Source organism: Cajanus cajan, chromosome 2 (assembly GCF_000230855.2).
Source record: "Cajanus cajan strain Asha chromosome 2, NIPB_CcT2T_4, whole genome shotgun sequence".
In the NCBI taxonomy this organism is placed as follows: Eukaryota; Viridiplantae; Streptophyta; class Magnoliopsida; order Fabales; family Fabaceae; genus Cajanus; species Cajanus cajan.
Window position 1 is genome coordinate 17,387,471 of NC_138518.1, and position 288,358 is coordinate 17,675,828.

Genomic DNA, 288,358 nt, shown 5'->3' on the forward strand with positions numbered 1-288,358 from the left:
CGCGACTTGAAATGGTCAATTTCTGGGTGAATCGCGCTGGGCGCGATAAGGACAGCGCTGGGCGCAATAGAATTTGCAGGTCTCTGGTTGAGAATTGCGTCGGGCTCGTACTTAACGCGCCGAGCGCGAATTTGTGTTTCAGAATTTGACCTTATAGTCTTCATAAAAGTTGTAGCCTTGGATGTTAGCTTTCCAATGGCACTGGAATCACTCAAAAAGGAGCTTTAGAACTCCAGATATGGCCGTTTTAGTGAAGAGGGGTCAGGCTGCCAGCTTTACCTATAGCTGTTGCGGTTTTTAGAATATTTAACAAGGTAGATGAATGAATTAAGACTTGGTGTCTTCATGAGAGTTGTAGGAAATTTGATTATCTTTCATATGAGATAAGGATGAGCATGGTAGGAGTAGTATAACTCATGATGTGCTGTTTTCTGTGAAGGTTGCCATTTCACATTTAGTGATTTGGTTAGGTTGAAAGTTGTTCTAAGTACTTAGGTTGATTGGCGTTGTTTGGGTGGGTAATTTGACAAGATAGATGAGTTGTAAATAAGAGGATTGGGTCGTATTATGTGTTGAACATGTCGTACGTTGTGAAATTGTTGATCATGCTATTTTATGTTGTTGATGATGAAATGCTACGCTGTAATGGATATATATGTATATTGTCGTGCTGAGCTGAGTTGTGAGTAGTAAGTTGTGTTGTATACTACCTATCTGTACTGAATGCTGATTTTGATGTGCTGCGCTGAGCGCGGCCCTTGTCGCGCTGGGCGTGAGACTCCTTGGGAGTCTCTGCCTTGTGGGCGCCGGGCGCAATTGGTATTGCACCAGGCGCGAGTGAGCCTTGAACTCTCTGGCTGGGTCCCGCCGGGCGCGGGCGTGCTTGCGCTGGGCGCGCTGGCCCCCTGGTGCTCTCTGGTTGCACTGCGCTGGGCGCAACCACGAGTGCGCCGGGCGCGAAGATGTAACTTCAAGTAAAAGCTGTTGATTATAATTTGATGACTTGTGGATAACGCTGCTTGTTAATGTTGAGTTGTGCCAGTTGTAAATTGTTGTAAGTTGCTATGTTGAGTTGTATCATTTGTAAATTATTGTAAGTTGATATGTTGTGTTGTATCAGTTGAATACTGTTGTGAATTGATATGTTGAGCTGTACAGTTGTGTTATACTGTGTGTTGATATTGGATGTTGTAGGCCGAAAGGCTGAGGTGTTGTAGGCCGTAAGGCTGAGGTGTTGTAGGCCGAAAGGCTGAGGTGTTGTAGGCCGAAAGGCTGAGGTGTTGTAGGAGATCTCCGAGGTGATATGCGTGACGACGTGTGCTTATTGCTGATTACGCTGTAAGATCGATGAGTTGTGTGCTGATGATGTGAGATGTGTGCTGTTATGGCTAAATGATGTGGTACTTTAAATGAATTTTGTTAAGTTGATTGATGTGTTGATTTGCTGTGCTGATAGGGGTAGCTGTTTACTATTCATATATTTATATATATGTATGTTATTTCTTTTCACTAGCTTACCCTTTGTTGTTTCCATGTGGTTTGGACTGCGATGATCATACTATGTATGGGAGCAGAGCAGGGTTAGGCGGGTGGCTAGTGGTGAGTCTGCATCTGGCAGGCGGAGCTGGATCCTTGTTGATGCTTTGTTGTTTTCAACTACTTGGTGTAGTCGTTGATAATGTATATTGTTTTTGTACACTCTAACTCTAGTCGGATAGGGACTTTGTATATATTTATATTCTAGACCCTATATTTATATACTTGTCCTTTCTGTCTGGCGTTTCCGGTGTACAGTGGTGTGTGTAGTGACCAGCCGGGTCGTTACATAAAAGAGATAAAATTTAAGGATTAATTGAAATAAAAATTAATGTTCATAATGTTTATTTATAAATTAGATAAAATTTAAGGATTGATTAGAATAAAATAAAAGTTTATGATACCTATATGTAAATAGTAACATTTATGATGGTTGATTACTTTTTTTCCAAAAAATTATATAAATAGTTTTAAAAGAAAATTTACGTGAACTTATAAGTTCTTGATTCCAAGTCACATCAATTAATTAAAGATCATGACTTTTCATCAATGACTTTTTATTAGAGCTGTCAAAATGGGTTGTGGCCCGTATTACAACTCGGTTCACCTTGAAAACGGGTCGGACCGAGTCAAAATAAATAAAAATTTTATATTAACTGGGTATATTTCAACTCGGCTCACTTTCACCCGACCCACCTAGGTTGAACCCGTGGTGGGTTTGGTGGGTCAGGCAACCCATCAGCCCACTTTTTTTTTTAAAATTAAAATTTAATTATGGTTTATAATTAATTATGTATAATGGGACATTGAAATTTTTTTATTTTAGACTTTTATCAAAATTTGTATTTAATTTTGTATGATGAGTTAAGACTTATGGGTATTAATGATGTTAATTTTATGATTATTATGTTAATTTAAGTTAATTTGAAAATTTGAATTTTGTTGATAGTTTTTTTTTAATTTTTTGGTAGGTTGGTGGGATGGCCCGTATAACCCACCAACCCATAATGGGTCGGGCCGAATTGGCCTGTTTTTAAAGTGAGTCAAGATGGGCCGGCCCATATGGGTCGGGCTACCCATTTTAACAACTATACTTTTATCTCATCATATATAAATATCTACTTATATTCAAAATTTTTCTTACATTTTCATTAATAAGACATTCTTTATATTTTAATAAGAAATATAAAAATGAATATTTAATTGAATTTAAATATAGTATAATAAACCAATTAATTATAAAATATTTACTAAGAAAATTTATTTTTTAGTAGTTAATATTATAATTTGTGGTGGTTAAAAATCGCAACAAATTTCATTTTTTTGGTGCTTAAAATAATCATTAGATCTACATGTGCCAAAAATAGAAATGGGATATCATTTATTTTACCGCTAGAAAATATACTTTTAATTAATTTTTTTTTACATTATTGACAGTTAAAAACAGTTAGAAAGAATATTTTTAATTTATTTCATTTTTCATTATTTGGCAGTTGAAAATCATAAAAAAAAAATTATATTTTATTTTTACATTATTGTCGATTTAAAATTGTTGATAAAAAATTGCATATTAACCAAGCAAAATCATCAACCGCACCTAATATGGGGCCATTGGATTGTATATATGGTATGTATGAGCCAATTCCCGAGGCTTTATAAATCCATGATGCACCCCACAGAAGCTGATCCTAATTACAACCACATGTTCAAAACATAAACCAAACATTAAACATACATGTGATTGATATATTCATTGTACACTTAGTAAATGAATTGTACACTTAGCAAGAAATGAAAATGGAAAACAATTCATTTATCATGTATACTTTGATGGCTGCTCGAAGCAAACTTTGCAACCGAAATTGAAAAGAAATTCACTAACCAAGGTTTTCAAGTTTCTGCCTATGGGCTATGACACAAAAGGAAAAAAAATCTTGGGCACAACAATTTGTAATGACTTCAGTTTATGCCATTGCCATTGTTATGTCGTTATGGTTAAGCACTCATGGTTGGTGTACATATATACACATACGGACTGATAAAAATCTATTAGAGTGAGAAGTAAATGAGAAATTTGAATGGAATTACTTGAAACCATCAGGCTTAGAACAACAGCAAGTTTCACAAGCAAATATCTTACGGATGTTGCTAACTATTTATTGCTGTTTTGCTAATTTGTAAATTAAGTCTGCAGTGACAGATTAGTCAAAACATAAGTTACAAAATTCCACTCTTGATCTTATTATACTCAACAATGCAAACTAAAAACTTTGTATAGACAGACATGTTAATAACTAACCGTTTTGTCTTCGATCGAAGAATCAGAATTCAACAATTTTTTAGAAGATACAGGATAATCAGCCAGCACTTGAACTTTTGGCCCTGCTTCAAGAATTGCAGGTGTACGATTAAAAATTCCACAAAATGTTTCAGGACCACCTTCTTGGAGGTGAGCTCTAGCTCTGAAAGCTCTGCCTCAAAGCTTTGAATCTAAACAATAAGGATGCATTTTGGTTAAATGTGACCAAATTAATTATTTTGTTGAATGATCTTTTAAGAGAAAAATTGCCAAATGAAATCTAAAGTAAAAACATAGCAGTTGACTGTGTGAACAACAAAATACTAGGGAATGCAAATGAGAAAACTAACTATTAATAATAACAAAATGTATTCATATATTTATAATAGCTATTAAAACTTTTCTCTATGGAGAAGGGAATATAGAAGTCATGTCTGATTCCCAAACTCGCTAATAACTCAGTAGACCTGTGAATTGGTGAGAAAACTTCATGAAGGGAAAAATTAACTTATCAAATCAATGAATGTAAGCTAACTAACTAACTAATTAATAATAATAATAATAATAACCTATTATCATTATTATTATTATTATTATTATTATTATTATTATTATTATTAACATTATTATTATGATTAATATTATTATTATCATTATTATTATTATTATTATTATTATTATTTTAATAATAATAATAATTATTATTATTAGATTAATATATTTATTGACTGATAACTAATATATATGATATTTGAGACAATTACAGACTTAAATTGTTAATATATAATATTGTCTCTATTAAAAAATTATTTTTTATAATTTTAAATTATTATCATGTAATGTTATTATTTAAAACAATGTTATTGTAATAATTGATTTAAATATAGTGTGATATATAATTGATTGACATTTCATTTTTACTCTTCTATTTTTCTAATTCTTCATTTAATAAATACAATCATTTATTTATATATATATATATATATATATATATTAATTCAAACATTATTTTGAAAGAGTATTCCATTTAATTGTCAATACAAATTTTATCTAGCCACGTGTCTCATTGATATTTACCTAAATGGAGAGACTGTGCAACATGCTTGTTGCCTCTGTATTAATCTTGAGCTGAAAATTCAACTTGTTTATTTATTTAGAGATGTATTTTACGAATGGGTTAATTATATGGTATAGGATGTGCATTTCCTAAAATCTATTAATTTTATTTTGAAGTCACCGACTTTTTTCAAACCTATCCATCCAATAAGTATACAAAAACCCTAAGACTAACAAAATTATTCGATCTTTATTTATTTATTAATATAAATTATTTTATTAAGTATAATCTACATTTGTTTTACAATTTGTCACATGGGTAGTATAATTGATGAATTTGGGTTTTGTGCTTGTGTCCAAGCACAATCTTATCTCAGCTAAGTGACTAGTAATACTACATGTAACTTCTGGCATAGCTACTATATCATTGTATATGGCTGTGGTAATGTCCACTTTAGGATAGCTACCACCCGACACTATGTTGTGTTTTTCTAGAGTAGCTTTAAGATCATGTTTAAAAAAGATACTTAAAGCTAGTTGCAGGAAATCATTTTGCTGCAACTGAGAGCATGTGCCATGTTTGTTCCACTCATACGTCCAGAAGGAAATGTTATTCCCATCCTTTAAAGCTAGCCAATTTGTTTCAAGTTGACTCTTCAAATTTTGCCGAATCTAGTAACATGAATAACATACATTAATTTTTTAATATTATATAAAATATTGATAAAAAAATAAAATTTTACCATATTTGGATCAAATTTATTTGAATGGAAAAATTCTGGTTGTGGGTGTGAGTTGTTACTAGGCCATAGGCCATGTATTGTAAACTGGGATGAAATATGAACAGTACACTGCAGAAGGTTGGTGGCCAACTTTCTACCAACTTCCAAAATTCAAAACTTCCACCAATGAGAGTGGGAAAGACAAAAAAGAGCAAAAAATAGGTGAACTTCATGATAACTTAACTTAGAACTATAGAAAAGAGAAATGAAGTGAAATTTAGAAGAAAGAAACGAAAATAAAAACTTAACATGAAATAAATTACAAGATGAGTCTTTTTATAATTGAAAATAATGCCAAATTGAGGTTGGAGTATACATGTCTTACCTTTCTTTTTTAAAATAAGTATATTGCATATATGAAATCTAATCAAATGTATATAGGTATTATCTTTATCATGAAATTCAAATAAAATTTAATATACTATTAGAAACGTGTCATTTTCTTGCGACTTTTTCTACAAAAAAATATTCGCATAAATTTTTTGCAAATTTTCTTGCAATAATAATTTTACAAAATAATTTTACGAATTTATTTACAAAAAATAATTTAAAGATATTTTATGAAAAATAATCTACAAGAAATTTTTGCAAATTTTGCTACAATTTTAATGATTATAGAAATTTTTTTCCATGGTAAAAATATGCTGAAATTATTGTAAGAATTTTATTTTGTTTCTCACACATTTTTTTGCAAAAATAAATTCGCAAGTAATGTTTACTAAATGGTAGAAAAATTTTGCAGGTAACTTTTCTTGCGGATTTTCCTATCAATTTTAATCCGCAGGAAAAATAAAAAAAATAATGAAATTTATAAGTTTAATATTTGAAAAAAAAATTCAAGTCCCGAGGCTTTATAAATCCTTGATGCACCCCACAGAAGCTGATCCTAATTACAACCACATGTTCAAAACATAACCCAAACATTAAACATACATGTGATTGATATATTTCAAATTAAAATAAAATGCAATTAGTTGAATTGTGTGACAACTTACATGGCATCCAGAGTAAGAGCAACAAAATGGACACACAACCGGACTAAGAGAGTCACTATAAGAACCCCTGTAACCGTCTGCAAAATTGAATACCTGAAAAGTAACATTGGCATAATAATTAGTAAATGAATTGTACACTTAGCAAGAAATGAAAATGGGAAACAATTCATTTATCATGTATACTTTGATGGCTGCTTGAACCAAACTTTGCAACCGAAATTGAAAAGAAATTCACTAACCAAGGTTTTTAAGTTTCTGCCTATGGGCTATGACACAAAAGGCAAAAATGTCCTGGGCACAACAATTTGTAATGACTTCAGTTCATGCCATTGCCATTGTTATGTCGTTATGGTTAAGCACTCATGGTTGGTGTACATATATACGTGTTAAGTCCTTAAAAGTTGCAGGTTCTCAGCAAGGTAAAATGCCATTGCCAGCCCATACACAAGCATTTTCTTTAGCATTTGTGTGTCTTTGTCTGTGTCTATTTATATTTTTGTTCTTGTCTGTGTGTATGTATGTGAATACATGTTTGTGTTTATTTGTGAGTGGCTTTTTGTTTGTGTTTATTTGTATGCGTGTATGTATGTGTCTTTGTATATGTTTTGTGTGTCTGTGAGTTTGTGTCTATGTGTGTGTTTACGTGTTTGGATGTATGTGCAATTGTGTGTATGCCTGGGTTTTTGTGTTTGTGTGTGTGTTTCTCTATGTTTCTGTGTGTGTATCTATGTCTGTTTGTTCGTGTGTCTATGTCCATGTGCATGTGTGTCTTTGTGTGTGTGCATATGTGTGAATGTATTTGTGTGCTTGTTTGTCTGTTGGTTTGTGTGGCTTTGTGTTTGTGTTTATTTGTGATTGTGTGTATGTGTTTTTGTCTATGTTAGTGTGTGCCTGTGTTTAAGTGTGTCTATGTGTGTGTTTGCATGTGTTTCTTTAACTGTGTGTGTTTGTATGTATGTGCACCTTAGTGTGTATGTTTGTGTGTGTTTGTCTTTTTGTGTCTTTATTTGTGTCCGTGTTTATCTTTGTGTGATTGCATGTGTTTCTATTTCTAAGTGTGTGAGTGTCTAGGTGTCTTTCTGTGTCTCTAAGTGTGTCTGCATGTGTTTGTGTGCCTATCTCTATGTGTGTTTGTGTCCATGTCTGTGTTTGTGTGTGTATCCGTGTGCATTTGTCTACATTTGTGTGTGTGCATGTGATTATGTGTGTGTTGTGTGTGCATGTGTTTGTGTTTGTGTTTGTGTTTGTGTGCCTGTGTGTGTTTCTTTATTTATGTGTGTCTTTGTGTATTTGTCTGTTTGCTTGTGGTTGTTTATGGGTGTGAGTGTTTTTATGTGTATGTCAGTCTTTTTTTTTGTGTATTTGTATGTCTTTATGTGTGCATGTGTTTGCCTTAGTGTTTCTTTATGTGTATGCACTTGTGTGTGTTTGTGTGCCTCTATGTGTGTGTCTTTATTTGTGTGTCTGTGTGATTATGCATGTGTTTGTATGTCAGTGTGTATGTGTTCAGGTGCGTGTATTTATTTGTGTGTTTGTGTTCATTTGTGTCTGTTTGACTGTGACTTTGGGTATGTGTCTCTTTGTTTATGTGCTTGGATGTATATTCGTTTGTGTATGTATGTTTGTGTGTGTGTCTAGGTGTTTGTGTTTATGTGTGTTTTTGTGTGGTTGTGTTTGTTTGTGCGTTTGTGTGTTTCTTTGTATATATGTGTGTGTGTCTGTGTGGATGTGTATTTATGTGTTTGTGTCAGTGTTCTTCTTTGTGTGTGTATGGATGTGAATGTATCTATGTGTTTGTTTGTCTGTTGTTTGTGTGCTGCTGTGCGTTTGTGTGTATGTGTGTCTATGTCTTTGTTTATGTTTGTGTGTGCCTGTATGTGTTTGTCTGTGTGTTTGTTTGTTTGTGTGCCTCAATGTATGTGTGTCTCTATGCTTGTGTGCATGTCTGTCTATTTTTGTGCGTGTGTGGATGTCTCTAGGTTATCATGTAAAAAAGTTATCATATTTTTCTTAAGAATATTATAGACTATTTTCTTATCCTAATTAAAGAAATTTTCAACATCTTATACGTCCATCCTTCAACATTAAGGACTTTTTATTAGAGAATTGTACTTGTATAAGGAGTATCACTTTTGTATATGGCTTTAAAAATTCTTCACGCATCTGGCATAATTTCACATGATGAAGAAGAGAAATGGAGATATATATCTAGTTCCTGCACCTGGAAAATTACACGTGGATAAAAAAGTTTTAATGGCGGATATCTTTTCAATGGTTGAACTCAAGAAGACCCAATGAAGCAAAATGCGAATTCAACTTGTTTATTTATTTAGATATGTATTTTGCGAATGGGTTAATTACATGGTATAGGATGTGCATTTCCTAAATCCTATTATTTTTTATTTTGAAGTCACAGACTTTTTTTTAAACCTATCCATCCAATGAGTATGCAGAAACCCCAAGACTAACAAAATTATTCGATCGTTCTTTATTTATTTATATAAATTATTTTATAAAATATAATTGACACTTGTTTTACATTTAGATCCTTTTCCCACTGCTTGAGTGGTACAATTGATGAACTCGAGTGTTGTGCTTGTGTTCAAGCACAATCTTATCTCAGTTAATTGATTACTACTACATACAACTTTTGGCATAGCTCGTATATCATTGTATATGCCTGTGGTAATGCTCGCTATTAGATAACTCTTACCCGCTGTGTTTTTGTAGAATAGCTTTAAGATCATTTTTAAAAAAGATAGTTAAAGCTAGTTGCAAGAAATCATTTTTTTGTAACTGAGAGCATGAGTCATGTTTGTTCCACTGATACGTCCAAAAGGAAATGTTTCTCTCATCCTTTAATGCTGGCCAATTTGTTTCAAGTTGACTCTTCAATTGTGGCCCAATCTAGTAACATAAATACCATTCATTAAGTTTTTTGGATTATATAAAAATATTGATTAAAAAACAAAATTTTACTTATTTGCATCAAATTTAACCGAAGGGCAAAATTGTGGTTGTGAGTTGGACTTGTTACTAGGCCATAGGCCATGGACCGTAAACCTGCATGAAATATGAACAGCACACGGGTTCTTCGTGTTCATGCAGAAGGTTGGTGTCCAAGTTTCTACCAGCCTCTAAAATTCAAAATGGGGAAAAAAAAAAAGCAAAAGGCAGGTGAACTTCATGATAACTTAGTCTAAAAGTATAAAAAAAAATGAAAAGTGAAGTTTAGAACGAAAGAAACGAAAATAAAAACTTAACATGAAATAGATTACAAAATGAGTTTTTTTATAATAAAAAATAATGCAATATTGAAGTTGTAGTATATGTGTTTGAATTTTCTTTTTTAAAATAAGTATGTTGCATATATGAAATGTGATCAAATTTATTGGTATTATCTTTATCGTGAAGTTCAAATAAAATATAATATTCCTAATTTTATATATTTTTATATATTTAGAATTTGGATATTATACTTTAAAAATATTAATTAGCTTGACCATATATCCAATATATGCCTAGCTTTATGATGGAAGTAGAAGCATGGTGAAAAACATTCATTTAAGTCAAATTGAATTTAAATTTTGAAATTTTGATCATAAAATAAATTCTCTTTTAATAACGAGAAATCAAGACGAAGTTAAAGTAATAAGGAGTTTTTTTTTCTTTCATAAATCCAACCCACTTTAGTATACTTTATAAATTTTCTAAATTAAAAAAATGCATTTGCAATCTGCATTATCTGCGATCGCAAATGCTGCTGCAAAAATCTCACTGTTAATTTCACTTTTGATATATTAAAAGTTAATAAAACATAAGCTTAAAAATTTTAAACCGTTGGATTGTGAATGCAAAACCTCCAATCACAGCACGTATGGTGGTGATTCATTCAACATAATCAAATTATTTATCCTTGTTCTTTTGTAAGATTTTTGTTTTGCCATAGCGATGTCTTTCTAAGGTATGGAATGCCAATTTTGTCACTCTTTAGATATAAATGATTGAAGAAACACCATCATATATGATAGAACCTATCCCTAAATAGATTAATGCTTTGAATTCTGTAATTATTCTGTGCTCTTACCTCTATACTAAATATTAAATCATGTTATTGATATAGTAATGGCCATGTGTGGCTAAACTCATTAAGGATTGGTTGGATGTAACTACTAACTCCTCTTCTTCTTAAATATATGCATTTTGATCTCATTATTTGTGCTTGATTCTTCTCTTAATGCTTATATCGGCTTGATCACCCGTTGTATGATTTTTGGTTTTTGAATCCAGTTGGAAAACATTTTTGAAAACCCGAACTGAATCTTGCACCTAATCATTTCTTGTTCTAGGAATAGACTTGATTTGGTTAGTCACATTGTTCAAGTCATTGTTCTTCATGGGAAGTGTTGAACTCAAAACATAGAGGAATCATGTTTGAGCTTAATGACTTTAGGATTCAACCTTGAGGAATCTTGTTGGATTACTTAATGAACGTGGAAATAATGAAATTAGAATCGCATCTATTTTAAGAAGATCTACGAGTTAGCAAGTACTTCTGAACCAATCCTTGTTTCTTAACCATTGTCTTTACTACTTTTATTTTATTGTGTTGTTCTATTCTATCTTTACTCATTTGAAATTATAATAACATTCTCTTTAAATCATTAGAGTAAGAATTACTAAACAGTCAAATCCCTGAGGATGATATTTGAATACTACTTCGAAACTTGGTCCGCTTGCCAAGTGGAGTGTTTGCAAAAACCTCATCAAGTTTTTGGCGCCGTTGCCGGGGATTTGGTGCTATTTAGTAATCCTTAATCTTGTGATTTTGTAATTGTGTAAATAATTCATTGTGTGAATATTTATAATATATAGAGATATTTGTCTTGTTGTGTTTTGTGGACTCACCTTCCTGTGCAGACTGCTTGAATTTGCATGCGAGGAAAAACTCTAGCCGAAGAATTGCATTTTGATCCTGAAATTGAAAGAACGGCAAGGAGGAACAACAGTAGAACAAGAAGGCTTAGACAGTTAGAGAGAATCCAAAAATAACAGCAAGATCTTATGAGTTCTTCTACTTCATCAAATCAACCACACCTCGAAACAGAAATGGTTGAAGAAGGAACAAGCACTCGTAATGGTGGACATGGACCAGCTAGGCCTCCTAGAAGGACCCTAGGTGATTATGCACAACAACATGGTCCTAGGCATTTCTCTAGCATTGCAGCTCCAAATACTTCTAGAGCCATGGAGATGAAGCCTACCTTCCTTACTTTTGTTAGCTCATAACAATTTGCTGGTCTAGATCATGAGGACCCATATTCACACCTTTCAAATTTTTATGAGTTATGTGGAACAATGGGAATTCCTGAAGGTGATGAGGAAGCTGTATACTTGAGGTTGTTTCCATTTTCTCTAACAGGAAAAGCTAAAGTTTGGTTACAATCTCACCCAAATCAAAGTTTGACAAGCTGGGGTGATGTGGAAAACAAGTTTGTGAATAGATTCTATCCTTCATCCAAGTATATTAAGGCCAAGTCAGAAATTACTACTTTCAGGCAAGGTGCAGATGAACCATTTAGTGAAGCATGGGAAAGATTTAAGTCATTGCTCAGAAAATGTCTTAACCATGGGTTTGAAGATATAGCTCAACTCAATTTCTTTGTTAATGGAATCAAGCATGAGGTGAAGATGTTATTAGATGCAGCAGCTGGTGGCACCATGATGACTGTGAGCCCAGAAGAAGCTACTCAAATCATAGAATCTTTGGCAGAATGCCAATTTTGTCACTCTTTAGATATAAATGATTGAAGAAACACCATCATATATGGTAGAACCTATCCCTAAATAGATTAATGCTTCGAATTCTGTAATTATTCTCTGTTCTTACCTCTATACTAAATATTAAATCATTCCCGCCTAAAATAACTTTTTATCATTCTCTTTTTTTTATCATTCTTTTTTCTTTTCTTTTTTCTAAACGCATATTTTATTATATTTGAAAAATAAAGAAAAAAAATTAGTGAATAATTGACATTTATTTTCTTGATCTTAGTGAATAATGAAAATTCTTTTTTATTGTTTTTATCATTATTATTTTTCTTTTTTCTAAACGCTTATTTTATTATATTAGAAAAATAAAGAAAAAAATTTAGTGAATAATTGACATTTATTTTCTTAAACTTTGTCATGTTAATGAATAAAAATTATAAACTTTAATTTTTTTATAAATTAATTTCAAACTTTATTATTTTTACAAATAAATATCTTATTTTTAAATTTTTGTCTCAATTAATTCTAAATATTTCATTTATTAATTTTTTGATACATATATTTTAATTTTATTTTCATATTTACTAAAATATCGTATAATTTAGAAGAAGAAAAAAATCAAATAAAGACTTTTTTTTATCGTTTTTATCATTTTTTTTTCCTAAATGCATATTTACTATATTTGAAAAAATAAAGAAAAAAATTTATTGAATAATTGACATTTAAGATAAATAATTTTACTTTAAGTTTTTAATAAAAAAATTATTTGTAAAAATATTAAATTTTCAATATCAATATTATTTAGAATGAAGTTAAGGTTAATGGTGCTTATTTGTAAAAGAGATAAAATTTTAGGATTAATTGAAATAAAAATTAATGTTCATAATATTTATTTATAAATCAGATAAAATTTAAGGATTTATTAGAATAAAATAAAAATTTATGATAACTATATGTAAATAGTAACATTTATGATGGTTGATTACTTTTTTCCCAAAAAATTATATAAATAGTTTTAAAAGAAAACTTACGTGAACTTATAAGTTCTTTTTCCAAGTCACATCAATTAATTAAACATCATGACTTTTCACCGATCAATTTTTATTAGAACTGTCAAAATGGGTTGTGGCCGTGTTACAACCCAGTTCACCTTGAAAATGGGTTGGATCGAGTCAAAATAAATAAAAAATTTATAATAAGTGGGTATATTTCAACTCGGCTCACTTTCACCCGACCTACCTAGGTTGAACCCGTCGTGGGTCTGGTGGGCAAGGCAACCCACCAGCCCACTTTTTTTTTTAAATTAAAATTTAATTATGGTTTATAATTAATTATATATACTGGGACATTGAAATTTTTTTATTTTGAACTTTTATCATAATTTATATTTAATTTTGTATGATGAGTTATGACTTATGACTATTAATGATATTAATTTTATGATTATTATGTTAATTTATAGTTAATTTGAAATTTTGAATTTTGTTGATAATTTTTTTTTAATTTTTTGGTGGCTTGGTGGGCTGACACTTATAACCTACCAACCCATAATGGGTCGGGCCAGGCCAGGCCAGAAAATTTTTTAGAAAATTAAAAGTGAGTCGGGCCAAATTGGCCCGTTTTTAAAGTGAATTAAGGTGAGCTGACCCATATGGGTCGGACTACCCGTTTTAACAACTATACTTTTTTTTTATCTCATTGTATATAAATATATACTTATATTCAAATTTTTTCTTACATTTTCATTAATAAGGCATTCTTTATATTTTAATAAGAAATATAAAAATGAATATTTAATTGAATTTAAATATAGTATAATAAACCAATTAATTATAAAATATTTACTAAGAAAATTTATTTTTTAGTAGTTAATATTATAATTTGTGGTGGTTAAAAATCGCAACAAATTTCATTTTTTTGGTGCTTAAAATAATCATTAGATCTACATGTGCCAAAAATAGAAACGGGATATCATTTATTTTACCGCTAGAAAATATACTTTTAATTTATTTTTTTTACATTATTGACAGTTAAAAACAGTCAGAAAGTATATTTTTAATTTATTTCATTTTTCATTATTTGGCAGTTGAAAATCATAAAAAAAATTATTTTATTTTATTTTTACATTATTGTCGATTTAAAATTGTTGATAAAAAATTGCATATTAACCAAGCAAAATCATCAACTGCACCTAATATGGGGCCATTGGATTGTATATATGGTATGTATGAGCCAATTCCCGAGGCTTTATAAATCCATGATGCACCCCACAGAAGCTGATCCTAATTACAACCACATGTTCAAAACATAAGCCAAACATTAAACATACATGTGATTGATATATTTCAAATTAAAATAAAATGCAATTAAGTTGAATTGTGTGACAACTTACATGGTATCCAGAGTAAGAGCAACAAAATGGACACACAACCGGACTAAGAGAGTCACTATAACCCCTGTAACGGTCTACAAAATTGAATACCTGAAAAGTAACATTGGCATAATAATTAGTAAATGAATTGTACACTTAGCAAGAAATGAAAATGGGAAACAAGTCATTTATCATGTATACTTTGATGGCTGCTTGAAGCAAACTTTGCAACCAAAATTGAAAAGAAATTCACTAACCAAGGATTTTAAGTTTCTGCCTATGGGCTATGACACAAAAGGCAAAAATGTCCTGGGCACAACAATTTGTAATGACTTTAGTTCATGCCATTGCCATTGTTATGTCGTTATGGTTAAGCACTCATGGTTGGTGTACATATATACGTGTTATGTCCTTAAAAGTTGTAGGTTCTCAGCAAGGTAAAATGCCATTGCCAGCCCATACACAAGCATTTTCTTTAGCATTTGTGTGTCTTTGTCTGTGTCTATTTGCATTTGTGTTCTTGTCTGTGTGTATGTATGTGAATACATGTTTGTGTTTATTTGTGAGTGGCTTTTTGTTTGTGTTTATTTGTATGCGTGTATGTATGTGTCTTTGTATATGTTTTGTGTGTCTGTGAGTTTGTGTCTATGTGTGTGTTTACGTGTTTGGATGTATGTGCAATTGTGTGTGTATGTCTGGGTGTTTGTGTTTGTGTGTGTGTTTCTCTATGTTTCTGTGTGTGTATCTATGTCTGTTTGTTCGTGTGTCTATGTCCATGTGCATGTGTGTCTTTGTGTGTGTGCATATGTGTGAATGTATTTGTGTGCTTGTTTGTCTGTTGGTTTGTGTGGCTTTGTGTTTGTGTTTATTTGTGTATGTGTGTATGTGTTTTTGTCTATGTTTGTGTGTGTCTGTGAGTTTGTCTATGTCTTTGTGTGTGATTATGGAGGTTTTTTTTTGTGTATGTGTGTTTGTGTGTTTCTATGTGTTTGTGTGTGTGAGTATGTTTATGTCTATGTTTATGTTTTTATTTTTGTGTGTGGTTGGGTTTGGGTGTGTATGTGTTTATGCTTGTGTGTGGTTGGGTTTCGATGTCTCTATGTATGTGTTTGTGCTTGTCTGTGGTTAGGTTTAGGTGTCTCTATTTATGTGTTTGTGTTTTTTTGTGTTTGTGTCTGTGAGTGTCTTTTTGTGTATGTGTTTGCATTTAGGTGTTTAGATGTCTTTGTGTGTATGTGTGCATACGTGTGTTTGTTAGTGTGAGTTTGTGTATCTGTAACTCTGTGTGTATGAGTTTTTGTGTGTTTATTAGTGTGTGCCTGTGTTTAAGTGTGTCTATGTGTGTGTTTGCATCTGTTTCTTTAACTGTGTGTGTTTGTATGTATGTGCACCTTAGAAGTCATGTCTGATTCCCAAACTCGCTAATAATGCAGTAGACTTGTGAATTGGTGAGAAAACTTCGTGAAGGGAAAAATTAACTTATCAAATCAATGAATGTAAGCTAACTAACTAATTAATAATAATAATAATAATAATAATAATAATAATAATAACCTATTATCTAATAATAATAATAATAATAATAATAACCTATTATCTAGTGTGTGCATGTGTTTAAGTGTGTCTATGTGTGTGTTTGCATGTGTTTCTTTAACTGTGTGTGTTTGTATGTATGTGCACCTTAGTGTGTATGTTTGTGTGTGTTTGTCTTTGTGTGTCTTTATTTGTGTTCGTGTTTATCTTTGTGTGATTGCATGTGTTTCTATTTCTAAGTGTGTGAGTGTCTAGGTGTCTTTCTGTGTCTCTAAGTGTGTCTGCATGCATGTGTTTGTGTGCCTATCTCTATGTGTTTTTGTGTCCATGTCTGTGTTGGTGTGTGTATCCGTGTGCGTTTGTCTACATTTGTGTGTGCATGTGATTGTGTGTGTGTTGTGTGTGCATGTGTTTGTGTTTGTGTGCCTGTGTGTTTCTCTATTTATGTGTGTCTTTGTGTATTTATCTGTTTGCTTGTGGTTGTTTATGGGTGTGAGTGTTTTTATGTGTATGTCAGTCTTTTTTTGTGTGTATTTGTATGTCTTTATGTGTTCATTTGTTTGCCTTAGTGTTTCTTTATGTGTATGCACTTGTGTGTGTTTGTGTGCCTCTATGTGTGTGTCTTTATTTGTGTGTCTGTGTGATTATGCATGTGTTTGTGTGTCAGTATGTAGGTGTTCAGGTGCGTGCGTTTATTTGTGTGTTTGTGTTCATTTGTGTCTGTCTGACTATGTATTTGGGAATGTGTCTCTTTGTTTGTGTGCTTGGATGTATATGCGTTTGTGTATGTATGTTTGTGTGTGTGTCTAGGTGTTTGTGTTTATGTGACTTTTTGTGTGGTTGTGTTTGTTTGAGCGTTTGTGTGTTTCTTTGTATATATGTGTGTGTGTCTCTATGTGGATGTGTATTTATGTGTCTGTGTCAGTGTTCGTCTTTGTGTGTGTATGGATGTGAATGTATCTATGTGTTTGTTTGTCTGTTGTTTGTGTGTGTATGGATGTGAATGTATCTATGTGTTTGTTTGTCTGTTGTTTGTGTGCTGCTGTGCGTTTGTGTGTATGTGTGTCTATGTCTTTGTTTATATTTGTGTGTGCCTGTATGTGTTTGTCTGTGTGTTTGTTTGTTTGTGTGCCTCAATGTGTGAGTGTCTCTATGCTTGTGTGCATGTCTGTCTGTTTTTGTGTGTGTGGCTGTCTCTAGGTTATCATGTAAAAAAGTTATCATATTTTTCTTAAAAATATTATATAGACTATTTTCTTATCCTAATTAAAGAAATTTTCAACATCTAGATCAGTTACTAGTTTCATATGATTTTTTTACTCTCTACTATTAATTACCCCTCTTTTTCCCACAATTGTTTCCTCCTTAAATGATTTTCCGATTGTTGTCTTTCTTAAAAAAACACGACTTTGATATTTTTTTACAAATCTTATTTCCATGCATTTGCTATAACTTCACCTCTTGTTTATCATACGTCCATCCTTTAACATTAAGGACTTTTTATTAGAGAATTATACTTGTATAAGGAGTATCACTTTTGTATATGGCTTTAAAAATTCTTCACGCATCTGACATAATTTCACATGATGAAGAAGAGAAATGGAGATATATATCCAATTTCTGCACCTGGTAAATGACACGTGGATAAAAAAGTTTTAATGGCTGATATCTTTTCAATGGTTGAACTCAAGAAGACCCAATGAAGCAAAATGCGAATTCAACTTGTTTATTTATTTAGATATGTATTTTGCGAATGGGTTAATTACATGGTATAGGATGTGCATTTCCTAAATCCTGTTATTTTTTATTTTGAAGTCACAGACTTTTTTTTAAACCTATCCATCCAATGAGTATGTAGAAACCCCAAGACTAACAAAATTATTCGATCTTTCTTTATTTATTTATATAAATTATTTTATAAAATATAATTGACACTTGTTTTACATTTAGATCCTTGTCCCACTGCTTGAGTAGTACAATTGATGAACTCGAGTGTTGTGCTTGTGTTCAAGCACAATCTTATCTCAGTTAATTGATTACTACTACATACAACTTTTGGCATAGCTCGTATATCATTGTATATGGCTGTGGTAATGCTCGCTGTTAGATAACTCTTACCCGCCGTGTTTTTGTAGAATAGCTTTAAGATCATTTTTAAAAAAGATAGTTAAAGCCAGTTGCAAGAAATCAGTTTGCTGCAACTGAGAGCATGAGTCATGTTTGTTCCACTGATACGTCCAAAAGGAAATGTTTCTCTCATCCTTTAATGCTGGCCAATTTGTTTCAATAAGTTGACTCTTCAATTGTGGCCCAATCTAGTAACATAAATAACATTCATTAAGTTTTTAAGATTATATAAAAATATTGATTAAAAAAACAAAATTTTACCTTATTTGCATCAAATTTAACCGAAGGGCAAAATTGTGGTTGTGAGTTGGACTTGTTACTAGGCCATAGGCCATGGACTGTAAACCTGCATGAAATATGATCAGCACACGGGTTCTTCGTGTTCATGCAGAAGGTTGGTGTCCAAGTTTCTGCCAGCCTCCAAAATTCAAAATGGGGAAGAAAAAAAGGAGCAAAAGGCAGGTGAACTTCATGATAACTTAGTTTAAAACTATAAAAAAAAAAATGAAAAGTGAAGTTTAGAACGAAAGAAACGAAAATAAAAACTTAACATGAAATAGATTACAAAATGAGTTTTTTTTATAATAAAAAATAATGCCATATTGAAGTTGTAGTATACGTGTTTGAATTTTCTTTTTTAAAACATACATGAAATGTGATCAAATTTATTGGTATTATCTTTATCGTGAAATTCAAATAAAATATAATATTCCTAATTTTATATATTTTTATATAATTAGAATTTGGATATTATACTTTAAAAATATTAATTAGCTTGACCATATATCCAATATATGCCTAGCTTTATGATGGAAGTAGAAGCATGGTGAAAAACATTCATTTAAGTCAAATTGAATTTAAATTTTGAAAATTTGATCATAAAATAAATTCTCTTTTAATAACGAGAAATCAAGACGAAGTTAAAGTAATAAGGAGTTTTTTTTTCTTTCATAAATCCAACCCACTTTAGTATACTTTATAAATTTTCTAAATTAAAAAAATGCATTTGCGATCTGCATTATCTGCGATCGCAAATGCTGCTGCATAAATCTCACCGTTAATTTCACTTTTGATATATTAAAAGTTAATAAAACATAAGCTTAAAAAATTTTAACCGTTGGATTGTGAATGCAGAACCTCTAATCACAGCACGTATGGTGGTGATTCATTCAACATAATCAAATTATTTATCCTTGTTCTTTCGTAAGATTTTTGTTTTGCCATAGCGATGTCTTTCTCAAGTATGGAATGCCAATTTTGTCACTCTTTAGATATAAATGATTGAAGAAACACCATCATATATGATAGAACCTATCCCTAAATAGATTAATGTTTTGAATTCTGTAATTATTCTGTGTTCTTACCTCTATACTAAATATTAAATCATGTTATTGATATAGTAATGGCCATGTGTGGCTAAACTCATTAAGGATTGGTTGGATGTAACTACTAACTCCTCTTCTTCTTAAATATATGCATTTTGATCTCATTATTTGTGCTTGATTCTTCTCTTAATGCTTATATCGGCTTGATCACCCGTTGTATGATTTTTGGTTTTTGAATCCAGTTGGAAAACGTTTTTGAAAACCCGAACTGAATCTTGCACTTAATCATTTCTTGTTCTAGGAATAGACTTGATTTGGTTAGTCACATTTTTTAAGTCATTGTTCTTCATGCAAAGTGTTGAACTCAAAACATATAGAGGAATCATGTTTGAGTTTAATGACTTTAGGATTCAACCTTGAGGAATCTTGTTGGATTTCTTAATGAACGTGGAAATAATGAAATTAGAATCGCATCTATTTTAAGAAGATCTACGAGTTAGCAAGTACTTCTGAACCAATCCTTGTTTCTTAACCATTTTCTTTACTACTTATATTTTATTGTGTTGTTCTATTCTATCTTTACTCATTTGAAATTATAATAACATTCTCTTTAAATCATTAGAGCAAGAATTACTAAACACTCAAATCCTTGAGGACGATATTTGAATACTACTTCGAAACTTGGTCCGCTTGCCAAGTGGAGTATTTGCAAAAACCTCATCAAGTTTCTGGCGCCGTTGCCGGGGATTTGGTGCTATTTAGTAATCCTTAATCTTGTGATTTTGTAATTGTGTAAATAATTCATTGTGTGAATATTTATAATATATAAAGATATTTGTCTTGTTGTGTTTTGTGGACTCACCTTCTTATGCAGACTGCTTGAATTTGCATGCAACGCAAAGAACTACGCTCGACGCACTTAGTGCGAACCTACACTTTGAAATCAGACAATTTTTCATAACAAACATGTAATCATATAAAGTAATTGGTAAAAATCCTCCAAATAACACCTACAACATAAATCCATACAATTTTACATAAAATACCTTAAATCTTGTCAAAATATCATACTTCTAATTGTTTCTCATAGGGTTTCTCATGAGAACCCACAGAGCACTCTAATTCATATCAAAACTTATCTAATTTCAAAATTAAACACATATTCATGCATCACATCCAACAAGGAACACAACAGGAAACTCATACATCAAAACATAAAACATTCATATTTTTCCTGTTCCTAGAAGTATGCATCAAGCAAGGGATTGGAGGTCAATCTTTCTACCCAAAAATTATTCCCACACCCCTGAGCGAGGTTTCTCACTCCCCCATTACCTTGATGGCAGAAGTTGAAGCACGAGCAGAATCAAGTTGGTTCTCTCCTTCAGGTTCTCCATGGTCTTCAGAAGCGTAGAAACGAAATGAGCCGGGAACAAGTGATTGCCTGGAATGACTTAGATAACATCTAATAACCTCTCTTTTCTCAAATTAATAAAATGATAATAATAATTTGCAAAAGACTATTACGTCCTTCCTTCCCTTCCATAAAATAATAATAATAATAATAATAGTAATAATAATAATAATATTAAACATATCTTCTCCCTTTTATAAGATAACTTAAATATAATTATTAGTAATAAAATACATTTCATAAAAATAACTCCTACTCCACTAGTTAAACAAAATATAATTACAAATAGTGTCACATAATTAAAATATAGCTCATATAGTTTAAGTAGTCACTCCAATAGCTACACCATCGTTGAGTAGATTTACCGTACAAGGTTTCTTCAAACACAATGATCTCATTCTTGGATTCATAGACAACTTGAGTTCTCTCATCAATGTTATTGATGACTTTGTCCAACACAGATTGATGACCATCATTGTTGTAACCTCCAACTTTTTCAATCAATGATCCCAAAAGAGCTACCTCAAACAACAATCTCAGTTTGGCTTTGGTCGATGTTGATGCCATGTTTGTAAAGATCCTTTTTTTCTTTTACAATAATCTATATAACATTTTGAAAGCATATATATTACTTTACTAGGTTGATAGTCAACTTCATGGAACATGCATATTTATGAAATAATATAAAAGATTAAACTGTATTAAAATGTCATGTATTATTGAGTTAAGAAAAAAACCTGGTTGACATTTGGCACCATTCCTTCGTGTATCTCAGTGTGTAATTTTCATTGTCATAGTAATTGATCAACTATTGAATGGTAGAGAAAGATGTAATTATTCATTCAAACACGTCATAGTAACACTTATAGAAAAATATAGGTACACCTTAGCATATAATCGGGGTTGTCAGATGTGGTTCTTAAATTTTTCTGGAGAGAGCAATTTTCCTTCTCCAATTTTCTATGGTTTCTCTAACATCTGCCATTTTCCTGAAATATAAATATATATTAGACATTTTTGTCATGTGATAAAATTTGGATAAGACTCCTTTAAAGGGAGTTTGAGAAAAAATATGTGTATCATGTATAACATAACCCACTAAAATTTAATGGTGAAGACATCCTCTTCCAATTTAGAGACAGACTCACTTGTAGAATCTTAATTTATTTTTGAAAAAAAAAAAACAAAGTTTTACACTAATGAAAAACAAAGGAATCACATGAGCAATTTTCATATTCAAAGGTCTGACAAGTTCAATTTTAAATGAATATATGGTAATGTGTGACTACTTAAAATAAGATTTTTTATGGCATGAACCTAACCTTCATCAAGTAGAAGAAATTCATAGGTGTCAAGGAAGTCCTTAAGAGCAAGCACACACATGGTTCTAGGACCCAAAATCCCTTGGCTACAACAACTTGATCTCTTCTTATGATCCTAGTCAACTTATCTCCAAGCTACATATTGTAACACCCCGTTTTTCACAAATTATATGAAGGTATTTTAGAAATTCTTTTGATATTTAGTAGCCTAGAACGGGTCGTTCCCAAACTGGGACAGGTCGTTCCAAACTACTAAAATGACCTATAATCCTAGTTGGGAATGGACTGTTCTGGTTTAAGAATGGGCCATTCCAGATGTGAATTTAACACATGATGAATGAATCCAGAACAGGCCATTCTGGATTCAAAATGGCCCATTTTGGCCACTCTTGACGTCTCTAAAGATCAAGGAGAACCCAGAGGAAGAGACCAGCATGATCCTACTTTAGTTTCATCTCCTACTTATTGAGGTAAAGGGAGAGTGAGAAACCTCGCTTTAGGTGTGGGAATGTATGTTGGGTAGCGGGATTGGCCCCTGTCGCAACCCGAAAATTTTTGATCTCGCGACTAATGGTTTAGACATCCTTTGGAAATCTCATCTATTAAGGAATGCCCAGACACCAGACTAATTCTTAATTAATAATTTTGAAAAATAGGTTCATGGAGTCGCCACCAATATTTTACACAAAACATTGGAAAAAGAAAAGATTTTTAAAAGTCTAATAATGGCCTTGATAACCAAAATTGGGTTCAGGGGTCGATTACGTGTAAGGAAGGTATTAAGCACCCCTACAACACCCTTAATCGGTACCCTATGATGAAGTTAGCATTATAAACAATAATAATATAAATATTAAATCCCATTTTAATGATGACTATTTACATGCTTGAAATTTAAATTACACAATTGACTCTAAAATATCTACATGGTTGCTTTTATTATAACAATACTCATAAAAAATAAGAAATAAAAGGGAGAGAAAAAGATTGACTGAAATACCTCTTGAACGAGCTCTATTGAATCTTCAAGGGTGCTTTGTGGCAACCTTTCACACTACAATATGTCTCCCCAATCTCAAGAAAGAAATACAATAAGAGGGAGAGAGATAGAGAATTTTCGTGCTCAAAAGAGTCTTATCCAAAATTTCCTAGCCGCCCTGAGAACTGTGCCGAACGCACCAATTTATAGGCTTCAGAATTGACCCGAACGGCCCGTTCCGAATTTGGAACGGCCCGTTCTGGTTCTGACCGTTGTGGGTAAAAATTTGACTTTTGGAACGGCCCGTTCAAAAAGTGGAACGACCCGTTCTGTGTTCAAATTTTACTCATAACAGAATGTGTTGGAATGGCTCGTTCCAAGCTAGGGTTTTTAGGCATTTTTAGTTGTTAGGAACGGCCCGTTCCAGTTTGGGAACGGCCCGTTCTGGGCTACTAAATTAGCCTTATTGGGCTTTGGGCCTTCTGATGTCATATCCTGTTATTTTGATGCTTAGGAGCTCCTTTTCTTCAGGAATAGAAGTTCATTTCCTTGTTTTTATGCCCCCAGACGAAATTGGGTGTCTACAGCCCCCAATCCTATGTTTGTTGTATGCTCATATATGAGGGATTTTTCCCAATTATATCTATTTCATCTATGTTTCTCCCTGAATGTTCTAATTGATGTAATTAGTATGTATGTACGAGTAGTGTTTGTGTTTGGATTATAATTGCAAACTTTGGTGTTCCTATGGGTTCCGATGGGAAATCCTAAGGGAATGCATTGGTGATTGTAAGAGGGGATTGTTTGAAGAGGCAATTATATGAGTAAATTGAACTATTTTATATGTCTATTGTATGAATTAAAGTGCTCTGTGAGTTCCTGAGGGAACCCTATGAGAAACAGGAAAAATATAAATATTTTTTATTTTGCTTTCTGATTGTTCTGTTGTGTTCCTTGTTGGATGAGATGTACGAATATGTGTTTAATTTTGAAAATAGATAATTTTTTATATGAATTAAAGTGCTTTGTGGAGACTATGTGAATATGACGAGATAATGTGAAAAGTGAATATGAGACATGAGATATGATGATAATGTTATATGATGAGACATAATAATGTTATATGATAGTGAGACATGATACTGTGATATGAGAATGCATAGAGACTTGAATTACATGCATCATTTGCATAAATGTTTTAAGGATAGGATATGGAATACATCGCCAGGGAAAGCCCTCTTGTGTAAAATCTTGGGGATTAGTCCTTGGGAATAGCTCGGTTTGGAAGTCCCAGTCTCACCCATTGTGTACATTGAATGTATCTTGCGTGACTTAGCTATCCCGACTAGACCCTGGTAGTATGTCCTTCTAGTGAGAGTGCGTAGAGGATGTGACCCGACATGTACTCTTAGACTACTCTCGTGTGTTGCTAGCGACAATACACCATGTGATGTGTTACTAGTGCCACATGCATGCTAATATGTAGTCTGTGTCCATTACATGTTTATTTTTAATGTTATATGTTGACTTGATTTTTATGTATTTGGTGAGTGGAATGTGATATTGTTGTAAACTATCTATGTTATGTACATCTACATGTCTTGTTTGTGTTTCGCTATCCGATGTGTATTCCTACACCGTGAGCCAGAGTGAGATGTTTCTCACTCCCTTTTCTTTTATGTTATTTTTCTTTGATTGTTATACAGGTGATCATCAACATGAGACTGAGGATGTTGGCGATGAAGCTTAGACTTCAATGTTGGGCTTTGCTCTGATAGGACATGTGACATTGGGGTGTGGATAAAATTAGATTAGGATGTTATTTCTATTAAATTATTTTGAAAATCTTAGCCTTATTTCTTTTGTAATTTCCACTGATTATGTTATTTTTTCAAGTCATGGATATGGTGCTCTCTATCTAAACACGTTTGGTATTTTAAAAATGAAAGATTGTGTTATTCAAATTTTATTATTTATGTGTTATGGTATGCGGGGTAGAGGGTGTCACACGCGTCAAAGATGGTGCCTACTGTGAAGTTTGTGTCCACAATGTTGGACCCATCAAGAGGATCAAATGCGACACTAAACCCACCTATTTGTTGCATATTTACATAAATGCATCACATCAAAAGTGAAATTTTTGTATTAGAGACAAAATTGAGTTTAATTGTCAATTAATATAATTATTATGTCAGACCTTCTACTAGGCATCCATGTCTTAGAGCTCATGAATTTCTTTAGAGCAGGCATACTTGGACAAATGGGAGTAATTTAAGGCAAATGCATGCAACATTGGAGAGGTCACTTTTATTGCATATTCTAGTAGGCTTGTTTTTGTAATAGTGATTCTATTAGGTGTGCTGATCATGATGGAACATTACAAAAATAACATAAAGAAAAATTAATAATTTTTTTTTATTATTCTAATAAAACTAGTATGGGTACTCGTGTGATGCATGAGATATTTGATTTAAAACACGATTTGTATGATAATAATTAATAAGTATAATAAAAATAATCATGTGTTTATTAGTTTAATGTGTTTAACTTTATTTTTTATAGTCTTAATTTCTTTTATAATAAAAAATATATTATAAAAAATTTATAAATTAATATATATAATAACGAGTTTAATATATTTATTGATCTTATGATAAATAACATATATGATATTTGAGGTAATTATTGACCAATGTTAAATTGTTAATTTATAATATTATCTCTATTAAAAGATTATTTATTATAATTTGAAATTATTATAATGTAATAACTTCATGTAATGTAAATATTTAAAATAATATTATTGTAATAATTGGTTTAAATATAATGTGATATATATAATTGATTTAAAACAATGTTATTGTAATAATTGATTTAGTCTTAATGATTATGTTCAACAGATATAAATATATATACATGACAAAAGATCATGTATTTTATGTAGAAAAAAGAAGGTGTTCATTAGTATTTTTCTGTTTGTGGGTGAACGTGTTCATTTTAACATTTATTACTAATACTAGCATTAAAAAAGCATTTATTTTATGTAAAAGAATAACATGACTTTTTTTTCATTCTATTTGTGGGTGGACGTGTCCACTTAGTTGCAATTTCTAGTGGAGTCAAATTATCTTTAAAAAAAGAACATCTTACGTTGATATGTTTTTACAAATGTTCTTCAGAACCTGCCTAAAAGATAAGCATCATCTTACCTTAATGAACGAGACCACTGGTGGGTTGTGGCAGTAGCTTGATGAATCGATGATGATAATGACATATAGTTACTTACTACTGCTGAATGCTTAGTGACATTTCTTTCTCTAGGTTATCATGTAAAAAAATTATCATATTTTTCTTAAAAATATTATAGACTATTTTCTTATCCTAATTAAAGAAATTTTCAACATCTAGATCAGTTACTAGTTTCATATCATTTTTTTATTCTCTACTATTAATTACCCCTCTTTTTCCCACAATTGTTTCCTCCTTAAATGATTTTTCGATTGTTGTCTTTCTTAAAAAAAATGACTTCGATATCTTTTTACAAATTTTATTTCCATGCATTTGCCATAACTTCACCTCTTGTTTATCATACGTCCATCCTTCAACATTAAGGACTTTTTATTAGAGAATTATACTTGTATAAGGAGTATCACTTTTGTATATGGCTTTAAAAATTCTTCACGCATCTGACATAATTTCACATGATGAAGAAGAGAAATGGAGATATATATCCAGTTCCTGCACCTGGAAAATGACACATGGATAAAAAAGGTTTTAATGGCGGATATCTTTTCAATGGTTGAACTCAAGAAGACCCAATGAAGCAAAATGCGAATTCGACTTGTTTATTTATTTAGATATGTATTTTGCGAATGGGTTAATTACATGGTATAGGATGTGCATTTCCTAAATCCTGTTATTTTTTATTTTGAAGTCACAGACTTTTTTTTAAACCTATCCATCCAATGAGTATGCAGAAACCCCAAGACTAACAAAATTATTCGATCTTTCTTTATTTATTTATATAAATTATTTTATAAAATATAATTGACACTTGTTTTACATTTAGATCCTTGTCCCACTGCTTGAGTAGTCAATTGATGAACTCGAGTGTTGTGCTTGTGTTCAAGCACAATCTTATCTCGGTTAATCGATTCCTACTACATACAACTTTTGGCATAGCTCGTATATCATTGTATATGGCTGTGGTAATGCTCGCTGTTAGATAACTCTTACCCGCCGTGTTTTTGTAGAATAGCTTTAAGATCATTTTTAAAAAAGATAGTTAAAACCAGTTGCAAGAAATCATTTTTTTGCAACTGAGAGCATGAGTCATGTTTGTTCCACTGATACGTCCAAAAGGAAATGTTTCTCTCATCCTTTAATGCTGGCCAATTTATTTCAAGTTGACTCTTCAATTGTGGCCCAATCGAGTAACATAAATAACATTCATTAAGTTTTTAAGATTATATAAAAATATTGATTAAAAAAATAAAATTTTACCTTATTTGCATCAAATTTAACCGAAGGGCAAAATTGTGGTTGTGAGTTGGACTTGTTACTAGGCCATAGGCCATGGATTGTAAACCTGGATGAAATATGAACAACACACGGGTTCTTCGTGTTCATGCAGAAGGTTGGTGTCCAAGTTTCTGCCAGCCTCCAAAATTCAAAATGGGGAAGAAAAAAAAGAGCAAAAGGCAGGTGAAATTCATGATAACTTAGTTTAAAACTATAAAAAAAATGAAAAGTGAAGTTTAGAACGAAAGAAACGAAAATAAAAACTTAACATGAAATAGATTACAAAATGAGTTTTTTTATAATAAAAAATAATGTCATATTGAAGTTGTAGTATATGTGTTTGAATTTTCTTTTTTAAAATAAGTATGTTGCATATATGAAATGTGATCAAATTTATTGGTATTATCTTTATCGTGAAATTCAAATAAAATATAATATTCCTAATTTTATATATTTTTATATAATTAGAATTTGGATATTATACTTTAAAAATATTAATTAGCTTGACCATATATCCAATATATGCCTGGCTTTATGATGGAAGTAGAAGTATGGTGAAAAACATTCATTTAAGTCAAATTGAATTTAAATTTTGAAAATTTGATCATAAAATAAATTCTCTTTTAACGAGAAATCAAGACGAAATTAAAGTAATAAGGAGTTTTTTTTTTCTTTCATAAATCCAACCCACTTTAGTATACTTTATAAATTTTCTAAATTAAAAAAATGCATTTGCGATCTGCATTATCTGCGATCGCAAATGCTGCTGCATAAATCTCACCGTTAATTTCACTTTTGATATATTAAAAGTTAATAAAACATAAGGTTAAAAATTTTAAACCGTTGGATTGTGAATGCAGAACCTCCAATCACAGCACGTATGGTGGTGATTCATTCAACATAATCAAATTAATTATCCTTATTCTTTCGTAAGATTTTTGTTTTGCCATAGCGATGTCTTTATCAGGTGCTTTTCTCACTTCACATTATAATTTCATCTCATTATGAAAATTTGAAAATTAGAATAAAGTTTTATTATATTTTAGCCCCCTCAATGAAAATTGCTTAGCTCCGGCCCATTTGTTGATGCTTTTGAATTTGAGGTTATGAATGATGGCCAAATGAATCCTTGTTAAATTATAATAAGTTATATCTTTGGCACCTTAAAGAAATTAAGTGGAATTGGATTATAGCTTGCAGAATATTGAAGCTATGTCTACTTATGCTTATCAAATGGAACAGAAATACTATGCACACAGTCTCTCAGATGATTCTGGTATGGAATGCCAATTTTGTCACTCTTTAGATATAAATGAAATAATCTTTAGATATGTCAATTTTGAATTTAGGGATAGGTTCTACCATATATGGTAGAACTTATCCCTAAATAGATTAATGCTTCGAGTTATGTAATTATTCAGTGTTCTTTCCTTTATCCTAAATATTAAATCATTCTCGCGTGAAATAACTTTTTATCATTCTCTTTTTTTATCATTCTTTTTTCTAAACGCATATTTTATTATATTTGAAAAATAAAGAAAATAAATTAGTGAATAATTGACATTTATTTTCTTGATCTTAGTGAATAATGAAAATTCTTTTTTATTGTTTTTATCATTATTGTTTTTTTCTTTTTTCTAAACGCATATTTTATTATATTAGAAAAATCAAGAAAAAAATTAGTGAATAATTGACATTTATTTTCTTAAACTTTGTCATGTTAATGAATAAAAATTATAAACTTTAATTTTTTTATAAATTAATTCCAAACTTTATTATTTTTACAAATAAATATCTTATTTTTAAATTTTTGTCCCAATTAATTCTAAATATTTCATTTATTAATTTTTTGGTACATATATTTTAATTTTATTTCCATATTTACTAAAATATCATATAATTTAGAAGAAGAAAAAAATCAAATAAAGATTTTTTTTATTGTTTTTATCATTTTTTTTTCTAAATGCATATTTATTATATTTGAAACAATAAAGAAAAAAATTAGTGAATAATTGACATTTAAGATAAATAATTTTACTTTAAGTTGTTAATAAAAAATTATTTGTAAAAATATTAAATTTTAAATATCAATATTATTTAGAATGAAGTTAAGGTTAATGGTGCTTATTTGTAAAAGAGATAAAATTTAAGGATTAATTGAAATAAAAAATTAATGTTCATAATGTTTATTTATAAATCAGATAAAATTTAAGGATTGATTAGAATAAAATAAAAGTTTATGATACCTATATGTAAATAGTAACATTTATGATGGTTGATTACTTTTTTTCCAAAAAATTATATAAATAGTTTTAAAAGAAAATTTACGTGAACTTATAAGTTCTTGATTCCAAGTCACATCAATTAATTAAAGATCATGACTTTTCATCAATGACTTTTTATTAGAGCTGTCAAAATGGGTTGTGGCCCGTATTACAACTCGGTTCACCTTGAAAACGGGTCGGACCGAGTCAAAATAAATAAAAATTTTATATTAACTGGGTATATTTCAACTCGGCTCACTTTCACCCGACCCACCTAGGTTGAACCCGTGGTGGGTTTGGTGGGTCAGGCAACCCATCAGCCCACTTTTTTTTTTAAAATTAAAATTTAATTATGGTTTATAATTAATTATGTATAATGGGACATTGAAATTTTTTTATTTTAGACTTTTATCAAAATTTGTATTTAATTTTGTATGATGAGTTAAGACTTATGGGTATTAATGATGTTAATTTTATGATTATTATGTTAATTTAAGTTAATTTGAAAATTTGAATTTTGTTGATAGTTTTTTTTTAATTTTTTGGTAGGTTGGTGGGATGGCCCGTATAACCCACCAACCCATAATGGGTCGGGCCGAATTGGCCTGTTTTTAAAGTGAGTCAAGATGGGCCGGCCCATATGGGTCGGGCTACCCATTTTAACAACTATACTTTTATCTCATCATATATAAATATCTACTTATATTCAAAATTTTTCTTACATTTTCATTAATAAGACATTCTTTATATTTTAATAAGAAATATAAAAATGAATATTTAATTGAATTTAAATATAGTATAATAAACCAATTAATTATAAAATATTTACTAAGAAAATTTATTTTTTAGTAGTTAATATTATAATTTGTGGTGGTTAAAAATCGCAACAAATTTCATTTTTTTGGTGCTTAAAATAATCATTAGATCTACATGTGCCAAAAATAGAAATGGGATATCATTTATTTTACCGCTAGAAAATATACTTTTAATTAATTTTTTTTTACATTATTGACAGTTAAAAACAGTTAGAAAGAATATTTTTAATTTATTTCATTTTTCATTATTTGGCAGTTGAAAATCATAAAAAAAAAATTATATTTTATTTTTACATTATTGTCGATTTAAAATTGTTGATAAAAAATTGCATATTAACCAAGCAAAATCATCAACCGCACCTAATATGGGGCCATTGGATTGTATATATGGTATGTATGAGCCAATTCCCGAGGCTTTATAAATCCATGATGCACCCCACAGAAGCTGATCCTAATTACAACCACATGTTCAAAACATAAACCAAACATTAAACATACATGTGATTGATATATTCATTGTACACTTAGTAAATGAATTGTACACTTAGCAAGAAATGAAAATGGAAAACAATTCATTTATCATGTATACTTTGATGGCTGCTCGAAGCAAACTTTGCAACCGAAATTGAAAAGAAATTCACTAACCAAGGTTTTCAAGTTTCTGCCTATGGGCTATGACACAAAAGGAAAAAAAATCTTGGGCACAACAATTTGTAATGACTTCAGTTTATGCCATTGCCATTGTTATGTCGTTATGGTTAAGCACTCATGGTTGGTGTACATATATACACATACGGACTGATAAAAATCTATTAGAGTGAGAAGTAAATGAGAAATTTGAATGGAATTACTTGAAACCATCAGGCTTAGAACAACAGCAAGTTTCACAAGCAAATATCTTACGGATGTTGCTAACTATTTATTGCTGTTTTGCTAATTTGTAAATTAAGTCTGCAGTGACAGATTAGTCAAAACATAAGTTACAAAATTCCACTCTTGATCTTATTATACTCAACAATGCAAACTAAAAACTTTGTATAGACAGACATGTTAATAACTAACCGTTTTGTCTTCGATCGAAGAATCAGAATTCAACAATTTTTTAGAAGATACAGGATAATCAGCCAGCACTTGAACTTTTGGCCCTGCTTCAAGAATTGCAGGTGTACGATTAAAAATTCCACAAAATGTTTCAGGACCACCTTCTTGGAGGTGAGCTCTAGCTCTGAAAGCTCTGCCTCAAAGCTTTGAATCTAAACAATAAGGATGCATTTTGGTTAAATGTGACCAAATTAATTATTTTGTTGAATGATCTTTTAAGAGAAAAATTGCCAAATGAAATCTAAAGTAAAAACATAGCAGTTGACTGTGTGAACAACAAAATACTAGGGAATGCAAATGAGAAAACTAACTATTAATAATAACAAAATGTATTCATATATTTATAATAGCTATTAAAACTTTTCTCTATGGAGAAGGGAATATAGAAGTCATGTCTGATTCCCAAACTCGCTAATAACTCAGTAGACCTGTGAATTGGTGAGAAAACTTCATGAAGGGAAAAATTAACTTATCAAATCAATGAATGTAAGCTAACTAACTAACTAATTAATAATAATAATAATAATAACCTATTATCATTATTATTATTATTATTATTATTATTATTATTATTATTATTATTAACATTATTATTATGATTAATATTATTATTATCATTATTATTATTATTATTATTATTATTATTTTAATAATAATAATAATTATTATTATTAGATTAATATATTTATTGACTGATAACTAATATATATGATATTTGAGACAATTACAGACTTAAATTGTTAATATATAATATTGTCTCTATTAAAAAATTATTTTTTATAATTTTAAATTATTATCATGTAATGTTATTATTTAAAACAATGTTATTGTAATAATTGATTTAAATATAGTGTGATATATAATTGATTGACATTTCATTTTTACTCTTCTATTTTTCTAATTCTTCATTTAATAAATACAATCATTTATTATATATATATATATATATATATATATATATATATATATATTAATTCAAACATTATTTTGAAAGAGTATTCCATTTAATTGTCAATACAAATTTTATCTAGCCACGTGTCTCATTGATATTTACCTAAATGGAGAGACTGTGCAACATGCTTGTTGCCTCTGTATTAATCTTGAGCTGAAAATTCAACTTGTTTATTTATTTAGAGATGTATTTTACGAATGGGTTAATTATATGGTATAGGATGTGCATTTCCTAAAATCTATTAATTTTATTTTGAAGTCACCGACTTTTTTCAAACCTATCCATCCAATAAGTATACAAAAACCCTAAGACTAACAAAATTATTCGATCTTTATTTATTTATTAATATAAATTATTTTATTAAGTATAATCTACATTTGTTTTACAATTTGTCACATGGGTAGTATAATTGATGAATTTGGGTTTTGTGCTTGTGTCCAAGCACAATCTTATCTCAGCTAAGTGACTAGTAATACTACATGTAACTTCTGGCATAGCTACTATATCATTGTATATGGCTGTGGTAATGTCCACTTTAGGATAGCTACCACCCGACACTATGTTGTGTTTTTCTAGAGTAGCTTTAAGATCATGTTTAAAAAAGATACTTAAAGCTAGTTGCAGGAAATCATTTTGCTGCAACTGAGAGCATGTGCCATGTTTGTTCCACTCATACGTCCAGAAGGAAATGTTATTCCCATCCTTTAAAGCTAGCCAATTTGTTTCAAGTTGACTCTTCAAATTTTGCCGAATCTAGTAACATGAATAACATACATTAATTTTTTAATATTATATAAAATATTGATAAAAAAATAAAATTTTACCATATTTGGATCAAATTTATTTGAATGGCAAAATTCTGGTTGTGGGTGTGAGTTGTTACTAGGCCATAGGCCATGTATTGTAAACTGGGATGAAATATGAACAGTACACTGCAGAAGGTTGGTGGCCAACTTTCTACCAACTTCCAAAATTCAAAACTTCCACCAATGAGAGTGGGAAAGACAAAAAAGAGCAAAAAATAGGTGAACTTCATGATAACTTAACTTAGAACTATAGAAAAGAGAAATGAAGTGAAATTTAGAAGAAAGAAACAAAAATAAAAACTTAACATGAAATAAATTACAAGATGAGTCTTTTTATAATTGAAAATAATGCCAAATTGAGGTTGGAGTATACATGTCTTACCTTTCTTTTTTAAAATAAGTATATTGCATATATGAAATCTAATCAAATGTATATAGGTATTATCTTTATCATGAAATTCAAATAAAATTTAATATACTATTAGAAACGTGTCATTTTCTTGCGACTTTTTCTACAAAAAAATATTCGCATAAATTTTTTGCAAATTTTCTTGCAATAATAATTTTACAAAATAATTTTACGAATTTATTTACAAAAAATAATTTAAAGATATTTTATGAAAAATAATCTACAAGAAATTTTTGCAAATTTTGCTACAATTTTAATGATTATAGAAATTTTTTTCCATGGTAAAAATATGCTGAAATTATTGTAAGAATTTTATTTTGTTTCTCACACATTTTTTTGCAAAAATAAATTCGCAAGTAATGTTTACTAAATGGTAGAAAAATTTTGCAGGTAACTTTTCTTGCGGATTTTCCTATCAATTTTAATCCGCAGGAAAAATAAAAAAAATAATGAAATTTATAAGTTTAATATTTGAAAAAAAAATTCAAGTCCCGAGGCTTTATAAATCCTTGATGCACCCCACAGAAGCTGATCCTAATTACAACCACATGTTCAAAACATAAGCCAAACATTAAACATACATGTGATTGATATATTTCAAATTAAAATAAAATGCAATTAAGTTGAATTGTGTGACAACTTACATGGCATCCAGAGTAAGAGCAACAAAATGGACACACAACCGGACTAAGAGAGTCACTATAAGAACCCCTGTAACCGTCTGCAAAATTGAATACCTGAAAAGTAACATTGGCATAATAATTAGTAAATGAATTGTACACTTAGCAAGAAATGAAAATGGGAAACAATTCATTTATCATGTATACTTTGATGGCTGCTTGAACCAAACTTTGCAACCGAAATTGAAAAGAAATTCACTAACCAAGGTTTCTAAGTTTCTGCCTATGGGCTATGACACAAAAGGCAAAAATGTCCTGGGCACAACAATTTGTAATGACTTCAGTTCATGCCATTGCCATTGTTATGTCGTTATGGTTAAGCACTCATGGTTGGTGTACATATATACGTGTTAAGTCCTTAAAAGTTGCAGGTTCTCAGCAAGGTAAAATGCCATTGCCAGCCCATACACAAGCATTTTCTTTAGCATTTGTGTGTCTTTGTCTGTGTCTATTTATATTTTTGTTCTTGTCTGTGTGTATGTATGTGAATACATGTTTGTGTTTATTTGTGAGTGGCTTTTTGTTTGTGTTTATTTGTATGCGTGTATGTATGTGTCTTTGTATATGTTTTGTGTGTCTGTGAGTTTGTGTCTATGTGTGTGTTTACGTGTTTGGATGTATGTGCAATTGTGTGTATGCCTAGGTTTTTGTGTTTGTGTGTGTGTTTCTCTATGTTTCTGTGTGTGTATCTATGTCTGTTTGTTCGTGTGTCTATGTCCATGTGCATGTGTGTCTTTGTGTGTGTGCATATGTGTGAATGTATTTGTGTGCTTGTTTGTCTGTTGGTTTGTGTGGCTTTGTGTTTGTGTTTATTTGTGATTGTGTGTATGTGTTTTTGTCTATGTTAGTGTGTGCCTGTGTTTAAGTGTGTCTATGTGTGTGTTTGCATGTGTTTCTTTAACTGTGTGTGTTTGTATGTATGTGCACCTTAGTGTGTATGTTTGTGTGTGTTTGTCTTTTTGTGTCTTTATTTGTGTCCGTGTTTATCTTTGTGTGATTGCATGTGTTTCTATTTCTAAGTGTGTGAGTGTCTAGGTGTCTTTCTGTGTCTCTAAGTGTGTCTGCATGTGTTTGTGTGCCTATCTCTATGTGTGTTTGTGTCCATGTCTGTGTTTGTGTGTGTATCCGTGTGCATTTGTCTACATTTGTGTGTGTGCATGTGATTATGTGTGTGTTGTGTGTGCATGTGTTTGTGTTTGTGTTTGTGTTGGTGTGCCTGTGTGTGTTTCTTTATTTATGTGTGTCTTTGTGTATTTGTCTGTTTGCTTGTGGTTGTTTATGGGTGTGAGTGTTTTTATGTGTATGTCAGTCTTTTTTTTTGTGTATTTGTATGTCTTTATGTGTGCATGTGTTTGCCTTAGTGTTTCTTTATGTGTATGCACTTGTGTGTGTTTGTGTGCCTCTATGTGTGTGTCTTTATTTGTGTGTCTGTGTGATTATGCATGTGTTTGTATGTCAGTGTGTATGTGTTCAGGTGCGTGTATTTATTTGTGTGTTTGTGTTCATTTGTGTCTGTTTGACTGTGACTTTGGGTATGTGTCTCTTTGTTTATGTGCTTGGATGTATATTCGTTTGTGTATGTATGTTTGTGTGTGTGTCTAGGTGTTTGTGTTTATGTGTGTTTTTGTGTGGTTGTGTTTGTTTGTGCGTTTGTGTGTTTCTTTGTATATATGTGTGTGTGTCTGTGTGGATGTGTATTTATGTGTTTGTGTCAGTGTTCTTCTTTGTGTGTGTATGGATGTGAATGTATCTATGTGTTTGTTTGTCTGTTGTTTGTGTGCTGCTGTGCGTTTGTGTGTATGTGTGTCTATGTCTTTGTTTATGTTTGTGTGTGCCTGTATGTGTTTGTCTGTGTGTTTGTTTGTTTGTGTGCCTCAATGTATGTGTGTCTCTATGCTTGTGTGCATGTCTGTCTATTTTTGTGCGTGTGTGGATGTCTCTAGGTTATCATGTAAAAAAGTTATCATATTTTTCTTAAGAATATTATAGACTATTTTCTTATCCTAATTAAAGAAATTTTCAACATCTTATACGTCCATCCTTCAACATTAAGGACTTTTTATTAGAGAATTGTACTTGTATAAGGAGTATCACTTTTGTATATGGCTTTAAAAATTCTTCACGCATCTGGCATAATTTCACATGATGAAGAAGAGAAATGGAGATATATATCTAGTTCCTGCACCTGGAAAATTACACGTGGATAAAAAAGTTTTAATGGCGGATATCTTTTCAATGGTTGAACTCAAGAAGACCCAATGAAGCAAAATGCGAATTCAACTTGTTTATTTATTTAGATATGTATTTTGCGAATGGGTTAATTACATGGTATAGGATGTGCATTTCCTAAATCCTATTATTTTTTATTTTGAAGTCACAGACTTTTTTTTAAACCTATCCATCCAATGAGTATGCAGAAACCCCAAGACTAACAAAATTATTCGATCGTTCTTTATTTATTTATATAAATTATTTTATAAAATATAATTGACACTTGTTTTACATTTAGATCCTTTTCCCACTGCTTGAGTGGTACAATTGATGAACTCGAGTGTTGTGCTTGTGTTCAAGCACAATCTTATCTCAGTTAATTGATTACTACTACATACAACTTTTGGCATAGCTCGTATATCATTGTATATGGCTGTGGTAATGCTCGCTATTAGATAACTCTTACCCGCTGTGTTTTTGTAGAATAGCTTTAAGATCATTTTTAAAAAAGATAGTTAAAGCCAGTTGCAAGAAATCATTTTTTTGTAACTGAGAGCATGAGTCATGTTTGTTCCACTGATACGTCCAAAAGGAAATGTTTCTCTCATCCTTTAATGTTGGCCAATTTGTTTCAAGTTGACTCTTCAATTGTGGCCCAATCTAGTAACATAAATACCATTCATTAAGTTTTTTGGATTATATAAAAATATTGATTAAAAAACAAAATTTTACTTATTTGCATCAAATTTAACCGAAGGGCAAAATTGTGGTTGTGAGTTGGACTTGTTACTAGGCCATAGGCCATGGACCGTAAACCTGCATGAAATATGAACAGCACACGGGTTCTTCGTGTTCATGCAGAAGGTTGGTGTCCAAGTTTCTACCAGCCTCTAAAATTCAAAATGGGGAAAAAAAGAGAGCAAAAGGCAGGTGAACTTCATGATAACTTAGTCTAAAAGTATAAAAAAAATGAAAAGTGAAGTTTAGAACGAAAGAAACGAAAATAAAAACTTAACATGAAATAGATTACAAAATGAGTTTTTTTATAATAAAAAATAATGCAATATTGAAGTTGTAGTATATGTGTTTGAATTTTCTTTTTTAAAATAAGTATGTTGCATATATGAAATGTGATCAAATTTATTGGTATTATCTTTATCGTGAAGTTCAAATAAAATATAATATTCCTAATTTTATATATTTTTATATATTTAGAATTTGGATATTATACTTTAAAAATATTAATTAGCTTGACCATATATCCAATATGCAGAAATTATTGTAAGAATTTTATTTTGTTTCTCGTAGAATTTTTTGCAAAAATAAATTCGCAAGTAATGTTTATTAAATGGTAGAAAAATTTTGCTGGTAACTTTTCTTGCGAATTTTCCTATTAATATTAATCCGCAGGAAAAATAAAAAAAATATTGAAATTTATAAGTTTAATATTTGAAAAAAACTTCAAGTCCCGCATCGATTGAAAATAAAATAATTAAAGAGTATATAAGTTAGGTCAACACTTACTTTACAAGTTAATTTGTATGGTTGAATGTTAGGCTTATAATCTACAATCTTAGAATTTAAAAGATTATGTATTACATGTTGAAGGCGTGCAAACAAATGTTTCGGATGAATTCATTGTGAGCATTTGAAAGTTGAAGAATTATTTATAGAATTTATAGTAATTTTTTGAGTTTTTTTTTGTAAAAAATATTCTAGTACTATTTCTTGCAAAAAAATTCGCTGGAAACTTTTTTGCGAATTTTTTTTGCAGGAAACTTTCTTCTGAATTTTTTCGCAATAAATTTCGCAGGAAAATTTCTTGCACATTTTAAAATTCAAAAAATATATTTTCAATGAAAGTATTACTTACAGATAAAATTTTGCAAAAAAATTTGTAGGAACAACGTTTCTTACGAATTTTTGTGAAAAATTCGCACGAAAAGTCGTATGTAGTAAGAGAAATTCTAGTGGCGTATTTTTAATCTTATATATCTTCATATAATTATTATTATTATTATCATTATTATTAATATTATTATCATTATTATTATTATTATCATTTTAATGATTATCATTATTATTATCATTATCATTATCATTATTATTATTATTATTACCATTATTATTATTATTATTATTAATATTGTTGTTGTTGTTATTATTATTACTATTATTATCATTATTATTTTTATTATTATTAATTTTTATTAACATTCTTATTTTTATTATGATTGTTATACATATTTTTTAAGATTATTATTATGATTATTATTAATATCATTATTATTATTATTAGTATTATCATAATGTTTATTATTATTATTATTATTATAATTCTTATTATCCATAGAAGTTATAATAATTTTTTTAATTTTTTTCGTAATAAATATTCTTGCAGAGTTTGTTGCAAAAAAATTCGCAGGAAACCTTCCATGAAAGTATTATCTGCAGATAAAATTTTGCAGAAAAATTTATGCAATAACGTTTCCTGCTAATTTTTATAAAAACTTTGCTAGAAAATTTACATGTAATAGGAGAAATTCTAAAAGTATATTTTTAATGTTATATATCTTCATATAATAATAATTATTATTATTTTTAACATTATTATTATCAATAAAATTATTATTATCATTATAATAACAATAATAATTATTATTATTATTATTTTGATTATTAATATTATTATTATTACTATTATTATTGTCATTATTATCATCATTATTGGTATAATTATTATTATTATTATTATTATTATTATTATTATTATTATTAATATTATTATCATTATTAATCTTATTATTATTATTATTATTATTATTATTATGATTATAATTATTAATATTAAATTTATTCTTATGATTATTATTATTATTATCATTATTATTATTATATTTATTATTATTATTATCATTATTTTTATTATTATTATTGATACTATTATTTTATATTATTATTATTATTATTGTCATTATTATTATTAGCATTATGTTTATTATTATTATTATCATTATTATTAAACTTATTTTTTAATTATTATTATTATTATTATTGTTGTTGTTATTATTATTATTATTATTATCATTATCATTATTATGATGACGATGATTATGATTATTATTATTATTATTATTATTATTATTATTATTTTTACTATTATTTTATATTATTATTATTATTATTATTATCATCATGATTATTATCATTATTGCATTAGGCATGTATGGTTTGCTATAAATAGGCCTTTCTGATGTATATGGAGTCATCGAGTGTTCTAAGATAATAAAAGGCTTGCTTTGCTATCTCCAATTCCTCTTGCAATCTTTTACTTTCTCTCTATAAGTGTTTCATTATGACTTTACTATTTCTTATCATCATGTCAATAGTTATATTCATGTTCATGCTTCTGTCAATAATGGTATCAGAGCCTTGAGTTCTGATATTATAATTTTCTATTCATAATCCTACTTTGCTCTATAATTGTCTTATAATCTTGACATTTTTAACCTTCTTTGGGGGGAGTAGTAGTTAAGGTTATACACTCTTGTTGGTAGTCCCGACAGTAAAGCCCAAGTGAGGTAGTAAGTTCGTTGGTCAGCCATGGATAGAGGCCAAGCTGTTACACCTGTCAAAGAAGCGTAAAAAATATCAAGGTTATTGGATTCTATTAGTAATTTAGGATTAAAGAATAAAAACAAGCAAGTAGTTATTAGGAATCCTAGTCAACAAGATGCATCCTCATCAATTTCACAAGACATGATAGAACAAGAGCTTAGAATAGCAGAAATAGAAAACTCTCTCCATAATTGGTCAATACCCTTAGTTAAAAAATGTGAAGTTTATAAACAACATAGTATATGGTCTACTAATCAAGATGAAGTTCATATATTAGAATATAGTTATCTAGGTACAAAGACTAACAAGATTATTAATTTATTAGAACAAATAGTTTTAAATGAACACATTAGAAAGGGGTATAACTTTATACATCTAGGATTAATTCAAGTAGTAGCAAAACCTAATTATAGATTAGGAGTTAATAGTCCAATATTATTGTTACTTAGGGATCTTAGAATGAAACAGTTTTCTAATTCAATAATATCAATATTAGAAGGCAACTTGCATGATGGTCCCGCCTTTTTTAATTGTTATCCAAATTTTTCAATGAATATTAGAAATGAAAAAACTTGTAACGCTTTAAAATTGTATGTCAAAATTCCAGATGAGATATTAGATGAAGAATCAGGACCAATACAGATAATTTTTAGAATTTATTATAAGGTTACTAAAATTGATTATAATTATAAAGCTTTAAGGTCTTCACCTAAAAATGAAACTATTTTAGTTGAAGCCAAACTAAACAAATCTTCGATACAAGTCCCAAGACGTCTTAGTCATGAAGAAGTTATTAGTAAAATCCCTGAAGATTGATATTTAGAAGATATAGTAGAAGGGCCTAAAATATACAACACACAAGTTAGAGATATTATTCAAGAAGGAACCAATATTAGATTAAGAATGAATAGGTCAAGATCACTAAAAATACGAGAACCTCAAATGATTTATAAAGGTAGTGGTGCAAAACATTTAGTAGATGGAGCCTAGTCTATAGATATAGATAAGAAAATGGCAGAAACATCTTTTATTTGGCAGGGGCATCTTCTTTATGTCTTGTCCATGGTAGAAACACTTCTTATTGTCGAGAAAAATCTTGTCCTTAGGAGCATCTTGTGTATGGGAATCTTATCTTTTGAGAATCTTGTTCTGAGCATCTTATCTCTTGAGAATCTTGTTCTGAGTATCTTATCTCTTGAAATCTTATTTGTTATCCTTTTGAAATCTTCAATCAAACATGCTGTAGGGATTAGTAGAAACGGAGTCAGATGATCCAGTTTCTTCTTTTTGAGAGGGATCTTGCATTGTTTGAATTAATTTTAATCTTTCTTCAAATTCATCTTGTGAGGTAGCTGATGCTAATTCAACCATAATCTTACTCTTTTCAGCTAAAAACTAAGTTTCTTCATCTAAATCTTTTGGTGCTTTGGTTGTAGTAGTTGACGAACTTATCTTGACCCATTCATCAATCCTTTTAAGACTTAGCAGTTTGATGTCAAATTTTTTCCACCATTTGACTTTGATAGATCTCGTCAAGAGTAACAAATTTTTGTTGGGTAAGGTTGTCGATAAATGTAATCCCATGACATAATCCAAGTAATATTTTGTGAGGCTATAAAAGATATGAACTTATATCTTGTTAAGAATCTTGTCTTTTGTTTAAAATAATTAAATATCTCAGAGACTTCATCAGGAAAGATTTCTCTAATAGGCCCAAATTTGACAAACCATTCAAGAAACCATTTGGGAAATTTTAAAGAGATTCCTCTACGAAACCAAATAAACCATGAATGGGTTTTTGGCTGTAGATAGAGAAAATTGGTCCAGGCATCCATATAATCATAGTAGGAGTATTGTTGTGGCTCAAAGGTTCTTGAAAAGTTATTGGTTTTATAAAGAAGGTGGTTCCATTCATCAGGGGTAATGATTCTAAGAATTTTTATTTTTGAGAATTGAATCTTGCCTTGATCATCTCTGGTGTGGGTTAATTCTATGGAATCGGTGTCTATTAAAATAAATTCATAAAAAAATTGGATTTATAAGTGGGAAGGTAAAGATAATTTTCTGGAAAAATTTTGGAGGCTAAAGTGGCTGGAGATAATTTTTTCCAATCAGGTTCTATTAGAAGAATATCAATATTTTCATCTTTGGTAATGTATTCTTCTTCATAGGATTTTGAGCCTGAAGGAGTAGATATTGGGGGTGTGATATGAGACAACTGTTTTGACGTTGTAGGTATTGAAGTAGGAGTTGGACATTGATATTTGTCTAGAAAAGATAATGGTCAATATTTGTCGGGTGATGTGATTTGAGGTTCATTTTTTATGGTGGCTAAAAAGGTTGGCCTTGGGGAGAATTTTGAACTAATGGTCTGATAAGAGTATCGCTTCCAGTTGCATTAGGGGCTGACGGCCTAATGGAAGTATTGCTTGATGTCTGATTAGGGGTTCTCAGTAGAGAACCGTATTGATCTTTTGAGCTTTTGCTCATTTTCCTGCAAAAATTCTCTTGTTAAGAAATCTGGTAGTGTGTTTTTCTCTCCTTTAATATGTTCTATCTCAAAATCAAAACAAGATAATAATGCTTGCCATCTTGCAAAAATATGCTTTGAAACAAGATTTTTGACATCATTTTGAAGAACACTAGGAGCAACTTTACAACCGGTTCTAATTAAAAAAAATTATTAAAAAGATCATCTTGAAACTTTTGAAGACACAAAACAATAGAAAGGATTTCTTTTTTGACGGTTGAATATTTTTGCTGAGAAGGATGCTAAATACCCGAATGATATCTGACCACTTGCTCTTTGGAAGAAAGCTTTTGTTTAAGAATACCCCCATATCCTAATTTTGAAGCATTGGTTTCTACTATTAATGAAGCTTAGGGATTAGGAATACCAAGACACGGAAGTTTTTTAACTATTTTTTTAATCTCTACAACAACTTGACTCATCTCATCATTCCAGGGTGTTGGATTTTTCCTTAATCTTGCATATAAAGGAGCACATATAATCCTAATATTGGGAATGAAATCTGCAACATAATTAACACATCCTAAAAATCTTTGTAGTTGAGTTTTATCTTTTATCTCATCAAGAAACTTATCAGTAAATTCTAAAGATCTTTGTATAGGAGTTATAGTACCTTGGAAAATTTCCTAACCTAAAAATCTAGTCCTAGTTTGAAATATTTTTATCCTTTTTGCCGATACTACTAAGCCATTTTCTTTAATAATATTTATAAATTTATTAAGGTGTTCTATGTGTTGATTTATTGATTTTGAAAAAACTAATACATCATCTAAGTATATTATAGTAAAATCCATGTAATTTTAAAAAGTTATCATTCATAATATTTTGAAATTCACTAAGAGCATATTTTAAACCTTGAGGCATTACATTCCACTCATAATGCCCGAAAGGTACAACAAAAGTTGTTTTATATCTATCTTCTTCTTTTACAGAGATTTGATAATACCCAGATTTCATATCAAATTTAGAAAATATTGTGGCATTATGAAGTCTTTTAATAAGACCTGACTTATTAGGTAGAGGATACCTAATCCATTTTAAAACCTTATTTAAAGGTTTATAATTAATTACTAATCTAGGAGCCCTTCTTTCTAATTCGGAGGCATTCATAACATAAAATCCAGCACAACTCCAGGGTGATTTTGAAGGCCTTACTAATCTTTTATCTAAATATTCTTAATATCAGCTCCTGAATCTATTAAGGCTATTAAATTAAACTCTTCTTGTCCTATTATTAATCTAATTTTACAATGCCATTTATGAACAGATATTAAATTTAAATAATTCATATGTGAGGTTGAAGCTTCTTCATTTACTGGTTTATAATTTTCTTGCAATTTATTCTTGTCAAGACCTTCTAATTCTAATATTCTATATTCTAATGCAATATCATTTTGTTTTAACACTTGTATTTCTTGTTTTAAAATCTTTATTTCATCTTATAAATCCTTTATTGTTATTGGACCAGGTTTTCTAAATCTATTATATATTTCTTTTAAATCTATATCTTGAATTACCTCTTGTTCTCTTTTATCTTTTTTAACTAATTTATCTAATTGACTAATAAACTCATCTTTTAATGGACCATCTTCTAATTTTTAAATTATTTCTAATAAAGTTGTAGTTTGATCAGAGGATAACATATTAATGATTTTACAATTATTACAAGTACATAATTCTGATCCTAAACAATAATCATTATCAACATCGTCTATACTACTAGAAGTTTCTTCTTCTAGTTGATAAATCATTTCTTTAGTATTTCTTTCTTCTTCTAGAGATGAATAATAATAATAATAATAATAATAATAATAATAATAATAATAATAATAATAATAATAATAATAATAATAAGGCTAAAAACCTATTTTGGTCCCTTATAATAATTGTTTGTTTCAATTTAGTCTCACTTTTATTTTTTGTCTCAATTTGGTCCCTAATAAATTAATTGATTGCAATGTCGGACTTCCGTCCAAATTATTTAAACGGAGTGAACTATTGGTCATGTGGATGCCATGTAGATGCATAAGTGGATGCGAAATTTCATTAATAAGGTGCTAATCTTATATAAAATTTCACTCCGCTAATCATTTACCTACAACCCTTCAATTAACCACCCACTATTATATAATCATTATATCTTTCTTTTCTATTTTCTAATCAACATAATGTGATAATATTTGCATGTATAACACTGGTAGAGAAATGAAATGAAAGAGTGATTTTATTCAAGAAGAAACATGGGTTCGAACCTGGACCCAATTTAGCAACAAATCCAAAAGGATGAATACAAGAATGTGAATTATTCTAGAGCAATTCGAGAGGTTATGTTTTCTTTTCTAATAATCTCTACTTTCTTTTCCAAAATTAATATCTCCAATTCCACTAATGTGAACAAAACCATACAAATAAGCTCCGCCTTGTGTATGTTAAATCTTAGGGCCAGCTATCCCACTCTTTGAGGTGTCTTCAACATAGCGAGGAGATTAGTCATTAATATCGGCAGTGCTCCAAGGATGCAAAAAAAAAAAAAAAAAAAAAAAAACCATACAAAAAAAAAAAAAAAAAACCATACAAATAAGGCTCTCATCACTGCTTCACAATTGGGCTTGATTAAACTCAGGTTCAATACTGCTTCTCAATGGGGCTTTACAATTGGGTCTGCTATCAATTGAACTTGAATAAGCTGATACACTATAACTGCTGAAACAATTTATCCCATATTTTCTTTTCAAGCATATTAAGAAAATCAATTAAGGGTATTAAGTTTTACTAATCCCACAATATTTTTTTTAAATTGTAATTTTTTTTTGTTAACAGTCTATGCTCTTTTTTTTTTTTTTTTCATTCTTACATTGTACATGTTAATTACATTAAAGGAGACTTGTTGAAAAGTCAATTTTAATTAAAAGAAGGATATTTTATAAATGATATATCAAATAAAATAAAAGTAATTAAAATTTATTTATATTTGAGAATAACAAAAAATGTGTTTTTGGTTTCTTTCTTTTTTCTTTTTTTCCTGGAGTAGATCATTTTGGACCCACTCCAGTGTTTGTATTGTTTGTTTGCACCATGGAAACGTGAGTAATGTAATTGTTTATTTGATAATGACCTTAATGCATATATAACACTTGGGCATTGGTGTTCCATTTCTGATATGTGTTCAACAAGCACAAGCAAATGGAGGATGATTAGTCTTGCAACCTTGCATGGATAACGTACATTTACATTTACCAATCATATGCAAATCACATTTAGATACCCTTCCATTACTTAATGTCGGTGTCAGTCTCCACCACCACCCAACAAAAAATAAAATTTATAGCGTCTATTCTTGAAAATTCAGAAAGAAGCAAACATCCGATCACAACAAATTAAGAGAAAAATTAATTATATATATATATATATATATATATTTATAATTATTATATTAATACAAAATATCTATTGATTTTATTGATGACATTATAAAATAAAAAATAATACAATATTAGATACTTATGTATAGTTTTTGCCATCTTTATCAAACAAAACAAAAAATTATACTTTGTTACGAATATATTTTTAAACTAAATGCATTTATTTTTATTTACTACTAATCTTATTAAATATCATAAAGATATTAAAAAAATAATATATTAATGTAAAATAATATGATATTAAGTATTTATTTTCTTAGATGTGATGATACTTGATGTGTGACATGTAATAGAGTTTTTGGTGATACCTAATGCACGATCTCCCCAAGATAAATAATAAAGAGCTTGTGATGATACATGATGTGGATCTTTTTAAGATGTAATAAAGTTTTTGATGATACTTGATATATTGTTTCTTTAAGATAATGAATAAAGAGCTTGTGATGACACTTGATGTGTAGGGATAGTGTAATGAATCTGAATCCTATGGACATCTCCAAAAATACCTGCATGCGAGACGAGTAAATACTCTCTTATATGGGGATGTGTATGGGGCAAGTAGATTCACAAAATTTAGTAGGTATGGGTACTATAATACCCACCCTGCCCCACCTATATATATATATATATAATTACTTAATAATAATTCATTTCTTTAAATTATATTATGATATTATAACTGAAATCCTGTTTAGCCTCGTTTCTTCTTCTTCTTGTAATCTTGTGTCTTTATCCACCCACTAAGTCGTCACTTGTCATCAACCTCACATCTCGCATTTCGTTGTCGCTGTTTACCATATCCTTGTGTCACCTTCATCATCTATCTCATGTCTCGCCTTGCATCATTGTCACTCGCATCTTTTTGCGATGTCACTTGTGTCTCTATCTCATGTCATTGTTTGCATCTTCACCTCACATCATCGGTTGCATTGTTGATCACATCTCAGCCTCGCGTGGCTGCTTCGTGTTGTCACTTTGTCACTTCGTATCATTGCCTTGTGTCGTTGCTTCGTTGATTATTCTTCTCTTATGCTTAATGGTCAATTATTTCACATGAGTTGTTGTACACATATTCTAAATTTAATTGCTTAAGATGGGTTGAGTGTTTTGGAGAAGGCATGGAGAAGGTTAGGAATAGTGTTGCATTTTGGACAACTTTCCCTAAAAGAGAGAAAACCCTTAGGGAAACACATCAAGTCAAAGTTTCCATCACAAAAAAACTCATTCTAGATTGATGTTTAGGGTTTATTGTTGTTAATTTGTTGACTCAACACATATTCTACTTATCATATGTTTGTTGTTGCATTGGCTTACAAAGATTTTTTAATCATTTGAAAAAAGAGAGCCTTTATATACATGTTTGTCATCATCAAATGAGTGAGAAATTGCACAAGAGATTTGTTCTATAGGTTGAAAGTTTTAAACCATGTAATTGAAATGTTTTTTAGGACAATTTATCCAACAATAAATGCATTCTTTCATTTGATGTGTGAAATAAAGCTTTCTTTATAATAGTGGAAAATTGTTCGATTGTGGCTATTTAGAACATGGCTCCAAAAATGATTATCAAGTTTGAGAAATATTGGTTTGTTATTCATGGAATTATGTGTATTGCTATTATTTTAGATCCAATATACAAGTTGAAGTTTTTGGAGTACTTTTTCTCTAAACTTTATGGTAGCTCATCTTCAATTGAAATCGATAATATCAAGAAATTATGCTACTCATTATTTGAAAAATATTAAACTAAAGCTAAGAAAATAGTGAAAAGTTCAACTTCACAAGCAAATGTCAATGAGTCAAACTTAAATAATCTAAATATTAGCATTTTTTTAGTGATTATAACTTATTTGTGAATTATATAATTGAAACACAAAGTTTGAAATATAGCTCTGCTTGAAAAAAAAAAAGGTTTTGCCAAGAAGTGTTACTTTTGGCATTCTTGAATGATGAAAAATAGATGAGATCAAGTATCTAATTTTTTTTTTAAAAATTGCTAAGAATATTTTGATAATCTCAATTTTAATTGTAGCTTTAGAATCTGCATTTAGCATAGAAGGAAATTTTTTTTGAGTTCTCATCATAATAAATAATTAAAATTTATTTATTTAATAAAAGTTATTTTATTTTTTATTATTGGTTTTTATTATTAATTTAAATTGTATGATCATTCATTTTCTTGTCATGTAGTTTCTATTGGTGTTACTAGATCAAAACAGTATATAGACTTGGAAGACAATCGTTTACAAAAATATGGTGAAATTGATTCCGATGATAAGGTCAAATATTTACATATTTAATTTTTTTATAAAATTTATAGCATATAATTTAATCTATAATTTTAATCTACCTAATTTTTGTATAACTTTTTCACATGTCTTGGAGAATATTTTTAACTCATGATCATGATGTTAGAAGTTTATTTACAATTTTTATTATGCTGATTTTTTTTAAGTTTATTTACAAAAATCAAATGTTTTGTAATCTTTATTCATAAGAATTGTTATGTTAGATTTTTATAATGTTAAAGACCTGGAAAATTAATATTATGTTTACTTGTGTAAAATGTTATCTCTTTATTGATTTATTTACTTTATACATAAGTAAAATGTGGGTTGTGAGTGGAGGTATGAGTACAGGTAGTAGGTACTCAACGGATATGAGAATAAAGATTAAAATTACTACCTGCATGAATATGGAACTGAGTATGAGTATTATTTTTAAATACAAGTATGAGAATGGGTACTATAGGATCTATCCAGATCCTACCCATTGTCATCCTTATTGATGTGTGACCTCTTTAAAATGTAATGGAACATTTTTATGATACTTTATGTGTGGTTTCCTTAAGATAATTAATAAAGAACTTATGAGTCATATAATGGAGCTTTTGACGAAACTTGACGTGTGACATTCTTAATTAAGATAACTTATAAAGATCTTGTGATGGCATTTGATGTACAACCTCTTTAAGATTTAATAGGGATTTTGATGATACTTTATGTACAATCTCTTTAAGATGAATAATAATAGGAGCTTTTGATAATATTTTATGTGCGACCTCCTTAAGATGAATAGTAAATAGGATCTTTTAATGTCACTTTATGTTCAACCTCCTCAAAATAAATAATGAATGAGAATTTATGATGATACTTGATGTGCGATCTCTCAAAGATGTGATGAAGCTTTTGATTCATTTGATTTACTATTTCCTTAAGATAATTAATAAAGTACATATAATAAGTATGAGTATGAATATATAAATACTAAACAAATAGTATAATGAAAATTAAAGTTACTATATACATAGATACAAAAACTAATACAAATATTTTTTTTTCAAACATGAGTACAAAAACATATATTATACTATAGTACTTACTCTCATTTAACTCATTGCCATCCTTTTTAATTATTAATATTTAAAAATACCCTCATTTAACTCATTGTCATCCCTTTTAATTATTTGTATTTAAAAACATAATGGTTTAGGACATATTTGAAGTCTAAATCACTGAATTAAAGTCACTCCCCAAACATAGGCCAACACTAAAGGCAATAAGTCCTTTCTTTTCTTTTTTGACTAAAAGGAAATATAAAACTTAACTGGTGCCTCACCTTACAATGTGGCCCAATAATATTTTGACAATCAACAAGGAGATCCCTTTCTTTAAATTTTCTTCTGTCCCTTTTAGCATAAAAGATGACCCTTTACTTATCTAATAGGATTAGTGATTCCCTACCACATATTTGGAAAATACTACATATATGATATATCACAATCGCACTACTAAAATAATTCAAAACAACAAATAAAACTTGAATCTTTTTACAACTAGGAAACAACTTAACTTTAATTCTCACTCCACGGATGCCAACTGGACTTGTCCCATGTTTTTTTTAATTACAATAAAAAGCATGCTTATGATTCATGGAGTATAAATGTTGGAGTGTAATTGGATGATTATTATTGGGTAGAAATTTTTAAGCATTATTTTAATTATCAATAAAAAAAACTAAAAATAACATATTATTATTTTTTATATATAATTATTTATAATAAAAATAAAAAAATAATATTGAATTAAACAATTTCAATTGTCATTGACCACAATGAAAGGCGTGAATCTTCCCATGTGAAGTGTAGCTGACAATAATAATTCTTACCAAATATAATTTATTCACACATCTTCCGAAATACACGATTGACACGTCGTACTCTCAAGAATTGATGATTCTCTTACATTCGTGAGACCTTATCCGGTAAAGATATTTGTTGCAACAAAATTTATTATTAATGGTAATTATTTAATAATAATAATTTAATTATTATTATTTAATTATATAATAAAAATATTAATAATTAATATATAATAGTCACTAAAAATATATTTATATTATACTAAAACTTATTATTAGTGAATCCCATATCGATTAGAGATAAGATAATTAAATAATATATAAGTGAGTAATAATTATTATCTTATAAGTTGATTTTATAAGGTTGAGTTAGACTCCTAATTCACTATTCTAAATTGATATCAAATCACCCACTATTACCAAGTTCAATAGTATTATAAAACAATTAGAGAGCAACTTTCACCTTATAAATCTCACATCTCTTAAGAGACAAGACAATTAAAAAATATATAAATAGAAGATAATCCTCATCTTACAAATCTCACATTCATTATAAATAAAAAAGTATAACTTATGAATTTAGAAAAGGAAATTATAGGAATAAATTATTTAAAATTTTACTAGCAAAAGATAAAAGTCACTAAATAGATGAAAATGAGACAATTGAAAAAAGTAACTTTTAATAGCCTTTGAAATGACTACTAGAATTGCCACTAAAAAAAATAAGTTTTTTTGACAGTTTAGTAGGTCTTTACCAGCATTTTATATAAATGTCGGTAATAGTATTAACGACCTTGGATACACCATTCATTATTTAAATGTTGGTAAAAAAATAATGGTCATTTATATAACCGCTAAAAAAATTAATTGCCACAAAAAATTAATTTTGGTGTAGTGATTGTTCATCTATATAAATGTATAAATTAATTTTGTAAATTTGAATGGGCCTCAACTATATTAATTTTATGTTAATAAAGGGAGAAATAGACAAATTCACATATAGTCCTCTGAAAATTTCAAGGATTATTTAATTTGAGAAAACGTTTCTTATTTTCATGTTTCATTTTCATTTTGCTCCATGATTTCTGATGTTTATGTTTTTGCACAAAACAACGAGAATAGATATGAAAAGAGAAAATAGTAATAAAAATTATTTTTACTAATTCTTATATAAATTCAAAAGAAATTAAAAATAGAAATTGTTTTGCTATCACCAGTTTCTTTCTGGAAATACCATCATCTTCGTGCTTGCAAGAAAGAAGAAAAACAAAATAAAAACACTAATTAACTTCAATATATGTTCGAATACTCACACAACAGAAGTTGTCTATTTTTTTTTTTTTTCTGCATTCAAATTAGTTCTATTTATAGATATTTTATGTCTTCTTGGTAAGAAAGTACTTCAAATTAACAAGCACATCTTCTAACGATTATCAGTAAAGAGTCACATTTTATAACCTTTGGTTGAAAAATCGCGTCTCATAATTTTGGCTAAAAGGAGACTTCCTTCGATGAAATAATACAATTTCGTTAAATCATATATAACCTTTCATATTTGTATCTTTTCATATATATATATTGTTGGGATTCAAAACAAGTCTCACATCGATAAAATAATACAACAAATAACAACTTATATAATACAAACATACTTCAATGATTGAGAGGCCTTCGGTGACAACCAATAACCCTATAACCTCTCATTTTATACATTGATTTGAATTAATGAAACGAAGTATTAAATGATTTTCAATTTTTTTTAAATTTGTAAATTTGATCTATGCATTAAAAAATTTAAATTCAATAGTTGGATAATTGAAATTTGATATAGAACAGAGTTATTGAATGAAATAAGTTTAGGTAAACTTACTTCTGAAGTAGACGGATCCCTACTCATATATATATATATATATATATATATATATATATATATATATATATCGGAAGAGTAAGATTTGTTAGACTTACTTCACTCAATAACTTATGTTTAATATTAAATTTTAATTATTCAATCGTTAAATTGAAAATTCTTAATGCATAAATAAAATTTGTAAGTTTTTTAAAAATTTGAAAACCATTTGGAACTGTTATATAAATTCCAATCAACGTATAATATCCTGTTATGATTATTTGTAAATTTGAATTAATGAATTAGAATATAAAAAAGTTGACAATTTTTTTAAAAAGTTGCACAATTGGTCTATGTATTAATAATTTTTATTTCAATGATTGAATTATTGAAATTTGACGTAAAATACAAATTATTGAGTGAAATAAGCTTAGATAAACTTATTATTGGAGTAAATAGATCTCTCGTCGTATATATAAGAAAGGATCAAATAACTCTAATATATCAATTTGAATTAATGAAACGAAGTATTAAATAATTTTTAAAATTTTAAAAGATTTGTAGCTATACATTAAAAAATTTAATTTAATAGTTAAATCGTTAAAATTTAACAGAATTATTGAGTAGTGTAAATTTCACTAAGAGTCACTTTTAGAGTCATTTGATCCCTTCTCTCTCTCTCTCTCTCTCTCTCTCTCTCTCTCTCTCTCTCTCTCTCTCTCTCTCTCTCCTCTCTCTCTCTCTCTCTCCTTCTCCTCTCTCTCTCTCTCTCTCTCTCTCTCTCTCTCTCTCTCTCTCTCTCTCTCTCTCTCTCTCTCTCTCTCTCTCTCTCTCTCTCTCTCTCTCTCTCTCATCTCTCCTCTCTCTCTCTCTCTCTCTCTATATATATATATATATATATATATATATATATATATATTATTTGTTTTTATAAAAGAACTTATATTTTCGTAAAGGAATACAACTTTTCATAGATAAATATTTTCATACGTATTTTAGAACATCTCAGAGTTCACATATATCAGTATTTTTCCCCCAACAACATACAAGTATATTTTGTTTGTTGCACATTTACATAATTCTGGAAATAATCTTCTTGCCATAGGCGAATTCATCGTATCAGGTTAGATTCTTTTCAAAAAAAAATCTTGTAATACTAATGTAAAATCTAAAAAGCAAAAACCGTGTACCTACACGAATTGCATGTTCATATCAATATCAGGTCGCTGGTAACTATGTTTGTTGGCTCATATTCAAAGTGGTCTCTTACTTTTCCTTTCTGAAATCAAAACAAATCGCACCCCACAAGTCACCAGAACGCACACTTGTTGCTTTGCTTTAAGCCAAAGTTGAGCACAAAGGAATATAATTAAGATGCTTAAAATAAAGTTGTGATTAGAAAATAGAAAGAAGGTATATATGATATGAGAATTTGGCAAAGCATCATGTGATGTTCATTCATTCTTTGCTCTCATAGCATAACTAACTCTATTCACAACGATTCCTCTCATTTCAGGCTTTACTGTGTCGTGATTTTCATAAAAGAACAGAGAAGCTGAACACAATTTCCAATACACCCTTTTCAAATATTTTAAGGCTACAACCCAAAGTTCTATAAAAGGGAACAAAATGGGGCTTAAGATTGGCCCATCTGCTGTTTTTCTGCATCTATGGTCATTAGGCACAGAATGAAGAGCAATTTGAGATTTTGTGTTGACTTAACAAGTTGTGCTTGCAGAAAAGTGGGTTTTAGCATCAGGGTGTATAGTTTTCAATCTTTATCATATCTTAAGTGGCCTAAGTTTGAATCTTTTGTACTACTTGAGGGTCTGAAAGCAAGATGAGTTTTTAGTGGTGGAATTCAAAGATCTGGGTGGAAGAGCAATGGAACCTCCAACTGGATTTTATGCTATATGGAGCTTTGTTTTGTTTCTTCCTTTTTTCATCGGTCTTTGGCTTCTAGGCCACTTAAAAGGTGAATGTCAATGACTACGGTTCTATTTTTCTTTGTTATTTTGGTTGCTTTTTGGTATGCTATGATTGGGAAATAGAAGTTGAACTTAGGAGATGGAATTTCTTGGTGATCACTTCACAAACTGTCATACTGTAATGGTATATATATATATAATCATACTATTTAAAAATTACATGTTATTTTAAATAATTATTCATTTTATTGTGAAATTTATTACGCCCTCTTTTCCTTTGACAATGGTGGAGTGAACATTGGTATGTAATCTATAGCATGTGTTCCATTTTGAAACATGATTGTAGGAGATTTCCTCATTTTAATTAGCTGGTGTTGAATGATGTTTTCATAATCGGATATTATTAATAAGGGTAAACAATTAAAGTTTACTTGTTTTGCTGATGATCAATCTTGTAGTTTGTTCATTAAGCACAACAAAATTTTATGTTATTGAAAATTAAAAAAAGAAAAACTATTTAAACGACATGATAAATATTATAAAATTCTAACTTTAACACATTCAAGGCAAACAAGGAATTAAATAGTTTACTTTTCCTTTAATAGAATATGTAATAGCTGCTTTATTTCTTTGATCATTGCCTATATGTTGTTCTTACCATAGTAGAAAAGGCCTAAGTGAAGTTTCTGCTTAAGGATTATGATTGTTAAACTTACTCTCTCTCAAACTGTGATTTCAGGTGCCATTTTCTGCCCATTGGTATGCTTAATAATGACAATTGGTAACTCAGCTATCATATATAGTCTTTGGCCAATACATTGTATTTGGACATATTACTGTGTAGTGAGGTGCTTTCCATGGCTTCCAGTCTCTCAAATTTGATTTTCTCATTGTTTTGGATTTTTTTATTGTTTCCTTGTGTTGATTTCCTTAAGTTACAGATCTGAAAAATTAGGACCTTCACTGAAGTTTGTTACATGCACATTTCTACTACCCTTGGTGTTGATTTCATGGCCAGTGGTTGGCATTGTTGGGAGTGTTATAGGTGGAGCAGCCTATGGATTTTTTGCACCAATATTTGCTACTTTTGAAGCTGTAGAAGGAGGAAAAGAGAACAAACTTCTCCACTGTTTTATTGTATGTTTCATTTTTAGGTTATTAAAATCCTTGTTATTTTTCTGTTCTTGTGTTCATCCTCAATACAGAATTTCATATTGCATCTCAGGATGGAACATGGACCACTATCTTAAAGACCTTTGATATTGTCAAGGATGTGAAAAATGAATGCTATGATACTTATTTCTCGGTTATGGATGACCTGCTACAACCGAAGCTTCCAGATGACAAATATTATGAGATCAGGTTTTATGTCATTATATTTCTGACTCAGTTTGATTTTTGTTACATTACTTCATACATCTAAATTTTTGTTTAAGGTAACCAAATGTAAATGGTATTATGCACTTGCTGTGGCCAATATATATGATGTTGTACATGGTGATTTTAACCATGTATCACTTGCATAAACATTATTATAACAAAGTTAAGGTAGTTTGCCATAAAATTTTTTGACAGAAGGCATTATTACCAGGTAGCATCTTTCAGAATGACAAATCCTTTTAGACAGTGCCTATTAACAAGTACAATCTGATTATGGAAACTTTAGTAACCGCATGATTTCGGTGTTAACAGTTAGTTAGTTACTGCCTAAATTAGCTTTCTTACCAATTTGGCTAAGAGGGTGAAACCAATTCTTTTTTTTTTCCTCCTTCATTTTTACTTATCCGTTTTTTATGTTTTTAGTTGTATGTTGTGGTCTATGCTAGATTTAACCAGAGTATCATCCAACACCCTCTTGGAAAGTCTAATGAGTGAGCTGCATTGGTAGATTTTGGGAACTTCAAAAAAAAATTGTGGCTATAAAAAAGTCTTCTAAATAGATAATAAACACATGACTCATGACATTGCACCATCTGTTATGAAATTTCAATGATGTTTCTTTTATCTGTTTTGATGCAGGCTGCGATATTTTCCTGCTGCTATTGTGGCTGCTGTTCTTGGGATCATAGTTGATATGCCAGCTATATCAGCTGTTGCCATATGCAAAGGCCCTTACATGCTTTTTAAAGGGTGGAACCGTTTGTTTCATGACCTCATAGGTCGTGAAGGCCCTTTCTTGGAGACAATATGTGTGCCTTTTGCTGGCCTTGCCATCATTCTGTGGCCACTCGCTGTTGTTGGGGCAATTCTGGCATCTGTGCTAGCTAGTTTCTTTCTTGGTGCCTATGCAGGTCTTGTTGCTTATCAGGTCATTCCTCATACAAGTTTTCAGTACCTATTGATACTCTTGTTACAAGTTTACTGTTGAGGCTGTTTGAATACAGATTTAGAAGACTTTTTTGAAAGGTTTTCTATTGAAAATAAAGAATTTTTTTTTTCTGTGAAAATCTCTCAAAAGTTCTTTTAGGTTTATATCTAAACAGACTCGTATCTTGTTAAGTTATGCTTAAGTTAGGACTGAAATATGCAGCATTTGCTAGTAGGGTTAGTTTCTTTTCTTGTATAACATTGCTTTTATATTTAAACAAAAACAGACTAGTGATAATAGTATGATATACATCGACTAGAGATTAAAAAAATATAATTCTTATATGAGTTGAACAGTACTCACCTTATAAATTAGTTTTGTGGAAGTTAGACTCTAAATTCATATTTTAAGATACTATCAGAGCTTGTATTCACATGGCCATATCCTCAGCCAACATTAGTTAGATCCTCAACTTGAATCTGGCTTTTAAATGGCCTACCTTGTAATGTTAGCTATGCTTATGGTATCTGACTCTGATGAATACCTCATTCATGGTATCATTGTTATGAAACTTATATGAGTCATGCCCGAAAACTGCACAATAGAGTTCATCTAAACCCTGGCTACAAGCATACTTCATTCAATTTCAAGAGGGCCTTTTAAATTATAGCTTGTTGAAAGAATATACAACAGTAGAACCAAGCTTTTCGAAACTATTGATGCTGCATGGTTTTCTCTTGGGCATTATTTGTTTATTTTGTTTATTGAAATGCAGGAGTCTTCTTTCTTGTTTGGCCTTGGGTACATTGTTGCAGCTGTGTCTCTTTATGATGAATACAGCAATGATATTCTTGACTTGAAAGAAGGATCCTGCTTCCCAAGGTTTCATTCTGCAATGCTTTCTATTTTCTAATGCATGTTGGTGTTGCTGTGACTTCCAGTTAATGCTCTTTACTTGTGTTTGATAGGCCACGATATCGAAAAAATGCTGAATCAGAATTGAAATCATTGTCAAAGACACCTTCCCGTACAAATTCCCTTTCAAAAACAAAGTCCTTAACGAAGACACTTTCTGGTGCAATATCACTGAAAAATAATATGGCCGAGTTCAAAGCAGTTGAGGTATTCTCTTCAATATTTTATGATCACCGAGGCATGTCATGGACTCAAATATCACTTTTTTTGTGTTCATGTTTTGCATCAGGCTTTAGGACTAAATAAATATGTATTTTATGACTTGTGTAGCTGTTGAATGGCTTGTTCAAGGAATGTCATCAACTTGGAGAATCACTGATTACTGAAGGGCTAATAAAATATGAAGATATACAAGAAGCCAAGTCTAATAAAGGGGGCAGAGTCATTAGAATTGGTTTGCCAGCATATTGCCTTCTCAAAGCACTCTTACGTTCTGTAAAAGCTGACTCCACCGGTATATTGATAAGTAAGTGATCACTTGCTGAAGTTCTAGTTGTCTTTTCCTCCTTTCCTCTTCCTATTTGTAGTTTAATTTTCTTGAATGGACAATAAAACTTTATTCTATAACCATTATGATCTAACTTAAAAGATAATTATTATAAAAGTTATTTTACATGACAAATTGCAATTTGCAATTAGGAAATAGATAATTCATGATCATATACTATTTATTTACTTTCTTTATCCGATTAAAAATTTTTACACATAAATATATCATTTTTTATACTCCATTCGGTTTTAATTATAGGATCTAGTCTTAATTATAGAATCCAAGTTTTCAAATTAGTTTGATCTTGATTATAATAAGACTCAATTTATTATGTTTTTAGCATTAATTTCAAATTGTATGTATTTATGAGTTCAACAAATGAGTGAAATTTTTTTAATATATACGTCTTTTAAAATATAAATAGTTTCCTAATTTTGTTCTAAGTAAGTAAAAACTTTGAAAACTTATATTAAGTGTCTCTTTAATTTAGGGGTAGTCTTGGAAAAAAAGTAAAAATTTAAGACATATTTTATTGATTCTAACTAACTAACTTATTGGTTTTGGAAAAAAGTAAAAATTTAAGACATATTTGGGTCTTCTTGAATGGCTTGTTCGAAGGCAGTATAATTTTATTAAAATAGTTTATTCTCTCACTAAATACATTACTTTTGATTGTAATAGTTAAATAATTTATGAAATAAATATAATTCATTTTAAGATAATTTTTAAATGCCAAAACTACAACCATTGTGAGATGGAGGGAGTAATTTGTTACAAAAGTCAGGAATCTCATATCATGACATTCTTACAAAAGTCAGCAATGCTATTTTGTGCAAGTGATTTGTTGTGAAAAGTGTTAGCATTCAGAATTCTGTCACTTTTCTCCTCTTTCTACTCTGCCCCCTTTTGCTTCTGATTTTCATGATCAATTGCTTTCAAGCATCTCGAAGAAATTATTAACTAGGCTTACATTTTCTCCATGTAGGTGATGACACTGAACTAACTACCACAAACAGACCGCAGGAACAGTTTTTTGAATGGTTCCTTAATCCCCTTTTGATCATCAAAGAACAAATAAAAGCTGAAAATCTTAGTGTGTCAGAAGAAGACTACCTTGGCAAATTAGTCCTCTTCAATGGTGATTCCAACAGGGTAAAAAATTCACTTATTGTCCCAGGTCCAGAATCTGACCGCAAACGTGCTGAACTTGATGCATTGGCAAGAAGGTACATATTAAACTACATTAACTTAGCGTCTTGTTTGGATACAAGTTAAAAATACGCTTGAGAACTTCTCTACTGAAAATAAAGAGTTATTCCCAGTAAAATAGTTCTAAAAGATACTTATAAATTTGTATCCAAACATACTCTAAAATTTTGTTGAAATACAAGTTACAAACACTTTTGAGGGTTTTTCTACCGGAAATAAATAGCTTTTTCTAGTAGATTAACTTGCAAAAGTGATTTTAAATTTGTATCCAACCGAACTTTTAAATGTTTTTAATAACTTTTGTACTGAATTTTCAATAAGACCTTATTCTCTCATTTTATCTTCATATCTATTGCAAAGACTCCAAGGGATCACCAAATTCATCACAAGGTTCCCTACCTACAAGCGGCAATTTGATCTTATTTTAAACACGTTATCTGATGACCTTGCTGAGAAGCATGGAGCATCCAAAATAATCAGATCAAAGAGTGCTTTTCCTCGGATTTTAAGTTTGAAGTCCTTTAAAGGCAAAACATCTAACAATTCTGGTCAAGAGTCTGAACATACAATAGATTTGGAAACTTCATCATAGGAACATCATGTTGTATATTGTTACATTATTTTATCTTGAAAAAGAAAAATGTAAATGATTACATTGTCTGATTTCACCTACCTATAACTATATACGAACTCATACTAATTTTTAATGTATACATTTTTGGACCATTTTTTATTATACCTTTTAATTGTTACTGATGTGGAATTGTGAGTAGACATGCACGACCCTATTTTTCTGCTAGTATTGATAACTGCTGATACTGTTTGTTCTACACCTACATCTACTTATTCAAGGAAATGACAGAGAAAAATGAGCAACATATGTATGATCAAATAATTGTGTCCACATTTTTCTTACTTATTTTACTCTTAATAATTGCATAAACAGTCAAATAATCGCGCATGACTATAAAAATAAAATTTAAAAAAAAACTACCCATTAATATGAACTACTACTAGGAAAGAAAAAATTATTTTCTCTTCTTTTAATGCATACACAAAGTTCCTTTTTTCTACTTGTATGCCGTTATGTCAGCAAAATGTAATTTCCTTTACACTCATCATGAGATCAATTAGTCTATTGAGAAAGCTGCCTAGAATAAACTGTCTCCTTAGACCAATACGTGATTTATATTATATAGTTTGAAATACAACAAAATTACCATGAAGCGTGTAAATAACTGATTATAGCAAAAATCAAAGGTTCCAACTTCCAAGGCATGACTTGTAATTAATAACTGTAATCACCCACTACTTCCATTCCCAACTTCGCCACTCTCTCTATCAACATCTATATATAAGAACTAACCCCCATTAGTTTCTCCACAGTTCCTACTACAACAAAGTGTGCCACTATTACCACAAACCCCTTTTCTCATTGCTTTTGCCTGTCACATACTTCCAATGGCTTCTCCTTGTTCCTCTTCCCTACTAGTGCTTCTCTTTGCCATCTTCACCACTCTCCCACGTTTCTCTGTGGCTTCCATTGAGTTCCAAGTTGGTGGCTCAAAAGGGTGGGTTGTCCCACCTGCCAATGACACCAACCACTACAATGATTGGGCTTCCAACAACAGGTTCCACGTTGGTGACACCATCTGTATGCACTACGTTACTCTCTTTCCCATGCATAGTTAATACAAAGATTTTAAATTAATTGTAGTTGTATTTTCCTCGTAATTCTTGATATCAAGGGAAATTGCAGACATGTGACTGATGAGACCAAAATTGTGTTCACAATGTAATTGCAAACAAGGCTTCAATTTTAGTCACAACACCAAAGTTTTTAGAGTCTCTCTACGACCAATTTTGACCACATTGATCACATAAGTCTGCAATTTTTCATAATATCAAGGGTCGCGACAAAACTGTAATTACAAGTAATTGTAGTCACATTATTATATTTGTTTGCAATTTTTCATAATATCAAGTACTGTGACAAAACTGTAATTGAAAGTCTTAGCAACTACAATTGTGGTCACAATGATCACATTTATCTGCAATTTTCCACTAATTACAATTTGAAACCATGGTAGTAGAAACTATAAAAAGTGGGGACCATTTTTTGTGAAACAAGTTTATGTTGAAAATTGGTGCATGTGTTAATAAGTATTTGGCTTTTGTGTATGTGTGTGTAGGGTTTAAGTACAAGAAGGATTCTGTGATGGAAGTGAGAGGGGTAGATTACACAAACTGCAATGCCACACACCCCACACTGTTCTCCAACAGTGGCAACTCTGTAGTCAAACTTGACCATTCAGGAACCTTCTACTTCATCAGTGGTGCATCAGGGCACTGTGAGAAGGGACAGAAGATGATTGTTAGGGTCATGGCTGATGATTCTCTTCCTCAGCATGCCAAGTCTTCTGGCTACCATGTTCCAATTGGGGTCTCTCAAATGCTTTTCTTTCAGTTTGTTTTCGCAAGTGTTGCTTCTTATGTGATTTGAGTACCTAGGAATATTCAGTAAGTGTATTAGGATTTAGGAATGGAATGTGTTATTGTACATGTGGTTTTTTACATAATTATGGTCATTAAGGTTTGAATTAATTTTGTATGGTAGTATTGAACATTATATTTATTTTCAGCCTTTATCTGTTTGTTTAATCAGAATTGTGTTTCCTTAATTTAATTTTTTCTAAAGCGTTCATGTCCCTCCCAGAAACAATCCTTGCAATGTTCAATTTAAATAGCCAAAATCAGAAATTCAATTGTTTTACGGTTAACACATTGCAAAATTTATCGTTGCGTCTATTGACAGAATACTTAAAATTTCCAACATTAGAAACAAAATACGTGGACTTTATAAAGTTTTTTACAAAGTATCTTTTGTGATCAAAGAGAGAGCATTTTCGTGATTTTTAGAATGATGATCATCTAACTTCTGTCAACTCAATTGTTAAAAAGTATAAGGTAGAAAAGCTTAATTGTAGAAAGTCCACATATCTAAGGTGATCTCTTTCCTTTGAATGTGTTAGAAATAACATTTAATAATCCATTGCAGCTAGGAAAAAGATCAATCCATTGTTGCAAAGCCATTGCCCTATCTAATTTTTCTTCAAGTGAATTGATGACAAGTCAGGAGAATATCAATAAGATTTGCATAGGTGAAAGCTTCTCTGAATCCTTGAATGAGCCAGGATGGATGATCAACATGACCCTTCTTTTCTTCATGAGAGAGAAGAATCATTGAAATCTCTCATAATAATACACCAAGATAAGTTTTCATCTTCGGCAAGAGTTCTAAGAAGGTTCCATGAGCCTTTTCTGTCATGAAAACCATATAGTATATATTAAGATACCAGTTTAAAATTATATTCAACAATATTCTAACGCCAAAAAAACAAAATTTTGTAAGTATAACTTTTTTTTTTCAAGTTCAATTAGTTCCCAAATAGTAACACTAACCAGAAACTTCAACATTTATGGAGTTCATAGAAAAGTTAATGAGGTGACACTAGAAAGGTTGTTTCCAAAGAAGAGTTAAACCTCCACTTCTCCCATTACAATCAACAACAAATGATGAAAAACAATAATGGAGTTCATAGCTATTGATTGAATTACTATTAAGATGTTGAAATTTTTTAATTATTAAACTTTACTTAACAAATTTTTAGTTCAAAAAGTTGGAAAAATAAAATGAAGATCGATGAATTATATTAGAATAAGACTTGAATATAAATTTTGCTTTAACATCTCAAAATTTTTAGACATACCATGTACATGTGTGATGTAAAGAAGTTTGATATATAATTTAAATTTTAAAAAGTATAATTACTTTTATTTTATGAAAAATTATAATAAATTTTGTCATATGTACGTGTGTGTATTTATAAAAGGAATTTTCTGTTTTTATGTGCATTTTATTTGAAATAAATCTTAACATTTTAAATAAAAATAAGAAACTATTAAATAAAAATTATAAAATATTACAAAAGATTTTTAATATATAATAATTATACACTATCATATTGAGGTGCCTCCAACGTAGCGAGGAAATTAGTCACTGCTGTCGGCAGTGGATACTCCAGAGACGAACCAAAAATATTAACATAAATAGTTAAAATAAAGACACAGATACCCTTTTTTCTTACTAGCATACATTATATTTGTTTCTTTCTAGTAAAATTTTTACATTATACAGAAGTTGCACCACCATTATTGGGAGATATAAATAGAAGTAATTTATGTTTCTTAATTAAATTATTTAGTATTTAAATTATAATATTAAATATGAAATAAAATTATATTGAGAGATGAATATTCATGTGTGCATAATAAGCATCGGTACCAATATTGCAATATAAAATACAGAAATTGCACGCACGACAAGAATATATGCTCTCTTGCCATCAGTATTGAATGAGAATATTCACATTACTGTACATTCACTTCTCGCATTACATTCAACAGTGAAATCGAAGTTTTTCATATCTTTATATTTATTTAAAAATATTTTAGATTATTAATATTTATTAAATTAATTGGTATTGCATTTAATTTTTAAACTTTAAAATCTTAGATTCAAATTTTAGATTTATAAAAATAATTAATTTTTAATATTATTTTTTATTATTTAAAAATTTAAGAATAAAACAGTCTAAATTATATATATATATAAATAGAAAATTATTTTTATATATAGGTATAAATAATTTTTTCCCATACTATTTGTCTTTATTTGACGATGCACCGGTAATTGTCAACAATTATAATTCTAATTGTGCTAGAAAAATTAATATTTACGGTGTATTTAATTAGCTTGAAGGAAAAAAAATAAATAAGAAATAGAATGAATTTTTTTTGATAAAAATAGATAAAAAAAATATAACAAAATTTTAATTGTTTAGTTTAAGAAAAATAAGAAAGAAATATAATTTTTATTTAATATTTTTTATTATATAAAAAATTGTCGCTGCAAATGTCTTTTAATTGATTGCAATATTTTTAATCGTTTTACACTTTCTGGTGGTTTCAAAAGTGCATATATGTGTTTAAAAATATTAAAAAAGAAGTTAGTGGCAGTTTTTGTTTTAAAGTTTAAACTGCTAGAAAAAAGTTGACAAAAGTGCATTGATAGTAGTTTCTGAACTCTATTTTCACGCATCTTAGTAGGCAATTAAAAAAGTGTAGATTTCACACCTTTTTAATTTTCACATGAGATAAGTCATATCAAGTAAACAACTCTCTAATTTTATTTCTTATTCATTTTTTCTTCCTCTACTCAAATTCTGTTACTTTTATTGTACCAATAGGGGTTAGAGAAGTTAACAATTAGAAAATGAGTAATTTTACCATAAAATGCTCGTTCGTGGTTTCACCGTGAAACACTAATCGATTTAAATAATATGATAAAATTGATAAATTAAATCAAACTAATTAAAATAGTTCATTTTTTATCCAATTAAATTTGATCCAAATCAAATAATCAAATAAAGTTAACTTTAATTAGTTTAGATTATGGATTTATATTTTAAAATTTTAATAATTTGAGTACCAAACCAATTAAAAATGTTATTATTTTTATAACTAATCAATAATACGTTAATACAATTTATTTGACATAGAGTCACTCATGGACTCACCTATCATGTCTAATCGGTCATTGTTTGGTAAGTATACCAAATCGTATGTAGTATTTTCAATTTAAGATTATCTCCCAAAAGAACTTGTATAATATATGGCAAATATAACTCAACATGTTATACTATAACTCAAAAGAATGAAATTATAATTGTTAAAGTTGGGTTTTTGCGTAAATGAACTCTAAAGCGATCAAATGAGAAAATGAATTAAATTTATCTTTCAAGGTTTGTTTCAAACACGTAAGAGAATAAATACATAAAATAAAATGAAAAGAACTATTGGGATTGGATTTTACTAAATTTCCATCATGTATCAATTCATAAAAGGTGTTCCTCTATGTTCCATCTAAACATTGACATTACCACAAAAAATCTCCAAGCTCTAATCCCTTAAGAACGTTATACCATGTATTTCACTCAAATCTCCAATCCCTTGACTGACTTAACTAAGATACAAGCACTAAACATGGCTAGTTCACAAATGCCCATCGAGATTCATATTCATTCCTAAACATGACATTCAATGTGTATTTTAACTCATACATAGCTAAAGAAGCATTTTTAAATAACAACCAAAGAAATAACTCAAATCAAGATATAATAAATCAAGAGAACATTAAGGAAATAATGAAAACACTAATGAATGGAACACAACATACATTAATAAAGCAAATTTAATACATGAGGTTCAACTAGTTACATTCAATCCCAATAAGTGGGGGTTTAGCTACAAGTAGCCATTGGAACCACACAAATGGTGAAGAATTTATGAGCTTGAAATGTGAGTAGGCTACAAAGAAATTTGGTTTTTCTTGAAAGTAGACACCATAGAATGGAAGAACAAAGTTGAGAAATCATAACAAACCCTCTCAACCAATTAGGGTGATTTAAACTTGATCTATCCAACATCTCCCTAAAGCACAAAAAAAAAATTTACAATTTATTTTTGCTACTTTTTGCAATCACTAATTAATATGTTCTCTCTCTCTCTCTCTCTCTCTCTCTCTCTCTTTAAGTGTACTTTACTTTCATATGATTGGTCACAACTAACTCTCTTGCCATATTTCAAAATTCCCTCATCTATAACAATTTTCCCCTAAACTTGTCATCTTTTCTTCTCCTATCCTTAAGGTAAGGGAGTATTGTTTAGCATTAGGCTCAAGGTAACAGAAGGAATGTGCATCATTAGGCTTAAAGGGGTTGCAATTGAAAATCATACTATAAGGTTGGCTTTCTGGCTAAAAAGTTGCAACAAAACAAAAATAAGGGCTTGATCCCTTTTATGCTTACAACAAAGTAATTAATCATTCAAACGATTATGCCACATCAACCATGAAGCAAAATCAATGGTAACTCTCACTACAACATGCTTGGAGTTAAAAGGAGCTTCCTCACATGATTTTGAAACACTAAAAACTTTTCTAAAACACTTTTTATCTTGCCTTTCAAAACGCAACAAACATGCATCATCATTATTTATCACACGCAACTATGATTGTAACTCACAAAATCACAAAAATAATTAAAGTGCAAGGCAATGCAAAATGAACAATAGATCCAACCAAGAAGTAAAAGGAAAGGAAACATTAAAATTTATGCATAAATATAGTTCATTAGCAGCAAAATAATAGAAAGTACACAACCAAAACTGATGAAACCATTGATGGAAACTCTATGAGAAACTAAATTCATGTAGTTTTTCTTTCATGCTTCTAAGGAAGGATCTTCACTTCTTGAAATCCTTCAAGCTTCTTCAATGGCTTCCATGGATGCTGGAAGTCATTTTCACCACACAAGACGATGTAGAAAGTCTCCTTGATGGCACCACACTTTTGATGAATGATAAGCCTCTTCAATTTCTCACCAAACTCATGAGAGGATAAGAGAAAAATAAGAATTTCAAAGAGAGAAAAAAGCTTTGAAAGATAGAATTAGAGAGAAAATTTGACAAATTCAATATAACACTCAAAGTAGTTCGACCAATACATTTGAGAAACAATATATAGAATTTAGTTGGCTTATGATGCAAGTTAGACTAACTATAGTTAAGTGTAACTATGGTTAATTATCTTATACTTAAGCTAACCAACCCTAGTTAAGTGTCTAGAAACTAATGGAACAAGTTAATCTAATCCTAATTCAAGAATAACCTAGGTTAGCTTAAATTAACTCCAACTACTAACCTAATCACTACTTTTAATAAGTTATTGAGATGTCACTATCAAAAGTCATGTGACCTATTTAACAACTTGGATGACAAGATTGGCTTGGTTTAGACGTCCAAACCACTTGCATAAGTGAATGGATGTCCAAACCTATGAGCCATAAAAAGATTTGATCCATCCAAGTCCAATAAGCCTATCATGACTTTAGCTTGTTATACTTCCCCTAAACTACTAATTACACCCTTAAAGAAAAACAATACAAGGACAAAAATTCCTATACTACTTGATCCAAAATACAAGGTCAAAAACAACCTATACACTTAACTATTATATGAAAAACAAACTATACAAAGTATATACAATAGAAGACTAAGAAATTAGAAGGAAAACACATATCTATGCTCATGATAAGTAAAGGTCTAAGAAGCTCACCCTCTACAATGCTTGACCACGACTGCAGCGTTGATCATAGAAATTTTCTACATTTTGATGGCTTCCCCTTCGTTCCTCAACTACACTTCACCAATTTTCCTTTTAAACACTATTTATTATAACATCCCTCAAATTTGACATCTCAGCGGCTCCACTCCATGATACTTCACATGATGACACTTCACACAAATTTTCGTTAGTCAAAATCCTTCATCGGTCAAAACCCTCCGTGGGTAGCCCTTTTTGAAATGTTTGTTTGCTTTTAGGATCAACGACTGTCCTTACAAACCAACACAAGACTTTTCAACATATTTTTTCCTCACTTGCACACTTTTTGAGAAACTTCCCAAAAGGTCACCTATCCCTAAATTACTCTAAGTCAAGTATGCTTAACTGTGAAGTTCTTATGGGATAAGCTATCAAAAAGTAAATGCATCTTGTTGGTATAGGTAGTACAAATTAATTCCTTTAAGCCATCATCAACTATACAATCTCATACTTGTACAATCTCTAGATCCTTCTCATTCTGCTGTGTTCGGGCTATTATATCTACAACTTATTATCTCTACTAGATTCGTTCATGCAACCCATAAATCACAAGAAAAGTAATACGCATGGACCAAAATTCAAAGAAATCATCAACATTTTAACCTTTCATCAAGAACATCAAAACCTCAGTTTCATCACATGCAACCAACTTCAAATCCACCCCCACAACTATAGATTTCAAAAGTTCTACTAACTTTAAGTTCTTAATTCATTTAACAACCCAACATTTCAACTAAAACCCAAGATTCCAACTTCCCTTACCTCAGAACGGAGTGAAACCGAGGAAGAATTCTGAGCTATTCCGAGGTAGAAGAAGAGAAAGAGAAGAAAATGGGCTTTGAGCTCCAAGTCTTAGAGAAGAAGAAACAGAGTCTCCTAGCATGAATTTTTCCTTAAGAATCTGAGAAGAAGAAAAAAAAAAGTGTTTAGGTTCTTAAAGTCCCTCTCCCCTCCAAGTCATATCTTACAATTACATAGTCTGATGGTTTTAGACTATACATAGTTTGTTATCATTAATCTAATGAGTTCGGTCTATCCTATTTTGTAAAACTTCATCTTAGTTTCTTGGAACCATAATATGTGTATGTGTGTTTGGGGATCCTTTCTAAGAGATAGAAAGAGCGTAAGAGTAAAGTGCTAAGTGTGAGCATGAAAGAGTGAGAACATACGTGTCAAAGCAATGAAAAAGATGTGTAAAGATGAAAAGAGAACCTGTTAAAGATTAAGAGATTAAGAGATTTTTTAGAAGAGTAAGAGATTATTCTATTGTAAAGACAATTTGATGGAATCATGCTCAGGCCAAGAAGACCAAAAGGTGATATATTTAAGGACCCAAGAGGAATGGGTTAAATTTGAGGACTTTTTATATCATTTGTAATTAGTAATTCTTGTATAGGTTCATTTTGCCTTTGTATTTGTGAGGCACTTTCTTTCCTTTGATATATGACATTCTTTTAAGAATTTAGGGTAAGCTACTAGAGACTTTTTATCCATTTGACCTTGTATTAAGGGTCATTCATTTTTGTATTTTCAGTAGTAGAAGTGGGGTGACAAATAGTAATGAGGTAGGTGTAACTAGTAATTGGGTCAAAGTTGGGCCTAGGCCAAATTTTACATATTAGACTTGTTTTGCTCCATATTTTCCAAGGAATTGATTTAGCTAGGACTTACCATCATTTGGTGAACCTAACTAAACCAATTCCAATTTATTTGGATTGGATTAAATATGGAACAAGGCACTTGGCCGCCCATCCCTTCTCTTGGCCGAATTTCTTAGCTTGCATGGCACACTTGGGAATCTTGTGCTACAAGCTTTTAACTTAGCTTGCTTCCCAAGCTTCTAAGTTATAAGCTTGCTCCACAAGCCTCCCAAACCATGGTGGACGGTCAAGCTAAGCTAACCTTGGTTCTCTTGAACCATAGTTAGCCTAGCTTACTCCACAAGCTTGCCTTGGCCGAACTTACTCGTTTACTTTGCACACTTGGGAAACTTGTGCTACAAGCTTCTAACTTAGCTTGCTTCCCAAGCTTCTAAGTTAGAAGCTTGCTCCACAAGCCTCCCAAACCATGGTGGACGGTCAAGTTAAGCCAACCATAGTTCTCTTGAACCATGGTTAGCCTAGCTTGCTCCACAAGCTTCCTCACTCTATATAAGCCTTTCCCTAACCTTTGTAATCACTTTTGAGTTGAATGAAATCATAATTTTCTTTAAAATTCTCTCTCAAGAGTAATAGACCGTTGAGAATAGCTTCTCCCCTAAGCATCTCTACAAAGGATTTCCTCCGTTGTTCTTGGTTTCTCAAGTTTCTTCTCCTTCAAGGAAGAAATCAAACCACTCTTGGTTGATTCTACAAGCTTTGGAGCTTGTGTTTGCTTCATCAAAGTCACAATTGAAGATGTAACACCCCAATTTCTTTAAAAGGATATTTTTATTAGTAATGGCATTTCTGTAATTACTGAGGACATTTTCGTAATTTTATAAAGGTATTAGGAGTATTTGAGTAACTCGGAACGGGCTGTTCCGAAAGTGAAACGGGCCTTTCTGAGCATTAAAAATAAGTTAAAATTTTAGGTTGGGAACGGGCCTAGAACGGGCCGTTCCAACAAGGAGAACGGGCCGTTCCGGAGGGAGAACGGGCCGTTCTGCTGAGATTGAGAACGGGCCGTTCTGGTTTTAGAATGGGTCGTTCTGCTTTTTGGGAACGGGTCGTTCCGATTTTGGAACGGGCCGTTCCAGTTGAGAAATTTGCACAGATTCGAAGGATCCGGAACGGGCCGTTCCGAATTCAATACGGGCCGTTCCGGGTACGCCAGAATGCCTATAAATAGGAAGCAGGGGGTGAAGAAAAAATTATAACTCAGGGAGAAGGTGAAAATTTTAGAGAGAGAGAGAGAGAGAGAGAGAGAGAGAAAGAGAGGGAAAGAAAGAGGGAATCTAGAGGAGGAGGTTCTGCTCAAGTCTTAGTTCTTGCTTATTCAGGTAAGGGGGAGGAGAACCTTATCTCTTTAAAATTTTATCTACTACTATTTTTATTTATTTATGTTATTTTTTATGTATATTTATTTAGTGGAGTGTCCCTAACCTCATTTATTTGCTTAACCTTTGATTATTTTTGTCTATAATAATTATTAAGGTGTTCATATTTTATATTGTTTCATTATTTTATAATGATTGTCATTTTTATTTATATTATTGGTACTATTAATATATTCTTTTTACGTAAATATATTTATTGTAAATATATTTATAATCAACTATGATATAGTTTTGTTAAAGTCTCTTTGACTCATATTATTGTTATTTCTTCACGTATTTATGAAGATAAATATTGTTCTATGGCCATAGAAGATAAAGTTTGAATTATTTGTAGCTGGAGGTTTGACCTTGAGGATTTAAATGAGTAAGAAATGAAGGTGAAATATCCTATTGTTGATTAAGGTGAAATATCCTTTTATTGATTGATGTTATGATGATGCTCATTTATCCTGACTAGTCACTACAAGTATAATTCAAATTTTATTGTATCATGAAAATCTAATATATGATTTATATATATATATATATTATATATATATATGTTTAATATTGATTATAAATAATTCTTTATATTCTTTTGAATTATTGTATTTATTGGATATTTTTCTTACTCCTCTCTTTTCTTTGTTTTTTTTTAAATTAAATATATTATAAAATAGATGGATCTACTTGGGATTCCAGAGCATTTTACAGTGATTATAGCTGTTGTCTTTCTTGGAAGAAATTGGAATGTGGAGGCTATTTGATGAATCTATTATAATTGTTATTGTAAATTTATTTCTATTATCAATGTAAAGTTTGTAATAAAAGTGAAAGAAAGAAATATTGTGTATAATAATACATTATTATAAATACTTTAGAACGATATGTTATGTATTAAATTCACAAAATATTCTGTTTCTTTATCTTTATCCATAAAAAAATATTGTTAACGATATATTTGCGAAAATATTATATAAGAAATATATAATTATTATTATATAAATTGGGCGATAGAATCAGGCGTTACATTAAGTGGTATCAGAGCAGGTCGATTCAATCGGCCGTGAGTTATGAGTTTACTATGCTTGTTGGGTAGACGAAGTCTATAATTTTTAGCGATTGAATCTAATGAGGTTTTGAATGTTTTGATGAAAGGCTAAAGTGTGCATCTCTATTATTTTTATTTTATTTTTATTTTTTTACATGATTTAGAAGTTATAAATTATTCCTAACTAGGAGGCTCTGCCACCTTTACTGGAATGAATTTATAATTTTCTTTATTACTTTTAAATTTGTTTTAATATGATTTTTGAGTTTTGATGCTTACATGCATGTTAATTATTATTAAGTTACATGAGGATTCTATTTCAACTTTTAAATCATTTGTGTTAAATATGTGAGTTGTTTTGGTTTAGAATTGTAGGAAGAAGCTTAAATAATGGTTCTGAAATATTTTAAGGTATTTTTGTGGCCTTAGAATTTGGTGCGCTCTTTTAGTGATTAGTGCAGAGAATGTTTTAGCTGCAATTTTACTGTGCTAGTACAAGTATTATATTGTCAGAATTGGATTTTATGATCTTCATAAGAGTTGTAGTCTTGGAATGTTATTTTTTTAAGGGCACCAAAATCAGGTTCAATGGAGATCTAGAACTTCCGATATAATTATTTTATTGAATAAAGGTCTAGCTGTTAGCGCTGATTATATCTATTACATTTTTTTGGAATTTTTAGCTAAGTATATGATCATTTTAGAATTTTAAGTCTTCATAAGAGTGATAGCTTTCTTTTCGTAATAGGTTTGAGATCATTTGGTGATAGCCTGTATCATTTTCTATGTATCATTTTCTTTGATAGTTGTTAAAGGGATATATATGTTATCATGATATTTGTGAGTTATTAGGAAATCGATTTTATTCTGATGTTCTGAGGTGTTGTCTTGTGGATCAAAAGTTTCTTTAAGGTTGTATGATGTTATGTGGTAAAGGCTATTCATGTACAGGTTATACGTAGTAAACGGTATTTGATTCATACATGCTTAAGGATGATATATATGAAGGTTTAAAGTAGGCATTCTAACTGATATGCATGTATGTTGATATGTGGATAGATGACCTTAGGGATCCATTAATGAATATTTGTGTGTTTAGTGAGATTGACCTTAGGATGTGATATCAGCATATTGGAATTGAGGATGAAAATATATTCAAGACAACTTTACACCAAGTTATTTAAGTATGAATTTCTATTGTATGAAGTGAATTTTTCTAGGTTGTGTAATTTCTAGTGAAGATATAATGTAGATCTATCTGTGGTAGAAGGGATGCTTAAGTGGGAGATACCAAAGTCAATTAGTGTGGAGATGAGTTTTCTTGAATTAACTTATTATTATAGGAGATTTATTGAGAAAATTTTCTAAGATAACATTACCTTTGACTGGATTGACCAGAAAATAGATAGTTGCCTTTTTGGAATAGTGTGAGAGTATTTTTCAAACTCTTAAGAAAAAAATTGATTAGTGTTAACATTACTGGACTCTAGTAAGTCTTATGTGGTATATAGTGATGCTTTGAAGACAGGTTTGGGTGGATTATTCCCATGACCTTGAATTAGAGGTTGTGATAGTTACGCTTGAGATTTTGGAAACATTACTGATATAATTCTAAGTTTGAGATATTTAGTAATCATAAGGATCTTAAATATCTGTTTAATCCGAAGGAGTTGAATATGAGACAGAAAAGATAGTTGAAAATTGTAAGGATTAGGATTTTAATCTTAGTTGTTATCTGGGTAAATCTAAAATAGTGGTCGATGCTTTGAGTAGAAAACATCTATATTTATCTTTCTTTATGGTTAAAGAGATGTATCTTTTGGCTCAAATTAGAAATTTAAGTTCGACTTGTGAAATTATTCATAGTAGTATGAGACTAGGTATGACTCGAGTAAAGAATGGACTATTGAAGGAAATTAGAAAAATATCATTAATTGATTCATTTTGATGACAAGACATGAGACCATAAGACAAGGTAGTAAATATGAGGTTGCCTTGGGTATAGATAAGGTGGTAAGACTTAGAGATTGATTAAACGTACCTAGTAAACTTATGCTTAAGTACTTGATCCTTGGAGAGAGTCATAAAAATTAAAGTAATATGGTGACAAATGCCTTAAGTAGGATGATCATTCATCTATCATTTTGATAATGTAAGGGTTGAATTTGATTGAGGAGATTAGAAACTTAAGCGTGATATGTAAGCTCACCCTTAGGAGCATTGAATTGAGTATGTTGAAAGGACTAATAGATTAATGGATGTGATTAGAGGACCTAGGAGTTAAATCCTTTCCTAGTAAGCCAAGTGGAAAAAAGATTGGTAGAGGTATAGATAACCCTTTACACTTTGAAGTTGATGGTGTTTTGAGGTTCAAATATAGAATCTATGTGCCTAGTAATTTCGAATTAAGGAAGATGATCTTAGAGGAAGGACATAAAAGTACTTTTAGTATTCATTTAGGAAATATTAAAATATATCAGAGTGGCGCAGCGGAAGCATCGCCTTAGGAGAAAAGAGAAGTAGAGGAATTTGGATACTAATATTTAGTATGCCAAAAGTTTAAGGTGGAATACTAGAGTTTTTTAATATTTTTACCATTTTTAGACGTCCTAATTTGGAAATAAGATTATGTATTTATGGACTTAGTTGTAGTTATGTATGATATTCTTAAGAAATTTGATCTTATGGATAGGCTTACCGAATTTGCTCACCTTGTACTTATGAACATTAGAAATCCTTTGGTGAAATGATAGAGCTGTATATCGGAAAGATAGTGAGTGAAGTTGCATAAAGATTAGAAAGTAAGAAGCGAGGAGTCTACCATTACAAAAATTTCGGGGACGAAATTTCTTGAAGAAGGGGAGAATTGTAACACCCCAATTTCTTTAAAAGGATATTTTTATTAGTAATGGCATTTCTGTAATTACTGAGGACATTTTCGTAATTTTATAAAGGTATTAGGGGTATTTGAGTAACTCGGAACGGGCTGTTCCGAAAGTGGAACGGGCCGTTCTGAGCATTAAAAATAAGCTAAAATTTTAGGTTGGGAACGGGCCTAGAACGGGCCGTTCCAACAAGGAGAATGGGCCGTTCCGGAGGAAGAACGGGCCGTTCTGCTGAGATTGAGAACGGGTCGTTCTGCTTTTTGGGAACGGGCCGTTCCGATTTTGGAACGGGCCGTTTCAGTTGAGAAATTTGCACAGATTCGAAGGATCCAGAACGGGCCGTTCCGAATTCAATACGGGCCGTTCCGGGTACGCCAGAATGCCTATAAATAGGAAGCAGGGGGTGAAGAAAAAATTATAACTGAGGGAGAAGGTGAAAATTTTAGAGAGAGAGAGAGAGAGAGAGAGAGAGAAAGAGAGGGAAAGAAAGAGGGAATCTAGAGGAGGAGGTTCTGCTCAAGTCTTAGTTCTTGCTTATTCAGGTAAGGGGGAGGAGAACCTTATCTCTTTAAAATTTTATCTACTACTATTTTTATTTATTTATGTTATTTTTTATGTATATTTATTTAGTGGAGTGTCCCTAACCTCATTTATTTGCTTAACCTTTGATTATTTTTGTCTATAATAATTATTAAGGTGTTCATATTTTATATTGTTTCATTATTTTATAATGATTGTCATTTTTATTTATATTATTGGTACTATTAATATATTCTTTTTACGTAAATATATTTATTGTAAATATATTTATAATCAACTATGATATAGTTTTGTTAAAGTCTCTTTGACTCATATTATTGTTATTTCTTCACGTATTTATGAAGATAAATATTGTTCTATGGTCATAGAAGATAAAGTTTGAATTATTTGTAGCTGGAGGTTTGACCTTGGGGATTTAAATGAGTAAGAAATGAAGGTGAAATATCCTATTGTTGATTAAGGTGAAATATCCTTTTATTGGTTGATGTTATGATGATGCTCATTTATCCTGACTAGTCACTACAAGTATAATTCAAATTTTATTGTATCATGAAAATCTAATATATGATTTTTATATATATATTATATATATATATGTTTAATATTGATTATAAATAATTCTTTATATTCTTTTGAATTATTGTATTTATTGGATATTGTTCTTACTCCTCTCTTTTCTTTATTTTTTTTAAAATTAAATATATTATAAAATAGATGGATCTACTTGGGATTCCAGAGCATTTTACAGTGATTATAGCTGTTGTCTTTCTTGGAAGAAATTGGAATGTGGAGGCTATTTGATGAATCTATTATAATTGTTATTGTAAATTTATTTCTATTATCAATGTAAAGTTTGTAATAAAAGTGAAAGAAAGAAATATTGTGTATAATAATACATTATTATAAATACTTTAGAACGATATGTTATGTATTAAATTCACAAAATATTCTGTTCTTTATCTTTATCCATAAAAAAATATTGTTAACGATATATTTGCGAAAATATTATATAAGAAATATATAATTATTATTATATAAATTGGGCGATAGAATCAGGCGTTACATTAAGTGGTATCAGAGCAGGTCGATTCAATCGGCCGTGAGTTATGAGTTATGTGTGTGTATGTTTGGGGATCCTTTCTAAGAGATAGAAAGAGCGTAAGAGTAAAGTGCTAAGTGTGAGCATGAAAGAGTGAGAACATACGTGTTAAAGCAATGAAAAAGATATGTAAAGAGGAAAAGAGAGCATGTTAAAGATTAAGAGATTTTTTAGAAGAGTAAGAGATAGTTCTATTATAAAGACTTAATCTTATTTCAAAAAATTAAATTTGTTTTCTCTTGTGGATGTAAGTCAAATTGGCTGAACCATATAAACTTGTTGTGTTTTCTTATTTTAATTTTTTTCATTTGTTAATGCAGTTTTTTTTTGCACTTACGTTTCACATTCTTGTTGTGTATTTCTCATTTCTACCTTTTTTAATTTTTTCTTCCATAGGATCTCTTCTTATTTGCTTTCTTTCTTGTTTTAGAACCAACAACTAACTTTTTTCAAATATACATTTAGACAATTGTATAGGATAGTCTTGTTCAAGCAACTATTTTGTGAAAAATTTCACACAAATATTCACTCTTAAGAAAGTAATATTAAATGCACCTCAGTCATACAATAATATCCTCTCAAATCCTCTTCTCCAAAACATGTTTTATTTTTATTTAAATTCTCTGATAATTCCTCCCCTTCATCTTCATTTCTACTAAATCATCTCTCTTAAACACACAATAAAAGTTATTTGTCAACATTCATCACTTGTATCAATTCATAATATATAAACATCATTTATACTTTTTAAAATTACAATTATGACATCAATGTTTAAATCTAGGATTATGTGCATACTACATCATTTATCCTTAAAAAATGATATATTATTTACCAAAATATAGTCAACAACAAACTCAATAAAATGACATAATGGTTAGATGTGTCGTGCTATCACATTATAAAGACAATCATTTTTTTTTTAAAGAAAAAAAAAACCTCACATATTCGACCCTTTCCAAACCTTCTGTGTACACAAGTTCTTCGAATCAGAAAAAAATTGCTGGTACAACAAACCAAATTAGTGTTTGAACTTTGAAGAGTGAACCGAAATATATATATATATATAAAACAAAGTAAACGAGGGAGAGGGACCCCACCACGTCCTTTGTTCTTTGTTTGAGAACTATGTATTTATAATTTATGCACAACGCTTTCAATTTAATTCTTCTAATTTTTCCACTTTACTCTTTCTTCTCTCGTCTTCATCACTTTCTTTACGAGAAGATGGAAATAGCATGGAACTCTCATGGCCTTGAAGTGGCATACATGGTTTTAGGATGGGTTGCTTTCGTTCTTTGGTCTTGCAGTTTCTACCCTCAATTTCTCTTGAACTTCTCCAGAAAAAGGTATCAACAAATTATTATTTATTAATTTAGTTATTTATTTTAATTTTAGTCCAATATTAATAAGAGTTTTAATTATTTAATTGAAGCGTGGTGGGTTTGAATTTCAACTACTTGCTGATGAACAACACAAAGCACACGTTGTACCTTATCTACAATGCTTCCTTGTACTTCAGTCCCCTTGTTCAGTTTCAGTATCATCAAAAATATGGCTTTCACCAGGTTCTTTTTTCACTTCTCCACTCTTCAATACCATCATTCGGTGTCTCTTTGCCATTTTCAGTGGGTTTTGAAGGTTGAAACTAGAATTGATCCAACTTGCTGTGAATGCAAAATACTATGTTGTATTATTATTATTATTATTATTATTATTATTATGCATAATCTGACCCTGATTTGTTTTCTTCTCACGAGTCATGATTCACAAAAACAATTTTTATTATTATCCATTCTGACAAAAGTGGAAATACAATAACAGGGTCTATCCATACTTAGAAAAAGAAAAATTATATAGTACATATGAGATATTTCTGAAAGAAAAGAAAAGAAAAAACTAAAAGAAAATGGTAGAGGACAGGAAGCTACGGTAAAAGATAATAGAAATAAATTAATTAAAAAAATTAGCCTTAAATAAGAGTGAATACTAAAAGGGCTAAATAAAATGTGTATTATAAAAGTTAAATATTTATTATATGAAGGTGTGACAAAGAGACATATCTTTATATATAAATAAATTTTATAGTGTCTCTTTATAGTTTATTTTTTTTTATAGGTTTTGAGAGAAAAATAATTGAGATTTGAAAAACAGGGACAAAAAGAAACTTGTGTTGTATGCAGTTACATAAATCCTTATTTTAATTTGGAACTTATTAGTTAGCAATCAGGTTACATTTCTAACTCTGGAAAAATTAAAAGTTACATTTCTAACTAATAGAAATGAGGGACTAGTTACATTTTTAGTGTAAAGATTTCTTTTCTCTATTTTATCTTTTAATTCATTCTTTGAAAGAAGGAAATTGTATAATAATGAACAAAAACGTTCAAGAAAAAGATATATCCTTTTTATTTATAGTTTAGATTATAGATAGCTAAAACTTATAATAAATTATTTATCTCAAAAAATATTATAATAAATTATATATAGATAAATATTATATGTAAATTTTGTTTAAATGGATATTTTAAATTTATAATAAATAAATTATATTATGCGACAGAAGTTTAATTTAATAATTACTATTTTTAAAATATTAAAATTTAATTTAAAAATAAATGGGATAAATACAAATTGAAATAAATAAAAAATTTAAAAAATTCTTTCATTAAAAAAAATTCTAAAAAAATTAATATCTTAAAGTTAAAACATAATATAGAGTGATCATTTTAAAGTGAATAAATTTTTTTTTAAAATTTTAGTGGCAAGACTAAGTTTACTTTAAAATATATAAAATTGTAGATAATTTGAACAATTTAATTTATATGTGCTGATTTGTTTAAAGAATGCTAACTTTTAAAATAACTATGATAGTTTTGACTTTTGAATAATTTTATAAAAGTCAACAAAATTATTATATATGAATTTTTAATTAATTGATAATATAAATAGAATCTATTTAAATAAATTTATTTATAAACACTTATATGAGAAAAAAATAAAAAATAAAAAAGAATATATATATATATATATATATATATATATATGAGAAAATTAATTGATATATTAGTTAATTTGTATAAGTTCATATTAGTTTATTCAAAAAAAATATTTTAATTTGTTTAGAAGTTAATTTTAACTATTTTTTATAATATTTTTTCTTTCGTAAGCATTTATAAAATAATTTATTCAAAAGGTTTATTTTTGAAAAATGAAAGGAAAATTGTATTCGAAACTCTTAAAATACATTTTTGGGACCAACATTGATTAATGCAAGTAGTAGTGACTTGTATTCTTTAAAAATTTGAATCTTGACCTTAGGAATGAAATAAATTATGTTGAGAATGGAATATCCATCTTGTATATGCTTAAGGTCTCCATAGATTAATTACTGTTTTCAATGATAAATATTTTTTATGAATATAATAATTAAAAAATACATTTTTGAAAATAAAAAATTAATAAATTCTTGTGATACTTTTATTGTTTTTTTTTTTTTTTTGAGGAATAAGATTGGATACAGAATAGAAAATTGATTTCCCAGGAGTTCCTATCTGTTAGTTACATAATAATATAATTTCGTCACGCAACAACCTATTCAATTTCACATAATTAAATTTCTAACAATAATGGTGATGTAAGAAAAAACAACAACAAGGGTATATTTTTATAATTGTCTTCATAATATTTATTAAAAACATTAAATAAAAAACAAGTATATCTGATATTGTAAAATATGATAAATATAGAATTATTAACTATAAGCAGGTATATTTAAATAAGTTGCTTCTAATTATTTTTTTTCTTTGTCTACATTATGATGAGTCATCAGTGATGAAAATGGACAAGGTATTGGTAACGTAGTATTTGACTTTATATTCTTTTGAATGATTATTTTTTTATTTTAAGAAACATCATATTTCACAAAGTCTAATTCTCACGTTGATGTGATGTCTTTCTTAAGTAGGATATTTATGAGTATTTTTTAAGTTTTAAGACATGCTCTAATTCTAGTAAAACTCGAGACTCGTTTTATCTAAACTTTTTTTATTATAATTTGTTTTAAAAAAAATTATGTTTGTATCTCTCGAGTACCTGCATACTTATACCCATTACCTATACTTTATGCAAGTGTAAAATTAATAAATTAATAAATAAAAAATATTAATTAAAAGAATACTACAATGAATTAAAAATCAGTTTTGAATCATCAAAACATAATCATACAATTCTTAAACGCAACGCAATGTTCTCATTCTTAAATTTGATTAAAACTAATAATATTAAATAACAACTAATTCTTACACCTAAACATCATGTTTGGTACTCTTTTAATTAGATCTATTAAAAAAATATATACGTTGACACTAATTAGTTTATAATTATATATATATTATAAAGGTCTTCGTGAATCGATTTGTCCCACTAACTTAGTTTGACCTGAAATTAATTTTGACAAGTTTGAGTTTGGAATTTAAAAATAATATGTTTTGAGAATAGATATGGTTTTTTTTTTAATTGAAAAGGTTAAATAAAGGCTATGTGCATAATTGAAGCTAACACCAAATTCTTTAATAGTGTGTTTGGATGAAGAATTTTACAAATTCAAGAAATTTTAAATTCTTGGTATTTGAATTACTTTAATTTCAATTTCTATCATTTTTAAAATATTTTGTTTGGATAAGTCAATTCAAATTTTTCAAATTTTAAATTGTTGAGTTGAATATGATAATTTAATTCCACCATGGTAAATTTTATTTTAAAAATATATTTATATGTTAAGATTTTTTAAATTAAATTTTATAAAAATAAATATTAGCTAATTTTTAAATATTTAATAATTTTAAAATTTAATATTAGATAATATTTAATATTTTAAAAATATTTTTGAATATTCAATAATTAAAAACATGAAGAGATAAGAGATAAGATAAAATATATAAGTGAAATAAGAAGAAAAAAAAAATGAGGAATTTCAAATTTTTACTTTTTTGGGAGAATTTGAAATTCTTCTATTTCAAGAAATTTCGCAAATGCTTGAATTTCAAATTCCTTAAAAATTCTCCATCCAAACAAGGTATTTCACCTCAAAAAATTTGAAACCCTTCAAATAAATGAATTACTCCATTTAAATTCCTCATCCAAATACACTATAAAGAATTTTCAATTTAACCAGCTATGGCACCCTTGGGAGCAAATATAAGTTGTACTTTGGGTTGTTGTTATCCGGTGTAAAGTCTAATATTTTCTTGAAATTATTATTTTTAAAATACTTATTAATAAAACAAATTATTAATTTAATAGGTAATATTTTATATGATATGATGTTATATTTATATTGTTATTATTGATCTTGAAATATATATATATATATATATATATATATATTTAAAAAATACCATAATTATATATTTATTAATCTTATAATTTAACTATATATATATATACATATATGATATTATACTTATAAATCTGATTAATCCGGTCTTATTTTAGATATTTTATATCTCAATTGAGTTAAATCTAGGTTCAAATAAAGATATTCATGTATAACTCATTCCACGAACACTATAAAGTCAAAATAACAGAAATAAGTGTGGAATTACATCACTCTCATCTAGATTCATTGTAACGTTGAACAATGACATGGACAAGAATTTCGATGAAGTTTTCCAGCTACCGAATCGAAGAACAAAATAGGCTTTTAGGTATTTATAGACTAAATAAAACATTTATGAAAATAAAAATAAAAAATGCAACAGATAGATAGGAAAGACTCACAATGCACCAGTACCATTATATAAAGATGATAACACTTTTGATGAATGTTTTTGGTTTTATTTTTTGATAGACATTTTTGCCCTTTAGTTATTATCTAATTCCAATTTTTTTTAATGTAAACTATCCACTAATCCATCACTTTCGACTAGATAGATAATAAATATTTTTATTTTATTTTATTTAATAAATATATAGAAGCGGAGTGCAGAAGAAAACAAACTCAATGTTTTATGCCAACAATTGATTAAATTAAACTCCTAAAGTCACTTGAAAGTTAGGAACAAACTTGAAACTAGGAACCCTTCCACTGCTTGTTAAATAGAAATGAAATATATAAAATATGATTCAATCTTCTTTAAGCAAATGAGTAATATTTTGGCTTTTCACTACTGTAGATGATACCTGTAGCTGCAAATGATGTAGCCTTCTCAACACATTCTGTTCTGATAAGTGCAGCCATATTGTTTCAAGTTGCAATATATGAGGTATTTCTTTCCCTTAGTTGCCAAAAGCTCACATGCAACCACATCTCTCAGACGGTGTGCAAATGTAAATGAGAGTTGCATATTAGATATAAATAAATATGTTGAGTAACATATAAGTAGGAGAATGATTCATAAGACTTTGGATCACGATGTGATGTTAAGTTCAATTGTGTGATTTGTTCATCACTTTGTATTCTCAACAATCTCAAACCTTACTGAGTATAGAAATAATGTTTTAAGTTTTAACATTTTGTCAATGCATTTTGTGCAGCGTGGAAATCAAACTTTCTCCAGAACTACAATAGGATTTGTTACTCTGGTGTGGATTACTGTTGCGGTTTGTTTCTTCATAGCATTACCTTCGCAATCTTGGCTTTGGCTAATCTCCATCTTCAAGTGAGATTTTCCTTCAACCATCATGTTATTTTGAGACAGAAAAATAGTCTAATAGTAAATTTAGTTAAAGATTCTTTACATTGTCATTCAATTATAGATTGTCATGGATAGAAAAAGTAAAATTGTTGTCTCTTCTTAGGCCTTGATGTTTGCTTATCAGGCTACTTTCTTTCTTCTTTTTCTTTTCCCTCTAAAATTGTGCTTCCCATATCTGAAATCTCAGTTTCCATACCCGGCTTCAAGGCTAAGACTCAACGTTCTAAGTTATCTGTCACCCTATGCCATTGAAAATAAATATTTGATTCTATTCCATTTCTAACTTATGAAATCAATAATTCGTGCAGCACAATGCAAGTGATTATGACAACTATCAAATATATTCCACAGGTCAGAATCCCTTTCTTCTAAGGCATCTCTAATTGAAATCTAAACAGATCCTTTTAGAATCTAAGATGGTTCCTCCCAAAATCTAACTGATGTGTTAATCAATGCAAATTATATGATATTGTCAATTATCTTTAAATTATATTGCTTTGTACAACTTCGAGTAATGGATGTTTACATTCTGTTCGCTGAGTTGCAAACTATGCATATAGATAAATTTTTTGCAAATAAATGCATTAGCCAATGAGGGTGCCTCTATTTGAGTGCAAATGCGAGGAAGAAGTCTCACATTAGATACAAATCAATATGTTGAATATTTTATAAGTGAAAAGTACTGAAAAATCTAATGTTTTACGGTTTTGGATTAAATGTGATGTAAAATTCACTTATGTAATTGACTTGTGACCCATTGACAGAAAACTCCTAGGTAATAATGGTCACTGGTCAGTCCATTAAGCTTACAAGTATAATATAGTTAGTGATGGAATGGAAGACTTGAGAAAAGTTTATTGATAATTTGCTGATCATAACTAGGAAGAGATTCTCCTCTGATTCCTTTTCTGTACCTTCATCAATCTGATTACTTTGAGATTATAATACCCAAAGTTTACTTTGATCCTTCAAAATCATCAAAAAACATTAAAATGCTGAATAAATTTATAGATATTTATTGCTAGTAATTGATACCTTGAAATCAGACAAATCATTGTGCTGTAAAATACAGGCAGTTATGAACTGCATGCGAAGGAGAACAGATGGATTTAGCATTGGAATGGTGTTCTTCGATTTCAGTGGAGGACTGTCAAACTATGCTCAGATGGTTACACAGTCAATTGATCAAAGTTTGTTTTCCTTTCCAAATTCACTATAGTAATATGCCAATTGACTTGATGCATCAATGCAAATATAATGACAGTTCTTAACTTTCTGTCTTTCTAGATTCTTGGGTGAATTTCTCAGGAAACATTGGCAAAGTGTTACTTTCCCTGGTATGTGTTAACCCCTTCTCTTTTTAGTCAGTTACAATTTTCACTTCAATAGTGATGATTTTTTAGTACAATGACATTTGAGAAATGACAGGGACATTCTATCTGACACTGTCTTTACTATTGGACAAAAATTACATTTTGAGAGATTCTACTACTAAATAAGATAGTCTCGTTAAGGAGAACCCTTGTTAGCATTACTCGTGATATTTTAAGAGCTTGCACAAAATTCTTAGGGAAGTTAAGGTCATGATTTGTTTAAGAAAATTAAAAACCACCCAAACCCTTTGGGAACCTTCCCTTAAAAGCTAGCTGATAAGGGAAGAGAACAAAGCCACTTAAGCACTTCATTTAAGATCTGTTTGAATAGAAATTTAGAAATATTTTTTTAGAATTTTTCTATTAAAAATAATTCTTTATTTTCAATAAATAAACTCTCCAAAAAAAAATTTAAACATGTATTCGAACAAACTTTTAGTATTTCATATTACTCAATATTAGACTTTGGCACCCTCTAATACCCAAACCCCAGTCAGAAATGCTTTTTTTTCCCCTCCATTTCTATTTTCAGTAATAATTACAGAAATGCCAATCATTATACATATTTCTGAAGACAGGAAATGAATAAATAAATAAAAATAATCCCTTAAAATACAAGAGTTTATAATACTGATATTTTACATTGTGAATTAAATAGAAATCACCATTGGTATGACCATTTAGTTATATAGTTTATTATAAAAGTCAACAAACTTACAATACATGTTATTTGAGATTAAACCACAACGTAGCTTATTTTTCGAATAACAAACCTTGATTTTCATGAACCAAAATATTTACACATGTACACATTTTTCAGGTCTCTATGTTCTTTGATATTGTTTTCATGAGTCAACATTTTTTGCTGTATCATTCAAAGATGGCAGCCTCAACACCTTCTTCTAAACTCAACAACACAGTCACAGAGCCCCTCATCATGTCTCCTGATCAGCCAGAGGTAGCAAATGTGCCTGTGGTTGAAAGGGTTTGAAGGAGAAGCTTGGCCACACTACATGTACATTCCAAAGAATAAAGCAATAGTTTTGCTATTTCACTTGTGTTTTAAGCATGCACAGGATGAAGTCCCTTTGTAGATGGCTGATCCAGTTTTACAGGTTTTCAGTCAGAAAAAATGGAGAAGGGAAAATGGAAAATTGATTTCTTTTGGTGTCACAAAAGCATCTCCAATGCTATTCAAACAAGCAACTTAGTTTATTTCTTTAAGTGTGTATATAACTACATACATATGGCTATTTAATTTTAAACAAATTACTTAATTTTCACTCCAATGTAAATTTATATGGGCAAGTTGCTTATTAGTTTATAATAATTTGTTTTTTATTTAATATTTCATATTCTTTCTTCTATATGAACACACATGATGCTAAGCAATCCATAAGAAATAGTTTATATAAGAAATTGATCACTAATTTTAAGTTACATGTGAACTAAAATAATATTTTATTGTTAAAAAACCTACAAGTAACTCCCATTGAATATGTTTTTAGTGTTCTTTGGAAATTGATCACGGATGTAATTTTTCACATCAGAGTCAATGCTATATAGTTATAAATTTTGCACTTTTCACACCATGAATGTGATTCTTTTGGCTGTAGAACGTGTTTTCAAAACAAGGTATTAAGTATAAATCATAAGAGATTATTTTGCACTTATGATTATTTTTAAAATGATGATGAAAACTCCTTTATTTTCTTTCTCGAGAGACATGAACTAGTTGTAACACTCAACAAAGTTCTACATTTTTTTATAATAAATATATAAATCATAAGAGATTATATATTTTTCATCATCATTTTAAATAAATGAACTTCTCACGAGCGCGCAGTTAATACTGAGCTTATAAAGCTTGGTCATTCAAGTCAAATTTTAAACTTAAGTTGGTTTGTTTAATTAAAAAACAAAATTAAATAAACATTTAATTAGTTGAACTCGGATAGTTGCCAAATAATTCATCTCATTTGCAGCCCTATTTGAGACTACATAATTTTAGACTATACAACAATTTTCCCATAAAGTGAGATATATATCCATGCATTAATTGAGATGTGTGTAAATGCAATTCAAATACACTAAGAAATGCAGTTTTTCTTCCCTTCTTGTTAAAAAGAAAATATGCAACACAAACGTTTTAAATATGAATAAAAAAAACACGTTTTAAATGAACAATACCATCTTGAACTTGACTGAAATTAATTCTAGGTACAATTTATTTTCTAGTTCTTTATTCAATAAATTCCTCGTCATTGTACAGATATTGATGAAGATAATTAATATGCTATTATTGGAGCACAAGACACCGATGACTAGGATGTTGTACTAGAAAATTCACTATTCATAGCTGAACTTCCCACTGTGTGAGTGCGTAGATTTTGTTTAAGTCAACACAGTAACACGTAGGAGACACTATATATATATATATATATATATATATATATATATATATATATATATATATATAAACTTCGTGTTTGGGGTGTTCTTCTTGTTCAAGAAATTATTAACAATGTCTTCTTGGCATTCTACTCCACTTCATGGGTCATATCAAATTGTGGGTTAGTTTGCATTTGTTTGCTGATCTTTCAGTTTCTACCCACAAGTCATCTTGAACTTTCGTAGGAAAAGGTAATATTTTTTTTATATATAATTATGATATTAATATAAAATATTAATTAACTTTATCGATAATTAATTTTTATATAAGAATTTGAGTAATCATTTTTAATGAGATATTTTTCTTAATTACATTTTTTTTTATTCATAACATTTAAATCTGAAACTTTATTTGAGGAGATTAAATTCAGTTTCATTTAGACCAACAATTTAATAGTAATACATTGATACTAGCAACTAACTAATTTAATTTGTTAAGTCTTAGATAAACTTAATGAAACAAACGTCGTATTTGATATACAACGAGTCTCTATACCTAAGCTCCACTGTTCAGAAGCAATACAAAGACAAATACGGTCACAACGAGGTTTGTTCTGTTTCTAGTTGTTCATGTGAAGGCCACAATTGAATGACATAATTGTTTCCATTTGGTAGAATTCGTTGCTACCATATACTTTAAATTTGGGGTAAAATATCAAGTGTATCTCATTAGCACTTTAGTTCTTAGAAGTATAAATTTTTTTTAAAAAATCTTAAAAATATAAATCCTTATCCACTTTAGTAAAAAATTTAAAAAATCATGTGACTTAAATGATAATATTAATATATATTTAAGGAGTAAAATGATAATAAATAATTATATTTAAGGATTTAAATGAAATAATTAAAAAAAATTAAATTATTATAAATTTTCTTACTTTCAAAAATTAAAGAGAGAGGAAAACAAAGGCAATTGCAAAAGTGGAAGGAAAAGGACAATCAATTTCTGCATTAAATGATTTCGTGTGGGGGACCACGTGATTATAAAAGGGAAATTGCTAAAAAAGAATGGGTGTAGATTGTAGAAAATTTTTTCCATAATAATATTTTTAAAAACAAAATAAATACACAAATGGACCCCTGTATTTTATTTAGCCCCTGTTTGTTTAAGGAGATTTATTGTTCACGATGAACAAAAGGTGAAGAAAGTTCACGTTTATTTTTGCTGATTTGCACCGAAAGAAAAGCGAAGAAAAGCGGGAGAACGTCCTCACGAAGTTGTGAAGAAAAGAGATGAAAGTCACGTAAAAAATGAGAAAACTCGATAATACCCCTGTCCTAAAGACTGAAAATAGATGAAGAATGGAGGCACATAATCGATTATGCATGGCACATAATCGATTATGGACTGACATAATCGATTATGCCAGTCCATAATCGATTATGTGGCATACATAATCGATTATGGTAGCATATTTTTGCTTCTAGGCAAGCCTAGAACGGGCCGTTCCAAACTACTAAAACAAGGGTAATTTAGTATCTTAGAACGGATCGTTCCCAAACTGGAACGGGTTGTTCCAAACTACTAAATTGGCTTAAAAATCCTAGTTGAGAACGGGTCGTTCCAAATTGGCTGTTATGGGTAAAAACAATGTTAGAAAATATAATTATTATAATATATTTTGTTATTATTATTTATTATTATAAATATTATTATTATTATTATTATTATTATTATTTATTATAATTACTATCATTATTATTTATTATGATTCTTATTATTATTTTAATATTTATTATTATTATTATCATTATTTATTATTTTTTTAATAAATTATATTTTATTGTAATTATTATTATTTACAATAAATAATATTCTACTCATTTTTAATCCAAGGGTAAAAGTGTAAATTACATATTCATCTATTAAATTTTTAATTTTTATCTATCACATCAATCAATTTGTACACAAATTCTCACAAACTTTCCACTCACTTTTCACTATCTTTCCCTTAATCCAAGCAACCTCACTTTTCACTCTCTTTCTCTTCAAATCTTTCCTTTTCCACTCCCCCAAATCCATCATTCAATCCAAACACAACCTTACAGAAGTAGAACATATTACTGTGTAGGTTCAGAATTCGATCTTTGGATATCCGAATTCTAATATGTTACAGTGTCATCAGCAATGCAATTTGGCTTCGGCAATGCAATTTGGCTGTTGGAATTTGGTTCTCGGAGAGTCGAATTCCGAACAGCCTTCAACCCTTTTTTTTCGTTTTTATTAAATTATTTTTTTTAAAATATAGAATTTTAAAATTTAAAATAATTTAAAAAATATGTAATAATAAAATAAAATTTATTTATTAATATAATTAATTAAAAATGTAATAAGTTATAATGTTATTAAACAATAATTTTAATAAGTTATATTTATAATAAATTAAAAATTTAATAAATAATAGTTGTAATAAGTTATTTTTATAATAAATAAGAAATTTAATAAATAATAATTTAATAAAATGCAGAAGGTTTTGAAGTTTTATTGTTGTAGTTAGTTCCTGCCAACATTGATTTTTATTGTTGTAATGAGTTTTAAGTCTCATAAATGTAATTTTCATTGAAAATATAATTAATATATTTATTACACACTAAATTATTATATTTACTAATTATAAAAATATTTAAATTATATATTTTATTAATATTTTTAAACACACACATATAAATATAACTTATTATACTTATTATTTATTACATTTCTAATTTATCATAAATATAACTTATTAAAATTTTTATTTATTAATTTTCTAATTTATTATAAAAATAAAATTATAATTATTATTTTTAAAATTTGAATTTTATTATAAATAATACTTATTAAATTATTATTTTTTAACATTATAACTTATTACATTTTTCATTTATTATAATAAACATTTAAATTAATTTTTTTAAAATATCAACTAATAAATTTTATTAAATTATTACATATTTTTTAAATTGTTTTAAAAATTTAAATTTCTTTTTAATAAAAAACACAATTTAATATAAACAAAAAAATGGGCTGCCTGGAATTCAGTTCCCGAGGAACCGAATTCCGGCAACCAAATTGCACCGTCGTTGACACTACAGCAGGCCAGAATTTGGATCCACGGGGACCAAATTTTGAACCTACACAGTAATGTGTTCTGTGTAAGAACCCACTCACGAGCCCCTCTTTCTCATTTTCCCTTCCTTCCTTCCATTACTCTATTCCCATTCCTTTCCTTGGTTGAAACCTAGGTGTTGGTGTTTGATTTGGGAAGGTGGAGTTGTTGAATCAATGAGAGCAATAAGGTTAGTCTTCCTCCCCGAAGCAATTTTATTTCTTTTCTTCTTCTTCTCTTTCCTAGGGGCTCAAAATCAGAATTCTTCTTCCTCCGAAGTAAGGGAAGCTAGAATTTGTTGATTTTGGGACAAAATGTTGTATTATTGCAACAAATTGCTGGTTTCATGTTGATTAAATTGGAATTTGTGGAATTAGAAAGAGGATTTTTGAGTTGTTTGAAGAATGTGATGATTTGGGGTTGGTTTTTGAATTTTGCATGTTAGGTTTCTTGGATTTTTTGTGTTGCATGTGATTAGTAGTGATGTATTTGTGTAGTTGTGTGTTTTGGGGCTCCTTTGATTGCAAATTTTGATAAATTTTGGGTGAAAAACATGTGGGAAGCCATGGAAGGGGAAAAAGCTTTGCATTTCGTGTTGGAGTGCTGAACCGACACTGCAGCTGTGTGAAAAAATGAGGTGGCAGAGACTTGGAGCTGTAGCTCCAAGTTGGCATTGTAGCCCTAGGAGAAATTGTTTTGGCAGAGTTTGAGCCGCAACTCCAAGTTAGGCACTACAGCCCCAGGACGAAACGAAACTGGCAGAAAGTCTAAGATGGAGCGCTGAATTGAGTGCTGCATGGTCTTAGGTTCTTCATGAAAGTTGTAGCCTTGGATGTTAGCTTTCTAATGGCACCAAAATCACCCAAAGGAGGTCTAGTACTCTAGATATGGCTATTTTAGTGAACAAAGGTCAAGCTGTCAGCATTAGTTATAGCTGTTGCGATTTTTATAATTTTTAACAAGGTAGATAATAGAATTAGGAATCAATGTCTTCATGAGAGTTGTAGGAAATCTTCTTATCTTTCATTTGAGATAAGGTTGAGAATGATAGGAGTAGTATAATTTCATTTATGCTATTTTATGTGAAGGTTTTCATTTCACACTAAGTGATTTGGTTAAGTTGAAAGTTGTTTTGGGTGCTTAGATTGATGTATGTTGTTTATATGTGTAAGTTGGCTTGATAAATGAGTTTTAACTATGTAGTATGAGTTTTATTATATGATGAAAGTGTTGTGTATTGGTATAAATGATAAAATGTTGAATAATGATGATTGTTGTAGTATGATAAGAAAACTATGTTGATGTGTTGTGAAGTTAATTGTGTAGTTATATTGGGATTTTATATGAACAATGTTGATATGTCATTGAGATGCATGTTTAGCATAGTGTTGTAAACTAGTTGGGTAGTTGGGTAGCTGAGTAGAAATGATATGAGTTGAAAAGTTGTGTGTTGACTGAGTTGTTGTTGTTCTGAAACTATAATGAGATGTTGTATTGTTATTTGAGTTGTTGAGCTAAACTATGCTACTGAGTTGTGTGTTGATTGTGCTGTGATTATGAGTTGTTGATCACTAGGACTATAGGAGATGTTTTCGAAGTTGTTCATCCCATTGTGTGGATTGAGATAGTTATGGTGCTCTAAGGGACCAATTTGTTGAAAAACCCTCCTTGGGAAGTTGTCCCTTAGAGTGGATGATGTGTTGTTTTCCTCTAAGACTTAGTTGATCTCGTGTGTAAGCAAGTTCGAAGCACATTTGTATGAAGAGAACATGATTTAGGGGCCCGGTTGAGCTATATCCATTACAAGCGGCCATTTCAAGTAAAGTATGAAGTCGGGAACTTAGTTCCTAATCAAGTATCAGAGGGTTGTAGTATTTTGAGGATAGTCAGTATGCTAATCCTATATGTGGCTTAGTTGAGCTAGTTAATGTCGTGGTAGGACTAAACCCAACTGTCATATCCTGACATAGTACTATAATCCCTTGTTTAAGTGGCAAACTCTGAGAAATCGTTATCATATTGTGGATTTTTATCCAAATTTGTTGTTTACCTAGCAAACCCAAAAAGGTTATGTGATGCCAGTTTTGTACGACCTAGCCACTTAGATTGCTCAACCTGTGTTGAAAGAGATCTCCGAGTTGAAATGCGTGACGATGCATGTGTGTTGATTATTTGTATGCGTTGATATGTTGTGAAGTTTTTATATAGTTGTGTGTTGCCTATGTGTTGTGTGTTGCATGATGAATAAGTTGTTATTGTTAATAGTGATCAAGGTTTTCAAACTCGAGAGTCTACACAAACTCGTGGAGCTTTCGTAGACTCGACTCGTAGACTCGTAAGAGTCTACCTAATATTAAAAGATATTAAAAAACATGAACACACACAATATGATATCACTATTTCAACATTCTAAGTCTGAAATAAGTCAAATAACAATAATAAAATGTCATAATACAAATCTTAACCATACATGAACAACCAAAAGTCAAAAACACATAAGTCCATAAATCAAAAACATAAAACAAGATCTAAATTTATCAATCACCACGACGATGGTGACTGGTGGGTGTTCGTCGAAAACTGTAGGGACGACTCCGAAAGCTACGACGACGGCGCTAGAAGCTGCAACAACGGCGTTGGAAGCTGCATTGATGGAAAGTGCGTTCGTATGCGACAAAGATGCGGGTTCGTATGCGGCGGAGGGAGAGAAATCATACTCGCGAGCTTCCTTCCTAACTAGACTTGTTCCTCTCCCAGCAAGAGGACGCACGTTCGTATGCAGCAGCGTTCGTACACGAAGGAGATGCGCATTCGTACGCGGCGGAGATGAGCGTTTGTATGCGGCGGAGGGAGAGAAATCAGATCAGACTCGCGAGAATGGTGGAGGCATCGTGCGCGAAGGGAAAAATGCCATTCTCACTTACTAACCCTAGCTAAAACGACGTCGTTTTGGGGAATTTAGGGTGGAAAGAAAAACCTAACTAGACTCGTGGACTCGGCATCAGACTCGCGATTCTAACCGAGTCTACCCGAGTCTACCCGAGTCAGCCCGAGTCTACCAAAAAACGAGTCTATTCGCGAGTTAACCCATTTTGCTACCCTAGACTCGTAGACTCGTACGAGTTTATGAGTTGACTCGCGAGTTTGACAACCATGTTAGTGATGTTGTGTTGCAAGTTCCTTTTATATTCATATGTTGTTTAAGAATTATGTGTTGTATGTTAAACAAGTTGATGAAGATGATGACAGTGATGCTAAATTTCCTGTGTTGTATATTTCATATATATGAGTTGTTTATGTTCACTAGCTTACCCTTGCATGTTTCCATGTGGTTTGGATTGCAATGATCATACGATGTATGAGTGTTGTATGTTAAACAAGTTGATGAAGATGATGACAGTGATGCTAAATTGCCTGTGTTGTATATTTCATATATATGAGTTGTTTATGTTCACTATCTTACCCTTGCATGTTTCCATGTGGTTTGGACTGCAATGATCATACGATGCATGAAAGTAGGTATCGATAGACTGGTGTTAGCTGATGGAGGTCACTTGGTAGCAAGAGTTGCAGTGTTATATTTTGTTGACTACCCCTAGTGGTAGAGCTTATTTTGTAGATAGTTGTAAGTATTTTATGGCCTGTTAAGCCACTACTGTAAGATGGTTGTAGTTTTACTTATGTTGATTTATAGTATACTATTTAGTATATATATTTCAAGTTGATTTTAGTTGTTTTTTGGCAGTGTGACGGCCAAAGCGGGTCGTTACATTCTACTTCTGTAAGTAAAATGCAGAGGGGTCCATTTGTGTATTTATTTATTTTTTAAAAAAATTATTTTGGAAAAAAATTAGTGGATTGTATGAATTGTCTCTTTCTCTCTCTTGGCACTTTTGGGATATTCTTTGCCAATTCTGTCATTTCTGCAACTTCTATTTCTTTTGTAATTATTGACAGCTTGTTGCTTCATCATTTTCTCATTACATGAATTTTTCATATTCCACATTCACTAGTGCAAAAATTAGATTTAAAATCAGAATTTTAAGATCGGTTACAAGGTAACCGATCTTAAAAGTGACGCGGTGGCAATTTTGTAAATAACATGAACACTTTTAAGATCGGTTAAAATTTAACTGATCTTAAAAAAGATCGGTTATAAATTTTATGACCGATTTTAAAAGTGTTACTTTTAAAATTGGTTATTTAAGAACTGATTTTAAAAGTACTACTTTTAAAATCAGTTATTTCAGAACCGATTTTGTATGTAGTATACAAAATCGGTTCTTCAATAACCGATTTTAAAAGTATCGTTAGAAATCTTTTATATTCTCCTTCATTCTCATTCTCTTTAATCTTTCCCTCCAATCCTTTTATTAATCTCTAACGCTCTCATTTTCTAAAGTCTCCAATAAGGTAAATTTTATTGTCGTTTTTGTTTTCTCATATTCTTCTAGTGTCTCTTTTCATTTTCTCATGTTTTTCTCGTCTATTTTCGTTGTAGGTTCAGCTTTGGTAAATCTCGAACCTGGAACGGGCCGTTCTCTAATGAGAACGGGCTGTTCTGCAAGGAGAACGGGCTGTTCTCATTGCAGAACGGGCCGTTCTCCAAGACGGGCCGTTCTCCAAGTAGAACGGGCCGTTCTGTAAGGAGAAAGGGCCGTTCTCCAATGAGAACGCCCCGTATTAAAGTTATTTTTAAGGCCTTTTGGACAGACTGGAACGGCTCGTTCCAGTTTAATTTTCTTTTCACAGCCAGACTTTTAAGATCGGTTATAAAACAACCGATTTTAAAAGTCTAACTTTTAAAATCGACTCTTTCAAAATCGGTTACGGAACTGATTTTAAAAGTTAAAAATAACCTATTTTAAAATTCATTTTTCCACTAGTGATTATTATACAAATTATTATAGAGCTGTCAAAACGGGTAACCTGGCCTGGCCCAGCCTGGCCCACTACGGGTTGAGCATTTGGTGGGTTAACCCAACCTGGCTCATTTATTAGTGAGCTCAAAAAAATTGAACCCGGCCCGGCCCACCACGGGTTGGTGGGTTAAACGGGTTGGCTCACCTAATTTTGAAAAACATGTAAAACCCTAAACCCTAAACTGAAAACAAACCAAATTGGCAAACTTCTCTCGATGGGCTCACGATGTGTGCGGCGGCTCGCGGTGCGCACGGTGGCTTGCGGTGCGCGCGGTGGATCACGATGCGTGCGGCGGCTCACGGTGCGCGGTGACTTGTTGTGCGGTGCGGTGGCAGCTATGCGGTGCAATGTGGTGGCTGGTGCGGTGTGGTGGCAGCTATGGTGGCTGGTACGGTGTGGTGGCAGTTATAGTGGCTGATGCGGTGTGGTGGCAGTAGCTATGGTGGTTGTGCAGTGCGGACTGAGGGTGTGAGAGTGCAGGCTGTGCAATTATCCTTTTCTGAAGTTCAAATTGAAAAATGAAACCCTAATGGGCTACATTGGCCCAATAAGTATACATTTTTTTTTATTACGGGTTAGTGGGTTAGCCTGGCTCACCATGGGTTCAAGCTGGGTTAGTCTGGCTCACCATGGGTTCAAGCCAGGTGAGCCGGGTTGTTAGTGAGCCGGGTTCGAAATTAGCTTGTACTGAAATTTTTTAAATTTTTTTTTACCCAACCCGGCTCGATCCCGTGGTGGGCTGGGTTGGCTCACCAGGCTGAGCCCACTTTGACAGCTCTAAATTATTCTACTCTCACTATTTCCTTATTATTTCATTGATTATCTAAACTCATTACATTTTGGTACTTTCATTTCCACCATGGCTGAAAACACACGCCTTAAGGAGTTTGACCCCAATGTGAAGAAAATCCTTGACCTCATGGAGAAACGTGATCTCAGTTATACCAAACGCTTTGAGAAGCTCAAGTTGGCGATCAATGACGTTTCCAAGCAAAATAACCCAAGTGGTTCGAACTGACAAACCAACCCCCCATTTCAGGTAAGGAATATTAAGCTTGATTTTCCTAAATTTGACGATACAAATGTTCTATAATGGATTCAAGGTTGAGCAATTTTTTGGGTATTACTCCACTCTTGAGCTCCAACTATTTACTATTGTTGCGATCCATTTGGAAAATGATGTTGTACCTTGGTTTTAGATGATGCAAAAGAACAACCCCTTCCAATCTTGGGAAGGTTTTACTAAGGCATTAAAACTCGAATTCAGTCATTCTCCCTATGAATGCCCACAATCTGCTCTGTTTAAACTATCACAATCGGGATCTTTTAATGATTAATATGTAGAGTTCACTACTTTGGCTAATCGTGTTATAGGGCTTACAATAGATGCCATACTAGATTATTTTTTTAGTGGCCTCAAACTTGAAATTAGAAGAGATGTGTTAGCTCAATCACTAAACTCTATTTTTAAAGTTGGGTCCTTAGCCAAACATTTTGTAGAGAAATACAACTCTAACCTAAAACCTTACTTTTCATCTAGCTATCCCAAAACCTCAAACACAAAACCAAACATAAGCTAACAATAAAAAATAAATGCCTTACCACCCCTGTTACCCACACCAAATTAACATGAAACCATTTACCCAACCTTTCAAACCATCCAATGTTAAAAACATCACCCCTGCTAAAATGCAAATCCGTAGAGAGAAAGGTTTGTGCTATACTTGAGATGACAAATTCACGCTAAACCATAGATGTCTTAATAAACAATACCTATTGCTACAATATGAGGAGACTGAGGACCCTTCGAATAAAACAAACCCATATGAAACCTTACTCATACCAACCTTGACCCCATTTTGGACCATCATCTCTCCATCAACGCCCTTAAAGGCTCTCACGGAGTGGGTACAGTGTGATTCCAAGGCTCTATTCAGGGTGTCTCCATTCAAATTTTGTTAGACAGTGGTAGTCCCGATAATTTTCTACAGCCTCGACATGCAAATTACTTGGAACTAATAGTTGAACCCATTTCTAGTTTTCAAGTTATGGTGGGCAATGGAAATTCCTTGATGGTTGAAGGATTGATACATGAACTTAAGGTTTCAGTATAGGGTCATACACTCACTCTTCTAGTAAATTTGTTATCAATTTCTGGGGCGAATTCAGTGTTGGGCGCATCATGGTTGGCGGCCTTGGGCCCCCATATTTCATATTACAGTGCATTGACTTTAAAATTTTACTTGAATGGTGAATTTATTACTCTGCATGGTGATCACTCGAAGCTACCCAACAACAAGGTGAAGACAGTATTGGAGAGGTTATCTTTGCCAAACTTATACTCAATGGTATAAGTTTGGCAAAGATTACCTTGGTCATATTTTTTTGGGCAAGGGTGTCTTGATGGACCACAACAAGGTGAAGACAGTATTGGATTGGAAAATCCCAAAAATAATGAGGCAATTGCTGATTTTTAGGATTGATAGGGTATTATCATCGATTTATTAAAGGTTATGCTTTCGTAGCTAATCCATTAACCAATTTGCTTAAAAAGGATAATTTCCATTGGGATTTTCAAGCCACTCTTTCTTTTGATAACCTCAAGAAAGCCATCACTTAGGCTCCTATTTTGGCACTATCGAACTTCTCCAAACCATTCATTTTGGAAACTGATGCATCAGGGACAGGCATCGGTATAGTTATTAGCCAATCACAACATCTAATTGCTTTCTTTTCAAAGAAGTTGTCACCACACATGTAAAATCAATCTGTATATACAAGAGAATTCCATGCAATAACTGAGGCTATTGCCAAATGTTGGCACTACTTAATTGGACATAAATTCCTGATATGAACCGATCAAAAAAGCATAAAATGTCTCATGGAACAAGTCATTCATAATCCCGAATAGCAAGCCTGGCTGCATAAGTTCTTGGGATATGATTTTACCATTGAGTATAAGTTTGGCAAAGATAACCTCTCTGTCGAGATCTTGTTTCATGGCTTTTTCTCAGGCTAAATGGGATCTCATCACAAACCTACGTGATGTTGTTGCTGTTGATTCGAAACTCTCAGATATTATAAGACTATAAAGTGTAGGCACTCCCTTAAGTCCTCATTATATCATTCAAAATACATTGTTGTTCTGGAAGCAAAATTTTATGGTACCAGCCCAACATCCCTTGATTCAAACTATCTTGTAGGAGTTCCATAGCTCTCCAATAGGTGGCCACTCGGGTATTGTATGCATATTGGCACGAGTTTCCTCCCAGTTTTACTGGCAAGGTATGCACCAGGATATTAAATCTTATGTCCAACAATGCTTGATATGCCAACAAGCCAAATCATCCACTACTTTATCCGCAGGACTGTTATAGGCCCCCTTATCCCTCAATAGATTTGAGAAGACTTGGCCATGGATTTTATTGTTGGCCTTCCCCCATCTTATAGCTTCACCATGATTATGGCTGTCATCGATTGTCTCTCTAAGTATGCACATTTTTGCATGCTGAAGGTAGATTATTCAAGCAAGCAAGTAGTTGAGGTGTTTATGAAATTCATTGTGAAGTTGCATGGAATACCAAGGTCAATAGTTTCAAACCGTGACAGAGCCTTTACAAGTAATTTTTGGCAACAACTTTGTAAATTAAGTGGCACTACCTTAGCTATGAGTACCGCCTACCATCCATAATCTGATGGTCAGTTGAAGCTCTTAATAGATGCTTAGAAATGTATTTACGATGCTTCACAGTTGATGGTCCAAAAAGTTGGAGTAAGATGCTACCATGGGCAAAATACTAGTATAATACTTCCTTCCAAACCATTATTGGCATGACACCATTCAAAGTAGTTTATGGGATAGACCCTCCTAATCTTCCTAAATATGTCAAGGATGCCACTAAACCCCCTTCTTCACAAGAAATGTTGTTGCATCGTGATCAGACATTATTGTGTCTCAAGTAGAATTTGATGAAAGCACTAGTGGAAAAAAAGCTTTTAAAATCAATTATTTTTAACTTTTAAAATCGGTTCCGTAACCGATTTTTAAAAGAGCCGATTTTAAAAGTTAGACTTTTAAAATCAGTTAAATAACCGATTTTAAAAGTTAACTTTTAAGATCGGTTGTCTTATAACCGATTTTGAAAGTCTGGGTGCAGAAAAAAATTAAATTGGAACGGGCCGTTCCAAGTTGTTAAAAAGGTCTAAAATTATGGTTTGGAACGGGCCGTTCTACCATAGTTTGGCATGAGTTAAAATCAATTCAGAACGGCCTGTTCTCCTTGTAGAACTGCCCGTTCTCCTTTCAGAACAACTCATTCTCCTTGCAGAACGACCCGTTCTAGATTCAAAATTTACCTAAAATGAACCTACAACGAAAGTAAAGACACTAGAAAAGCATGAGAAGACGAAAACGAAAACGACAACGAAATTTACCTTTTGGAAGACTTTAGAAAATGAGAGCGCGAGAGAGTAAAAAATGGAATGGAGGGAAAGATTAAAGAGAATGAGAATGGAGGGGAATATAAAAGGTTTCTGACGATACTTTTAAAATCGCTTCTTAAATAACCGATTTTAAAAGTAGCACTTTTAAAATCAGTCATAAAATAACTGATTTTAAAAGTATTTTTAAGATCGGTCATTTTATAACCGATCTTAAAAGTTATGTCTGATACAACTTTTAAGATTGGTTCTTTTGTAACCGATCTTAAAAGTTATGTCAGACATACGTTTTAAGATCGGTCATAAAATAACCGATCTTAAAAGTACTTTTAAGATCAGTTAAATTTTAACCGATTTTAAAAGTATTCATATTATTTACAAAATTGTCACCGCGTCACTTTTAAGATCGGTTACCTTGTAACCGATCTTAAAACTCAGATTTTAAATCCAATTTTTGCACTAGTAAAACACAAAATTTGATGAAGAAATATGTCGATCAGAAACGAGTTCATATGGAGTTCCAAGTGGGAGACCTCGTGATTGTGAAACCCCAACTGTATCGACAACATTCAGTAGCTTTTTGCAAAAACCAGAAGGTTAGCCTTCGTTATTTTGGTCCTTTTCCACTAATGAAAAGGATTGGACCTGTTGCTTACAAATTATCATTGCCTCCTATAGCGAAGATCCACCCTAGTTTTGCATGTTTCTTTATTGAAATCGTGCAAAGGAACATAAGCAATAATATCTGCCTTCTGCCTTTTCTCACTAATGAATTTGGCCCTGTTATTCAACTGCTCAAGGCGTTACAATCCAAAGTCATTTTACAAGAGAATCTACATATACCTCGAGTACTTGTCCAATGGGAAAGGTTGGATATCTCTAAAGCTACTTGGGAAGATGTGTTCACTTTGCAAATTAGGTATCCTAACTTCTACCTTAAGGACAAGGTTGATTTCCATAGGGGAAGAAATGTTATGAATGGTGCGGGTAGTGAGCATGTGGGGGACGTGGGATCCGGTGGACACATGGCAAAGAGGGAGGAAAACAAAGGCAACTGCAAAAGTGAAAGGAAAAGAATAACCAATTCTGCACTGAATGATTTCGTGTGGGGGACCACGTGATTATAAAAGGGAAATTGCTAAAAGAGAAAGGGTGTCGATTGTAGAATTGTCTCTTTATCTCTCTTCGCCTTTTTGGGATATTGTTTGTCAATTCTGTTATTTCTGTAACTTCTATTCTTTTTGTAATTACTGACAGCTTGTTGTTTCATCATTTCCTCATATGAATTTTTCATATTTCACATTACGATATAGTTATTCTACTCTCACTATTTTCTTATTATTTCATTGATTATCTAAACTCATTACATATACATTTTTAAGGGATCTAATTAGTAATTTACCCTTAAATTTGGAAATCTAAAAGGTTTGATAATGGGTATAACTTACTATTTGGAAGAATGTATTTGGGGTGTTCAAATTATATCTAGGGAATCAATTTTGAAGTTAAATAACGGAACTAAACGTTAATATAATTTAAATTTGGATTGAATTTATTGATATGAACATATTAAGAAAGTGAAACTGATTTATTAATTGCATTACAAGAAAAGAGCATTACGCAGAGATATGTACATATAAACTGATTCTGTACCTGCATGTCTATCCACACCCACATTTTATTTGCTAAAATCCACTTTCCACTATAGAATATTTTAATTTGATATTAATGTTATCGACAGCTAAACTTGTTAATTTTGATTTTGCTTCAGATGATACCAGTGGCACAAAATGATGTAGCGTATTCAGCCCATGCTGTTCTAATTACGGCAGTTACCTTATTCCAGATTGCAATATACCATGTACATATATTTCTTTTTACATTGCAATTAAAGTGTTAGTAAGATGATAATATGTTGACAATTTTGCAATTTCTAATAAATTTAAGACTATATATTTAGATAATTTTTAAAAATACTTCTAACAAAAACAATCAAAATAATCTATTTAGATAAACCTTTGCAGGAGACATTTATAAGAAAAAAAATGGGAAGAAGAGTTCAAATAAATCAATATTTTTATAATTAAATAGATCATTGAACCGGGACATACATGAATTAATTGCAAGACCCACACACTTTTCCCCCATTCTTGCTTCTTTCCCCTCTCATTTTCCTTTCTTTCTCATTCACTCTTCCTTTTAAACCCCAAATGTGTTAAACCCATTCACTTCATGTGATTCTTGAAGGTTGTTGAAGATAGGAGAGCAAGGAAGCTCGAAGCCTTAGTTGAAACCTTGTCTCCATTCTTCCTCTTCTTCTTCCTTCTCGAGGACTCGAAACTCGAATTTTCATTTTGATTTAAGGTAATGGAAGCTAGAAATTTACCATTAATTGATGCTTGTAGCATGAAAGTGGTGTTGTTTGATGGGTTAGCTGAACGGGGATTAATTTGTGTAACATTTGAGCTAAAAGTGAGGTGTTGAGTGGAAGTGAGAAAATGTGGTGGTTCGAGTCAGATTCTTGATGCATGTGAGTTATGTGATGTTTTCTGTGTTGTATATTGATGGTAGTGTGTTCTTTGTGTAGGTGCATGTGTTGGGTCTCCTTGGATTGCAGGTTTTTGAGGGATTATAGGTGAAAAACGAAGGTGTGAAGCCATGAAAGTGCATAAGCTATGCATTTAGCGCTACAGTTGTGAGAGAAAATAGGGAGGCTGAGATCTGGCGCTACAACTCCAAGTTAGGCACTGCATCCTTAGAAGGAATTGATTTGGCAGAGACCTGGAGCTACAACTCCAAGTTGGGCACTACAACCCTAGGAGAAAACGAAGCTAGGAGAAAGCCAGAGCTAGAGCTCTGCAGTGCCAAGGGTATATGACCGAATTTGATCTTGAGGTCTGCGTAAAAGTTGTAGCGTTGGATGTTATCTTTCCAATGGCGCTAGAATCACCTAAAAAGGAGGTCTAGAACTCCAGTTATGACCTTTTTAGTGAGAAAAGGTGAAGCTATCAAGATTTAAGCTAGTTGTTGTGGTTTTTATATTTTTTAACAAGGTAGATGATAGAATAAGGACTTGATATCTTCATAAGAGTTGTAGGGAATATTTTTGTCTTTCTTATGAGATAAGGATGAGAATGATAGGAGTAATATAACTTCATATATTTTGTTTTATGTAAAGGTTGTCATTTCACAATAAGTGATTTGGTTAAGTTGAAAGTTGTATTAGGTGCTTAGGTTGATTTATATTTTTTATGTGTGTAAGTTGGCATGATAGATGAATTGCAAATATGTAGTATGAGTTTTATTATGTGATGAAAATATAGTGTGATAATATAAATGATAAAATGTTGAATAATGATGATTGTTGTAGTATGATGAGAAAATATATAGTTGTGAGTTGAGAGTTGCATGTTGAACCCTAGTTGTGTAGATGTGTAGAGATGGTATCTAATTTGTTGAGATGACTATGATGTTTGAGTTGTGAGTTCAATGAGATGATAACTATTTTGTTGTGCTGTGAAGATGAGTTGTTGATCACTAGGACTAGGGGGATATTTTCGAAGTTGCTCATCTCATTGTGTAGATTGAGATAATTGTGGTACTCTAAGAGCCCAATTTGTTGAAAAACCCTCATAAGGAAGTTGTCCCTCAGAGTGGATGATGTGTTCTCTTCTAGGACTTAGTTGGTTCCGTATGTGGACAAAGTCAAGGTATACGTGTATAAAGCAACCACAATATAAGGGTAAGGTCAAGCTATACCAATTACAAGCGGCCAATTCGAGTAAAGTATGAAGTTGAGAACTTAGTTCCTAACCCAACATCGGAGGGTTGTAATATTTGGAGGATAGTTAGTAGGCTAATCTCATAGGTGACTTAGTTGATCTAGCTAATGTCATGGTAGGCATAAATCCAGTTGTCCTATCTTGACATAATACTATACTTCCTTGTTTAAGTGGCAAAGTCTGAGAAACTGTTATCGTGTTGTGAATTTTTATTCAAATTTTTTGTTTACCTAGCAAGACCAAAAAAGTTTTGTGTTGTAGGAGATCTCCAAGTTAAACTGCTCACCTTGTGTTGTAAGAGATCTCCAAGTTGAAATGTGTGACGACGCATATGTGTTGATGAGTTGATATTGTAATGATATGAGTTGTATGCGTTGATGTGTTATGAAGGTGTTGTTGACATATGTGTTGTTTATGTGTTGTGTGTTGTATGTTGAACTAGTTAATGATGACGATAGTGATGTTAAATTGTTTTCCTACATATGTGTTGTTTATTTTTCCTAGCTTACTTTTACATGTTTTCCTGTGGTTTGAACTGTGATGATCATATGATGTATGAGAACATGGTAGGGATAAACTAGTGTTAACTGATGGAGGTCACTTGGTGGTAGGAGTTGGAGAGTTATGTTTTGTTGACTACCTCTAGTGGTAAAGTTTATTTTGTAGACCATTGTATATATTTTGACATATTAGGCCTCCTTTGGTGCGTAGTGGTGTGTGTGTATATATATATATTCATGTTATACTATTTAGTGTATATTTCTAGTTGTTTAATTGTGTTATTCTGTAGTGTGAAGACTATGTCGGATTATTATAATAATAAAATAATAATAATTATTATTATCAATATAAATAATATTAAATAAATATAATATCTTATTATATTAAATAATATTTTGTATAAATTATTAGCATTTAATGTAATATAATATTTAAGATCTAAATTAAATATAATTTAATGATTAAGTTTAAATTTTAATAAAAAAATAACTATATTCATTAATAATAACAAGTTTATATTTAGAATAAAGGGTATCAAATTAATATAATATAAATTATAAAAAAATAAAAATATTAAAAATTACAAATTAACATAAATGATTAAATTATATTTATAAGATTGTACTATCCGTACTGCGAAGCCGAGCTCCAAGCTCGGCATCACAGCGCAGGACGACCTCAGACACGCGTTGTGTGACGTCAACTCGTCAACCAAATAGGTCATAACTGATCTCAGGCCCAAAGCCCAGTAAAACCCTAACTCATACTAAGGTACGTGCATTATTTATACGAGACTAATACTCCCACAAACCCTAACTTTGGCATCGGAGTCTCTTTTGCAGGTACCACCCCCCATCTTGGAGCATCAAGCGTACCAGTGAAGAAGGCTCACCGATCTTACCCAGCAGATCGTCCCTACCACCGATCTCCGGTAAGAACATTTGGCGCCCACCGTGGGGCCGATCAAGACAGCTCTTATCGGCCACGCTTGTGGTTTTCACCAGAAGCCATAGCAGACGCGCAACATACGACCTAGATCACACAACTAGCATGGACAATGAAGTAGTATTGAGAAGGCTGATTTAGCAGGTCGAGCAGATGCGGCAGCAACACACTGCCGATCTGCAAAACATGCGTGCCAAGCATGAAACTGACCTAGCAGTAATGCAAACCGCTAATGAGGCAGACCTAGCGGTGCTGCGAGCCAAGAATGAGCGTATCCGCTCTCAACTACCACGACGCACCTCTGATCAACCCCCTCAACCAAGTCACCTAAACAAGGAAGAGGGGCAATCGATTTCCCAACCACTGACAGCGCTTAGGGCATAGACTCCCAAGCCTGCCACACATCGGTCACATGCACCGACGAACAGGTCAACCCATGAGGTCAGCAATGCCCCTGCACACATCACGGGAAATCAAGCGACCTTCCTTCGTCATCCCTTTGTGGATGGCATTATGGAAACGCGCCCTCCCATTTGGATGGAAGCCTCTCCATATCGACCGTTACGACGGCACGACGGATCCGGACGAGCACATCGACCTCTATACTACATAGCTAAATCTTTACACTAATGAGGATGTTATTCTGTGTAGGGTCTTTCTGACCTCGCTCAAAGGGCCAATGAATCACAGGTATGGACTTTGCATGTTGATGGGTCTTCCAACTCTAAAGGTGGTGGTGCAGGTATCATTTTGGAAGGACCAAATCAAGTCACTTTGGAGCAATCCCTCAAGTTCAGCTTCAAAGTGACCAACAACCAGACGGAATACGAGGCGCTTCTCGGAGGACTGAGGCTAGCTCGTGACCTTGGACCACGAAGATTGAGTTGCAACAGCGACTCAAAACTCATGGTAGAACAGCTCAGCGGGACATACCAGGCTAAAGACACTCTCCTGCAACAGTATTTCCATATGGCATCACAATAGATCTCGTCCTTCGACGAGTTCACCATGCATCATGTGCCGCGAGAACAGAACGTCAAGGTTGACCTCCTATCAAAACTCGCTAGCACCAAACGTCCTGGACAACATCAGACCATCATCTAGGAAACCTTGCACTCACCCAGCCTAGACGACAAGGTCGTCAACACCAGTAACAGCGAAGACCAAGGATGGATGACTGGCATCTGGAACTTCTTGAAAGAAGAAGTTTTACCCGAGGATAAAGATGAAGCTCGGAAGATGCGAGGCAGGTCGGCCAAGTTCGTAATTTTCGGAGACGAGCTGTTCAAGCGAGGCATCTCCACCCCTTTACTCAAATGCTTGACCACACCTCAAGCCACTTATGTCATTGAAGAAATCCACCGAGGTATACGTGGTAAGATTCTGGAGCGCGCTTGATGGCGAACAGAGTACTTCGAGCTGGTTACTATTAGCCCACCTTGAAGTCGGACTGCCAAGCCTACGTGCAGAAATGCAAAGAATGCCAACAGTTCGGCAACGCACATCGGCAACCACCTGAAGCTCTCCACTAGATGATGTCCCCATGACCTTTCTCCTAACGGGGAATGGACATCCTAGGGCCGTTCCCCCGCGAAAGGTCAACTCAAATTCCTCCTGGTGGCCATTGATTATTTCACCAAATGGATCGAAGCATGCCCACTTGCCAAGATCACCACGGAGAATATACGGAAGTTCACTTGGAAGAGCATCGTATGTAGGTTCGGAATCCCTCATTCCCTTGTTACTGATAACAGCCGACAGTTTATTGCGCAGGGCTTCGAGGACTTCCTTCGGGAACTCGGAGTTAAACACCTCCCAACCTCGGTGGAACACCCGCAAACTAATGGCCAAGCCGAAGCATCAAACAAGGTGATACTCCGAGAACTCAAAAAGCGGCTCAGAAATGCCAAAGGAAAGTGGGCCGATGAACTCCCTAGCATCCTCTAGGAATACCATTGCCCCCCCAGTCAACTACGCAAGAAACGCCTTACAGGCTGACTTACGGAGCTGACGCGATGATCCCAGTGGAGATCGGAGAGACATCTCACCGACGCCAAGTCTTCAACAGCGAGCAGAATGCTCAAGAGTTAGCAGCTGACCTCGACTTACTTGAAGAACTCAGAGATGAAGCTCGGATTCATGAAGAAGCCTATAAACTCCGAGCTTCCAGAAGGTACAATACGCGAGTACGACCTCGCTCTTTTCGAGTCGACAACCTGGTGTGGCAACTACTAGGCGAAGCACGGAAAGATGCATCAGATGGAAAGCTTGCTCCCAACTAGGGTGGCCCATTCCGAGTTGTAGAAGACTTGGGAAACGGAGCATACAGGCTAGAAGAACTCAGTGGCAAAGTCATCCCACGGACTTGGAACGCCACGCACCTTAAGTTCTATTTCAGCTGAACTTGTAAGAATGAGTTGTGCACTCTTTTCCCGCTTCAGCTTTTTGTCCCAAAAATAGAAAAATGGGTTTTGGCTAAGAGGGTTTTTAACGAGGCACATATATACAATCAATAAAATATCTCATTCTTTTCCGTTCATATTTTCTTAATTTTGCATCACTTTACCATAAGATGCCTTATGCTAAAACCAAGGTCGAGTTTGAACCTTAGCACGATTTATTTCTCTCTACGCCGACTTATTTCACTCATAAACGAGGTCGAGTTCGAACCTTAACACAACTTATCTTACTTTACGCGGAGGTCGAATTCGAACCTTGGTCCGACTTATCTCGCTATTAATCAAGGTCAAGTACGAACCCTTAATACGTTTCGCTTAAATCCAAGGTCGAGCCCAGCGAACCCTGATATTGCCCGTATCCCATTCAAGGTCGAGTTCGAACCTTCATACGATTCATTCTACTCTGGTCTGAGGTCGAACTCAGACCTCGGAATAACCCACTCAAGGTCGAGTTCAAACCTTGGCATAATCCACTCAAGGTCAAGTTCGAACCTTGGGATAATCCACTCAAGGTCGAGTTCGAACCCTAGCATAATCCACTCAAGGTCGAGTTCGAACGTTGGTATAAACAACTCAAGGTCGAGTTCGAACCTTGATATAGACAACTCAAGGTCGAGTTCGAACCTTGGAATAAACAACTCAAGGTCGAATTCGAACCCTGGTATAAACAACTCAAGGTCGAGTTCGAACCTCGGTATGATCCATTCGAGGTCAAGTTCGAACCTCACTGCGAAACACCTCAATTTCGCCCAAGGTCAGATTCTGAACCTTGGAACAAATCACTTTGCTCTAAATCGGGTCTAAGCGCCACAAAGTACAAAAATACACAGCAAATGCTGAACGCGTTTTCAAATCGCGCAGACAGGAAAAAATCAAGCCTAAAGCGTAAACGCGAAATCAAAGAAAAGCGCAAAAGCAAACAACCAAAAAATATATATACACAACAATGTTTGTAGAGTTCAACACATGAATTCAAAGGAAAAAATCAAACAGAGAAAAATCAACTAAGCTATTACAAAAGCGGCCTAGGCAGAGGCGTTTTCACTCGAGCTGTCCTCGAGGTCGTCCTCCTTCACCAGCTTTCCAAAACGGACCTCTTTCTCCATATGCATGGCGGAGAAGTCGAACCCCGGTGTGAGAAGCCTCGCCTTGCGAGCTTCCTTGAGGAATCCCCTCTTGTGCTCAAAGACGACAGCCCACTCCGTTTCCTCGAGCTTCTTCTCCAGCCCCACTTTCACCTCCTCCAGCCTCGCAAGGTCCACCTTCAAAGTGGTAACCTCCTCTTCTTTCCCACCGAGAAGGACCTCGTCACAAAGATGCTTCTCGACCGCCGCTACCAATTCAGCCTTCTGCGCGGTGACCTCGTCCTCCAAGGCGCGCACCCGAGCGCGGGAAGAGCTGGAGAGTTCCTGCAACTCACCAACCTGAGCAGCATAAGTCTCATTAGATCTCAGAGCAATCTCCAGAGACTTCTGAATCCTCTCCACCTCCCTCCAAGTAGCCTGAAGCTCAGCCTCGTTCTGCAGCTTGGCGTCTCCAAGAGCGCCCGCCAAGGCCCGATTCTCTCCCTTCAAGGCTTTGTTCTCCTTCCTCAAGGCCTTCGCTTCTTCCTTCAAGGGTTGAACTCGGCCCCTCAACCTGGCCAGGTCCTCCTGCTGCTTGGACCACCTATGCTTCCAATGGTCCACAACGGCCATAGCCCTCTGCAGAAAGACCTGGGCAGCATCAAGACCTTCCACAGGCCCGACCTCTTCAATCATCCCCTGGTCAGTCGAGCTCAGCGAATCCTTGGGGAAGAACTTCTCAGCGGTCACCCCCGCACTCCACAGCGAATCCATGTCAGCTGAAGCACTCACATGGTCCAATCGCACCTGCGAGCGATCCTTCCCAAAGCGGTGAGAAATATATTGGCTCTGGGAGGCCCCCTGCGATGGACCAGACGACAGCGCTGAAACTACAAGCGTAGCTGTGGGGACCTTAGAACTCAGCCCCTTGCCGCGAGCCTCGACAAAGGCAGAAGCAGGCGCCCCCTGCTCGGCAATGGGAGGGTCCACGACTGGCGTTTCTAACCTCGGAGGCACCAAAACCTCAGCAACATTCCCTGCCTGTAAGGAACAAAAATTCCCTTTTAAGATAAAGGTCAAGCAGAACGTAGTATAAAAGAAAAGTCACAAGGCAAGACACCTACCTTGGTAGCCTAAGCAACATGCTCAGCAACCTGATCCATCTCCTCTGTGGCCACTTGAGGAGCCTCCTTGGGCGGCGGACTCCTAGTCAGGTCCACCACGTCAGCGTCAGCAGCCTTGGAGGTCACCTCCTCGGCATCTAGAGGGGCAGAGGTCCCCCCGACCTCCTTCTCTCCCCTCTTTATTTTTCTATTTGTCTTTAGAGGGGCAACCTCCTCTTCCTGAGGCTCGGGGACCTCAATTTTGGTAACATTGTAGCGGTGCTTCAACTCACGCCACTTGTTTCTGCTCATTATGCCTGCAAACACAAAAAACCAAAGGCATTAGCAAAAGAAGCTTTTACAAACCCTAACAATTTAAGAAAGATGGGATACTCACTCTCTAAGCCCCTCTCCTTGTACGCCGAGTTCGCAAGCGACAGGACGAGCTTGCAATCCAGCGGGCGAGGAAGTGCTTCAAGGTTTTTTATGGCGGTCAACTCTACAGCTGTCAATTGCAATTTTCCCTCCCCGTGAAATCTAGTCGGGGTCTGCCGCCAATAGAAGGGGAACTTCGACAACCTGCCAGAGTAGAATGCCCCATCCTCCAACGGGTTGACATCCACAAGCGCCACCCAAAAAAATTCTTGTTTGAAATTTTTATATGATTGGGAGTAAAGGGAAAATAGACCCCCATCCTTACTCCCACTTAGAGACATTATTCCATAAGGAGGAACACCCATTTTTAACTGGTAAAAATGAAGAAAAATGAGCAGAGACACCTCTATCCCCAAGGCCGAACACAAGACTTGGAAAGCCCTAAAAAAACCCCAACTATTGGGGTGCAATTGGCAAGGAGCCGAGTTGATGAAATTCAAAAAAGTCACACTCGAATTGAGTGAAAGGAAGACAAACACCTAAATCCCTAAAAAGACATTGATATACATAGAAATGGGGAGGGTCAGAAGAACTCCCCATATAGACACGCTCGTCGGGCCGACAGGGCTCGAGCCAGATGAACGCGGAGACGGAAGAATCATAGATCTTGTGCGATTTTCGTATCGCATTGATCTCCATGAAGAACCTGAACACACTCTGGCACTCCCCCAAGTCACGCCTGACCTAGTCGTAGCCAGGAACGCCGGGGACGAAATCCTTAGGCAGGTTCTCCACCTTTTTCTTTTCGGTGGCGGCCGTGCCGGTAGCCACCGCCTTGTCGCGCGCCTTACCCTTGCCCTTGGCAGGCGCAGAAGATGCAACACCATTCTCTCCAGCCATCAAGAAAAAAAAAAGACTCGAAGAGGGAAAGAGTTGAGAAGAAAGAGAAAGAAGACCACAAAAAGGAAGTACCTGGTACTCTTCCTCAAAAAACAACCCTAACAACAACTGGGTTACTAGAAACGGCGACGGAGGTAGAGAAAATGGAGATGGAAGATGAACAGAGCTGCAAGAAGCAGCATGCGCGAGAAGTCAGGAAGAAAGAAAATGAAAAAGAGTAAAGTGAATGGGAAGGGGCGCAAGAGAGAGAAAGAAAAGGTTTCCTCCAAAATTCAAAACGAGCACGACACGTGTCGGTCAGGGAACACAACTGACGACACATTAAATGAAGCCCATTATGACGGGTACAAGTCATCATTGCATAACCGTCAGTCTCATTAACACGTCGCCTGCATGTTTTCGAGAAAGAGGCGACAGTTGCAACACATGGTATCTTGACAGGTAGGCATACGCAAAAGGTCAGTGCTCCCTGACGAGCTCGATCTTAACTCCTCGACCTACGGTCTTCGGAGCTTGGGGGCTAGTGTACTATCCGTACTGCGAAGCCGAGCTCCAAGCTCGGCATCATAGCGCAGGACGACCTGGGACACGCGCTGTGTGACGTCAGCTCGTCACCCAAATAGGTCATAACTGATCTCGGGCCCAAAGCCCAGTAAAACCGTAACTCATACTAAGGTACGTGCATTATTTATACGAGACTAATACTCCCACAAACCCTAACTTTGGTATCAAAGTCTCTTTTGCAGGTACCACCCCCATCTTGGAGCATCAAGCGTACCAGTGAAGGAGGCTCACTGATCTTACCCAGCAGATCGTCCCTACCACCGATCTCCGGTAAGAACAAAGATAAATATTACAAATAAGTTATTCTAATTTATAATTTTATAAAATATTTTTTTGTATTAAAAATATTTTAAATTAGTTTTTAAAATTTTTTAAAAAATATTTTTTAAACTAAACTAGTTCAAACTGGTTTGAGTGATTTTTTTTACCAATTTTGAATGGTTCTCGATGAGTTCTACCAATTTTTAGTTGATTTGCTACAAAATAATTTTTGAGATCTAATAAATCTAAATTGATTACAAGATCTTGAAGATCTACAATTGATTATAGAGATCATAATATCAATTTTAGCTTTCATCTTTTCTTTTCTTGACCCATGTTATAAAAAAATTACTAAAATTTTAAGCATTTTCTATGTTATATAACTGAGGAACAATCTCAATTAAATAGAGCAAAATAGAGCAAGTCAATTAAAAAAAACGGAGAGAAAAATAGAGCAAGTCAATGATACTATCATTTACTTATAGAAGTTTCACCAAATAAGAGAATGAAATGGGAACAGTAGTACAGTATTATATATGAGCAGTAGTGTAGTATATTATTAGCAAGAGAGAAAAAATTGAGAAGACATGAGCATAGAAAAAAAAAAGATGAAAAACTCATTTGGAAATTCTTGAAGCACTTGAAAAGTCACTTCAAACAATCCTCCAAAATCTGATGGGTTTGGATGTGATTGTTTTATGAATTTGGTATTTATAGATACCACTAAAAAGTTTTTCTAATCCCTCTAATATAACAATCCTTTAAAATCCCTATATTTTTGAATAACAGTGGATTATTTTTAAGTTGTAAAAAGTTTCAAATGAATACCAATGAATTTTAATAAACTCTTTAAAAAATCTTGAAAATCCATATTAAATATCACTAGATTGTTTTTAAGTGACATAAAATTTTGATCGAATACCAATAGACTTTTTTACTGAAAAAAAATCTTTCAAAATCTTATGAAATCCTAAACCAATACATCTCCTTAAATAAATAAGAGAAATATATATTAAAAAAGTGTGTTAGAAATATTGTTAGTAACATTTTGAATGCATTCATTGTCAATGTTTAGAATTGAAGATTGTCCTAAAAGTTGAAAGTTTCTTATGTAGCGTGGAAGTCAGAAAGTATCTAAAATAGCTTTTGGAATCATGATTGGTGTGTGGTTAAGTGCAGCAGTTTGTTTCTTCATAGCCTTGCCTCATCATCGTTGGCTTTGGCTGGTTTCAGTTTTCAAGTACGTTGTCTCTCTTCATCTATTTTGTGCTCGTCAATTCCATTTTGTGAATTTGACCTATTTTAATCTAAGAAGGTATCTTTGATGATTCAGAATCATAGAATTGTCATATATTAATTGCCAAGCATAAGAATTTTCAAGAGTAAACGAGTCTATTACTAAAGTTAATTAGAGAAATTGTACAAACACATCTTTTTTTATTTTTATTTTTTTTATATATAACATTTATAGTATCTTTCATATATATAAATACTACAAAAAAAATTGTCACATAATGACAAATCTTACAATGACAATACATGTCACTAAAAACTATTTTTATCCACTCAATAAATATAATATATGTTGATATATTGTTAAAAAATATGAATATAGGCTATAGTGACACATAGAATATATTGTTAAATTTCATTCAAAATCAACACTAAAATTGTATATAATTATATGTCAAATAAAAATATACCTACATATATTGTACCTATAGTGACACTTTTTGTATATCTTTATATATAACATTTCTTGTAGCGAGAAAGTCACATTATAATATTTTTTTAAGCAATTAAGGAGGTAAACGTAATAGTTAAAGAGTGTCAACGTAATACTTTTCGAACAATAAAAGGAAAATTAGTTTAGGGGTAGAAATAGTGAGGGATCTCAAGGAAATTTACGAAACTATTGTATGTAAATTCTTGAATTTTTCACAATACTTTTTCTGGTTTCATTCTAAATTTTTATTTTAAAATTGATCATGTTGCAGTCTCATCCAAGTTTGTTTGACAATTATAAAATATATTCCTCAGGTGAGGATTTTTCCTACTTTGAAATTGATCATGTATTGTCTATTTTTCTATATAGTTTGTTTGCCAATACATGAATTAGAATTTTTAAATAATGAAGTAACGTACCTTGAAGAATAAGTATATTAATTTGGATTACGGTTCCTTGGGTGCCAAACCTATTTTTGGAGAAGAATACTCTTTTATTCTAATTTAATTAAATATATAACTTCAAGTTTATTAGTTTAATTTATACAAATTTGCAAGTTTATGAAACTATTACATGTCTCTTAGCTATCCTTATTTAATTAAAAAAAAATTGTTATAAATATATACAAGGGTGGAGTGTTGGTTTTACTACACTGGATTTTTCTGGAGGGATAGCAAACTATGCACAAATGGTTATGCAATCATTTGATCAAGGTCTCTTATCTCCTTTACCAATGGATCTTGTTGGTGTTGTTTCACATTGTAGCTTCAACCTTGGAACTCACACTTTTCACATCTTTCTTAATTTCCAGGTTCTTGGAAGAACGTTTATGGGAATATATAGGGAAACTAATGGTGTCTCTGGTATGAACAATGAAATGTCTTCCTATTATTTTGTATGAAATATTTTTGCTTTTGTGTTTTCTTCCATTCTATATTTTATATTTGAGATAAGTATGTTTTTAGTTGTCTAAATTTGGAGTATATATTTTTTTTTTCTCAAATTAAAAATGTTTTTTTTAAATATAAAAAATTATAACTTTGATTTCTCAAATTTAAAATTTAACTTTTTATTATTATAATTTTAAAAAAATATTGTTTCGGTCGTTAATATGACATATAATTAATAATGACAAATTGGAAAGGATTAAAATAATAATTTTTTATATTTTAAAAATTAAAAACACATATTTTAAATTTAAAGAATCAAAGTAATAATATTTGAAATTATCAAAATTATTATTACATATTTTTTATTTTTAGGGATAAAAAATATTGTTCTTACCGGAAATCTGTCGTAGAGGTGATCTCCTGAGTAAGATCAGTGAGCCTCCTTCACTGGTACGTTGATACTCCGAGATGGGGATGGTACCTGCAAAAAAGGCTCTGATGCTAAAGTTTGGGTTTGTATGAGTATGAATCTCGTATAAATAATGCACGTACCTTAATGTAAGTTAGGGTTGTTTTCGGCCTTGGGCCTGAGATTAGATAAGATATGGTTAGATAATATATCTCGTCTGGGACGAGATTCTCTGAGATTAGTTATGATCTGCCTAAATATCGAGCTGACGTCACACAGTGCGTGTCCGAGGTCGGCTTGCGCTGTGGTACCGAGCTTGGAGCTCGGTTTCATAGTACGGATAGTACACTAGCCCCCCGAGCTCCGAAGACCGTAGGTCGAGGAGTTAAATCCGAGCTTGGCGGGGGAAGTGGCCTCTCCCGAACGTTGCTTGTAGAGGTGCCATGTGTCACAACTTGTTCATCTCTCGAAAACGTGCAAGTGGTACGTTAAGGGAAATGACGGTTATGCAATGATGGTTTCGCAATCAATGTGTCGTCAGGCGTGTCCCCTGGTCGACACGTGGCGCGACAGTTTTGAATTTGGGGAAAAACCCTTTCTTTTCTCTCACTCGCGCCTCTTTGCCTTTTCACTTTACTCTTTTTCCCATCCTTTCAGCTTCTTGTGCACGCCTCTTCTCCCATTTCTGTCTATCCTTCGTCTTCATTTTCTCCATTTCATTAATGGCCGGTGGTCGCGGTGCTAGTTCTTTTGCGCCTGCCAGGGGCAGGGCGCATGGCAAGGTGGTGGCTGCCGGAAGAGCCGCTGGCGAGAAGGCGGACCTGCCCCCGCCTACGGACCTGGAGCCAGGCGTTCCTGGTTACGAATGGGTGAAGCGCGAAATGGCTAAGGTCGAGAGTGTGTTCAAATCATTTTTAGAGGTCAACGCGGTTTGGAGAATGCACAGGGTTTGCGATCCCTCTATTTCCCGAATGATCCGGCTGGAGCCCTGTCCGGCCGGAGATGGTGTGTACATGGGGAGGTCTACTGACCCTCCTCATTTTTATGTTTACCAGTGTTTTTTCAGGGACCTGGGCGTCCGTCTCCCTTTCACTCAGTTTGAGTGTGATTTTTTAAATTATATCAATGCGGCTCCTAGCCAGCTACACCCCAATAGCTGGGTTTTTTTAGAGCCTTTCAAGTCTTGTGTACGGTTCTAGGGATAGAGGTGTCCCTTCGGGTTTTTCTCCACTTCTATCAGTTGAAGTTGGGTGTTCCGCCTTATGGCGTTCTTTCTTTGAACGGGGGTAAAGATGGGGGTTTATTTACTCTTTACTCCCAGTCTTACAAGAATTACCGGCAAGAGTTCTTCCGGGTTGCCCTTGTCGGTGTCGATCCTCTGCAGGATGAGGTGTTCCACTTCGGCGGCTTGCCGAAATTTCCTTTTTATTGGTGCCCCGATCCGTCTGGGTTTCACGGGGTGGATCCTTCGCAACTGACAGTTTCGGAGGCGGCTGCCGTTGAGGACCTTAAGGCCCTTCCTCGGCCGTTGGACTGTAAACTTATCCTGTCGCTCGAGAACTCGGTGCAGAGGGAAAGGGGCTTGGAGAGTGAGTATCCCATACTTCCGTAACCTGTTAGGGCTCGTGTAACTCGTTTTTGCTGATGTGTTTTGTATATATTTTTGTTTATTTGTAGGCATCTTGGGGAAGAATTTGTGGCGTGAGTTGAGGCACCGCTACCATGTTACTGAACTCGAGGCTCCTGAACCTCGAGAGGAAGAGGTCTCTCCCCTGAAGACCAACCGTAAAAGAAAGAGGGGCGTGAAAGAGGTCGGGGGGACCTCTGCCCCATGCGACACGGGGGAGGCGACCTCCGAAGCTGCCGGTGTCGAGGCGGTGGACTTGACTGGGAGTCCTCCGCCTGGGGAGGGTGCTCGGGCGGCGACCGAGGGGGTGTTGGCGGCTGCCGAGCCTCTACCTCGACCTATTGGGGTGTCCGCCCGAGCAGCAGAGCGAGCTATTAATGCGACCGTGGCGGGTGCCTTGCTCGATTATTCATTCTTTTGTTCAGTATGTTCTTCTTCAATTTTCTGACTTGGGATTGTCTGTTCAGTATGTTCAGGTTGTCCGAGCTACCGAGGTAAGCAGTGTGTACTTGTGGTCCTTTGATGCATTGTACTCTTGGGTGTTTTCTGCTTGTGAAGTTTATGTTTCTTACTCTTTTTCCCTTTGTAGGTAAGCAGGGTTGCCGCGGTGTCGGGGGCTTCGAGGCCGGGGGCGACGAGGGTTAGTGTTCCTGGTGCGAGGCCAGAGGTCTCTGTCCCTGCGTCGTCCAGTACTCGCAGCAAGGGGCCTAGCTCCGAGATCCTAACTTCTGCTCCAGTGGCGAAGGGACCCCCGAAACGTCTGTACCTTGCATATCGCTATGCGCGGGAGGGCGCGTCGACGCGGTTGGAGCATCTAAGCGCATCAGAGGAGATTGACTCTTTGTGGAGTGTCGCGGTGACTCCGGAGAAGATTTTTCCCAAGGGGTCCCTGAGCACGGCTGATCAGGCGATGATTGAGTCAGCTGGGCCGGTAGGGAGCTTCGATGCTGCCCAGATTTTCCTGCAGAGGGGCACGACCATTGTGGATTATTGGAAACACAAGTGGTCCAAGCAACAGGAGGATATGGCGGCGTTAAGGAGCCGAGTTCAACCCTTGAGTGAAGAAAACAAAGCTTTGAAGGAGGAGAATGGAGTTCTCATTGCGGCTCTTGGTGAAGCGAAGCTGTAGGGGGCCGAGCTCTGAGCTGCGAGGGGAGACCTCGCCCGGGTTCGGGAGTCGCTGGAGGCTGCCTTGCGCTCCAATGAAGGTTATGCGGGCCAAGTTCGCTCTTTGGAGGGTGAAGTAGCGTTTTTGAAGGGTGAACTGGTCTCGGTAACCGAGGAGCATCTTCGTGACGAGGTTATTATCGGTAGCAAGGAAGAGGAGATAGCCGTCCAGAGGGTAAGTCTCTCGGCGCTGGAGGCCGAGAATGCGGCGCTAAAGAGGAGACTTGAGGAGGTTGAGTGTTCTGTTGTGGTGGAGCACAAGAGAGGTTTCCTCAAGGCCGCTCGTCAAGCTAGATTCCTCGCGCCAGGTTTTGATTTCTCCGCTATGCATGTGGAGAAAGTTATTCTCTTTGGGAAGCTCGTCAATGAAGACGACGTGGAGGCTAGTTCCAGCGAGAGTGCCTCTGGGTAGGCCAATTTTGTGATAGCCTAGTTTAATTTTCCGTTTCGAATTCAGGTGTTGAACTCTGGGAACTTTGTTTGTATATATATATATTTTGCCCTATCTTATCTGTGTTTGCGCTCAATTTTGGCTGTTTGTGCTGTTTGAGGCACACGTTTGATGTCTGTTATATGCTTTTGCATGTGGTGATATTTCTATCTTGAGTTGGTGGAGTCGAGGTTCGAGATCTGCCTCGGTCTTTTGTTTAGTGAGATTTTTCGTGGGGGTTCGGACCCGGCCTCAAATGTGCATGTTAAGGTTCGTATTCGACCTCGAATTTTGGCTAAGTAATCGGTGTGAAAATTTATAATTGACCTTAGATTGGAGTCGAGGTCATAACCTGACCTTAAGTCGATCGTGCCGGGGCTTGAATTCGATCTCGGTATTCAGAGTGGGGTGTGCTTTACCAGGATTCAAAGTCGGCCTTAGGTAAGTGGTTCGTACTCGACCCCGGATGAACGTGTTAGGGTTCGTACTCGTCCTTAAATAAATATGTTAAGGTTCGTATCCGACCTTAAAGAAACGCGTTAAGGTTCGTTCTCGACCTTAATCATACTGAGGTTCAAATTCGATCTCGAATAATCGTGGTAAGGTTCGTATTCGACCTTAAGTAAATGTGTTAAGGTTCGTATTCGACCTTTAAGGTTCGTTCTCGACCTTAACCATACTGAGGTTCAGATTTGACCTCGAATAGTCGTGCTAAGGTTCGTATTCGACCTTAAATAAATGTGTTAAGGTTCGTTTTCGACCTTAAATAAATATGTTAAGGTTCCTATTCGACCTTTGTTTAGCGTAAGACATAAAATGACGTAAAAGGAATGTAAAATGAATAGAATGAGTCGCTTTATTGATCGTGTGATTGTGCCTCGTTAAAAACCCTTTCAGCCAAAACCCATCTTTTTGTTTTTTGGGACAAAAGACTGAGGTGGGAAAAGAGTGCACAACTCCTTCATACAAAATTCAACTGAAATAGAACTTGAGGTGCGTAGCATTCCAAGTTCGCGGTATAGGTTTCCCGCTGAGTTCTTCCAGTCTATATGCTCCATTTTTTAGGTCTTTTGTGACTCGGAAGGGGCCACCCTAATTGTGTGCGAGTTTCCCATCCGACGTGTCCTTTCTTGCTTCGCCTAGTAATCGCCAAACTAAGTCGCCTGCTCAGAAAGAGCGAGGTTTTACTCGGGTATTGTATCTTCGGGATGCTCGGAGCTTGCAGGCTTCCTCGTGGATTCGAGCTTTGTCTCTAAGTTCGTCCACCAAGTCGAGGTCAGCTGCCAGCTCTTGGGCATTCTGTTCGTTGCTGAAGACTTGGCGTCTGTGGGATGCTTCGCTAACTTCTACTGGGATCATTGCGTCAGCTCCGTAGGTCAGCCTGTAAGGCATCTCTTGCGTGGTTGATTGGGGGTGCAATGATACGCCCAGAGAATGCTGGGGAGTTCGTCGGGCCACTACCCTTTGGCGTTTCCTAGTCGCTTTTTGAGTTCTCGGAGGATGACCTTATTGGCAGCTTCGGCTTGGCCGTTGGTCTGGGGGTGTTCTACCGAGGTCGAAAGATGTTTGATTCCGAGTTCGTGGAGGAAGTCCTCGAATTCCTGTGCGATGAACTGTTGACCGTTGTCAGTAACGAGGGCGTGGGGGATTCCGAATCTGCAGATGATACTCTTCCAGGTGAACTTCCGCACGTTTTCAGTGGTGATTTTGGCGAGTGGGCATGCTTCGATCCACTTAGTGAAGTAGTCGATTGCCACCAGGAGGAACTTTATCTGACCCTTCGCAGGGGGGAATAGCCCAAGGATGTCCATTCCCCATTGGGAAAAAGGCCATGCCGACATCATATGGTGGAGAGTTTTAGGCGGTTGTCGGTGTGCGTTGCCGAACTGTTGGCATTCTTGGCATTTTTGGATGTGGCTTTGGCAGTCCGACTTCAGAGTGGGCCAGTAGTACCCAGCTCGGAGTACTCTGGTTGCCATTGAGCGCGCCCCAGAATGCATTCCACATATCCCCTGGTGGATTTCCCTGATGACATAGGCTGCCTGAGACGCAGTTAGGCATTTGAGCAGCGGAGAGGAAATGATGGAGGACCATCCTTGGTACTTCACTTCATGTGAGACCCATCACATGGTTCATGGCTATGGCCAATTTGAGTAGTATAGAATTTATTGCTTTATTCCAATCTTACCCTTGTATTTTGGGGTATTTTAGTCATAGGATTTATTTTCTTTGTATTTCCCATTTTACCCTTGTATTATGGGGTGCTTTAGATGATTAGTTTTTTTAATTTGGGCTAGGGTATTTCATTAGGGGGTGACGCATTTTTGGTGAGTTTTGGATGTATTTTTGGTGATAGAAAGGCTTAGGCCCAAGTGGAGGGCAAAGGTTGCATGGTCTTATCATGCACCTTGATGTAGCCAATCTAGACCCATAGATTCCAAACTTGGTCACCAAGTAGCATCTAGGGTTCATTTGGCATGTCATTTGGAGTGCATTTGCCTTATGAATTTCGGCCATGCATGTCCCAAATGCAACCCTAGATGCCTCCCCTCCTATAAATACCCAACACCCCACCACTTGTAAATACTTTGGAATATATAGAATTTGAGTGAGCCTTTTGTGCCTCAAATCCTCTCCTTAGTCACTAGGTTAACTTTGGCTAACCTTCTCCTATCTCCACCCTTGGAGAGTGGGAACCCTAGAGTGGCCTCCATTCACTTTTGGAGTGAGCCAACCTTGTGAGCACCAAACACCATCCCATAATCACTTCCGCCACCCTTCTCTCCTTACTCGCCTATCATCCTTTTTCCCATCCTAAGTCACCCTTTGTCTACCTTTGGTGAGCCTAAGATCAAGGGCAAGGTCTTCCCTTTCATACTCTACAACAACCATGGAAGGAGGAAGCCATCAGGAAATGCCACGCTTGAATAACTCATCTCCGATGATGATGAACTTGGCCGATCTCATTCTTATCTTCCGAGCTTCGTCTTTGTCCTCGGGCAGGATTCCTTCTTTCAAGTAGCTCCAGATGCCTGTCATCCATCCCAGGTCCTCGTTGTCACTGATGTTGATGACTTTGTCGTCTAGGCTGGGTGAGTGCAAGGTTTCCTGGATGATAGTTCGGTGCTGTCCAGGCCTTTTGGTGTTGGCGAGCTTCGATAGGAGGTCAGCTCGGGTGTTTTGCTCTCGTGGTACATGCTTTATGGTGAATTCATCGAAGGACGAGATCTGGTCACTACAAGAAAAAGTCAAATTTCCCACGGATTATTTCCCACGGACCAAAATCCGTCAGTAATTTCCCACGGATTTAGATCCGTGGGAAATTTCCGACGGAATTTCCCACGGATTTAAATCCGTGGGAAATTTCCGACGGAATTTCCCACGGATTTAAATCCGTCTAAAATTTGACTTTAATAAATTTTCCACGGATTATAATTTTTTTTTTAATTTTAATAAATTTATTAATGTAACAACCCTCATATTTTTTTCAATTCATTTTTAAAATTATTACTTAAATTTAATATATTTTTTAAAATCACAGTGTGCATGATATTTAAAATAAATTTCAAAAAAGTTGAAATAATGAAATAAGAGATCAAATCTCATTTAATTATTGATATTTGTATTAATAAATTATTTTCTCTTAATAGTATATAAACAGTATTATCTTATATAAGTAGTTGTATGTGCCACTTAAATAAATAAATAAGAAAATTAATACTCACTTAAAAATTTGAGAAGAGATATATGTATGACGTTATTGAGAAAAACTTCAAGTAGGGGTTAATGGAATTTTTTCTAGATTAAATCTTCTTTATTTAAAACTTAAAACATTAAAGTTAAATATATAGTTGTTTGATTATCTATAGTAATAGATAAAGTGAAATATACGTCATCTTGTAACTGATTTTGTCTAAAAAATAATAGATAATCATACCCTTAACTAATTTTTATTTTATATATTCTAATTTTATTTGAAATAATATGATTATATATTTAAATAGTTTAATTTTAATAATTTTTAAAGTATATTTTTGTCTTTTCACTTATAATATTTGAATTTCTATATTTTAATTTGAATTATTTTTTAAGTATATTTTTGTCTTTTTGTCTTAAATTTTTGAATTTTTATATTTTAATTTTAATAATTTTTTATTTCTATTATTTATTAATTCTTTTCATTTTAAATATTTTATAACATTAATAAAATTTTATAATTTTAATCTCTCTAATTTTATCTTACTTTTTATTTTATAAATATAATTTTGATTATTCATTTTATAATTAAATTAAATTTTTTAAATTTTTTATGAGTTTACATTCTAAGAATGTATTGAAATTCCTCAATATTTGATTATTAGATAGCAACAACATGAATATTCTGATTATTAGACATTATGTTATAATTCTACTACTGATCGTACTATATGTTATTTTTAAATTTGAACTCCTAAACTTTATTTGTTATGTATAACATTTTATTTTGTATGAATGAACTTGTTTTGATTTACATAATTATGATTGATTTAATATCTTTAAATAGGATAATTATTTAATAAAATTTTGAATTTTAAAAAAATAATTTTTCACAGAATTTCCCACGGATTTATCCGTGGGTAATTTCTCACGGACTAATCCGTGGGTAATTTCCCATGGATTTATCTGTGGGAAATTACCCACGGACAAATCCGTGGGAAATTACCCACTGATTAGTCAGTGGGAAATTACCCGCGGACAAGTCCGTGGGAAATTACCCACGGATTAGTCCGTGGGAAATTACCCACGGATAAATCCGTGGGAAATTCTGTGAAATTTTTTTTTTAAATTCAAAATTGAGGAATTTCAATACATTCTTAGAATGTAAACTCATAAAAAATTTAAAAAAATTAATTTAATTATAAAATGAATAATCCAAATTATATTTATAAAATAAAAAGTAAGATAAAATTAGAGAGATTAAGGGGGTTGTATTGGTTTAGGATTTCGTAGGATTTTAAAAGACTTTTTTTGAGTAAAAAAGTCCCTTGGTATTCAATCAGGATTTTATATCACTTAAAAACAATCCAGTGGTATTCAATCTGGATTTTCAAGATTTTTTAAAGAGTCCATTAAAATCCACTGGTATTCATTTGAGATTTTTTACAACTTAAAAATAATCCATTGGTATTCAAAAATATAAGGATTTTAAAAGATTGTTGTGTGAGAGGGATTTTGAAGGACTTTCTAGTGTTATCTATAAATACCAGATTCATAAAACAATCCCATCCAAACCCATCGGATTCTGAAGGATTGTTTGAAGTGATTTTTCAAGTGTTTCAAGAATTTTCAAGTGAGTTTTTCATTTTTTTTTCTATGCTCCTGTCTTCTCCATTTTTTCTCTACTAATAATACTACATTATTATTCATTGTTCATATATAATATTGTAGTATTGTTCTCATCCAATTCCCTTATTTTGTGAAACTCTGATATGTAAATGATAGTGTCATTGACTTGCTCTATTTTTCTGTTCGTTCTTTTTAATTGACTTGCTTTATTTATTCTATGTAATTAAATTTGTTCCTTTATATAACACAAAAAAATGCTTGAAATTTCAAATTTTAAGTGGTAATTTTTTTTATAACACACGTCAAGAAAAGAAAAAGGTGAAAGATGAAATTGATATCATAATCTCTATAATATATATATATATATATATGTATATATATATATATATATATATATATATATTTATAAGATGAATTTGTTAGGGTTTCTGTGAGTAGAATGAGATGAAAATGGATCTTAGTTGGGGAAAGAACCCTCTCAATATAAAAACTGCGAACTCTCTCCTTCCCTTGAATTTGTTACTCTTATCCCTCATCCTTTTATGACTCAACAATTATTTTTTTTTTACTATGAATTTTTCTTTTTTATTTTTATATTGTGAAATTAAGATTTTTTTATATTTTAAAAAAATAAAATTAACATAAGACATTACAGTGTCTAATTTTTTAAGGTTTAGGATTTATGCCTTCATTAGCTTATTTTTTAAAAAAGAAAATATTGTTAAAATTATTATATAATATATAACTAAAATAATATATATATATATATATATATATATATATATTCTCTATATCTAAATACTTCCGTTTATATAAAAAAATTTATATATTTAAATATTTTCTATATTTCCGTTTTTACATATTTTTTTTTATAATGACTGAGGTATTTGATCCATTTGGATAGTTAAGATATATTCGATCTTGTATGATTGGTGTGCTTCTAAAAATAATAATATAATTTTATTGATTTTGTCTCTTATCCATAATTATTTATATAACTAGTTTTCAACATATATTGTTTTAGTAATTCAAATGGGAGATTCACAAGGAAATAATAAAGAAAAAGGAAAAGAGAAAGAAAACTATGAAGCTTGGACCAAGGAGGATTCCGATGAATTGTTACAATTGATAGTGGATGCTATAAAAAGAGGATAAGATATTATGAAAAATTATCATTATTATTTATCTAGACATTATTTTTTTATATTATTTTTGTCTTTGACTCTTTTTAAATTTGAATGTATGCATTTTTTTTAAATCTTATCAAATGTCAAAACTCCACAAAATCCCACAGAATCCATTAAAATCCTGATTTAAAAGTCTTGCAGAATCCATTAAAATCCTGATTTTAAGTCTTATGGAATCCTTTAAAATCTTAAAAGTCATGAAAATCCTGCAAAGTCTTTTAAAATCCGCAGGATTTTTTTTAACTAAAAAAGTCTTTTAAAATCCTAATCCAATACACCCCCCTAAAATTATAAAATTTTAATAATGTTATAAAACATTAAAAAAGAAAAGAATTAATAAATAATAGAAATAAAAAATTATTTAAATTACAATATAGAAATTCAAAAATTTAAGACAAAAAGGCAAAAATATACTTAAAAAATAATTCAAATTAAAATATGGAAATTCAAATATTTTAAGTGAAAAGACAAAAATATACTTAAAAAATTATTAAAATTAAATTATTTAAATATATAATCATATTATTACAAATAAAATTAGAATATATAAAATAAAAATCAGTTAAGGGTATGATTATCTATTATTTTTTAGACAAAATCAGTTACAAGATGATGTATAACTTTATATTAAATGTGAATTTCGTAAATTCAACTGTTAAATTAAAAATATTTTACTCTTAAATCATATATACAAAATGTTATATTAATCGAAGATGATTTCTTATAAAACAAAATTAAATCTGTTGAAAAATTTATATTTTCGATCAGAAATTTTTTGTAGGAAAAGCTATATTATTGATGAAATATTTCAGACAAATTTATATTTGTTGAAAATGTAAGAACTGGTTTTAAATTTGATATGAAAATATTATGATATTATTAGATAAGATTTTAAGTTAGTATTTTATTAATAGTTGAAATTTAAAAAATAAAATAAGGATAAATACATTTTTTGAATTTTATATGTTTGATTTAAGATAACTTATAAAATAACTCTTTGGTAAAGTTATTTCGCTCAGTAACTCATGGCGTGTGTTGAATTTTATCGATCTAATTAATTGTTAAATTAAAAGTTACTAAATTTTACTAATAATTAATATAAAAAATTAATTAGTTTTGGAATAAATTATTTGTGAATTAACAATATAATTGAAACATTAATTATTTTAAATTATTTAACTAAAATCTTATTGACAATTTACTATATGATCTTAATATTTTTGTATAATTAATATCTGGTTTTACTATATGATCTTAATATTTTTGTATAATTAATATCTGATTTTAAATTTGATATGAGAATATTATATATAATTAGATAAGATTTTAAGTTAGTATTTTATTAATAGTTGATAATTAGAAGAAAAAAAACAAGGATAAATACATTTTTTGAATTTTATATGTTTGATTTAAGGTAAATAAATATATTAAATTAATTAATAATTTATTTAAAATATTAAAATTTAATTTATAAGTATGTATTAAATAAATATTTATAATTTTAAATAAAAATAAGTAGACGTTAATTATAAAAGTAAGTACATATAAATAAATAATAATTAAATATATTATTATTATTAATTATTATTATTTGTAATATAAAATTATTATATATTATTATTATAGTACAAATATGAGATTGTATATTTGAAGATGACTTAAATGAATTAATTTGTACAAGTTATACTGACAACATACATATACATTTTGGTAGCTTACTCATAAGAACTTCACAGTTAAGCATGCTTGACCTGGAGTAGTACAGGGATGGGTGACCTTCTGGGAAGTTTCCCAGAAATTGCACAAGTAAGGATAAAACACACTAAACAATGAAATATCGTGAAATAGAACCTTTGAGAGGCCAAATATGAGGGTTGTTACATTAATAAATTTATTAAAATTAAAAAAAATTATAATTTTTGGGAAATTACCCACGGATAAATCCGTGGGAAAATCCGTGGGAAAGTTACCCACGGATTAAAATCCGTGGGTAAATTTTAGACGACCAATTTACCGACGGATTAGTGTCCGTCGGTAATCCGTCGGAAATGCCTCATTACCCACGGATTTTGGGCATTTCCCACGGATTTTTGCCGTCTGAAATACCGAATTTTCTTGTAGTAGGTGGGACGCAGTGTGAAAGTACCACTGCAGCATAGTGTCCTTTGCCTGGTACGCCCACTGAGTTGCTCCACCATGAGTTTTGAGTCACTGTTGCAACTCACTCTTCGAGCTCCGAGGTCGCGGGCTAGCCTTAGGCCTGCGAGAAGTGCCTCGTACTCTACCTGGTTATTGGTGACCTTGAAGCCAAACTTGAGAGATTGCTCCAAGGCGACTTGGTTTGGCCCTTCTAGAATGATGCCTGCATTGCCACCTTTAGAGTAAGAGGACCCGTCAACATGCAAAGTCCATACCTGGGGTTCCTTGGCAGCAGTTGGCGTGAGCTCGGCTACGAAGTCGGCTAGGCTCTGGGCTTTCAAAGGTCCGTGACCTTCGTACTAGATGCCGAACTCGGATAGTTCTACCGACCAGGCGATCATGCATCCGGCGAGCTCAGGCTTTCGCAGAATTTGCTTTATGGGGTAGTCGGTTTTTACTACTACCTGGTGGCTCTGGAAGTAGGGTCGGAGCTGCCGGGCTGCGATGACAAGTGCCAATGCCAGCTTCTCGATCATTTGGTATCTTCTCTCCGCGTCCTGGAGGACTCTGCTGATGAAGTAGATTGGTGTCTGTATCTTCTAGTGTTCTTGCACTATAACGGCGCTGATGGCACCTTCTGCTACAGCTAAGTAGAGGAGGAGGTCGCCGTTGTGATCTGGCCTCTGTAGGATTGGTGGTGTTGTGAGCAAGGTTTTGAAGCCTTGGAAAGCTTCTTCGCATTGATCTGTCCATTGGAAATCCTTTGGCTTTTTTAGCAGAGTGAAGATCGGCCCCGCCTTCTCTACGAGTTTGGGGATGAAACGGGACAGTGAGACTAGTCGTCCGGCCAGACGTTGGACCTCTTTCACTGTTTGTGGGCTTTGCATCTGGATAATGGCTTTGCACTTCTCGGGGTTGGCCTCGATTCCTCTGTTGGTGATCATGAAGCCGAGGAACTTACCTCCTTGAACCCCGAAGACCCATTTCTCCGGGTTAAGGCGCATGTTATGCTTTCTGACTTGGGCGAATACTTCGGCGAGGTCGGCAGCGTGGTCCATCGCCGAGGTGGTCTTGACTACCATGTCGTCAACGTAGACTTCCATGTTTCTTCCGATCTGTTGATGGAAGACCTTATCCATCAGCCGCTGATAGGTTGCCCCTACGTTCTTGAAGTCGAAGGGCATCACCTGGTAGCAGTAGTTGGCGTGGTCGGTGATGAAGGATGTGTGCACTTCATCGGGTGGGTACATCAGGATCTGGTTGTACCCAGAGTAGGCATCGAGGAAGCTGAGGAGGGCGTGTCCAGAGGCTCCGTCGACCAACCTGTCAATGCTCGGTAAAGGGTATGAGTCCTTGGGGCATGCCTTGTTTAGGTCAGTATAGTCGACGCACATACGCCACTTCCCCGAGTTCTTTTTAACCAAGACCACGTTTTCCAGCCATGTAGTGTATCTGACTTCACGGATGAAGCCAGCGTTGAGCAGTTTCTATGTTTCGGTGACGATGGCCTCTCGTCTTTCGCCGCCGACCTTCCTCTTTCTCTGGGCGACTGGTTTCGCCTCCTTGTGTATTGCTAGCTTGTGGCAAATGAAATCGGCGCTTATGCCTGGCATGTCAGCGCTAGACCAGGCGAAGAGGTCGAAATTCCTGAGGATTTTTGCTTCAAGTTGCTATCACAACTCTGGAGTTAACTGTCTGCTGATCTTCGTGGTTTGTCTGGGGAGTTTCCCGATCTAGAGGTCATCGAGCTCGTCGACGGGGCTGGGCCGTTCGTCGTGAGCGTCAGATCTTGGATCGAGGTCGGTGATATCTCCGTGGTCGGTGTGCGCCGCGATGGTAAGGTCGCTCCTGCACCGCTCACCGAGCGAGGAGATTTTTAGGCTTTTTGCGTAGCATTGCTGTGCCGTCTTCTGGTTTGCCTTGACGGAGATAATCTTTCCGTCATGCCCTGGGAATTTCATGGTGAGGTGCGGGGTGGAGACTACCGCTCCGAGCTGATTCAAGGTTGGTCTGCCGATGATGATGTTATAGGAGGTGTCGACTTCCACGAGGAGGTATCGAACCATGACCCGTCTTGAATCCGGAGGGGCTCCGAAAGTCGTCAGTAGGTCCACGTACCCTCGAGTGTGAATGTGCTTTCCTGCAAAATTGACTAGGGGTTCTGTGTGAGGATGTATGAGAGAGTGGGGGACGTCTAACTTGAGGAACGTTGGCCAATATAGGATGTGGGCCGAGCTTCCCTGATCGACCAAGGTTTTGTGAACCTCCCAATTGGCTAATGCCACGGCAATAACCATGGGGTCGTCCTGGTTGGGATTGACCCCAACATAGTCTTCGTCGGTGAAAGTGATCGTCGGCGAGCTTTGGTGCGAAGCAGAGGTGGTGAAGTGTACGCGGTTGACGTTGCGCAGGTGTTTTTTCTGGGCCGAGCTGCTAGCGCCCCCTCCTGCGAAACCTCCTGCGATTGTACCGATTATTCCCCGTAGGGGAGTTGATTCTGTTTCTTGGTTAACCTCGGCTCGCATTACCCTGTCGGGGCTGGGTTGAGGGCCGGAGGGATAATTAGGGCGTCGTCGCCGGGGTGGAGCGCGAACTCTCTTGTTATCCATGGAAGTTATGCGATCTGTGTCGTCTGTTGCGTGTCTGCTACGGCTTATGGTGCAAACCATAAGCGTGGCCGATAAGAGCTGTCTTGATTGGCCCCACGGTGGGCGCCAAATGTTCTTATCGGAAATCTACCGTAGAGGTGATCTCCTGAATAAGATCGGTGAGCCTCCTTCACTGGTACGTTGATGCTCCGAGATGGGAATGGTACCTGCAAAAGAGACTCCGATGCTAAAGTTAGGGTTTGTATGAGTATGAATCTCGTATAAATAATGCACGTACCTTAATGTGAGTTAGGGTTGCTTTGGACCTTGGGCCTGAGATTAGATAAGATATGGTTAGATAATATATCTCGTCTGGGACGAGATTCTTTGAGATTAGTTATGATCTGCCTAAATATCGAGCTGACGTCACACAGTGCGTGTCCGAAGTCGGCTTGCACTGTGGTACCGAGCTTGGAGCTCGGTTTCATAGTACGGATAGTACAAATATATATTCCAAATTTAAGAGAAAAATATATGTAAGCCTTTATATTTTCACAAAACAAGTTAAAATATACTAATTTTTATCTCTAAGTTTTTTTTTTAGTTTAATTTGGTTTCCTGAATTAAAAAGAAAAATATTCCGGTGCCCTTAAAGTGTGCCTAATAAACTAAATTCGTCTTTCCCTCATTTTTTTTTTTACATTAATTATTTTAATTTTGAATGACATGAAAAATCTTCATTTATTGTACCATTCTCGAAATTTGTCGTGTACGTGTCACTAAATTGGGAAAGTTAGCTTGGGCTAAATTAATTGAAAAACCAACTTAATCTTAAGTAGACAATAGATAAGAAACAAAAGTGAAATATTTTAAATCTAACAGATTAAATCAAAAAAATAAAATAAAATTGAGAAATTAAAGGTGTCTCGAAACTAACAACTTCTGTTATGTAGTTGGTTAGACCCAAGAATGTTAACTTCTTTTTAATGGCGGAATTAAATTTATTGAAAGAGCTTGAATTCATATTAAAAAATTAGGTTATATTATACTATTAATAAAGATAATGTGTTTATATTATACTGTTAATAAAAGGATCTCTCCTCTATATATATATAATTTATTATTTTGTTTCTTATAAAGTACTTTTTTCTCTATATCTTTTTGTTTAATTTTATTCATTTTAATCTATTTTTTCATGAATTTATTTTGTAAACTTCTCACATTTTATAACTCGTAACTGATTATGCATATTTAAATTTAATTTTTTATTTTTTATTTTATTTTATTTTTAAAATAAAATACATTGCTAAAAAATGTACTTTTCTTTTAACCACATGAAGCAATCACTACTAGACTAGAATAGGTTCACATTTGATAATGTATTATGCACAAAATGTATACTTCTTCGATGCTTAAATGGAATCACGCGCAAGCTGCTTCAAGGTCCAAATCCTTTCCTTGAAAGACTTCAACTTAATTTGTGGTTTGAGCTTTACCAAATACCGGTGCGAGAAGGGATAATATGTTTTCAAAAGTCTAGATGTAAATGGCTGTAAATGAGTGATTGGAATACAAGGCATTTTCATGGAACAACTATTATTTGTCGACGAAGGAATAAGGTGGAGAAACTGATGAACGATAATAACAAGTGGGTGACACAACAAGGTGAATTAAAAAAGATGGTAACAAATTTTTACAAGACATTATTCTCATATACACGGACTTCGGCTACAGTCTGCTTGACAAATGCATTCCCTCAACTTGATGAGGAGGAATTGGCAGTTATTGAGAGTCAAATCAGTAATGAAGAAATTTATTCAGTAGCTAGAAGAATGGGAGGTTTTAAGGCCCCTGGACCTGATGGGCTATAAGCAATTTTCTATCAATCTCAATGCAAAACTATAGGCCCAACTGTGTGTCAACTCATTCATGATTGAAATAGAACCAGCTAAGGTTGTTGCATTAATGAAACCATGATTGTGTTGATCCCGAAAGTAGAGAACGTCACCCATCTAAAACAGATGCGTCCTATTGGATTGTGCAATGTTTCTTACAAGATTTTAACCAAAGTGTTGGCCCATCGACTCAGTAATGTGATGGAAAAATTAGTGCATCCCAATTAATGCAGTTTTATTCCACATAGACATAGCAAGGATAACATTATCGTTTTCCAGGAAGTTATTCATTCTATGAGAAGCAAGATAGGTAACAAAACATGGATGGTTATCAAGATTGACCTTGAGAAAGCATATGACAGATTGAGGTGGAGCTTTGTGAAGGATATACTTATAGATATTGGTCTTCCGCTTAATCTTGTAGACCTAATTTCAGCTTGCATTTCCTCTCCTAGACTCCACATGCTTTGGAATGGCGAGGTCCTGGAGGAATTTGTAAGCCCCAAATTCGTTCCTCCTTTACTCTTCATTTCTTCTTCCTTGGTTGAAACTGAATCCTTTTCTCCTCTTCTTCTTGTTTTCTGAAGATTGAGCTGAGGAGAAGCTAGGTTTTGGTGCTAGAGAGCTTGAAGTTTGGGAGAAACTTGGAGTCGTGTGGAAGATTGTCTTCTTCTTCCCCTTTCCCTCAACATTCTCATTTTCTCCTCACTCTCTATTATTTCTTGTTCCAAATTTCTGAGCTCCCTTGTTGTGTTGTTGTTGTTGAAGGTGCTGAGTATAGGTGTGGATTGCTAGCTGGAGGCACGAATATTCTTCTTCTTCTTCTTTCTCTTCCCTGGAGCTTGGATTCTTCTTCTCCGAGATAAGGGAAGCTAATGGGTTTGCATGTGGTGTTTTTGATGGTTTTTGAGTTTCATGTTGTGTTGTGTGCTGAAAATTTATGATTTCTTGTGCTGGATCTTCTTGAATTGGTGTTTGAAGATGGATTTAGTGCATTTGCATGTCAAGTTTTGGGTGGAAATGGTGAAGAATAGGTGGGTTCTGTCATAAACAACTGAGCCGTTTTAAAGGGTTGAGCCCTTTAGGGGCTGCGTGACAGAGGGAGGTTTCTGGAACCAAAGGGCTAAGCCATTTTAAAGGGTTGAGTGCTTTTGAAACGGCTGAGCCATTTTGAAGGATTGAGCCCTTTGGGGGCCGCGAGCCAGGGGAGAATTCCTAGAGGTAAAGCGTTGAGCGCCTTGGAGGCGCTGAGCGCTTTTGTTCTTTCAGAATTTGACTTTGTGGTCTATATAAAAGTTTTATCCTTTGATCTTATCTTTCCAATGGCGTTGAAATCACCCTAAAATGAGGTCTAGAACTCCATATACGACTGTTTTAGTGAACGGGGGTCAAGTGTCAGTATTAGTTATAGCTATTGCAGTTTTTGTAAGTTTTTATAAAGTAGATGATAGAATTAGGACTTTATGTCTTCATAAGAGTTGTAGGAAATCTTCTTATCTTTCATATGAGATGAGGATGAGCATGATAGGAGTAGTATAACTCCCGATATGCTATTTTATGTAAGGGTTTCCATTTTACAAGGAGTGATTTGGATAAGTTGAAGGTTGTTTTGGGTGCGTAGGTTAATTCATGTTGTATATATTGTGTAAGTTGGCATGATAGATGAGTTGTAAACATAATGGGTGAGTTTTATTATGTGTTGAATATGTTGTATGTTGTGAAGTTGTTTACAAGTTGTGTGTTGATGAATTATATGTTGAACAGGTGATATTGATGAAACATGTTGAAATTAAGTTGTTAAAATTGTTTTATGTTATGTGTTGACTATTTATATTTTGTGAAATATAATGAGATGATCTAGTTAAGATTTGTGAAGTACATGATGATAAGGTTGTGAATTGTGAGAAGTATCATGTGAAGTGTGTAGAGGTGTTAAGACGATACAAAAGTTATTAGTAGACTATGTTGTTAAGTTGTTAGACGAAAGATGTATTTTGTACTATGTGTTGTAAAGATATTAATTTGTGATGGTTGAGTTGTAAATTATGAATTGAACTATTGAGATGTTGAGATGATAGTTGAGCTGATGAGATGATAATTATGTTGTTTAAAGTTGAAATGACATGTTGTGTTGTAAAAATGTGTTGTTAAACAGTGTTGATGAGTTGTTGTGCTGATAAACTATGTTGTTAAAGTTGTGAGTTGACTGTGTTGTTCAAGTTGAAAGTTGATTGAGATGATGAGTTAAAAATTGTGTTGATCGTGTTGTGATGTTGAGTTGTTGATCACTAGGACTATAGGAGATGTTTTTAAAGTTGCTCATTCCATTATGTTGATTGAGATAGTTGTGGTGCTCTAAGAACCCAATTTTTTGAAAAACCCTCTTTGGAAAGTTGTCCTTTGGAGTAGATGATGTGTTGTTCTTCTCTAGGACTTAGTTGGTCCCGTGTGTGGGCAAGGTCAAGGCACACGTGTACAAAGCGACCACAGTATAGGGGTCAGGTCAAGCTATACCGATTACAAGCGGCCAATTCGAGTAAAGTACGAAGTCAGGAACTTAGTACCTAACTGAGTATCGGAGGGTTGTAGTATTTGGAGGATAGTCAATAGGCTAATCCCCACTAGTACACAAAGGGTGTTTTACGTCGTGTATTTTGACCCTTTTACGTCGGAAAAGGGTCCGACGTTAATATGGGAGTCGTAAATTTACGTCGCCACTGGAAGACGACGTAAATTTACGTCGGGAAATTTTCCAGACCGACGTAAAAAGGGGCAAAATCATGCCACAAATTTACGTCGGACGTGGCCTTGTCCGACGTAAATTTACGTCGGTCATTGCAAGGCCCGACGTAAATTTACGTCGGACAACGCCATGTCCGACGTAAATTGTGGCAGTTTTTTTTTTAAAAACGTTTGTAAATTGATATACCCAACACCTGCATATAAATATAATCCAGAATACCAAATCTAAACCAGGCAGTCCAGAATAGAAATTCAAATTGTATTTCAAAATTGAATGACAAAAAGAAAATAATATATAAATCTTAAAAAACATAAATTATGACAATGTAAATCCTATTATCCTAAAAAAGCTATAAAACATGTTTGTCAATGCTATCTAAATAACTAACTATCAAACTATAAACATAATATCTAACTAACTAAACTTAGAAAAAAAGTTGCCCATTGTTCTCTTATCTTGAGCATCTCATCTTCGGGCAATGGAGATGGATCTTGAAAGACCTGAAAGGGTAATTTAAGTGTCATTAATATGCAATGTTAATTATTCTAAAGGTAAATATAGTTAAATAAATTTTGATATGAATTACCTGCGCCCAAGAATCAATAATACCCGCAGAAACTATGGCTTTCATCCAATACATGATGTAATAGCCACATTCAAACGAGTCTTGTTGCTTATTACACTAAAATGAGAAACAAATAACTATTAATTCCAAAGTCAATAAATTTAAATATTATTGACTGTATGAATTAATTTGCTAACCTTAGGGTATATGAAATGCAATGACTTTGATGATCTGGCTCTTCCACTTAATATATTAGCTCCAGACACGATTCTAATTAATTGAAATAAAAATAAATGTTAGCCAATATATATAATTACAGTGTTAAAACATAATGAAAAAATTTAGTTACCCATGTAATTGGCTTTTAATTTCCTGGCTTGGTTTTCGATGAAGTGAACAAAACCACACCACGGTATATTCCTTAGGAATGATTACCATTAACTGCCAATGAGACCTACATTGTATGACAAACAAATCAGTTAAAAAATTACCATGATTAAAAAATCAATTAAAAAACTAACCCGTCAATGTATGGAGCCATGTATATATGTCTTCTTGAGTCACTCATCCATGTTTGCATATATTGTTGGATCTGGACCTGAGTGTTTCCTGATTTTTGGATGGATTGAGGCTCAATAAATCCATATACTTCTGCTTGTGCTTGCTCCACACTCAATTTGTCCATGTACCTAACACAAATAATTATTATAAGTTAAATGTAATTATTGTAAATTTAGACTCATAAAAGAAAATATGACTTACATGGCCCACAACTGTATGACAGATATATTTAACATGGAGTTTCCCCCAACAATCTCTAATGCATCAGGCAGAGATATGTATAGTGGAACATCAGAGCTATCAACTCCAAAAACTCTAATGTCCCACTGCAATTGAATTGGTTGCTTCTTTAATCGTGGTAATTTGATTAGAAGCTTAGATATGGGATCATCCTCAGCTTCTGCGATATTAGCATCATGAACATGAGGTTCTCTCATGACCTCCTTACCACGATCGATAAAATCCTAAAGAAATAATCAAAATTAGTTAAACAATAATAGAATTATAAGAATCTAAAAGAGCAATAATATAATTACCTTTGCCCGTGCTGAAAGCGGCATGACCAAACATTTTGGCCAAGCTAAGAATGTGCCGGTTGCCTGCCCCACTAGTTGAACCTCTGTATTGGGCAAAGGCACTGGAGCAGCAGCATCTTGAACTTGGTCAACCACAACCCGTGTCCAGTCTGGCTGTAGAGGGACACCATGGATGGTTGAGCCACCCTCAAATACTCGGCCAATAGCCACTAACCGTGGGGGGTCATCCTCAACATATAACTCGCACTGGTTTGGTACATCAGTGTGAGCATGTTCCCCTGAGGAATTTGGAGCAGCACAACTCCCCTTAGTGCTGACTCGAACACCATCATGAGCAACTGCAGTCTGTTGCTGAGAACGAGCCAAAAGTTCAAACTTCTCTTCAAACTATTTTTCAATATTCTTCAGTTTCTCTTCAAACTGCATCTCCAATCTCTGCTCCAATTTTTGTATAACCTCTTGACTGCAAGAGTCGACAGTGCTCCTCGATGATCGGCCACCAAAGAAATCTCGGTGGCTCCAAGAACCACCAACACCACGCACACGACCTCCGTGCTCTGGCTTTCCTATGGCCGTTGTGAGGATATCATTCCGACCATCGGAAACAAATGAGCCCTGGGTGCTCTGCTCAACTAAATCCTCCTGCAACAATAAGGAAGATTAAAAAATCTTATGAATTAAATGAGTTGAAATGAAGAGTCTTAATTTGTATATTTTTACTTACTATTTTATTAGCAACGACCCTTGCAGACTCAGAAGTCATTTGCCCATCTGGTTTTGTCCGGGCTGCTATCCACATCTCATGCCGGGGAGGTGACTCCACACGGTCAGCATCCTCAACCCCTGCTGCCTGTGCCCTAGCCTTCTTCATTTGCTTTTTTTTTCTTTCATATCCCCCTCTTGACAATAGATGGGGTGCATCATTCTTGGCTTGTCGTTCTTGGGCAGCTATTCTTTTAGCCTGCAATAATACAAAAAAAAATGAGATAAATTAAAATATACCTTAAGTATTTGTGTCAATGTAAAAGTTATCAATAACTAACCTGCCACGAAGGGTCCAATCGAGTGGCACAAAATTGCATCCACTCCTCATCAGTGATCTGGTACTTTAGACAGGGAGTCTCATTTTGGCGCTCTCCAAATACATACTCCCGTGTCAAGAAAGTCTTGAAGTCTCTCCACCTGCTGGCAAGGGCAGATAACATCTTCCTCCTCATGCCCTCAGTGTTGGGAATGTCAAAATTTTGCTATGAAAAGAACAACAAATAATAAATAATGTATTTAAGTTATATAATATTGAAAGGATGTGAAAGTATATACCTGAATATCCTGCCACATGAGGTTCTTGTCAACCTCCTGAACGTCATCCCATGATGGAATGATAATAGAAACATGTCGTCGAGCTAGGACTCCCAAATAGCTCTTAAACTTGGCAGCATTTGGGCCTGATGCCTTGCCAGAACGAGGATCCACCTCAACCGGTGTCCTCTCCTTGGCAATGCGCCCAGCTGTCAACCCAGACAATCGAGTGACAGATCTACCTTCCCTCCTTCCACTGCCAGACCCAGAATCCTCCATAATCCTGAAAAAATTAAACTGTCATTATTAAAACAATGAATTAATTGAATAGACAAATAAAGTAAAAAAGATAATAACAATATAGCAACAAAATAACTAATAAAAAAACAAATAATACATAAACAAAAACCTATTAGGTTGGAATGTTTTCCCATATTCCTTCATCATGATCACTTCGAATAGCATGTATTTCGTCCACTTCATTGTCCGCAATAGGACCAAATGATCTGCTTGAAAAAGACGGTGTATCAGAAGCATTAACCTCACCATAAACCTTTTTCTTAAACCAAGCTAAAAAACTCTTGTTATGTTCATTCAATACCCATTTCTCAGTCATCCGAGGGTGTGCTATCTTGATTTCATCTATGTGTTCTGATATGTAAGGAATTACTTCATCAGTGTTGTTCAATATGTACAAATGTGCTTGGTCAACTTCTGTTCGACTCACAGTTCTAATCTTTAAACTTCGACTACCCTTACCAAATTGTTTCCCATCATGTCGAGTCTTGGGAATTCCTATTGGTTCTGATTTCGACATGTACCCTGAACAAAACTCAATGGCTTCTTCTGCAATGTACCTTTCCACAATAGAGGCTTCTGGGCGGTATTGATTCTTGACATATCCTTTTAAGATCTTCATATATCTCTCTGTCGCCACCCGCCGAAACGGACCTTGGCATTCGCGACGATGGTCGGACTCTTTTTAAGAGTTTGAAAAATGATGGATTGTTAAAACGACTTATTCTCAAACTGAGACCTTATCGAACTAACAATTTTATTAAATGATTCACCAATCCATGTTAATCCCAAGCGGGACCCTCCATGGATTAGTAGTTTTCGCAAAAAGGGTTCTTGGAGTCGCCACCAATGTTTTACTCAAAACATTGGAAAAAGAGTTAAGGCAATTGATTTCGCAAATCAACTTAGGCCATTACAACCAGAGTTGGGTAAGGGAGTCGGTTACGTGCGGGGAAGGTGTTAGCACCCCACAACGCCCCTTTCGGGTTCCCTATGACAGATTATTTCATGAATAATAGCTTAAAATTATTAAATTACCCCTATTTATTAGAACGATATTAAGTGAATTATCTACATGATGAAAGCTTTAAACATGCAATGCAACAATCAGAAAGCGATAAAGAAAGCAATAAAAGACGAGTTTTGGAAGAAAACCTCTTGAAGCGTGCTTTTATATATTTAAAAGAACTAGGAGGCTTTTTGGCGCTCCTTCCCACTACACGCTCGCTTTCTCCTTTCCCTAAAATAAAATTTTTACTATGGAAATCAAATAGATTTCCCTTCGACTCGTTCGAATCTCAAGCAAATGGCTTATGATTCAAGAACTTCGTCGGATTGGCTTTCAGAGAGATTTCTAGGGCAGAGCACTGCTCAAAAACCCAAGAATACTCAGCCAGGGGGTCCAGAATAGCTGGAAAAAGTGTGGAATGACGTCCAAATGACGTCTTATTTATAGGGGTGAGGCGCAGTACGGCCTCTGACATCAATACGGCCCGTACTGAAGATTTGAACTACAGTACGGCCGTATTGAATTCAGTACGGCCGTATTGAAGTTCAGAAACTTCAATACGGCCGTATTGGTTTCAGTACGGCCGTATTGTAGTTCAAAATGTGCAGTACGGCCGTACTGAACTCCAAGGAGGCCGTATTGAGCTCCAATCTTCCCACTTCCTTATTTTAAGCTACTCTAAGACCTCTAAACCTACAGATAATCATCCTAGGGGCTTCCAGGAGTCCTTCTGGCTGACTTTCCTTCGGTCTTCGAGAGTCTTCGAGTCTTATTTCCGACCCGGACAATTTTAGGGGTCTACAGCTGCCCCCCCTTTACTTAGTCAAACGGTTTTTTGGTGTACCGGTTGACAAGTAAAGGAGTTGACCCAACTGTCCGGGGAATAGGCCATCCTTCTGACTTGTAGTGTCTTCCGGTGGAAAATTGTTGAGTAGCCTCTCCAGGTTGAGTATTAGTCGTCGCCTCTCCAGGCTAGCGTGAGTCTTGCCCTCTCCAGGGTGAGTATTAGTCGTCGCCTCTCCAGGCTAACGTGAGTCTTGCCCTCTCTAGGGTGAGTATTAGTCGTCGCCTCTCCAGGCTAGCGTGAGTCTTGCCCTTTCCAGGGTGAGTATTAGTCGTCGCCTCTCCAGGCTAGCGTGAGTCTTGCCCTCTCCAGGGTGAGTATTAGTCGTCGCCTCTCCAGGCTAGCGTGAGTCTTGCCCTCTCCAGGGTGAGTATTAGTCGTCGCCTCTCCAGGCTAGCGTGAGTCTTGCCCTCTCCAGGGTGAGTATTAGTCGTCGCCTCTCCAGGCTAGCGTGAGTCTTGCCCTCTCCAGGGTGAGTATTAGTCGTCGCCTCTCCAGGCTAACGTGAGTCTTGCCCTCTCCAGGGTGAGTATTAGTCGTCGCCTCTCCAGGCTAGCGTGAGTCTTGCCCTCTCCAGGGTGAGTATTAGTCGTCGCCTCTCCAGGCTAGCGTGAGTCTTGCCCTCTCCAGGGTGAGTATTAGTCGTCGCCTCTCCAGGCTAGCGTGAGTCTTGCCCTCTCCAGGGTGAGTATTAGTCGTCGCCTCTCCAGGCTAGCGTGAGTCTTGCCCTCTCCAGGGTGAGTATTAGTCGTCGCCTCTCCAGGCTAGCGTGAGTCTTGCCCTCTCCAAGGTGAGTATTAGTCGTCGCCTCTCCAGGCTAGCGTGAGTCTTGCCCTCTCCAGGGTGAGTATTAGTCGTCGCCTCTCCAGGCTAGCGTGAGTCTTGCCCTCTCCAGGGTGAGTATTAGTCGTCGCCTCTCCAGGCTAACGTGAGTCTTGCCCTCTCCAGGGTGAGTATTAGTCGTCGCCTCTCCAGGCTAGCGTGAGTCTTGCCCTCTCCAGGGTGAGTATTAGTCGTCGCCTCTCCAGGCTAGCGTGAGTCTTGCCCTCTCCAGGGTGAGTATTAGTCGTCGCCTCTCCAGGCTAGCGTGAGTCTTGCCCTCTCCAGGGTGAGTATTAGTCGTCGCCTCTCCAGGCTAGCGATGATTTTGTCTCCACAGTCCACGATGCTGCTTCGACGATTGTTTTTGATTTTTGTGCCACTGAGGGCTGGATAACGCAGGGATCCGTCTAGGGGATGTGCAGTTACTCATAGGTTCTTGTGTCCCAACTTTCCATTGCGTAGTTGGTACCCATTGAGGAATTTCTGTTTCCTTGGGGTGTAGACACGAAGATGCTCTTTTTGAGGTGAGCGATGCCTTATGATTGGCTGAAAGCCGGATTTCGCTTGGGGAATGATTATTGATCTTTTTTTATTTTCTCTTTTTGAAGGAGTGCCTCTGAGTAGGCGAATGATCTTGATGTTCAGTGTTCGGCTGAGTGCCGGATTCCGCTTGGGGAATGGTTATTGATATTTTTGATTTTTTCTCTTTTTGAAGGGGTGCCTCTGAGTAGGCGAATGGGGATTTAAAGTTTATATATCCCAGAGTATTATTTAGAAAGCCTCTTCAGGCTTAGCTTCACTCATCGCTTGAGTTGGAAAGCTATCCTCCACTGAGGAGGTCATAGTCCTTTCGACTCGGATATTCTGTTTAGACGATCAAACCCTCCTTGGGGAATCTTGCTGATCTTGGTTTGATAGCTTTCACTGGGGAATTTGGCCCGTGAGTGGAAGCTGAGATATCTCTGGGGAGTATTATTTCGGCGAGCCTCTCTAGGCTCAATTATTCTGTGGGAGTATTATTTCGGCAAGCCTCTCCAGGCTCAGTTATTCTGTGGGAGTATTATTTCGGCAAGCCTCTCCAGGCTCAGTTATTCTGTATGATGAGAGAGTATTATTTCGGCAAGCCTCTCCAGGCTCAATTATTCTGTACAATTTGTTGGGTTTTCTATATTTTGCCTTTTTTTGTTGATTTTTGGCTTTTTCTGTATTTTTGCCTTTTTTCGTTGATTTTTGGCTTTTTCTGTATTTTTGCCTTTTTTGTTGATTTTTGGCTTTTTCTGTACGGAAATTAAAGTGCTAAAGAATTTGGATTCAAAAGTGGGAAATTTCATTTATTAAATAGAATGAAATTTGTACAATGGAAATGAAGAGAAGTGGGGCACAGCCCGATCAATCAAATACATAAAAAGCAAGAAAGATAGACGGTCTTCACTCCTCTACCGGCGGATCCTGTGGAGGGTCTGGGAAGCAACGGTGCAGCCAGACCGACAGGCTGTCAAACTCCTGTCTAAGGGCGTCGATACTGTGCTGAGCAGTATCGAATCGAGTGTCGATGCTTTGCTGCAAGGCGTCGAAACGAGCATCGAAGTAGGCCCTGTCTTGCTGTGAGGTGCCGGCCTCTGGCTGCGGGTCCACGTCACCTGGGAGCTCGATGTTCTCGAAGAGCTCGCTGAAGGTGTCGCGTGTGGTCGCCCGTACAAATTGCCTCCCTGCCCTGGCAATGATCTTCATGTTGATCAGGGTGGCAGCATTGATGGGCTTGGGCGCCAACTCCCCTGCGTCTATGCCATCGGGGCATCGGTAAGTCTCAGCGAGTCGTGAAAGGAATGTGGAGACCATGATGTAGCCTCGCCGAGCGTCACTACCCTCTCTTGCCCCCAGATTCTTTATGTGCTCGAGGAAAAAGAATCCGGGGTTGGCTTTCTGTCCAGTGATCATGCAATAGAGAGCCAGTAGATCCTGTCGTGTCACTGACTCTGGGCTCTTTGGTCTGGCATGGATGGAGCCTGTGACCAACTTGTGGCAAATGCGGAGCGCTGTCGGGAGCCGAGTACCCTTCACTCCGGCGTGGTAGTCTATCTGACCCGTAAGCTCTCTCCACATTTCGTTCGTGGTCAGATTATCGGGGCACTCGCAGATGGCGTCCCGATACTCCAGCTGATCGGCTCGCTGGAAGAAGCCAGCCTGGACATTGAATTCGTCCAGCGTTAGGGAGCGGTATCCTCCCATCATCCAAAAGTCCACTGAGTAGACCGTCGCACCGTAACTGTTCGTCGACTCTGTCATGCCGACGGTAGCTAGGAACTCCTTCGTTGCCGTCGGATAGATCCTAGGGTGGGGGTCAAGGAGGAACCCCCATCCTATGGCGTTGATGTAGCCAACGACCTCATCCTCCCATTCCATCGCTCGAAGGATGTTGAGGTCGAGCACCCTTGACGGTTGGAATATAAACGACTCAAGGAGCTCCAGCCTTTCTTGATGTCGCGCGGTCATCTCGATTTGCGCGGGGACCCTGTGCCTCTTTCTTGATGATTCGGCCATTTCTCAGAATTTGGGAAGATCTCAGACACACTCACAAAGAAAGTATGCAAAGGAGTGAAGAATGCTGTGCAGAAATGAGAGGGGAAGGGGCCTATTTATAGAAAAATTTACGTCAGTACGGCCCGTATTGAATTCAATACGGCCGTACTGACTTGGCCGTTAGTGTGCAAAACGGGGGACCAATACGGGCCGTATTGGATTCAATACGCCCGTATTGGTGTGTCTGTTGAGGTCAATACGGGCGTATTTCGTTCAGTACGCCCGTATTGAACTGAAGGGTTGCCTGTAACCCTAATTTCAGTACGGGCGTACTGAACTGGGTACGGGCGTATTGAGCCCTTTTTTTTTTTTTTTTTTTTTTTTTTTTTTAGATAAACAGAGAATAAGTGATCTTCCATTACACCTATCATCTGTATGCATGTATGCGGTATGATGCACCTAATTCTATTTGATTCATTTTTCAAAAGAATTAACCGATGCGTTTCTCTGTTTGAATTTTGCCATTCCTCCAGACGGGCTGTGCGATGCCGATTTCTGTAACCGAGGAATAATGCGTGTTATATCGAGATTGGTGTCATCAACCAAGTAATCCTTCTCCTCCTTTAGAAGACGTGTCAACCCTCCTATTGACCACTATATCTCCATGTTTCCACTAGATTATCCTAAAATCGTTTGGGACAAGAGAGAAAAGAAAGGAAAGATATTTTTGTTCTGAAGTTTGTGTTTTAGAGGGGATTTATTTTTCAAAAATGGTTTTTGTAAGAATGGTTGGCCAAGGTAGGCTTATGTGTTTAGGTTTGTTTGATTAAACACTTATGAGGTTAAGAAAATCTTGTTATTGACGTTGTGATTTTGACAACTTAGATAGCTTCCCTTGAACCTTTTTTGAATTCGGCTCATGGTACCATCATGGATTTCTTTTGCTTTTTGATAGTCCTTATTTTTGCCTAAAACACCCTTTTGTGGCGTTTTAGCGGACTTTTGTTTTTGTTCATTTTTGCAACCCTAACTTTTGCCTAGGTCACCCTTTCGTGGGATTCCTAGCGGGTCTTTTGCTCTTATTTTTGCGCAGCCCCCTTTTTGGGTTTCCTGCCGAGCTTCTTTTATTTTAAAGAATTTCTTATTATCCATGATGGCACTTGTCGAGGCCAAGGGAAGGTGCTCCAAGTTGTCACACACACTTCCACATAAAAATGATGCGGGTTTATTATTATTAAGACAATTTAAACCTCATTCATGCTTATTCAAACAGGGTTAAAATAATGTGGTTTAGAATTTTATTATAAGCAAGAAGAGAAGCAATGAGAAAGAATAAAGAATGATTTTATTATAATCATAATGGAAACATGTGCCCTATCGAGGCTCGGGGGTCGGGCTGTCCCCGAGGAGTAATCTCTAATAGTCATCAGGTCTATACATCCCTATCGGAAGGAGAAGAGCACTTGATGACGACGACCGGCCTTGACGCTTGTGAACCGGCCTTCCTAAAGATCTGGCTTAAAGAACGTCGAGAAGGATCTTGATTCCTCTTCGTCCTTTGATCTTTATTAGGGTTGTATCCTAACCCTTGTTTCCTCGGATTATCCTTGATAATGGGTAGCTCGGGAATTCCTTGGGAATCCTTGCCAAGTCCTTGTCCCGGCAAGTATCCATTCTTGGTGAGCATGGAGGCTACCTTCTTCATTTCTCGGGGAAACGTTTCAACATTGGCAATTTCCAATGCTTGGAAGGCGGTCTCTAGAGCTTCCTCCGCTGCATCCACGTAAGGTATGGTGGACGGCTTGCTGATGAGTATATCATCTTCATCTTGTACAGTCACCAGCTTGTCACCCACTATGAACTTGACTTTCTGGTGGAGCGTAGAAGGAACAGCTCTTGCATCATGAATCCAAGGTCGGCCGAGGAGACAGCTGTATGCGGGAGTAATATCCATCACTTGGAATTCGACATTTAAAGATAGTGGGTCCAATTTGGATTGGAAGATTGATCTCTCCCACCACTTCTCTTTTAGAACCGTCGAAAGCTCGAACGATCATGTTGCTCGGGCGCATTTGGACTCCCTTGATTGCCACTTGATCAAGCGTTCTTTTGGGCATCACATTCAAGGAAGATCCGTTGTCTACCAAGACTTTTGCGATGTGATACTCCTTGCACTTTACAGAGATGTGCAAGGGCTTGTTGTGATTTGGTCCCTCGGCGGGGATCTCTTCATCGGTGAAAGTGAGGTGATCATTAGCCGTGATGTGACTAACAATCCCCTCAAACTTGTCTTGGGAGATGGTATGCGACACATATGCCTCGTTCAAAACTTTCAACAGAGCTTGCCGATGCGGTTCGGAGCTTAGGATCAAAGACAACAGCGTAATCTTTGCTGGCGTCTTATGAAGTTGATCCACGATGGAGTACTCGCTCTGTCAGATAAACTTTAACAGCTCGTCTGTCTCCTCCTCGGATTCTTTATTTTCCTCGGTTTTTTCTTCTTTTTCTTTCCCTTTATTCTTGGGAGCTTTGTCATGAAGATCTTCGGGAGTGTAGATCCTGCCACTCCTAGTCATGCCCCCAAGTCCAGCGATGTTAGAGATATCGCTGTCGGCAGAAGAATGGATGTCGTATATCCATGGCACAGCCTTATTCGATTCGTAGGGAAAAGGTCTTGGAGCAGTGATCCTTAATGGTATCGGACCTTCCCCTTTATTCGTCTTGATTACCAACAACGGAGTTGATGTGCGCTCGCTTGGCGCGGTTGTTGGCTTGCATTTAATAACAAATGGCGTGCGATCCATTCTGAACATACGCATCGCTTAATCCTTTCTTTTTATTAATGTTTATTAATGAATTATTAGGAGGGATGTATGAAATGCAAACCTAGATCCCTCCATGATCTTTGATAAGAATGCATGATATGAGATGATGGCGATGAATATGCATGCATTGTGTTTATTTAACTAAGCATTATCATGTTTTTAGGATGTCCCTAAGATGATGCATGATATTGCTTGGTTTGGATAAATAACCCTTTTTTCTTTTTTTTTTGGGTATTTTGTTTTTTGTATTTATTATTATTTTATTTTTTTGGGTGAAAAAGGAATCTACCTATATGAATGTGATGAAGGTAGATGTTAACACCATGTAACGGAAGATTCTTATTCCTATTTATTCTTATTTTAAAAAGGAATGTTGTATGTTTAAAGAATGCAATGTATGCTCAAACAATGTCACATAAACAATGCACACACAATTCACTCATCCACGAACAGTCACGAGCGAATCACGAGGTAGGGGTATCCTGCAGAAAAGTGCATATTCAAGGAGGTTCTAACTGTTCTCACCGGTCTGAGGCCCCCAAGGTGCCCCCATTATAGGGACCCAATTCCTCTCGTCGTAAGTCGATGGAAAGTTCCAACGCACTGTCGGACTTGAGTTCATGGTTATCACCTTGAGTGATGTTTTTCGACAACGGTCTACGGGCACCTATAGACCCATTCGACAACCGGCCGTACTAACATCCACTCCCTATGGATTACCACTCATGCCCCCGGGTATAGAGGGAACTGTTGTGTGCAAAGGTTTGTGTACAGTTTGTATTTCAAACAATTGCGTAAATTTAAAAATACAACAGTTATTAAAGCCAAATAGATAAACATGTTATCATACAAGTGAGGGGTAATAAAGTAATTTTAAACTATTATTTTGAAATAATCCATCACTAAATGGGACTGACTCTCGAGGCTTCCCCAGTGGAGTCGCCATCTGTCGCCACCCGCCGAAACGGACCTTGGCATTCGCGACGATGGTCGGACTCTTTTTAAGAGTTTGAAAAATGATGGATTGTTAAAACGACTTATTCTCAAACTGAGACCTTATCGAACTAACAATTTTATTAAATGATTCACCAATCCATGTTAATCCCAAGCGGGACCCTCCATGGATTAGTAGTTTTCGCAAAAAGGGTTCTTGGAGTCGCCACCAATGTTTTACTCAAAACATTGGAAAAAGAGTTAAGGCAATTGATTTCGCAAATCAACTTAGGCCATTACAACCAGAGTTGGGTAAGGGAGTCGGTTACGTGCGGGGAAGGTGTTAGCACCCCACAACGCCCCTTTCGGGTTCCCTATGACAGATTATTTCATGAATAATAGCTTAAAATTATTAAATTACCCCTATTTATTAGAACGATATTAAGTGAATTATCTACATGATGAAAGCTTTAAACATGCAATGCAACAATCAGAAAGCGATAAAGAAAGCAATAAAAGACGAGTTTTGGAAGAAAACCTCTTGAAGCGTGCTTTTATATATTTAAAAGAACTAGGAGGCTTTTTGGCGCTCCTTCCCACTACACGCTCGCTTTCTCCTTTCCCTAAAATAAAATTTTTACTATGGAAATCAAATAGATTTCCCTTCGACTCGTTCGAATCTCAAGCAAATGGCTTATGATTCAAGAACTTCGTCGGATTGGCTTTCAGAGAGATTTCTAGGGCAGAGCACTGCTCAAAAACCCAAGAATACTCAGCCAGGGGGTCCAGAATAGCTGGAAAAAGTGTGGAATGACGTCCAAATGACGTCTTATTTATAGGGGTGAGGCGCAGTACGGCCTCTGACATCAATACGGCCCGTACTGAAGATTTGAACTACAGTACGGCCGTATTGAATTCAGTACGGCCGTATTGAAGTTCAGAAACTTCAATACGGCCGTATTGGTTTCAGTACGGCCGTATTGTAGTTCAAAATGTGCAGTACGGCCGTACTGAACTCCAAGGAGGCCGTATTGAGCTCCAATCTTCCCACTTCCTTATTTTAAGCTACTCTAAGACCTCTAAACCTACAGATAATCATCCTAGGGGCTTCCAGGAGTCCTTCTGGCTGACTTTCCTTCGGTCTTCGAGAGTCTTCGAGTCTTATTTCCGACCCGGACAATTTTAGGGGTCTACACTCTCAACAGGGTACATCCATCTAAGATAAACCGGGCCACACAATCGAATCTCCCTAACCAAATGAACTATCAAATGCACCATGATATCAAAAAATGAAGGTGGAAAATACATTTCCAATTGACACAAGATTGTGATTGCTTCATTTTCTAACTCATCTAACTTTATAGGGTCAATTACTTTGTTGCAAATGGCATTGAAGAATAAACACAATCGAGTAATAGCAACTCTAACAGAAGATGGTAAAATGTTACGAATAGCCACAGGCAAAAGTTGTTGCATTAACACATGACAATCGTGAGACTTTAAACCAATCAACTTCAAATCTTGCATAGACACCAGACTCTTAACATTTGAGGAGTACCCTTGTGGAACTTTCACACTGCTTAAGCACTCACAAAAGCTTTTTTTTTCTTTCTTTGATAGAGTATGACAAGCTGGAGGCAAGTAAGTGCGTCTTCCAATAGACTGAGGATACAACTCATAACGTATACCCATGTCCACCAAATCTTGTCGTGCTTTCACTCCATCTTTAGTCTTTCCTTTGATGTTTAGCAATGTCCCAATTACACTATCACAAACATTTTTCTCCACATGCATCACATCTATGCAGTGTCTAACATCTAACTTGCACCAGTAAGGAAGATTAAAGAATATTGATCGTTTCTTCCAGATATTTCTCTCAGTTGACTTCTTTTGCGTCTTTCCGAACACAATGTTAATGTTCTTCACCCGTTGATATACTTCTTCACCATTGCGCGGTGTCGAGGCAATTTCATCCTCTTGACTTCCATTGAATGCTTTCTTCAATCTACGGTATGGATGACTACGAACAAGAAACTTACGATGCCTAGTGTACGCAGTCTTTTGCCCATGTTTCAATTGGGTATAACTTGTGTTTTCTTCACATATAGGACATGCATAATGACCCTTCACACTATACCCACTCAGGTTACCATATTCTGGAAAATCATTTATTGTGCAAAATAACATTGCACGCATGGTAAATTTTTCTTCACGATATGCATCAAACACCTCCACTCCTGTGTCCCATAACATTTTCAAGTCATCAATCAATGGACTAAGATACACATCTATGTCATTTCCTGGTTGTCGGGGACCTGATATCATCATAGACAACATAATATATTTTCTCTTCATGCATAGCCAAGGAGGCAAATTATAAATGACCAACAAAACTGGCCATGAACTGTGTTTACTACTTAAGTTCCCATAAGGATTCATGCCATCTGTAGCTAAACCAATTCTCAAGTTTCTTGACTCTGCACCAAATTCTGGAAATGTTTCATCAATCTTCTTCCATTGCGGAGAATCAGCTGGATGTCGAAGAAAGTTGTCACATTTTCTACCATTTTCATGCCATGTGAGGTTTTTTGCATCTTCTTTAATGACAAACAATCTTTTAAACCTAGGTATTATTGGAAAATACCATAAGACCTTAGCAGGGGGACCCTCTATTTCTTCCTCACCATTACTTCCATCAGTTTTCTTTTTGAACCGCGACAATCCACATGTGGGACACACTTTCAGTGTAGCAAAATCATTTGTATATAATATGCAATCATTAGGGCACGCGTGTATCTTCTTATACTCCAAACCCATTGGACATAGTATCTTTTTTGCCTCATAGTTGCGATTAGGTAACGTGTTATCTTCTGGAAGCATCTCCTTCAATAACTCCAACAATTCTGTGAAACTTTTATCAGTCCAACCATTTCTTGCTTTTAAACTAAACAATTTTAAAGTTGCTGATAATCTTGTAAACATACTGCATCCTGGGTATAATGGTTGCTCAAAATCAGACTTTAAGGTATCATACACATGTGCTCTTTCAAAATTTTCTTCACCAACATCACGTATCATCTCTTCTAAGTTATCGTTCATCCCTTCAAAATTTTCAGTTGTTGACACTGTTGGAATGTCTAATATTTCTCCGTGCCATGTCCATACTGTATAACTCTTCACAATACCATATATAAACAGGTGATCACGTATTTCTCCAACTTCTTGACGTATCTGATTCAAACATCGAACACATGGACAATAATATGCCCCTTTGATGGGTTTCCCATTTTCTCTTGCAAATTGTAAGAACTCTTCAACTCCATTTCTGTACTCTTGACTAATGCGACTTGCATTCATCCAACTTCGATTCATTATCTATATATTAACACAAATTAACTATTGACTCAGTTATTCATAATTTTTTTAACCTAAACTACAACCCTAAAAAATCGATGGTAAACTAAAGGTCAATGCCTAAAAAAGTCTCTTCTTTAATGCATCTGGAACGGCCCGTACTGAAACTAGAACGGGACGTTCCAGATCAACAAATTACAACAAAAAAAATTCCAGCAGAATGGGCCGTTCTCCATGCAGAACGACCCGTACTGCTTGCAGAACGGCCCGTTCTGCAAGGAGAACGGCCCGTTCTCCTTGCAGAACGGGCCGTTCCAGAGGAACAAATAGCAAAAAAAAAACAAATAAATTACGGGGACAACAAACTAACCTCAAACGACCAACGTGCTGACACTTACAAACTTGGATACGTTGAATGTAGCCGTAAACGCAGTGGGAGACTCAAGTAATTCAGAGGATTTCGTATAAACTGTGAGCGCGGGAATGAAAATGGGACTTTGGGGGCAATATAGGAGAACTATTACGTCGGATAAGGCTTCGCCGACGTAAATTTACGTCGGCCTTGGTGGACTCCGACGTAAATTTACGTCGGACGTGGGTGGGACCGACGTAAATTTACGTCGGACTAAAGGGAACCGACGTAAATTTACGTCGGAATAGAGGTACCCGACGTAAATTACCTAATTTACGTCGGTCTACGAGAGGTCCGACGTAAATTAGTCTCCACTTATTTACGAAACTGCCACCGCGTTTTTACAACGTCGGTGTTTGTGGTTTGCGACGTAAATTGGGTGACGTAAATACCCTTTTTTGCACTAGTGCCCATAGCTAATGTCGTGGTAGGCCTAAACCCAGTTGTCCTATCCTGACATAGTACTATACTTCCTTGTTTAAGTGGCAAAGTCTGGGAAACTGTTATCGTATTGTGGATTGATATCCAAATTTGTTGTTTACCTAGCAAGCCCAAAAAGGTTCTGTGTTGTCAATTCGGTAGGACCTAGCCATTTAGACTACTCACCCATGTTGTAGGAGATCTTCGAGTTGTAAATGCATGGCAACGCATAAGTTGTTGATGAGTTGAATTGATGTTGATATGAGTTGTATATATGTTGTTGTGTTGTGAAGATTTGATTGAGATGTGTGTTGTATGTTAACCCTGTTGAGAATGATGATAGTGTTGTTATGTTGAAAGTTGCTCATTTAAAATATATGTTGATTCTTTTCACTAGCTTACCCTTGCATGTTTTCATGTGGTATGGACTGCGATGATCATACTATGTATGAGAGTAGGGCAAAGATAGGTTGTTATGAGCGGTTGGAGGCCACTTGGTGGTAGGAGCTGGAGTAGATGATTTTTTTGTAGGCTACCTTGGAGTAGCATTTTGTTGACGTTGTATATTTTTTCTTTGGCCTATTGAGCCTTTATGGTTGGATAAATATATGTATTTTCTCATTGTACTATTTAGTATTTATATTTTAGTAGTGTGTGGTATTGTTCCGTAGTGTGACGGCCAAGGCGGGTCGTTACAAAATTCCTATCATCACGTGGAGTTCGTAAAGGCGACTGTATTTCTCCATATTTGTTTGTTCTTTGTATGGAACGCCTCTTTCATCGCATTAGTTTGGTTGTTGATTTTAGAGGTTGGAAAACAATTAAACCTTCTAGAGATGGCCCTTCCCTCTCTTACCTTGCCTTTGTATATGATCTTGTGTTATTTGCAAAAGCATCAATGGATCAAGTTGAAGTAATACAATCATGTCTAGACCTCTTTTGTAGTAGTTCAGGTCAAAAAGTCAGTGTGGAGAAAATAAGAATCTTCTTCTCTAGAAATGTAGCTTATATAGTGCGGGAGGAAATTAGTAATGCTTTTGGATTTAGTCGCACTGATAATCTAGGAAGATATCTTGGTATTCCTACTCACCATACTCGAGTTCATCGTAGAGACTATCAAGTTGTTATTGACCAGGTGACCACAAGACTCAACGGATGGAAAACTTCTTCTCTTTCCTTTACAGGTCGTCTCATTTTGTGTAAGTCTATTCTTGCCGCCATTCCTTCTTACACAATGTAGTCAGTTCATATCCCTCATAATGTTTGTGATGAAGTGGATAAATTATATCGGAGCTTCTTATGGGGGGAATATTCTAATCAGCAGAAGATCTATGCTATTGGGTGGTATAAAATTTGTCTTCCTAAAGAGTATGGTGGTCTAGGGTTGCGGTCTATGAGAAATATCAATAATTCATTTATGATAAAAAAAAAATGGATGGAGTTTGATAACTGAACCTAATAAACTATGAGTTCAAGTAGTGAGATCCAAGTATAAATGCTTAAATGGATTAATCCCTCAAGTTTAGAGGAAGATGTCTATGTCTAATTTATGGCAAGGAATATGTGCAAACTAGCAACATATCACTTCAAATATTCGATGGTAGGTAAAGGATGGAAGGATAGTGAGATTTTGGTATGATTCTTGGTTGCCTAATGGATCTCCTATTATTAGGCAAGCTAACTCCTTTATTACACCCGTGGAGTTGTTTAAATGTGTTGCTGACTACATCAACGAACATGGCTTTTGGGACATTGAACGTATCAAAGATTGGATTCCTCATGAAATTTTCAAGAGTATTATACATCACCCTCCTCCTATAAATAGTGTAGGATCATATGTAATTTGTTGGGGCCCAGCTTCAGATGGTGTTTTTTCAATAAAGTCAGCCTCTGTGGTTGTGTCTCCAATCAACATGCCTACTCAACCATCAATTTTTCAAGCTATCTAGAAGTGGCAAGGCCCAAAATGGATCATGAGCTTCCTCTGGCATGTTGCACATGAAGGACTTCTCACGAATGAAACTAGGGCTGCTCATGGATTAACTACCACGTCAACTTGCCCTTTATGCATGCAAGGTGTGGAGACCACTCACCACATATTAAGAGACTGCAGTCTTTCTCGTGAAATTTGGAAGAGGATTCCTGGAGGTGATTTAATTATGCAACCTACTAGAGGTAACGTATAATCCTAGATGTTGCACCATCTCACAAGGCGAAGTACGTGGCCCTTTATATTTGCTGTGGCGTTGGATTCTATTTAACATAGAGGAATTCTTTTGTGTTTCAACACTTGTCCATCAATGCTAATCAAATAGTGTTTGAAATTGAGTCTCGGATGGCTTCACTCCTTTCTAGCCATTCTCTTTTTGGCTTAAAAGATGAACCAACATACAACCCTCTCTCTAGTTCTTGGATTTTTCCTCCTAGGGGTTTTATAAAAGTTAATTGTGATGGTGCAATGCCCAATGGTAGAGAGAGTTAGTTCATGTGGAGGAGTGATCCAAAACTCTGAAGGCGGATTCATTGTTTCTCTTACTAGAAGAATGGGTAGTTTCTCAATAATCCAATCAGAATTATGAGCCATTTTGCAGAGGCTTCAACTTATTGTGGATCGTCAATTAAGCATGCAAGTCATACTTGAATCAGACTCTTTGGAAGCAATTAATTTGTTGAAAGACGGATGTACTAGAAATTATCCTTTTGTTGATATAATTCAAAAGATTCGTCAGTTATCTAATATTTTTTTGAGTTTCTTAATTCAGCATATTTTTAAAGAAGCTAATTCAGTGGCTAATTTACTAGCCAAACATAGAGTTATGTCAGGAAAGAATTTTATTGTTTATGACTCTCCCCTATTTTTTCCTCTCTTTATTAGTCTTAATCTAGCATGATAGTTTGAGTTTTGTTTGGACTTTTAAACTGCATGTTGCACCAAAAGATATTGAGATAACATTATGATTTAATAATTATTCATGACAGGTACCTGTGTTCTTTGACGTGATCTTCTATTGCCAACATTATTTGCTATATCCAGCAACAAAGAACATATCAGAGACCACTCCTGAACCTGACAATAATGCAAAGTCTTCAGATCAACCATTACCAGAGAATGTCTAAGGTCTAGTTTCATTCATGAATTAACCCTCTTGGAATCAAGCCATCATAGAGAAATTGATGTGATGTGATGGAATATTTCAGAGATTTTGATGATCTCCTTCAAAATCTATTCCATGTGTGTTGCAAGATGCAGGAAAAATTAATTCCAACACTTGTAAATATTTGTGCATTGTCATTTGTACTTCCCAATTTAATCATTAATGAAACACAATGAATTGATAAGTACTGTATGAGAATTTCATTTTCTTTTTGTGAATTAATTCTACTTATTGAATATGATTTTCCCCCGAAGAAATCACAACTTCTGATAATATCAGCGACTGTATTTATATTATTATTCTATTAGTATTCGATTAGAGATAAGATTATAAAATAGATATAAATTATGAGAGTAATACATTGGTGGTCTAATATTAATTTGTTCTGTATTTTTTTTTTTTTTATGTTTACGTTTCAGCATTTGTCCGTCCAGTGAAAATTCAAAAATGTCTATTGTTAACTCTAATTTTATATAATATTATATCTTATTTTAATTTAATTTTTCATAAAAATAAAAATACTTCCTTAAATTAATAGATTTGTGTTTAATCTAATGCTACAAAATTAACTTATAAATTATAAGATAAAAATTATTTTCTTTTATTTTTAGTGATTTGAATTTTTTTTCAATATACTTTTTCAAATTCAATATTATTAGATTTAATATATAAATAAATTATCAGTAATATTTTTTAATAATTTAAAATAAATAATCATTTTTAATAATTTAAAATAAATGATTTTTTAATAATTTAAAATAATTTTAATATTATCTTAGTGAATTTAAGTTTAATTCAACTTTTTACTAAAAAAAACATGTTTTTGACATTTATTAAGGTGACACCAAACATCATCTTTTGTCACATCTTAAGGGAGCTATGATGGAGCGTGGGACTGGATAGGGTATGTGATAACACTCCATTTTGCTTTTATAAATAAATATATATTTTTTTATTGAAGTGTGACGCCCTCAATATTTTTGTATTTATTATTTATTATTTTGAGATCTTAAAATATTTATTAGGGATCCATTATTAGATGCTAGTGATTGACCCACATCTTTGTCTTATTTAAACTTAAGCTACTTTAATAGAATGTACATCATCTTAAATATAAAGTTTCGTATCCCACCATCGCTGCTCAGTCATTTGTGCAACTACAGATAAATAATATTCCCAAAAACAACTTCATTTGTCATATTAATGAGTTTCGACAAATTCAGTAATGTATACTCCAAATTTAATAGAAAGCAAAATATATTTATGACAATATCATGATATATAAAAATAAAAACAAGAACGAAAATTTCTCACCTAGTGCGTGGAAACCAATGTTCTCCAAGAAAGTGGGCGGAGTAACTTGAAAGGGAAAAACAATCTTATAAAAGTGTTAGAGGACTCTATGTATTCTTTCAAACAATCATTGATACAGATCTCTAAAATTATTCTTTAATTTTTTATTTTAGTTTTCCTAATTTAAACTTTTATTTATTTTTAATCTCTTAAATATTTTTTATATAACAACATGATAAGCTGCAACACTTTATATCTTAGCATTTAAGTAGCTAAAATAAATAATTAATTCTACACTAAGATTATCATGTACTTGTATCTAGACATTCATGTAACATATATATATATATATATATGGGTAGGGTGTGAAAATCATAAAACATGCAATTTCTTCCAATTTAACTTAAAAACATAAAGTCCCATTATGAGATTACAATAAATTCATGTACATATATACAATATAAATCTAGTATAAATACTGAAAACATAAAAATTCTAATGTCGGTCAAACATCTACTAAATACAACTGACTTAGAGTAGTACCAACACAATAAAACAATGTCATCTCTAGCATGATACTTTGAAAACCAATTTGCTCCCTGTACTATCCGTACTGTAATGCCGAGCTCGAGCTCGGCATCTCAACGCGGAGTGACCTCGGACACGCGCTAGGCGACGTCAGCCCAACATCCAAATAGGTCATAAACTGATCTCAGGACCAAGGCCCAATGAAACCCTAATTCACACCAAGGTACGTGCATTACTTATACGAGACCCACACATCCACAAACACTAACTTTAGCATCGGAGTCTCTTTTGCAGCTAACACCCCCACTTGGAGCAACAACCATACCCAGTGAAGGAGGCTCACCAATCTTGCCCAGCAGATCATCCCTACGACCGATCTCCGGTAAGAATATTTGGCGCCCACCGTGGGGCCGATCAAGACAACTCTTATCGGCCACGCTTATGATTTTCACCCAAAGCCATCGTAGACGAGCAACAGACGACGTAGATCGCACGACAAGCATGGACAACAAAGCAACATTGAGAAGACTGATCGAACAGGTCGAGCAGATGTGGCAGCAACACACCGCCGATCTGCAAAACATCCATGCCAAGCACGAAACTGACCTAGTGGCACTGCGTACCACGAATGAGGCTGACCTAGCAGCGCCGAGAACGAGCGTATTCGCGCCCAGCTTCCTCGGCGCCCTTTTGATCAGCCCCTCAACCAAGTAGTCAGCACGAAGAGGAGGGACACTCGGTCTCTCAACCCCAACCGCGCCTAGGGCACCGACTCGCCGACCTGCTACACATCGATCTCACGCACCGATGAACAGGTCGGCCCATGAGGTCAGCAATGCTCCTGCCCAGGTCTCTGGAAATCGAGCGAGCTTTCATCGCCATCCTTTTGTGGACGGCATCATGGAAATGCCTCTCCTTTTCGGTTGGAAGCCTCTCCACATCAACCGCTACGACGGCACGACAGATCCGGATGAGCACATCGACCTGTACACTACGCAGGTAAACCTTTACACTAATGAGGATGTTATTCTGTACATGTGTAGGGTTTTTCTGACCACGCTCAAGGGGGCCGCACTCAATTCGTACACCCAATTGTCAGCTGAATCGATCGACAACTTCGACACTCTGGTAAAGCAATTCACGGCGCAGTACGCCACGAGTCGGCCTCACCATGTCACATCGGCCTCCTTGGCCAGTCTCAGGCAGGGCGACAATGAGTCACTAAGGGCATCCATGGAGCGCTTTGCCAGCATTTCGGTCAATATTCAGAATTTGAACCCCGAAGTCGCCCTACACGCCATGCACATCGCACTCAAGCCCGGACCTTTCATAGACAGCCTGTGTCGAGAAGCTCCTCGCGACATGGACGAACTCCGTGTCTGAGCTACCAGGTACATCCAGATGGAAGAGCACTCCACTTTTCGTGACCAGGTTCGCGGCAAGTCACAGGCAAAGCTAAACTATGGTCACAAAGACAAGATGAAGGTCATTAATGACAGTCAGTTCAAGAAGACTGCTAGGGCAAATAAAGGGGGGAGATATGACTTCTACACTCCCCTAAATGCGTCCCGAGTACACATCCTGGAAGAAGCCAGCAACAATAACCTGCTCACCCTGCCACCTCCTAGACACAATCCCAACAGCGCAGACAAAACCAAGCACTACCGATACCACAAAAACTATGGTCACACAACCGAGGAGTGTCGCACCCTCAGGGATCGCATAGAGGAGCTCGTCCAGGAGGGACACCTCGGGCAATACGTACTGCGACAGCAAGGTCACCGAGGAGGCTACAACGGGCGAGGACGAGGGCGAGGACGAGGGTGAGGTCGAGGTGCAGGCACCCGCACAGACCAACCATCTGGATCCTAGCAAAACGCTGGTGACGTAGTGAGGCCGAGGTAAGCTAGGAAACATGGTCAGCTCCCTTACGGGGAGTTATCAACACAATTGTAGGTGGTTTCGCAGGGGGAGGCTCTAGCAGTTCGGAGCGAAAAAGGTACCTGCGCAGCATCAACAATGTCCACTCCGCTACCTCGACCTCGCACCAAAATACACCATCGATCACCTTCACCGACGACGACTACACTAGCATCTGCCCCAACCAGGACGATCCAATGGTCATCGCCGTAGAAGTCGCCAATTGGGAGGTCCACAAGACACTGATCGACCAAGGGAGCTCGACTGATGTCCTATATTGGCCGACGTTCCTCAAGTTAGACATCCCTCACTCCCTCATCCAACCTCACATAGAACCTCTAGTCAGTTTTGCAGGTGAACGAGTCCACACTCGAGGATACGTGGATCTATTGACAACCTTCGGAACTTCTCCTGATTCAAGGAGAATCATGGTCCGCTACCTCCTCGTTGAGGCCAAGACGTCTTACAACATCATCATTGGAAGACCAACACCGAACCAACTCAGGGCAGTGGTGTATACTCTGCACCTCACCATGAAATTCCCAGGGAGTGGTGGCAAGATTATCTCCTTCCGCGCAAACCAGAAGACAACTCGACAGTGCTACGCCAAAAGTCTGAAAGTCTCGCCATCCGAGGAGCGTCGCATGAGTGACCCTCCCACAATGGCTCATATCACCCACGTGGACATCACTGACTTAGATTCGAGGTCGGACTCCCACGATGAATGGCCAAGTCCCATCGATGAGCTTGATGACCTCCAAGAACGCCGACCTCTTTGCATGGTCTAGTGTCGACATGCCAGGTATAGATGCTAACTTCATCTATCACAGGCTGGCAATTCACAAGGAGGCAAAACCAGTGGCCTAGAGGAAGAGAAAGGTCGGTGGCGAGAGGCGAGAGGCCATCATCACCGAGACGCAAAAGCTGCTGAACGCGAGCTTCATCCGCGAGGTCAGATACACCACGTGGCTGGAAAACGTGGTACTGGTAAAGAAGAGCTCATGGAAGTGGCGCATGTGCGTCGATTATGCCTATTTGAACAAAGCATGCCCCAAGGACTCGTACCCCTTGCCGAGCATCGACAGGCTGGTTGATGGAGCATCCGGGCACGCCCTCCTCACCTTCCTTGACGCTTACTCCGGGTATAACCAGATCATGATGTACCCACCAGACGTGGTGCACACGTCGTTCATCACTGACCACACCAACTTTTGCTATCGAGTGATGCCCTTCGGTCTAAAAAACGTAGGGGCCATTTACCAGCAGCTGATGGACAAAGTGTTCCACCAACAGATCGGGCAGAACATGGAAGTATACGCCGGCGACATGGTGGTCAAAACCACCTCGGCCGAGGGTCATGCTGCCAACTTGGCCGAGGTGTTCAACCAGATCAGGAAACACAAGATGCGCCTTAACCTAGAGAAGTGCGTCTTCGACGTCCAGGGAGGTAAATACCTTGGCTTCATGATCACTAGTAGGGGATCGAGGCCAACCCGGAGAAGTGCAAAGCCATAATCCAGATGTAGAGCCCTCAGACTATGGAAGAAGTCCAACGCCTGGCGGGAAGGCTGGTTTCCTTCTCCCATTTTATCCCCAGGCTGGCGGAGAAGGCAGGGCCCATTTTCACCCTGCTGCGAAAGCCAAAAAATTTCGAGTGGACGAACCAGTGCGAGGAGGATTTCAAGAGCTTCAAAACCTTCCTCACGACTCCGCCAATCATCCAGAGGCCGGATCACCAAGCTGACCTCCTCCTCTACCTGGCCATGGCAGAAGGCGCGATCAACGCAGTTATAGTGCAAGAGCACCAAAAAGTTCATACACCAGTCTATTTTATCATCCGGGTCCTCCAAGACACGGAAAAACGGTACCAGATGATTGAAAAGCTCGCACTAGCACTTGTCGCTGCAGCTCGGCGTCTCCGACCTTACTTTCAAAGCCACTAGGTGGTCGTCAGGACCGACTACCCAATCAAGCAAATCCTGAGAAAGCTAGAGCTCGCCAGGCAGATGATAGCATGGTCGGTAGAATTGTCTGAGTTTGGCATCCAGTATGAAAGTCGCGGCGCTCTGAAAGCTCAATGCCTGGCCGACTTCGTAGCCAAACTAACGCCAACCTCGGTCAATGAACCACAGGTATGGACTTTACATGTTGATGGGTCCTGCAACTCTAAGGGTGGTGGTGCAGGTATCATCTTGGAAGGACCGAATCAAGTTACTTTAGAGCAGTCCCTCAAATTTGGCTTCAAGGTGACCAACAACTAGGCAGAATATGAGGCACTTCTCGCAGGGCTAAGGTTGGCTCTCGACCTCTGAGCACAAAGAGTGAGTTGCAACAGCGACTCAAAACTTATGGTGGAGCAGCTCAGCGGGGCGTATCAGACCAAGGACACCTTACTGCATAGGTATTTCCATCTAGCCACCCAAAAAATCTCCTCCTTCGAAGAGTTCACAATCCACCATGTACCCCGCGAGCAAAACGCAAGAGCCGACCTCTTATCCAAGCTTGCCAGCACGAAGCGTCCCGGGCAACACCGGACCATCATATAAGAGACCTTACATTCACCCAGCCTGGATGACAAGGTCATCAACACCAGTGATGATAGAGAACAAGGATGGACGACAAGCATTTGGAATTACTTAAAGGAAGGGATCCTGCCCGAGGATAAGGATGAAGCTCGGAGGATGAGGGTAAGGTCAGCTAAGTTCGTAATTGTCAGAGATGAGTTGTTCAAGCGCGGTATCTCCGCCCCATTGCTCAAATGCTTGACCGTGCCTCAAGCCGCTTATGTCATCGAAGAGATCCATCGGGGAATATGTGGTATGCACTCCAGAGCGCGCTCAATGGAAACCAGAGTACTCCGAGTTAGATATTACTGGCCCACATTAAAGTCGGACTATCAAGCCTACATACAAAGATGCAAGGAATGCCAGCAGTTCGGCAATACACACCAGCAACCACCCAAAGCCCTCCACTAGATGATGTCATCCTGGCCTTTTTCCCAGTGGGGAATGGACATCCTTGGACCATTCCCCCCCCGTGAAAGGTCAACTCAAGTTTCTCCTAGTGGCAATTGATTACTTCACCAAGTGGATCGAGGCATGCCTACTCGCCAAGATCACCGCCGAGAATGTACAAAAATTCACTTGGAAGAGCATCATATGCAGGTTCGGCATCCCTCATTCCCTCGTTACCGATAACAGCAGGCAGTTCATTGCACAAAGCTTTGAGGACTTCCTCCGTGAGCTCGGTATCAAACACCTCCCGACCTCGGTGGAGCATCCATAGACCAATGGCCAAGCCGAAGCTGCCAACAAGGTGATAATCTGAGAGCTCAAGAAGCGGCTAGAGAACGCCAAAGGAAAATGGGCCGACGAACTCCCTAGCATCCTTTGGGCATACCATTGCACCCCCCAGTCAACAACGCAAGAAACGCCTTACAGGCTAACTTACAGAGATGACGCAATGATCCCAATAGAAATCGGGGAGACATCTCATCGACGCCAAGCTTTCGACAACAAGCAGAACGATTAGGAGATAGCAACCGACCTTGACCTGATCAACGAGCTCAGAGAGGAAGCTCAAATCCATGAAGAAGCCTGTTAACTCCGAGCTTCCAGAAGGTATAACACGCGAGTTCGACCTCGCTCTTTTCGAGTTGGCGACTTGGTGTGGCGACTGTTAGGCGAAGCACGGAGAGACACATCAGAAGGAAAAATTGGACCCAACTGGGATGGCCCATTTCGAGTTGTAGAAGACCTAGAGAACGGGGTGTATCGTCTAGAAGAGCTTAGTGGCAAAGCCATCCCAAGAACTTGGAATGCCACGCATCTCAAGTATTACTTTAGCTGAAATTGTAAGAATGAGTTGTGCATTTTTTTCTCGCCTCAGTCTTTTGTCCCAAAAAACATAAAAATGGGTTTTGGCTGAGAGGGTTTTTAACGAGGCACACACATAACATTAATAAAATGACTCATTCCAATCATCACTTCTTCATTTTTTATTATCGAATGCATTAGCTTAAGTCGAGGTCGAGTTCGAACCTTGACACGAATAATTTTACTTCAAGCCAACGTCGAGTCTGAACCTTGACACGAGATCCCATCCGAGGTCAAATTCGAACCTTGTTGCGAATCATCTCACTTTCCGTTGGGGTCGAGTTCGAACCTCATTGTGAATTATCTCACTTTCAGCTTAGGTCGAGTTCGAACCTTGTTGCGAATCATCTTACTTTCCGCTGGGGTTGAGTTCGAACCTTAAAAAGGAAATCCAACCCGAAGTCGCGTACAAACCTCGGTACACATTATTTTTATCTTACATAGAAATTGAGTTTGAATCTCACTATAAATCGTTCTATCTTACTTGAGGTCGAGTCCAAACTTACCATCAATTGCTCTACCTTACTAAAGGTCGAGTTCGAACCTTAATACGAATTTCCTATTTCAAGTCGAGGTCGAATTCAAACATAGAGGCAAATCGCTTTAAACTAAACCAAGTTTAACCGCGTCCTCACACCACAAATACGGGCGAAATCTAAGCCTAACACATGAGCTCAAAACTCAGAGGTCAAATCGAACCATCAAAAGTGCAAGGTGAAAACTCAGGAAAATAATATATACACAACCATGTTCGTGAGTTCAAAAATATAAATCTGAAAAGAAAATACATGAAATGAACTAAGATATTACAAAGCCCAAACGGCCTAAGCAGAGGCATTATCACTCGAGCTGTCCGGGAGGTCGTCTTCTTTTACTAGCCGCCCAAAGCGCACCTCCTTCTCCACATGCATGGTCGAGAGGTCGACTCCAGGAGCAAGTAGCCTCGCCTGACGAGCTACCTTCATGAAACCCTTCTTGTGCTCCACCAAAAATATGTCGCTCGGTCTCGACGAGTCGCTTCTCCAACTCTGCCTTCTCCGCGACCATCCTGGTAAGGTCCGCCTTCAGAGCGACGACCTCCTCTTCTTTCCCACCGAGAAGCACCTTGTCACAAAGAAGCTTCTCGGCCGCCTCAGCCAAGTCAGCTTTCAGTGAAGTCACCTCATCTTCCAAAGAGCGCACCCGACCCCGTGAAGAAGTGGCGAGTTCCTGCAGCTCATTCACTTGGGCAGCGTAAGTCTCATTGGCCCTTAGAGCAACCTCCAAAGACTTTTGAATTCTCACCACCTCCCTCTTGGTGGCCTGAAGCTCGGCCTCATTCTGCATCTTGGCGTCGCCGAGAGCAGCTACTAAGGCCCTGTTCTCTTCCTCCAGCGACTAGACTCGGCCCCTCATTTTCTCAAGGTCCCTCTGCTGCTTAGCCCACTTGTGCTTCCAATGGTCCACAATAGTCATTGTCCTCTGCAGAAAGACCTCAGCAAAATCAAGGCCTTCCACTAGCCCAACCGTCTCGATCATAGCCTGATCAGCTGAGCTCAGCGAACCCTTGGGGAAGAATTTCTCCGAGGTCACCCTCGCGCTCCATAGTCAGTCTATATCCTCCGAAGCACTCACGTGGTCCAACCGTACCAGAGGGCGATCCTTTCCAAAGCGTTGGGCAAGGTATTGACTTTTGGGGGCCCCCTTCGACGGGCTAGACGATGGTGCCGAGGCCGCGGGAGTAGGTGTCGGGACCTCAGAGCTCGGCCCCATTCTGCGGGCCTCGGCAGAAGCAGATCAGGCACTTCCTGCTCAACAATGGGGGTGCCCGCCCCTGGTACCTCCAAACTCGGAGCCACCTGGACCTCGGCAGCATTCCTCGCCTATAAAAGACAAAAATATCCTCCTATGTCAGAAATCAAGAAAAGGGCAGTATAGAAGGAAAACCGCAAAGGAAGGCACCAACCTCGGCAGCCTGGGAAACCTGCTCGGCGGCCACTTGGGGAGCTCCCTTGGGCGGAGGACTCCCAGTGAGGTCAACCGCGCCGGCATCGGCCGCCTTCGAGGTCACCTCCTCGGTATCTTGAGGGGCAAAGGTCCTGCTGACCTCTTTCTCTCCCCTCTTTCTTTTTCGACGGGTCTCTAGGGGGGCCACCTCCTCCTCTTGAGGCTTTGGAACCTCAATCTCGGCGACATTGTAGCGAGACTTCAACTCGCACCACTTGCTTTTGCCCATTATGCCTGTAAGTACAAGAGTCAGATACGTCAGTCAAAGAAAATTTTACAAAACCTAACAATCAAAAAAGATGATATACTCACTCTCTAGGCCCCTCTCCTTGTACACCAAGTTAGCAAGCGACAAAACGAGCTTGCAATCCAAGGGACGAGGGAGCGCCTCTAGGTTGGCAATGGCAGCAACTTTTGAGGCCTTCAGTTGAAGGTTGGTCGACCCATTAAACCTAGCCGACGCTTGCCGCCAGTAAAGAGGGAACCTCGACAGCCCGCCGAAGTAAAACACCCCATCCTCCAGTGGATTGACATCCACGAGCCGAACCCGGAAGAACTCTTGTTTGAAGTTTTTGTAAGACTGGGAGTAGAGACAAAATAACCCCCCAACCTTACTACCACTCAAAGAAGCCCAACCATAGGGAGGTACACCCAGTTTCAATTGGTAAAAATGAAGAAAAACAGGGAGGGATACCTCTATCCCTAGGGTCGAACACAGGACCTGGAACGCCCTCAAAAAACCCTAACTATTGGGGTGCAACTGGCAAGGAGCAGAGTTGACAAAATTTAAAAAATCACACTCAAATTGGGTAAAGGGAAGGCATACGCCTAAATCCCTGAAGAAATATTGGTACATGTAAAAGAAGGGAGGGTCAAAGGTACTCCCCATATATACACGCTCACCGGGCTGACAAGGCTCAAGCCGGATAAGCTTGGAAATGGAAGGGTCACAAATCCTATGCAATTTCCACATCGCATTGATCTCCATAAATGACTTGAAGACACTGTGGAATTCCCCAACGTCACCCCTGACCCAGTCATAGCCAGGGATGATAGGGAAAGGTTCCTTGGGCTGGTTCTACCCCTTTTTCTTTTCGGCGGCAACCATTTCGGCAGTCACCGCCTTGTCGCGTGCCTTGCCTTTACCCTTGGTAGGCGCAGAAGGAGCAGCGTCACTGTTACCAGCCATCAAGAAGGAGAAAAGATTGCGGAAGAGGGAGAAGATTGAGAAATCGAAGTACCTGGTACTCCTTTGACAAACAAAGAACAATAACGAAGGATGGGAACCCGGTTGCCAGAGATGCCGACGGAGGAAAACGGAGACAAGAAGGGCGAAGACGGAGAATGGACAGAGGAAGGCAAAGAAAATCGATGTGCACAAGAAGCTAGAGACGAAAGAGAGTGAAAAGAGTAAAGTGAAAGGGGAAGGGGCGCGAGAGAGAGCAAATGGCTCCCCAAAATTCAAACAGCTATGACACGTGTCGGAAAGAGAGCGCACCTGACGACACATTTAATGAAGCCCATTATAATGAAGCACAACCATCATTGCATAACCGTCACCCCCATCAACACACCGCCCACGCGTTTCGGAACACAAAGTGACAGTTATGACACATGGCAGCACAATAGTGAAGCGTACGCGAAGGGTCACGACCCCCTACCAAGCTCGGCGTTAACTCCTTGACCCATGGTCTTCGAAGCTCGGGGGGCTAGTGTACTATTCGTACCGCTATGCCGAGCTCGGGCTCGGCATCTCAGCTCGGAGTGACCTCGGACACGTGCTAGGTGACGTCAGCCCAACATCTAAATAGGTCATAAACTGATCTCAGGCTCAAGGCCCAATGAAACCCTAATTCACAAACACTAACTTTAGCATCGGAGTCTCTTTTGCAGGTACCACCCCCACTTGGAGCAGCAACCGTACCCAACGAATGAGGCTCACCAATCTTGCCCAGCAGATCGTCCCTACGACCGATCTCCGGTAAGAACACTCCCTAACCTAGTCTTTTCCTACTCTCTTAATAATATGATTATCGTAGTCCAACAATAAAGAAAATGCAAAGGAGAGCTTCTAATAAAAAGAAATAGCATAGTACTATAGAAGCGATAAACTAACTATACCAACATCTTAATTAACAACACATGACATCAGTCTAAGGCCTAATTTAGCAACATAGGATAACTTAATACAACTTCTCAACTTAATATCATATCATCTTTTTTGTCTTGCATCACCACCATACAACTTACTATCGTGTCAACTTAGTAACTATTCAACACATCAATACAATATAAGAACATCACAACTTACAACTCAACACAACTTAGCAACATATCAACTTAAACAACATTGCAACATAGCAACACAACAACATAATGTTATGTCATGCATTTAAAACTAAGAGATCTCTTACAACACAAATGAGTAATCTAAGTGGTTTGACCCTACTGAACCAACTTAATAATGTGATCTTTTAAGAATTGCTAAATCAACAACAAATTTGAATATTAATCCACAACACAACATGATTTTTTGGATTTCATCACTCAGACTAAGAAAGTCCAGTATCCATATCAGGTGTAGAATAATTAGATTGAGTCTACCACGGTCTTAGTATGCATAACTAAGTCTATGTGGTATTAACACACCGACTACCCTCTAATTATTGTGCACCCTTCCAATCATTACTATAGGACGTACTATCTACATCGATTTTGTGATGCCTTCTATATCATTTTTGAAACCAATGTAGAATAGAACGACTTATAAAATGTATAACAATATGTATCGATTTTTAAACTGATGTAGAATTTTCACATTTACATTTTTCTTTTGGAAAACAAATGTAGATTTATACATGCATCTACATCATTTTTTTGATGAACCGATGTAGAATTAATAATGTTCTAATTAACCTACATTTGTTCATACTTGAATCAATGTAGATGTGTTTCTTTTTTAAAAAAATATTGTTTATTTTTAGGTTCTTTCTATTTTAACTTGTAATGAAAACATATATAGTTCATAGGTAGATTAATCCACACATTGATATTTTGTTTCTTTTTGTTTTAACCAATAATGAAAACATATAATTCACAGGAAGATTGTTCCACACATCTGTATTTTGATACACATATTCAGATCAATAAAGAAAACTAATAATTAAATCATGATAATTTTTTAACTGTTAGAAATTAATAAACACATCTAAGTTATAAATGTCTAACTGTTAGATGAAAAATCATGATCTATTTCTAAATTTTTCTAAGAAATTTTTTCATTGACTCCAAATTGGAAGAAAATTTTCCAATTTGATTTTCAACAATGATGCAACATCGTCAAAAAGCTGTAACATACAACATGACATTAGTTACATCATAATCATTAAAAAAATCAATCAATGTTAAAGTAAAAAAAATTATATTACTCCAATCCAATCATTTGTTACATCCCTTTCAATTATGTCTAACATCCAATTCATCGCATAAACTGATGTAGATATGCTTACGTTTTACATTTAATTACAAAAATGTTGCCTCGCTTTGTTTCTACATCATTTTTATTCAAATTGATGTAGAATTGACAGTAGAAGCTTTTTGATACTACATCAATCACTTGGTAAAGTAATGTAAAACACTGCATATTTACATCGTTTCCACTTAAAACTAGTGTAAATATGCTTATGTTTTAAACTTAATTACAAAAATTTCATCGCATTTTTTTTCTACATCATTTTTATTCAAATCGATGTAGAATTTGCAACTTGGAAGAGTACTTAAGGATTTTGGTATATGACCTTGTATCTTACTCAATTTGGTCACTTATAAACCAATATGGCTCAACTTGTCCCCCATATGATATCAACTAAGGACCTAGAGAAGATTTGACACTCTATTTCAAGAGGAAACTATACTCAATAAGAGTTTTTCAACAATTAGACTCCTAAAGTACCATAACACATACCCACACAATGAGATATTTCAACTTTTAAAAAATAACACCTACCCTCTGGTCCTAAGTCTACAACGTAGTACAACTACATGTATTAAGCATCTCAACACACAACTTCATACAACATGTTATTTGCATAATTCATCACAACACTACTTAACATGCATAACATAACATAATACTACACATCAACATATTTTCCCTACATTCACAGCATAATATTCAACAATATACAATTTATACCCATTCAATATATTCATGTTTGAAGAATCCCTTACAACCGATGAAAATGAGACAAGGGGTCCCTATGTAAACCACACTCGATGCTACAAAACCTATGTTTGGCATCATTCAAGCAAAGAGCATCTACTTAACCCACACCTAGCACTACACAATCCATGCCTGACCTCGTTAAGGAAATGAGTCACTAACTTGATCATGCTTGACGTCACCAATCTTACGTCTGACGTCACCAAGTCAAAGAGTTCCTAGCACAATCGCATTTGGCTCTCCTCAACTATAACATCCCAATTTTCATACCTTATATTAAGGGAATGAACTTCTATTATCAAAGAAAGGATCTCCCAAAGCTTGGGAAAACAACATGATATGACATCAGAAGGCCCAAAGCCCAATAGGAGTGATTTAGTAGCCCAGAACGGGTTGTTTCCAAAGCAAAACGGGTCTTTCCCAAAATGGAACGGGTCGTTCCAAACATGGCCGTTATGAGTTAAAACTCAACTCCAGAATGGGCTGTTTTGGTTTAAGAACAGTCCGTTCTAGATGCGAATTTAACACATTATGAATGAATCCAGAACGTGCTATTCTGGATTCAAAACAGGTCGTTCTGGCCACTTCTAACGTTTATAAATAGCATACTCAAGCACTGCTCCTTGACACACTCTCTGAAGACTAAGGAGAACTAAGAGAGGAAGACCAACCGGATTCTGCTCTAGCTTCATCTTCTGCTTATCCAGGTAAGGGAGGAGTGAGAAACCTCACTCGGGGGTGTGGTAGTAATTGTTGGGTAGCAGGATTGGCCCCCAATCCCTTGCCTGATGCATGCTTCTAGGAGCAGGCAAAATATGAAAGTTTTCTGTTTTGCTTTCTGAATGTTCTGTTGTGTTCCTTGTGTGATGTTGAGTGTAAATATGTGTTTGATTTCAAAATTAGATAAGTTTTGATATGAATTAAAGTGCTCTGTGGGTTCCTGTGGGAACCCTATGATAAATAGATAAATTTCCAATGTTTTCTGTTTTATCTTCTAAGTTTTCTATTACGTTCCTTGTGTGATGTTGAGTGTAAAGACGTGTTTAATTTCAAAAATAGATAAGTTTTGATATGAATTAGAGTGCTCTATGGAGATTATGTGAATATGATGAGACAATGTGAAAAGTGAATATGAGATATGAAGTATGATGATATGTGACAATGAGACATGATATATGAGTAACTATGACAAGTGAAATGATGAGTCCATAAGTTTGTGAATGTGTGACATGCATCATATGCATTTATGTGATGGTGTACGATATGGAGTACATCGTTAGGGAAGGCCCTCCAAGTGTGAAACATCTTGGAGGAGTCCTATGGGATAGTGCAGTTTGGAAGGCCCAGTTCTGCCTGTTTGTGTGCATGAGACGTATATTGTGCGGCTTCACTATCCTGACGAGACCCTAACAGTACATCCTTCTAGTTGAGAGTGCACGGTTGAGTCGGTATGTACTCCTAGACTACTCCAGGTATGTTGCTTCGGCAGCATACCATGTGATATGTGATTATGAGACACGTGACTGGCGCCACATGCATACATTTATGAGTCGAGTCCATGACATCATTGAATGATAAATGAGTGTACATGTGATTCTAAATGTGTATGTGTATTGTTTATATGTGATTTGTGCTTATGCCTTGTATTATGTTTATTGTGTGTGTGTTACCTGACTATTATTTCTGCACCTGAACCTGACTTAGATGTTTCTCACTTCCTTGTTGTTCTTTGTATGTGTTTAAATTGTGTTACAGGTGATCATCAGCATGAGGATGTTGGTGATGAGGCTTAGGCTTCAATTGGGCGTGCTCTGATAGGATATGTGACATCGGAGTATAGTTAGGCTTAGTTTGGGAATTCAATTTCTTTCTTTTGTTTTTGAAAACCTTTAACTTTATTTCTTCTGTAATTTTCGCAAGTGAATTATGATTATGTTTATGAATGTGAATTCTCTACTCTCATGTTAGTGGAACCATGGTTTTATTTCAAAAGATTTATTTACTTGAAGAATATGTTTTCATAATTATTGTATATGTATGTTGGGATAGAGGGTGTCACATCAACCAATGCTCATGGTGACCAAATTAGAAAGCTCATATCTGACTCACGCCTGATGCTAACTATCCCATTCCCATCATTAGAGAGGTAGAGAGCCATTGACTTGCATCACGTCCAATGCTATGAAGCTACGCCTAACGCGATGTCAATTTCTACACTTGGAAAAATCACGATTTGGCTCCAATCATTTGAAACATAACTCCAATTTAGCATGCAACTCACAATATTACTTAAATACATGATAAGCAACTCCAATGTCCAAAAAAACTACAACAAACATCCAATTTAAGAGCTCAAAATCATCAATTTTTCACTCTCAAGCAAAAAAAAAAAAAAAACCCAAAACCATATCACTAAGTTTCTATATACAAAATCCAACATCAAAATCATCTAAAGTAGAAATCAACTAAGCAAGTTTAGCTCATACAATATAGAAGAATTAAACTCCAAGCTTCCCTTATCTCAGATAATCTAAAGAACAATAAGAAAGAGAAGAAACTCGAGAACCCCAAACTTTTTGTATGACGAATTCTCCTTTTAATTCTCAACTCCTAAAGTTTTGAATTAAAATTACAACTACTTAATATAACTCCGTGAGAAGGATCTAAACGCTCTATCAGGTCAATAAAAGGGAAAAAAAATCTTAGTAGTTCTAAAGCTTCTTTCTTTAACTTCTCTCTAAGTTTCTTAAGAAAATGAAGTTATAAAGTTCAAATCTTAAAGAAAACCTTATATACCTTTCCCTAGACTTAATCAACTTTGACCTTAAATCCAAACAACTCTTAAAAAATTAAACTCATGAGAATTCCTTAATCTTTAAAGTTTTAAAACAACTAAACAACAAATCACATAATCATTTATTTAATAAAATTGACTAAACAATCCTAAAACTCACAATTTTACACTTTAGATAGAACTTAAAAAAATTATAAAATGTTATTTAAACTATATTGAGGATCAAAAGTAGAACATTTACACATTAGAGAGATTAAAATAAGACAAAAGTTTTTAGAGAGACTAAGAATTGTATTTGGAAAATTTTATAGGGAACTCAATGAAATTACTTGTATTAAAAGGGAAAGAAGTAAAAGTGGAGAGATCAAAACAAACCCACAAACAAAAACACATTTTTACCTTAAATTAAATATAAGACTATGAAATTTTATGATTTTAAATAAACACTACTAGAATTTCTCTTATTACATGCGACTTTTCCTGCGAATTTTTCATAAAAATTTGCAAGAAACGTTGTTTCTACAAATTTTTCTGCGAAATTTTATTTGCAGGTAATACTTTCGTGGATAATATGTCTTTGCGAATTTTAAATTTCGCAAGAAATTTTCATGCGAAATTTCTTGCGAAAAAAATTTGCAGGAAAGTTTCCTGCAAAAAAAAATCGTAGGAAAGTTTCTTGCAAAAAAAATCGCAGGAAAGTTTCCTGCGAATTTTTTTGCAAGAAATTCTGCAAGAATATTTTTTATGAAAAAATTTAAAGAAATTACTATAAATTCTATCAATAATTCTTCAACTTTCAAATGCTCACAATGAATTCATCCGAAACATTTATTTCCACGCCTCCAACATGTGATACATAATCTTTTAAATTTTAAGATTATAGATTATAAGTCTAACACTCAACCATACAAATCAACTTATAAGGTAAGTGTTGCCCCAACTTATATACTCTTTAATTGTTTTATTTTCAATCGATGTGGGACTTGAAATTTTTTAAAATATTAAACTTATAAATTTAAATATTTTTTTTATTTTTCCTGCGAATTAAAACTGGTAGGAAAATCTGCAAGAAAAGTTACCTACAAGAAACAAAATAAAATTCTTACAATATTTTCTGCAAATTTTGCCATGAAAAATTTCTATGATTATTAAAATTGTAACAAAATTTACAAAAATTTCTTGTAGATTATTTTTCATGAAAAAAATTCATAAAATTTTTTTGTGAAATTATTATCGCAAGAAAATTCACAAAAAATTTCTATGAATATTTTTTTAAGGAAAATTCGTAAAAATGACAATTTTATAATAGTGAAATTAAAAAAAAAGTGTGTTAAATCTATACTAATAATAATAATAATAAAAATTATCTAATTTTGTCGTATAAATTTATTTGGACTATTTTATCCCTACAGCTACATATAAACTACTACTGTTTATCTTTTTGTTTTATTTTTGTATTTAGTTCTTTCTCTTTCTTTTCTTTATTTTACTCTGAACATTTCAAATCCATTTAAATAATCACTTATTATATTATTTTTCTGGAAGTGCTTTTTTTTCCCTAATCTATAATTATTATAAAGGGAATATAAGAGATGTAATCACTTTTTAGTCTCTATTTTCTAATAAACCATTATACCTCCAAATATAAAAAAAAAAAAAAAAAAAAAAAAAAAAAATCTTAATTTTTTTTTAAATAATTATACATAATTTTTTAATATTTTATTAATAAATAATTATTTAAAATACGAAGTACATCTAGTAATGCAATAAAGGTTGTGAAGCATTTCATTCTTACAAACAACCAACGATCTTTCCTTCAAATAATACAAGTCTCCAATACGTTAGCTGTAGGACCCAACTGTTGAAGGCATGGAAATTTCCCACAAAACTACATCATATATTGAATTTGAGTTCAATCGTTCCTTCAATATTTGAATGGTCACAAACTCACAATGAGAAATATTACTGATGTCATTTTCTTTACAAGATTAATGACGTCATTTAAAAATTTATAAAGACAAACAAAAATGAAAATACTAACATTACACACTGATCGACGAATTAAAAGGTACAATTTTTTATTATTAAAAAGTGTACCAACGCACTCTTTCGATATCTATAAAAAAAAAATTATATTAGTTCCGTAAATAATACTATGAGCATGAGGACACGTTAATAATATCCAACAAAAAGAAATATGATATTTTAAAGAGAAATTTAAGCAAAAAAAAATTAATTTAAATATACCGATATATATTATAAATTTATTGACTTTTTGTAATAACAACTACTTTAAAAACTATATCTAATACAATTTATAATTTACTAACATAGTTTACAAAAATTAAACTCTTAAAATAAAATTAAAAAGTTGTTCAGAGATGAGCCAATTTGAGTCCAAATTCATTCATATTTGGACGGTTCCAACTAGATTGGTTCATTGTGCAAAAGACGATATTTGTTTCCCTGTGGGAGAAACAGACACACAAAAATGGTTTCTTGGAACTCATTTCCTTTAGAAGTGATCTACCAAGTGTTTGGTTGGTTAGCTTTCCTTTCATGGTCTGTTGCTGGCTACCCACAAATCATCTTGAATTTTCGTAGGAAAAGGTTGTTTTTTCATGTTCTATTTTCATTTATGTTTCTGTTTTTCCTTTGGGGTCTTAAGTGTTTTTGGTTGGTTTTGTAATCTAACTCAGTGTGGTGGGCTTAAGCTTGGATTTTGAGATTCTCAACATCACCAAACACTTGTCATATCTCATATACAATGCTTCCCTCTTCTTTAGTCCTGTTATTCAAAAGCAGTATTTTGAAAAGTATGGTTATGGACAGGTATGTTCCTTTCAACTGATCCAAGAGTTCAATCTTTGATGCAATGGTTCATAAGTTTAATGATATGGTTTGATTCTGGTAACAGGTTAAACTAAGAGTTACTATAAAATTTCTTTCCAAAAAAAAAATAAAATTATACGGTATGCAAACTAATCAAGCATCATCTCTGCTGTGCCGAGTTTTATCACTCTAAAAAATTTTATACTCTCCATTAATCAGAAATCATCCAGGTATGACTTTTAAAATAGATAATATATAAGTTAACAGATTTTGTCAGCTAATAATAATAATAAAAATAATATTTGTTTATCTGTTATATTATATAATCATTTTAAAGTGTCAGGACCATCCAAATAAAAGTCAACAAATTTATCTACTTACTTGATAATAACAAAATCAATATTTTTTTATCCCTATTATATCAGATCATGTGTTAGAGACTTTGCACTTGGAAAAAAATCAATAATTTTATTCCCTTTTAAAGCGTGTTCTTTAAGACTTTAGATACAAATTAACTTACAAAGACTTTAAGAATTTCAATGGCAAGACACTTAAACTTTTGAAATAGGTAACAGTATAATACAACACAAGAAGAAGTCACCAATGAATAGCCAAGAAATATGTAAATCAACTATGTTTCTTGGTCCTAAATCATTAGATATTCACATTATCTAGAATTTTGCCTTATGATCTCTTGTTATTGCAGATGATTCCTGTAGCTGCTAATGATGTTGCTTTCTCCACTCATGCAGTCATAGTAAATTTAATTATATTGTTCCAAATTGTAATGTTTGAAGTAAGTTTAATCAATGACCATACTTTTTAGCTCTTATACTAATTCAAAGATAGATAGTAAATGAGATGCTTATTTGCAGCGTGGAAGTCAAAAGTTCTCCAACTATGCTATTGCAATAGTTGTTGTTGTGTGGTTTAGTGCTGCTGTTTGTTTTTTCATAGCATTGCCCACTCAATCTTGGCTTTGGTTAATCTCCATTTTCAAGTAAGTTTCTCTCGTATTATGACTCAAATATTTTTAACCAATCCACAAGGATTTGAAAGTTAAATAAGTTCTTTTGAGTATTGGCCCAATAATTTAATTATACTAAAAATAAAATGGCATCATATATTCGTTCTTTCACTTTTTAAACCATTACTTCTATTGTGGTTGCTTAGCTTCTTTTAAGTTGTTCGTGCGTGTACCTTTTTCACTTTATCAGAATCTCAATATGCTAGAGAAAATACATTGAGAAAATTATCATAAATAAAGTCATATTTCATTTTTTTTTTCAAAGAACCACGTCTTTTACACAGAAATCATCATATTTTACTCTGTTCTCATGTTTTTAACATTTCTTTTTCTTTAATTTTAATTGGGACTCAAATATAAATTTATCATTGTAAACCACTAGCCATAGTAGCACTCAATTGAGATTCACAATAACAACTCTGAGGGTTCAGTCCAATTTACAGAGTTTGAGTAATTCATATAGTTTATTTGATAAAGTTTTCTGTTGTCTAGCCAATTAACTTCTCAAGACTCAACGAATTTGATATTTCATTTGTCTCATTCTCTTTGTTTTCATAATGAGATTCTTGCACTTGTTTACTTTTTAAGATTCACAGTATAATATTATATGTATCTGAGTGTTGGGGGTAAATAATATGCCATTGCCACTGGACTTAGAAAACTAAATGGTCATGCTCAAACATGACTTAAAGAAATTTCAAATAACTATGAAGTTGAAGCTGTGATTAAATATTATTGTGCAGTCTCTTCACACATCTACAAACAGTGACGTCACTTGAAAAAGCTTGAACATTAACATATCAATGTCTTAGTAAAACCTTGTCTATAGTGTCTTTCTCTAGGAATCATATACTGAGGTTTAATTTGTGTGTTCTCTTCATGGAATTTTGTTATTCTTCTGTGTCTTCTTATTTCTTTATTTTGATATAATTGTTTTTCTAATTAATTAATATTATAGAGTTCTTTTTTGCTGTGCTATGATTTGATTTCCTTCTAATAATTTGTGGAAATCTATTGTACTGCAGTTTAATTCAAGTAGTTATGACCTTCATCAAATATTTTCCCCAGGTCAGAATATGTCTTACCCTCCATATCATGTTCATATGTATCTGTTTACTTTATAATTTCGTACTTTTGCTTCATTGGTAAATGTTAATAGACTGGCAAATTTTATTGGTGTTTGCCATGTACTCGTTAACTTCTACAATCTTGATTAGATCAATATTTAGATACTGACTTAAGGTTACTTTGTGTTGGAATCTAGGCATTCATGAACTTCTTGAGAAAGAGCACAGATGGATTTAGCATTGGCAGTATTCTCCTTGATTTTTCTGGAGGGGTCTTAAATTATTCACAAATGGCCGTTCAATCCATAGATCAAGGTTTGTGATTTTTACAAATAGTTATTTATCAGATTTTATCCTTGAATGTGTATAATGAATTTTTGCTTCATCTATATCTAGGTTCCTGGGTGAACTTCTATGGAAACATTGGGAAAGTACTTATATCCTTGGTATGTAATCCTCTGCTACTCCATACCCTTCTTTGAAAAAATGATTCATGTCTTGTTCATCTCACAAAGTAAATCACGCATTAAGTATTACATTTCAGTTCTTTAGTTAGATAGAATAAAACTTATTGAACATATTATACTTTATTTTTATTACATATTTTCAAGAAGTAGCCTCAGAAGATAAATAACACAATGTATGCAATAATTAATTTCCTAGACTCTGAATATTATGAAAGAGGTTTGTTAAATGAGTTATGCAGTAAAGGGTAAAGCCATTAACGTTTGTGAATATCATTACTGTCATTGACAAAGGAATTCTGATTTGTTTCATATTTTTTTCCTTGCAAAAACAAAACACCATGCAGGTATCTATATTCTATGATTCTATTTTTATGTGTCAACATTATGTATTATACCGTGACAAGAAAGGACTTGCTTTTAAAAGTCCCGAAGAAGTCGATCAACCACTAATCTATTCAAGTCCAATAGATCAACAAATCAAAGATTCTGTTAAATCTTCACATCAGTCTCCAGCTGAAGTATGAGGTATATATAACTTGGAGCATGCAGTGCAGTAAAGACCTGTAAAAAAACATTTCAGAAGAGGTCAACTCTTTAAATGAATATCATTTATTAGTACTTAATCTTTTTTTGCATAATGACACTGTGGGTTCACAAAATATAGTGTATAATATGCAAATGCTTGTATTTTTTAATTAGAAGGAATATTTGTTTGTTTGACAGAATTAGTTTATGGTTATCTCAATACTAATCCACACAATAACAAGTAAAACAATACTCTTAAACACAAATATAAAATATATATAGTTAAGAAAAATATGGTGTTACAGAAATTATTTTTAATGTATAGATTTAAGTCTACTAATTTTTAAAAAAATTTGAAAAATATATGATATTTCGTTATTTAAATTCAAATTAATATATACAAATTTTTATAATTATTCGTTAATTTAAATTAATGAAAAAAAATATTAAATATTTTTTAATTTTTTCTAATTTATAAACTTAATTTATACATTAAAAAATTTTAATTTAACGTTTGAATCTCTAGAATTTAATATAAAATAAGAGTTATTAAATGAAACAAATCTACAAAACTTACTTTTAGAATAAGTATATATATATATATATATATATATATATATATATATATAATATCATATTCAATGAACTTTTATTATATTTAATGATATAATTTAAGTTAATCGTATATTAATCTGAGCAAGTGCTATAATTAATATATAATAAATAATATTGACTTCCCAATATCATTAAATATTTTCTTTTTTTTCAATATAAAATACATATGAACTAAAAATAAGTTTGGATGATTTAAACTTTCAACTCCCTTTGTTCACTCAAAAAGCAAGAGAACATATTATTTCCCTTTTTCCATAAAGACACAAAGAAATGGTTTCCTGGAACTAAAAATATTTATTTTTGTGGTCCTATTGCGTTTATGGTTGCAACATATTACAATATTAACTTTTACATGATTATAATTAAATCACTAATCAATTATATATTTTTACATCAATGATATATGTTTTTATTAATATTACATAATAAAATCTTTAACATGGATTAAAAAGAAAATATATGTATTAAAGTAATAAAAAGAAAGTATAAAAATAGAAGAAATAAAACAAGATATTGTAATACAACTATATAATGGTCGATGAAAAAGACATGGAGTGGTGCATAAAAGAAAAACATAGTTAAAAAGGAAGACACGATGACACTGAGAAAATTAAAGATTAAGATTCAAAATTCAAAAGTCCAAAATGTTGCAACATATATCACCAAATCTCCAACCTTCTAGTCTTCAACCTTTGAAATGCTTTTTCTTTTGTCTCATACTCTTTTGTGTTGGTTTACTTTATATAAAATAAATTTAGAGGATGACATCTTATTGAAGTTTAACTTTTATTGATATTAAGAGTATCGAAAAATCTAGATATATATATATATATATATATATATATATTCAAAATTAACATATCCCACGGTACCATACTCGTATTGGACAAAATAAATTTTTATTTTTAAATAGAATAGTTTTCGATATTGGTCTGATACGTATCCTAGAAGTATCGAATACATATCTGATACTTATATGTGTTTTAGAGGATCAATGGTAAACTGACTGGTGGAGGCATAAACACCTCTTCTTGCCTATTTGAATCATCGATAATCTCGTCATTTTTTCCTACACACAAATAAAATCATATATAGTTAGAAATTAAATTATGATGGTAGTATAAATTCAAAGAACTACACTTACTTTCATTCACTATTCTTTCTGGATGGTTATCGACATGTATGTTCTTTTCAACAAAGAGTTTAACTTTGTTGTAATGATGCATAAGTTTCTATGATTATTTAATGATATAACTTCATTATTGTAATAACTTATTTTGTTCGAAAAATGTTAAAATTAAGAAAAATACAAAAAAAAATATATATATATAACAAAATAAAAATCAAATTATTTAAAACACAAAAATAAAAAATAGCATATCTTGAAACAAAGAACAAAAAAAAAATATAGAAAACAAGAGACCATGATCTCACTATTTTCAGTTTGATTCAAAGCCTATTTTCTTTTGTTCCCTTAAATACCATTTTGGTCTAGGCATATCAACTTTGTAGGCACATCTCTTGAGACACCTAACTATTATCTTTTGTAAGAGACAAACTTTATTTTGTGAACATGCACAATAAAATTAAAAACAAAATATAGAAAATAAAATTACAAAGAGTGTTACGAATATATAAGGGGACTCTACATATGTGATCATGGGTTTCCTATTTTAATTGACATACCTACTTATGGATCTCCTACATTACTAGGCATACCTACTGATCCTTTGGTGTTAAAGGTGAAATTCCTTTTGTTTTGACTAATTACTAAGTGAATAGTAGTGTTTGGTCTAACGATTCTCAATATGTTATTGACTCCCTACTTGATAGTTTTGGAGGTGTCATCCCATGTCTACTATTATTACTCATAAAAAAATGGAGTTTGCATATTAGAGAGAGGGGAGGATGATCCTTACCTATTTATCACTCCACAAGCATTTCTCTCAACTTTGATTTGTCTCAAAGAAATAAAGTACAACTTCTCTGATAAAGGATAACCATGACACTCTTGGCATTCCACAAAGAAAAATATGCCATATTGGTAAGGTAAAAACACCAAGATGTAAGGAACCAACTACTTTAAACCTCCATGACAAAAATAGAATAGGGAGTGATCAAACCACCATACAAATATGTTGGGATTTCCCCCTTAATTGATGAAACATTTTATGAAAAGTCATCTCTTAATGAAAAGTCATTATTCACGAAGAATTATTCAAGAATAAAGAATTTATCATAAATGAAGATTATATCTAGGATGACAATGGGGCTCGTGAGAGCGGGTAGTAAGGTCCCCGCCCCGCTAAATAAAAATCTACTCCATACCCACCTCGTTCCTATGCAACTATCCATTAAGTAGTATTGAAAGTTGCAGATATCCATAGATATTTGTGAATTTTTTAAAAAGCTATAATTTTTTTAAAAAAAATATTTCAAATAAATTTAAACTTGTATTTGACATTAATTTTATTGAATATTAAAGATAAATAAATGATATTTTGAACTTGCATTTAACATTAGTTTTGTTGAAATATTAAAAATAATATAAAAAACAAGATAAATATATGGATGCTTAAGTAATTTTACTTGCATGTACCCACATCTGTGGATACTACCATACTCGTCCTACCTTGTTAATAAACAAGTAGAAAAATATTTGAACCCGTTACTCACGAGTATTTATTTAGGCTACGCATTCATTATCCATGGTGATTTTATCTACAGATAACCATAGGTATAGGTTTTTTTTTGCATCCTTAGCTAGTTGTATCTCATGGAGAGCCATGAATGAAGATTCGTAAATAGAGAGCTATGAATGGAGAACCACAGATAAAGAGCCATGAATGAAAAGCCACAAATGAAGGGTCATTCCATCCCTTATGAATAGGAAGACTAGTGATGAGGTTATTGATTCTATCCAATCTATTCTAGAATTATATAATCCTCTTTGCGAAAAAGAGAGAACTAGAGTGAAAAAGTTCTTTTATTCCTTTTTGAGAGAAAAAAAGAGTTATTTCCACCACACTTGATGAGAATTAAGAGATAGGATAAGATTCTTTGAGTGGTCCTCTTGAGAAAGAGAGACTATTTGTAATCCTACTTTCATAGTGGAGATTATTACTATACTAGATTTTCTGATTTTTCCTTGCTCACATTTAGAAAGTTTTCCACATAAAAATTTTGGTGTTATTTTTATACTCCTTATTTTTATTTTTCTTTCACATAGTGCTTATTTTGTGTTCACAAATGTGGGAACTAAATTTATTAATTCTAATAATGGTATTAGAGCTTGCCTAATTGGGCAAGTTTTTAGCTTGTGTAACTTAAAATGGAGGGAACAATTGCTTATGATAGAGATATATTCGAGTTAACTACAAATAATTACTCCCAATGGAAACCAATGATGGAAGATCACCTATAGAACAAGGTTTTGTATGAGCTAATCATAAGTCAAAACAAGCTAAGGAAAAAGACTGACAAAGGTTGGGAGTTTCTAAATCGCAAAGTTGTTGTTATGATTCAAAAATATATTGATCGAAGTTTTTTTGAACATGCATCGATTTATACCAATCCATATGAGTTATGGAAAAAGGTTGAATCTATGATTCAAAAGAAGACTCCAAGGAACAAGGCTCATTTTGTCAAGAAATTGGTGAAGTTAAAGCACTTCGAAGGTAAGAACATGATTGAACACTTAAACATTTTTAAAGGACTTGTGAGTCAATTGATGAAGGTAGAGATGAAAATTGATGATGACTTACAAACTTGTTTACTCCGTTTTTTGCTTGAGAGTTGGGAAACATTGGTTGTCACTTTTAGCAATATTGCTCCAAGTGGACAACTTAGCATGGATGATGTTGTAGATTGTTTGCTAAATGAAGAGTCAATATGAAGAAAAAGGCTCAAGTAGCTACTTTGAAGTCAACTTGTTGAGAAGAGAGGGAGGAGTGAGCAATGGGGAAAAGGAGGAGGCCATGGGAAATAACAAGGAAGATCCAAGTCTAGAACCAAAAGCCTAACTTGTTTTCATTGTGGCAAAGATGGTCACAAGAAGTTAGAGAGTAGATTCTTGAAGATAGATTAAAAAGTTGGAACAATCCATCTAATCAAATAAAACCTAGGAAGAAAATGGGAAAAAAAATACAATATGGCGGTCGTCTCAAACAATGAGAACATTTTTCGTATTGGTAAAACAAAATTATTTAAATGTTGCATTTGATGATTATATTTAAGTAGTTGATTCTGGTGCATCATTTCACATCACATTGAATGAATAATTTTTCTTATCATATTAAAAGGGAGACTTTGATACAGTGAAGATGAGAAATCATGTCACAAGTAAGATTATGGGCATAAGGGAAGTAACTTTGATGACCGAGAATGTAAACAAGTTGGTACTGAAGGAGGTAAACATGTACTAAAGATGCGTCTAAACCTTGTCTCAGTTAGAAAGCTAGATGAAGTTGAAATAATGAACCAATTTGGTGTTGGTAGATGGAAACTTAGTCAAGTAAGCATGATTGTTGTTTGTGGTAAGAAGGAAAAATATGCAAAGGGAAGATGAATGCTATTCAAAATGAAAACAAAGAATTGTGGCATAGACATTTGGGCCATATGGGCAAGAAAGGATTAGAGATCCTTGCAAAAAAATCACCCTCCACAAATAAAGGGCATCCACTTGAATCATGTGAAGACTGCCTTATAAGAAACCAACACAAAGTATCATTCAAAAGATCATACGGTGTTAGAAGAAGAAAGCAGATCATGGATCTTGTTCACTCAGATGTTTTCTTAATGTCTGACTGGTCCCTAATAGCGTTGTCGAATCACTATAAAAAAATTACTGAATTTTCCTCAAAGATTTATAATATAAGGAATAACTTAGGTCATTTTTCTCGAAAGCACAAGTTAATAGGATCCAAAATTATCATGTAATTAGAAAGGGGATTTTTATGAATATCAAAGATAATTTAGAATATTACAAACACAAACAAAAAATTCAATAAAAAATTTCAATTGGAAATTACATTGATTCAAAATTTCGATCGTTACGATAAAATTTTTATGGTACAAATTATAATCAGAATTCAATCAGCCTAAATCAACATGAACATAATCTAAATGTAAATCTAAATCTAGATCTATTAAATTTCATAAAAATATGAAATGCAATCGCGATCTCAATATTTTCATGAAATTCAAGAATGGTTGACGCTTGATTTAGGCGATTAAGGTTATTTTAGGTTTAGATTTAAATCTAGATCTATATCCAAAATTAATCCTCAAATTTGATTCAGATCTATTAAAACAAAATTCATAATCATGAAGAATGGAAAATAGATCTATAACAGAGAAGAAGACGCAGAAAATTTGTACGGTAAAAATAGATCGGGAATTCGAATTTTACTGTAATTCATGAAACCTCAAATCGGATGAACGAATTAGCTAGACATCTTCAACAAGATGTTATAGTTCCTTTGTGTAGAAAAATGTAAAGAGAAAATTACAAGAGGGAAGACATACTTTAGAGAAACTTATAGAGAAAACAACTCTAAAATCTTAAAAATGAGGTATAAAGTGTATATAACAAGCCTGACAACACCTATTAATATAGAAATATAGTGGGTCTAATAAGAATATTTACAAGGCTCAACCCACTAAATCAAATAATTACATCACTAAACAAATCCTAACATTACATTCTAAAAATAAAAGGAAAATATTATGCAAAGTCGCAACTTTGCAATGCATTTTTGAGTTACTTAATGTCTGAACTGGCCTTTGTACCCAATAGAGAAGTTTTAGAACTCTCTTATCTTTCCAAGGACACTAATAACATCCAAATCCAATGTCAAGAGCTCTAGATATAGCCCACACAATAAACAATGTCAAAATAGAAAAAAAAAATTAAGAAAATTTAACTAGAATTTACAACTAAGACCAAAATGACCTACTAGAACAAATCAAAGCTAATATATCACAATATGATATTAATAAAAGTCAAATAAATAAAAAATAATGCATAGAAAGATATACAAAAATTGGTTTATCAATCCCTTGCGGTACCTAATATTTTGTTACCTTCATTGATGATCACTCGAAAAGGTTGTGGGTTTGTCTATGAAAGACAAAAAAGCAAATTATTCAAGACACCTTATGAATGGTCTAGCGAATAGTATAGAGCTTTATTTGAGCATTATTGTATCTGCATGTGCTTGAACTGGTAGAAAGTTAAAATATTTAAGAACACATAATGGTAGAGAGTATAAGAGTCTATTTAAGTATTATTGTAAGTCTCATGGAATAAGACATAAGAAGGTACCTCCCAAGATGTACATATGAATGGTATAGCGAAAAAGTTTAATAGAACGATTGTAGAAAATGTATGAAACATGCTTGTGAATAACCAATTTTATCTGGGGCATACAAACAAGGAAATGAACTTCTATTATCAAGAAAAAGAGTTCCCAAAATATGGAAATAACATGATATGACATCAGAAGGCCCAAAGCCCAATAAGGGTGATTTAGTAGCCTAGAATGGGCTGTTTCCAAAATGGAACGGATCATTCCCAAACTGGAATGGGGCATTCCAAACCACCAAAAAGGTATAAAACTCTAGTTTGCCTCCCACACCGAACCAGGGTCACGCCCTCCCTGTAGCATCACTTACCCAGGGGCCGTGTCATTCCTAGTTATTAAGGAGTACGCTCGTCCCTGAAGCATCACCTACTCAGGGTTCGTATCATCCCTGATCATCCGGGAGTACGCTCGTCCCTGAAACATCAACTACCCAGGGTTCGTATCATCCCTGATCATCCAGGAGTACGCTCGTCCCTGAAGCATCAACTACCAGGGTTCGTATCATCCTTGATCCTTTAGTGTGAGGAACCACAATCACATTACAATCCACACAATCTCTTGCAATTAACCCTATGCCAGGGCTGCCATAATTGACATAAGTGGTGTGTGTTAACTGTCTTACTCATCCCACACCATGCTAGGGTCACGCCCTCCCTGTAGCACCACTTACCCAGGGGCTGTGCCATCCCTAGTCACTGATGTGAGGCACCACAATCACAATCATAATCACATCCATACAACATCTCATCTCATAATTCAAATTCACATCATGTACACAATTCCACCTCACATACACGACAGATAAGCCCAGCAAAATAAGGGTTTACACACCCCTGAAGTAATTCACATCAAGATCATTCATTCTTATCAATCAATACAATAATAACCTTCATAAATTAATATAATTTTAACACCAACAGTGAAACCCCCAATTGTTCCAAAACCTAACTCACAGACACTTTTCTACAGTTTCGTTCTCCCTCTCAGATCATCATTCTTACAAATTAAATATGTATTTCTAATCCTCAACACATACAAAATCTACTAGGATCATCAATTTCTCAAACAGAAATATTCCAATTTTTCCAAAACCTAGATTACAGACACTTTTCTATAATTTCGTTCTCTCTCCCAAAGCATCATTTTTACAAATAAATCATACATTCATAATCCTAAATTCATATAGAATCACATAAAACCAAGAATTCTCCAAATAGAAATAATTATCAAATTAGGGTTCTTCCTCTACCCAACTCTACATATAAATAATTCCCTTTTCCCCCGTACCTGGATAAATAGGAACTAGGGCATAACCTCCACCTCTCTTTCCTTAAACAGGAACGGAAACTAAAACTGGGGCAGAACCTCATCCTCTGAGTTCCTCTTGGTCTTCAGAGAGAAGAAGAGGAAAGGAAGAGAGAACAGAAGAGAAGAGAGAGTGAGAATGAGAGGTGTCAAGAAATGAGAGGATTTGAGGCCTATTTATAGGATTTTTCGCCCACCTACCACTACGGCCCGTTCTGGGCCCTTCAAACCTACGTAAATTTTTCAACTGGAACGGCCTGTTCTCCCTCTAGAACAGCCTGTTCTACAAGGAGAACGCCCCGTTCTCCAAGCAGAACGGCCCGTTCTACTTGGAGAACGACCCGTTCCAAGCCCGTTCTGAAGCAACGCAGAATAACATATTTACATCCTTTGGAACGGCCCGTTCCACCTTTGGAACGGCCTGTTCCACCTTTGGAACGGCCCGTTCTGGTAACCAAAAATACCCCTAAACTTTTAATAAATTTACGAAAATACCCATAATAATAATAAAAAAATTGGGGTATTACAGCTAATACCTTCCCGACACGTAATTGATTTCTGAACCCAATTTTGATTTTAAAGGTTATTTTTAAAGGGTTTTTCAATGTTTTTCCCTTAAAATAAAATATTGTTGGCGACTCCACTGAAATATAATGTTTGTGTCATCCCGTCATGATTTCTGTTACGACAATGTTTTCTCATGCAAAACTTCCTAAGTCATTTTGAGGAGAGACTATAAAAACTGCTACTGATTTGATCAACCTATCACCTTCAAGACTGTTAAATGGAGAGATACTAGATGAAGTATGGTTTGGAAAGAAAGCCTCCTATGATCACTTGAGAATCTTCTTTTGTAAGGCTTTTATTCACATTTCAAAAGATGAAAGAGCAAAGCTTGACGCAAATGCGAAATAGTGCATGCCTTGATTCACCAATAGATGAATTTGGTTTGAGACCATGGAATCCTACAAACAAGAGAATTGTTTGAAACAGAAATGTGGTGTTCTTTAAGGATCAAATAATCCAAGATATCAAATAGTTTAAGAAGTCAAAGTTCAAGGTGATTCCTAATCAAAGTCTTGTAAGTTCAGAAGGAGAAAATCCCTAAATGAAATAATAGATGAAAGAACATGATAAGAGATTAGATAATAAAATAGCCTGATGAGACAAATGAACTACTTGATCAAACAAATGAAGAAAAAATGATGGAGAATGTTTAGATAAAACTAGAATCTCAAGTGAGACGATCCATAAGAAATAGACAACCATCAATAAGGTATTTCTCAAACGACTACATCAACCTCGTTGATGAAGGAGAAACTAAAAAGTTTTGAAAAAGCTATTATGATGACTAAGTCAATACCAACTATCAAGGTTGAAGATTGTTGCAAAAGTATTGGTATAATGATGTTTTCTGATTAAGAAAGAAAGAGAAGGATTTCTTAAGTTTAATAAACATTTATTATATTTATTATCATTATAAACCACAACAAAAGTAAAAGAAATAAAACAATACATATTGTTACGCTAGTTGTCACACCCCATTTAACTTTCCCAAAGTAAAAATTTATTTCAAACCAAAAGTGATTAGTATTATAAACAACCTGTTGTGATAAAAAGCCCATCTTGAAACACAACTCTTTTTCATCTTGAAAAAAATATTATTTTAACATAAAAAATATACAAGTCATGTTACGAAACATTTTTTTGCCTTTTAAATAAAAATATGATAAAAGTCAAAGACTTCTATTTATAGTTTAATTAAATAAACTTTTTTATAAGTGTATTTAAAAGAAAAAAGTAAAGTAAAAAATGAAATAATTTTTTTCATAAATTAATTTGTATAAACTATCTCATATTAATCTTTTTGAAAAATTAATTTTAATTTATACATAAAATTAATTTTAATTTATAAAAAAATACATTTTATTTTTTTTCTTAAAAGTATTTTTTTTTTGGAAGAGTTTATCTTAACTTACCAAAAGAAAAATTATATCTTAAGTTTTTCTTTTTAATTTTTTATATTTTTAAATGTAACATTTTAAATATGAGTAAACATTAAAACTTAATAATTAATAAATATTATTTTTTTTTGGTGTTGAATAAATATTAATTTAATAAAATATTAAATTTTATATTTTTAAAATCAAAAAATTAAATATCTGTATTTTAAAATAGAAGAACTAAAATTATATATTATTAAAATTAGAAGAATCAGACGTGTGATTTAGAAGAAAAAAAATGTAAATAATAAAATAGTGAGAATAGAATTGAGTGTGATAACAAAATAGTAAGGAGAGAATCGAGTGTGGTATTGCCTCGTAAACAACAAACTGCAGAGACGAGAATTGTCCACTTTCTCCTTTTCGTTCGTTTCTGTAACCGAACGAACAACTTCCAATTATTCAAAATTCCTACGGTTCTTCCGATTCTCCTCAGCTTCCAGGTTCTAATCCCTCTCACACTCTCCATGCTTTCTTTATTTTTTTCAGCTTCTTAATTTTCTCTACCCAATACTCAAATTCTTTATTTGATTACTCATTCCATTCATTGCTTAACCCTAAAACCTTGTTTTCTCACTTGTGCTCAGATTTGGTATGTGTGTATATATGCATTCGGATTTAGGCGATTGATTCAAGTTCTGTGCTTTTTATTGTTTCGTGTGTTTATGATGTGGCCAATGGTTTGTGGAATGAACTTAACTGAGTTTTGAGAGAAAGTGTAATCTCTTGTTTTCCAACGGTTTTGGTTTAATTTCTGCACTTTCAAGTGTGTTTATATCGTTTTGATCCATTTGTCTATAGTTCCAGAAATTCTATGATTAGTTTTGCAATATTGTTAAAATATCATTGGATAATGGTGTCAAAAAGCTGTACAATTTGCGATGACAGGAATCAAATTTGAACTTTGTGGCTGTGCTTTTAGACGATGGAAAAGGATGGAATCAATGTTGCTAACTCGGGATTCTACCTGGGATCAAGAGGGGGTGAAAACTCGTAACATATGGATCATAACTCAGATTGTAAGATCCTACCTAAAATGCAAAATTTTACTTATTTATACTATATACACATCCATAAAAATATTTCGAAATCACAACATTATACATACATATGTTGAAAAAACATAATCATCATCACAAGTCATAAGGTCCAATTACAGTGCATAACAGAACACACAACATAAGTTCATAATTCAGAGACTGAGTGAGAGAAGGCAAAGACTGAGACTGAAAGAAGGGAGAGAATGAGAGTGCAGAACCAGCTGTTTGCAATTCAGATGCAGGCAGTGGCGCAGGGCCGAGATAGCTGGGTGGAGGTGGGGCGGTTGTGGTTTGCATCAGCTAAGAGAACTTAGGGTTGCAGATGAACTGAGAAAGGGATTGAGTTTGTGTGTGAAGGGGAAAAGGGAATTTTAGGTTTTTAAAACTGGGTCAAAAGGGGATCTGACCCTGAAATCTGAGTCTGCTCCCCTTGCTAGGGATTGCAGATCCCACGATCTCATGATTAAAATCAAGATTTTACTCTGATCCCAATTACAGGCTATCCAACGAATGCTTCATGACAGAAGAAGAGGCTCAACTCATAGGATCATACAATACTACCCTATGATTTAACTCATGATCCTAACAACGATGATTGAATGAAGGCAAGTAGACTGGAATAACAATTGAATGAAGGGAAGTAGAATGGAATAACAACAATAGTATCTATTCCTACTTAAGTTAGTAGAGAGCTTAGCTCGCAGGTTTATATCCCCAATTCTAAAGGTTTTCTGGTTTCTGGCCAACACATGACTTCTGCTGCAATGCTTTGTTCCTTCCCTGCAACAGTGCTCTGTTCTCTATCTGAGACTGAGATTCTTTTGGCCTTTCACATGTCTTTCATCTTTGTTCTTTGGTGTGCTCTCTTGTCTTTAATTTTTGAGCATTTGCATATGTATAATATAATATTTACATCTTGTACCTATAATATCAGTGTAGTGGCTATCCCACCATAGTGTTTTTGGGGTTGGCAGCTACTCACTCACTGCTACCCAGGATTGATAACTATGATTTAAAATTTTAAAGCATTCCTTTCCTTCATAACATGTAGCAGAGACATAATACATCATGTTCTGTTTTGATATAATTAGAGATTGCTGTATTTTTTATCAACTGTACTTAATATGTATACTGCACTGATTTTCTTCTGTTGCTGCTGCATTCTTCCCCCTTACTTGTTTTCCTTTGGTATATTTAGAACACAGGTCGATGGAGGGTACTGAGCCTGATATAAAAAGGCACACCCTGGAAGATGCAGAAAATGATTGTCCAATATCACCTGAGGTGCTGATCGATATGGAGCAGGAGAGTCAGACTCAGAACCCCAATGATTCCTCTCTCACAGACACTAACAAGGTCATTGACACCGAGAATGAATGTACAGGTCCAAATATATGTCCTGCCAACCATAGTTGCATTGAAATTAATGATGAATGCCGGACATCAAATACTTTCCTTGATGACAAATTTCACACTAATGTCGGTAGTGCACAGTTGTGTGAAAAGCCCCATGCTACCTCTGTTGATATATCAATGAATGGTACTGATGTAAAAAATGAGGAGGAAATATTTGTGGCACCAACGATTGGCATGGAGTTTGAATCAGAAGACAATGCTTACAAATGTTATAGCAAGTATGCTGTCCTGAAAGGTTTTAGCATAAGAAAGGATTTTGTCAACAAAAGTAGGATAAATGGTGCAGTGGTGTCCAGAAGATACACCTGCTACAGACAGGGTTATCGTCCTAACAAAAATGGTACACACTTGAGGAAATTGCAGCAGGAAACAAGAACTGGTTGTTTGGCACACATGACTATTGCTCGTCAGCCAAATGGCAAGTTTCGAGTCACTCATTTTGAAACTGAGCACAATCATGAGTTTGTAACACCCTGTACTGCACATATGTTACCATCACAGAAAAGATTGAGTTTTGCTCAAGCTGTTGCAGCAAACTTAATAGAGTCCAGGTTGGATGGGGTACCAAAACTGGGAATGGGATTTGACACAGAGGAGCATGCATATGAATTTTATAATACATATGCTGGACGTGTAGGTTTCAGTGTAAGAAAAGATTATGTAAATAGGAGTAAAGTTGATGGTGCTGTGGCATCCAGGCGGTTTACCTGCTTCAGAGAAGGTTTTCGGCAAAAAGACAAGCGTGATATGAATGTAAAGAGACCACGTAAGGAAACTAGAATTGGATGTTTAGCACAACTGGTAATTTCTCGCCAACCGGATGGTAGGTATCATGTTACTCACTTTGAAGCAAAGCATAATCATGACCTAGTTGCTGCATGTAGAGTGCATATGTTAAGATCACAAAAGAGGTTAGCATCAACTCAAGTCGAAAAGAACATTGTAGATGGATCCAATGTGCCGCCTACATCATCCTCTGAATCCAATTGCAAGACTATTATTGAAGGGGTTGCTGATCTGGATTATGATACCATAGGTCATGAATATAAACTGCCTTTCAAATGTACAAGTAAAATAAAAGAGGGAGAAATTGAAAAGATTAAGCATCACTTCCAAATCAAGCAATCAAAGAATCCTTCTTTCTTTTATGCTTTCCAGCTTGATGCTGATGATCAAATAACTAATATATTTTGGGCTGATACAAAGATGATGGTAGACTATAGTGATTTTGGTGATGTTGTTTGTTTTGATAGTAGTTATAAATATTATAAGGACTCACGGCCATTTGTTCCATTCCTTGGTATAAATAATCACCAGAAAATGACTATCTTTGGGGCTGCACTTCTTTATAATGAATCTGTAGAATCTTTGAAGTGGCTGTTTCGAGTTTTCATGAAGACGATGTCTGGAAGCAAGCCAAAGACAATCCTTACAGGTCAAGATGTAATAACAGCTGAAGCAATTAATTCCATGTTACCTCAAACAAATCACCGAGTTTGTGTGTGGCATGTCTATCAAGATGCCCTCAAGCAGCTGAGTCATGTTTCTGTTGGATCTGGTTCTTTTGTAAATGATTTGAGAAGCTGCTTTTTTGATCATGAGGAGGAGGAAGATTTTGTTAATGCGTGGAATGCTATCCTGGACAAGTATGATCTGTGGGAAAATGAATGGTTGCAACAAATATATGAAAGCAGAGACCGATGGGCCATAGCATATGGAAGACAAATTTTTTGTGCTGACATAGTAAGCATGCTACTGAGAGAAAATCTTACTGGTAACCTGAAAAAGTACCTAAAGCGTGACTCGGACATTCTTCCGCTTTTCAAGTATCTTGGGAAGGTTGTTTCTGATTGGCACTACAAGGAATTAGAAGCCAATTATGATATGAACCAGCATATGCCACCCCTCATGGGGGATATTATTACGTTGAAGCATGCAAGAGCTCCATACACACCAAAGATATTTGAGTTATTTCAGAAAGAATATGAAGCATGTTTGAATCTAGTGGTAAATCATTGCACTGAGAGTGGATCATTGTATAATTATAAAGTTAGCATGTATGAACAGGTACGAGAGTATACGGTTACTTTTGATTCTTCTAATGAGACAATCAGTTGCAGCTGTATGAAATTTGAGTATGTCGGAATCTTATGCTGCCATGCATTAAAAGTCCTTGACTATCGGAACATAAGGATAGTCCCATCCCAATACGTCTTAAAGAGATGGACAAAAGATGCTAGAGTTTGACCTCTCTATTTTTGGAGGCAAATTGAACTAGTCAACTTAAGGCTTTTAGATTAACCAGGGACATCATTTTGTAACCCTTACTGATACAAGGTAGCATTTCATTTGCTGCAAAACTTTTAAGTTAGAAAACATGTAGCCTACGTATTAATATTATGTGAAAACTGTATATCATCTTCCTGAAAGGTTAGTTGCATTTGTATGTTGCAGATCACAATTCAGAAATAAATGATAACACAGTTTTGTTGACGAATGTTACAATAAATTTGATACACACAAAAAATAATAAACTTTTTTTAAGGAGAGGTTAATTGAAACAACACATTCCTTCCTTTTGTCCATTTTGTTGTTGAGAATTAGCATTTCTCAGCATATCCTTTTTATGATTACTGATTATAAGCCAATTTGATTGTATCTCTATTACGGTGTACTCTATATATTAAACCAATCTGGCATTCATGTTGTCGAATTTTTATATGCTATTCTCGTTTCTAAGCACACACATTCACACTTTGAAAGGAAAAGATTTTGCTTCAATTTGAGCACGACTTCTACAAAAAAATCCAATACATTTCACCCACAACATCACGTAAGCTATGCCCAAATGGCTTACAAAACATTTCGAAATAAAGAATTCGCTCAACAAAGGTAATAAATGGGAAACACATTTGAATAGTAGAGGGGCCAGAAAAAGATATGGTGAGGGTAGAAACAAAAAGGAAAAAGCAGTTAGAATGCTACTAATGACCAATGTTGCTATATACCCGGAATACAACAAGGATCATACTTATGATCTTTGGGGTCTAAGTAATGTGATACAACCCCCCATCTCCGTTAAGCTACATTTACAAGGTTACACTGTTCTTCCCGCTGCTAGAAGAAGCAATTTGACAAATGATCAACATGGTTAATATTTGAAGATTCTACCATTCTGGTATCCATGCTGAATATTCGGTGATGTATTCTCATGTGCTGAAATCATTGTGGAAGTTGAAGTTAGAGGATGAGTCAAGGTGCGACCACTCTTTCCGTGGAAATACTTGGTGCCAGTGTTTTTCAGTACAGGTCTGTTGGGAGGAAAAGAAGTTTTGCTCTCTGCCATACTGGGAGTGGATTTCCTTCCATCTTTAGGTGCTTCTGAATGTGCTCGTGGGTCCTGGAAAACAGCAATTGAACTTTTGGCTATTAGGAAAGTATTGTTAATAACATGTACTCATTACAAATTCAGTGCTTGAGGAGTATGTACTCATTAAAATCATGACACCTGACATGTACAGTTACTTTTTTCCTATTTTAATTTGTTTTAGATATTTAGTCTCGTAAAATACACTTACGGTTTTAATCCATTCAAAAATATTTTCATTATTTGGTTCATGCTGAATTAGTCCCTATATATTTGAGTATTTGACCATGTTGAGTTAGTTCCCATAAGTAAGCATACTCCTTAAAATCATGACACCTGACATGTACAGTTACTTTTTTTCCTATTTTAATTTGTTTTAGATAAAAATAAGACTTAAACAACTTTTTAGTCTCGTAAAATACACTCACGGTTTTAATCCATTCAAAAATATTTTCATTATTTGGTTCATGCTGAATTCCCTATATATTTGAGTATTTGACCATGTTGAGTTAGTTCCCATAAGTAAACATCTTTTCAAGGACTAAAATTAATATGTTCAACATGTTATAAGGATTATAGAAAAAAAATGTGGACCAAAAGCTAAAAGTTATGTTTTTCAGGGATTATAACTATTTTTTTAGGAATTAAAACTAAAAAAGTTGTGTTCAAAGAACTAAAATGTTATTTAAGCCTAAAAAATATTGGAAACTATTAGAGGTAAGAATACTGAAAATTTGGTCCTCTCATGGATTTGAAGAAAATAAAAATCTCTTCATTTTCCAATCTTGAAGTGGTAATGGGCAAGATCATTGTAATTGTAAACAATTTAAGATACCTTTCTTGTCTCACACTTTGATGTTTTCCTTTCCTTATAAAAATCAGGTAGTGGCCTCGCTTTGAAGCAAAAGCTTTGGCGTAGTTTTCTAATAATCTCAGTTTCAGACTTCTCCTGCAAATAAGAGGATTCGATGTTATTGGTTAAACTGAATTCTAAGGAACAAAGATAACTCACGATATTTTACTTGGTATTAATTTTACTTTTCACCCACCTTGAGTTTGGTTTGAAGCTGCACTTTTTGTGCTTCATTAGCATTGAACTTTTCTTCAAGTTTCTAAATTGATGAAAATCAACAGACAAGTACTTCAATAATAACCATTGTAGTAAACTCTCATAATCAACTGAATATAAGAGAAAAATAAGGATTTTAGTTTTGCCTTCTTTCTTCTTGCAGCCCTTTCTTCTGTCCTCAAGCTGAAAGGGGATGATATCAGTGGGGACCTCATTCTATTTCTGCATGCAAATAATACATTCGTAATAAAGGTCAAAAAACAATAACGAGAGACAAAAAAGCCTTTAAAGGCCAATAGACCTTATTGGTAAAAGTGTTTGTAAAGGTACAAGGACTCCCAATTAGTTCCTTGAGAAGTTGCACCAACTCTTATAATGAATTGGCCGATTGGCCAAGAATTCTAGATATAACATGTACTTTCCATACATATTGAGATAAAACTGAAGTTTGAGGATGTGCATGTATATGTATCTCCTAGGCTAGTAACTTATTGACTAGAGATGATAAAGATGAGTAATTCTTTATTTGTAGTCCTTTTTATCTGACGGAAGTTGACTATAATTAGCTTCTAATTAGACATAGATTTGTGCTTTTAGAGCCTGTTTGGATACAAGTTAGTAGTGTTTTTTTAGAATTTTTTTACTGGAAATTAAAGGTTAATTCCAGTGGAGAAGCTCTCGAAAATACTTCTAGGTTGTATTCAATTCTTAGTAGACTCTTAGTAGTGTTTTTTAATAATGACCGAGAGACAAAATTGTTCAATTGTTCTTCACTTCAAAATTTTGTTCTGACACTAAAAAGTTAGTACTGTAATCTAAGTGGAAATAACTTACTCTCCAGAAAGCAAGCGCCATTTAGAACCAGCCGTATTGTTGCCTGGTGCTGATGATAAATCAAGAGGTGTTTTGTTCCTGAAATTTTACAACATGCACAATATCAGGATCCAGAGAAAACTTTAAAGCAAACAGTGTCACATTAAAAATAACAACTTTCTAGAAATGAGTACCTTTTCTTTTCGGTTAATGGGGTCAATGAAGAATACTTTTGTACCTCCTTGGAAACCTGTAATCGGAAAATGACTCACTTTAGCATCCTTGACAATAATTGTAACAAGATCAAGGCAAAATTGAAGCTGAAGGGCTTGGAATAGTGTGAAAATTGAAAAGCCAAAGCAAAAAAGCTGAAATACCATAGTTGGAGTTTTTAAAGGAGTCAAGTTATCCTTTGAAGCCTTGGAAGAACCAGCACCAGCTCTTGTACTTTCAAATTTTCTCATGACTGATGCAGTCAATCTATTAAGTTCTCTAATGGGAGTAAAATTAACTGACAGAGGAGTAGATCTCTTTTTATCTGCAGTGCTTGTAGCAGGCTTATTGCTCATTGGTGTAGCAATATTATCTCTTTTGGAAGAAATAGGAGCTATGGACTTGACAGGTGTAGAGGTGAACTTGGAGGTTCCATTAGCCTTTGACAACTTTAAGGAAGAAACTGGTGGTTTCTTCTTGCCCATACTAGCCAAAACTTCTTGATCAGGTATAGAAACCTGTTGCAATAACTAGTCAGTGTTATGACCTCACAATATAAAAAAAAAGAAAAAAATTCCCAGAAATAAATAAATTAACATAATAATAATAACCTTCACTTTTGGTGTCAAAATTGGAGGTGTTACAATCTCACTAAGCTTTTCACTATGATCCTTTTGTGCATCAACATCTTCAAGCAGTTTTTGCCATTCAACCTTCATTGAATCTCCTACTACAACAGCAGCTACTTCTTCCATCACTGGCTCAGCTCCCACTACCTTGTCACTTCCTGGTGCAATAACACTTGTCTCTACACTTGAATTTGGATCATGATCACTGGCTGTGAGTCTGACCATGGCATCATGCTCAGAGGCAAAAGAAAAACTCAAAGCCTTTGTTGTATCTTGTTCTTCCTTGGAAACCATTACAGAATTTGGACTTATTTGTGAATGATGAGTATCAGCATCATTGTCATTGTCGTTGTCGTTGTCGACCACTCCTTCATGTTCTTGTCCTGTGGCATTGTTTGGTGCCCCATTGTTGGCTTGTTCAAGCAAAGCAGCTGCCTTCTGAGCTGCAAGTTTCTTGTAGTGAGCTTCAAAGAAGGCCTTCTTCTGTGCAACTGAGCCAGGTCTTGAGTACCTCTCTGCCTCTTCCACGTAGCGGTTGTGGGAGAAACTAGACCACTTCTCCCATGCCAGGGACTCTGACATGAACCTCCCAAACGAAATTGACTGCCCAAGTGCATGAATGGGGTTGTTCTGAAACGCACAAGTTTCACAGTTTTTTCAAGGTGAACCTTCATTGAACATAGAAAGAAAAATCGCTTCTGGATTAATTGCACCCAACACAAGGCCACAAAACAAAACTTTAACTAACTTTAAATTAGGACATGTTGGATAAACTTCTTTGGAAATACTTCTAAAAGAGAAAAAATGGGATGAAAAAATGAAATAAGTTTCTCTATAAGTAAACACTAGTTCATACATTATAAATAAGTTTTCTGGAGAAGCTAGGTTCTACTTAATTTTAGCTTATGGAGAAGATTATCTCATTCTTTTCTTTTCTTATTTTTATCTCCTAGGAGTCTGAAGAAGTTTATCTAAACAGATTCATAATGTGTTTAGATTATAGCTTGCAAACCATTGTTTGACCCAACGAAAAGCAGCTTTTTCTTCCACTTCTTTTAAACCAAGATTTGGGACCCAAAAATCATGTTCGTGTTATCAAATTATAATTTTGTCAATCATGTCATTTGTGTATGAAACTCAGATTGCACTCTCCAAACTAAGGTTTGGGTATGCAATTACAAACAAACTACAATCCAAGTCCATGTAAAAATCAATTAACAAGGGGTTTCCAAGCCAAAAATTGCACGCAATTTTCATTAGTGAAAGCAAGAACGAACAACACCCTTTTGAAAATGATTTTCTTTTCTTTCATTCCATTGTTTCATAAACTACACGCATGGCCAAGTAACTAAAAGGGAAACAAAAGCATTGAAGGAAAGAAAAAATGGGAAGTTATTTGAAGGGGTTCAAGAATCCAACAATACAAATTCTGGAAAACAGAAGTGACAGCTAAATGAACTGACCTCGTTGGCTTCATTGGAAATGCCGGAAGCATAACAGAATGGTTGTTGCATGAGACAAGTTGAGTCCCCCATGTTTCACTGCAAGGTCGAAACCTCAAAAGATCCAAACTTTACCACAATTATTATTATGATTCTATTTGATAGTATTATTATTGTTATATGTTTTTTATGTATGTGGCCGTTTGTTTGTGGGTACATGCACATTCAAATTTGAAATTCAAAATGTGAAGCATGGTTTGTTGTGTGTGCATGATGTGGAAAAGCAGACAGACAGAGATTATAAAAAGTGAAGTGTCGTGCAATCCTTCAATCTTTTCTAGTTTCCAGAGTGTGGGGTCTACTAACAAAGTGTTTGGAGGAGGAGCCACAATCTTTTGCTACCAAAATAATATTAAAAAAATTATAAATGTCCTAAAGTTCTGCATTAAAAATTATTTCTGAAGATACCATTACTATGGGAAGCCTTTCTTTCAATTCCCGATTTCTCTGTTACAATTTTTAAATTTTTTCTTTCACACGTTTAGAAGTCGGGAATTGAAAACTGAACTTCTAAACATGTTTTTTTTTTTTGTTTTTTTAGCAGTTATTATTTTGATAAATTAATATTTTTATTATTACGTTAATTATAAATTTAATTAAAAATATACATTTGTAAATCATTTGAATGAGGATTAAATTAGTGTGAAAAAATAATTAATTTAGACTTGAATATGATTCTTGTCATGTAATTTAGTTTTTTTTATTCTTAAAAATGTCCAAATCATTCTTATAAAATTTAAACATTTTATTTTTTTTAGTATTAAAATTTGTTTCAAAAATACTAACTTGCTGACATGATCATATATCATATCAATAAAAGATGATCTCATAATTATGTCATTATATATCACATTAATAACAGAAAAAAAATAAAGAAAGAAAAAATTATAGAAACGAAAAATGAAGAAAAAAAATGATATTTGTAAGCATGAATAATTAAATAAGCATTAAATATAAAATAAAATTAATAAAATTAACATAAAATTAACTTTTTAAGAGAAAATCAATTACTATATATTAAATATGAATGTCTTTTTAACATGAAAACTTTTTTTAGGGATTGTTCTTTGACAGAGATTTTAGGGATTATTTTAATTCATATATTTCATTTTTTATTTATCATAATTATTTATGAATTAAATTTTCATATTTTTAAAAATAAATTATTAATAGATAAAAAAAATTTGTACTACAATATAAATTATTTATCATAAATCTAAAATATAATTTATAAATTTAAAAATATTTATTTATATAAATTTTAAATATAATTTATATGTTCAAACATAATATTTATTTGTATATAAATTTTAGTTATTATAATAAATATTCAACTTGTTTATTGCACATTTTAAAATACTAATATAAAATAAACTTAAATAACATAAATCATGCACACAATCCTATGATATTTTTTAAAAAAATGAGTAGCAAATAGTTATCATAAGGAGGAATGATCGATAATTGACAGTTTCTCATAAAATTTGGGTTTATAGTTTAACTCAATCTTATAAAATTGTATAATATGTAAGATGAGGATCTTTAACCCTACAAAACTAAGGGATGTCAAACAAATCAACTCAACTCACCATATGGTTGGTTGCGATTTGAGTTAGACTTGTTTTTTTATTGGTCAGAGAATCCAACTCATCCCGTGGTGCATTGCGAGTTGGGTTAAGTTGACCTATCAACCTATTTAAAAGAAAATAAATTATTTTTATTTTAATTGTCTTGAACTTTTTTCAAGCTTTAAAATCAAACAATTAAAAAGGAGTTTTTTACTCAAATAATATTATTTTTTAAAAAAATTACCCAAATAGCAACTGTGCAAATTTATTTCCCCAACTAGCATTATTTACTGTTTACGTTTGGAATGGGCCGTTTCGGATTAAAAAATAACACATGGAAAATGGATCAGAATGGGCCGTTCCAAAATCAAAATTAGTACATAAAAAGTGGAACCAGAACGGACCGTTCTGCATCCGGAATAGGCCGTTCTGGCCTATAAATAAAAAAAAATTTGTTCGATTTTCACTTATCAAATACCTAAACTTAGAAACTAACATCAAATAATTAAATTTATAGAATATTAACTTTATAAATATATCTAAATAAATTTATTAAAATTCAATACAACAATAAAGATCAATGGTGGCAGAAATTGATTATGTTTTTCTCTAATGTCCATCTCTGTTTTAATCTTGTTGGACTTTGGCCGACCCTTGAAAGTTCGCTTGAGTTCTAGATTTGGCCATAAAGTTGGACCAGTGTAAGTAGGCCAATAATCTTCATGTCGGAGCTCTCTAAACTGTCTTTTGTATACCTTTTTGGAAGTTGCCGCAATCATACCACATTTCATTTAGCCTTACTGTAAATCTCCCAGCGGGTCAAACTTCACTCGGATGTTGCGTTTCTTTCAACTTTGTGGCCAAATCCAGAACTCAAGAGAACTTTCAAGGATCTGCCAAAGTCTAGCAGGATTAGAACAGAGATGGACATTAGAGAACAATATTATTTGTTTAAAAAAAGTTTCCTATTGTCACACCCCTGATCACACTAGGAAGACATATCCAAATATTGGTCATGAATTCAATTTCCGCCACCATTGATCTTTATTGTTGTAATGAATTTTAATAAATTTATTTAGTTATATTTATAATGTTAATATTCAATAAATTTAATCACTTGATGTTAGTTTCTGAGTTTTGGTATTTGATAAGTGAAAATCGAACAAAAAAAAATTATTTATAGGCCAGAACGGCCCGTTCTAGATGCAGAACGGCCCGTTCTGGTTCTACTTTTTATGTGCTAATTTAAATTTTGGAACGGCTCGTTCTGATCCATTTTTCATGTGTTATTTTTTAATCCGGAATGACCCTTTCTGATTTCAGAACGGTCCGTTCTGAACGTGAACAGTAAATGGTGCTAGTTAGGGAAATAAATTTGTACAGTTGCTATTTGGGTAAAAAAAATTTAAAATAGTATTATTTGTGTAAAAAAAATTCTTAAAAAAGAGAAAAAAATGTTTTAAAACTAGTAATGAATCAAACAATTCAAATGTTCAAAATCATGACCCTTGAGGTTGTAATTAATGCAACCCCAAAGAGATTGCATGTTAAAAAGGGGAGGAATAGTGTTTGGTGAATAAGAGAGCTTAAAATAATTATTTAATGTGTATGTGACCATATACTTATAGTATTATACAAGGAAACTTTGAACAAAATATGAGAAAAAATTAATTATTGAAATTTTTTTTTGTTATTTAATATTTAATTATATTAATTCTAAATTAAATTTTTATACATTGTATTTAAGACTTATAAATTTGTTCATGTCTATAAATGTGTCACTTTTTTTTAGTTTATTTTTTTTCATTGTTCATCCATGTAAATTCATTGTTTTTATATTTTTCTTTTTTCTGTAAATTATTCTTTTTCATTTTTTGTCCATCTACTGTGTTGTAAATGTGACATTATTACTAACATGACATTAATAATGTGATATTATGTTAACATGTAATATGATGAATCATTTTTTATTGACATAACTCATGATGTCTTCATCATGACGTTAGCAAGTTAACATTTTGTAATAGGTTTTGATGATAAGAAAATATTTGAAATGTTTAAATTTTATAAAAATGATTTTGATGGAAAAAACTAAAAAAAAACAAAAAAAAAATTACGTGGATCAAAATTATATTTAAGTCAATAATTAATTATACTTAATTTATCAATTTAATTAATTGATTATTGCAAATTTTATTTGAAGTATTAATTAACATAATTAACAAATATAGTTATTGTTATTTAAAAAATATTATATATAATTAATTCAATTGAATATTACAATAAATGAAAAAGATAAATCTTATATGTATCCTTTGGTTCCATGCATTATAAGTTGTCCATTACATGCCAGATTTTGATATAAGCGTCCAAGTTGTTATGTTAGATGTTCCATATTATCAATTGTTGGATGATCTTTGTGCACAATGTCATCTAAACACCATAGTGGATGAGACTTTTTTATGTTGGTTAAATTGCATATTTGATGTTGATTCTAGAACCAAAATAGATCAATCAATATAAAAGGTCTAAACTTTTTATATTGATCAAACATCTAACATAAAAAGTGACTTTCTATGTTTGTTGTAGAAATATCAATATAGAAAGTGTATATTTTATGTAGAGTGTATTAATATCTGACATAATATCTGACATAGAATGCTTTACTTTTTATGTACGATCACCTTAAAATGCACTATATGCATAAGGACCAAATTAAGAATGTATAACTATTGGGATGCAAGCAAAGTCCCATATTGTTCAAACAAGAGGATGGACATGGGTTTATATACACACAGTTGTCTCCATTAGTTGAGAGGTTTCCTGGTAACATGGAGGATTAGGAGGCGTGTCCCGCTCTCATGAGAGAGGTCATGATGGAGCCACCATCGGATAATAAATTTTGATTTATAGAAATCAAATAGAGAATTTGTGACACTTGTAAAGACTAAATTGCATGTGTAGGGACCAAATAAAAGTGTGTTACATGTATAAAAGATTAAATTAATAATATGTATAAGAGTTAATGGTGTCAATAACCAATTTGATAACTTTTAAATAATATAGAGACTCATTTATTTTTTTTTATGTTTAGAGATCAAATTAAAAATATGCGACACGTGCAATAACTAAATTATTTGTTTCCTTATTTTAATATATTTTGTAATCTCTTATCTCTTTGAACATATCATTTTTTATATTTATACTAATATGCTCTTAGGAATATTATCAATAGTTAAAAATAATTTTGTATCACAATATAAATTCTTTATAATAAATCTAAAATATAATTTATAAATTTAAAATTATTTATTTGTTACAAATTTTAATTATAATACAATATAAAATAAAATAAAAAAATACTTATTTATTATAAATTTTAATTATACAAAATAAATAATTATATTTAGCATTGCACATCTGGTTACACTATAAATTAGATAATTTAAGGCTTGAAGAAAGATATTTTGGACATGTAGGATTTTCATTAATGAAACCAAATGGTCGATACTCACTTCAACAAATATAGTCACTTTTAATTTCTATATGTAATAATTTGACAAGTCTCTACACTTATTATAATTCAGTTGTTACGCAACAAAGAGAATAAACAAAATCAATTAACCTAAGTTTATCATGTAACAATCACCTAGTCATCCATGCACACACACACATATGAAAGAAAGCTTAAGGTTCCTAAGCATCAACAGGAAAACATAAATCCCCTTACAAGATTACATATATACTCTATACATATATACAAATACATCAACTACATCATTGTGTGCAAAATAAACTTAATTGTTGGTCAAGCCTCTATACCAAAAACAAGTTACATAAAAGTAGCATCTCCAAAACCAAGTGATCACCAACATGACCCTCTATCAAACTACACAAGCCCAACTGCTAATCTTGCATTGCTCTCATATCAAGTATGATTATTATAGTTTCAATCACAAGGAAAGTAGCAAGGGTGAGCTTATGAAAAGGAAACAACATATACAACAACTTGAAGCAACATCATAAACAACTTAAACAATAATAATCCTTTACCTAACATAACTTTAGCTCATCACCAACTACAACACATACAACTTGCAACACAACACATCTTAACAACTTTAGCATAACAACATTATCAACATAAACAACAATAAACAATTAATGCATTGTTATGTATATCAACTATGGAAATCTCTTACAATAAAGGTAAGTAATTTAAGTGGTTAGATCCTACCGAACCATAACGTTTAACCTATTACTATCAAGTCAAGTATAAACAACTTCAGGCCTCTCAAAAAACCTATTTAACAACTTATTTTGATTTCTAGGATGTTGTCACTTAAATTAAGAAGTCTAATACCTATTAGGATAGAATAATTTAGGTATGAGTCTACTACGACATTATCTTGCAACACTAAGCCATGTATTAGATTAGTCCACCAACTATCCTCCAAATACTAGGCCCCCAATACTTGGTTAGGGACTAAGTCCTCGATCTTGTACTTTACTCAGTTATTTGTTTTATACATGTATGCCTCGACCTTGCCTTCATACGAATTCCACATAAAACCTAGAGGAGACAACTATCCATTTGGAAGCCAAGTTACTTACTAAAGGATTCTCAACTAGGCTCATGGAGCACCACAATTTATATATACATAATAGGATAATTTAATTTCTAAAACATCTTTCACTCTTCTCTACTTTTCATGTATCTTAACAAAGAAATGTATCTTCACCACATGCGAAACAACTTAACAACTTAATCAACTATAACATCATACAACTATACAACATCATCATTTATCAACTAACAATTTAATAGCATAAACATCATTATATAGTATATCAACTAGGAACATCATGAATTATCATCATACCATCTTCATCATACAACTTAATCATCATTTATCAATCATATAATAACTTAAACATCACATTAAAGACATGCAAATCACGCTCTATTTGATCCCATGGATGCTCGACGCCATTGAGACAGTGGGCTTCCTATCTTGCCCATGCTCAACATCAAACTACTTGTTCTTGGTGTGGTTGAGGCAGAGAGTCTCCCACTCTCTCGCACCTAACGTGACAAAATCCACACCCGACCCCAATCAAGTAAATGGTCTTGACTTGATCCATGTTTGGCACCACTCCTTTGGCACTTAATGTGATTTCAACTCAATACGATTCTCCCTTCTCATGCTTGACATCGTTCAAATTACATTTTGCACGGCCAAGTTAGAGATAATTCTCCTTCCTCACACCCGACGCCACTAATCTTGTGCTTGACATCAAGAGAAGGAGAACCTGTGACTTCGAACCATGCCCAACACCACGAAGGCATGCCTGACATGATGTTAGTTTTTGCACTTATGCAAAAACTAAATTCACCCAATCCACCTGACAAACAAAAATTTGCCAACATGCATTACATCATACCATATCTAGACAACATGTACAACACAATTACACCATCAAAAAACACATGCATCCATCAAAGTCAGGTATCATTATATTTCAACTCATGAATGACGTTGAGAGAAAAACCACAACTTAGCAAACCATCTTGAATTCAATCAATTTCATCTACAATAGATGATTCTCATGTAGTACACAACTATTATAATCAAACAACTTTCAATCCACAAACTTCTCTTACCTTGATCCAAACCAAAGAGAGGAGAAAAAGAAGATTTCGCACGACCTAAACCTCGAAATTCTTGGCTTTATAAGCTTTGAATCTCCTCCAATCAACTGATTTAACTACAATAAAAGGGAGAAGAAAAGGGTTTTATTTTAGAAAAGTGGAGAAGATCACTTGAGCTTTAGAGAATTTCTCACTAGTTTCTCTCTATGATTTATGATTATGAGGTTCTCGTCTTAAGAAAAATCTTATATAATCTTTTTGGGATAAACCAACTTAACTATGCCTCAACTATCTCAAAGACAACCAAACTCTTAGAGTCCCTTGACTTAGAGTTCTAAAACAAAAACCTTAACATCAATAATCAATTAATCATATAATTAATTTAAAACATCAAAACTCATATTGTTGCAATATATAAATTATTTTAATTTAGGAAAAAACTTATTTTAATTTTGTTTTATTTATGTATAAACAATGAAATCACTTTCATGAGTCATGTCCAACAAGAACTAAGAGGGGTGGATTAGATTTGAAGGAAGAAGGTTGAAGCTCGTATTAAGCTTTGCGATTACTTTTAGTAGTCAATTTTCTCTTCTTTGTATATATTATTTTCTTTTATTTTGACCTTAGTCAATTAGATTAGGAATTTGTTTCATTGTATTTTTGCCTTGAAGGATGTATTTATTATTTATGGGAGATGCAACTAGTATTTGGAAGATGTGTTTATTAGATTTGTTTGGGCCAAGAGAGAGTGGAGAACATTTCTCCTTGATGGTGGACATACATTTATGGTTCACATACTCTCTCGTTGGTTTCATGCATCACCCACAAAATCACATGTTCTACACATTTTAAGCCTCAATTTTACCTCTTTTTGGATGAGACTTATTGAACAAATTCCACTCATCCTTTGAACCATTGCAATATAATTGTTCTCTTTTTGGTTCATTTTGCGTGCAGATATAACTAACCCAAATTCAGCTAACAATACCTTAATACACCTCATTTTTTGTGCAGGTATTGAGCTAGAGATTTGAGGATTGAAGATCTTTGGGATTGGAAACATAAGGAGCCAAGGAGCAGAGCAGAGTGGCTGCGCCGGGCGCAAGATGACGCCGCGCCAGGCTTGAGAAGAACAGAGCAGTGAACTTCTGGAAGTCATACATGCGTTGGGCGCGAGACTCCACCACGCCGGGCGTGATCGAGGCAGAGAGTACCTCAAAACTCTCTGGAACGAATTGCGCCGGGCTTAATAGAGAATTGCGCCGGGCTTGCTCTAAGGCAAAGAATGCTTGAAAGCCTCTGGAAGACACTGCGCCAGGCGTAAAAAGTAATTGCGTCGGGCTTATAATGAGGCAGAAAGTGCTCAGAAGACGTTGCGCCAGGCGCGAAGACTTAGGCGCCGGGCGCGAAACCCTAATCTGACCTCCCAGGCTCGTATTTGAAGCCATTTTCGAGGGTTTCTCCCTCATTCTCACATTGGGTGCCTCCAGGAGCTGCGGAAGGGATTCCCAGGGCTTGGGATCGTCCGTGTGCGGATCTTTCCTTCGATTTTTCATCCTCCTTTCATCTCTATTTTGTATTTGCCCTCTTTGTTAGTGGTTTCACCCATTTTGTGGGGTTAGATGTAGCCAACATACTCTATTGTAATCCTTACGTTTTCAATGATATATATATTTGCTGTTTCATTCATTGTTGTGTTTGTTTCTTTGCTTAATGCTTGCTTTGGATTGATCACCCTTTGCATGATTTAAGGTTCCATTGAGTATTGGGAAATACCTTTGAAATTAGTTCTGGAACATATGCCTAGTGGAGATTGTATCTAGGGATAGAGCTTGACCCATTAGTAGTCTTAAACCCTAGCCCGTAATGCGGGTGTAGGTATTGGGTACTCAAGGGATTGATATTCAATATCCGCACCTAGGCTCTTTCTCTAAGGGATTAGGTTTGAGTAAACTATTGGGTTGACTAAGCAATGAATTTAACAAGAGATTAAGGATACATTAGTGTTACGTTCGGTGAAATCTGACCCCCACAACCTCACAATACCATTATCCCATTTCTACTCTTTCCCATTCTAAAACTAATCTTTTTATAGTTTTAACATTCCAATAGTCATGCTCTTCATCTCACATTTACATGACAAACTATAAATTGGAATTATTCTTTAGTCACGAATAGTCAATAAATGCTTATTTTACCTTCTAATCCCTGTGGATACGATATTTTTACTACTTGAACGGCCGGTATACTTGCCGTGTTTGAGACCGTTGATGGAATTAAACTGATTTACAATTATAACAAAAGTACTTCAACAGAAATCTCAACAAGTTTTTGGCGCCGTTGCCGGGGATTAGAATGGCGATTTAGTATTTGTAGCTATTTGTGACTTATTCTTTGTTTTTATTGTTATTTTTATTTGTGTGCTGGCAATGAATTGTTGAAGCTAACCTGTGCGCTCTAGTCCTCTACTTTCTCTTGTATGCAAGGTACTGTGAACTAGATGGACCAATTCCTCTTAGTAGTTGCTGATCAATCCTCAGATTGAGCACAAAGCAAGGAGGAACAAGAGCAACAGGAGGAGAAGGAGAGTAGAGCACTTCAAGTTGGTCACCGTCAGGCTCGGGACAATAAACAAGTGCTTCCTGGGAGGCAACCCAGAGATTTGAACTCTAGTGCATATGTTTTTCAGTTGCTTTAGTGTTTTAACTTTTATTGTGATTGTGTTATAATTGTATGTTATACTTGTTTTGGGACTTGCTTTGTGAATATTTTATGTTTTGTGACATGTATGTTATATTGTGTTAGATATGTTTGGTGTTACGGGTAGATTGTATGAAACTTGCTTGAGTGGGTAGATATAGGATAAATATGTTAGGAGTGTGAAGAGTGAAAAATCCATGTGAAGCCTGCATAACCTAGATAACGCCGGGCGCGGAATACCCACGCCCAGCGCAACCAGAGGCAATTGGTCTCTGCCAACACCTACGCCGGGCACAATTTCTAATTGCGCCCGGCCCTAACTTCATTATGGCCACTGGAACGACCAAGCTCGGCGCATTTATTGGCGTGCCGGGCGCATTAATAGTTAGGTTCTCCAGGGGGTTGGCAAGCCCGGAGCGCACAGGGCATTTACCACTGGAAGGTCTGAGCATTTATTACGCCGGGCGCACCATCTACCAAGTCGGGCGCATTCAATGCTTGCACGTTTGGAACCCTATCCACGCCCGGCGTGAAACGGAAGCGCCCGGCTTCATATCAGATAAGGGAAACCTTTGGTATTCTACTGATACCGCGCCCGGCGCGAAAGAATTGCACGCCCGGCGTGACCCTTCAGATGCCCCCTAACCTCCCACGCCCACTCTCCCACTCTTCACTTTCAACTTCTCTCCCCTCTCTTCCCTCTCAACTCCCACGCCCCTCTACCTCCAACCCTCATTCTCTCACTCGCTCAACTCATTCTGTTCCCTTTCTCATTGCCATCTTCTGCTAACGTTTTCTATCTCAAGGGCAAGCCTTCGTTTTTCTTTTTCCTTCGCCTCCAAGCACTCCGAACTCAAGTAGGTGTTATACATGTTCTTATTTTCCTGTACACCTTCTTTTTTTTGTTTTCATTTTTTTTTGTTTGTTGTTCTGGTTTTTGGGATTTCGTTGGGATTCTGTTAACAGGGGTGAAATCACGCCAGGCGCGGTGCATCGAAACGGCCCGTTCAAATTCCAGAACGGCCCATTTTGGACTTTGGAACGGACTGTTCCATGTCCAGAATGACCCGTTTCAGAATTTGGAACGGACTGTTCCAACTCCAGAACGACCCGTTTCGATCTGAAGAACGTCCCGTTCTGATCTTGGAACAGCCCGTTCTGGGCTACTTTTCAAAAAAAAAAAAAAAAAAGCGTTCACTTACGCCCGACGCATTTCTGTTTTGAGCCCGGCGCTACAAGTTTCAGAGAGCTTTTTAGGTGTCGCAAGCCCGGCGCAATTCTGTTTTGCGCCCGGCGCAAGTTACTCCAGAGAGTTTTCATTACTCTCTGCGCCTGGCGTTCGTGTTTCATGCCCGGCGCAGAGCACCCCTGGACCCCTTGTGTGCTGTGTTGTAATTTTCTTTCTCTGTTCTTGGGTTTAAGGATAGCTTCCTTTATGCTCTACTTGAACTGGCCATCCCTGTTTATCTGGCTATGCTCATTCCTTTCTGCCTGGAATTTCTTTTGTTAATTTTTGCAGATGGCCTCTTCCAGCAAACGCCCACGTCAAAGCAAATCTGGGCAAACTCCTCGCAAGTAGACTCGACCTTATTCTGATCTCTTCCTCACTGAACGAAATGAGAAGCACTTTGAGTTAATCAGTGCGAAGAAGTTTATTCTTGAGAGACGGGTCGAGTTAGAGCCAGATGAGGCCCCTGAGTTTCAGGCAGAGCTGCGGAGGCGCCGATGGGACAAGCTCGGTTCCTATCCACTTCCGGCCAACATAGTTGTGGTCAAAGAGTTCTACACTAATGCTTTGAGACAGGAGGTCCTTGCCCCATTCACTAGCTATGTTAGGGGTGTGCATGTCCCCTTTGACGCTCGGACGATCAATGAATTTCTGGGGACTACACTGAGGGACGATGAGCAGAATGAGTATGGCAACTTCAGTCACACTACTATGGATCCTGATGTGGTTGAGGCTGCCATATGTATGCCGGGACGTGGGTTCCACAGGAACCGAGCTCAGCAACCTCTGCACGTGAAGTGCAGGGATCTTCTACCGGTGGTTAGAATTTGGTCAGCCTTGGTGCATGCTAACATTCTCCCGTGCTCTCACGCTTCTGACCTGCACTGGACCCGGTCCATGCTTATGTACTGTATCATGACTCAGAGGACCATGGATCTGGGGGGCATTATCTGCATGGAGATTTCTGGCTGTGCCAACTCTGCGCCTGGCTCCGCCCTTGGACATCCATCTCTCATCACGCAGTTATGCCAGTTGGCAGGTGTGGATGTCCACTCGCCGCCATTTGAGGGTCCTGGCAGGGCCATTGACAGCAGATACATCTCTGCCTATTGCCAGGACCGCGCGCCACCAGCAGTCCCTGCCCCCGAGCCTATTCATGTTGCTGGGCCCCATGAGGACGTGCCCATGGATGATGCTGCTGTCCCAGACCCTCCACTCACTATCCATCAGCGTTTTGACGCCTTGGAGGGTCGCATGGCCACATTCATGCAGCGACAGGAGGACCGCCTGGATACTTTTATGCAGAGGCACGAGGGCCAGATGGAGTCTCTCCATCGTGGACAGACCTTCATGTTTGATGCCTTCAGGAGTTTCACGCTGCACTCTGCCCCTGATTACCAGTTCCCCACCACCACTGATTATCATGCTTACACGGGGTGGCCTGGGTACCATGCTCCTTTCTTTGAGGGGGGTGGAGCTGCCGAGGATGCTGGAGTTGCTGCTGAGGAGGGTGGAGCAGACCCCGGACATGATGATGACCAGGCTCTGTGATGGATGCAGATGGAGCTGGCCTTGGACCATTTTACTTTTATTATTTTTTGTCATTCAATTTTTCTGTTTCTCAGTTGTAGTTGTTTAACTGTTCTAGTCCCAGAACTCTATTTTATATATCTATTTCTTTTTGGTGATTACACTGTTGGTTCTTTTTGTGAATACTCTGCTTTAGCACGGTTCTTAATTTTGTTGATACTTGTTTTGCTTGTGGTTGAGTCTGGATTGTGGTTTGCTTGATGTTTGTGGTGCGTGTACCTTAGACATTTTCAAGTCACGTTAGATCTTTAGTTCATGACTAGTTGCATGCGGGTTTCAATGTTGATCATAGAACTGAGCTGAGTTTGATAATTTGTGGATGCACAGCCGGGTGAGGTTTAAGCCTAAATACTTATGAGTGAACTACGCTTAAGTTGCATGATAGACTTTGCTTGAGTTTCCCTGGTGGTTTGCTTATGTTGTGCACTTATATGATCAAGGCATTCACATTTCCATATTTTGTTAACCATCTAAGCCAAAAAGCCATATCCACTTTCCACTTGACCCATACCTTCCTAAGCCTAAACACCACACCTTCCACTTGTCCCAAACCATGAAAAATTAACCATAACCTTTGTCTTGGTTAAGAGAGCAAATTGATGACATCAAATAAGTTTGGGGGAGTCAAAGAAGGGGGAATTTTGGGAAGAAGAAAGTATGTGGTCAGCCATACAAAAACAAAAACAAAAAGGCTAATGGCTTGGATCCGGTAAAGGGCATGTGCCAAAATGTGTAATGGGGTATGGAGAGGGACATCATTGTAAAATCTTATTTGCTCTTTTAAGCTATAGCACCTTCAATCCTTGAAAAACCATAAAACTGCTAATGCTTGACCCTGCTTGACCCATAATTGCCCTAATAAAGACCTTGTGATAAGTGCCTGCATTTGTTTTACCACTGGTTTCATTTGGAAACGAAGAGCAAAGTTGAATCATGTGGCGTGAGTAGTAGATATGAGAGAAACACTCACCCTAATACACTAGTGTGCATAGAGAGAAACACTTTCCTAGTGAGGATGTATACACAGATAGTCATTACTCTTCTCAGCTCTTTGATCTCTTTTGAAACCTTTGTTTACACCTTGTCATGTTCCATTGCAACAATTGTGACTGAAAGTTCATCTGAGGTTCATGCTTGCGAAAGGAAAGTACAAGTGAACTAGGATGTAGAACTTGACACACTTGCATTGCTTGTTATCTGCTAGATTAATTACCTTTTGCTTGAGGACAAGCAAGGTTCTAAGTTTGGGGGAGTTGTTAAGCCTCAATTTTACCTCTTTTTGGATGAGACTTATTGAACAAATTCCACTCATCCTTTGAACCATTGCAATATAATTGTTCTCTTTTTGGTTCATTTTGCGTGCAGATATAACTAACCCAAATTCAGCTAACAATACCTTAATACACCTCATTTTTTGTGCAGGTATTGAGCTAGAGATTTGAGGATTGAAGATCTTTGGGATTGGAAACATAAGGAGCCAAGGAGCAGAGCAGAGTGGCTACGCCAGGCACAAGATGACGCCGCGCCGGGCTTGAGAAGAACATAGCAGTGAACTTCTGGAAGTCATACATGCGCCGGGCGCGAGACTCCACCACGTCGGGCGTGATCGAGGCAGAGAGTACCTCAAAACTCTCTGGAACGAATTGCGCCGGGCTTAATAGAGAATTGCGCCGGGCTTGCTCTAAGGCAGAGAATGCTTGAAAGCCTCTGGAAGACACTGTGTCGGGCGTAAAAAGTAATTGTGTCGGGCTTATAATGAGGCAGAAAGTGCTCAGAAGACGCTGCGCCAGGCGCGAAGACTTAGGCGCCGGGCGCGAAACCCTAATCTGACCTCCCAGGCTCGTATTTGAAGCCATTTTCGAGGGTTTCTCCCTCATTCTCACATTGGGCGCCTCCAGGAGCTGCGGAAGGGATTCCCAGGGCTTGGGATCGTCTGTGTGCGGATCTTTCCTTCGGTTCTTCATCCTCCTTTCATCTCTATTTTGTATTTGCCCTCTTTGTTAGTGGTTTCACCCATTTTGTGGGGTTAGATGTAGCCAACATACTCTATTGTAATCCTTACGTTTTCAATGATATATATATTTGCTGTTTCATTCATTGTTGTGTTTGTTTCTTTGCTTAATGCTTGCTTTGGATTGATCACCCTTTGCATGATTTAAGGTTCCATTGAGTATTGGGAAATACCTTTGAAATTAGTTCTGGAACATATGCCTAGTGGAGATTGTATCTAGGGATAGAGCTTGACCCATTAGTAGTCTTAAACCCTAGCCCGTAATGCGGGTGTAGGTATTGGGTACTCAAGGGATTGATATTCAATATCCGCACCTAGGCTCTTTCTCTAAGGGATTAGGTTTGAGTAAACTATTGGGTTGACTAAGCAATGAATTTAACAAGAGATTAAGGATACATTAGTGTTACGTTCGGTGAAATCTGACCCCCACAGCCTCACAATACCATTATCCCATTTCTACTCTTTCCCATTCTAAAACTAATCTTTTTATAGTTTTAACATTCCAATAGTCATGCTCTTCATCTCACATTTACATGACAAACTATAAATTGGAATTATTCTTTAGTCACGAATAGTCAATAAATGCTTATTTTACCTTCTAATCCCTGTGGATACGATATTTTTACTACTTGAACGGCCGGTATACTTACCGTGTTTGAGACCGTTGATGGAATTAAACTGATTTACAATTATAACAAAAGTACTTCAACGGAAATCTCAACAACACACTAATCACACATTTTGCATATTTGCTTCCACACCCCCTTTCTTACTACTACACCCCATAACACTTTTTGCATCATACCATGTAGCAAGTTATTATTAGATCTCCTAGATCTATGGATTAGGCGCCATTTTTTTTAGAGAAATTCAAATTTGAATTCCAAGTTTGTACTAGAGTTAGTTGACTTGAGTACAAGTTAACTTAATCTTGGTTACAACTAATTAACCTTAGTTAGCTTAACTTGCACCACAAGCTACCAAACTCTAAATATACATGTATCCTACACATTGGGCGTCACTTTCAAATAAAATTAGAGATTGAGATTGATTTTCTCTCAAGCTTCAAGAGTCTTAGTGTTTATCTCGTTGAATGCAACTACATTTGAATATCTTATCAATGATTTTTTCCTTGTGGTGAGAAACCTTCTTAGCTTATCTTCATCATTGAAGTGGAACATCATTCCTCTTCTTATCCATCATTTTCAAGGTCATTCTTCTTCAATGAACCTCATGGATGAAATATCAAGGGAGTATGAAGAAGCTAAGAGGAAAAGTTCATCATCCTTGAAGTTAATTCCATTAAGCTGCTAATCCACACTTTCTCCGGTGATTTCCCCTAGATTTTTCTATATAAGTGCTCTTAGAGTTCAAAATAGATGCGTAAGAATGATCTACCCTTTTTTTTTTTAATAAGTCCCCAAGCGGACTCAAGATTCCAACCCAAATTTTCTTTCTCCACCCACAATCCTTTTCTTTTTATTTTATTTAATTAAAATATTTTAATTATATTACTAGCCCAATTAATTAAATTATTGTGTCAAAAAATATAATTATTTTATTAAACACTTATTTTATTTTATTTATAAAAAAATGAGATTTTACAATTTCTGTCAAGAAGAGGAAAATATTTAAACTATTGATTATTTTAAATATCATATTTATTTCTGTACTAACCGTACTTCGCACCCGGGCTCCGAGCCCGGATTAGCAATACAAAACAGCCCCGGGCACGTGCTGCGCGACGTCAGCCCGGTATTTGAGCAAATCATACCTGATTCCAAGGATCTCGTCCCAAACCAGATCCGCCCTTCAATCATATCATATCATATCATATCATGATATATCTTATCTCAAGCCCAAAAAGGCCCAAGGCAAACCTAATTCACTCCAAGGTACGTGCATTACTTATACGAGACTATTACACACAAAAACCTTAACTTTGGCATCGGAGTCTCTTTTGCAGGTACCTCCCCCATCTTGGAGCACCAATACATCAGGCAAAGGAGGCTCACCGATCTTACTGGACGGATCACCTCTACGACCAAATTCCGGTAAGAACATTTGGCGCCCACCGTGGGGCCGATCGAGACAGCCCTCATCGGCCACTTGTATGGTTTCTACTAGAAGCCACATTAGACGAGCAACAGACAACGCAAGCCACTCAGTCAACATGGACAGTGACGCTGCAACCCTAAGGCGGCTGATCGACCAAGTTGAGCAGATGCGACAACAGCACGACGCCGACCTTCAAAACATGCGCACCCAGCACGAAAATGACCTTGCAGCGATGCGGACCGCTAATGAAGCAGACCTCGCAGCATTACGTGCCGAGAACGAGCGCATTCGCGCCCAGCTCCCTCGACACCACTCCGAACAACCTCCGCACGAGAGCGACACTCATGAGGAGGAGGCACATTCAGCCTCCCAATCCCGAGCGACGACCAAGGCACCGACTTCACGGCCCGCCACGCACCGGTCTCATGCATCCACGCACAGATCAGGGCAGGGTACTAGCAGGGCCCCCACCCATGTCTCCGAGGGCAAAGAACCCTTCCACCGTCATCCTTTTGTGGATGGCATTATGGAGACCCCACTGCCCCGCGGGTGGAAGCCCCTCCACCTCGACCGCTACGACGGCACCACGGACCCCGACGAGCACATCGACTCGTACACAACTCAGGTAAACCTCTACACTAACAGCGACGCTATATTGTGTAGGGTTTTTCTGACCTCACTCAAGGGACCTGCGCTTCATTGGTACACCCAACTACCAGCCGGATCCATCGACAGCTTTGCCACCCTTGTGCGGCGATTCGTGGCACAATACGCCACCAGCCGGCCTCACCATACAACCTCGGCCGCCTTGGCCAACCTCAGGCAGAACGATGATGAATCTCTGCGAGCTTTCATGGAGCGCTTCTCCAACATCTCGGTTCGGATCCGGAATCTAAACCCGGAGGTCGCCCTGCACGCCATGCTCATGGCACTGAAACCCGGATCGTTTGTCGACAGCCTATGCCGCGATGCCCCCCGCGACATGGATGAGCTGCGTGCCCGCGCCGCCGGCTACATTCAGATGGAAGAGCACTCGGCCTTCCGCGACCAAGTTCGCGGGAAGGGCCCCGCAAAACCGGAACAAGGCCACAAGGATAAGGTAAAAGTCAATAATGACAACCAATTCAAGAAGTCGGCCAGAGCCAACAGAAGCGGGAGGTATGACTTCTACACTCCCCTAAACGCCCCGAGAGTCCACATCCTGGAAGAAGCCAGTAACAATAACCTACTAGCCCTCCCACCACCCGGCCACACCCCCAACAGCGCCAATCAGTCCAAACACTGCCGGTACCACAGGAACTACGGCCACACCACTGACGAGTGTCGCACGCTCCGGGACCGCATCGAAGAGCTCATCCAGGCAGGCCACCTCGGCCACTACATCCAGCGACAGCCAGGTTCCTAAGGTGGCTCTGGAGGCCAGGGACGCGGGAGAGGTCGCGGGTCAGGAGCTCGCACAAACTTACCCACAGGGTCCCAGGAAAACACTAACGGCGCGATACAGGCCGAAATAAGTCAGGAAACAGCATCGACTCCCTTACGGGGAGTAATCAACACGATTGTAGGTGGTTTTGCAGGAGGAGGCGCCAGCAGCTCGGCCCGAAGAAAACACCTGCAGAGCATCAACTGCGTCCACTCTACCACCTCGGCCCCGCACCAAAGCTCACCACCGATCTCCTTCTCCGATGAAGATTACGCCGGCGTCAGCTCTAACCAGGATGACCCCATGGTCATCATCGTGGAGATAGCCAACTGGAAAGTGTAGAAAACACTCATTGACCAGGGAAGCTCGGCTGACGTCCTGTACTGGCCGACTTTCCTCAAACTAGACGTCCCCCACTCTCTCATTCAACCTCACACGGAGCCCCTAGTCGGCTTCGCGGGAGAACGAGTTCACACTCGGGGACACGTAGACTTGCTGACAACTTTCGGAACGCCACCAGATACAAGGCGGGTCATGGTCCGGTACCTCTTCGTGGAAGCCAACACTTCCTACAACATTATCATCGGGAGGCCAACCTTGAACCAACTCGGAGCGGTAGTGTCAACCCCACACCTCACTATGAAGTTCCCGGGCAAAGACGGTCAGGTCATCTCCGTCAAAGTTAATCAGAAGATAGCTCGACAATGCTACGCCGAGAGCCTGAAGATCTCCTCGTCAAGCAAGCAAAGCGAGGGGAATCCCCCCACTATAGCTCCTTAAGTTTTTTGCTTAATCTTCTTTTACTTTCAGTACGAACAAGCTGTGCACTCTTTTGCCGCCTCGGTCCTCGACTGAGAGGGTTTTTAACGAGGCACGTAAGAACAAATCAATAAAATTATACGTTTTGCTCAATCCACTTCCTCACGAATTGCTTTTGTAACACTCGAAGTTAACTAGCCTCTTACACGAAAATCCGGGGTCGAGCACGAACCTCGGGACTCCAAGCATAAGGTCGAATTCGAACCTTAATTATGTTGTTCATTTTAAAGCGAGGTCGAACACGAACCTCGAACATGATAATCCGGGGTCGAGTACAAACCTCGGGACTCTCAGCATAAGGTCGAATTCGAACCTTAATTATGTTGTTCATTTCAAAGCGAGGTCGAACACGAAACTCGAACACGATAACCCGGGGTCGAGCACGAACCTCGGGACTCTCATCATAAGGTCGAATTCGAACCTTAATTGTGTTGTTCATTTTAAAGCGAGGTCCAACACGAGCCTCGAACACGAAAATCCGGGGTCGAGCACGAACCTCGGGACTCCAAGCATAAGGTCGAATTCGAACCTTAATTATGTTGTTCATTTTAAAGCAAGGTCGAACACAAACCTCGAACATGATAATCCGGGGTCGAGTACGAACCCCGGGACTCTCAGCATAAGGTCGAATTCGAACCTTAATTGTGTTGTTCATTTTAAAGCGAGGTCGAACACGAACCTCGAACACGAAAATCCGGGGTCGAGCACGAACCTAGGGACTCTCAGCATAAGGCCGAATTCGAACCTTAATTGTGTTGTTCATTTTAAAGCGAGGTCGAACACGAACCTCAAACACGAAAATCCGGGGTCGAGCACGAACCTCGGGACTCTCAGCATAAGGTCGAATTCGAACCTTAATTGTGTTGTTCATTTTAAAGCGAGGTCGAACACGAACCTCGAACACGATAATCCGGGGTCGAGCACGAACCTCGGGACTCTCAGCATAAGGTCGAATTCGAACTTTAATTGTGTTGTTCATTTTAAAGCGAGGTCGAACACGAACCTCGAACACGATAATCCGGGGTCGAGCACGAACCTCGGGACTCTCAACATAAGGTCGAATTCGAACCTTAATTGTGTTGTTCATTTTAAAGCGAGGTCGAACATGAACCTCGAACACGATAATCCGGGGTCGAGCACGAACCTCGGGACTCTCAGCATAAGGTCGAATTCGAACCTTAATTGTGTTGTTCATTTTAAAGCGAGGTCGAACATGAACCTCGAACACGATAATCCGGGGTCGAGCACGAACCTCGGGGCTCTCAGCATAAGGTCGAATTCGAACCTTAATTGTGTTGTTCATTTTAAAGCGAGGTCGAACACGAACCTCGAACATGATAATCCGGGGTCGAGCACGAACCTCGGGACTCTCAGCATAAGGTCGAATTCGAACCTTAATTATGTTGTTCATTTTAAAGCAGGTCGAACAAGAACCTCGAACATGATAATCCGGGGTCGAGTACGAACCTCGGGACTCTCAGCATAAGGTCGAATTCGAACCTTAATTATGTTGTTCATTTTAAAGCGAGGTCGAACAAGAACCTCGAACACGATAATCCGGGGTCGAGTACGAACCTCGGGACTCTCAGCATAAGGTCGAATTCGAACCTTAATTATGTTGTTCGTTTTAAAGCGAGGTCAAACACGAACCTCGAACACGAAAATCCGGGGTCGAGGACGAACCTCGGGACTCTTAGCATAAGGTCGAATTCGAACCTTAATTGTGTTGTTCATTTTAAAGTGAGGTCGAACACGAACCACGAACACGAAAATCCAGGGTCGAGCACGAACCTCGGGACTCTCAGCATAAGGTCGAATTCGAACCTTAATTGTGTTGTTCATTTTAAAGCGAGGTCGAACACGAACCACGAACACGAAAATCCGGGGTCGAGCACGAACCTCGGGACTCTCAGCATAAGGTCGAATTCGAACCTTAATTGTGTTGTTCATTTTAAAGCGAGGTCGAACACGAACCTCGAACACGAAAATTCGGGGTCGAGCACGAACCTCGGAACTCTCAGCATAAGGTCGAATTCGAACCTTAATTGTGTTGTTCATTTTAAAGCGAGGTCGAACACGAACCTCGAACACGATAATCCGGGGTCGAGCACGAACCTCGGGACTCTCAGCATAAGGTCGAATTCGAACCTTAATTGTGTTGTTCATTTTAAAGCGAGGTCGAACACGAACCTCGAACACGATAATCCGGGGTCGAGCACGAACCTCGGGACTCTCAGCATAAGGTCGAATTTGAACCTTAATTGTGTTGTTCATTTTAAAGCGAGGTCGAACACGAACCTCAAACATGATAATCCGGGGTCGAGTACGAACCTCGGGACTCTCAGCATAAGGTCGAATTCGAACCTTAATTATGTTGTTCATTTTAAAGCGAGGTCGAACACGAACCTCGAACATGATAATCCGGGGTCGAGTACGAACCGCTAACCTAAAGACGACTTTGAACCCTGGCAAAGCACACCGCACTCTCAGTACCGGGGTCGAATTCAAACCCCGGCACGACCAACTTAAGGTCGAATTCAGACTTTGACTCCAGTCTAGGGTCATTTATGAACTTTCACAACAATTACTTAGTCAAAATTCGAGGTCGAATACGCATCTTAACACATTCATTTACGACCGGGTTCGAACTCCCACAAAAAGTCCTACTAAACAAAAACTAAGGCCGACCTCGAATCTCGACCTCACCAACTCAAGGTAGAAGTATCACCATATACAGAAGCATATAGCAGACACCAAACATGTGCCTCAAATAGCGTGAACAACCAAAATTGAACGCAAATACGGACAAGATAGAACAAAATATATATATACAAACAAAGTTCTCAAAATTCGGTACATTAATTCAAGCCAAAGAAAAATAAATCCAGCTATTACAAAGGCGGCCTAGGCTGAAGCATCCCCGCCAGAACTGTCGTCGGCATCGTCCTCCTTGACTAGCCTCCCAAAACGGACGACTTTCTCCACATGCATGGAAGAAAAGTCGAATCCGGGAGCAAGAAGCCGAGCTTGACGAGCAGCCTTTTGGAAGCCCCTCTTGTGTTCAACCACAACAGAGCGTTCGACCTCCGCGAGCCTCTTGTCCGTGGCCGCCCTCCCCGCCACCAGCTCCGCGAGTTCCGCCTTCAAGGTGGCAATTTCGTCCTCACGGCCACCAAGAATTACCTCGTTACGGAGGCGCTCCTCAGCCGCCGTCGCCAACTCGCCCTTAAGAGAGGTCACAATGTCCTCCAGAGCCCGTACTTGGCCACGACTAGAGGTCACCTCATCCTCCAAGGTGCGAGCGCGGCCTCGAGAAAAGGCGACGAGCCCCTGCAGCTCCCCCACTTGAGAGGCATAAGCCTCATTGGATCGCAACGCAATCTCAAAAGACTTCTGCACCCGGGTCAGGTCGCCACGCGTAGAACGGAGCTCAGCCTCGTGCCGCTTTGTCTCACCAAGGGCTGCGCTGAGAGCTTTATTCTCTTCCTTCAGGATCTTGTTTGCCTCCTTCCAAGGTTGAAGTCGTCCCCTCAACTTGGCCAGGTCCTCTTGCTGCTTAGCCAAATCCTCCCGCTGTTGGCCCCACTTAGGCTTCCAGTGGCTCACTATACCCATCACTCTCTACAGCATGACCTGGGCAGCATCAAGGCTGTCCTCGGGACCAACCCTGTCTATCAATCCCCGGTCCTCGGGGCTCAGAGAACCCTGAGGGAAGAACCCCTCCGCAGTCACCCCCGCGCTCCACAATGAATCCATGTCGGCGGAGGCGCTCACGTGATCCAGCCGCGCCTTATCTATACCCTTCCCAAAGTGATGGGATAGGTATTGAGTCCGGACAGGCCTCTGCGACGAGCCCGCCTGCGGCGCCGAATCCGTGGCAGAGGACAATGCTCCCCGCTCAGCACCCCGAAAGTCCACTTTAGGGACCCCCGGCCCCGCCTGCAAAAAACCAGTCCCACGTCAAAAACAAACAATGTGACGTACGAGAAACCACGGAAACAAGGAGACAAAACACCACCCACCTCAGCAGCTTGGGTGACCAGCTCAACGGCCTGCACCTCAGGCTCGGCGGCATTTCCCGCTTGCACCTCAGGTTCAGCGGTATTTCCTGCCTGCAAAAATCACCCAGATCAGACAGCCGGACAACACAACAAAAGGCAAAGGTAAAGTCCGAGAAAGACGACACTCACCACCTTGGCAACTCGGGCAGCCTGCCCGGCAGTCCGGACCTCCACCGCGGCGGCCTGTCCAGTAGGCTCAACAACCTGAGCCACCTCCTCAGAAGCCACCTGGGGTGGTGGACTCTCAGTGAGATCCACCGCATCAGCATCAGCGGCCTTGGAGGCCACCTCCTCGGCACCTGGAAGGACTGAGGTTCCCTTGGCCTCTTTCCCCCCCCTCTTTCTCTTTCGACTAGCCTTTAGGGGGGCAACATCCTCCTCCGGAGGCTCAGGAACCTCGAGCTCGGTAACGTTGTAGCGGTGCTTAAGCTCGCGCCACAAGTTTTTCCCATAATGCCTGTAGAAAAGAAATAGAAGCACATCAGTAAAAGGCAACTACACAAGCCTGGCAATCTATTGAAGCGTACAATACTCACTCTCTAGGCCCCTCTCCCTATAAGACGAATTTGCAAGCGACAGAACGAGCTTGCAATCCAGTGGACGAGGGAGCGCGGCAAGATTCTTAATGGCGACCGCCTCCGCGGCCGTCACCTTCTGATCTCCCAAGCCGTGAAACCTAGACGGTTTGGGACGCTAATAGAACGGAAACCTCGGCAAACCGCCAAAGTAAAACACCTCATCTTCCAAAGGATCAACACCCACGAGGGCGACCCGGAAAAACTCCTGCTTGAAATTTTTATACGATTGAGAGTAGGGAGTAAACAAACCCTCATCCCTACTCCCGCTCAGGGACAAAATGCCATAAGGCGGAACGCCTATCTTCAACTAATAAAAATGAAGAAAGACGCGAAGAGACACCTCTATACCTAGAACTGTACACAGAACCTGAAAAGCCCTAAAAAAACCCCAACTATTGGGATGCAACTGGCAAGAAGCCGCGTTGATGAAATTCAAAAAATCGCACTCAAACTGAGTGAAGGGAAGACAGACACCCAAATCCCTAAAAAAGCATTGATATACATATAAATGGGGGGGATCAGTAGACCTCCCCATGTACACGCCCTCATCGGTCTGACAGGGCTCAAGCCGAATCATGTGGGAGATGGAGGAATCGCAAACCCTATGCGCCCTCCGAAACACATTCACTTCGAGGAAAGAGCGAAAAATGCTATGAGCCTCAGCCACCTCGCGTTTAACCCAGTCGTAACCAGGAACGCCTGGCTCCGGGCCCCCAGACGGCGGCGGGTCTTTCTTTTCAACAACGACCCTTCCGGCGGCCACCGCCTTGCCACGCGTCTTGCCCCTGGCAGACGCAGAGGATCCGGCACCACTTCCACCGGCCATGAAAAGAGAGAAAAAGCAAATAAAAAGGAAGTACCTGGTACTCCTCCTCAGAAAACAACCCTAACAAAGAAAGGGTTACCGAAAACGGTGATGAAAGCGCAAAGGCAAGAAAGCAAGAAAAGCTCTCGTACTCGAGAAGTCAGAAGAAAGACAGAGTAAAAACGAAGAGGCGCCAGTGGAAGAAAAGGAAAAAACTCTCCCCCAAAATTCAAAACCGACGCGACACGTGTCAACCAAAGGGCACGCCTGATGACACATTAATTGCAACCCATCATTGCATAACCGTCATTTCCCTTAATACGCCACTTGCACGTTTTCGGGAAATAAACAGTCGCGACACATGGCGGACCCTCAGGTGGCGCATGTGAAAAGCTACTTCCCACTGGCGAGCCCGGTCTCAGCTCCTCGACCTACGGTCTTCAGAGCTCGGGGGGCTAGTGTACTAACCGTACTTCGCACCCGGGCTCCGAGCCTGGATTAGCAATACAAAACAGCCCCGGGCACGTGCTGCGCGACGTCAGCCCGGTATTTGAGCAAATCATACCTGATTCCAAGGATCTCGACCCAAACCAGATCCGCCCTTCAATCATATCATATCATATCATGATATATCTTATCTCAAGCCTAAAAAGGCCCAAGGCAAACCTAATTCACTCCAAGGTACGTGCATTACTTATACGAGACTATTACACACAAAAACCCTAACTTTGGCATCGGAGTCTCTTTTGCAGGTACCTCCCCCATCTTGGAGCACCAATACATCAGGCAAATGAGACTCACCGATCTTACTGGACGGATCACCTCTACGACCAAATTCCGGTAAGAACAATTTCCATTTAAAAATGATATATCACATTTAAAATTATTTATAATAAAAATTCAATATAATTAATAAATTTAAAAAATTTATTTCTAATTAATTGTAATTATAATATGATTTATAAGTTAAAATTATTTATTTATTATCAATTATAAATTATAATCATATAAAAATATTTATCCTATAAAACACATATACTAAAACACTAGTTTGTTAAAATTTACAAAATTTTAAATGTGAAAAAAAAAGATAATCTAATTTTTTTAATTTTAATAAATTTCAAATGATAAAAATATAAATTTATAAATATTTTTGGTTTTTATAATATACTATTTTTTATTTTGGTCCTTGTAGAATTATTTTTAAAATAATTCTTGTAAAATTTACTTTTTTATTATGTCCATGATATTCTGTTTTAATCTTTATAATATATCTATTTTCATTTTAATCCATATAATACTTTATTTATTTTGAGTTAGTCCTCTTAAATTTTTTTAGTAAAAATTAAAAGTAAATACTCACGTATTACAAGACTAAAAAGGAAAAAATAAATATATTTCAATGAAACAAAACAAAATAACAAAAATAGAACAGAAAAAAATTAGTAGGTCTATTTTTCTATAAAAAAAATAATTTTATGAGAGCTTAAAAAAAAGGTATATTACAACAACCAAATTGTATTTAAGTCAAAAATATAATTAAAATAATTTATTAATAGTCTATCACTTTTACATCTTGGTTTGGACCCACATTTTGAAACACTATGAAAATCTCCAACGCTCTCCTGTGAATTTGTTATTGGATTTGGTGAAGATTCAATTCAAATTAATGTTTGTTCTGTTCAACATAAGAAGCCAAATTATTTTATATTCATGTTGGTAGCAATTGGAACAAACAAGAATGAATGATGGATGGTGAAGATGTAACAACCAGTAGTTGCAACATTACTCAAAGGATGTGTGTCCATGGTTCATTATTTGAAAATGACATGACATTATTATTGGACATATTTGAGAAAAGAAAAAAAAAAGGAAAGAAATAAAGAAAGTGAAATTTTCTTTTTTTGATTGGGAGAAAAAATGCACAAATTGGATGCGTGTGTATGGTGATTTAATCAATGACAACATTGATTTTTTTTTTTTTTTCTTTTCTGAATCATATCATACACATGTCAAAAAGAAAACTTGCCATAATAATCTTTCAATGAATTTGACATACAAGTGGAACTTTATAAGATATTCAACGTAAAATGTTTTCATAAATAAGATTAATATAAAGATTTTAAATCTAATTTTATAAAATCAATTTATAAGATAAAAATTATTCTTGTTTATGTATATTATCTTTTTTATCATATTATTACTCGATGAGAAATTTTTAATACATTATTTTTATGTTAATAATTGAACATCTTAAAAGTAAAATATAAAATTGGACATCTATTAATGATTTGATAGAATCTAAGGGGGGTGTATTGGATTAGGATTTTAAAGGACTTTTTTAGTTAAAAAAAATCCTGCGGATTTTAAAAGACTTTGCAGGATTTTCATGACTTTTAAGATTTTGCAGGATTCTATAAGACTTAAAATCAGGATTTTAATGAATTCTGCAAGACTTTTAAATCAGGATTTTAATGGATTCTGTGGGATTTTGTGGATTTTGTAGAATTTTTGTGGAGTTTTGACATTTGATAAGATTTTAAAAAAAAATTCATACATTCAAATTTAAAAAGAGTCTAAGACAAAAATAATAAAAAAAACAATAATGTCTAGATAAATAATAATAATAATAATAATTGTCCATAATATCCTATCCTCTTTTTATAGCATCTACTATCAATTGTAATAATTCATCGGAATCCTCCTTATTCCAAGCTTCATATTTTTTTCTCTTTTCCTTTTCCTTTATTATTTCCTTGTAAATCTCCCATTTGAATTACTAAAACAATATATGTTGAAAACTAGTTATATAAATAATTATGGATAAGAGACAAAATCAATAAAATTATATTATTATTTTTAGAAGCACACCAATCATACAAGATCAAATATATCTTGGTTATCCCAATGGATCAAATACCTCAGCCATTATAAAAAAAAACATGCAAAAACAGAAATATAGAAACATAAGATAATTTTTTATATAAAAAAAATCAGTATATTTGATACTGGGAAAATATTTAGATATATAATTTTTTTTATATAAACAAAAGTATTTAGATATAGAGAATATATATATATATATATATATATATATAATTTTAGTTATATATTATATGATAATTTTTAACGATATTTATAAATGTAAATTATTCTAACAAATATTTTAACAATATTTCCTTTTTTTAAAAAAAATAAGCTAATGAAGGCATAAATCCTAAACCCTAAAAAATTAGATACTACAATGTCTTATGTTAATTTTCTTTTTTTAAAATATAAAAAAATCCTAATTTTACAATATAAAAATAAAAAGAAAAATTCATAGTAAAAAAAATAAAATAATTGTTGAGTCATAAAATGAGGAAGGATAAGAGTAACAAATTAAGGGAAGGAGAGAGATCGCAATTTTTATGCTGAGAGAGTTCTTCTCCCAATTAAGATCCATTTTCATCTCATTCTACTCACAGAAACCTTAACAAATTCATCTTATATATATATATATATATATCGTAGAGATTATGATATCAATTTCATCTTTCACCTTTTTCTTTTCTTGACGTGTGTTATAAAAAAAAGTATCACTTGAAAGTTAAAATTTCAATCGTTTTTTTTGTGTTATATAAAGGAACAAATTCAACTACATAGAATAAAATAAAGCAAGTCAATTAAAGAGAACTAACAGAAAAATATAACAAGTCAATGACACTATCATTTACATATCAGAGTTTCACAAAATAGGGGAATGAGATGAGAACAGTACTACAATATTATATATGAGCAATGAATAATAGTGTAGTATTATTAGTAGAGAAAAAAATGGAGAAGACAGGAGCATAGAAAAAAAATATGAAAAATTCACTTGAAAATTCTTGAAACACTTGAAAAGTCACTTCAAACAATCCTTCAAAATCCGATGGGTTTGGATGGGATTGTTTTATGAATCTGGTATTTATAAATAACACCTTCAAAATCCCTCTCATACAACAATCCTTTAAAATCTTTATATTTTTGAATACCAATGGATTGTTTTTAAGTTGTAAAAAATCTCAAATGAATACCAGTGGATTTTAATGGACTCTTTAAAAAATCTTGAAAATCCAGATTGAATACCACTGGATTGTTTTTAAGTGACATAAAATCCTGATTGAATACCAATGGACTTTTTTACTCAAAAAAAAGTCTTTTAAAATCCTATGAAATCTTAAACCAATACACCCCCTAAGTGAGTGATTTAATAGTCTTAACAATAATTAATTTAACTATGATATCATCTTAAGAAAATCAATCTGAATTAACTCAATCCTAAAAAAAAAAAATTGGTTAATAAATTCAAAATCCCACTTATACACATGTAAATATGCCACTAATGAATTTAGAATCTCTAACCTTCAACACATTTTTTAAAATACATATTCTTGAAACGCATTGATGAATTAGAATTTAGAAACATAAATAATTTACCCCCAAAAGTTTGAAGGACCGTTTTCATAAAGAAAGAAAGGAAAGCATCACATGAATGTAATGATAATGACTTTAGTTGAATTATGAACAAAAGTACTTGGATCTCACTTTACAAAGTCAAAATCAATATGCACATGTCTGTGTTTTTTGGTACCTTAACGTTAGAGATAATGCACGAATCACATAAGGTGAGCCCCATGTGAGTGTAAGTGGGTCTTATGATATTATGGAGAGTAGAGAAACTCTCTAATTTGTTTTTTCAATTAAAAATTATAGCACCTTTCTATTAGGATGACCCTTGTAGACAATGGCGGATAAAAAAAAATAGTAGAGGAAAAATAATCTTTAATATTTTCAAAGAAAAATATCATAAGATTTTGCAAAATACACAATTTTACGAATGTATTTGTGTAATTATATCACCTACTTAGTCTTAATGTGTATTTAACAACGAGAAGGAGAAGAATTAATAAAATGAAGTAGTAAAATTACTATTTTTTTTCTTTATTTACCTTTATTCAAAAAAAATTATATTATGGGACAACACCTATTTTTTTTTGTGGAGGCTAAGTTTATAAAACTTTTTTTTTTTTTGAACTGATTTGAGGATAAGATATTTTAAAACAAAAATCTCAATCTAGAAATCTTTTTAGCTAGGTTAAGAAATGGAGAAAGATAAAGACCCCACAAATTTATACTACTTCACGTCACAAACAAGATTACAACTAATCTCTAACAATTAAGTCGAGAATTTTCACTATTAGTTTCTTTATTATATTTGGTGTTTCTGTTCAGATTCTACATAGGCTTCCCAATCCTAAAATAATTTAGAAATATTTTTATATTTTAATTTATGTCACATAGTATTAAATAATTTTTAAATTTATTAAAAATTTGTAAATTTGATCTATATATTAAATTTTTTTAATTTAATGGTTAGATTATTAAAATTTAACACAAAACATAAATTATTAAGTAAAGTAAGCTTATCAAAAGTTATTTAGAGTATATATCATATATTGCAAGACCTTCGCAGGCAATAAAAAGAAAAAATCAATCGTAGCAATTACAACTTTATTAACAATAGGAGCATGAGAAAAAAATAAAATTATATATATATATATATATATATATGTGTGTGTGTGTATAAACCAATCTCTATCCTACATGAAAGAGTTTTTATTTAATAAGAGAGTTTTTAGAATTTTTTTAACTTCTTATATAATTCCATTTTTATTTATCATAATTATTTATGAATTAAATTTTAATATTTTTAAAATAAATTATTAATAAATAAAATAATATTATGTTACAATATAAATTATTTATCATAAATCTAAAATATAATTTATATGTTATTGTCAAAAGGATATGTGATTTATATGTTTAAAAATATCTACTTATAGTAATTATAATTTATTATAAATTTTAGATATATATAATAAATATTTAACCTATGTATTACAAATAATAAAATACTAGTGTATGTTTATATATATATATATATATATATATATATATATATATATATATATATATTCTAAAATACTCTTAAAACAATTGAAATTCCATTATTTTATTTTTTATATATACTTAATTAATATACCTCTACTTACAATTTGGAGATAAAAAAATTATGTCCCTTAATTAATGCCCCTTAAACGAACTTCCTACAAGGTTCCTATATGAGGTGCCTATATAAAGGATCATAGTAAGAGAAAAATGTTTCCCAAGATATACCTTATAATAATTCATGAAAAACTAGTTTATAACAATTTGTTATGTAATGATGACCAAAGCAAACCCAAGATGACATCAAGTCTCTATCTACCAAGTTCAAAAATAACAAGCTCCATATGTTATTTTATACATTTTTAAATAAATAATAGATCAACATAACCGTCAATTCTTACTCTCCAAGATCAAAATTAGATTGAGAAGGATTGAGTAATGAACAAGGATGGAGTAGCAACCCAAGCCAGCATATGCATAAAACAAAGAATCTAGAATAGTTGATTGGCAATGTCTAAATTCAACATAAGTTACATATCCTGATTTTATTAGATAAGTGAGTCTTTACAGCAAGTGTTGAGAGGGGTAAGATTAAGATCCATAAAAGAGTTACATCAAAGATTAAATATCTCAGCACTCATAAAATTCCTTTGCTATCACAAGGCAAAAAAGAAAATGACAAGTATACAGTATTTCCCTCACCTATGCTGCAGGATAATCCATTCCCTTGTTACACATTGCTAAGATCTTATGTTCTCTGGGTACAAAAATAGTACAAACAATCTCAAATTAAAGAACAGAAGATTATTTTCCCTATGCAAATTTTTCAATCATTAATATTCATAGACAATATCAAAAAATGGGAATCCTCTTGGAGGGTCAGAATAACTTGCTTTGCATGAGTGAAGTCACATAGGCTCACTCAAGAACCATGCCTTTTAAACCTTCAATTTGTGACCCTTGCATGTAGCAAATCTCAAATTCTGACAAACCAGCTTTACACCATGAAAAAAGAAAAGTAGCACAATGTCTACAGAGGAACATCAACACCGCTGCGACTGCGTCCATTCATTTCCATGAAACCTGAATGCAAGCTTCTTCTCCTTCTGCCATGTTTTAACCTTGTCCCTCTTCTTCTATGACCTGAATACACCACAAATATGACAACCAAGAAACCTACTCCAGAAAATGCCCACAAGAAAATCACCCAAAACCTGAAAGATCTAGGCATCTCGTCTTTCCGAACACTTTCTGATTCCTCCGACTGATTTGTTGAGATATAATTGTTAACTGAATCAACATTTGCATCTATTTTGTCAGCTTCCTTTGTGACTTCACTTTCCTGTGTTCTCTCCTCCTCTTTTGATGTCAACAAAGAATTATTATCACTAGAACACCTTCTCTTGTGGTGCAGATTCAGTGCCTCATTCAATGCCTTAGCGCATTCTATGCTGAGCAGGTCTCGCTGTAAATCCTCCCCTTTAGCCAGACCAAGTGTTGGGGAATCTGGTGGGTCTGGGAACTTGGCCCAGCATTTGTTGACCACGTCCACATTACGCCAGTCTGCTTTGTCAAAGCTCCAATTCCCAACACTGAATCGCAATCCATAATGAAAGACTCTATATTTGACACCCGGTACCGGAACATATCCAGGGTATATCAGTATCTCATTGTTTATAGTGTGCTTTAATTTCAACTGCATAAAAAAAAATTACTGGTTACAGCTGTGAAATACTTTTCATACTTTACAGAGTAAGTAAGAAACTATCTAGTGAGATACACCCTGAAAGATAAAAAAACACACTGCAGCATGATAGGGATTAGGTATTGAAAATTGATACTTACTCTAGTTCACAACTGTGTCCGGAACAACTCAACCCAGAAGTGAACACCATAAAGTTTATTTATGTTCACTCCCTCAAGAATAAGAGCCAATAATAAAATAAATAGTCTGTTTGGATAAATTTTTCCAAAAGCACTTCTAGAAAGAAAAATTAGGAAAGAAAATTAAAATTAACTTCTTCATAAGCTAAAAGTAGCTCATACATAAGTTAAATATAAGATTTTGGAAAAGCTAATAGTTGGAAACTTTTATAAACTTATGCTTAAGCTAATTTTAGCTTATGTAGAAGCTTATTTCATATTTTCCTCACCTAGAAGTGTTTGGGGAAAAATTTACTTGAATAGACCCATAATGAAGAAAGTACTGCATTTATAAATAAATAAGGCCCTCAATGTCCTTTCAAAATATATGGAACAATTATCACTTGATAACAGATCAATACAACCTCATGTGGCTTGTAGTTACTTATGTATTAGACATGCTTTGTCATATCTTCATTACTTTGGTTTCTACTAGTATTTTATTGGCTTATTTTTAATAAACTAGAACTCTCCCTGTTCAGTCATTATTCAACAGTTAATATTAGCTTCATCTCAATGTAGTTAATTGAAGTAAAGCCTCTACCACTTACGTCTAACTGAAAGAATCAAACCTATAAACCATGAGCAGTGACATGCAACACAACCACGGTGTATATGTGTGTCAATAAGCTTCAAGATTGACGATATGTTGATATATTTCATATCAGAGAAAATGAAATTGGAACACAACAAAAGCAATTCAAACAATTCTTGCCTAAGCAAAGTAACAACAGGTAGAATCAACAAAAAATCAAGATAATAAAATAACTTCAAATCTTCAATATAACTTCATGAGGCTTTAATATTATTTTAATACATCTTAAACTTTTTTTGATTGATGGTGTCTATAGACATAGTGCTATGCAAGAATTGTTCAAGCAATCCTACCTTATTCTCCTTTTTTTATTGAAAATTGCAAAATTGTTTAAAACAAACACAACCTCTGTTTTTCTTCTTTTAAACTGACACGGGTCCAATCCATTTTTATGTTGTGTCCTGCTAAATTGCAACTTGGAACCCAAAATATAAATAAATTGGACTAGGAATGAAGACAGATCAGAGATGCGATCAACACAAGAACAAGGCGCAAAAATGGTATCCCTGCTTAACGGGATTAAACACTTTCCACAAAAGGTAGAGGCAAAGATTTGACTACAACTGTCTGCTAGGATGTAGCTTCTGTTAATTGACAATTGACCAAGGAGAGTTCTATCATGTAACTAGTAATAGAAACAATAAAAGACAAGTAAAAATAATGATAGAGTAGTTAGGGTATGACATAGAATGTCAAGTAAGTAATTACAGATCCCATGGGTTTGTATTTGATCTATTTTCAAGCTATCAAGGAACACAAAAGGGGCCCTGTTTATTTATGGACTACTCTCCTGTGATATGTTTTCTATTACTGCATCTTATTCTTGATAAAATGATTAAGAAGCCATGCGGCAACACCCATGAAAAACTAACCCCCCCCCCCCCCTTCTTTTCCTTTTATGTATCGTACACCAATAAATAGTATACTTGTTTCTTTATTCAGCAAAGATAGATCCAACTACCACTGAAAGACTATAATTTGCATAAGGAATTCAAAGCATAGATATTAAGAAGGCACTACTGGAAAGGCATGCTGGTAGTCTTCTATATGTGTTTGATCTACAAGTGTGCAAAAAATTCAAACCGATTTGAATCGATCCATAACTAATTCGATCTAGATTAAAAAATCCAATCTGTTTAGAGGAAAAAAAATGAACCGATCTACTTTGCAAAATTGATTCGGTTACCCAATCCATTTTTACAAAATAGATCAGTTCGGTTTTTAAAAAAAATTGATCCATCTGTGAGCATAAAGTGGATAACTACACCACACTGAACCAATATAATTTTGAAAAATCTGATCCATTTTTTTTATAAAAAAAAAATTGATTCACTTTATAAAAAATGGAATGGTTAACTAATCTACTTTTATAAAATGAATTGGTTCGATTTGATTTGGATTTTTAAAAAATCCAATCCATGAACACCACTAGTTTGAGCGTATCATGTTTCCTACAATATATATATATATATGATGAGTAGAGTTTTTCCCATCCAAAAAACCAAACTTAAGTCCAATTTTGTGTTTGTTTTACTCGAGTGTGCTTCACTAGTGTGAAGATTCGAAGAAAAGAAAAAAATCATAATTATAAAAGTGAAATGACTTAAATAGCTATGCATCCTGTGATTGAAATTTGATTTGATTGGTTTGTTCATAGAATAGATTTGACAGCCACTCAACTGAAAACCAAAGGGTTCAGGCTCATATTTGTCCTGTTGGCTCTTTGAAGGGTAGTGCAAGTAAGTAGCAAGCAAATGACAATAGGACACCACCTCCCATCAAGAGCCAAAGATCAGCTTTAATTGAAAATGCTGCAAAGGCAAAATCTGGAACTGGAACAGGCTATATCTTTAACACTGACACCCATCATCATATCAACATAGAAGCTGAGTATGCATGATAAGAATGTAAAAACAAAATACCTCTGCTGCGCCAAATGAGTAACCATACATCTCACTAATCCACCCAGACTCATATATGTCTCCAGTTATATTTCTTGCATAATGAGCTCTATCAGCTCGGACCTCCTCAGTTTTGTGCAGCCATAGCATAGCGAATTTCCGGAGATCATCAATATGCATAATGATTACACCACCAACCTTGTCACAGGCCTCGGGATGACTAGTATGCAATTTTGCAAGCTCATTGTCACAGCCAATAAGGTAGCTAGCATATAAAAGATTAAAACAAACACAAATGAGTCATCATACTGAATACATGAGGCCAAACAGACATCAGCAGAAACATGTATGTACTGCACATGCTAACTGCAGTCAGCAACACTGCATTTATATGAAAATTAACAGGTCTCATAAACACTAATCAAATTCACCAGGCTTACTCATAGGGGGTTGAAACAGGGTGACCACGAGCAGCTTTGAATTCCCATGGTGTGATTGGGCCTCTCAAGATCATATCAGCATCAAGAATCACTATGAATTCAGCATCAATATTTACATGATTAAGCCAGTGAAGGACTGCAGCTGGTTTATTAATTGCCGGATACCTAAAATAAAACAGACAGACTGTCATGCTTTTTAAACTACAGTCTAAATCATTCAGTCACATGATGCATTAAAAAGATGAAGGCTCTCATTAACTGCACACTATGGTTGATGCATGAGCTATCTTGTATATCATTTAAGCAGGAACAGGAAAAATAAGGCAAAGGTCAGAAGTTTAACAGTATTAAATAAAAAGGTTAAATTCGGTTCCACTAAACTGATAAACTAAACCCAGAACCTTAATTTCAGGTCAAGCACAATTTATGATTATCACATAAGCTTCTCTGGATGTTGGATCTAGAATGGTTCACCTCATAATCCTTCTGGTTTACTCACACGGCTCTCTCTCTCTACTCTCATTCTACAGGCATGTCTGGTATTTTGAGGTTAGAGAGCATGCTCAAAATAATGATAAAAAAAAATAATCTGATTTCAAAAATAAAAACCAGAGGTTAAGTAACAATGAGATCAAAGGAAATAAAAACAATTGAAAGGTAAAAAAAAAATCAACTAAGGTAGATAACTAGTTTGACCATGACGAAGATTCCTTTGGACACAACTTAAAGATAATCATTAATCATGGGAATCAACTCATCAATATTGTTCTTGCATAAATTAGCTTTTATTATATTCAAAAGAATGATGCTAAAAACATTTATGCTTTGCTAGTTCCATGATTGATTTTGCAACTAATAATGTCCACCACTTTGTCCCAATTGTACAGTAAATGTCAGTGCAGAAATAACAGGAAACTAACTGAAAAAGTTAACTTAATGTAACTGAAGTTGAAACAGACAAAAACACAATTACCAATCTCCTGTTAATGGATGACGACTCATAGAAGGAACATAATGCGTGGGAGCTAGATCATGGCCTTTATACTTCTTTAAGTCTTCATCAGAGCAGCTGAGAAGTCTAGTGATATTTCCAGGCTGTCCACTTGTACGGAAACTGTGCATAAGTCCTACAGTCTGCCAATCAAAGTACGTGGTGCATTCTGTCGAAAAAACAGTATGGATTTTAGGTTGTGGCTTTCCAGCAACATCGTTGACATGTTCTTCTTTGATATCCTCCATCATTTGTAAAGTAGCAGGATTCACGTATTTTGGCTGAGTTAGTTCTGCAAAAGCTTTGCTTTTCAAAAAGCTCAAGTATTTAGACCATGCTGGTTTAGGGCAACCATTTGCCGCATGATGTAATAAAAGACCTTCATTTATAATGTTTATGCACTCAATGCTTATAAATAGGCCTCGCCTTCGATCAGGATCAAGTTCCAACTGTCTTACCTGCAATAAGATACTTTCTGATTTCAGCAAAACTGGAAAAAATTGATGCCATATTTAAGCACATAACTTCAGTATATTTGGACAAACATGAAGTTAAAATGCTGAGTATTATAAATGCATAGGTCATGGGATTATATGCTTGCTTATTAACACGACAAAGTATTAGTATATCACAAATACACATACTTTTCTATAACACAGGAATTTCTTCTCCCACAAGGCAAGTACACCATGGGAAAAAAAATCCTGCTTCTTCTACCACCTCAAATGAGTTTCCTTATACAAGTATAACGGTTTACATACCTCTCTCGGGTAAGGAGGTTCTGGAAAGAGCCGGTTACATTCATATACAAGCCCATCATCATGGTGAGTCAGTTTATTAAATGACCAATTCCCAACACTAAATGGCAGCCCATAGTGAAGAAGAATTGGCTCAATACCCTCTCGAGGAACATAACCTGGGTAGATCATTAAGTTCTCATTGATCTTGTGCCGAAGTCCAATCTGTGAAGAAAAGGGAGGGAACCCAAAGGAGAAGACAGAAGAAGGAAAGACGCAAAATAATTAGTGGAAGTGGTTAAGCACTATAATGAAGTGTGAGACAGTTGCTGCAGAGTTACGGTGAGCACATAGTTTATAATGCCTGAAATAAAAAAGTCATGTTAAGGCATTGAACTCACTTCTGCAGCACCAAAAGAGTATCCATACATCTCACTGATCCATCCTTTCCCATAGATGTCACCAGTTATGTTTGTCGCCCAGTGAGCCTTATCTTCACGTACTTCTTCTGTTTTTGAAAGCCACAATGGGGCAAACTTTCGCAGGTCCTCTATATGAAAAGCCAAAAGTCCACCAACTTTGTCACACAGTTCTGGGTGTTTTGTGTGCAGTTTAGCCAAAATATTGTCACAACCTATTAAGTACCTGCAGAAAGAATGTAGATACATGGCAATTTCAATGGTGAGCCAAAGAAACACTAATAAAAACACAAGATATAAGTACTACTTTTAAGAGATTTAATCAAGTTTCATAACATCAAGCAAAGCTCTATAGCTTGTGTACTAACAAAGCCCCTATTCCCTAATTCATATCGTCAAGTAAACACATTAAGGCCAATGTAAATATATAAGCCTTGGTCATCCAGAACTTCCATATTGTTATAAATTGTTAATTTCCAAATGAAAGCTGTACTAGTGCGTTAGCAACCTTTAAAAAATTGCTGAAATGGAAGTGATGGGTAAATATCTAGCATTTTATACTATACTAAAAGAAAAGGAGTGAATAAGAAACAAGTAACAAATTAGTGAATACCCATAATATGCAGCAACAGGTCTTCCTTTCTCAGCACCAAGTTCCCAAGGTAGAATTGGGCCTCGGATTATCATGTCTGCATCCAGAATGACAACCCAATCAACATTTTTTGCATCCTCACTATGTTTTAGCCAGTGTACAACCCCGGCAGGTTTGTTTATTGCAGGGTACCTGCATAGTGGGCAGAAGATTTATTCTTCATCCTGTTATCCTCAGTAAATGGTTCTGCTTTTGTAATAAGATAGGCACAAGTTGTATTTGTCAAAGGAACTTGCTAAAATTCAAAACACTCTAAAAGGGGTGATATGAGAAAGAACTAACACTTAAGGGCCATTTGGATTGAGAAAACATTCCCCATTTTTACTTTATTTCCTATTTTCAAATGTTTATATAGGAAAAAGTGAAAATAAATTTTGATTTTGTTTTCATTTCAAACTTTTGAAATCAGGAAAAAGAATTAACACGGAAAATGAAAACATGATATTTTCTCAAATCAAATGCCCCTTACACAATACCAAAGTACTAGCTAAAATATTTTCATTATGAAGGAAGAGTATCAAAATTACTCATCAAATACCCTGCACTGATTAGCAACAAGTACAAGGTCAATGGTCTTATCTATTAGAAAAACTGAAAATTGTTGACATCAGAAAACTTCTTGTCACCCTCACAAGTCATAATAGCAATCCCAACTGCAGTACCACACAAATCCACAGCTAAAATTCACAGAAAGAATTCAGTCGCCGCACCAACCCACAATGCTTGCACAGTGTTTCAAGAACTCACAGATCCTGCCCCTAGACATGCCTAAGAAAGGATCAACATCAGCAATTGCTACAGAACTACACACTAAAAATTGTCCCAGTAAGTAACCAATTAACATTGGACAATTATAAACACTGCTAATATCATTAATTTCACTCCACAAAGAAACCACACAACTCAATCCACATCCCACACTCCAAATTCCAAAAATTCCCCCCTTAAAAAGATAAAACTTATACACAGTTCTTCAAGTACTTTCCATGTTGCTCTCCAATCAAAATCAAAGTTTCACTTTATAATCCACATAGTAAATATTTACATCAGATGTCAGTACGGTTACCAAAGTAAAACTCCAATTCCGATGGAACAACTGAAACCACCTAAGAAACTACATATAAGTTTTGTCCAAAAACAAAATCAGTAGCTTTGCAACACTGATTATTATCATTCATATTATCAACATTATGATTTTTACCAGTCACCAGTTCTGGGGTGTTCACTCATTGAGGGCACCTCAAAGGTTGGTGCCAAATGCATCCCTTTGTAATTCTTCTTCTCCTCATCAGTGCAACTGAGGAGACGTGTGATTGGTCCAGGCTGCTTGGCCTTCCTAAAACTGTTCATCAGACCCACCGTTTGCCAGTCGAAGTAGTTATGACATTCCACAGAGAAGAGGGTGTGGATCCTCCATGATGGGGCCTTCCTTGCCCCTTCACTTGTGCCAATGCTAATCACACCCACCACCGCAAACACCATCAAAATCCAAACTTTCGCCATTCAAGCTCGATTTCAGGGCCAGATATCAAATGGGTAGTGCCTCAAAGATCTGAATTTCGCTCCATGACCCTGATCTCCCCCACGCTGAGCTTGCAATGCTGAAGTCAAAATTCCATGTTTTGAATAAATTATGCAATAATAACATGTGAGATGAGATGGGAGGAAGGGAAGGAATTGTGTTTAAATAAATGGTAAATAATAATAATAATAATAATAATAATAATGCAGCTCAATAATTAAATAGGTAATAATTATGCGGGAACGAATCTGGAAAGTGCGAGTGTAGTTGGTTATGGTAGTAGATTATATAGTGCAAACTGTACACATAAAATATGAGCAGTGTGTGCTTTTGTTGAATCTTCAACGCGTTGAATTTTTTTGGTTTGTTGTACGATACGAAAGGTTTCTCTCTCTCTTTTTTATTTTTATTTTTTCCTTCTATTGATTTGTCCAAGTTTTAATTAATGGTGTGTTTTAATATAAAATTTTAAAATTTAAAGAATTTGAAATTTTCAAAATTTAAATTATTTCTATTTAAGTTTTTATTATTTTTATATTTATTTTTAAAAGAATTTGTTAAATGGAAGGATAATAGTATTTAATATAAAAATAAAAATTAAAAGGATGATTACCAAAAGTTTATTTCTTTTTTATAGTAGATATAGATAAGTCAATTCAAACTTTTAAAATTTTTAATTTGAATTTAATAATTTAATTTTCATTATGATTAAATTTTATAAAAATAAATATTAGTCAAATTTCAAATATTTAATAACTTTAAAATTTAATATTAGAAAAGATTTAATAATTAAAAATATTTTTGAATATTTAATTATTAAGAAAAAAAGTTGGAAGAGAAAAACAGGAAAGAGAGAGTAGAGAAGGGAAAGAGAAAATAGAATATGAAAGATAAAAGATAAAAACAAATGGAAACATTAAAATAGGACAGAGATAGAAGATATATATATGAGATAAGAAAGAAAAGATATGAAAAACTTTTAATTCTTACTCTCTCTTTTTTTTTTAAGAAATTAAAATCATATTAGTTTAATGAATTTCATAAATATTTGGATTTTAAATTCTTTTGAAAAAATTTTATCCACATTTCACCCCAAGCATTTGAGATTCCTCAAAAAAAAAATGAATTATCCCATTTAGATTTATCATCTAAACATGTCCTAAAACAAATATACTTGCTTATTTTTATCATTTAATAGCATTTATTTATTAATATTGTCCTTTAATCTATAAGAATTTTTTTATAACAACATATATAAATATCAATATATATGAAATATATATTTAATAAATATAATATTTTGAAAGAGTTCTTTTTTTTTTCTAAATGAAAATGGCATGTGTTAAGTTTTTTTTTAAAGACCTTATTATCGATATATGTTATTTTTTACTTTATAAAAATTAATAGAAAAATGTTATTTTGTTGGCAAGCTTAAAGTTTAGTAATATTACTCTTAGGTTGACCAAAACAAATCTAAGATATTGTGCTACAGGTGAAATTTAACCTTATCAAAACTTGATGATTAAAAACTAAATTATTTTTCTAACAATTCAAATCGCATGAAGCTAGTAAATATATAAAAATAAAAGAAAAAAAATGTGAGTAAAAGAGAATCAACATAAAGAACTTGATAAAATTTGTATTTAATCTTTAGAAAAATAAAAACTTTCAACTAATATAGCTTTATAAAAATCACATTTCACATTTTACACGTAATCTTTTATTCCTTGCATTTTTAGGCAATCAAACTAAGTATTGATTCACTTGTCTTTCCAAAAATAATCACAAGTATTATAAAAAAAATCTTCAAATTTGAAGGTCTTGGATGATGACATTTTTATGACTTCTAAACCTTTAAAGCTATGAGGATACTCTTTCTTTATTTTGGTATCTTTTATCAACTCTACCTTTTGAACTTTTAGAGTTCCAAGAAACCCATCTAAAGACAATCTTCAAGTCCTTTGAGGCTCACAAAGTTCTCACTTTTGACATTTGCTATCCATGTAGTCATCAAAGAACTTTGATTAAAGATCTTAAGTTTTTTTTATAATAATTTGAAATGTACCAAACATTTATTCAATATTTTCATTCTCACCAATTTTAAACAAATCATATTGATGAACTAAAATTCTTGTTTTAGAATCTTAAATTTGTGAGGCTCCCTTGTAAGTTAAAACAAAGATATTTCACATTTTCTTAGTGGTCTGTTTAAATGAAGAATTTTAGAAACTCAAAGAATTTGAAATTTTTAGAATTTGAATTACTTTGATTTCAATTTTTATCATTCATTAAATGTTTTATTTGGATAAGTCAATTTAAATTTCTTAGATTTTGAATTCTTAGTTTGGAAATAGTAATTTCATTTACACCATGGGTAAAATTGATTTAATAAATATATATATATATATATAGAGAGAGAGAGATTATAAGATTAAATATTATAAAATAAATATTAGTTAATTTTTAAATATTTAATACTTTTAAAAATTATTATTAGATAATATTTAATAATTTGAAAAACATTTTTGAATATTTAATAATTAAAAAAAATATTAATATTTTTTATATCAACTTTGAAAGAGAGAAGAGGGAGGTAAAAGAAAAAAAAATAGAAAGAATGAGAGATGAGCAAAAAAGAGAAATAAGGAGAGAGAGAAAAAAGAAAGAAAGAAATCGAGCAAGGAAAAAAAGGAAAGAAAGAGAGAGAAGAGAGGAATACAAAAGGGAATGATAGGAAAGAGAGAGAAAATAAAGTATGAGAGATCGAAGAGAGAGACAAAATGAAACATAAGAGATAGGTGTGGAGAAAAGAAAAATACGAGAAAGGGGTTGAATAGTGTAAATAAAAAACTTAACACTTTATCAAAATAGTGAAGTAGTTTCAAGATCTTATAAGTGCAAATGAAGGGTTCAGAGAAAAAAATATACAATATTTTTGTACGGGTTCGTCTCAATCACTAAGATTATGTTCATTTCTTGATCAACCCGATCAAGTTTCACTATCTTTCACAAGATATAAGTATTCTTTCATCAATCACTTTTGAACACAGCTTCTTTAGGCTTTAATAACCAAATATTTTTTTATAGTCAAGCCTCTTAAAACTTCTACAATCAAGTATTTTTTTTTATAGTCAAGCTGCTTTAACTTCAAAATAATAACACAAAGTTAAAGTTGAAAAATTACTTTGTTATTTTGTCTTATTATCAAAACGTGATACAACCAATTAAGTAATGAGATTTTACAAAGAGAATTTATATATATATATATATATATATATATATGATTTTTATAATTATTATTATATGTAGTTATATTTCTGTCTGTCTCTTTTTGAATCTTCAAGCTTCTTTATGTAGGTGCTTTATAAATATAACCATTACAAATCCTTGAGTATCTCTCACAAGCTTGTTTTGTCCGTCTTCATCTTCGTTCTTTGTGCAAAGAAGTATTTGTTGGTGTATTAAATGTGAGCAATAAATACATTTCACCAAATTGTCATTTTTTATTTGATTAAGGAAACTACTTATCACCTTTTAGATACCAAAAGATAGAAACTTGTGCACATGTCAATTAGAAACAATTATTTCTGATCCTTCATGAGCTTCAAGGGATTTTCTTATTCTTTCTCTGATATAAAATATGTTTGTGTTCTTTTTTGCAGTTCGAGTACTAAAGAAGTGTTTTTTTTATTCCTTTTGATTTGTTAAAAAATAACATAGACAAAGATAAATGGATTATTAGATATCATAAACAATATATATTAAGTTTTTTTGCCTTGCAAACGAGGTGATATCTAAGAGACTAAATATCAAAATAATTAATTGTCTTATTACTATTCGTCTTAGTAAATTTTGAAAAACTTTTCTTATGAAAATCGTATAAGTTTATTATCATTAAACCCTATAATCTAAGGGATCCAATATCGTCTTTTAACCTAATAATAGAAGAGAAATAAAAGATATACAAGTGAGATAAGAAAGAAAAAAAAATGAAAATTTCCAAATTCTTACTATTTTGGAATAATTTGAAATTCTACTATCTTAAGGAATTTCACATATGCTCGGATTTTAAATTCTTTATAAATTCTCCATCCAAACAAATATTTCACCCCAGAGCATTTGAAATTCTTAAAAAAATGAAGGCTTAAATATGTTTTTAGTCCTTATAAAATTGATGATTTTGATTTTGGTCCCTCTAAATTTTTTTCTTTGTTTTTCATCTTTCTAAAATTTATAAACATTATTTTTTATCATTGTAAAATAAGTAAATTTTGATTTTGATCCTTGTAAAATATTTTTCTTTATTTTTCATCCCTCTAAAATTTAAACTAACTACTTTTAGTCCCTAATGATCATTTTAAGGTAGATAAATAACATTTATTTTAAAGATTTATAATTTTTTTAGAGGTGTTAGATATCAATATAATATCAGTAATGGTTGTAGATAATACTTAAGATGATTACTTGACTTTTTAATAAATAAAAAGTAGTTAAAAAATGATTACATACAAATAAGGACTAAAAACAACAATTTTAATTTTATAGGGATGAAAAACATAGAAAAAATTTATAGGGACTAAAATCAAAACTTGCTAATTTTATAAGGACCAAAAATTTATTTAAGCCAAAAATGAATTATTCTATTCAAATTTCCCATCCAAACACACCTAGATGATTTATTCCTATGAACTTTTTCAAATTCAAATTCAATTAAAGCACACATGATAAAATTTCTAACCTTTAAGTTTAACATATGCCTCATTTTTAATCATTTGTCCAAGCTTAGTGATGTAGTTTTACTTTGCTTATCACCATTAGGAATATAGTTACCATTTTCAACAATGTCTCACGTGCCAATTGTAATGACCTACCTTGGTCGTTATACTATATGACATAACTACTAGCAATGGAAAACATTTAACTTAAGGCTATAAAATTACAGATATGAGAAACATGTACTATACTGCATACATATAAAAGTGATCAATTAAGTAAATATGTGCAATATAAATACAATAATCCAGTAAATGTAAATTATACTTCCTAAGTTGCCGATCAAGCAACTACTACTCCATATATACATCTGACCTTATTAGGCAGTCAACAAAACATCCTCCAACTTATGCACCATTGAATGTCCTCTTCAACAACACTCCAGTCTTATCCCTACCCTACTTTCATATCACGTATGATCATCACAATCCACACAACATGGAAACACACAAGGGTAAGCTAAGGTAAAAAGAAATAACATATATACAACACATGAACTCCACATCATCATCTCTTTAGCAACATAAAAATAGGGCATCATAGTATACAACATAGATGAACACAACAACTTAAGTTCAACACAATAGCACATTTCATCACAGATTAACACATCATATGAATAACACACATCAACTCAACATGTCATATGTTAAACATAACAACTGTATGTTTTTATCACGCATTTCAACTAGCAGATCTCCTACAACACAAGGTGAGTAGTTTAAGTGGATTGACCTTACTGAATCGACAACATGAGGTGATTTTTTTGGGCTAGCTAGAATAATAGTAAATTGGATAAATATTCACAACACAGTAACTTGATTTCATGGATGTCGCTACTTAAACAAGGAAATATAGTATTACTATCAGGGTGGAATAACTGGGTACGGGCCTAGCACGACATTAGCTAGCTTAACTAAGCCTTCTATGGGATTAGCCCAATGATGAACCCCTAAATACTACTCTTTTCTGATACTCAATTAGGAACTAAGTTTTCGACTTTATACTCTACTTAGTTGGTCACTTATAATCAACATAACTCGACCTGACCCTTGTATTGTGGTTACTTCATACATGTATACCTCGACCTTACCCACACACGGTACCAATAAAGTCTTAGAGGGGTATCAACACAATATCCACTTCAAGGGTCAACTTTTCAAGAAAGATTTTTCAACAAATTGGGCTCTCACAACACCATAACACAATATCCACACAATGAGATATTCAACTTTTGAAAAATTAACCTCTAATCCTAAGTAGTTAACACAACTCAACAACACGACAACCTTTTTCATATTCAATACAACAACGAAATCAACATACAACTTTACATCTCACAACTTAATCATCACTAGTCATATTTAACTTTTTAATCTACATATATCATAACAACACATCATATATTCAACACAACTACATGTCAACGCATAAATTACAACTCATATCTACTTCTCAACTAATGACTCACAACACAATCATCACACTACTTCTTCTCTATAACTCATTCATCATATTTTCATTAACAACTCAAATCAACAAGAAATCAACACTTCCTCAACTACAACATCATGTTTTTCTTCAACAACTAGCACTTGACACTACTCACCTCGTGCCTGACGCTACTCACCTTACGCCCAATGCTATCTAGGCAAGGAGCTCTCTACCTCACTCATGCTCGATGCTACACAACCCACGCTTGGCATGGCTAAGGTAAAGGCCTCTAAGACGTCATGTCTAGCGTGGAAAACTATCATGCTCAACCCCACCTTGGGCAGAGAGTCTCTACTTGAGTCTCACCCGATGTCACCACCTCGGCACCCCAACAAAATCCAGAGAGCTTTGGCTAGGCCATGCTAGGTGCCACTTAACTCTAAGTTCGACGTTACCAAGTTAGAGAGCTCTCACGATTCCCACATCCGACGCCATTCAACCAACTCAATGTCATTCCAACTCGAGACAAGTCTCTCTCTTCACACCCAACACCACCAATCCTGCGTCTGGCGTGATCGAGACAGAGAACCTTAAGTTAGAACAATGCTAAGCACCTTGAAGGCATGCTTGGCGTGACATCAAAATTCTGCATATGCAGAACTCGATTTTGAGTCACAACCTGAAATCCAACAAGGTTCCAACACATGCAACATAAAATAGCAAGTATACACAATCAACTTAATATTTCACCCAAATTCAACATGCAAACAATTAGATTTAGCAAAGAATCAACGATTATGGTCAAAAACTCAAAAACCCCATTTTCAACTTGTTTTCCTCTTTGAATTCATCAACACAACCACACACACTATTATTCCACACCATTCACAACTCAAAAATGGTTTTCCAACCCTCAATTCACACATCACACTTAAATTTTCCAACTTCCTTTACCTTGGGATAGCTTGGGTTTGAGATAGAAGAGAAGAAAAATTTGAGTCTCTACATGAAATCAATGACTTTATTCAAGGTTTTTACTACCTAAATGACAAATAACACAACTCTAATAAGAATTCGGAGGAAGAAAATGAGGAGATTGAAAGAAGAAGAGCTCGTAGACTATAGACCTTCTTTCTAGAATCTTATCTCTAGACTTCTGAGGGAAATGAGTTTATGAGACTATTCAAAATAGAAACCTTATACACTCTTTCCTTTAGGGTCAAACTAGATCTTTGTCCAAAGAAACCCCTTCCTAGCACTAATTAATAACTCAACCCAACAACATAAAATGGCAAGGAATAATGCAACAGTATCACAACTTATAAATGTTACACCAATGATATGCATCAACATAGTCATAGTTTTGACCTTTGAAAAAAATGTGACTTGTTCACAACATTTCTCTCATTGTTCTTCTTAACAAGTCTCTTATGATTTTACTATAAATTGTTTTTATCAAACAATTATTGTGAATAGGACATTAATAATCCAAATAGATCAATATTTGTGTAATAATAATCATTGGATGAATGTTAATAGATTTTATTTATGATCTCAAGAGGTTGAGCTTTAATATCATCTAAAATAAATAGAAGCACAAATATAAGGATAGAGGTGTTATATTACTTACATCTTTAAAGAGTATTAATGTAAATGATGATTTACTAATAGTATTTTTTTAATGAAAACTAATGAAAATTTAATGAAAAAATTTAAAAAAGAGGTAAATTGTCATATATTTAAATCTATTAGAGGATGATGTTATATATTTTTAGCATAAGAGGGGAGACTATTGTAATATTTATAATTCTAAAGAAAAGAAAAAAATATTTTACTCTTATACTCTTATATTAATTAAAAATTTTCAATTTAAAATTAAATTTAAATATTAAAATACTTGAATTTCATAAGTTTATAAAAAGTCAATAAATTAAAAAAATTCAATTCCATAAATCCAAGCAAAATATAAAAATTATTATATTTCAATTTCACAAGTCAAAACAAAATTATTAAACTAAAGTATATTTCAATTTCATAAGTACAAATAAAACTATAAATAAAAATCCCATTCAACACATATTATATATTTAAATAATTTTATTATAATGAATATTTGAAAGTATGTCCATATTCATCCCATTTTATATTTTTAAGACATATATATATATATATATATATATATTTAAATCATTTATGAGTAATTATTTAAGTATCATTTTGTATTTATTGTAAGTTTTACTATTCATAGGTAATATATTTGTCATTTCTAACTCTAAAAGATGACTTTAACTTAATAAAAAGTTATTAACACGTCTTTTAGTTTAAATAAATAAATAAATTAATAGAAGTAGTATTTTAAAACACAAATATTTCATAAACATGATAAACATTTTTTTTTAAATTACCCATTTAAATTTTTGTTTTGATTTTTTTAACCATGTTTAGTGTAAGAAATTTGAGTGGAAATGATAGTATAATGGAACCCACATGTTTTCTTATATACCTAACATGAGAACATTAGAGAGAAACGTTGGTTTTTTTTTAAAAAAAAACTTTTTTATCCTCCTCTAAAAGTCAAATTCATAATATATGAAAGATAATTGTATAATTTAATGTATAATATCAATTAAAAAACTATTTTTCTTTTACTTATTTATTTATTTATTTATTTTATTAAAAATATATTTTTCTTTTACTTCTTTTGTATATTTTTTTTATCAAATACCTTCACTTTACCTCTATTTTATTTACATTTCTTTAATTTTTATTAAACACGACTTAAAATAACTCCTTTCAGAGTTTTAAAAACCAGATTGAACCGCTGGTCGGACCGGTTGAACCGGGAACCAGTGATCTAGCCAGTCCAAATCTTGAGTTAATCGGTTATACATTGAACCCGTTTTGAAACTGGGTGAACCAATCAGTTTTTGGGTTCAACCAGTGAACCAGTTGGTCGAACTAGTAGGTCAAACTAGTTCAACCAAAAAAGAAAATTAAAATAATTTTTTAATGTATTTCTTTATACAAAATAAAAATAAAATAATTTTAAATAAGATAAAAATTAAAAATTAAAATAAAATATGAATTTATTGAAATTTATAAGTATAAAATATATTTAACATAAATACCCTTTTAAAAAAATTAATAAAAATCGAATCATGCAGTTCAATTAATGACTCACCGATTCAATTTCTAACCCACTGACCGAATACCCTAACTAATTTGATTTAAACTTATGCCTCCTTTACTCCTCTCATTGACTCGGTGTATCTATATGCTCATGAGAGAATTTCTGAATTTAATAAAAAAAAAGAAGAAATAAAAAAACTCAGAGAAGAGAGAAAAACAACTTGGGTTGAACCGTTGAAGTCTGGTCGAGACACTATCCTTCAGGTTCAGGGTTTAAGCGTTGTAAAACCTACGACCGGAACAAGAACAGGAACAGAAACCTTTGTAAGCAATTTCGCTCGTTATTTGTCACTTCTTCACATTGTTCAATGATTTATAATCATCGCCAATTGCTTTCTTCTGCTACCAAAGTCACCCATAAATTCTCCCTTCTCTCTCGCGCTCACTCCTTCGTTTCCCCGCCACCCTTTGCCCCAAAGTTAACGTTTTTGGCCTCTCCATCGCGATTCCCTCCCACCCCACGTTTGTGCAATGCATCAAACCTCGTGTGGACGAGAATCACGAGGTGTTACTGCAGTGGCAGTGATGGGTCCAAGGAGTGGACCGAGGAAATCGAGTACTTGGATGAATCTGGTGGAGTTATCTTCAAGGGAAAGGGTGTTAGGTCCGTTGAGCCTGGCGTTGATGATCATGTGATGGTTGGTGAGGTGAAGAAGCCCTTTGTGAATGCCCTGGCTGTGGCCAAGATTGTTGAGGTTGTGAAAAGGTGGAAGTGGGGCCCAGAATTGGAGACCCAATTGGACAAGTTGCAGTTTGTGCCCAACATGACTCATGTTGGCCAAGCCTTCAAGGTTGTTGCTGATGTTGATGCTTCGTTGAGTTTGTTTAGGTGGGCCAAGAGGCAGCCTTGGTATGCCCCAAGTGATGAGTGTTATGTGATGTTGTTTGATGGGTTGAACCAAAAGAGGGACTTTGAGGGGATTCAGTTGTTGTTTGATGAGATGGTTGGTGATTCTAGTGATGGGGTTTCGTTGTATGCGGCGTGTAATAGGGTGATTCGGTACTTGGCTAAGGCAGAGAAGTTGGAGGTGTCGTTTTGCTGCTTTAAGAAGATAATGGATGCTGGTTGTAGGGTTGATACTGAGACGTATAATTCACTCATTACCTTGTTTTTGAACAAGGGTTTGCCATACAAGGCGTTTGAGATGTATGAGAGCATGGAGAAGGCCAATTGTTTGTTGGATGGCTCTACCTATGAGTTGATGATCCCAAACCTGGCGAAGTCGGGGCGGCTTGATGCTGCTTTCAAACTCTTCCAAGAAATGAAAGGAAGAGGGTTTCGGCCGGGTTTGAACATCTTTGTGTCGCTTGTTGATTCGATGGGGAAGGCGGGGAGATTGGACAGTGCAATGAAAGTTTACATGGAGATGCGAGGTTATGGGTGCAAGCCACCCCCTACCATATATGTTTCTTTGATTGAATCATATGTGAAGTCTGGCAAGTTAGAAACTGCTCTAAGGCTTTGGGATGAGATGAGGATGGCAGGGTTCAGGCCTAACTTTGGCTTGTATACTTTGATCATTGAATCCCACGCGAAATCAGGGAAGCTTGACATTGCTATGTCTATGTTTTTAGATATGGAGAAAGCCGGATTTCTGCCCACGCCATCGACGTATGCTTGCCTCTTGGAAATGCATGCAGCATCTGGACAAATTGATCCTGCCATGAAGCTGTACAATTCAATGACTAATGCAGGTTTAAGGCCTGGCCTAAGCACTTACACTGTCCTTTTAACTCTACTGGCTAATAAGAAGCTGGTGGATGTGGCTGCCAAGATTCTACTTGAAATGAAGGCCATGGGATATTCTGTGGATGTGACAGCCAGTGATGTTTTGATGGTGTATATTAAGGAAGGTTCGGTTGATCTTGCTTTGAGATGGCTGCGTTTCATGGGTTCGTCAGGGATCAGAACCAATAATTTTATTATCAGGCAGTTGTTTGAGTCATGTATGAAGAGCGGTTTATATGAATCAGCCAAGCCTCTTCTGGAAACATATGTTAACTCTGCTGCTAAAGTTGATTTGATACTTTACACCTCCATTTTAGCACATCTTGTTAGGTGTCAGGAAGAGAAACATGAGAGGCATTTGATGTCTATCCTTAGTGCTACAAAGCATAAAGCACATTCTTTTATGTGTGGACTTTTCACTGGCCCAGAACATAGGGGACAACCAGTGTTATCTTTTGTCAGGGAGTTCTTTCAAGGTATTGATTATGAATTGGAGGAGGGTGCTGCTAAATACTTTGTCAATGTTCTTCTCAATTACCTAGTTCTTATGGGGCAGATCAATCGAGCTCGATGTGTTTGGAAGGTTGCTTATGAGAATAAGCTTTTCCCAAAGGCTATAGTCTTTGATCAGCATATTGCTTGGTCACTTGATGTTAGAAACTTGTCTGTTGGAGCTGCTCTTATTGCAGTAGTGCACACTCTTCATAGATTCAGAAAGCGCATGCTATATTATGGCATTGTGCCAAGACGGATAAAATTGGTTACAGGAGCAACTCTGAAGATTGTGATTGCACAGATGTTGAGCTCGGTAGAGTCTCCATTTGAGGTCAGTAAAGTGGTTCTTAGGGCATCAGGAGATTCGGTCATGGAGTGGTTTAAGAAACCGATTGTTCAGCAGTTTCTTCTGAATGAAATTCCGTCTAGGTCTGATATTCTGATGCACAAGCTGAACATACTTTTCCCAAGTTCTGCACCTGAAGTTAGATCTCTATCTCCTCCTAAACCTCTCATTGCAGGCAGGGCCATGTAAACAGTTTTGATATCTATGGTTAGTAACTGAAGTATGAGATGTTATTGTTAGTCCAATGTCATAGACTGAAGCTCACTCTTCATATGTTCTGAAGCTGATGCTGCTATGAACATATATGTACTATTTAAGATTTGGGAATATAATTTTTGAAGATTCATATTCATTTTTCATCTCAAAATTTTGAAGTAGATTCATAGAGTATGCTTTGTCATTCATGTTAAGGGTATTATTAGGGATTTCTGTCTGGGTGAAATTAGGATTGGTTTAGCTTGCATATAGAGGATTGTTACATACTCTTTCTCAGATTGTAATTAATTATTATTTTGAGGAATTATTTTCCCTCTTTTGACTTCTACCATTCTATTCTATGTCCCTTTCATTCTTTTTCCTCTTTTCCCCACGTTAAGACTCTACTCAGTTCAGTGGCTTTTTCTTTCAGGAGAGGCTCCTTTAAAAAGAAAAAAAAAACAGTTATAGAAAAAGGCTATGGAGTTGAAAGTACTCTCCCCTCAAACATCATTTAGCCAAAGAAATTTCCGAATTGGAAACTAGTAACATTAATGATACTGAATTACAGGTGAAAGATTAGCTGGAAATCAGAGGGCAGGCTACAATGTGTGGACAGATAGGATATTATTATTGTGCCTCTTACATGGAAAGATAGATTTGTGAGACCAATCAAGGGCATTTTGCAATTTGCATGAGTCCTTTGACAATATTCCATTTTGCCATCAAATCTAGTTATGATTGTCATTATGAATCTAGTTACCACTAGTTTGTAAATCTTTATAGAATTAACTGCTATATTAAACTCGCATTTTGATATTTTTTTTATAAATAATATTACACTACATAAATGTTTTCAGATAGACAGGATGGCTTACTTTCTAAGCCAAAATGTTAGGATTTTATTGTCAGCGTGTATGTAATAAAACAACATAGAATGATTTTTGCAGTAAATAGAGCTGCACATTATTGCCTCTGTAGTTATAGTTACTTGTTCTGGATTTAATTCTTAGATATTTTTCTCTAGACTTTGGATGACCATCACAAGTGGTAAAACTGATTGTTAATAAACTCTATATGCATCTGAATAACATTTATGTCTTTTAGCTTCTTGGTCCTTTGGCCAAAAAGAGTATTAGCAGTTGGATGATCAGTCATCTGATGACTCTTGTAGATTATTTCCATGTTCCACCTTATTCTGAATTAATCTCAATGTGGATTTCTAGGTTGGTATGGTTCTCCTTATTATAAAAACTTTAAAATTGGTTTAGCTGTATTTTATTCCATATTCCATAACATAAGTGATGTTATTTTGGTTTACGCTTCATGACTTCATCGAGTATACTTTTTTACTCGAGTTCATATGTTTGGCAATCTATGAGAATAAAAATATTACGACTTTATATGCCATTATTTAAACCAACTTTAGTGACCATGATTGTGCCTCAACCATAAACACATCTAAAATATTAATTTCAGTGGATCCTTTCAAACAAGTCTGTTTTGGTGCTTTTACAATATTAAATACATATTGTGTGATTTGCTAACGGCCTGAATTTTTCAAAAAGCTTTTTGGTTCTTGCATTCTCAATCCTTGACCCCTAAAGAATTTAACGGGATTCTTTAGCGTTAACATACAATTTTCATGTAATGTTTATAGAGTTGCACTTGCTTGGTTGGATATTTTGCAGATAAATTGATATGTGCTGATATAACACAGGGTACTGATATATTATGCCCAAACTAACGTCAAGCTCTGGTTTTTTATTTGAAATACACACTGTTGGTATTTGATTCAAATAGGATCAGGTAGTATGCTAGACAACATGAATTCTGTTGATCTCTTTTTGTATCTTTCTAGGAGTACAAGGGTAGTTTTCTCCTGCACTGCTCATTCTCTCCTTATTCTCTTCTACAAGTAACTAGTCGTCGCTGAAGGGTGAAGTACTTGTAAAAGATATTCTAATGTTCAAGTAAGAGTTCGTTTGAGAGTAATAAATGAATGAACAGTAATTTTACTTCAATATCTATTATTCTATTTATACTAATTGTAGTGGTTCTCGAACCTGTGGACTTTTATTGTCAGTTACTAACTAGGTAATGGATCTCTAATGATGGTTTAGTGTGTTGATGGCTTGATGCTCTTAGTGACTTTGGTTATTCATCTCCTTACCTTTCACTTTCAGTCATGTTGATGAGAGGGGCTCCTGCCATCTTAAGTATTGTTTGTGGGTTTAGGGTTCGGGTTTTGAGGGGTCCGAACCATTAGTGAGGAATTCAAACAATGTCTCCTTATCCTAAACTTCCTTCCCAATCGATCCTGGGTTATTCAGTACCTGGTTAGCCAGATATTTTCTTTGCTATTATTGGTTGCAACTTGTGAGTTGATCATGTTTGCTTGTTATACAAGGTATTTGTTATTTGCCCAGTTTTAATCACAACACTAAGAAAGATGTTAGATTGTGAGAGAGATATCAATGAGAGATAAGCATCTCTTGTGTCAACCAATTGACACAAGTGAACATCATTTCTGAATATGATTATGCAAAAAAGGTCCTTTATTCAGTGTCTATTCTCTGATTGTAGATTTAGCTCTAATTTTATTTTTCTCTTTGATTTGTCAATTGGCAGTAATATGTATATAAAAATAAGGGTTTCTTCTTTCATAGATTTATTAATGGTAAGCATGTTATTTGGTTTCTTCTTTCAAATTTAAATTGATATTAATCAAAATATTAATATTTGGGATTAATAAAAAAACACAAATAAATAAATTGAGATACTAAATCTAACAGAAGTTATGTAACTTAATTAAAAGGAGAATGATTTTTGACAATAGTACTTAAATAGTAAACACATTTCATAAATTTGAAATGAGCATGTTTGTTACACGTATTTCACAAACAGTTGGGTAGGAATCTTCTAGTGGCATGTAACAGCATTACTCATTTGAGCAACCTATCTGTCCTCAGATTTTTATATCAAAAGAAACCGTTGACCATGGGTCCAAAATTCCAAATCCAATCTAATCCCATAAATAACGCCAATTGAAGCATCATTTCGTAGTGGATCTCATGTTCCTTGTTAACTGCTAACACAGATTGATACAATGTAAAGGAAGATTTATCTCTAGAGGTTTCTTCCAAATCAATAATGTTTTAGTACTTAGCACTACCCTCTACCATTCCCAATAATCAAAGAGTTATTTATTATAAACATTTAATATAACATATTTATAAGAAGATAAACAAACGCACTGATTGATTGACAAAAATTAAAAACTAATTTTTCAGATGAATTTTTTTAAATTTTTTAAATGTCCAAAGCAAGTATCTCCTTTTGTCCTTACAAATGCTATAAGAACATTATACTCTAGAGGTAACTAGTTTTTCTTTTTTCTTATGTTTTTTTTTTTTTCTTTTTCATTGATTAAAAATATTAAAAAATCATTTTAAATGTTTTTAAAGTAATTATTATAAAAATTATATAATAATTTATAATTATATGAAAAAATAAAAATTCCTTATGGTATTTGACATCTCACTTTTAAAGATCATAAATGGGTCTGTCATTATACTCCTTTTAAAAAAATTGTAAATTTTCTCTTCAATTTAGTAACTTTAAAAACTATACTAAATGTCTCACAAGTTATTTCAGATTCTTACATTTCATCAAAATTAACTATTTATTTATTATATAAACCTTTTTTTCTTTATTATTATTTGTTATTCAATACCCACACTAAGGACTTGTTTGTTTAAACTTTTTTCTCTAAAAAAGTATTTCTAATAAAATAAACAATTACTATTATTATTATTATTATTATTAATTTTTTGATATGTTTGTCTAAATTGTTTTTTTTAATAAATAACTTTTATCTACTACTTAAAGAATTATATTTTTAAAAACATTTTTTTTTAGATTTGTCTTTTAAATTTTATACAAACTAGCCCAAAGTTACACGCATGCTCAATAAGATAGGATGATTAATAGAAATAACCCATTTTAGCAACACAGCTGGGGATGACCTTAATGCATTCTAACCAAATTTATAATTTAAATTCAAATCTTAATTATTAAAGGTGACATATATTCCATAGAGTAAGCTTCGGTAAGTATATATTATAAAGTTGCATTGTTCATCAACTTTATCCCAACAGAATTTTGATTAAGGAGATTTAAAAGCATAAAGATACCTACTTTCTCCACCCAAAAGGAGCCAAAGGAAGAACAACACAAAATTATTGATCATAACAAGCAGCAGAAAGGGACCAAGCAAGGAAAACCTTGGACAACACCATGATGTGTGTGACGACTTTAATAAAACCGTCAGTTACAGAGGAGACAAGAAAAAAGTGATGATCTTATCAACTCTGCATTTTTCAGCCCCACATTCTCAGGTTCACATATTTAATATTCGAGAGTGAATAAAATTGTTTGAAAGAGGATAAAACATAGACAGATAGTATAAACATTGCTTGTGTTGTGTTGTAAATATATATTATTGGTAAAACTCTAATTTTGATGGAACAACATTACTATATATTAAGTTTTCTCCAAATAAAAATAAGAAAAATGTGGCAGATGTGGGGGTGTAGCTGTGGTGAAGGAACAAGTAATAGCAATATCAAATTCAAATTCAACAATACGGAATCACATTAACAAAAGCTTTTGGGGGGGGGAGGGATAGAAGATGAAGTGATGAAAGTGGCAATCTTCTTCACAACATACTTTGTAACATTTTATTGCATGAGAGATTGTAAAAATGGGGCAGTTTTAAGAAATGGTTATGCTTATTGCCTATTATCCAAAAAGAGAAAATCTTTCTCAAGAGGGTTGAAGCTATCCCATGGTAGAATTGAATCGAAGCCATCAACCCATTGTTGTAAGGAATTTTCCTGAAGGTAAGAGGATTCATCCATAGAAAGGTTGCCAGAATCATCCAATGAGAAAGAGGAACTACAGTAAGAACTAGTAGTGCTGGTTTTGGTTTCTTGGCTCATCCATGATCCCAAGTCCAATTGTGAGCATAACATCTCATAGTTTGAAAAATCTGTGGTATCATCCCAAGTCATCACCTTGTTCTCTTCCATTTTCCCTTCTGTTTTTGTCATGTCCAAGGACATGTTCTCCACACCTTGCTCAGACCCTTTTGAAGTGTTTTTTTGCTGTTGGTCTGTCATGTTTTTGTCATCACCAGATTGTTCCTTTTGCTCAATTGGCTTCAGTGTCATAGGGTCCACACCAAGGAACTTCAACCTCTTCTTGATTTTTGTGTTCCAATGGTTCTTGATTTCATTGTCTGTCCTCCCTGGAAAATGTGAAGCAATCTTAGACCACCTGAAAATGTGCTTCATTGTGTTAGAACAGATTAGTATCCATCATTGATATCCTTTTAAAACCACAGTACCCCCCTTAGATCATTTCACACAAGTTTCTAAACTTGGTTTTTAGACTGTCGTATTTGTCTGCAATTTTCCGCAATGTCAAGGATCATAACAAAACTGTGATCATAACTGCTATTGCAATTTAAAACCTTGATTTCAAATGCTTCTTCACATGCACAATATCCAAAAGACATTCCATTTTATTTGGAACAAAAAAAATTTAGAAGCATGTAGTATATGTACCTGTTACCTAGACATGAATGTAGTTGTATAATTTGATCCTCTTCCTTTTCAGTAAATCCACCTCTCTTGAGGTCTGGCCTCAGATAATTAATCCATCTCAATCTGCAGCTCTTTCCACATCTTAGCAAGCCTTCACCAGCATGCCAAAAAAATGCACCAATTCAAATAAATACACACTTTAAGGCAACAAACTTGTTTGAATACAAGTTCAAAAAGACTTGTGAGAATTTCTCTACTAAAAATTACTCTTTATTTTTGATAAAGAAACTTTTAACAATGCTTCAAAACTTGTATCTATTAAGATGTCGATATGTGAACAAAATTTTTCACAAAATAATATATACCTGCTAGCTTGGGAACTGTTCTCCAGCAGTGAATACCATTATTGAGGATGAAATTTATAAGCTTGTGATCTTCCTCAATAGTCCATGGACCTCTCTTCAAACCAACCTTATCACAACAAGGCTGTCTTCCCATTTTGGAATGAACCTTCACCTTTGCCAAATTAAGATAGTACACTATCACTTAACAAGTGTGACATAAAAGCTTAAAAAAGGAGCTTAAGGTTGAAGCAAAGATGCTGCCAGTTCATTGAGACATTTAAATAAAAGCAAGGTGTCCTTTGAGAGGGGTGACAAATGATTGGGTGGAAAGAACTTTAGTTGAAAGCTATGAAAGCATGGAGGGATTGTCATTATAAAATGATGGTCATTGGTCACCACCCTTATTGAGACAAGGGTATGTGTTTGTGTTCAACTAGAAAATTTTTCAAGGGGAGAAAAAAGAACCATACTTGAGTCCACCTTGTTGACAAATTTCATTATTTGGTGCCAAAATCTTCTCTTATTGATAGCATTCCATTTAAGCACCATAAAAATATTAAGTTTGATGGGATTCCCTGGTCCCGAAATGGCTGGCACGCTTTGTCGTTGTAGGTAACCCTCGTTTCATCTTTGGTTACACAGATATATGCTTTCACCATTATGTCAAAGTGTCATGAATCCATCTCAACTTCTTGGATACTTTTGTCTTTTAGCTACTTTAGTGAATTTCTAACATGATCGGAAACTCTATTTATGATTAATTGAAAACCATAAATTTTTGATGAGTTTTGTTATTAAATAATTATGATATCACACCCACTAAATTTATCACATACTTAGAAAAGAAAAATAAGCAAGTATACGCTAGTAAATAACATATATCCATTTTATTTTATTTTGGAAGGAATTTATTGACAAATTATATTGAACTTTTTTTAATATACTTACCACATACCTGGTTAACTTACTCTAACTAAAAAAAACACAAATAAATATAAGTTAACAAATTCATTTAATTATATGTATTTTTAATTTTATTTTCACAACACAACTATCATTTTAAACATTACGATGTATAATAAAAAAGTACTTACAATAACATGCACTTCTAGCAACGTCAGAAAAATATTGCTATTAATATGCTTTTGTAGTATTTTATCAAATATAAGATAACGCTTGAGTTATAAAAGACTTTTAGGAACATTTTTTTTTTATATTAATGACAAAAATTTTAAAAACATTACTAAAGTTGTATTTATATATTTAAATATATTATTTATTTATATAATTTATGATAAATTTTAGTTATATATAATAAATTGTAAAATGTTCAGACTAAATACTAATGTTTAGTGTTTAAAAAAACATTTAAATTCTATAGCGGGCAGATAGGATCATTATAAATGACAAGTATCTTTCTCATAATATTTAACATAATTACATGTTAAGATTTATATCTGATACCGTTGATTAAATTAGAATAATCTCGTACTAATTAATTCAAATGATCGGTAATAGTTGAGTTTATGGATATACATAAATTTAATCAAGATATATGCTAATTTTAATCATTAAAAAAAGAAGAGGTAAAGGGCTTAGTAAAAAAAGTGCATCTATCTACCGTGATATCTTTATTGCGTTGTACCATGTGTTTCCACTTGTGGTTTTTTCCAAAGGTTTAAAAACTAGAGACAAGTCATGAATAATGGGAAGACCGAGATAACGTACTTGGTGTACGATGTTTCGCACGCATGACCCATGCACGTTGTAAAATGTCAAAACTACAGCGTTGGCTTAACCAAGCCAAAGTTATATACTCTGTATGTGCCATTTTGCTCTTAAAGAGCTTTTGACCAATGATTCGGCATGATTAAGAGCCATCGTAGACCTTAAAACGAGGAAAAAAGGCAAAGATAGGGGCCCTTAATAATAAACTGCGCAGAAAGAACTAACTAATATATTCAGAACCCACCATTCTCCTAACTAGGAGACATTAGAGTCACAAACATTTAATTTGGAAAATTTTTCACCATATAATTAAACTTAAATGAATGTTGGTACAAAATCATAAATGGGAGCATTAATTTGATCCTGGTTGCCTAAACGGGATTAATATTTTATCCTAGGATCAAGTAGTCCTAAAGAGTCTTGTACTACTTGAGTTTTTGGCATCTACTTTTGCTACCTTCTCAAGAAATATTCTTGAGTGCATCCACAACTTTGTTTGGAGTTGTATCCATAAGATATGCACTCTATATTTTATAGGAGTAATTAGGGGTGCGAAAAAAATTTTAAAAATTGAACCATATTTAAAATTGAATTGAATTGTTTTAAAAAATCAGAACCAATTTTAAAAAAAATTGAATTGAATTTATCTTTTAAAATAAATTTTGAAAACCAAACATATTTTTTTTTGAAAGGTTCGACTAACTACCAAGATTAGACACACTTTCAACCATTTATGATTATAATATTTTTCTTTGGTTCGTTCCCGGAATATCCAAGGCCGATAGCAGTGACTAAACTCCTCGTTACGTGGGAGGCACCTCAAAGGGTGGGATAGCTGGTGATGGAGAAACTAGGAGGAGTGAAAGATGTTCTTCCCCTTGGATTCACCTATGCTTGGACCTCTTCTTTGGAGATGTAAAACCGAATTGAAGAACACTTGAATGGAGGATATTTTTGGATTGAGATAGCTTAAACTAAGGATGGAAGCATCCAAGTTTAAGCAACAAGAGATTGCTCACTTCAAAAGGTAGGAAACTAGGTGAGTTTCTAGGGTTTTGAAGGCACTCTCTCACGGTGACTCTTGAAGAATTTAGCTGAATAATGGTTCAGAAAATTCAATATATCAAAAGTGATTACAATAAGGAGAAGCATCACTTAAGTAGGCATCCGGAAATGCACACTTTGGGCGCCTAATTCAAAGCCTACATGTGGCGCCCAAAATTTGAATTCAAACTTGAAAATTGAATTCAAATTTTGGCTCCCATGTACTTGGCCGAAAGTTTAGGTACCAAGGTCCATCTAGGTTTGATTTGAGAGTCATTTAGGGTTAATTTGAGTGGCACATGTTCAGCCACCAATGGTGTTAAACATGTGACTCAAATGTAACTTAAATGACTTCCAAATTAAACCTAATTTTAGTCTAAATGGCCTATTTAAGTAATTTTTGTACAATCCTATTCTAATGGCCTAAATACAATGACCAATTAAATACAAAGGAAAGGAAAAATTACAAGAATAAAAATGAGCCCAATATTGGGTATCAAAAGCCCAAAGGCCCATGAAGCCCAAAACTAGGCCCAATAATCCTAAAGCCCAAAATGCTACTCTATGTGGTCCAAAATACATTCAAACTATACTAACAAAACATGAGAAGAATGTTCATAACAAGATAGGCCCATGTGAAGCTTGACTTGGGCCTTCAAAGCCCATCGGGCCCATTGGGCCTTGACTGGCCCAAACCTCCATGCCTAGCCCACTCCTCTTGGATCTTTTAGGTTGTCACCTCTTACCTTCCTAAGCATGATTCCATCATCCTCTCCCTCTTGAAAAGGATTTGTCCTCAAATCTCAAGGATGTATGGAATAAAAATTATCACCTACATACACAACATGCCAAGTATAAGAGGTAAAATTTTCATGATAAGAAAATGGATTATGGATCCTAAGAGGAGTCCTTCTATCTAGCCTAAGAAAGAAAAATAAACTATCAAAATTAGACTCCCTAAAAGTAAAAATAGGATCCTCTTCTAAGTATAACCTAGAATGAAATCCTAAAAATGTAATGACACTATGGTTAATACAATGAAAAGAGTGATTCTTAAAAACTAAAACATCTTGCCTAAAGTACCCTAAATGGTAACCTAGGCTTGTCCTAGAATATAAAGAAAAGATTACTAGAAAGCGTCCTAAACAATTTTGGATTTGATTGTTTATTGGATACTTATAATCATATAAGCTAGATTTGTCTTGTAGGGAAGGAATTATATTAAGTTCAAAAGAGTAACATCTTCCCATAAGAGCAAACATAAAATATAGATTATTAAAAGTTGTATCCACCAAACAATGTAAACCAAAAATTGGGTGCTTTATTAAGACCACAGAAATACTTCCTCCCTTGTGCACCTCCAAGGAAGTAGTATAAGGAGTAAAACTAGAAATAGTCCACTTCTTCTTCACTATATCTCGAAGTTGAAAATTCTTTACTTGAAATTTATTTTGTTTCTCATTCTCAACTTTAAGATTAGTGGCAGTATTAGGATAAGAGTCAAGACTTTTATGAATAAAGAGAGTTCTTTTCAAGGCTTGTTTGGTAATAAAATAACTCTCCTTGGTCACAAATGCTTTAGTGGAGTCCCCTTCATTCACACTCTTCCCTAGTAATTTATTTTCTTTTCTTTCTTTATTTCTTTTTCTTTTCATTTGTTTTTGATCCTCAAACACTTGGGGTGGTGTTAAAGGATTAAAAACAATTTCCTTATTTTTATGAGTGAAGGTTATTTTTTGTTAGTGAGGCCATCATGTATAGTGTGTTTGTCAAATTGCCATGGCCTACCTAGAAAAATATGACAAGCTTCCATAGGGATCACATCACATAAAACTTTATCTTTATAATTCCCTATAGGAAACTTGACCTTCACTTGTTGATTTACCTCCAATTCCTCACCTTCATTGAGCCAATGAAGTTTATAAGGTTGAGGGTGAGGAATAGTGGTAAGGGCTAACTTGTTAACCAACCTTGTACTACAATAATTAGAGCATGATCCACTATCAACAATGAGAGAACAAGTTCTTTTAGCAACTAAACATCTTGTGTGAAAGATGTTCTCTCTTTATGATAGTGAAGTGGGACAAGGTTGGCTTCCAAGAAGCCTTTTGACCATAAGAAGATCACCATCAACAGGATATAGCTTTTCTGTTTTATGATCACTAGTTTGATCTTCACTCTCACTAGAAGAGGAAGATGATGAAGACTTTTCACTATAAATGTCTTTACCCCTTAAGATCATGGTCTTTTTGGTGGGGCATTGAGAGGCAATGTGGCCTCTTCCTAGACACTTAAAACATTTGATCTCACTCGTCTTCGAACTAGTGTGTGAGGTGACCTTTTTCTTTTCCTCATCTTTGTCAAGTTCTTGAGTTTTAGAGGGGTTTTCTTTAGCAAAATTTTTAAATGAACTTCCCTCCCTCTTGTGTTCTTCCTTGTTATAAGATTTAGAGTTGGTATTCTTAAAAGATTTTCTAAGAAATTGTTGCTCAACCCTTATACAAAGTTGGACCAAGTCATCAAGGTCCCTATAAGGGAGTAATTCAACTCTATCTCTTATATCAAAGTTGAGACCACTCAAGAATCTTGTAATTGTTAATCTTTCTTCCTCCCTTATTCCAGCCCTCATTAGATACAACTCCATCTTTTGTCTATACTCCTCCACACTCATGTTCTTTTGTTGGAGTCTTTGGAACTTATCCATAAGCTCCCTACTATAATAAGAAGGTATGTGTCTTCTTCTCATAGCACTCCTTAATTCATTCCAATAAGCAATATGAGGGTCATTATGAAGTCGCCTTTCTCTAACCAAGGCTGTCCACCAATACATAGCTTGTCCTTGGAAAGCTAAGGTGGCTAAAGGAACTTTTCTTTCCTCACTTACATGATGACAAGTGAATATTTGCTCCACTTTCATTTCCCAGTCCAAGTAGGCATCAACATCTTCTTTTCCATGAAAGTAAGGGAGATCAACCCTTGATTCCCTAATTTTGGGTTCCTTAATGACTCTTCTAGGTATGGGTTGGTAATATTCATCTACATTCAAACTACCCACATCCTCTTGGCTTGTGGAGCCATTGGAACTCTTAGTGGAACTCTTTTGACTTTTTCTTTTTTTAAGTTTTTCTAAAAGTTTTGCTTCTTGTTGCTTAATTTTGTTTATCTCTTCCTCAAGAGCAACAAGTTATACTTCTCTTTCAATCTTTTCTCTTTCTTTTTGAAGTACCTCTTGTTGTCTCCATAGTTTTAGTGCCTCAACCTCCTTAACAATTTGATTAAAACTTTTAGGAGATTCAATGTCACTATCACTTTGAGAAATATGACTCATAATTAAGCAATAAGAAGTTTATATGCTATGCAAAAGAGATAAAAATATTTTTGGTCTTTTCTAGGAACAAAATAGCACTTGGAAGTCTAAGTGTACAAATTGAACTATCAAGGGAGGTGAGCTACTAAGAGCCACTTAATAACCAAGCCTTTTCAAGTGAAAATCACTAAACTCCCTTGTGGTATTTTAATTCCACAAAAATTTTCACAAAGATTTTTATGTTGAATTCTTTTCACAATTGTTTTTTTTTGAATGTTAACTAAACGTGAACAAGTAATTGTACACAATGCTAGTCGAATTAGGATAGTAAAGTAAACAATTTAAAGATCAAACAACTCAAAGGAAGCAAGATTAAGCAACTAGTCGTTTTGCCCTAAGTGGAAGCTTGAAACATATGAAATTTCCAAGCCACTTTCACTAGTACTACACGTGAGTGAGCTACCAAGGGTTAGATATACCTGACCAGCTTCTTAATACTCCCTCCAAGCTTTACAAATTGAGTAAAAATACAAGAGAAATTGCAAAAATTTAAACTACACTAGAAACAAATTTGTGGCGGCTTTAGTGACCAATTAGTGACGGATTTGCTGTCCAATTTTTTTAACACTTGTTTAAGTGTTCCAATCCGCCACTAATCCTTGATTTTGGTTGCTCCTGGACCCTGCACAAATAACACAACAAAGTGATGAATGTAGGCTGCTCACAAGGTTAATGGAAAGATCACTCTTGTGAATGTAGGTTTAGGAAATTTTGGTCACTAAATTAGGTCAAATTTCAAAGTCTTTTATGACCAATTCTTTTCCTACTTTTTGTTGAGTCAATATTTGGTCCTTAAACAAGGATTTGAGGCTACTTCCAGCACAGAGTTTTTAGTCAAAGAAAACAAGACAAGAAACAAAAGCACAATTTAACAAGCTTATACCAAAAATTGAAGAATAAAGTGTTTAAGACAAGACTCAAAGATAGCCAAAAATGAAAGCTGGAAAATAAGACTTCAAAGAAAGCTAGCACACAATTAGGAAGGTTCCTAGATAGGCATTAGAGTAGATTAACAAAACAAAAGAAATTTGGAAGTGATTGAACAAGTAGAAACAAACTAGTAGTCCAAGAAAATTTGTGGAATCAAGTGTATTTTCTTTAAGTTGCTCTTCTCGGCTTTTACTTGCTCATACTTATATATATATATATATATATATATATATATATTTTTTTTTTTAATTCTTTTCTTTTTTCTGAATTCAAATGTATATTCCAGAGAAGATACTTGCCTTTTGATTTCAAATTTTTCACAATTCCAAAGTATAGAAACTGGATCTACTAGAATGAAAAGTTTCAAGTGAGAATTGATGAACTAGTGCACTAGTTTTAAGCTTTTGGTTGGATTCTTTTGTTCTTTTTTTTTTTATAACAATTTTGAATGATAATGCTCTGTATTTTCTCTATTTTCCAGCCACCAAACTTTTAAAATTTGAATCCAAAACAAATAGTGCACTAGAAGTAAGATGATTCACTTAAAATTTTCAAGTTACACAAAGTTGATTCAAGAGAATTATGGAAAGTGAATTGAAAACTTAAGTACACAAAGGAAACCTAACACTAAGAATTCATCAATGATCTAATGATGAACATGAACTCAAATATGTAAAACAAAAGCACATATAGGTAGGCACAAAGATTATAAGCAAAAACCGTGACCAATAGTAGACAAACACAACACAAAAGAAAATAGGTTAAACAAGCTAGTCTAGGAATTTTTAACATACAAAGAACTACACATAACTTTCTAAGACAAAACAAAGGATTCAAAAATAAAACTAATGCAATGTAATGAAGTCCAATCACAGACACATGCTAAGAAATGGAGAAGACTCAAGTAAAAACAACACAATAGCACAAGTTGAATCCTAGTTTCATTGATTGCGGATTGAAAATCAAAATGCAATCAATTAATTGGATCTACGGAACAAATTTAATTTCAAAAGTTATAGATCCAAGGAGAGACTCAAAATGTGACAACAAGAACACAAGAACACAAAACAAACGGTCAAAACTCAAGACACTTATCTCCAATGAAGAAACCTTGCTCTTGATACCAAAATTGATGGAGAAACTAGGAGGAGTGAAAGATGTTTTCCCCCTTGGATTCGCCTATGCTTGGACCTCTTCTTTGGAGATGTAAAATCGAATTGAAGAAAACTTGAATGGAGGATATTTTCGGATTGAGATAGCTTACACTAAGGATGGAAGCATCCAAGCTTAAGCAACAAGAGATTGCTCACTTCAAAAGGTAGGAAACTAGGTGACTTTCTAGGGTTTTGAAGGCACTCTCTCTCACGGTGACTCTTGAAGAATTTAGCTGAATAATGGTTCAAAAAATTCAATATATCAAAAGTGATTACAATAAGGAGAAGCATCACTTAAGTAAGTATCCGGAAATGCACACTTTGGGCGCCTAATTCAAAGCCTACATGTGGCGTCCAAAATTTGAATTCAAACTTGAAATTTGAATTCAAATTTTGGCTCCCATGTGCTTGGCCGAAAGTTTAGGTACCAAGGTGCATCTAGGTTTGATTTAAGAGTCATTTAGGGTTAATTTGAGTGGCACATGTTCAGCCACCAATGGTGTTAAACATGTGACTCAAATGTAACTTAAATGACTTCCAAATTAAACCTAATTTTAGACTAAATGGCCTATTTAAGTAATTCTTGTACAATCCTATTCTAATGGCCTATAAATACAATGGCCAATCAAATACAATGGAAAGGAAAAATTACAAGAATGAAAATGAGCCCAATATTGGGTACCAAAAGCCCAAAGGCCTATGAAGCCCAAAACTAGGCCCAATAATCCTAAAGCCCAAAATACTACTCTATGTGGTCCAAAATACATTCAAACTATACTAACAAAACATGAGAAGAATGTTCATAACAAGATAGGCCCATGTGAAGCTTGACTTGGGCCTTCAAAGCCCATCGGGCCCATTGGGCCTTGACTGGCCCAAACCTCCATGCCTAGCCCACTCCTCTTGGATCTTTTAGGTTGTCACCTCTTGCCTTCCTAAGCATGATTCCATCAGCTGGCCCCAAGATTTAACGCAGTTGCATACACAAGGCAAGATTCGAACTTCTGACCTTGCTTAAGCGTGGATCAACCCTTACTGCTGAACCACACGCTTGGAGTTATTTATGATTATAATATGTACCAACATGAGTCGCTTTTTTCCCTTTAACTTTGCCTTCGTTTTTCTACATCAAATACGTATATTATATAGTTATACATGTTAAATTGAATTAAAATATCAACATCATTTTTTATTGTTGTTGTAATCTCTTTTTATACTACATTATAATTTTACCTTGAATAATGACTTTTTATTTATTTATTAATTTTTTTTTACATTAATCAAACACATTGTCAATTCAGAAGATATCAGACAAAATGGCCAAAATGGGTGTACTTTTTCTAAATCAGATCCTTCTCTATGAAATATATTTTTTCCTCTTTAATTATGGATCATTTGCAAGGTACCGTGGTAGAGGTGTATGTTCAATGCATGCAAAAATAAGTTGTTATGACCAACACCTATAAGTTAGTTTTAGCTGTAATTAGTTTCAAGCTTTGTTCTTTTTATGGATGAATTGGTGAAGTGTAAACGAATATTTACATGACTTTGATTCATTTGGTTTATACAATAGCAAAATTAACTATAGAATATTATAAACAAAATGTAATTCTTGGTTTAAAATTATACAAAACTAAGTTGATTCACAATTTAAAAAAAAATGTTTTTTAAATTGATTTAAAATTGGTTTTGTTCATAAAACTGGTTCAAAACTAGTTTGGTTCTTAAACCAGTTTTAAGCCAATTCTAACCTATTTATTAAAGAAGTTTATTCTAAATTGGTTTATAAAAATGGTTCAAATGATTGATATTCTGATTCAATTTCAATAAAAAGGTGCAATTCGATTCAGTGCAAATTTAAAAATAAAAAAAAAGCTAAACCATGCACAAGCCTAGGAGTGATAGGTATGTACCAAAATAGTGTTGGAATTCAAGTGTGAAGCGAAGTCCCACATTAATTAGAGTTGAGCATGTTGAGTAATATATAAGTGAGAAAGACCCACCTACCTAATTAATGCCTTAAGGTTTTAGGTTATGTTGTGGTGTCAAGCTCACTTGTATGACTTACTCACTACCCATTGTGTGGAGTGCTCCCCGATGTTAAAAACTCCCCAACATTGGTATCAAAGCCAATGGTTCAACCAAATGAATGGTGATCGGCTCACACGAGTATTGGCTGGATCCAAGAGCGGGATCCTGAATGGAATTGGCAAGAGATCCAAGAGTAGGATCATTCCTTGTATTGAAAGTCTCCCTAGAGGTGTGGAGGACGTGTGTCATTGAAGTGCAACGATAGTGCAAGTAAGGCCACCATTGAATACTCATGGACGAAAGAAAAAGCTTTCGCTTGAGGGGGAGCGTGACCATGTGGAAGGGATTCACACTTGAGGGGGAGTGTTGGAATTCAAGTGTGAAGCGAAGTCCCATATTGGTTAGAGTTGAGCATGTTGATCAGTAATATATAAGTGAGAAAGACCTACTTACCTAATGCCTTAAGGTTTTAGGTTATGTTGTGGTGTCAAGTAGGCATGGCAATCTAACCCGCCCCCGTGGGTACTCGCCCGAACCCGCCCCGATTTGGATGGGAAAAACCCGTGTTTATCGGGTTCGGGTTTTCCCCAATTGATAAAATCGGGGGCGGGGGCGAGGACGGGGATGTTAATACCCACCCCGCCCCCGCCCCCATACCTGCCCCCGCCCCCACCCTGCTTAATAATATAATTAAAAATTATTTATATATATATATATATATAAACCAAAATTATAAATATTTATATGTAAAAATTTATATTATTTTACTTTTCTTTTATTTTTTTTTAAAATTGTTCATATTTATTTAAAAGAAAAAAGAAGAAACAAAATAGGAGCGGGGGCGGGGGCGGGGCGGGGAAACCCGAACCCTGCCGGGGGTGGGGATAGGGACCCAGATTTTATCACGGGAAGGTATCGGGGGCGGGGGTGGGGGCGGTTTAAATTTGCGGGGACGGGGGTGGGGAACGTAAAACCCGCCCCCGCCCCGCCTCGTTGCTATGCCTAGTGTCAAACTCACTTGTGTGACTTACTCACTACCCATTGTGTAGAGTGCTCCCCGATGTTAAAAACTCCCCAACAAATAGTTGAACACGATTGTACTTGGATTAAGCATGGTGATGCTCTGTTGACATTAAGATAGACGTTAATGGCTGTGCTTGATTTTTGAAGTTATTGAAAATTCATTATGTAGTGCTTGAGGAGGGAGCACGACCGTGCCGTGTAGAATACACCCATGCTAGGTTTAAAATTTCACATTTCAAAATTAGGACGTTGTGCTCAATAAAACACAATTTTGCAATAGCCAGGTGTATATATGTTAGTTCAAGTCTAGTTAAGGTTTGACCCATGAAATTAACATTTTTAATGAGTGAGATAAGTTTGAACCATGAAATAAATAATTTTTTTTAAAGAATGTATCCATAACGGAAAGTCCGCAATTAAACGGCCAAACCCGCAAGTTTAATAAAAAAAAATTTTAAAAATTTTCCTTCCCTTTTTTTATGCAAAGAATATGTAAGGGAGAAATGCATAAAAAATTATATAAAAATATAAGCATCAAATAATCTAAAATAAAAAAATCATAAAAGTCTTAATATACAAAGATTTACACATTTAAACTAAAACATTAAAATATTAACATATAAAACTTGTACATTTAATTTAAAATATATTTATACATAAAAAATATAAAACATATTAAGGCAGCAAAAATATAATATATTTTAGTTATAAAACATACTAAATTCAATATTTATTATTTATACTTATTTATAAACAAAATCTAAAATTACTCATTATTTAAAATATCTCATAAATCTAGAAGAAGAAAAAATACCTCTCTTAAACAAGATAGCCCGTGAGATTCGCAGATAAAGCTCGCAAAATTCATGAACTTCGGAGGTTGAACTTAATTTCATGTAATTTTTAAAAAAATAAACTCGTTAACCATGTAAATCACGGGCTTCACGGGTTAGCCCACAAGCTTGAGCCCATATACTTACTGTACCTGTATAAGGATACACCAATAGTCTTCCTGAGTTCTGAAGGCCGAACGAACGCTCCAATCCGATATGACTGAAAGGGTTTGTACCTGCAAAAGGCACTCCAACGCTCAAGTCAGCACGGGCACAGAAATCTAGGGTAATTAATGAACAGTGACGTTACCTTTTGACCTGAGCTATTTATACTGACATTCATGGGCCCTGGACCTTATGGGCCCTGTAAAGCCTTACCGTGCTAGGTAATACTTCTTAATCAGTTAATTAACCTTTGATGGTTTATTAATGATAACTAATAGAGATGAGCCGAACCAGGTAACCGATTGGCGATCGGCCACCTGATTCGGCCTTTCGGCGACCGATAAGGAGGTGGCTAAACATCCCTACCCGTACACTGCCCCCCAGCCTTGAAGGAAAACGGATTTTTCTTTAAGGGTAAAATGGAGATGGCGGTTAGGGTAAGATGAAGAGGCGCGCATTTATAACCGTTGGATCTCGGAAATCAAACAGTTATAAGTTTTCAACACTTTTAAAATTTCCCGCTTTCCTTCAAATCTATAAATAGGTTAAACTGTAGGGCCATTCGCACGCATTATTCTAATCCGAGTTGTGCTAACCCGAGCGCTTAGGAGTCGATCCGATTGTCCCTCGTGCTTTTGTGAAGAGATTGGTAAGTTTTTATTACCATGGTTGATACTTCAAGTTCCTCGGCTGACAGCTCTCGGTCATCGTCCTCCGAGGGGTCCTTGTCCAGTAGATCAAGCCACTCCAAATTGACTCAGTCCCCTATTGATGCCGAAATACTAGATGAAGGCAACGATTCTTCAGAAGGGACTTCTACTAGTGGAAGTGAAGAAGTCGAAGAAAAAACAACTCGGGTAGCAACCCGTCAACGATACGGCCCCTCCGATGTGCCTGGATACGAATGGGTGAACGGGGAAGTCACTTCTTATTATTCTCGGTATCAAGATACGCAGATGATTACTAATCTTCTAGATTACACAAACTGTTTGAACTTTGATACCAACGAAAATCCCTATCCGATTGGGATTCGGTCATGCCGAAATAATGCCTTTCCAAACCCTGACATGGTCTGCCTTGATCAAAGTGGTGGAAAGATGGAATCATTCTACATATATGACTGTCTTCTTCGGGATCTCAAAGTCAAATTGCCATTTGACGAGTTTACTATAGGAGTGCTGAGAGTGTTGAACGTGGCCCCTACTCAATTGCATCCTAACAGTTGGGCGCAACTACAGGGCTTCAAACACCTGTGCAAATGTCTCCATATTAAACCTTCTCCACTTCTTTTTCTATACTTCTATTCGTCCCGACCGACTATTTTGGCGAAATGGCACTCCCTAAGCCGAGTAAGTGATCGGATTTTGTTGGATAGTTTTACTTCATCGTATAAGAATTTCAAGGCCGGATTTTTCTGAGTGACCATACGGCCGAACGGGCGACGCTTCTTTTTTGATGATGATGGGAAGAGCCTATTCCCTTTATACTGGACCCGTACCCCTCGGCCATACGATGTAGTGCCGAAAAAGATGCTGACAGCCGAAGAACGAATAGACTTAAAATTATTAATGCGCCTTCCTCGGCGTTTGCCAACTAGATCGCTTATCAATTTGATAGTGTCTCCTTGTTGGTGGGCCGACCTAATTGGTATGCTGTCTATCCTCTCACCTTTATCATCATAATTCCTATTGATGTTTACTTAACTTTTCTTGCAGGAATCATGGCTACGAGTGGTGCTGATGACCTGAATATTCGACATCTTCTTGCTGCAAGAGTGAAGGAGGCTCGGCAGTCGGGGGAAATCGGCACTTCGGCTGTTGCATCTTCCCCCCGTCCCAACACTGATAACCGATTGCCCCCTCCTTCGGAACGCAAAAAGAAGGGCAAAAAGGGGAAGGAAGTCGCCCGAGAACACAAGAAAAGGAAGGGTTCTGACGTTCACCCGGAGCGATCCAAGAAGACTAAATCAATGCCTGAGTCTTCTCCGAACCGAACCATTATTGTGGTGCCTCCTCCATTGATGTCTCGGTCATTTCTGAGCGAGGATACTCCCTCCGAATCGGTGATTCGGTCTGATCTTGTCTCTCCATCTGGGCAAGAATTTTTATCATCTTTGGATGTGAGAACAAAGTGGAGATTATTTTGCGAGGTACAGACACGCTCTTTAGCTCTGGCTCATCACCTCGCCATGGAACCTCTCGGCGAGGTCCAAACTTTGAAACAAAATCTTGAGGAGGCCGAAAAAACTGCAGCCGAAGCAATTTCATTCAAAGAAGTGGTGACTGCCAAGAATAGGGATCTTGCTGCCGAGTTAGATGCTGTTTGGCGTGACAATGATACCCTTCGTATGGAACTTCAAAAAATAACTAATGAGGGGCATCGCCGATTGGAGGAGGCTGAGGCTGCATATGACACCCTCAAAGAGCAAGCTAAAGAAAAAATCATTGCTCAACATGAGGCTGGATTCAAACAGGCCATTCGTCAGGCTAAGCATTTCGGTCAATTTGAAGAAGGTTTTGAGTTTGACATGCCTGAAGGAGCCGAATTGGATGATGATAATCCTAACACTGCCCCCCAAGTGGAAGATGGTGTCGAGAGCTCCGAGGAAGATACACTGGATGAGGAGAATCCTGTCCCTACTAACGATACCGAGGGAAATCCCGATACCGTTATGGGAGTTGAGTCCACCCGAACGCCGGAAGAGTAATTATTTTTCTTTTGTAATAGAAATGCTTTATTTATAATTTGAAGGCCGATAGAGCCTTCTTCTTTTGAATGAAATCGTTTTTCTTAAGCAGTTTGCCTTGAATTATTATTCGCTAATTATTAACAAATACTAAAAAGATACACTTCTTGAATTCTTACACAAAGCCGAATAGATTTACCACTTGCATTCGTATCTAGAACCGAATGGGTAACCATTTGTGTGCGTACATAAAACTGAACGAGTTTGTTTCGAATTTCGCTTTAATAAAACCAAAGAGATATATACCAGAAATATGTTCTTTAAATAAAACCTGAACTGACTTGATTCGGCGTGTGTTTTTGATAAAACCGAACTGATATGCTTCAGTTTGGAACTCATTTTTGGTCAAACCGAACTGATAAGCTTCGGCTGGTAACACTTTTTTGAATAAAACCGAACTGATATGCTTCGGTTTGTACACCTTTTTTGATAAAACCGAACTGATTTGTTTCGGTTTAGAACTCATTTTTGGTCAAACCGAACTGATAAGCTTCGGCTGGTAACACTTTTTTGAATAAAACCGAACTGATATGCTTCGGTTTGTACAACTTTTTTGATAAAACCGAACTGATTTGTTTCGGTTTGAAACTCATTTTTGGTCAAACCGAACTGATAAGCTTCGGCAGGTAACACTTTTTTTTGAATAAAACCGAACTGATATGCTTCGGTTTGTATACCTTTTTTGATAAAACCGAACTGATACGCTTCGGCCTGTACATGTTCTTTTGATAAAACTGAACTGATATGCTTCGGTTTGTACTTTGTGGGGAAAGCGTGTTACAATATATATATTTTTTAGGGCACATCCTTGGCCGAATTGAATGACTCGGGAGGGAAGCCTGTTGCAAGACTTTTCAAGGCACATCCTTGGCCGAGTTGAACAACTCGGGAGGGAAACCTGTTTCAAGACTTTTTAAGGCGCATCCTTGGCCAAGTTGAACAACTCGGGAGGGAAGCCTGTTACGATAGTTTTTTAAGGCGCATCCTTGGCCGAGTTGAACAACTCGGGAGGGAAGTCTGTTTCAAGACTTTTTAAGGCGCATCCTTGGCCAAGTTGAACAACTCGGGAGGGAAGCCTGTTACGATAGTTTTTAAGGCACGTCCTTGGCCGAGTTGAACAACTCGGGAGGGAAGCCTGTTACGATAGTTTTTAAGGCACATCCTTGGCCGAGTTGAACAACTCGGGAGGGAAGCCTGTTGTTGATTGAGTAGCGAAGAATCAAAAATTGAGCCATGAGAATGGAAGAACTGAATAGATTTCATTAACAGGTGCCTCATTAAAAACCTCATCGGCCAAAACCCCTTTTCACTTTTTTATAAGGGGAGAAAAGACCGATCAAGGAAAAGAGTACACCATCTATTTACACAAGATCTTGTTACAACATATACTAGCTATAATATGTCTTTAAATGAGATGCGTTCCAAGTTGTCGGAATGATCTTGCCCGAAAGTTCTTCCAATTTATATGCACCGTTTTCCAAGCTATGCCGGACCCGAAATGGGCCATCCCAATTAGCAGCCAACTTTCCTTCTTTCGGATTACGCCTCGCCGATCCTTGTGCTCTCCATACCAGATCGCCTTCTTTAAAACTTCTTCTGATAAGATTAGAATTAAATCTACGAGCCATCCTCTGTTTGCAAGCTTCAGCTGTGATTTCTGCTCTGAGACGAGCCTCGTTCACCATATCCACTTCCGCTCGGAGAGACATATCATTGGTATTTTCATCAAAATGTATTCTTCGAAAAGATGGTTCTCCGACCTCCACAGGTATCATGGCGTCGGTACCGTATGTTAGCCGAAATGGTGTTTCTTTAGTCGTGGACTGGGGCGTGCACCGGTAAGCCCATAGAACCTCCAACAACTCTTCCGCCCAAGCTCCCTTAGCATCCCCCAACCGTTTCTTCAGTTCACCAAGTATTACTTTGTTTGCTGCTTCGGCCTGCCCATTAGCTTGCGGGTGTTCAACCGAAGTAAACCTGTGCTTGATACCGAGATCCTGGATGAACCGATTAAGTTTCTGATCGGTGAACTGTAAACCATTATCAGTAACAAGTGCATATGGGATGCCGAAGCGAGTAATGATATTTTTCCATAAAAATTTTTGAACATTGGCAGCTGTGATACTGGCAAGTGGCTCGGCCTCGACCCATTTTGTGAAATAATCCACAGCTACCAATAGAAACTTGCACTGTCCTTTGGCGATCGGGAAGGGACCTAGAATGTCCATACCCCACATCGCGAATGGCCACGGTGAGCTTATGCCGTGAAGTTCTTCAGCCGAAGCATGAATGAGGTTTCCATGTTGTTGGCAAGATGTGCAATGTTTGACAAACTTCAAACAATCATTCCGGAGAGTAGGCCAATAGTATCCAGCGCGAAGCACCTTGGCAGCCAAAGTTCTTCCTCCCGAGTGAAAACCGCATATGCCTTCATGGATTTCTCTTAAAATATAATCAGCCTGTTCGGCCTCAACACACTTCAACAATGGGACCGAGAATCCTCTTCTGTATAGCTCTCCACCCACCATGGTATACCTAGCAGCCTGAGTCCGAGGCTTTCTAGCAGCCAATGAGTCAGTCGGCACTCTTCCATGTTGAAGATAATCTACCATATCAGTAATCCAGGTCTGACTGGACCTCTCGGTTGCCAATCATTCGGCAGTGACCATACTTGGAGCTTCAAGATCTAAGTGTAGCGTGGTTCTCAGCTGGCCGGGTTTTCGCGTGCTACTTGCCAACCGAGCCAGCTGATCTGCTCTTCCGTTACGCTCTCTGGGCGTGTGCTTTACTTGAACTTCTTCAAATGTGTCACGCATTCTTTGAAACAAGTGATAATATTTCAATAAGTTTGCATCTTTTACTTGAAAATTATTATTCACTTGCTTGGCTACAACTTTTGAATCTGTCCAGCATTCCAACCGGCTAACCCCAATTTCTCGGGCCAACCTTAACCCTGCCAGCAGTGCTTCATATTCAGCTTGGTTATTTGAGGCTTTAAACGCAAATCGTAACGACTGTTCAAGAACTAATCCTGTAGGTCCTTCTAAAATTATACCAGCTCCACTGCCTTGGTTATTAGAAGAACCATCCACATGCATCGTCCATAAATCATTCTCAAAACAGCCCTTTGGCTGTAATTCATTGACAAAATCTGCCAAATATTGAGACTTGATCGGCCCTCGAGGCTCAAATACAATGTCAAACTCTGATAATTCAATCGACCAAGCCATCATTCTTCCTGCCAATTCTGGTTTGCGCAATACCTTAGATATCGGACAACTGGTTCGAACAACAACGTGGTGACTCTGAAAATACTGTCGGAGACGCCGAGCGGTATGGACAAGGCCTAGTGCCACCTTTTCCAAAAGTTGGTACCTCGTTTCAGCTTCTTGTAGCATTCGGCTAATAAAATAAATAGGTTGTTGTCCATCTTTTTCTTGAACTAGAACGGTACTTATTGCATCATTAGAAACACACAAGTAGACCACAATCGGTAACTGCAAGTCGGGTTTTGACAGTATAGGCGGCGAACCGAGACGCTCCTTTAAAGTTCGAAAGGCCTCTTCACATTCGTCAGACCATTCGAACTTTTTTGATTTTCTCAGTAATGCCACAATAGGTTTGGTTATTTCGGCCAAACAAGGGAGGAATCGTGACAACGCTGTAAGCCGACCTGTTAACTGCTGGACCTGTTTGAGGCTTTGAGGACTTATCATGTTGATGATTGCCATACATTTGTCGGGATTAGCTTCAATACCCCTTGCCGACAGCATAAAGCCGAGGAACTTTCCCCCAGACACTCCAAACACGCACTTCTCCGGGTTGAGTCTCATATCATACTTGCGTAACTGCTGGAATGCCTCTGATAAGTCTAGCACATGCCGATCGACATTTATGGATTTAACAACCATATCATCTACGTACACCTCCATGTTCCTACCTATCTGGTGCTGAAAAACTTTGTTCATCAATCTCTGATATGTTGCCCCTGCGTTTTTCAACCCAAAAGGCATTACTTGATAACAGTAATTGGCCGAATCAGTGATGAAAGCTGTTTTTTCTTCATCTCGGGTATGCATGGGGATTTGGTTATACCCCGAATAAGCATCAAGAAAAGTTAAAATTCCATGACCCGAGGCGCCATCAACTAATCGATCTATGTTTGGGAGCGGATAGGCATCCTTAGGACATGCCTTATTGAGACTTGTGTAATCAGTGCACATTCTCCACTTCCCATTCGACTTTTTTACCATCACCACATTCGCCAACCAAGTAGTGTAGTGGACTTCCCGAATAAATCCGGCATCAAGTAACTTAGCAACCTCCATTTCAACTGCAAGCTTTCTTTCTGTCCCCATCTTCCTTTTACGTTGCGCAATTGGTTTAGCCTCGGCACAGATGGATAACTTATGACACATGACCTTGGGATCCACTCCAGGCATGTCGGAAGGCGTCCATGCGAAAAGATCTTTATTTTCCATTATAACCCTACATAGGGCCGAACAGTGTTCCTCATTCATATCGGCACCGATGTACGTAACCTGGTCAGGATATGCACCTATCTGAAAATGTACTTTTGACTCTACTGGCTCCACACGCTCTTCGTTGTTCATTCTTGGATCAAGATCCCATACATGCTGCTCTACTAATGCCGAAACATTCACGTCGTGTGCTCTTTTTGATTTCGATTTCCTTTCTTCCATCTGTTCGACACGTAGACTAGCATAATAACACTCCCTAGCAGCCTTTTGATCGACATGAATTGTAATTACATTTCCTTTGTCAGACGGAAACTTCATTGCCAAATGTGGCGTTGAGACAATGGCCCCTAATGCATTTAAAGATGGTCTACCGAGGAGAATATTATACGAAGTGTTAGCATCGACCACAATATACTTCACTTGAACCTCTCTACTTTCCTTTTCATCAAAACAAAATCGTGTGAAAAGTTTTATATATCCCCTGGTACTGACTCTTTCTCCTGCAAAGCCGACCAACGGATCATCATAAGGGAGCAATTCTTTTTCAGAAATACCCAACTGCTTGAATGTGTTCCAATATAATATATCCGCCGAACTGCCCTGGTCGATCAATGTTTTCTTGACGATGCAATTGTGTATTTCTACACTAATAACCATCGGATCGTCCTGCTCTGGATCAATGCCTTTGAAGTCAGCATCGGTGAATGTTATTGTTGGTAACCGCCAGAAGGCTGTCCATGAATGGAATTCACCGATCGGATGGCTCGAAGATGCCTCTTCCGAGCCGAAGAAGTTGTGCCTCCACCTGCAGATCCCCCTGCAATAGTATTAATGACTCTCCTATGCGAAGGTGACGAGTCATCTTTTCGTTCGCATGATCTACTTCTTTCACGCCGAGCTCTATCAGAGGTTCTACCGGAACGATCTTGCCTGTACCGATCTTGATATTTGGGTTGATATGTGCGAGTTTGGGACGAACCTGACCTGTCCACAAAGTTATGCAACTTACCCTGCTTAATCAAATCTTCAATTTTGTCTCTAAGGGCCGCACATTCATCAGTTGAATGTCCCCGATTACGATGATATCGGCAAGATTTACTAGTATCGGCCCGTGGTGGAGTGGATGCTCTCTTCGGAATTATTAACACTTCGGAAGCCAAAGCTTGTTCAAGTACTACCGAACGACTAGTGTTAAGTGGAGTGTATTGGGTGTATTTTGGACCCCGACTAGGCCGATCCCGAAGAGATATCTCCTTCCCTCGCCCCCTGTATGGTTGTTCTATCTGCTTGTCTACCTTGCCAGAAGATCCAGCTCGGGCCTGACTACGATATTCTGCCAATTCCTCCATCTGCATATATTTATCAGCCCTTCTTCTTAAATCATCCATGTCCAAAGGAGGTTTTTTACAGATACTATTAACGAACGGTCCTGGTTTTAATGCGGTTGTGAGATGATGCAATGCAACAGCAGGATTAAGATCTCGAATTTCCAACGCAGCCTTATTAAACCGATCCATAAATGTTCGAAGAGACTCCTTCTTATCCTGCCTGATACCAACCAGAGACAAAAATGTTAGACTATGAGGGCGACTTGTCGCAAATTGAATAGTAAATTGTGAAGACAATGTGTTGAACGAGTCAATGGAATTGGGTGGGAGACGAGTGAACCAATTGAGAGCTCTGCCCTTAAGAGACGTGGGAAAAATCCTACACAACGCAGCATCATCTGTTGTACTCAAGGTTACCTGTGTAAGAAAAACATCTAAATGCTCATCAGGATCAGTAGTACCATCATATTTGTCAATGGGCAAAGCCTTCCAATTATCCATTAAAGGGAGTTGCATAATGGAAAGGGTAAAAGGGTGCCGGTGTGATCCGACAGTGGTCATATCTGCAGGACGACCCACAGTGGGTAAAGCTGAAGGAAACTTCTCAGGGGCTACTGCCGAAGCATGAGGAGTCGACGTATGTACCGCGTGAGACTGGTACGATCCTTGAGTTTGTGTTTTAGTAACATAAGTAGGTTTCCATGTTGTATCCTGATTTTTCAATGCTTCATTCTCAGCCCTCAAGGCTGAAAGCTCTCTTGCATCCTTCTCTCTTTGTTGTTTCATTAATTCCATTTCTTGTTTCAGCAAACGCACTGTTTCAGAGAGATCGGTTTCATCCACCACTTCCACATGCTCCTCAATGGGACGATCTTGCGTGTTTGTTCTCCTAGTTATCGACATCGTTCTTCTCAACAAACTTCCAACCAACTTCGTTCGGCCCCACGGTGGGCGCCAAATATACCTGTATAAGGATACACCAATAGTCTTCCTGAGTTCTGAAGGCCGAACGAACGCTCCAATCCGATATGAGTGAAAGGGTTTGTACCTGCAAAAGGCACTCCAACGCTCAAGTCAGCACGGGCACAGAAATCTAGGGTAATTAATGAACAGTGACGTTACCTTTTGACCTGAGCTATTTATACTGACATTCGTGGGCCCTGGACCTTATGGGCCCTGTAAAGCCTTACCGTGCTAGGTAATACTTCTTAATCAGTTAATTAACCTTTGATGGTTTATCAATGATAACTAATAGAGATGAGCCGAACCAGGTAACCGATTGGCGATCGGCCACCTGCCTTTCGGCGACCGATAAGAAGGTGGCTAAACATCCCTACCCGTACACTTACCATTAGTAGCAACATGAGGGTGCTTTAGTAAGCATGACATTGCAACTTTCTGCCCTTGTAGGGAGCATGCTCGTGATGGGACTCCAAACAATAGATAAGGTTAACTAATAGTCACTAAAAAAATTAATAAATTTAATAACAGTTAATTTTAAATTTATCCAAGGTTAAAACTTGATTAAAAGTGTCGATTGTGCTCCATAGACAAATAATTTTCTCAAAATGTTACATAATAACATGTTCATGATTGTTTTGTTCTACTTTAATATAAAGTTTTTAGGAAAAATTCACTTTTCTTATTAATAATGTGTAATAAATAGGAAAAATATTTAAAGATATAAAATCTATACATTCAAGAAATAAAATGGACCCATTATGAACTTTGAAACCATGCACAGTCATGGTTGCCTGATGCACAACTGTACTTCAGGTGGAAACACATCCAAATGCATGCCTGTCCTTCCCTTAAAGCACCCCTAAACGACAAGCACACCCATACAACTAATAAAGCATCATCATGCTATGAAGTTTAAGGGTTATGGTCATGTTACCTTTTTTAATAAAGCATGCCCAGGTTATTGAGCATGACCGTTCTTAATGAGATGGACATTTGTGTTTAAAATTCCACCCTAATTTTTTTATTATAAATATGGATGTCAAAACCATGTTGTAATCATTTAGTTTTATATTTTCTTTTTCTTATTCTAGGATTGTGATGTAATTGTTCCTTGTGAACTCTTAATGATGAATTCATAAATTGTTTATTGTTGTATTATTTTAGTATTTTATTTCTTATCTTAGTTAATTAGAAGCGCATGATCAAACTCTTTTAGTTAATAGATATCTAAAATATTGAATTTTAAGAATTGACATGATCAAGATGTTTTCTTAATCTTAATTGAATTAATTTATTAATTCGCTTCTGTGTGCATATGCTTTGTTTTTAGAATAAAAGTCTTATAATCAATTTGGATTTTTCTTTAGATAAAAATTGTTGACTTTCTAGAACCATAAAGGTTGTCAACAATTTTAAAAGTACAATTGAAAACATTTTTTTATAATCCATGAAATTCATCTTGGGGATCAAGGACAATAAGTCACAATCCTAAAGTTTTTAATATGTAAATCCCAATCCTTCTATTTTTTATTTTAATTATTATTTCTATCTTTTCTCAAGTTAAATTTGTATCCCTTCAAATTGCTGAAAATCACGATTATGTTGGTAATTGCTTGAACCTAATCTTTTTTGACTTCGATATTTAGATTCTGCCTATTGTTATTACTATAGTAAGGTATGTTTTTTTTAAGTACATTATTGATGCAACATATATATATATATATATATATATATATATATATATATATATATATATAGAGAGAGAGAGAGAGAGAGAGAGAGAGAGATAGAGAGAGGAGGGGATCCATTTACTCTAAAAGTAAGTTTACTTAGACATAGTCTACTCAATAACTCGTGTTTTATATCAAATTTTAACGATCTAACCGTTGAATTAAAATTTTTTAATGTATAAATTAATGCAAAATTTGTAAAAAGTTGAAAACTATTTAATACTCTATTTCATTAATTCAACTCAATGTATAAAATATTTTTATGATCATCTGTCAATTTGAATTAATGAAACATAGTATCAAATAATTTTCAATTTTTTCAAAAATTTGCAGACTTGATCTATGCATTAATTACCTTAAATTCAATGGTTGAATTGTTGAAATTTTATGTAAAACATGAGTTACTGAGTGGAATAAGTCTAAGTAGACTTACTTTTAGAATAAGTGCATCAGATCCCTCCTCTCTCTCCAACACATACACACGAAGTCTAAGTATACTTACTTTTAAAATAAATGGATCATTCTCTCTCCCTCTCACTTCTCTCTCTCTCACACACGCACATACACACACACAAAATTTATAAGTCTACCATAATGTACTGAGTCTACAAAATATAAAGTATGAAATTAACATAAACTAGCAAAATAGTAACAAAAGAGTAACCCCATGAAGTCACTTTTAAAACAAGATGAAAAATGGAAAGATAACATATATATGTTCCTCAACATAATAAACTAGGACAAAGTTTTATCAATATAATGAAAATGAAGTAAAAATCAAATAAAATTAATTAATATACTTTTGAGCTATCACCCAATCCCTCTTCATATTGAGAATTTGTTGCATTACACATCCTTGATCAGAAACCTACAATATAAATATAAATCATAATTAAAAGTATAAAATTAAAATATTAAATATTAAAAATTTATCTCACTTTTTAACACTATTGATAAATTATTGAGCATATAAATAAGTTAGAAGGTAATTATTGACTTTGATAGTTTTGAAAAAAAAAATTACAATTAACTCAGATAATCTTCTACCTTATTCTTCAAATCTTTTTTTTAATATATTTTTTTTATTTTATTCAATCATTATTCTATTTTGTTCATCCAATTGTGATTTTAGTATAGTGAAATGTATTAAAACATAAATTTAATTAAATTAGTCAAATATGTACAAAAAGATCGATAACGATTTTATTTGTCCTTTATTATTCAATGTGATACTAGAACATATAGAACTAAGTCAACATTAATGACCTTATTCATTTTGATATTTTGTTAAATTAAAAAAGATATATGTGAATAATCATCTATAATTACACTTGATAATCAAATGGTTAATAAAGAATTGATTGGAATGAATTATCATAACTATATATCGCCTAAAAGTTTTACCTAAATAATACAATATCATGATATAACCATTGCTTCCAAAATATGACTAAACTTAAAAATAGGAAAATTAAATGTTTAAATAGTTAAAATATAAATTTTCTCTTCAACCAGCAATATACACAATTGAATCAATAATTTCTTCCATATCAACCTTAACACAACTAAAGCACAATAATTTCTTCCAACTATATCAGTCTAGTAGACATTGTGGGTTCAACACAAACTTACCTGTGGAGAGCGAAAAGGAAAAATGTGATGACTGGAGAGTTAACAATGGGGAGCGAAGACCAAGGAGCAGAGAGCAGAAAAGCGTATGTCATGTGTGTGTTATGGATTAGGAAACACAAAAGGTGGGAAATGAAAAGAAAATCTGGGAATCAAAATATTGTTGAAATAATAATTAATTTAAAATAAAAAAAAATAAAAAAATGTTAATAGAGGTTTATACTAAACTGCGGATAACTACATGGGGTTTTAGTAAAAACTGTGGAAGATCGTATGTAAAGGATTTTGATGATGCCAAAGAAATTAAAGAAAACAAGAGGTCAAGTTAAAGCAAGGTGATCAAGAAACAAAAATCTCAAAATATTTTAGATAAGTCTTGTCAACCTAGCTTAATATGTAAAAAGAAATCTTTAGAAATATTGCATAAAGTTCTTGGCCATTTAAAATAAAGAATTTCAAAGAAAACCCAGATATAATTTTTTAAATAAGTTTTTGAAAATAGAAGTTTTTCTAATCTTAAGTTTTAATAGTCTGGTAATCGATTACCAGTACATGTAATCGATTACAGAGGATGGAAACTCATATGTTCAAAATTGACTTATTAAAACGTGCTCTGGTAATCGATTACCCATTCCCTGTAATCGATTACCAGAAGATATAAACTTCAAAATTTGAATTTAAATTTTACAACGTTTCAATCATTTTGAACTTTAAACCGTTGTAATCGATTACCAAGTCTTGTAATCGATTACCAGAGCCTATTTTCTGAAAAATTTTAGAAAGTCACAACTCTTCATAAAAAGTCATGACCTATGAAACAAACATCTATAAATGCCAATAATTTTTCAGAAAAAGGTTACGAACTCAATTGTGAAAAAATATCTTTACAATCACTTGGCCAAAATCATTTGCAAATATTATCTAAAGAGTTCTACTAGATCAACAAAGTGTAAAATCCACTCTTCAAAGAGAGTTGTTCTACTTCATTCATTTCATCTATTGATCTGTAAAGGAGAATTCCTAAGTGTTGGAGAATTGGAGTCTTGTAAAGGTTACAAGCATAGTGAAAAATCTCAAGTGGGAGACTTGAGGACTGGATGTAGGCAAGGTTGACCGAACCAGTATAAAATCAAGTTTGCAATTCTCTTTCCCTATACTTTTAATTTTGATTGTGAAGTTTTTGCATCATTACATTCAATTTGTTTATGATATTGAATTTATAAGAAAGAAGTTAGAAAAACTTAAAAAGAGAAGAAAAATTAGATAACTTAATTCACCCCCCTCTTAAGTTATACGAGGCTACTTGACTAACAAGTGGTATCAAGAGCAGGTTTCTTATATAAGGCTTAAAAGCTTCAAGATTTGAAATGGCCTCATCAAATTTGTTATTTCCTGAAGGAAACTCTATTAATAGACCTCCTATATTCAATGGGGTAGGGTATCATTATTGGAAATCTAGGATGCAAAGTTTTATAGAAGCCATAGACTTAAACATATGGGATGCTATTGAAATTGGTCCTTTCATTCCCACTATTGTAGTTGGTCATGAAATAAAAAATTTGCCCAAAGATCAATGGAGTGAAGATGATAGAAGAAAGGTTCAATATAACTTAAAAGCCAAAAATATAATCACTTCTGCTTTAGGAATTGATGAATATTTTAGAATTTCAAATTGTAAGAGTGCTAAAGAAATGTGGGATACACTTGAAGTAACACATGAAGGCACTAATGATGTGAAAAGATCTAGGATAAACACTCTCACTCATGAATATGAATTATTTAGAATGAATCAAATGAAAGCATACAAGACACGCAAAAGAGATTTACACATATAATTAATCATCTTGCATCTCTAGGAAAAGTGTTTCCTAATGAAGATCTTGTTAACAAAGTTTTGAGATATTTGAGTAGGGAATGACAACCGAAAGTGACTGCAATTGCTGAATCAAAAGATCTGACAACCATGCCTCTTTGCCTCATTGTTCGGAAAACTCCAAGAACATGAAATGGAATTAATGAGACTGAATCAAAATGAGGAAAGTGATAAAAGAAAGAAAGGGATAGCACTCAAAACATCATCATCTATTCAACAAGAAGATGAGAAAGAAGAAAATATTGAGGAAGATGGTTTAGAGGATGATGAGGATTTCAGTCTCTTTATAAAGAGATTCAACAAATTCCTTAGAAACAAAGGAAACCGAAAAAGATTCAACTTCAACAATAAGAGAAAAGGAGAAGACTCTTCTTCAACCCTAAAATGCTATGAATGTAATCAACCAGGACATTTGATATTAGAATGTCCAATCTATAAAAGAAGGATGGAAAAATCTAATAAGAAAAGTTTCAAAGAAAAGAAGGGGAAGAAAGCCTATATCACTTGGGAAGAAAATGACACAGATTCTACAAGTGACTCTGAAAATGAAGTTGTAAATTTGGGACTTATGGCCAATGAATACGAAAGCGAAGAAGAGGTAACATCTTCTAACAATGAAATCTCAATCTCATTTGATGAACTTCAAGATGCATTCAATGATTTACATAAAGAATCATTTAAACTTGCTAAATTAGTATCATCTTATAAGAAAACAATTTCAAAATTAGAAAATGAGATTTCAAAATTAAATAATGAATTAGATAATCTCAAAACTGAAATTAAGATGATTAATTCTAAAAATGAAAAACATGAAATTAAAACTAAGTTAGATACTAATAAAGCAAATCATCCATGTTTAACTTGCAATAAATTTAAGGAAGAAATTAGTAATTTAAGAAACACTCTTGCAAAATTTACAAATGGAAGAAATAATTTAGATATAATATTAGGAAAGCAAAAATGTATGTTTGATAAGACGGGATTAGGATATAATCCTCAAAAACAACAAAAGAAGAACAAAAATCTCTTTGTTCCCACACAAGTTACTAGTTTTCCTTCAATAACATGTTTTTATTGTGGGAAGCAAGGTCATAATTCTTCAAATTGCTATATTAGAAAGAATTTTAACAATCTCAAGAATTTGGTGTGGATTCCAAAAGGTTCTTTTGTTAATACTAACATTAAGGACCCAAAGAAAACTTGGGTACCTAAATCAACCCTTTCTTTCTCTTGAAGGATTCCAGCAACCAAACTTGGTACATTGATAGTGGATGTTCTAAGCACATGACAGGAGATGCTTCAAAATTTATTGACTTCACTCCTAAGAGAAGTGGACATGTAACCTATGGAGACAACAACAGAGGAAAAATACTTGTCATTGGAAAAATTGGTACAAATTTCTCAACCTCCATAGAAAATGTTTTACTTGTAGATGGTCTTAAACATAGCCTATTAAGTGTTAGCCAACTTTGTGATAAAGGTTTTTCAGTATCCTTTGATTCACAAAAATGTCTAATTGAACACAAAAATGATAAACAAGTCAAGATAGTGGGATTTAGAATTAACAATGTATATAAAATTAAAATAGAAAATAATCCTAAACATTCTCAATGCCTCATAAGTAAAAATGATGAATCTTGGTTATGGCATAAAAGAATTGCTCACATAAACATGGAACACTTAAATAAATTAATCTCTAAAGATTCAGTAATAGGATTACCAAAAATTAAATTTGAGAAAAATAAATTATGTGATGCATGCCAAAAAGGGAAACAAGTGAAAGTATCTTTCAAACTAAAGAATATAGTTACAACCACAAGACCCTTAGAACTCTTGCATATGGACTTGTTTGGACCTTCTAGAACTATGAGCTTTGGTGTAAGTTACTATGGTCTTGTCTTAGTAGATGATTTCTCTAGGTACACTTGGACCTTATTTCTTGCTAATAAAAGTGATACATTTGGTGTCTTTAGAAAATTTGCTAGACTAATTCAAAATAAGAAAAACCTTAAGATTGTCTCCATTAGAAGTGATCATGGAAAAGAGTTTGAAAATAAAGATTTTGATTTATTTTGTGAAGAAAATGGAATTGAACATAATTTTTCTGCACCTGGAACTCCACAAGAAAATGGAGTAGTAGAAAGAAAGAATAGATCATTAGAAGAATTAGCAAGAACAATGCTTAATGATTCAAAACTCCCCAAATATTTTTGGGCAGAAGCTGTCAACACTGCATGCTATACTATGAATAGAGCATTGATTAGACCTATTCTTAAGAAAACTCCTTATGAGTTATTTAATGGAAGAAAACCTAATATTTCACATCTTCACATTTTTGGATGCAAATGTTTTGTACTTAATAATGGAAAAGATAACTTAGGAAAATTTGATGCTAAATCTGATGAGGGGATATTTCTTGGATACTCTCTAAATAGTAAATCATTTAGAATATACAACAAAAGAACTATGACTATTGAGGAACCAATACATGTTGTATTTGATGAAACTAACCTTGTTTGTCCAAGAAGAGATGTTATTGATGAAATTGTAGAAAGTTTTGAAGATACTCATATTAATGAGCAAACTCACAAGGATGACAAAGATAAAGAAAAAGAGGATTCAACAATCCAAGAAGGTCAAACAAACATCAATCCTCAAAGAGAGTGGAGAATCTCAAGAAATCATCCTCTTGAAAATATCATTGGAGATATAACAAAAGGGGTAATTACTAGAAACTCTCTAAAAGAAGCATGCAACAATATGTCTTTTGTTTCTGAAATAGAAGTTAAAAATATTGATGAAGCTTTAAATGATGAACATTGGATTAATGCTATGCAAGAAGAATTAAATCAATTTGAGAGAAATCAAGTATGAGATTTGGTAAATAGACCCACTAATCATCCCATTATAGGAACAAAATGGATTTTTAGAAACAAACTTGATGAACATGGTTTAGTCATTAGAAATAAAGCTAGATTAGTTGCTAAAGGTTATAATCAAGAAGAAGGTATAGATTATGAAGAAACATATGCACCAGTAGCAAGACTAGAAGCCATTAGGATGTTACTTGCCTATGCATCAATAATGGACTTCAAATTATACCAAATGGATGTTAAAAGTGCTTTTCTAAATGGTTTTATTCAAGAAGAAGTTTATGTAGAACAACCCCCCGGTTTTGAGAACTCAGAATTTCCAAACCATGTCTTTAAATTGAAAAAGGCTCTTTATGGATTAAAACAAGCTCCTAGGGCATGGTATGAAAGACTTAGTAAATTTCTTTTGGAAAAAGAATTTACAAGGGGAAAAGTTGATACTACTCTCTTTATCAAAAGAAAAATGAATGACATCCTTTTAGTCCAAATCTATGTTGATGATATTATTTTTGGAGCTACTAATGACTACTTGTGCAAGGAATTTTCAAATGATATGCAAAGTGAATTTGAAATGTCCATGATGGGAGAACTAAATTTTTTCCTTGGACTACAAATAAGGCAAACCAAAAATGGAATTTTTATTAATCAAAGCAAATACTGTAAAGAATTGCTCAATAGGTTTGGAATGGAGAATGCTAAATCAATGGCAACACCAATGAGCACTACTTGCTACCTTGACAAAGATGAAGTGGGAAAATCCATAGATGTAAAGAAATATAGAGGTATGATTGGATCTCTCTTATATTTATCTGCAAGTAGACCTGATATTATGTTCAATGTTTGTTTTTGTGCTAGATACCAATCTAACCCTAAAGAATCTCATTTGAGTGCTGTTAAAAGAATTATGAGATATTTGTTAAGAACCACAAATCTAGGTCTATGGTATCCTAAAAACATGCCTTTCAATCTAGTAGGCTACTCCGATTCTGATTTTGCTGGGTGTAAAACTGATAGAAAGAGTACTAGTGGTACATGCCATTTTATTGGATCCGCTTTAGTATCATGGCATAGTAAAAAGAAAAATAGTGTTGCGTTATCTACTGCTGAAGCAGAATATATTGCTGCTGGAAGTTGTTGTGCACAAATACTATGGATGAAACAACAACTATCTGATTATGGTTTATCATTAGATCATATTCCAATTAAGTGTGATAATACTAGTGCTATCAATCTCTCTAAAAATCCAGTTCTTCATTCTAGAACAAAGCATATTGAGATAAGACATCATTTTCTTAGAGATCATGTTCAAAAAGGAGATTGTGTTCTAGAATTTGTTGAAACAAAGAATCAATTAGCTGATATATTCACAAAGCCCTTACCAAAAGAAAACTTCTTTTCAATTAGACAAGAATTGGGGTTTCTAGACTATTCTCACATTACTTTTTGATTCTATAGGAAAAAGTTACAATTTTAAGAATTGTAATCGATTACAGGGTAAGGTAATCGATTACCAGAGGGAATATATAAATGTTTTGAAAATTTGAACAATTGTAATCGATTATAGGGTCAAGTAATCGATTACCAGAGCGTATTTGCTTGTTCTAGCACACATGTAATCGATTACCAATTTGTGTAATCGATTACCAGAGCGTGTTTCACTTTCTGGGTAAAGGTAATCGATTACCATGAATTGTAATCAATTACGAGTAGCGAAAATGCACAAATCTGGAAACGTGTAATCGATTACCATATGCATGTAATCGATTACACGACGTATCTGCACTTATATTCGTGCAGTTCGTCTTCTTCCTCTCGAAAAATCCCCAAAACCCTCCGCGCCCTAACAATTTCAAATCTTCATATCTTTCTCAAATCTTAACGAAATCAAGTCCTGTTTGTTCCTTTCTTCTTCATTTTCAATTCTCTTCAATTCTACCGATTGTATTTTTCAAAACAATCACTCAAATGGCAGATTCATCAAAGCGTCATAAGGGTTCTTCGTCACGTTCAACCACCGCAAGGCGCCGCCAACAGCCTCCCTCCGACGACGCCCCTACTCCTACGAATCCCATTCCATACACTGGTCGTGCTCTCGCTCTGTTCTCCACAGACGAACAACGAGATAGGTACTACCAGTTATTTTTTGAAAGAAATATTGTTGATCCCAAATATATCAGTATTGATTTTTTTTAGGATGAATCATTTGAGTGTTATACGATTTTTAAGAATTTTGGGTTAGTGGATTTTATGGCTATGAAAAACCCTGTTTATCCAGAATTAGTCAGGGCCTTTTACAGTAATTTGGAAATCAGGGATGGAGTCCTTCACAGTGAAGTTAAAAAAATTCCAATAGTGATAAATCAGTCTCTGTTCTGTGATTTATCAAAATTAAAAGATCAGGGTACTCTGTTTGAGGGAACCATTCCGGATACATGGAAACCAGAATATTTCCATCCCAATGCCCGAAGTATGATTTGTGTGGATAATGCTGACATGACTGGAAGATTATTGGCTAGATCAATAAAATTTGATTATAGAATCATGCATTACATAATTTTTCGGGTACTGCTTCCCCGCACGACTAATCTTGCACAGGCTTCAGAGGAGGACTTAATTTTGATATGGGCTCTAATCACTGGCCGGGAATTTAGCTGGGCTCATCTGATTAGGAGTCAAATGAAGAAGGCCTTGCGGGTTAATGCTTCTCTTCCATACCCACATTTTGTAACTACTATTTTGGAACATTTTAATGTTCCTTTGGAACATGAAACATGGGTTCCAGTTAAGAGGTTCTTTGAGATTGGGGCATCTGCAATTGCTTCTTTTGGGTACAAGAAAACACTAGAAAACACCTGGGTCCGTAAGCGGGATTTTCAAGCAGTAGACATTGATGATAGAACTCCGTCACCACCTCCTCAAGATCCTTCATCAGCACTTCTCTCAGATGTTCTCAATGAAATTAGAGATCTCCGGTTCTATGTTGGTGAACGTTTTGATTCTCTCGACACTCGCATGACTCGTCTTGAGGAGGAAGTAAAATCTCTTAGACGCCCTTCCGAGTAGCTAGTTGACTGTGACTTTGTTAGTTAAATTATGAACTTTTTGATTAGTATGTTCTAGGATAATTCTGCACGTTTGACTCTGATTATTTTGCTATAGGGACATATTTGACTTTTGGTTCTGACTGGTGTTTGTTTATCTTTTTCTATTTTTTATTTATTGTCTCATTCCTTTTGATGTTGCCAAAGGGGGAGAGGAAAGGAAAGAAGAAAAATGGATAATTTATTGCTGATCAAAAATTGAATATTTTGATTTGAACAAATTAATTTGATCACTACAAATGTCCATTTGAATAAAATTTACATCAAACAATGATTTATTAAGGGGGAGACTAAGGGGGAGTGATCGATATACACTGTTTTATGTTTCTTTCTATCTAAAGTATGTTGTCATCATCAAAAAGGGGGAGAATGTGGAAGATCGTATGTAAAGGATTTTGATGATGCCAAAGAAGTTAAAGAAAACAAGAGGTCAAGTTAAAGCAAGGTGATCAAGAAACAAAAATCTCAAAATATTTTAGATAAGTCTTGTCAACCTAGCTTAATATGTAAAAAAGAAATCTTTAGAAATATTGCATAAAGTTCTTGGCCATTTAAAATAAAGAATTTCAAAGAAAACCCAGATATAATTTTTTAAATAAGTTTTTGAAAATAGAAGTTTTTCTAATCTTAAGTTTTAATAGTCTGGTAATCGATTACCAGTACATGTAATCGATTACAGAGGATGGAAACTCATATGTTCAAAATTGACTTATTAAAACGTGCTCTGGTAATCGATTACCCATTCCCTGTAATCGATTACCAGAAGATATAAACTTCGAAATTTGAATTTAAATTTTACAACGTTTCAATCATTTTGAACTTTAAACCGTTGTAATCGATTACCAAGTCTTGTAATTGATTACCAGAGCCTATTTTCTGAAAAATTTTAGAAAGTCACAACTCTTCATAAAAAGTCATGACCTATGAAACAAACATCTATAAATGCCAATAATTTTTCAGAAAAAGGTTACGAACTCAATTATGAAAAATTATCTTTACAATCACTTGCCCAAAATCATTTGCAAATATTATCTAAAGAGTTCTACTAGATCAACAAAGTGTAAAATCCACTCTTCAAAGAGAGTTGTTCTACTTCATTCATTTCATCTATTGATCTGTAAAGGAGAATTCCTAAGTGTTGGAGAATTGGAGTCTTGTAAAGGTTACAAGCATAGTGAAAAATCTCAAGTGGGAGACTTGAGGACTAGATGTAGGCAAGGTTGGCCGAACTAGTATAAAATCAAGTTTGCAATTCTCTTTCCCTATACTTTTAATTTTGATTGTGAAGTTTTTGCATCATTACATTCAATTTGTTTGTGATATTGAATTTATAAGAAAGAAGTTGGAAAAACTTAAAAAGAGAAGAAAAATTAGATAACTTAATTCACCCCCCCTCTTAAGTTATACGAGGCTACTTCACTAACAAAAACCTTTGGAACTTTACTAAGGTTATGAAAATCCTTGCTAATTGCATACATTTCTAGATGTTATGATAATTTTCA

At 34.6% G+C, this 288,358-nt stretch overlaps 12 protein-coding genes, 1 non-coding gene and 1 pseudogene across 19 annotated transcripts; 9 read left to right on the forward strand and 5 right to left on the reverse strand.

Annotated features, from left to right (window-relative positions):
- Positions 1–12,198: 12,198 nt before the first annotated feature.
- On the reverse strand, positions 12,199–12,304 carry LOC145955386 (small nucleolar RNA R71). The gene has a single exon (XR_014431999.1). It is a non-coding gene; the product is annotated as a small nucleolar RNA R71 (small nucleolar RNA).
- A 41,490-nt stretch (positions 12,305–53,794) lies between these two features.
- On the forward strand, positions 53,795–62,073 carry LOC109817273 (putative membrane protein At3g27390). 4 transcript variants are annotated; one of them, XM_029275199.2, is made up of 11 exons: positions 53,795–53,952; positions 54,346–54,804; positions 55,497–55,605; positions 55,699–55,894; positions 55,983–56,119; positions 56,777–57,065; positions 57,841–57,947; positions 58,034–58,187; positions 58,311–58,506; positions 59,516–59,756; positions 61,932–62,073. In XM_029275199.2, exons 2-11 carry the CDS (start codon positions 54,714–54,716, stop codon positions 61,936–61,938), a joined length of 1,527 nt encoding a protein of 508 aa, XP_029131032.1. In that variant the 5' UTR covers positions 53,795–53,952; positions 54,346–54,713; the 3' UTR covers positions 61,939–62,073. The 4 variants fall into 4 exon arrangements, with proteins under 4 accessions (XP_029131032.1, XP_020238079.1, XP_082924115.1 ...); XM_020382490.3 differs by lacking the exon at positions 61,932–62,073 and adding an exon at positions 60,100–60,477; XM_029275198.2 differs by lacking the exons at positions 53,795–53,952; positions 61,932–62,073 and adding exons at positions 54,081–54,242; positions 60,100–60,477.
- On the forward strand, positions 61,958–62,242 carry LOC109817267 (early nodulin-like protein 5). Its single transcript, XM_020382483.3, has one exon. The coding sequence runs from the start codon at positions 61,958–61,960 to the stop codon at positions 62,240–62,242; it is 285 nt and encodes a 94-aa protein (XP_020238072.2).
- A 15,331-nt stretch (positions 62,243–77,573) lies between these two features.
- LOC109817274 (cystinosin homolog) lies at positions 77,574–86,038 on the forward strand. Its single transcript, XM_020382491.3, has 8 exons — positions 77,574–77,963; positions 78,050–78,182; positions 82,791–82,880; positions 83,152–83,276; positions 83,621–83,663; positions 84,385–84,502; positions 84,600–84,649; positions 85,506–86,038. The coding sequence occupies exons 1-8, from the start codon at positions 77,758–77,760 to the stop codon at positions 85,674–85,676; spliced, it is 936 nt and encodes a 311-aa protein (XP_020238080.2). The 5' UTR covers positions 77,574–77,757; the 3' UTR covers positions 85,677–86,038.
- A 1,171-nt stretch (positions 86,039–87,209) lies between these two features.
- On the forward strand, positions 87,210–153,182 carry LOC109817265 (cystinosin homolog; annotated as a pseudogene).
- On the reverse strand, positions 133,737–135,611 carry LOC109793864 (uncharacterized). Its single transcript, XM_083069948.1, has 7 exons — positions 135,331–135,611; positions 134,996–135,258; positions 134,755–134,922; positions 134,583–134,687; positions 134,431–134,503; positions 134,255–134,350; positions 133,737–134,168 (listed from the first exon to the last, which is right to left on the reverse strand). Exons 1-7 carry the CDS (start codon positions 135,352–135,354, stop codon positions 134,079–134,081), a joined length of 819 nt encoding a protein of 272 aa, XP_082926074.1. The 5' UTR covers positions 135,355–135,611; the 3' UTR covers positions 133,737–134,078.
- Positions 153,183–158,967: 5,785 nt separating the features above from the next.
- Positions 158,968–159,936, forward strand: LOC145954785 (uncharacterized). Its single transcript, XM_083069472.1, has 2 exons — positions 158,968–159,093; positions 159,604–159,936. The coding sequence occupies exons 1-2, from the start codon at positions 158,968–158,970 to the stop codon at positions 159,934–159,936; spliced, it is 459 nt and encodes a 152-aa protein (XP_082925598.1).
- Positions 159,937–172,262: 12,326 nt separating this feature from the next.
- Positions 172,263–175,956, forward strand: LOC109817276 (cystinosin homolog). The gene is made up of 8 exons (XM_020382493.3): positions 172,263–172,448; positions 172,538–172,670; positions 173,377–173,466; positions 173,546–173,670; positions 174,723–174,765; positions 174,962–175,079; positions 175,161–175,210; positions 175,576–175,956. Exons 1-8 carry the CDS (start codon positions 172,330–172,332, stop codon positions 175,753–175,755), a joined length of 858 nt encoding a protein of 285 aa, XP_020238082.2. The 5' UTR covers positions 172,263–172,329; the 3' UTR covers positions 175,756–175,956.
- A 10,387-nt stretch (positions 175,957–186,343) lies between these two features.
- Positions 186,344–190,993, forward strand: LOC109817277 (protein FAR1-RELATED SEQUENCE 5). 3 transcript variants are annotated; one of them, XM_020382494.3, is made up of 3 exons: positions 186,344–186,487; positions 186,933–187,063; positions 188,283–190,993. In XM_020382494.3, the coding sequence occupies exon 3, from the start codon at positions 188,294–188,296 to the stop codon at positions 190,745–190,747; it is 2,454 nt and encodes an 817-aa protein (XP_020238083.2). In that variant the 5' UTR covers positions 186,344–186,487; positions 186,933–187,063; positions 188,283–188,293; the 3' UTR covers positions 190,748–190,993. The 3 variants fall into 3 exon arrangements, with proteins under 3 accessions (XP_020238083.2, XP_020238086.2, XP_020238085.2); XM_020382496.3 differs by lacking the exon at positions 186,344–186,487 and adding an exon at positions 186,494–186,636; XM_020382497.3 differs by lacking the exon at positions 186,933–187,063.
- Positions 190,994–191,255: 262 nt separating this feature from the next.
- LOC109817270 (TPX2 (targeting protein for Xklp2) protein family) lies at positions 191,256–196,285 on the reverse strand. Of its 2 annotated transcripts, none has more exons than XM_083067990.1 (9): positions 196,055–196,285; positions 194,574–195,221; positions 194,127–194,480; positions 193,944–193,999; positions 193,771–193,848; positions 193,083–193,158; positions 192,917–192,979; positions 192,703–192,816; positions 191,256–191,900 (listed from the first exon to the last, which is right to left on the reverse strand). In XM_083067990.1, the coding sequence occupies exons 1-9, from the start codon at positions 196,124–196,126 to the stop codon at positions 191,652–191,654; spliced, it is 1,710 nt and encodes a 569-aa protein (XP_082924116.1). In that variant the 5' UTR covers positions 196,127–196,285; the 3' UTR covers positions 191,256–191,651. The 2 variants fall into 2 exon arrangements, with proteins under 2 accessions (XP_082924116.1, XP_082924117.1); XM_083067991.1 differs by having other exon boundaries at positions 194,574–195,259.
- Positions 196,286–213,019: 16,734 nt separating this feature from the next.
- Positions 213,020–214,669, forward strand: LOC145954786 (uncharacterized). The gene is made up of 2 exons (XM_083069473.1): positions 213,020–214,301; positions 214,482–214,669. Exons 1-2 carry the CDS (start codon positions 213,020–213,022, stop codon positions 214,667–214,669), a joined length of 1,470 nt encoding a protein of 489 aa, XP_082925599.1.
- A 12,413-nt stretch (positions 214,670–227,082) lies between these two features.
- On the reverse strand, positions 227,083–236,026 carry LOC109817271 (peptidyl serine alpha-galactosyltransferase). The gene is made up of 8 exons (XM_020382488.3): positions 235,423–236,026; positions 234,183–234,353; positions 233,552–233,795; positions 233,175–233,375; positions 232,396–232,871; positions 231,423–231,587; positions 231,004–231,247; positions 227,083–228,259 (listed from the first exon to the last, which is right to left on the reverse strand). The coding sequence occupies exons 1-8, from the start codon at positions 235,722–235,724 to the stop codon at positions 227,594–227,596; spliced, it is 2,469 nt and encodes an 822-aa protein (XP_020238077.2). The 5' UTR covers positions 235,725–236,026; the 3' UTR covers positions 227,083–227,593.
- A 9,220-nt stretch (positions 236,027–245,246) lies between these two features.
- On the forward strand, positions 245,247–248,061 carry LOC109817264 (pentatricopeptide repeat-containing protein At1g79490, mitochondrial). The gene has a single exon (XM_020382481.3). The coding sequence runs from the start codon at positions 245,448–245,450 to the stop codon at positions 247,896–247,898; it is 2,451 nt and encodes an 816-aa protein (XP_020238070.2). The 5' UTR covers positions 245,247–245,447; the 3' UTR covers positions 247,899–248,061.
- A 4,307-nt stretch (positions 248,062–252,368) lies between these two features.
- On the reverse strand, positions 252,369–254,341 carry MYB40 (myb domain protein 40). Its single transcript, XM_020382484.3, has 3 exons — positions 253,879–254,341; positions 253,535–253,664; positions 252,369–253,244 (listed from the first exon to the last, which is right to left on the reverse strand). Exons 1-3 carry the CDS (start codon positions 254,009–254,011, stop codon positions 252,698–252,700), a joined length of 810 nt encoding a protein of 269 aa, XP_020238073.2. The 5' UTR covers positions 254,012–254,341; the 3' UTR covers positions 252,369–252,697.
- Positions 254,342–288,358: the final 34,017 nt, after the last annotated feature.

What these genes read in the sequence shown, in the direction of transcription:
- LOC109817273 (XM_020382490.3), top strand. Translation starts at nt 54,714, where the DNA reads ATGGAACCTCCAACTGGATTTTATGCTATATGGAGCTTTGTTTTGTTT. An exon ending in GACAAATATTATGAGATCAG is followed by an intron (nt 56,120 to 56,776) that starts GTTTTATGTCAT and finishes GTTTTGATGCAG; the next exon opens with GCTGCGATATTTTCCTGCTG. An exon ending in GAAGGATCCTGCTTCCCAAG is followed by an intron (nt 57,948 to 58,033) that starts GTTTCATTCTGC and finishes TGTGTTTGATAG; the next exon opens with GCCACGATATCGAAAAAATG.
- LOC109817267 (XM_020382483.3), top strand. Translation starts at nt 61,958, where the DNA reads ATGGAAGTGAGAGGGGTAGATTACACAAACTGCAATGCCACACACCCC.
- LOC109817274 (XM_020382491.3), top strand. Translation starts at nt 77,758, where the DNA reads ATGCACAACGCTTTCAATTTAATTCTTCTAATTTTTCCACTTTACTCT. An exon ending in TTGAACTTCTCCAGAAAAAG is followed by an intron (nt 77,964 to 78,049) that starts GTATCAACAAAT and finishes ATTTAATTGAAG; the next exon opens with CGTGGTGGGTTTGAATTTCA. An exon ending in CTATCAAATATATTCCACAG is followed by an intron (nt 83,664 to 84,384) that starts GTCAGAATCCCT and finishes TGTAAAATACAG; the next exon opens with GCAGTTATGAACTGCATGCG.
- LOC109793864 (XM_083069948.1), bottom strand. Translation starts at nt 135,354, where the DNA reads ATGCCGCTTTCAGCACGGGCAAAG. An exon ending in GTCATACAGTTGTGGGCCAT is followed by an intron (nt 134,923 to 134,995) that starts GTAAGTCATATT and finishes TATTTGTGTTAG; the next exon opens with GTACATGGACAAATTGAGTG. An exon ending in ATTAAAAGCCAATTACATGG is followed by an intron (nt 134,504 to 134,582) that starts GTAACTAAATTT and finishes TCAATTAATTAG; the next exon opens with AATCGTGTCTGGAGCTAATA.
- LOC145954785 (XM_083069472.1), top strand. Translation starts at nt 158,968, where the DNA reads ATGATAGCATGGTCGGTAGAATTGTCTGAGTTTGGCATCCAGTATGAA. An exon ending in CCTCGGTCAATGAACCACAG is followed by an intron (nt 159,094 to 159,603) that starts GTATGGACTTTA and finishes AATTACTTAAAG; the next exon opens with GAAGGGATCCTGCCCGAGGA.
- LOC109817276 (XM_020382493.3), top strand. Translation starts at nt 172,330, where the DNA reads ATGGTTTCTTGGAACTCATTTCCTTTAGAAGTGATCTACCAAGTGTTT. An exon ending in TTGAATTTTCGTAGGAAAAG is followed by an intron (nt 172,449 to 172,537) that starts GTTGTTTTTTCA and finishes AATCTAACTCAG; the next exon opens with TGTGGTGGGCTTAAGCTTGG. An exon ending in TGGTTAATCTCCATTTTCAA is followed by an intron (nt 173,671 to 174,722) that starts GTAAGTTTCTCT and finishes ATTGTACTGCAG; the next exon opens with TTTAATTCAAGTAGTTATGA.
- LOC109817277 (XM_020382494.3), top strand. Translation starts at nt 188,294, where the DNA reads ATGGAGGGTACTGAGCCTGATATAAAAAGGCACACCCTGGAAGATGCA.
- LOC109817270 (XM_083067990.1), bottom strand. Translation starts at nt 196,126, where the DNA reads ATGGGGGACTCAACTTGTCTCATGCAACAACCATTCTGTTATGCTTCC. An exon ending in CCATTAACCGAAAAGAAAAG is followed by an intron (nt 193,849 to 193,943) that starts GTACTCATTTCT and finishes GTAAAATTTCAG; the next exon opens with GAACAAAACACCTCTTGATT. An exon ending in GGGCTGCAAGAAGAAAGAAG is followed by an intron (nt 192,980 to 193,082) that starts GCAAAACTAAAA and finishes TCATCAATTTAG; the next exon opens with AAACTTGAAGAAAAGTTCAA.
- LOC145954786 (XM_083069473.1), top strand. Translation starts at nt 213,020, where the DNA reads ATGGACAGTGACGCTGCAACCCTAAGGCGGCTGATCGACCAAGTTGAG. An exon ending in CTACATCCAGCGACAGCCAG is followed by an intron (nt 214,302 to 214,481) that starts GTTCCTAAGGTG and finishes GTGGTTTTGCAG; the next exon opens with GAGGAGGCGCCAGCAGCTCG.
- LOC109817271 (XM_020382488.3), bottom strand. Translation starts at nt 235,724, where the DNA reads ATGGCGAAAGTTTGGATTTTGATGGTGTTTGCGGTGGTGGGTGTGATT. An exon ending in CACCCCAGAACTGGTGACTG is followed by an intron (nt 234,354 to 235,422) that starts GTAAAAATCATA and finishes CCCACTATGCAG; the next exon opens with GTACCCTGCAATAAACAAAC. An exon ending in CATCCATTAACAGGAGATTG is followed by an intron (nt 231,588 to 232,395) that starts GTAATTGTGTTT and finishes GTTTTATTTTAG; the next exon opens with GTATCCGGCAATTAATAAAC.
- LOC109817264 (XM_020382481.3), top strand. Translation starts at nt 245,448, where the DNA reads ATGATTTATAATCATCGCCAATTGCTTTCTTCTGCTACCAAAGTCACC.
- MYB40 (XM_020382484.3), bottom strand. Translation starts at nt 254,011, where the DNA reads ATGGGAAGACAGCCTTGTTGTGATAAGGTTGGTTTGAAGAGAGGTCCA. An exon ending in AACAGTTCCCAAGCTAGCAG is followed by an intron (nt 253,665 to 253,878) that starts GTATATATTATT and finishes ATGCTGGTGAAG; the next exon opens with GCTTGCTAAGATGTGGAAAG. An exon ending in CATTCATGTCTAGGTAACAG is followed by an intron (nt 253,245 to 253,534) that starts GTACATATACTA and finishes GCACATTTTCAG; the next exon opens with GTGGTCTAAGATTGCTTCAC.